At 40.0% G+C, this 288,358-nt stretch overlaps 5 protein-coding genes, 1 non-coding gene and 1 pseudogene across 23 annotated transcripts; 5 read left to right on the forward strand and 2 right to left on the reverse strand.

The window, feature by feature from the left end:
• The first annotated feature begins 65,608 nt into the window (after nucleotides 1-65,608).
• Nucleotides 65,609-77,869, forward strand: NDUFV2 (NADH:ubiquinone oxidoreductase core subunit V2). The gene is made up of 8 exons (XM_064656930.1): nucleotides 65,609-65,781; nucleotides 66,828-66,890; nucleotides 72,705-72,767; nucleotides 72,851-72,967; nucleotides 74,553-74,721; nucleotides 75,920-76,029; nucleotides 76,774-76,850; nucleotides 77,715-77,869. Exons 1-8 carry the CDS (start codon nucleotides 65,635-65,637, stop codon nucleotides 77,806-77,808), a joined length of 840 nt encoding a protein of 279 aa, XP_064513000.1. The 5' UTR covers nucleotides 65,609-65,634; the 3' UTR covers nucleotides 77,809-77,869.
• A 4,659-nt stretch (nucleotides 77,870-82,528) lies between these two features.
• On the forward strand, nucleotides 82,529-84,138 carry LOC135413625 (basic proline-rich protein-like; annotated as a pseudogene).
• ANKRD12 (ankyrin repeat domain 12) lies at nucleotides 83,591-142,398 on the forward strand. Of its 3 annotated transcripts, XM_064656794.1 has the most exons (12): nucleotides 83,591-83,730; nucleotides 102,609-102,746; nucleotides 110,140-110,287; nucleotides 117,561-117,707; nucleotides 118,216-118,416; nucleotides 121,595-121,737; nucleotides 123,270-123,417; nucleotides 127,074-131,758; nucleotides 136,526-136,624; nucleotides 138,763-138,906; nucleotides 140,706-140,801; nucleotides 141,122-142,398. In XM_064656794.1, the coding sequence occupies exons 2-12, from the start codon at nucleotides 102,660-102,662 to the stop codon at nucleotides 141,305-141,307; spliced, it is 6,084 nt and encodes a 2,027-aa protein (XP_064512864.1). In that variant the 5' UTR covers nucleotides 83,591-83,730; nucleotides 102,609-102,659; the 3' UTR covers nucleotides 141,308-142,398. The 3 variants fall into 3 exon arrangements, with proteins under 3 accessions (XP_064512864.1, XP_064512874.1, XP_064512882.1); XM_064656804.1 differs by lacking the exons at nucleotides 83,591-83,730; nucleotides 110,140-110,287 and having other exon boundaries at nucleotides 102,615-102,746; XM_064656812.1 differs by lacking the exons at nucleotides 83,591-83,730; nucleotides 102,609-102,746; nucleotides 110,140-110,287; ... (2 more) ...; nucleotides 121,595-121,737; nucleotides 123,270-123,417 and adding an exon at nucleotides 125,643-125,838.
• A 2,052-nt stretch (nucleotides 142,399-144,450) lies between these two features.
• TWSG1 (twisted gastrulation BMP signaling modulator 1) lies at nucleotides 144,451-168,674 on the forward strand. Of its 4 annotated transcripts, none has more exons than XM_064656921.1 (5): nucleotides 144,451-144,630; nucleotides 146,691-146,818; nucleotides 153,956-154,055; nucleotides 158,028-158,294; nucleotides 166,179-168,674. In XM_064656921.1, the coding sequence occupies exons 1-5, from the start codon at nucleotides 144,483-144,485 to the stop codon at nucleotides 166,358-166,360; spliced, it is 825 nt and encodes a 274-aa protein (XP_064512991.1). In that variant the 5' UTR covers nucleotides 144,451-144,482; the 3' UTR covers nucleotides 166,361-168,674. The 4 variants fall into 4 exon arrangements, with proteins under 4 accessions (XP_064512991.1, XP_064512996.1, XP_064512990.1 ...); XM_064656926.1 differs by having other exon boundaries at nucleotides 144,552-144,630; nucleotides 146,653-146,818; XM_064656920.1 differs by lacking the exon at nucleotides 144,451-144,630 and adding an exon at nucleotides 144,641-145,141.
• A 5,149-nt stretch (nucleotides 168,675-173,823) lies between these two features.
• On the forward strand, nucleotides 173,824-210,023 carry RALBP1 (ralA binding protein 1). 3 transcript variants are annotated; one of them, XM_064656901.1, is made up of 10 exons: nucleotides 173,824-173,978; nucleotides 191,116-191,409; nucleotides 201,145-201,603; nucleotides 203,406-203,755; nucleotides 205,124-205,285; nucleotides 205,752-205,883; nucleotides 206,391-206,498; nucleotides 207,266-207,387; nucleotides 207,800-207,923; nucleotides 208,195-210,023. In XM_064656901.1, exons 2-10 carry the CDS (start codon nucleotides 191,166-191,168, stop codon nucleotides 208,456-208,458), a joined length of 1,965 nt encoding a protein of 654 aa, XP_064512971.1. In that variant the 5' UTR covers nucleotides 173,824-173,978; nucleotides 191,116-191,165; the 3' UTR covers nucleotides 208,459-210,023. The 3 variants fall into 3 exon arrangements, with proteins under 3 accessions (XP_064512971.1, XP_064512978.1, XP_064512985.1); XM_064656908.1 differs by lacking the exon at nucleotides 173,824-173,978 and adding an exon at nucleotides 174,268-174,478; XM_064656915.1 differs by lacking the exons at nucleotides 173,824-173,978; nucleotides 191,116-191,409 and adding an exon at nucleotides 200,803-200,883.
• Nucleotides 210,024-216,960: 6,937 nt separating this feature from the next.
• On the reverse strand, nucleotides 216,961-282,116 carry PPP4R1 (protein phosphatase 4 regulatory subunit 1). Of its 11 annotated transcripts, none has more exons than XM_064656831.1 (20): nucleotides 281,965-282,116; nucleotides 281,642-281,686; nucleotides 266,292-266,427; nucleotides 257,966-258,072; nucleotides 245,078-245,220; nucleotides 243,864-244,010; nucleotides 242,197-242,304; nucleotides 241,370-241,435; nucleotides 238,955-239,113; nucleotides 237,713-237,843; nucleotides 236,077-236,594; nucleotides 230,496-230,671; nucleotides 226,301-226,396; nucleotides 224,834-225,019; nucleotides 223,182-223,343; nucleotides 222,510-222,610; nucleotides 221,019-221,139; nucleotides 220,792-220,926; nucleotides 219,664-219,805; nucleotides 216,961-218,049 (listed from the first exon to the last, which is right to left on the reverse strand). In XM_064656831.1, exons 1-20 carry the CDS (start codon nucleotides 281,969-281,971, stop codon nucleotides 217,886-217,888), a joined length of 2,850 nt encoding a protein of 949 aa, XP_064512901.1. In that variant the 5' UTR covers nucleotides 281,972-282,116; the 3' UTR covers nucleotides 216,961-217,885. The 11 variants fall into 11 exon arrangements, with proteins under 11 accessions (XP_064512901.1, XP_064512927.1, XP_064512935.1 ...); XM_064656857.1 differs by having other exon boundaries at nucleotides 266,292-266,376; nucleotides 281,965-282,110; XM_064656865.1 differs by lacking the exons at nucleotides 281,642-281,686; nucleotides 281,965-282,116 and adding an exon at nucleotides 281,439-281,518 and having other exon boundaries at nucleotides 266,292-266,376.
• Nucleotides 249,824-249,923, reverse strand: LOC135406037 (U12 minor spliceosomal RNA). Its single transcript, XR_010426120.1, has one exon. It is a non-coding gene; the product is annotated as a U12 minor spliceosomal RNA (small nuclear RNA).
• Nucleotides 282,117-288,358: the final 6,242 nt, after the last annotated feature.

The raw sequence follows: 288,358 nt of genomic DNA on the forward strand, positions 1-288,358 counted from the left end.
GTCTTCCCGTAAGCACATATGTAAAATTTTAGAATTTAGTGTGCAACAACACTTCTTTTGAATTGCCCAGTTACAATGATTACTCTCTGGAAAAAAAGGAGTCAGTGCATGCTAAAGTACAAGATAAAAAATTATATGGAAAGATGGCATGAACACTGCAATATTAAGTCTGTCCTTCATATAAGATGACAGAGAAGTTTCAGCTTCTTTCTCTTGTCATAGCCTCCAGCCCAGGTGGAGACATCCCTGTTCCATTGCCATGAGCTAAACTGGAGACGTGGCAGCCAGTTGCTTTTGCTCACTGTGTATATGCTAATGGCTCAGCTGGATCAATTTCTTCATCTCACAGAATTCTGAAAGGTACTTGTTAGTGCCTTGTTCCATTAGGACAGGACTATTAAGATGCAGAAGTGATCCCTGCAGGGCTATGTATATATATGGCTGGCCAGGACACAGAGATGGGATTTATTAGTGTGCCGTGTACAATAAGTAGCAATCAATACTTCAGTCTTGGCACAGTTTAACTTCGCAGAACACTCTGAAGATACAGTCCATGCCAAATAGCAGCATAGGATTTAGTGCAGTACAGATGTATCTGAAATATTTTAATAAAAAGAGGGGTTATGGAAAACATTTGGCGGTTTCTGAAGCATGCAGCAAATACTACATTATTCACCATCTATAACAGAATAGCTGAGCACATAAAATGTACTGGAAAGATGTTGCATCCATATCTTATAAAAAGTTTCATCTTTCTGTAAAAATGTGCTTTTTTTTTAAGGCTTCCAATTAGGCCAGATTTGCTTGGTATGGAAATAAAGTCACATTTGTGCTAAGCTCAACTTATTTAATATTCTTGACATAATCTATAAAACTTCTTAAACTCTTTGTAACAAGTTTTATACTATGGTCTTATATTAAGAATGTTCTTGCTAGAACATTCTGGAGAAAACTGAATTCTGGGCTCTGAATCCTAAGTGTGTCTGCTGCTTTCTTCTGTGGCAGCAGAAAAAGGCTTTTTATTCCAATTAACTGGTTTTCAGATGAGGCAGCATTTCAAGGATTGCCGTGATCATGACGAAATCACTTCATCAGCTCAGTTTTTAAGCTAAGGCAACACGCAAGACATACATGTTAGAGGTAAAACCAAACTCACCCCTTAGTGAGTACTTAGAAGGGCTACTGTATTAAAAAGTAGTCCTATTCCACTTTCCATTAAGCTCCCTTAATGGTCCCTTAGTGGCACTGGCAGTTGTGAAGAGATCCACATCCAAGAGGAAAAAAGTACTTTCCCCTGAGACATTTAGGGATGGAAGAAGACTCTGATGATCATCACTATCTTCCAACTTGAAATCCTGCTGGTTTCCGCACTCTTTCCAATGGTGTGAGCAACAGTAGAGTAAGTAATGTTGTCAAATCCCAAATAAATACGCAAATAGAAACTTGAGCAGAAAAAATACCTTATTTACTAGATTCTCCTATACTCACTCACACTTGTCTCAATAAAGATAATCCTTTGCACACCAGACCAATAGTGAATGCTAACAATGGGGTCCCTTGAAAAAAACGTAGTTCCATGTGTCCACTTCTCCATCAACATGCTGCATCCCTCAATGTGTTGTTCTCACTGTTGCATCCCTTAACATACATGAAGAGAAAGGCTACAGGATCTCTAATCATTTCCATGTCTGCTGTGGGAGTCACTAGGGTGTTGGCAACATACTGACATCTGAAAAAACAGAGACTGGTGACACAGTCTTTCACGCTGGTGAAAGGCAATGAAAAGCAGCAGATCACTGCCAAAATTATGTACTGCATAGTGTGCTCTAAATGCACTACAAAGGGCAGCAGTAGGCTTGTGTTTCCATGGTGTGATACAAAGGTGATTATGGCTTGGGGATAGTTTCTCAGATCTTTCACTGTCTTCTCACTCATTGCAAAATTGTGTCAAAAAGACACTGAGTGCCTGCTCAGTAAGAAGTAGAGAGAGGCTGCTGCCATAACCATTGTGGGCAGATGTGATCATCCTGTAAATTAAATTAAATCTTGGTCTGGCATGGGTCTTTCTCTTGATCTTGTGTCCTTTGCAGTTTCTAATGTCAAACCGTGTCCAGTGCCCATGCAGTGTTGAATCCCTATGCATGTGAAGATTGCCAAAAATTGAAAGCCTGTTGGAACAATATTTCATGGTTAAAAGCCTAAATTTGACTTTCTTTCTGGCTTACCAGCAACACATGTAGTATAATGTCTGGAACAACAACGCCAAACTAGTAACTCCATTCAGTTTTGGTTTAGGGATGACTTTTCTTTCTACCACAACAAAAGAGTTGTATAGCACAAACATTACAACTACAGTGCTTCTAAACTAGTTTCATATTTGAAGTATAGTCTCCTACACTATTTACAGAAGGTTATGCTGTGTAGTTGATTGCATTCTGGTTTGTGTCATGGTTTTATAGCTGTGTAAAAGCCAATGAAGGGCATATAAGAAATAGTTGGAAATTCATTGCCTAAAACAAATCAATCATTGGAGCAGAGGACTGAATTATGTAATATGTATTAAGTCAACAGTATAGGTGAGTGACTTCTTATGGAAACATAGGAAATTGCTAATCTTTGACCAGCTGTCAGTATTTTACTTGTTAAATTTTAGTGTGAAGTGTTTGCTTTACTTTTCAGAATGTTTTGCCTCAAAATATTTTCTCTTGGACACTCTGGAATAAATGAAGTGGGGACTTTTTAATGTTTTGGTTTGTGGGTTTTTTTTTCATTTTGATGAGATATTATTGATACTAATAATCAAGAAATATTTTGTCATGATAGTGATGTCTTGTCTAATAATGCAAGAAACTTTCAATATCTTACAGAACTTAAGGAAGGGTCTTATTGCTTGGACATGTTGCAGGTTATCTTATGACAAACCATTACTACAGACCAGTTTTAAAACAAGATGTCTGTGACAACATATAACCTACAGCCACTCTGGAACTCCAGTAACTTTGAGACAGATGCTGTTTCTGATTATAGGATGGAGAAACATTACAATATCCACAAACAGAGTGCAACATATAGCAGGTGGAAAAGACTTACAGTAGTAAGTAATAATGCATTTACATATATACCTATATGCATGTTGGGGAAGTCCAAGAAAAGGACACAAAGATGATCAGAGGACTGGAGCAACTCTCCTATGGAGACTGGCTGAGCGAGTTGGGGTTATTCAGCCTGGAGCAGAGAAGGTTCCAGGGAGACCTTATAAATCGCCTTTCAGTAACTAAACAGGGTCTACAAGAGAGCTGGAGATGGACTTCTGAAAAGGGCATGTAGAGATAGGACAAGGGGGAATGGCTTTAAACTGAAAGAGGGCAGGTTTAGATTGGATATTAGGAAGAAATTCTTTACTGTGAGGGTGGTGAGACACTGGACAGGTTGCCCAGAGAAGTCACAGATGCTTCATCCCTGGAAGTGTTCAAGGCAAGGACACGTTGGATGGGGCTTTGAGCAACCTGATCCAGTGGGAGATGTCCTTGCCCATGGTAGGAGGGTTGGAACTAGATGTTTAAGGTCCCTTCCAACTTAAACCTTCTGTGATTCTATGATTCTATTAAGCTTAAGACTAAAAGTTGTTATTTTGGTTTCATTTCACCCTGAACATTAATGTTCCCCATCAAGTTGTCTGGAGACACATCCATTTTGGAGGCACTATTGACATAGTTATATTTTGTCAGAAGTGTAAAGGAGAAAGATATTAAGTTAGAAAAATGTAGAATAATATAGGAATCCTTTTCAATTATGTCTCTGTGAATCGACTACATTTTTGAAGCAGCTCACAGTGACTTATAAAGCCAGTTACTATTCTTCACTAATTACCAAGCAATGATGCATTAAAGTAGCACAAATGTTCACTTTTAGTGCCTAATCAGAGCCATTTTTAGCTCCATTTACTAATGAAATTAAGCCTATTCTGTAGCATTTAGAGGTCTAACTCTTTGTCCAATGCAGTAATACTTGGATGACTTAAGTCTAGTCTGACACTTAGTAAAGATTTTAACAGATGACAGAAGACAATTCCATTGCTCAAATAAGCATGTAAGAGCTATTTCAGATGTCCACATGAAATCTCCATCTGCTGCTCCAGAGACCTGCAGGTCTTTATACAGATTTTATATCTTAGCTCCGGTCCCATGTGCAAGTCTCTAGGACACAACACTTGCTTTAGGCAATGACATAAATGTCCTAGCACCGGAATCCTGCCACAAATCCCAACAACTTTTGTGAAAATCCACTGGCTGCTGAGTTAACAGCCACAGCATAAAGCTTAACACTTATCTGTCATATTTAAAGTTCCAGTTCAGAGCTGGCCACAGCCAGGCACTACTTCTTTCACTCTGGTAGGTGTGGGTGGGGAAGGGCCTGGAGATACTGTGAAGAGGCTTAACATTTAGTGGAGAGGGAACTGCAGGAATGACAGGACTCTCATAAAAGACCTGCTGGGGAATCTATGATTATTGCAGTGAGGTCAAGGCTGGAAATCAGACATGGGCTTAAAGAAAACCAGACTTCCTTACTTAGTTTCCCCTGTTTACTGTATAATAAATTGGTTATATTGCTGCTGATTAATCTCTCCAGACATAAATAACCCAAAAGGCTCTGATTCATTTGCAGACATTGCTAATCATCTTTCCTTGTAGATCACCAGTAATGATACTCCTAAGGCAGACTCAAGGCATGACTGCAGAAGCCCCCACAGGGTTGTTCCTGTCCCGGACTTCGGTCAGGGCTGCTACTTGTTGTACACAGATACAGTTCTGAATATCTCTCTCTGAGATGATTACTGTAATAAAGTAGTATATTTGTCAAATTTAAACTGAATTAATAGTCAAGGACTAATTTAACCCATTGTTCTGACTGCCTGGTTCTAATAATGCATAGGTTAATTCCTAGTTATCAAAGTGCACTTTTAATCCCCCTGCAATTATTCGGCCATACCCCAAGACAAACAGACCCTAGAGCTTTGTTGCCTATTTCTGGCCTCAGTGTTTAATACTGCTGAGTGTGGAAAGGTCCAGATTAAGTCTAGATTAAACATCTCATTTGTACACTGCTGCATCAGGCATACGCATAGTGATAACTTTCTCTACAGAATTACTGTCCCTAAAACTTGCTAAAACCCCTAACTTTTCAGTTAGAAGTTTACTGTATTTTAATTTTATTTTCTTTTTTGCTATGTACTCTGAGGTTCCCCAGAATTCATTGGAGAACCACTGAGACTAAACAACTTTGTAAGTAACCCTGATAAAAAGGGTGGAAATTAGGACAGGAAACATCAGAACAATCCCTCAGAGAAATGCAACAAAAGTCTAACTTAAAATGGACATATGATCCTGTTCCACCCTGGAGTCTTCCACTGGCTCCCCTGGAAACAACAACAGCACTGTACACAAATTCAGAGCCTTACATAAGGCTCCAAGTGACTGACATTTATCATGGGAACAATGAAGAATTGAGACCACATGAGATCTTCCCGTCCTATGACCCTCCTACTTATTCTTCAAACACTCCAGAGCAGTAGACCCACTGGTGCAGTAACACACCACTGTTTTAACACACAGGATCTTGGAGGTACCATTTGGGCTCAGTAGGCAGGTATCAGCAGTATTTTATTTCCAGTCACCTGTATGCCATGGAAGGGCAGGTAGGGCATGGCTGTGAGCCCCAAACTCCTAAGACACTGCAGGAGGGTCCCAGAGCTCATCTCTCAAAGCAGAGAAAGTTAAATACCTTCTGCATGTTCTGGTAATCCTCTGGCAACAGAGGTAGAAGTGTTGCATTATCCTCATTATTTGGTTCTCGGTAGCCGTGATAGTCACTGTCAAGTCAAATAAAATCATAACCAATATATTCTCGTTCTTTTTGCATTTGGAAAACTTTGAGTGCTTTTTGATATGTGGCTGCTTAAAATTGCAAAGCTACAAAATGGTTTGTCATGGCAGATTTGACTAACAATTTTTTTAAAAACAAGCCTGGCAAGTTGTGTGACAGAAAGGCTTTCAATGGCCCTTGCTATCTGCAGTTTGCAGTTCTCCCTGGCAGTACTGATGGCTAGTCCATCTCTTTCAAAGCCCCGGTGCATTAAATCATTTTGTAAATTAAAAGAAATGTGCTATCTCCAGCAGACAAAGAGCGAATAGGAGATCTTTCAGGCTAATGCCAAGCTTTCAAAAAGCTTTTGAAATCTCATTACTCAAGTATCTAATGGACAGAGTAACAATTGATGCATGTTCTTTTCTCTTTGCTATGCATTCTGTATAACTGACATACATCAACACTCTATTGGTAAACAGGGTGGACAATCTGTCAGCTTTGATTCCCCTCAATACTCTTCTCCATAATATAGGGAAATAATGTTTATATATATGTGTGTGTGTATATATAATTTACTTATTTTATGTATATATATGAAAATGTAGTTTAAGAGGACTGCCATACTGTATATTAATATAGTATCATAGTACGCTTACAGTGTGATCAGAAAGCCTCATGACAACCACTTCACTTTATCCATTACCTGAAGTAACATAAAACATATTTTGAGCAATCTCAACTCTTCCCCCACGTCTTCTCAAAAATCCAAAGCCATTTAAGAGTGACCAGGGTTTAGATTCATTAGTGTCTAATGAAGTATAAGTTGTAGCCTTATGCAAATCAGGGTGTTGAAAATCACTTTCTTCCTCTCCCTTAAGTTATATATGGATTCAAATATTACAGCACATACACAATTATGACCTCCTAAGTCACATTTTCTTTCCAAGCGTGGAGGAAAATCACTGCAGGAAAAAGTCTGCCCATTCTTGAAATAACACAGCACTTAGCAAAATACACTAACCAAGACAAAACTGCATATTCCATAAATGTCTAGACAATGATATTCTAGAAAGAGCAATGCAAGCATTTTCAAAAGTACACTATACTCATCTAAGTCTGTCCTACCAAGCCAGTGGTAGTTTGACAAATGATCCCAATAGGGCAAAGAGCATTGTTGAGCACTCTCATCTGTAGTCTTCTGACTGCAGAATTTAGTTTGAATCATTGCCAAAAAAAAAAAAAAAAAAAAGACACAATCAAAAACTAACCATCATCCAAGCTTGTACAGGCAATTGGCCCTGCAACAACCTTACTTCAATCCCTTTTCTTTTATTTGTGTTTTATGTGCCTTGGGAGGTGTGTGAGAGCCTGCTCTCTGCTATACATCCACCCTGACTCAAAAGCCCCCACATCCCAGTGCTCCAGGCTGCCTATTGACAGTCAGGCTCAGTGAAAGGAAGCCATGGGCCCACGTGGAGCACTGCATTTCAGATCCAGAGACCTTTTATACAGAGCAGATGGGATCAGCATGGGATGAGGAAACTAACTTAATGTCATGACTGTAGGGAACTACTAAGAGATGCAAATTTTGGGTCAGCTCTGAAGGGAGAATGAACATGTCCATTTGCTACCTCAGTTCAGAGTGGAGAGGCATACAGAGAGAGCAATTACAATAACCACTGGCAAATAATTACTGGGCAAAATTTAATTAGAAAATCCTGATTCATAAAACTCGTAACATGATGTGGAGTTGTTTTTCATTAGGACTTTAGCTGAATCAAATTCAGATTTCTATCAGGAAGTTGCCTTATGAGCCAGTAGAGGTGTGGCAAAGCCCAGCTCTCTGCAGCACTGTACCACAGTGCAGGACTGCATCACCACCACTTCCACGTTTTCTGTCCAGGAAGCAGTAAACCTGAGAGGCTCCAAACCCTTCAGAGCTCCAGTTCAAGATAAGATGAACTTTTGGATCTATGGAAGACCTCATTCTATGGAAGACAATGCCAGATATGGAGCACCGCCATCTCCAGATTTCTTTGGCAAATGGCTTGGCATGCCTACCTCTTGAGGAGGCACATTGTACTTCAAAAATATTTTGTTGTCGGTATTTCCTGAGTAATTTATTTCTTCATAGAGAATTCCTTCTAGAAATTTTGACAAACTTGATTTAATTTCAAATTGGAACAAACCCAACTGAAAAAATGATGACATATTTCTCTGAAGAACATCTCCCTGGGTTTGGCCAGCTCTGATTAAGGTAAACTAAGAATGAATGTCCTCAAACTCCACATCCATCATTTATCTTCCAAAAAGGAACCAGCCTGTTCTGAAAGGCCCAAACAGGCGTGCTGTGAAATTCAAGTTGCCTGAACAAAGAGATGAATGAAGAGCTGAACAAAATGTGCATGTGGGAGTGGACCCAGCATTGTGATTTGTGAGCTGTATTATCCTGCAGTCACAAAGTGACAAGCAGGTCCTGTGGCCAGACTGCACTTTAGTTTGGGAAGCAGTTTGCATAGTCTGTTTTGCATCTTTCTTTGGGACTAACCAAAAGAAGATGGAGAATAATCTTTGAAAGGCAGACACATTGATTTGTCATACATTCAGGTGTCAGATTTCTAGTTCAGTTGGGGATTTAATTTACTTTAAAAATCCAAGGATTAATTCCCTTTGTTAACTCCCTCCTTCAGGTCCAGTTCTTGCAACTCTTCATTCTTCTTACATGCTTTTGAAATTCATATGCGTTCGTACTGGGAACCAGAATCATCTTAAATTCCTGAGTGACTGGATGGCTCACCATTTTTCTTTATGACTTATGAATTTTTTTCACTCCCTCAAGCCTTTGTCATTAAGGCCATTGTTTCCCCAAGGAGATGTCCTTGCACATTCAAAAACTGAACAATATTCTTCTCATGTACTTTGTGGCAGATGCGGCTGCGTTCTGAACACCTGTGGAGATTCAGCTTCTTTGTGAGTTGATATCAGCCATTAGCTGGCAAGGTCTAAGGATAACGTCTGCTCACATGACTGCACTCTTATTCCTTTCTTCCTGTTTTCATTTTACTAAGTCTATGACAGGGCTGTATAATTTTTTTTTAAAAATCTATGATTTCTCTCCACTAGGATCATTAGGAACATGATGAGATGTGCCTGAAACTGCAGATTGTGACAAAATGAGACTTCTGGATCTTTGTCTCACCCTTCTGCTGTTAATCTGTCTCTGACCTCTCTCTGTAGCCTTAACATATTTTAAAGGATCAAACTTTTGGGAAAGGAGTGATCACATTAATCACAAAGGTAAAACCAATCTTTTCTTCTCTGTTCCTTCCAGAAAGTCTGTTTGCTTTCAATACAAAAGGCTTTCTGCTTATATATTTGTGAGGGTGAGGAAGTCAGTAGATATTCAGGCTCATGCAAGTCTTGACTGATGATAAGTGAGAACAAATACGTTTGGGGTTTTTTTGTGGTTTTACTTGACCTTCTGTGAAGAGAGAATGAAGCCCTGTACTCTGAAAAAAAATGGCTGTTTGACAAGATGGCAGCACTAAGTAAGTCATAGAATTAAATGTATTTGACCTTTGTGTATGACAAATTTAAGTAATAGTTTTAAAAGAGTTTTAAAAGTGCCAAAATAGAAGCTACTCCTATGTGTGTAATTGTTATACCAGTTGCTCACATAGTCTAGCACCTTGTGGGTGTTATCGGTTGTTTTTAAAGAGTGTGCTTTATGCCTCCTCCCTTCCTAAGGCAGGTTTTCCCCTTTATCCAGATAGCAAGGGCTTGTACAGCTTCACAACATGATATAAGTGGCCAGGGCAAGGCCTGAAGAAATCCTTTTCCTTCTGTATGCAGCAGCCCAGATGAGTCCTATTAGAGCAGTCAGGAGGAACTACTCAGCTTCTCTTCATTTCACCAATGCTCATCCCAACCCTGCTCCCATCCTACAGAGACAGCTCTGCCTTGTTGGTTTCTCTGACACTGCTCTTCAGATGAAGCTCTCGGCATAAATACACCTGGGAGCTGAGACAAAGCTTCCTTTGGGTCTTTTTGCTCTCAGCATATGCTTCTGCAAGCTCATCCTCTGCCAGGCAAAGACGAGATGTGGCTGACCCCAGGACAAAATCAGTTGTTGCCAGGACTCAGAGAGACTGTGTCTGATCTCAGCTAACAGATTTTGGGGGGATGGGGGGTGTATTTTAGTGTCTTCATTCTGTTAATCATTGGTGATAAGTAACCAATTGTGTCCTTTCTCAGGGAACAGAAAGGTGAAATCTGTCTTTGAGGATTTTGCAAGTTAAGATGCTGGCTGATAGCTAAGGACTTCTTTCAAGGCACAGAAGGGAGTGTAAAATGACTGAAGTCTGTGTGGTTTTGGGAGTGGACAGGGAAGAAAGAATCTTTGTCACCCTTTATTCCTCATTCTTTCTTCCTATTGACCCAACTCTAACCACACACAAACATGCACAGCTTATTACACACAGCTGCTTGTGGTGTTTTCAATGTGGTGGTTGGTACCAGCCTTGATCTTAGCTTCTAGCCAGTGTATTTGCAACTCAGGTCTACCTACAGAGCACTAGTGATACTAGTAAGGACTTTTATAGAAGTCAAGAACAAAATTAGCTGACTTCCCCTTCTGAAGAAAGAATAATGATGTCACAATCATAACCTGGCCATTCCGAAACCGGTGCCATTAGCAGGAAAAAGCACATACTAATCAATAAATGTTGGCACTTAATGGCTCTGAAGTATTGGTGGGCTGGCAATTTGCATCTGCTCACAGCACTGTGTACTCACAACAATTTACTGCCTTCTCTCCTGTTGAAACCCACAGATATAAATTGTCAAACAGGCACTAGCTAATTCTTCCTTCCAGTCTCATAAATGATTCTTACAAAGGTCTGTTTAGAAATCAATAAAACTTATACGTGGAATGGGTAGGGAGGTATGGTGCTGTTTAATTAATAGGTAACTGTCACAAGGTAACTGAAACATCATGTTTTCCCTATCAGATTTCTTTGCTGCGACTCCGTAGATTTACTCCTAAAGACCTCTCATGGTACATTTGCGTGTTTCTGAACTTCAGCCCTTGCCCTGCCACGTGTTCGCATAGGAAAAGGCAGAAGCCAGGTGACTGGCTCTGCAATGCAGATTGCACTGGTGGCCTCACTCAGAGGCAAAATCCACTGGTGGTAAATTCCAACTTCTCCCGCTGAAAACTTGACTCATGAGCACTAGCTTGCTCCCTTCTGAAGAGAAGAAACTAACTCTCTTTTAATGAAACTTTTCAGAGGAAGAGAATTACACAGAGCTTTCCCGGAAATTATCACCATATCTCTCCCAGTTGCCAAGGAAACCAGAAGTAGGCCCTTGGCAATGTAGAGAGAAGCCAAAAAAAAAGGATTTCCATGCACCTGAAGGAGCATGAATTCTCTTCTCTAAGAAAATTTTCAAGATTATTGACATAGGCTACTTATACAAAAAGAATCACAGGAAGGCTCACTGAGTTCATTACTGATCTGAGACAAAGTACGGGATATGTTCATTCACACTTCACTGCAACGTGGAAAGGAGAGTATCAAAACATCATTCAAAAATATGGTGTTTGACATGTTACCTTCTCTCGCCCATCATTTTAAAAAAAATCATAAAAACACCATAAAAATATTATTTTATTGTATTTTTGTTCTCTTAAAACAATACCTGAAATTTTGTCCCTGAGATAAGTTTGCTCATTATTGATAGCCTGTTCCCCAGTGATTTTAGTTTGACCTGGCTTTTGGACAAAATTTGATTATAGATATGATAGCCAATTATGTGAATAGTTATGGTCTGCAGAACCAAATCTCAGTTTCTCTCAGAATTCTCCTTTATCAGCATATTAGACCACTGTCTCTGACATTTGATGAGGGAGGAGGAATTACAGATGAAATGAGAATTAACCTGAGAGATGGAGAAGGCCTATGGCACACCATTAGTGGGGAATGAGACTGGAGAAATTAATTGAATCTCCTTCTCCACAAGCTCACTTCTTGAGCTCCGAGATGCCTGAAATTATATCCAAAATTAATATCTGTCATAGAAAATGATCTCCAGTCCACACACTGGACTGAAACTTACAAGACCTGGTTGTCATTAAGCAGTTCACTTTTCCTCTCTGTTCCTGAACACCCTGTAGAATGAGGACAACAGCGGTGCACTCAGAGGCATTTTGTGAGGACAAACATATGAAGACTCAGAGTGAGACCAGAAGCTATACTGTTAGGGCAAAGTAAGTGCTAAGCAGAATTTATAAAAGTGGTACATATGTTGTGCAAATTCACATTTTCACCCATTTAATTCAGTGCTGCTGTTTCATCACAGACGCAATGAGCAAATGAATGAATGTACAAAAATGCATCCTTTTTACATTGTGGCCTAGGTTCTCAGCTCTCCACTGATTTCAATAAATCTAAGGCACCCTGTAGGCCCCTTCATGTTTCAAATACTTGCTAATATCACAAGTCACACCTACGCAGGGAGATAAAACAGCTGCAGGTGTTTGGTCCACCCAAACAGTTGTGGATGCCCAGAAGATTGGGGAAAAACTGTAAGCAATTGGACAAGAGCTATGAAAGCTCTGAAAAGCTTTTGAAAGTGCCTGAACATGAGTACTGAGCAGAGATAGGCACCTGGGGGTGGTGTGAGGACGTCAGGAATCCAGAAAGGGCACCCAGTTATGGAACTGCTCTCATTCTCTGTTGCATCCCTGCTGGGCTGAGCTGGAGCCCTGCTCCACCAACCACTTACGAAAGCCTGAGGCTTCTGGAAGAAGAAAAAACCAAAAAGCAGGATACTGGCATAAAAAAATTGTCAGTTACAGGTGAGACTCCAGAGGGACAGTATCTCCAGATAGCTGGAGACTTGCCTACAACTCCTGCTTTCTAGATCTCTCATGCTGTGGAAGCCAGGACAGAAAACTTCACCTCACTGAGTAGGAGATACAGAGCAATAGGGCAAAATGTCATGGAAGCTCTTCCACATGCCAACAGCTCAGTATCAACACCCAACACAGAAGCGTCACTCAGGTCTGGGGGATTTTTTAAAATAGAAACCAACCTGTACTCAACCAGCTATAGGGGGCTCTTGCATAACACTGCCTCTGCAAGCAGGCAGCTGGTATTGATGCCAATTTTATGCCCCAAAACAAGGCGCGGAGAAACTGCTCAGAGACAGAATTTCAGTCTATAAGCAGGAGGTATTTATTTCACGGCCGGGGAGCAGCCAGGTCGCCCTGGACAAACTGCTCCAACTCGAGAAACACACAATCCAACTTTTATACACGTTTTGCCAAGCAATTACATCATATATTATGAATATTCATTACATTGCAACATCTACTTTTAATATTCATAACAGGTGGAGTTGAGGCGGAGTTAGAGGCGTGGTCCTTAATTTGGGGAGAACTTCGGTGGGAGTTCCGGTCTTCCTTCATCATGAACCTCGTGTCCTTTTCATCATCATCCTCCTAAACTTTTGAACCTTCCCTAATTTGGGTAGCTTCCTTATGAATTTGGCAGAGAGTTTCGGTATTTGGCACCAATACCTAATTTCTTGGCATGTCCCTCTCTTTATCTCTTTGGTTTCCTCCCCATATGTCTCTTTTTGTGTGTACTAGCATTTTCTGTTCATGTTTATGTTCTCCTGTGTCAGCGCGACCTGTACCTCAGTGAATTTATTGTCTCCGCTTTCATAATGCTGAATTCTATGTGCCTTGCTAAAGCTTGCTTCTACATTTTGTGCTTAACTCTTTATATTGCTTAAGTTCGCTTTTCAGGTGTTACCTGGCTTCAGTATGGTTGCAAGATCATGGTCATCCTCAGTAACAAGCATTTGCTTAGTGTCTTGTTTCTGAAAGCCATCTTTGTCAGAAACAATACAAGAAGTAAGGCACCTCATAGAGCAATACGACACCAGTATACACATACTGCAGACTTTGACTATTCATATTTATTTAAGATAAGATCTGAATTTTTGTCACAGAGTTTAACATCTTGCATTTGGGCTTTTTCTCAGGCTTTCTTGCTTTCTCATCCATGCACTATATATATATAGAATCATAGAATCATAGAATCGATTGGGTTGGAAAAGACCTCCGAGATCATCGAGTCCAACCCTTGGTCCAAATCCAGTCCATTTACTAGATCATGGCACTCAGTGCCACGTCCAATCTGCGTTTAAAAATCTCCAGGGATGGTGAATCCACCACCTCTCTGGGCAGCCCATTCCAATGCCTGATCACTCTCTCTGTAAAGAATTTTCTCCTGATATCCAACTTAAATTTCCCCTGGTGGAGCTTAAGCCCATGCCCCCTTGTCCTGTTGCTGAGTGCCTGAGAGAAGAGACCAACCCCCACCTGGCTAGAACTTCCCTTCAGGTAGTTATAGACGGTGATGAGGTCACCTCTGAGCCTCCTCTTCTCCAGGCTAAACAACCCCAGCTCCCTCAGCCTCTCCCCACAGGACTTATGCTCCAGTCCCTTCACCAGCCTTGTTGCTCTTCTCTGGACCCGCTCCAGCACCTCAATATCCTTTCTGAACTGAGGGGCCCAGAACTGAACACAATACTCAAGGTGTGGCCTCACCAACGCAGAGTACAGGGGAAGGATCACTTCCCTGCTCCTGCTGGCCACACTATTTTTGATACAGGACAAGATCCCATTGGCCTTCTTGGCCACCTGGGCACACTGTTGGCTCATGTTGAGCTTCCTGTCAATTAGTACCCCCAGGTCCCTTTCTGCCTGGCTGCTCTCCAGCCACTCTGTGCCCAGCCTGTAGCGCTGCAGGGGGTTGTTGTGGCCAAATATATATATATATACATATTTAATGAGGGTTGTCCTTTAGTCTAAATAAAACATTTATTTTAAAATAAATTCACAGATTCATAGCAGTAACCGAATAAATCAATCTTGCCTACAATATAACATTTGTTTGCTGATGGTCAAATTATTTGAGGTCTTCCAGTCTTAGCAGTCAATGTACTGTAAACTGATGTAGTCCCTGTGTAGCACAGTGAAGCAGGCACCAAAAACCAGACACAACTCTAGCAGATGCTCCCCGGGGCAGGCACATTGGTGCTGAGGCTGGAGGAGTGGATGGTTTTGCAGCCTCTTGGTATGAAGCATTCAGTGACTTGAGCAACCTGCCTGAGAGGGATGCATATACTACGTTACTGTGTCCTATAGAAACTATCAGGAGAAAACGCTCAGTCCTGTCAATCATTTGCTTTATTTCCCTCTCAGTGTTCAAATTCAGTATATTAGCCCACTAATAAACACCATTTGTCAACTGCATGCCAAGTGTACGCTCAGTGAAACAAATAAGGTGCACCAGAGATGTATTTGATGTTCAGATTCACTGGTTTAATTTTAGCAAGTTGCCTCTTCTGCCTCATGCTTCATCCTACTAACAGATTTATGTCTGGGTTTTTTGATCATCCATTATTTCTTGCGCTCTTCAGCGTTTTGCCTTTTTGCCCTTATTCTTAGCAGACAGGTGATGCACACATATCTCTCTGGGGCCAAAGACACTTTCAATTCTTCCTCCTGCATTAATAACATATACAGACAACTTGTCTTCTGAGGGTTTTTTACTGAATTTTGTTGCCTCTTATTCTACGGAAGATATACTGCTATGAAAAGACTCATTGCTTTCTCCTACCCTTATCCTCAGGGTACTGTCATTGTTATCTATTCGCTACAGAATAGCCTAAGTTTGTCACATTTCTCAATACTCTTGTTTATTATTTACTGTTCCTTTCACTAGACTATCAGCTCATCTCTGCTCTCTGCTATGTATCGCGCTTTAATCATTATGATTTTTCACTGCTGTTTTACAATCTTTTATAAAAGCACTCAGAGGGGAGAGTCCTTTTTCTCCTATGGCTATGAAGAATGCAGATGTGGCTTGTACCAATAGGGACTTTTCAGCACCAGATGAAGCACCTTTATCAGAATTTTTCATAAACACTCAGGTTCACAGGGGCTTGCTTTTTTAAGTCCTTTGCTTTGCTTGAGACTGCCCTCCTTTGACAATGTAGTGGAAGTCTTTGATGATATCTTGAAAGAAAAGACCAAGATTTTCTTCCCCTTTTTTGTCTGTGACTGAAACAGAAGCTCATGGGGTAAGGAAAGCTGAAAAGAGGGCTGCGTGGCAGTACACCAGAGACAAGGCTCCGTATGAAATCCTGCTTCATTCACTGTTTATATTCTTGTTGAACATGTTGTTTAGCATAATTTTGCCCCATGTAAGTAGATCCAGCTGCCTTTCATGAGCTCTTTAAAAGTGTAGGTCTTTACATACTCCTTTTTCAGCAACATGTAACAATAACAACTAATAACTTAGTTAAGCAAGTTTCAACATGTGCAAGCAGCCTGTTGTTGAAAATAACTTGCAGAGCTGAAAAAACCTCTTAAGGGCTTTTAAAGCACCATTAAGTTTAAGATTTTCTCTTCACCAGAAGCCCAGCAGTCACAAATAAACAATGCTTTGCCAAACATGGGGCAGAGGTTTTTGTTGTGGTGATGCTTTGTTCTGCTTTGTCAGCCTGACTGACAATAATCCACCTCTGGAGATTGCTCCACCCTTGCTAAATGAGAACATGTCTGCAGCCACTACAGCTCCTCCAGGCTCAACTTCAGTTTGGAGATCTGCACAGCTGAAAGAGACATTTTTTTACTTAGGGAAGAGTGGAAAAGAAAAGTATCAGACAGGCTCTTTCTGAAAATGGCAATAAATTGTTCATGGCCAATTTCAGTTCATGCTGGCCTTTCCCTACCAAAATACTGCATTTCTTTCTATCTCCAAACTATATCCAAATTCCCATTCTCTGATTTTGCTGGCACAGGGCCTTTAGGACAACAGGTTCAGCCATGCTGTTATCAGAGTAGTGCACAACCACGGAGTCACTGGTGAGTTTTTTTAAACATGTCCTGCCCTAATGCCCAGTTCCCAATGCCAGGCATGGCTGGACAGTGACTCAGCAGCAGGAAACCTGCTGTCAGTCCTCCTCAGCTCACATCCAGGGCATTGCTGCTTCCTGCTTCCTAATAGTCATCGAGGCACCACAGAATCCTTCAGATAAAGACACAGCCACCTTCGTTCCACACCCCCACACTGCCCATGTTGAATTCTTTGCCATGTGAAGCAGTACACAGTCACTTCTTCCCTTCACTCCTTTCCTCTCTCCGCAGTAGTAAAAGATTTTGGAAAAACAGAGACACATCAGCAAATTCCGCTGAGTTTTTGCCTAACCCAGCTAAGAAAAGCAAATGCAGCAGGGGAGTGCAGAGGTTTACTCTGAGCGCTCTTTGGTTTTTGCTTGCAGCAAAGATTTTCTAGGCCTTACTTTGCATGTGTTTGAAGGCACAGAAACATATGAGGTTGAAGGCTTGTAAAAAAAAGAGCAGATTCTTCCCCCCCCCCCCGCATTTAAATCTCAGTAATATCCTTAGACTAAATTACATATATGTGTGTGTGTGTGTGTGTGCGCACTATACACACATAATGCTGACTGCCTCTCGTTCTGCTTCAGTCCAGTGAGTGCATTTCAGCTAACATATATGCCACCTTTTCACCTTGGTCTCTCTTACTCCTCATGTGAGTCCCAAGAGGACAAGCAGGTAACCCATAGACATTCCTGCCAAAAAACTCCTCCAAGTCCAGGCCCCCATGAAAATTTACATCTGGAGGGGAAAAAACCCTCACCCTCTTCTTTTTGCAAGAAGATCCCGTGATCCCCAACAAGACCCCAGACCTGGTGGCCTCAGCCACTGTGTGATGCATCTGTCTGCACAGGGAGCAGCTGATGAACACGGACCGAAACAGAGTGAAGCACATCCATGTGCTGGTTCCTCGCTTTGCCGGCACCCTGACGGCCCCTCAAAGGTAGGTCGGGATATTTGTGTTGCCTGGCCTTCACATCCCTCCCAGGGGGAAAGCCACCTCTGGCCAGAGCCGCCTCCGCCGCCTCTCGGCCGCCGGCCGGCGCCACGGCGGGGGCTGCGGCGCCATCGTGTGTCGGCGCGGGGACGGGGACACGGGGACACGGGGACAGGGGGACACGGGGATGGGGCAGCGAGGAGCGGTGGGGCGAGTGTGGGGCCGGGGATGAGAGGTGAGAGGGAAGGAGCTGCCTGGCTGAACAGGAGGGAAGGGCAGAGCAGCCTCCCCGCATCAGCAGCTCTCCCCCGTGCCCCCCCCGCCCCCTCCGGCAGCCGGGACAGACCCTGCAGAGGGGTCTCAGCAGCAGGCGGGCTGTCCCCTCTGAGTGTCAAGCTCTGGATTTTTGGCTACTCTCTGATGACACGCTTTTCCCATTTCCCAAAGACCTGGCCAAACAGAGGAGTGTGACTAAAGTGCTTGACTGGAAATGGAGCCCGGGGGAAATGTGGGGACGGGGACGGAGTCTTTGGTGTGAAAAGAGGCTAATTTTCCAAAAACGGTTCCGTTTTTTCACTCGACCCAAAAGCACCTGGGCCTTCTGAGCACCGAGAACTGTGTCTGTCTCTCTGTAGCCACTCCTATGGCCCAAGAAAAGGTCAAGAATGCAAGTACCCCATGGAGGTGACAGGATACCGTGAGTCGTACTCCCTGTGATCTCTAGCAAGGGTATGGATGCTCCGTCAGGAGAGCTCTGTGGCAGCTCTGCAATATCCAGAATCTGCAGTGTCCCATATCTAGCAAGCTCTTAAGTGCAACAGTACCAGAAACCAGGTATAAAGAAAGACATTTTCACTGGAGGGCATTTTTTCCCATCTCTTGCATCTGCTCAGGGTTTTTTTGTTGGGTTGGGGTTTGTTTTGGCTTTGCTTTTTTTTTTTCAAAAACTGTTTTTGCACAGCAATTTTCATTTGTTGTAAGCAAAACAGTTTTTTTCAGAGTGTGTGCATCTGCACAAGATTCAAGGTCCTCAGTGCCACTACAATGAAGAAAGGAAAAAAGAAGTGAGATAGCAGAGAGACAAGAGCTATGCAGGAAACTAATCTTCCTTCAACTTACACATCTTGGCTTTTCTCCTCAGAATTCTGAAAAGTGCTTGGGGGAATAAAAGGTAACACAGAGAAACAACAGGTACATTGTTAATTTATCCATGTAGACTTATGGTCCTAGAGAACAGAGTACAAACCCCTCAGAGACAAGTGAAATTAAAAGTCCAATAAAACGGAGAAATGTTGCAGGGGCAAAAATGGACCTAAGAAAATAAGAAACTTAAAAGCACAGAAAAATCTATAAAAGGAAAAAGTTAAAAAGTAGGGGGTAAGTGACTATCCCACAGAAAAGATGAAGGCTAATTTTAACAAAACTGAAAATGCAGTTTAGTTATGGTATCATGCTCTCAATTTTAGAGGTTATCTCAAAAAAACACTTCTATAGTGTCACTAACCTTTGGATATGTTTGTCTTCTACATTCCTCAAAGGGAGGGCCAAAACAGGCTTGGGAAAAGATGAGCAAAAGTATGCAGAAGGTGAAACTGATTCTCAGTATCTAATTCCTATGCGTTTAAACCATCTTCATTACATGCAGATGTATGTACGACCTTCTGTTCTGTATTTTCAAACATCCATCCAAACACTTTGTCAAACATTAATCAGAACTTTCTGAGCAGATTTGGGGAATTTTTTACTGTAATAAATAATATCCCATAGTTATTTGTACAAAGTATATAGCAAAAATAAGCCACTTCATAATGTCCAAAAATCCTTATTAGCAATCTAAAAGTAAATGTCTGTTTTCCTCCAGCTGAACTAACATTTCTTAAATATAAAGTTCACTTGAACAAATGTATGTTTTTGACAGTAAGAGTGGGTTTCTCCTTTAACGGTGTTAATGGCTGAGAATATGGAACAATAAATCCACATTCCCCAGTAAGTGAATGTGCATTTAGCCTTGTCCAAATCTGAAAAGACTACATAGAATTTCCATTATTATGTGATAATCTGGTTATGATTATGGTGCGTTTCTACTTAAAAAGATACCAAATTTATTTCATTGATTCTGTGTTTAGAAAGAAGGGGGGAAAAGGCTGCTGGAGAAGTGGAGAAGCCCAGCTGGGTCTTATACCTGATGGTCCCTTCACAAACCAGCACCCCTACTCTATCCCAGAATGGCACCAAGCAACCAAATCCCTAGAGCCTCAGACATGTACCCAGACATGCAGACCACATATGTGAAAAAATGTGGGTGAAGGCAGTTTCATTTCAATATTGGCAAAGAGACCGCAAGTGCTCAGCAAATATGTGATCAGATTACTCATATATAAAGCGTGTAACAGGGATTCAGGTACCAAATCTTAGGGATGATGTTTCTGAAATTGTAACTCTAGCTGGTTCCTTGCATGATGATGCATGAAAGCTTTCAATCTGGCAGGTGAACGAATTATGCCTTGGTACAAGGTACTGGACTGTAATGGCCCATATCACTGTTTCATAAAATGGGTGCTGCACTCATCCCTGAGTGGAAAAACATTATTTTCAGTCATAAATCTCTAACTACTTATTGGTGCAATCAGAACAGTCATTATGATCTCCTTACAACTTTATGTGGTGCGGTATAAACTGATATTTTATTGTACCCTTTCAGGAGAATGTATTTTCTTCTTGGGCTTGTTGTCGATAAAACTCCATGGAGATGAACTGCATTGTGCTGCTAAAAGTAGAGAGGGGTAGTAGCTCTGGCTTAGCTCCACCATCAGCTCTGAAAAATTAATTAACATTTTTATTTGTTCTTTTCACTCTATACTGTGGCAATTTTGAAAAGGCAGATCCAAATGTGATCTTAATGCATGTGTTAGGGAAAGAGTGAGGAGGAAACTCAGTAATAACTCAAGGGAATGTTTTTCACCTATAAAATTGGTGTCAGAAAATAAAAATTTAAAGAGTGATAAAATAAATTAAATATATAACAATGGATGTCGGCATAGCAGACAAAGCAGTGAAGGCATTGCCTTGCCTGAAATCTAGCGTGAAGAAAAGTTCATGAAGGTTGTCTCTGGATTTTGAACAGCACCTTAAGAGGCATAGAGCAAATGACTGAATAGGTTATCATTGAAGTCAACAAGAACTTTATTTCTTGATTTTTCAAGCAGTTGAAGCATTAGATGCTCATTTGTGATATTTGCACACCCCCAAAACCTTTTGTAGCATTGCCATCTGGTTTTTATTTAGAAATCCCAAGTGTATGGATCATATCACCTTGCAAGAGTGTAACAATGTCTGTTGCAACGTTACAATGTCTGATTTTTCCCCTTTCCATACTTCCTGCATAGCAAACGGAACAATAAACACAAAGAAGCTCCAGTGATGATTGATTTGTCATCAGAATATGCCACCAGCTCTCTGGGGGCTCAGGAAGGTTTTGCTTTGCATCCTGGAGTCTGTGAAGCCCTATATGCTCTCTGATTTCAGAGGGAATTGGGGAAACACTGTCTTTACGTGGGAAACGCCGCAAGAACCAGCCTACAACATGCTCAAGAGTGAGCTGGCTTGCTGAAATCCCCTGCCAGCTCAGTCTGTGACAGCACAGGTAGACCCCTGCATGAGTCTTCTTTTGTGTAGATGGATGTGTGTGCGCATAAGATGTGCTCATAAACATGTTCTAACTGTTAGAGAAAACAAAATTTTAGCAGCTGGTAGGAGATGGCAGTTTTACAGCCACTTGCTAATTTTTCCATAGCTTTATTACCAAGCATTTTAGAACAGTGATCTTGCCAGTAAGTGCCAGTTCTCCTTGTTCAGTTCAGTTTAATAGCTTAATAATGCATAATTGGAGTTCTTGGGTACTGGTAGTGAAAGGACACTACACTCCATTAAATCCAGGATATTTATTTTGAGAAAATGAATGACTGCACGATTTTCTGGGAGCACTAATAGGCTTAAATGGATTTCAAAAAGCCTTTTACCATTACAGAATAAGACTCAGCTGTGGGTCACATGCTCTACTCCCAGGATGAGCCCAGAATGCAGTCTGTCACTCACTTGTTCTTCACTAAAGAAATTCTGTGGATCTTGCTAGGAATGTTCTTGATTCATTGAGTTATGAACAGGATCAGACTCGGGCCTCTTATTTTTAGAACAGGCAGCACTCTTTATATAAAAGATATATGGTTTTAAAGCAACTTAATTCAGCATTATATTGATGATTTGGAAGTCTACCCACTAGATGTACCTCTCAAAAACTTCTGTTGTTGTCTGATTCATCCACATAGATGGATATTGGCCTCAGGATGTTTTCAAAGTTCTTTCATTGTCTGGTGGGTTTTGTGTTCAAACTTCCTACACTTCTCCCAGAGCTCACGTGCAATGGACTGTAATGTAATGTAACACTCTCTCTGCTGCTTCCTCTGGACTCAGCACCAATGATTAGGTGGCTATTGGGCTATAGAGGTACTTACATTTGGAGCTTGTTCAGCATTTTCCATGTCTGTGGAGCACCATACCCTTCCCACACTTAAGACTTCTTAGTTCCTGAGTCTTCAACACAAATATCCATTCAGCAGTGTACAGTACAGCACAGTTCTTTTCTAACTTCTAATTTCTGATTAATGTTTCTTTTATGGATGTAACAGCTCAGACCTCTCAGACTAGCCTTCAACTTTAGTGTTAGAATAAAATTGCTAAGAACAGAAAGAGAAAAACTGGTCTAAGAGATTTGACTCACACAATACATCCAGTGTGACAATGCACAAAGCTTATCTATGTTTCCTTCATGTCACCAGAGGGAAAGGGAAGGTTTTTTCCATTGCTCAAACATGGGAACTTCACTGCCTTCTGATCAGGTTGGTTCATCACTTCCCTCCCCATCTCTCAATTAGATATTTTGATCATCTCTAGTTCACTTTCCCACTTGCTAAACATAATGTATGCTCTTGATGAGATACTTTTTTTTTCCAGAATGTCTGGTATAAATGCCTAAATGAATTTCTGACTGTGTCTTTCTTCAATTTAAACTTGTTTCTACATTGGTACTAATGCTAGTTAAAGTTCTTGGGAAAATCTATCCATTTTGTACCAGTATCACTCATGTCATCTCATGTCTAAATAAGAAACAGATAAAATTCACAGTCCAATATGTTGAGCCGATGCTTGGCAAATAAACAATAAAACAGTTAAACATACAAACAATAGTAAAAAGAACTACAAGATTTCACATTTCGCTTTTTATCACATCTCGTGTCATCTCATCTTTCACTTGTCACATGCATTTGGAAAACTGTTTTGCAATGATATTTTCTTTTTCAATTTAATTTTTACTTTTTCTTGATCCCACTCACATAAATATGACAATATGAGTTATCTATGGATGATTCATTTATCCTTCTGACAGCTAGCCTGTCCAATGTATTAGAAACAATCACAGCTCCTCGACACCTATTTATACTTCCCTTCTCTTTTTGCTGCATTTTAGAGGAAAACACAGTCTCAATCAGTAAGGATGCATATAAAAATAATTCAAATATATTTGAGGACTTTCACTTGAGTTAAAATATTTTCTTTTTTCCATTTTGTAACCATGCTGGAGATACATGGTTTTCTGCAAGGAGTTATAATAGTCTATTGAACACCACAGTTATGACATAGTATAAATATTATTATTTTTTTATTTCTGGTTATTTCTGTCTCTAGCTGCAGTTTCTCCGTATGTGTTGATGCTTGTATTTGAGCACCACAGATTACCTCACCCCAGACAAAGTTTCATTCCATACTCCTGCTTTTCCCATCACGGAGTGTGGTTTGCATTGTTCTCCACAGAGGAGCTTTGAGCCCCCTCAGCTCCTGGGACTATTGACTTGGAGTCAACCTCTGTCATAACCATCTCTGATGACTTTAAAGATAATAATGCTAAAAAGAGTTTCCTAAGCACAGTTCCCAAGGACAGATGGAAAGCAGAATTTGAATCTGTATTCCATAACACTTCCAACAGCAGGGAAAGTCCTAAATAGCTTCTTTCATCACCAGCCATTCTGGGGACAGGGATGTTACTTCTTGTTCACGAGTCTGCTTCTGTTGCAAGAACCCTCACATGTTCAAAGGCTACCTCTGAAAAACAGGATTTACAAGCTCGGATCTGCAGTTTCTATATGAAGATGACATGTCGTTGAACTTGACTGTGAAAGGGAAGATCTGCTCCTCACAAGCTCATACTTCAACAGAAGGTGGCCCATACAGAGTGACATTTCTCTCGACTTTGATAAATACTTGCTAAAGGAGAAGGTTCTGACATACCCATGAACTTTACTACTTTTACCTCCTACTACAACTTTTTGCACTGATCGCACTGATCACACATTGCCCTTCCTCTAGCTGAGTCCCGGGAAGAGTATTGTTTTGCTGTGTTTAGTTCTACATTCATACATATGGAGTAAGTCCTTCAAAAGCTTACATTTGCCAGCTGGCAAAAAGCCATAAAACTTATTGTTTTACGATGCCCCCGTCTTTGGTGAACGCTATCATTGACACCAAGGGCACTGTGTCCTTGTATGTACAATTGTCATTTTTGCCAGCAGGGCTGATGAGCTGTGGGGGTGCCTGAGATCCAGCCATCACAAAGGGATTGGGTGGATATGACTCAGAATTTTAATGTGGAGAGAAGCAGTAGGCAGACAATAATGCTGAGTCCTACTCACTGTAAGCAAAAGGTGTTGAGCTTTGGAAGAAGTGTAAAAATTATTATTAATGCAATTATTAGTAAGCTCCGGATCTTTTTCTTGTGTGGAGCTGTTTTTCTCGATGTTAACTTCATAGGGAGCTCTCTGCTTCTGGTTTTCATGCAGGTCATTCGCACACAAAAAATTCACTGACTGATGGGTAAAGTAATGCAAACTGTGCAATAATCCAACTGAAGGAAATTAGGAGGAAAATCAGAAGATTGTCTCAAATCTGCATGTGTTTTAAACTTAAGAAAACACCAAGTGTCAACTAAATGGCTTGTGGTTACAAAAAGCTCAGAAATTAAAGGCTAGGAGCCATGAAATTATCAAGATTCACAGATATGTTTTACATAGCTGCTAAACCTCAAAATAATTAGTACTGAATATCTCTGCTAATAATCTAAAGCAGATGTTGGAAATTAGAGGATAAATCATGTAATCCTGGATGACAAAATTTTATCCAAAAATCCTATTTATGGTACACTATTGTTTTGTTGTTTTTTACTTCAGTAATAGCTGAAAGATGTCATTAAGAACCATAACAGACAAACACTCACTTTTTAATAACTGTTCTGGGTTTATCTCAATATACATATGAATGTGCTTATTTGGAAGATTTCTGTCTATCAAAAACTCATTTTATAACTGTGACTGATTCTGGCAAACATCCATTTAAAAGCAAATTTAAAATTTAACTGCGAGTTTCTCATAATTCGTCACATTATAATTTACATTGCAACATGCTCCAGGAGTTTGTTTGTGGGGTTGTCGGATGCAGTCACAGAACAAGCCCTAAAAGGGATTTGATTAGGGAAGAACAGGCCAAGCTCTGGGAAAACATTTGTTCACTTGCTTCAGTCTGTCTTTAGTCACAATGGTCCTTACATATATTCTGAGAGGAGCATTTCCAAAATTTGGGCTGAATAAGTTAAAGAAAGAATTTCAGTGGCTTTTCTAGCTTTTGAAACTTAACATGGCTCTTAAAAACAGCTACAGCCTAATTAAAAGAAATATTTCTTTGAGGTCTGGGTACACTGTCATTTAAATGGGACTTGTAAATAGTACCTGCAAAAAACCACCATCTGGCAACTTTCACAGTATTAACGTGTCTAAGCCTTCATGAAACTTGGAAGAAGAAATTGGAAACTAACTCCTAGCATAAAGTAAAGAGTATAGAAATATATAGAAAATTACATTTCTTTGTAAAGTTCAGTGAAGGAAAAAACAGGCTTCATTCTTACAGTAGGGCAAACAAGCTCTATTGACAATAACTTAATAAATAATATCTTAAAAATAATTAAAATTTTCAGAGTGTTCATTAGAAATAATAAGTAAATCCCAGCCCCTTCTATATGTCTATCTGTCTTACAAATCAAGACCACATTTGAGAGGACATGGCTTGAAATATTGACCTAAATAATCCGTTTGTGCTGAAATTTCTGGAGCCTTAAATACAGGTCCTGCACTGTTGTCAAAGCTGATCTCCATGATTTGTTCTACTTCAACATCAATGGAAACACACAGAGGAAAAAATCCAGTCGCTCCTTGTCTGTTTGCTGCATGATTCTTTTTAACAATTCGGTTACCTACGATGAGTTTCTTGAAGTCTTATAGAAAAATCATACAGAGAAAACGTAACCCTGTCTTTTCACACATGGGGCTTCCTGATGTCACCGGCTGCATAACAGAACCTTCATGTAGACAGGAGTCATGTTCTCCTTTTGCCTTACTTTTTTGGTCTCCTCAGCCTGGGAGACCCAGCTTAACTCCTGTGCCTCCAAGCTGTACCTCAGCCCTGTGCCATTGGGCAAAAATGGCAGCGTGTGTGCACAGGGAGCCCAAAACTGCTCCCAGGGGAGGCAGCAGCGCCCAGACCTTGTCACTGCTCTCTTTATTCCTGTCCCCATTTCTCTTTGTGGTGAACTGCTGCCACGCTGCAGCCAGCTGGCCTAAGGTCCAGGGAATTTATGCTGTTGGGAAATGTATATGGCTTTCTTCTTCAGCATTGAAAGTGACCCACCATATTAACCTTATTGTTTCTATATTTTCATGACAATGAGCAGTTCTGCTCTACAACAATAACAAACCAAAAAAAAAACCACCTAAAACAAAACAATAAATCCATGTAAAAAGCTGAGAAAGAGAAGAATAACTGTAAGTCTGAAGTATGAAGAATATGGCTCTTGTCTTATAAGGCTGCACCACAGAAACAGCTGAGAAACACAGGAGGTGGGGGGAAACTGCATTATTTTGAGAAATAGCTAAATGATCACAGCACAGATTCAATGGAATTAAAGGGTCTTTTTACTTTTTCTTTCCCTCTTCAAAAGCAAGAAACTGCTCGACTTTTTCAGCGCATTCGCTATTTTTTATACTAAATTATGCAATTCCAAACTCTTGCAAGTTGCATGCACTAAATAATTCAGCTCCTGGATAGCTCTGTTTGCTTAGAAAAGATTTTTTACAATGTTAATTTTCTCATAAGGTTTTTTTTTAAAGTTATGAATAAGTTCATTGAACATGAAACTTTCAGAATTGCACTTTCACATAAATCATTTAACTTGGCATGCTAAATCAGCACAGCAGCTGAAGAAGCTGTTATGTAAGTATTAACAGGACAGCTGCAGGTTATTGTTGTTTCCTCATACTATTCAGATAAGCTCATTTGTTGCCCAGAAATCACTGAGAGCCCAAGCAGTGATAAAAATCTTCCAAAATTCAGGACTTGTTCAAAACAAGTCCTGCAGTATTCTGTATCAGAGTCATCTGCTCAACACAGCAAGTAGTTCCAAGTATCTCTTGTGAGATCCTTTTAAAAATAGTGTTTTCCACAAAGATATTGCTGACTGAGTATATGGAGCCTGACTGGGCTTTTAGCTTAACTGCAAATAAAGCCCCATCTACTGAGTAATTCTACATTTGCAACAGATCATGTTTTTAGAGAAAATACAGAGAAAATATACACTTGTCTTCTTCACCTATTTGAACCGTAAGTTGTTCAGACAAGAGATGTTTTCTTTATGATTTTATAATAAAAAGGCCTTACTAACAGTTAGAATCTTAAAGGAATAAGTAGAAATAATTAATGAAAAAATGTCAAAAAATATCTAGGGCTCAGCGAACCAACTTTACTTTGGACTGTTGTAACAGACACCTGCAGCAACAGGGACAAAATCAGCCTGCCTTTTCCAGAACTCCAGAAATTTCAGCTGGGACAAATTCTGGGTTTATATAAAGAAGCACACACAACTCGTCAGTGTACATATGTTATCTCTTATCTTTGAGGAATACTTTAAAACACTGAAAGGAACAGGTTAGAGCCAGAATAAATATGCTATCCCTTCAATGGGGAAGTGTTATATATTGCATCTGGACAAGTCAACAGAAAGGGCTAGATTCTGCCCCACAGCAAGGCTTTCCACTGCTCCCTTCATCAGCACAAAGCTTCCATAAAGCCTTCACTGATCACCTTATCTTGGCACTGCAGAGCTCATGTTACAGGTTTGGATGGTAGACAGCTCCAGTTCCACTTCCCCCACTGTCTGGAGGAGAGGAGGCATGGTACCAGATACCCACCACCAAAGGCATTCCTTGTTGTCAGAATAGTTTTGAGAGTGTCAGACCTGCCACCAGAGACTGTTCCTGCGTTGGTCCAGTGTTGGTGATCCAGCTCTGGAGGGTGGCTCAAGGGTAGGGAAGCAGCTCCAATGAGACATCCTGTTGGACCAAGTCCTCCCGGCCACTGCTGAAGCTAATTAGATTGACTAACTTGATTCTTCTGCTCTGAGAAGTTTGGCTAGTAAGACCCTTCTTGCTGTATTATATATGTATTATATATATGCCCATAGCACAGGGTCCAGGTCGGAGTAATTTCTGTAAACTTGGGCAGCCCTATATGTAGCAACACCTGATCATGTGGTGTTGAGGTGGTGGCAGTATTTAACCATTCCTTTCTCTACCAGGTTGTGTTTCTGATAGTTGGAGTCTGCTATGAAGGCTAAAGCTCCTTAGAGTGCAGAAAGTGTTTTGGCAGCTTTCCCCTCAAGCTGTGGCAGCTGAGTTATTGCTGCCTCAACAAGTGCCCTTACCATCTGTGAGAAAGATGAGGCCCTCCAGCAGCAGAAACAGAACTTTCCAAAAGCACCACCTACAGCTTTAAGCTGAAATATGGCATTGCAGCCACAAGCTGCCCATTAATAAGAGCAGCTGAAAGATTCGATATGGGACTGTCCAGCAGACCTCTAGGGAAGGAAGCATAGTATGCCAGGTTGGATAAATCTTTCTGTCACACCTCAGTAACAATAAGAACCTTCAAAATATTTTCTAAAAGTTTGAAGAAACTTATGCAACAACTCACATCTCAACACATTATTGCACTGCAAGTTACTTATACAGAGCTCTTCCTATCCATTTGTTTCACAAACTGTGTGGGACAATACCAGGAAAAGGCTGCTTTTTTCAAGCAAGGAGAAATATTTCCTCAGTTTATTTGATTGCAGCTAGCTTTCCAGTCACACACTCACAGACTGGCTCTCAGAATCTCTCTTCCAAACTTTTTTCTACTCCCTGTGCACTTTCATATACATCCCATGCAGACTGATGGACTAATGAGATAAACTGGAGCTCTGCACAGTTTATGTAATGCTGGTGCTGTACAGCTACTGAAACTGAGATAGAACAGGGAGGTGCTCTAACTAAAGAAGGCAGTATATTAGTGATGGATTAGAATCCATTTATAAAATGTGAATCAGACACCTAAATTTAGATGTGTACTGTGTAGTTGTCTATGATGAGGCACGAGTGTCTGTGGCACCATTATATATATAAAGAAGCTTGAAGGGTCAGTTCAGCTTCCTAAATCATAGGTGTCCTGTGTTATTTGAGATTCTCAAGAGCAGCTATCACAGAGAACTCACAGGGAATTAGTGTCCTTCTGCAGGGCAAAGATCCTGGTAGAGACCAGGCAGGATGACTTTGGGCTAGGGGCTCTGTCTACTTGCTCACACGTGGGCAACTGTAGTGGCTTGACCCTGGCCAGATGTCAGGTACCCACTAAAGCCACTCTCTCACTCTCCCTCTGCAACTGGACAGAGGAGAGAAAAAAAACAGCTAAGGATTCATGAGTTGAGACACCAGCTGGGAGTGGTCACTTACTGATCACCTTCACAGGCAAAACATACTCGAAGTGGGGATATGACTTAAATTTATTACTAACAGGATAAGAGCAAAGAGTGAGAAATAAAATAATCTTAAAAACACCTTCCCCCCACCCCTCCTTCCTTCCATGTTCTCCCTCCCCTCCCCCAGCAGTGTAGGGTGATGGAGAAAGGGGGTTACAATCAGTTGTTCTTTCTGCCACTGCTGAGGGAGAGGAGTCCTTCCCCTGCTCCCGTGAGGTCCCTCCCACAGGAGACAGGACCTCTCCAGCATGAGTCCATCCCTTGGGCAACAGTTCTTCACAAACTGTTGTCCCGTGGGTCACTCCTCCTTGGGGTGCAGTCCTTCATGAATGAGCTGTACGAGTGTGGGTCCCCCACAGGGGCAACGAGTCCTACCCAAGAAAAACCTGCTCCAGCGTGGGTTGCCCTCTCCACGGGCTGCAGGTCCCCAGCAGGTCCCTACTCCATCTTGGGCCTCCCACAGGGTCACAGCCTCCTTCATGCATACACCTGCTCCAGCATGGGCTCCTCCATGGTCTGCGGGTGGGTCTCTGCACCCCGATGGTCCTCCATGGGCTGCAGGGGCACAGCTGCTCCACCATGGGCTGTACCACGGGCTGCAGGAGCCTCAGCTCTGGTGCCTGGAGCACCTCCTCCCTTTTCTTATGCACTGACCTCGGTGTCTACCTTGTTGTTCACATATTCTCACACTTTTCTGGCTGGAATTCTTTCTGCACGATACCTTTCTGTTCCTAAATATGTTATCAGAGAGGCGTTACTATCACTCCTGATTGGCTTGGCCTTGGCCAGTAGCAGGAAGTCTGTCCTGGAGCCGGATGGCATTGGCTCCAAGGGACAGGGGAAGTTTCTAGCAGCTTCTAATAGAAGCCATCTTTGCAGCTCCCCCCCCCCCCGGCTACCAAAACCCAGCCACAGAAACCCACTACATTATCCATTACCATTTGAGATGCTCTAGGAAATCCAGGGTATGTACAAGGCTAGAAGACATGGCAGAGGACCTCTGTGGGACATGTGTCCATCTGAAATGACAGACAAATATGCTTGTGCAGGCAAGACACCCTGCCCACCTCAACTGGCTCTAATATATAAATATTAGAGGGTGACTGAACAATGATATATATCCTTGTCTAGGCAAATGAACCACATCCCTAGTCAATGCAGTTGGGAATGCAGATGCTGACATTTGTTCAGTAATCCTCTAGACTCATCCACTGCAGTGACAAGTTCCCCAGGATGTGTGGTGGGCATTCGTAGACACCAAGTCTAGTATCTGCACTAGAAGTATCTTGCCTAGTGTCCAGTTGCTGCTCCAGAAGACTAAATGTCTGCTGAGAGTCCTGTGTCATACACACACTGCATGATACTGTTCCAGAGGCAAGGAAACATCTCAGACAGCACCAGGAGCCTGTTCTTAGTGCAACTGAATCCTGCAGTAGCTCACCACAGGTTATAATAGCACCCTCACTACCAAACTCACACATTGACACACTGTGGACACCTTATTGTACAAGCCTGAACTGAACCTCTAGCTTTGCTCAGAGCCTGCCATGCTGTAACATTTCAGACTACAGGCTGTTCCTTTACTTTGTGTCTACCACCATGGGACCCTGATCTCAACTCCTTCCCCTAGCTATGATGAAACACCACAACTGAATCATAGAATGAAATCACAGAATATACTGAGTTAGAAGAGATCCATGGGGATCATTTAATCCAACTACTGACTTCACACAGGGCAACCCAGAAGCTAAACTATATATCTAAGACTTGTTCAAATGTTTCTCAAACATCAGCAAGTTTGGGGCCATGACTGTTTCCCTGGGGCGTTTGTTCCAGTGACTGACCACCCTCTCAATGAAGAACCTTTTCCTAATTCCAATGTAAACTTCCTCTGATGCAGCTTTAAGTGATTGCCATGCATCCTATCACCAGACACCAGAGAGAAGAGATCAGCACCTCCCCCTAGTTGTAAATAGCAGCTCATGCTGGCTGGGCCTGATATCCTGCTTTTCTAGCATGTGCCGCATGATGGCACGCAAAATGATCTGTTCCATGACCTTCCCCAGCACAGAGGTCAGACTGACAGGACTGTAGTCCTCTGGATCCTCCTTCCAGCCCTTCTTGTAGATGGGCATCACATTTGCTCACCTTCAGTCAACTGGGACCTCCCCAGTAAGCCAGGACTGCTGATAAATGATGGAAAGTGGCTCAGTGGATGGATCCCATCCAGCCCCATAAGTTACAATTACTTTAGTTACAAGTAGTAACCAAAAAACATCTCACTATTGCAAGAGTAAGAAACTTTTTTTTGAGGCTAAGCAAATCTACCTTCAGAGAAACTGCCTATGAGCAAATTACCATTTGCTATTTCAAGTTCCCTGCAACATCCAAGATCACAGCGACACAGAGAACAGAAACCTTAATTTTTTCTCCCACTCCCAGCTCTTTAATGACTTCCAAATCTCTTCAAGAACCCATTTAAACCTCTCTATCTGCTGGATTCCGAAGTTTTCCCAGCCTTACTGATTCAACCAAATCTGCCTGAAAATGGATAAAAGCTGGTGAATACCTGGTTCACCGGGTACAGGTTTCAGTGTTGTTCTCTGGTCTGGAGAGAGAGTATCCTCAGACGGAGTCCTCCAAGTGTCATTAGTTCTGCACCTGCTCAGTGTGCCCATGGTATCATCTGATTTTTTATTTTTGTACAATTTCTAAAGTATCTCATTATTACCTTGGCACCTGGGGATTGTGATTTGCAAGAAGGACTCTGTTTCAGGCCAGGCTGAATTATATTACTGTTCCAAGGCATGTTTGGCAACTGCTAATAGTGGCTGGCTATTTTTAGATATTTTTTCCGTTCTTCTCTCTTTTCAGATCTGTCCTATTTAAACTCTTTTTTTCCCCAAAAAAATAGAGATTTTAGACCAGTAATAGTTTTCACTCAGATTTTGGGGTATATTTTTACTGCTTGTAAAAAGAGTTTTTCATTAGATTGCTTGCACTGTGATTTTTCTAAAACTGGTATAATAATTTTGGATGTAAATCTGTGTCTCTTCCATGATGTGACAGTATCTCTCAGAATAAGGTCTGAATTCCTATCTAAACCATTTATTCACACGGGATTTTTTTTTCATATATCCGGTAATACCTGTTTTTGACATCTGAATATGAAATTTAAGTCTTTTTGAGAGTCCTGCCCATCAGTCTTTGCTCTTTATTTGCATGCTTTTGGATTTGCACTGTTCTAAGTCACAAAGCCAAATTTAGTGACCCCATCAATGTCTGAAAATGGCTGAGGCCATTTTCTGAGCCAAGAGTAGCAGAGGGAGCAGAATTTGACACCTTCGGTACCAGTAGCAATAAGCAGAAAACCCCCTACTTTTTCAGTATTATTTCACCTGAACCCACACAAGCCATTGCCCCTATATGAAGCTAATGTTGTCTGAAACTCATGGTTCTAAAAAATGAAAGGGGGAAAAAAAGATAATTTGGATGAAAAATGCACAGTATATTTTCCAAGGCAGCTGCCAAAATTACCACACATCCATACACACAGAGAAAAAAATAGTGCAGTAGTGATGCTAGATGCTCTCTCAAGCTGTTTTTAGCATCTAAGTGATGACATTCCCAAAGGAAGAGGATGTACTCTTTAGTATACGTTAAGTGTACCAACAAAGTAAAAATTACATTAATATGCCATGCAAAATTGACTTGGCAAAGCCAAAACCAGAGATCTTGTTTACTTTCCATTTCACAGGTATCACAGATTTTTGATTACTGCTACAAGCTTATTATAACACTGGGAACAGGTAGGCAGACACCTCATTGTGTGATATGTAACAAAGCAGCCATCTGTGACCTGTTGTGTATCATACATACCAGAGTAATATCTTCATAAAATATCCATAAAATATTCATAAAATAAAATATAAAAATATTCCCTGGAATATTTTTAAATCTACCTGATTTTCAACTGTCAGAAATACCCATTTTTTGCTGCCAGAATTCTCTGGAGAGTTGCTGTGCAATGGAGCATGGCAGATGATGGAAAATCTGACCTGCTTAATGGAGAGGTTACAGGTTGCACAATAGAAAATGAAACACACTTTTTTTTCTTAGTACCTCACTATTAGAAGCTTCTTCAGTGCTGTGCTAACATTTATAAAGACTAATATTGCAACTGCTGCGTGTAAATTTACAGACAGGGAATGAGAAAGCTAGAATGACAACTTTTATAAAAAGGTCTCCAGCTAGAAATGTGGGACTTAGTTTTTGTCTCTCGTTCTTGTATAAATCAAGATTAACTTAAATTTTAAAAGAAAGAACTTACCCTGCTGTAAATTTGTGATATCAGACTGTGGCTCCTGGATGCGAAAGATCTAGTCAAGAAAGGAACAACTATTATTAGTCTGTGTTTACTTAAAATATTTATAAAGTGTGCGAGTACATTACTTTGAGTACATGTGCCTTGCAATAAAATCAGAAATTCCATACAACAGAAAGGATTGTCATTTTGATTGTATTCCACATCCCCAGTAACTCAAGCAGGCCCCTCTTCTGTTGGCACAAGAGTGCCCATACAAGGCATAAAAGCATGTGAAGGTAACATTGAGCATTTGGAGAGCCCAAATGCTGTCAATGTATTTGAGGGACAACATGAGAGGAAATCCCCATCCCAGCTTTGTCTTTACCTGCTAATCCTGCTTTCCAACTGTGTTGTGCTGTTTCTTGTAAGATACATATCTTCCAAGATAGGCATTGTATTTCTACTGAGTTTTCAAAGAAGTGGAATCAAGCCAACCAGTAGCTTGCAGCCAGTTAAACTACCACCCCTGCTTCTTCGTGTTTCAAATATTAGATTGTACTGATGCAGAAACTTTGCAGATGCTGCAACTCCATACTTGTGGGTTTTGCAGGCTGATTTACTACTTGGTTCGGGAGAGTTTCTGAGAAATTTCATCTATCTAGCAGGGCTTGAAAATTTTGCCATGAAATACAACATGTTTCTTACCTGATGGTGTTTTGCTAGTAAAAGAAAAGAAAACCAAAAAATTTATTGATATGTCTGAGACATCACAGATGGTTGCAACCATTTCACCGCTATATGCTTGATTTACTTGTTCCAAAATTAGCACTAATCATAACTCAGTCTAGTGAGAATTGCCTTAAGAGTACTGTAGGAATTGCTGTCTAATGGCCTGGAGAGAAAAAGCCCAAGTGCTAGAAACTCAACACAAAGTGCCACTCACAGCTACAACAGCCAGCTTCAAAGGGATTGAAACAGCTAAAAAGCATATCCAGGCCATTGGAAAAAGCATGTAAGGTGTTTGGTACCTTACCGAGCCTAATGCAAGAAAAAGACCATCCTTTTTCCATTTTCCTTTTTTTCAGTTATAGTCTCTCTTCGTAAAGAGTAGGGAACCAAAACTGCACACACTATTAATGGGTCTAGGCTGGAGCATAATGATGCTTTCTGTTTCACTAGTTCTTCCTTCCATAATAAGTCCTGTCATTAGATTTGCCTTTTGCTTTCCACTGATGTTTCCAAAGCAGTAAATGCAGAGACTGCAGGATGTCTTTCCCCAGTGGTAATAGGTAATTAAAAACCTATCATTGCACAAGCATAAGGTAGAATTCTTTTTCTCCAAAGCATTAGTTTACGTTCCTTAATGTAATCTAATTCAAACTCATTATGCCTCTTCTTTCTCAGCTCATGGCTCCGGCTTCTTATGTGCACATCTGTCTTTCTCTCCTTTTCCAGACACAACTGGGTATAATAATGTTGGCTATGACACAACTTCCTAGCGTGGATGTTTAAAATACAGGCTTCTTTCCAGCAAAGCCCAGGCTTCAGCTGCCACAGATTTCATTGCCAGACTTCTGCCCTGTGCTACTGACAATAGCTTTAAGGACTGCAGTGAGGTCCCTGTGAAGACTGCCATCATGAACAGGGTCTTTTTTGGCTCCTGCTTGTACCAGGTGATCCTGTTCATCAGTCTTGGTCATCTTCATTGATTGGAAGATCACTTAGTGCTACTTGGAAGGATGGTGTGAGGATAAAACTGCTGTATTAACTGCTGTATTAAAACTGCTGTAAACTCCCTCACTGTTGGAGAGCAGCAGTGACTTGCTCCATTAGGGGAGCCAAGAGTGACAGCAAGGCAGGCAGGAGCAGGGACCTCACGACCAAGGTTGCAGTCTCTCAGTACTCAAACATAGAAAGCAGGGCATATTCAGTGGCATTAACCCAAGTCAGTGGAGAGTGCAGACTGGCAGGGTAACAAGGTAACAAGGCAGGTTTGAGGTCAAACTGGGAAGCCAAGTGAGCAAGGCAGGGTCAGAATAAGCAAGGTCAAAGACCAGGCACTGGCGTACATACAGCTTAGTTCAGACAACCAAGTGCCCGAACTTCAGTGCAATTCCTGAGCCAAGGAAGGGAAGGTCCTTTACAAGACCTCTCATAGTTTTCCCACACAGCTCTTTTCACGGCATCCTGGTCCCGGGCTAAACAGCTACACCACATCAGGTCTGGCCTTCAACACACAGGCCACTAAATCCCTGGAGTGGTGAGGGAAGAGGCTGAAGAGCATCTTAATACAGTCAGGACCCTGAGATTTATATCTTGTTCCTTTACTTCTAAAAGAGACCCGAGATCACCTGTGCTCCAAAAGTGGTACTTGAATATGAAATTGCTAAAAAACAATGGAAGTGCTTAGGAGAATTGTCAAATTAGTACTGGAACAAGTACTACCAAGTTCCTGGGAGAGCATAGTCCTTGAATCCTCTGGATCTCCTCTGAGGAACTGATGCAGTGTTCTAGCCACTGTATATCATTTATTGGTTCAGGCAATTGTAATGAATTTCTCATTCCCTCTTGAAGACTTAGTATAAAAAGGGATTCTAGGTCTCTGGCCAATATTTCAGGCATTATCAGAAGTAATGGAAAAATCTGTGTTGCTCTTCAAATGATCATAAACTGGTCATTTTAGGAGATAACCTAAGGTAGAAATACATTTCAATGGTCATAGCAATAAAATTCTATATATTTTCATTAGCCAGTAACTTAAATAAAACACAAAATACAAGAAATAAAGAATTTTCATGCTTTGTTAGCAAGGATTGGTTCAATCAGTATGATTTTCTAAACAGAAGGTTTTGAGCTTGCCCACAGAAAAAGATTCAGAGTATATTCTGGTATACCTGGAATAAGGTGCTTCATGTCCACTGAATCAGATCCTTGTATTACATATTTTGTATCAATTTGCTACATTCTCTCTATTTTAGACACAATTCCTTTTTAATGATGTAAATAAGACTTGTGAAGCTAGTGCGAAAAAGCAAGCTGTCCCCATCTCAGAGAGGGGTTTCCTTGCAAGTATAAATCATTATTTTCATGGTAATGACTTAGTTCTTAATAGCTTAACTCTCAGGCAGAGTTTAGAGAGGGCTGAGTTTAAAATGTGTAGAAGGAATCTAACTACTTACATGAAAGCGAATCTTAATTAGAGTTCAATACCTTTAAAATGGCTAAATTATGTGTGGTGTTGGGATGGGTTGTGCTAACTGAAAATCAACACTGGCATTCCTGGTGGGGAATAATAATTACTCTATTTAGTTTATATATTTGCCTTGCTCTCACAGTGGGAAAGACTGCATGTGCTGCTTGTGAAACTGTATGGAAGGAATGCAGATGCAGGGTGTTGCAATTTTTCCAGCCAAGTTTATGTCATTTCATTTTAAATTCCAAAATAAGGCCACAGCAACTTTTCTGCATCCAAGCGTGAGCTGCCTTTTTGCTGCTGCAGCCAGCCAGAAATGTGAGCAATTGTAAATTTCCACACAAAGTTGAACCCAAAAGGACAGTGAAGATTTTCCGTAGCATCTGTCAGGCAAGCAGTCACATCCACTGGCTTGAACATACAAAAAGCTATAACACCAAGTGCTTTAACTATTGACTCTGGTAAGAACAGCAATAAGCCAAGTTTGAGAGTTTTTGACAGTCTCATTTAGAAAGGATAAAAATACCAAGGAAAGAACAGCTGTTTGGCAAGTACTTAAAAACACATCATGTAGGAAAGATTTAACCTGTACAGAAGGGGAAAATATCCATTTTTATCCCTCAAGAATTATAAACCAACAATGTATTCTCTGAAAGTGTTCTGGGTATGGTGAAAGCCCATTGCCTGAGACACTTAAGGTTTTCACCCGGGGTTTCACCATGGGGAACAATTCATGCTTAGCAGATGAAAGGTTACTATACCTTTCCTATCTAGTGTGTTCATCCCTGAACATGGACTCTGAAAAATATATTTTAATTTTTAAATGTTCCCTCCAATGAAGCTGGGTTTTAACACGGAAAAATTACACTCACTAGTCATGTATCTTTTTTAGTTTTTGCTTGCTTAGATTACAGTCATAACCTCTCAGTGAAATAAGGGCAGAGAAAAGACCAAGAGGGTCAAATTTTCTCAAAATTGCCCTCTTCCAAGTGACATAATCCTCTCTATATTTCTCCCTACAGCTAAATGATGACATTAACAAGCTTCACAGTTGTTTTTTAAAGGCATGATACATTTTGATGGCCACATTTCTACAGTAAGCACATGACTTTATTCCCAATTGTTAATGCATGTTATGATTTCTTTCATATTGCTCAACTTGACACCCTTGATTTTGACCAGCCTTCAGCTGGAGATATTTTTTTTAAAAATACAGGAATAAGACAATGAAAAAATTCTGAATATTTATACCATCACTTTTTAAGACTTTGTTATCCTTTTTTTCTCTCATTTAACTTTTTTAGACAATATAATGCAGTTACAAGATATGAAAATTAAACAAAGCTGCCTTTTCAGAATTCAACAGATTTTGATGGAATATCTGATTTAAATGTCTTCAGAAAATAGGAAAACAAACTCAGAAAATTACTATTTTATGAGTAAGAAAAAATTACACTTTTGGTTTGATGCTCCTGCTATCTGAAAACTATAAAGATTTTTTATTAATAATTCTGAAGCTTATCTGAATTGGGAATAAATTGTGAATTTAAAGAGCAGTTAATCTACTCAGAAACTGATTTAAAACTCATGTTACATGAACATCAGACACAAGGGCACCTGCAGAACCTGAACATACTTAAGTCTATGGGAGCTGATGGTATGGCACTGAGGCAATTGGCTTATGTAGTTGCTGAGCCATCATATTTCCAAAGTCATGGTAGTCAAGAAAAGTCCCCAGCTACTGGAAAAAGAGAAACACACTGATTTTTAAAAAGGGTAAAAAGAAGGACCCTGGAAACTTCTGATCAGCCAGCCTCACCTGCATGTGCAGCAAGATCATGGACCAGATCCTCCTAGAAGATATGTTGAAACACATGGAATACAGGGAGTTAATTAGAGACAGCCAACATGGTTTCTCCAAGGGCAAATCATGCCTGATTAACCTAGTGGCCTTCTATGATGGACAGATTGCATCAATGGACAAGGGCAGAGTTGCAGATACCATCTACATGGATATTTTGTAAGGCCTTTGATATGGTCTGCCACGAAATTCTTAACTCTAAATTGGAGAAATATAAGTTTGATGCCTGGACTGTTGGATGGACAAGGAATTGTCTGAGTGGTCCAAAGAGTTCCAGTCAATATCTGAATGTTTCAGTGAAAACTCCTAATGAGTGGTGTTCCTCAGGGGCCCATACTGGGATCAGAGATGCTTAATATTCTTCACCAATTACATGGACAGTGAGATAGAGTGCACCCTTAGCTAATTTGCAGATGATGCCAAGCTGAGTGGTGACATTGATGCACTTTAGGGAAGGGATGCCACCCAAAGGGACCTTGATTTGAGGAGTGGGCCAAAATTTTACCAAGGCCTCTGGCAACAGGAAAAGGGGCAATGGTTTTAAACTGAAAGAGGATAGATTTAAATTGGTCATGAGAAAGGAATTCTTTGTTATGAGGGTGGTGAAGCACTGGAACAGGTTGCCCAAAGACATTGTGTCTGCCCCAAGTCTGGAAGTGTCCAAGGCCAGGCTGGAGAGGGTTTTGAGCAACCTGATCTTGTGAATGGCATCCTTGCCAATGGCAGTTGGGTTGGAACTAGATGACCTTTAAAGGTCCCTCTCAGCCATTCTACAACTCTATTACTCTACTATTCTATGAAATAGGTGTCTAGTCAGACATCTCTTGTCTGGGATTACCATAACTGACCAAGGGATTAGCTGGGCATCTACCCTGTGGGTTAATAACTCAAGATGAAGGAGCTATTACAGGTCCTAGACTTTCTTTAAGGTGACACTTCAGCTCTTGCCTTGCACATTAGACTTAACTGTCCAGCAGAAGGAATAATCAATTCTTATGTTCCCTGAATGCTGGCAGCCTGAAATGTAATCTGCAACCCAAGGGTAAAGATCTCATCTGAGTCACCTTTATTCAAGATGAAAACCTAAGGAATTCTGCTTTAAAATCATCTAGGTGAGTTAAGCTGATACCTGCAGGACAGCGTGCTTGTTCAACCACTTTTGCTAATTTCTCAGTACTAACAACTACATCAAATACATATTCCATATTGAAAGCCCCTTGAGGAGAAAAGGAGTGATGGGATTCAGTGGGAGGATTAGGATCCCATTTTTATCCCCAGCAATGATATCTGTCCTTTTCCTCCTCTGCCAGGTCTCTCATTCCCAATCTTGTGTCATGTTATCATGGTGGTTATTCAGGCTGTGGGACCATGAACTCGGAAGCAGTGTTTACAGCTACATTTGCTAGTCACTCAGGGACCAGGTCTGTCCCTGCTTCAAGCTGTGCAGGAGGCAGGCTTCTCTCTTTCTGGGTCACAGGTGATAAACAAGTATGGCCACCTCTTCTCCAGGGAACTCAGGATACTTCTGCTTGTGTCTGCATATGCTCACACTCTGTGAAAAGAATAAAACATCTCTGGAGTCATGAGTGTTTGAACGCATTTAAAAAAACACTGGTGCATTTTTGAAAACAAAACAAAACAAAACAAAACAAACCCAAAACACCCAGACTTAACTAACAGTTGTTATAATCAACAGTGTTATGTAGGGACTTCAAAATGTCAGTGACAGCCTAAACACTGGCTAAAAAGAACAGAGTGATGTTTTACATTAGCTACTCTTCAATAAGTTCTCCATTTAATCTGATTTACAAAGTAAAAGAAGGTTATTCTTCCTCCCTTTCCCCAAGTGTCAGTTGCTAATCTCAGTATTTAAAAGGTTATTAAAGCAGCTAGATTTACAGCCTTTACAAAGTACTCCTCATTTATTGATATCACTCGTAGTTATAAGAGCAGGACAAACACTGAAGGGGCTACTGATCCATGTCTCTGGCCCATCAGCCTCCCACAGTGCATTTCCTACATCTTCTAAGCTAAGCAATCATAGAGTGTGACAAGTCAGATGAAAATTGCCCTGGTGGTTAAAAATCTTACCGGACCAGCCTATAGTTCCTTAGCACAAACTCCCTCTACAACCTTCCACAAATCCCAGGCAAGGACCTTGGGGTATTCATCGGATGCTAGCACTTTAGGAGGTTGTGGCTGCATCCATAATCACAGTGCCTGATACTGGGAGGAGCCTTCACAATCTGAATGTGGGCGTTTCCCTCTTTCTCCTTCTGCTGTACATGTGTACATCCCAACCATTAAGCAATTCAGTCTACCTTGCTAGACCAGGCTGAGAAAAATGCAGGAGCACTGGTTCTGAGATATGACTTGGAGGAGGGAAGGCAGTGGGCTGGACAAAACCTCCACAAGCCAGGAATTGCAAAGGAGATTGAAAATAATGTATAAGATCTAGAATGTGGAATCACTTGTAGTGAGGTGAAATAAGGTGGGAAAGGGGTTGGAGAAACAAAGAATAGATGTTTGAGATGGGAAAGAGTATATCACAATTCTGCTTCAAGAAAGCTAGACAGAATAAAAAAGCAGGGAGAAAAGTAAAAAAGTCTGATTTCAGGTGGAAAACAGACAAAACCTGAGAGCTATCTGCTTTTCACAAACATATAAAAGAACCACCCTATGAAAATATCGTTCTAGAGTCCTAAAGTATACACTGTACAATATAGATTAGTCCTACTGTAAGCACTGTTCTCTTTTGCTTTCTTTTGCCAAAGCTAATTTGGTCATTAAGTCCTTAAATTTGTGGACTTCCCTAAGTTTTACCGCAAAACAAGGAAAGTGCTGGATGTTTCTAAACTAAATTCTTTCTTTTCAGAGGAAGCCAATACCTGCTGCTAAACTTGAATGTCAGATGGTACATTTGGATGCATTTAGGCATGACCCACTTCACAGAAGGGAGTGTTGCCCATATAAGATGATACCTGCACCCTGTGGATTTGCATGAGGGACCAAACTTCAGAAGGCTGGTAAGGCTGAATGCAGAGTGATGCTGAGCCCAGCATAGTATATTGCAGGCAACTGATTGCATTAGCAGCTCAGCTGGACCCATCAGGAATTTAATGCCTTCAAACAGGCAGCTTTTTTCCACCTTAGCAACTAATAGTTCTTACAAATGAATAAACTGCAAAAGTATCTTTCTGGACTGGCTTAGGAAAGAGAGGAAAACAGAGCCAGAGTGGAAGAAAGAAGCCTGTCTTTTCACCCACATTCCTATCTTCAGCCCTTCAGAGTGATACTTGCACTTCATTTTGCTCTCCAGCCATATAAAAACATCTGCTATGAGTCTCTGAAAAGGAACCTGCTAATCTGTAATATTTCATGCACACAACAGAACAAAATCAGGAATCCATCCCACTTATCATATGTAGCTGTGTGGAGAGATGTATATGGAATTAAGCTGAGCGAGAGGCAGGTACTTATTTATTCACAGCAATAAGACACAATGACTCAAAATGTCTGTAAGGGCCTCCACATTTCTCAAGCAATGCAAATCTCCAGAGTTTGCTCACTTACAAGTGTTCACTAAGGTGACAGCGTCTTAGAATCATAGGATGTTTTGGGTTGGTAGGGACCTTTAAATATTATTTAGTCCAATCCCCCTGCAATGAGTAGGGACATCTCCAACTAGATCAAGTTGCTCAGGATCCCATCCAATCCCATCTCACCTTGGACAATTCCAGGAATGAGGCATATACCACTCCTCTAGGCAACCTATTCCAGTGTTTTACCACCCTAATAGTAAAAAAGATTTTTCTTATATCTAGTTTGTATCTGCCCTCTTTCAGCCTAAAACCATTACCCCTTGTCCTATCACTGAAGGCCCTGCTAAAAAGTCTGTCCCTGTCTTTCTTATAATCTCTCTCTAATTTTGAAAGGCCACAATAAGGTCTCCCGAGAGCCTTCACTTCTCCAAGCTGAACAATTCCAATTCTCTCAGCCTGTGGTCATAGAAGAGGTGCTCCATCCCTCTTGACTATCTTTGTGGCCCTACTCAGGACTAACTCCAACAGATCCGTGTCCTTCCTGTGCTAAGGACCCCAGAACCAGACGCAGCACTCCAGGTAGGGTCTCACAAGAGCAGAATAGAGGGGCAGAATCACCTCCCTCGACCTGCTGACCTTGCTGCAGTTGTTTTTTCACCTATAACGTTTAAAACATCTCCTTGGGAAGCGGTTACAGGATTAATAGGTCACATTTACATCAAAATAACTGACTGAACAGAACACAAATATCAGAGGTAAAATCCTTAGCTTATGGTGTCTTCAAAGTCATTAATTACCTGATTAATTTTGCAACCACCTGATTTAGATTTAGTCATGAGCTAGACGTTCTCCAATGACTGTTCCTATATCCTTTTGGAATAACTTTATACTTTGGACTCGATGGCATTTTACGGCATTGGGTTTAATGATTAAATCATGCACCTTATGGAAAGAGAACTTATTTTTTGTTTGCTCTTAAACCTGATACCAAATAATTTCACTGAGTATTCTGTAGCTTTTATACTGTGAGAAATAATGAACAGTCACTCCTTAATTCCCTTCTCCATATTACTTATGGTATAAAATTTAACACATCTCTCCCCCTTCCCGCCCACAGTTTGTTTTCTAAGTTAAAAGTCCTGAGGTTGGTTACTCTTTTTCTGTGGAAGTAGCTCAGTTTTGTGGATAAATGTTGCCATTCTTCTCAGCACCCTTCCCAGCTCAAGTAAAACCCTTTTTAGATCAATGACAAGAATTTAAATACATGTGAAATATATTTGTGAAAACAGAACATTAAGTCCTATATTTGTTTCCTATTTTTTCAACATATTCATTCCTAAGAGATCTTCTGTTTTAGCTCATGATAGCTTTACATGCCTTTGGTAAGAAATCTTTTTGAAATATTTCTGAAAATCCATATGTATGAACAACTCTAATCATCTGCTCATTGACACCTTCAAAAGACTGCAATAAACTTGCAATTAAAAAGAAATCTGAGCTGATTTTTTCCCTACATCTCCTATTTACATTTCACCCATAGACTTATTTTTTCTCTGCTATAGTTTCTACAAATTTGTTTGATACAAAAGTCAGATTTACTGCCCTCAGAACAAACTTTGTAGCTCTTTTAAAGACTGATGCAGCATCCGCTTATATTTTTAATATATGAAAAGGCCTTCTGGCTGCAACCATCTCAACCTTTTTATTCACTTAAATATCTAGGATTAAGGATATAAATAATGAATTAATCAGTAAAATGCTATATACTTCGTGACTGGAAAATAGTTTCAAATAGACACTTTCCAAGCAATAATTTTCAGTCATCCATCAGTCCAGGGAGACCTTACAGCAGCTTTCCAGCACCTGAAGGGATGCTACAAGAAAGACACACAGGGATAGGACAAGGAGGAGTTGCTTTAAACTGAAAGGGTGCAGGTTTAGATTAGGACTGTGAGGGTGGTGAGGCACTGGAACAGGATGCCCAGAGAAGCTGTGGATGCTCCATCCATGGAAGTGTTCAAGGCCAGGTTGGATGGGGCTTTGAGCAACCTGCCCGTAGCAGGCAAGGTTGGAACCAGATGATCTTTAAGGTCACTTCCACCCCCAAACCATTCTATGATGTTATGATTCTTCTTCCACTTTCACTTCCCTTTCTGTTAGATCTCAGATCTTGTATGTGGTAGATAAATACTACGTCCAGAGCAATAATTCAATAAAGTCTGCGCATGGAGATTTCTTTTCCCTTTAGCAATTCCAGTGTTGGAGGGAGGGTTGCAAGCCTTTCTTTCCACTAGAACCTGAAGCCAAATGCCACTTTTCTTTTATGTAAATTGACAAGAATAAAGTGTGATGCAGTCTTAATGTCAACATACTGAGGTTCCCACATCTTCATCACTGCATTTACAAAGACCTGCCAAGTCCTGGCAACAAAATTCATCACACAAAGTAAAAAACAAAACAGATAGTAAAATTGGATCTAAAAGTAAAGAATCTAGTGACTTTTTGATTGAGAAATCATGAGATGCTCCCAAGCTATTCTTAAGGATGTGCAAATTATGTATGGCTACTCTGTAGTCCTTATTTAGAGAAAAACACACAGAAGTCTCTAAGCTTTAAAGATCTCCTCACAGAATTCACTATACGTTCTTTTGAAAAAAACATATTGTGCCATGGTTTGCCTCCAGCCCAAGCTCTCATATTTCAAACAATATCTTGAGAAATCTGTTAAAAGTGAGATGTCTTCATGCAGAGGCCTTCTGACTTTATACTCAGATGAGCAGAGGAAAGGCTAGAGCTCGCAGAGGTAACCCATTCAATCCATGAAGCAAAACAAATCAAATAGCTCCAAATTACTTTCTGAAGTTGTAGGGACTTCAGCATGGCAAGATAGTGATGCATTCTACCATGTGACTGATTGGAATAAAAATATCATTGTAGTCCCTGAGATCATCACCTGCAGACTTACATAACAGTAGAAACTGTTTTCAGGAAAAATATTAATTGCAGCCTATTATTAGGCATGAAAACATTCTTCAGTGTTATGAGTCATGGTTCTTGTCATCAAGCTAAAAGCTGTGAAATGTATTTCCTAAGAGCAATACCCTTAGTTTTACTCAACTCAGTGGTTGTGCTAGCATGGTTAAATGCTGGCTCCCCAAAGATTTTATTATGAAATAAAATATGAAAGGACTTGAACGGCATCACATATATTTGGACTTCTGTAGTGGAGAGCTGATGCTGCCATAGCAACAAAATCTCTGGACTGTTTAAATTTGAAACCGTTGCAGTTAAATTCCCTGTTGTGATAGAAAACAGCTGTATTGGTAGCCTGCAGTCTCCCTAATTTTTGCAATTACAGTTGTTTGCATTATGGTCCATATTTATGTCCTCAGAGACTGTATTTCTCCAGAATTTTACAGTCAGACTGATGCTCCTGTAGTCCTTCCTCCCACCTGACCAAGAATTTTGTCAACATCAGATTTACAGAAGAAACAGCTCTGTGTGCATGTCTGTATTTATATACCTAGATACCAAAGCTGTGATTGACGTTGGAGATTTCAATAGTAATGTTGTCTTGATATTGCTATTGACTGAAAAGTATAATCCCATGACTTTTAAATAAGCATATACATAGGTTTGTATCTTCTTTTATGTATTTATATGTATCTATTTCACCCACAATCACAAACTAGGAACAGTAAAATATGCCTTTTGTCAGACATATACTTCTCATATTTCTTTTCTTTGTAAACTTAGCAGAGTTCTCCTGGTTTAGAAGATTGTAATACTTGAAAGCTTTTTGATATTTTAAATTTCTGCCTCTTCTGACATTAAACTAGTTTTTACAATATCGTGTTTCAGATTACTTCTTGAAGCAGTAACTATATTTATCAAATACTGATATTTTTCATACGTTCAATCTTTACAGCTATTTCAGTTATCTGCCTCATGGACAAATAGTATCACAACAATATGAAAAATATGTATCAGGTTTTAATCCTTTTAATGGATTGGGTACAGCTCCTGGGTTACATGTTTTCATTTCTCAACTGTTAGTACTTTCCCAAGTAACACCATATTTTCTCTATCTGCAGCTGTTGCTGCTCTGAACTTGGTTCCTCCTTCTCTCAGGCTGCTTATGTCACTCTGGGGGAGTAAAGGCTCTATCTAAAGGTAGGTTATATTTTAATCTATTTTCAGGTATTTTTATGTGTAGTAATTGCACTGGGTATCTTCCAGATGCAAGAGAATCAGTTGTTCTGGTGTATTATCCAGCCCCACTGCAATTTGCAATTGTTCACAGTCAGGAGTGGTGTATTATGAAAGAGCTGCTACTATTAAAATATTTCTGGTGGGAATCCATTAGTGAAAATTTATATTCCATTAGTGAAATTTCCATTTGTGAAATCAGTTATGTAGCCAACATAGCTATCTACTAAGAGCTGGATGAGCACTCCTCTCCCTCTCCACCTGGTAACTGGCTCACAAGTCATAGCAGAGCTTCCAACCACTGCTACCCCAGGGAAATAAAATGGGAGTATTTTTGGATATAGAGTCACTGCTACAAAGCAGAAACTTGCCTGTGAAGGGAAATTATCCATATAGCTATAGGAATATAGTTACGCTGATACTACTGATAGTATGCTGAGACTACTGAGACAGGTTCTGTAGGTAGTTTCTCTCACGATTTGGAATATCTCTTTTCAGCTCATTATATGTCTCTTCAAAAGCACTCTGAGCCAAAATGAAAGCAAGCTTAAAAGCTCATAAAAGTTCACAAGAGGACTAAAATTAACATACTCTCAGTGATATAATTAAGCCAATAGATATGATAAACTTCCCCAGAGAAAACAATCCTTAAATAAATTTATTAATTTAAAAAAAAAAAAAAGTGCATAAAACACAAGCTCCCTATCACATAAGCTGTTATATCTCTTGGTACCTCATGAAATGAGATGGGTAGACAGTGGGTGTTGCATCTATGTGTGTTATCCTGAATACAGGCATCTCAAAGGAGCAGTTACCCACTAGTTCACCTATTGGAGGGTTTTATTTCAGTTCTGGCACTGAGAATCTGCTGGTCTTTGGGGAGCACTGGGCATCCAGGCTGCTGCATTTTGCCTTTGCAACACCAAAGGGTCCTTGATCTTGGTGCAATAGTGTGGAAAATAGTTTGTGACGCTCAACCCTCACTCAGGTTTTTAAAAATAAACATCTCTTTATCTTGTGATCAGAGGCTAGCACAGGCTGTTCTATTGCTCTCAATAAATTTCCATTGCCTCTAAAGATTAACCAGCTTAGGACTTCCTAATATATCATCATCATCATCATTATATTTGCCTTTGCTAAATTTACCTAATATATCTTTCCAGAGGACTAAATTGCAGCATAGCAAGGGAGATGAGAAATTGCTATTCACAAGCTACTGCCTTGCAAAGGTTAGCTTATAAAAATGTGTGCTGACTTACAGTATTCTTCATTGCCATTTTGGGGATGAAGATTCAGTTACATTAAGATTTCTTACACATCCAGGGGTGTCCTTGCACATATATAAATAAGAGGAACTGCTGAGCTCTGAAAATAAGTCACTTAGCTTTGCTTGGAGATTTTTAGGAAAATCTAAGGGCTGTGAAGATAGAAAAATTGCTTAAAATACTTCCATTTGTCTTACAAAAAGTCAGTTTTCAGTGGGCAGTGACACAACCAGTGCTTCATCAGAGGCATCTTCCAAGAGAGTCAGGATACAGGACCAAAGAAATGAGTCAGGTGCCAGTTCCTGGTTGACAAGGTAATTTAGAAAAATCAGATATCTGACATAGATGTGGAGATCTTGGTCTGTCAGTGGCTGTTCTTTCTTGGACTAACCATAATAAAGGATTGTGGTTGCAGGGAATAAGAGTTTCATGAGCCTGGCAAGAAAAGCAGTGCTGGAGTTCACCTCTAACATCCATTTCCTTACCTACAGAACAGGAGGAAAGGCAAGCTGAAAAGATCTAACATTGAGGTCTTTACTTGGCCAGGTTTTCCAGTTTTCTGACAACACTTTATTTTCAAAAGATAAAAAACTTGTAGAAAAGAATCTTTAAAAATTTATAAATCATCAAGTGGTCTGAAGTCTTACAGATGCATTCAGATATTATGGAAGTCATTAACATGTTACAATGATAAAGAAAATGTCTAGGAGTTATTCTGGTGATACAGGATTTACATGATGGCAACATGTTCTTATTATTTAGCCTGCTTCAACATTTCATTATGTTAGGCTGCACACCCCTAGAATTTTACATGCAAATTAGTGCCTCATAATTCTTCCTCCTGAACGAACCAAAGCATTAACTGGACCACATTTTCAATAAGTGGAGCTCCACATGTGTACATCCATGCTTACATGTGCAAATCCCAGAGCTGAATGTCTTGATATCTGTTATTTGCATGAAAATTGTTGTTATTAAGGGTAAAAACCTAAGTATGCTTTGTATCAAATTATAGGCCTCAGTTTCCTGGAAAGATTTCAGAACATGAACTTACATAAATATGAACAATATATTGCCTGATCTGTTATCTCCTTTTGGGCTCATTCGAGTGAGAGAAATTGCCTCCATAGTTGAGAAACTTCTTTTCATTTGGATGGTAAGACACCCAAACACCATATGTTGGCCCAAAACATTGCCTCTTCTCTGCACACCCTGAGTCACCATAGGTGTTTTGGATTGTTTCAGGCACACTCAATCTAAAGTGGAATTGTCTCATAAAATCCCAGATTGCCATTTTGTTGGCTAAGCAGTGTAAAGAAGTGTTTGCTCTTCTCAAAGAACTGCTGTAAATTATCTTCCTGGTCACAAGGCAACAACAGGAAAAGAATATTATTTGCAAACAGGCATGCATTTGAAGCACAGCATTTCCTTAAGCAGACCGGTTTGTACAGTAGCTTACACTTTGCTCTAAGATCTTCCTGAGTATAAAATCTCTTGCCAGAGCTTTGCAGAGTCAGAGCAATGTGCAGATGTTCTTCTTTAAAGGTATAAAGTTTGGTCAAAATATCAAGTTTGATATTCTTAGCTCTTTCCTGGAGCTCTAATTTCCCAGGTTTTCCTTTATAGTCAGTTCCTTTACATAATATTTCAGCTGGATTGTAGAAAAAGTTAACTCATTCCACTGGATATAGAATAACCAAAAGGAGACTAATTTCTTTGGCTACATTTAATCTGTGTGAATAGCCCTTAATTTTTCAGTTGATTTTTTTTCCTAACATTTCTCATTAAAGGAACTATTCGAAATAATGCAAATTATTTTGACAAAGAAGGGAGCCACAGGATCAATTGAACAGTGTCTGGTGTCTGTTCATTTTAACTTTCATGTTGTCCTTAGAGGATAATTTCATAAACAAAGATTTTCCAGGATGTATTTCAGATTTGCAAATGACAGCATTATCTCCCTAGTCGCCATCCTCCATCTGTGTCATATTTTCTGTAGCTTGGGAATGCTGTACATTGTCTACTGCAGGCATGTGTTTTGCATGTCAGGATATGATCTAAAATTTACATAAGTAGATTTTTGCATTGGGACAATTCTCATCTTTTACCAATCTTTCCTAAATACAGAGGAATGGACAGTCTTAATGAGCTGAATGGAGGTCCTTCTTGGAGCACTGCTCCAAGTGGAAGGGAATAGACCCATCTATTGATTAGGGTGTACAATAATGTCTCCCTTCCGACATTCAAAATGCTTTGGGAGTTTAAGAGCCGCCTCCGGAACACCAGCATTGTTCATAAGTTTTTATTTTGGTAAGTGCCATGCTTCACTGATACATTCTCGAGAAGGAAAAGACCTAACCCCCACAGCTCACAGGAGTGATTCTTTTAGCTGTTAAGCACTGTGATGTAGAAAGGCTGTACAGTGCTTTCTTCCTAATGTTAAGTAATGGCTTAGCTTCTCTCTCGTATTTAACATAGTAGCTACCTAATGAAAATGCAGAGGTATGTAATAAATTGCATAATACACAACAGAGCTGTCTACTCCAACGTGCTTTACTTATTAAGAATATACAAACAATATCTCTTATGCGTGTCTGGAGACTTTATGCTTTAACCATGGTTAAAGCAGAAATACTTTATTACCAATAGTTTAAAAAGGCCGTATGCAAGGCCATGATGAACCCAAAACCAGAAATAACTGGAGAAAATCATAGCTGAATGCAAACAGAATTTTTTCACAGTACCAGCTACCAGACAGCCCATTTGATATATTTCAGATTAAAATAAGTAGTCCTCAGTTGTTTAACTAGAACATTTACAAATTTATAGAGATTGGATTCTCTTCCTATAATATATATAGTATATTCCCCGTTCTTGGAAGTGTTCAAGGTCGGATTGGTTGGGACTTTGAGCAACCTGGCCTAGTGGAAGGTGTCCCTGGAACTAGATGATCTTTAAAGTCTCTTCCAACTAAAACCATTCTATAATTCTATAAATAGCACATATAGAACAGCATACCATGCAAAATACCATGACATTCATTTCGGATGATAGGCTTAATTTGCACACTTCATGTGAATAAAGCAAGCAGTCTTCCCAAATTCATGCTGATGAACCCTTTGACTAGTATTTCATTCTGCCACTTATATCCTAAAATTTTGCATGCATGCCTAATAACAAACCTGATTTTGCCTGATACCTGATTGCTAATCTCATGGAAAATGCCAAGAAGAAAAAAAAAAAAAAAAAAAAAAAAAGCTCTGCTAACCCAGCGTGCTTTGATTCTGCAGGCATTTATTTCCATATTCCCTGCTCTGTTCCCGGAGAGCCGCAGCCTGAGCGGGACGCCAACCCCCACTGGGTGGCACTAAATCACCAGGCGTGGAGCGCCGCATCCGCGCACCTTGCACAGGCTGATGGAGACAGCAGCGTCCTCTCTAAGGGTACGCGGCGCTCCTGGCGTAGCTGCCCGCAGTCCTCGGAATTTTCTGAATCACAGCTGTACGTTGTCTACCACCTTGGCCTTTAAAACTGACAAGTGCAGCACTGCACTTCTTTCGGTGCGATGCAAATCAATGGAGCTGTGACAGAACAAGGTATTTGCCCCTAACAGCAATCAGCAGTTTGCTCAGCGGCTGTCCATCTCTTAGATTAGAGCCTGACATTTACTTCATCCTTTTGTTTCATGATAACAAGTCAGATGAAATCGATCTGCCCAACCTTCACGAAGAAGCTCTAATGCAGTTGTTGACCAAACCCTGTTTAAAAGCACAGTGCTTGCCATAAAGAAACAAAGAAAGGCAAGGCTTGTAAGAAGAGGTAACATCTGTTAACATGTAACAGTGCAGCCTCACAAATGTCAACCTTTCAAGCCTGTGTGCATTCTTCAGGACTCAGACCTGGGCTTTTAACAAACACTAGCCTTAAGGCTTTAAAAATTTCCCTCGTGTTGTTTGAAATAAACTGAACACCTGATAAAAAAACCTCACTGGGACTTAATGCTTATGATTTTGTCTGCTAAAGCATGGTATCAGCATAGGCCTCTGTTTTCCACTTGTATGATAAAAATATAGTATGTGAACATGGAATTGGCTGCAGTAGGTCACATCGAAGACCCATCCAGTCCAGCAGCGGCCAGTAGTAGAGCACTGGGCACATTGTAATGGGGCAATCAAATACTGATGGAAAATTCTTCCAGTTCCTAGCAGCCTGGTGCTCAGAGGTGATATTTGTGCTTAGTAGCCTTTGGTGACTTTTTTTTTTGTTTATTTGGTGGGGGGACATTTAATGGATTTGCTTTATTTCTGTTTTTTCAACATGCATACAATTTGCCATCGGACATGCTGCACGGCAGTATGTTCCACATGTAAGTACACATTGCTTGAAAACATATCTCTTTCTTCTGATTGTTTTGAACAAAAAGAGTATTGCTGGATGCAAGTATGATGCTGCAGTATTACACACAAGGGGAGAAGTTTTACAGTTTTAAATCAGATGGGAGGGCTGCCTCGCCAAATTGACTTCCAATGTTGTTTGCACCATATATGATAAAAGGAGACAAAATTATTTTTATATCTTCTCTGAAGTCAGGTGATTATAGAACCTATACGGCTCAGCTATGAAGGCTAAGACCTTTAGAACCAAACTAGCATGTTTATCCAGGCTTAAATGTGCTGTAAGGATAAAGCTCATTATTTCGGGCCTTTCCAGACTGAGGGAGAAGTGTAATATTCATAACGACATACGGTAAGCACAGTGATATAAAGTACTGAGGTGAGATTCTGTGCCCTGCTTGAGTCATCTTACAAGATCTTTAGTTGTTAAGATAGCTTTACACCTACCCAGTTCTGAGGGTGTCTGTGCCTGAGGAGCTCTGCCTGTTAACTTACGCTGTTTAAATCTCTCTGAGGCACTCACAGGGTCACAACACTGCCCCGTATCAACCCTTTCTTCTTAAACCTTTTCTATGACACAAAATACATGTCATATACTTGAAGTCAGCAAAAGAATCGGTCTCTTTAAACTGACTGTAGACTAAATCCATCAAGAAACTCTGTGGTTCCTCCTGTCAACAGCTTAGATCTTAGTATATTGCCTCCTCTAGGAGTCAGATCAGGGTAATTATGGGGAAACCTGCTCTCTTAAAAGAATGAGAAAAAGAACTTGTCTTTGGAAAACAGTCTGAAGGTTCGTGGTTGAAAGTTTTTTTATAAAAACCACAATAAAAATCTCAAGATAAGGGGCGCAAGTTTCTTACATTTATTCATAAATGTCATTTTTAAAAAGTGAAAATGGGTCTTGGCTTTTTCCCATTCTAAGGTCAGGCAGAATGCGAGGTGCAGACATAGAGTTTTAAAGCATTCCCTAATTTTAAATAAATCTGTATACAAAACGAACTGGACCAAATTCCTTCTAGCCAAACCTAAGTGAAGTCTGCTGAATTATGTCAACAGGAAAAAATCTGACCTATCTTGTTTGTAAAATGTTGTGCAAATACAACAAATACATTGAGTAAACACTTCCAGAAAGAGTGCAGCATCATCATCCAAAATATATTCTAGGAAGCATAAGGGTAGATAGTGAGCTGAAGACTTGCATCACAGAGAAAACGCTAAATAAGGATTTAAATCTGTTCTAACATATTTAGCCTTGCTGCTCTTATTTTTCTTTCCATTTTATTTAGGACAGAAGAAAAATCTACTTACCAATCAGATAGGACCAAATTCACCTCTGATGTAATTTAGCTGAATTTAAGACCAAGACTGAATCAGTATTTTGATTGCCAGAGGATGAGAGAGAGCAGGCAGGGGTAAAGTGCAGGATACAATTCTATCTACATACATCGAATATGCAGAACCTAGTGAGAATACTTAGTGTTCAATGCATGGATTAAAACCATGCCAGTATCTACTTGCACGGGAGACCTGGTCTACTGGATTCACAGATTCCTTTTCCTGTCCTCAGCTTCTGTGTGGTATTACACCTCCGGGAGAAATTTCTTTTCAGGTCCTGCAAAGCCTGGTAGACTGGCGTGGGTACCAGAAACTGCTTTTCACCAACTGTTGCAGCTGAGACCTGGGGACCACTGTAACGGGAGAGTTCTGAGAGGATAAGACAGTCAATAATTTAAGCAGGCATCTATTTATGCTCAGCTTTCAGGCAATCCATCTGTTAGCAACCAAAAATCAAGCATTAATTAAACATAAAGACCTAAACATGAAGCCTTTGGTCTACAATACTGTGAGACTGCTGCTGCATTGTGATTTCTCAAGGCTACATCATTTGACAATTCTTAGCCTGCAAGGCAGTGGTGGCTGAGTTTGACAGCTTTCCAGCTTCTCCATGGGAAGCCAGAACTAAAGGGGATATATTCTCCCTTCCCCAACCTCCACTGTGTATCCCTCGTGTTTACATATAGCTTTTGTGTGGATCAAGACCAGTGTTGTCTAAAGGTTTGCCTCCTCTTTCCCTAGCTCAGAGGCAGTCTGTTCTGGTTTGCCAGACAGATTTTACACTTGTCTGTGCACAGGTCCAGTTCAGCCTCTTCAGCTGGGTGGTTTGCAGACTGCATGCTGCCCATCAGATTTGTTTTTTGCAGACTGGGCACAATTACCTTAGCTCTACTATTTTTGTGCAACTATGCCAAGCAAATAGATATTACACAATATTTCACTTCCCAAGTCAAATAGTCTTGTGGTATGTCTGGGTACAAGGCAAACAGGATGCCTCATGTTACTGCTTTAACTGATATAGACTTGTAGAATATTTGGGTACAATGTAAACAATATATATTTCTCAAAAAGGTCTTCTCATTGCAAAGCCATCCCTGCTGAGTCTTGCTTCCTGCCATTCTGGAGGTAAACTAGCTGATCCTGAAATGGAGTACAGCATGATTTTCCTTCTTTTGTCAAATCATGTTTTACTCTGCATGGAGTTGGTCACTGACTCACCTGAGAACAGCCTCCACTCCTCCTCTACCTGAGTCACTGTAAGCTGCCTTCTCACATCAGGTAGGAGCAAAAGATAAATGTGCATGTAAATATCATGGTGGGTTTTTTTTAAAAAAGGTAATGGGTCATTCATGTACTTAAGTGTTAAGATTACAATTGTACACTTCTCTGACTTACAACTTTGTAGCAGTAATGATTACTTGTTTAATGAGGGATGGATATAAATACTAGAGGGAATTTTTAATCTCCTGTTCTTCAGCTGTGAACCCCAGCAGATGGTTTCAGTCTATGCAGATTAAGAGCAAAGTAATACATTCTGTATTTCCAGAATAAATAGGAATAACTTAACACCAACTGCAGTTAGATTGTGTAAAATAGGAAAGACAGCATTCTAAGCATTGAACATTTACTGATTTGAGCAGATTTTGAGATAATAAATATTATATTTGGCAGTTTAGAATCATCCACACCACAAATGGATCAGAAACTGTGAGAGAGAAGAGTGAATCTGCCATGGAACTGGGATTTGGTTCTCCTTTCCTTTACACAACTCTTCCATTCAAGTCTTTACAGTAACTAACAATACACCTTTTTTATGTTAGAACTAGTTTTGTCACTGGAACAGTTCCTCTGAGTAAAGCCCCTCTTACACCCTATCCGTGTTTCCAGGTTAAATCAAAGCATTAAACAGGAGAGTTTAGATGGGGAAGTGCAAGGAAATGATACAATGCTACCCGTCGGTGCGACTGGTATCACTTCCCACAGTTTTAACTGTTGTCATCGGAGCAAAGAAGAACTTTAACAAAGAATTTAAAGGTTATTTTAGATATTCATATATATAGGAAATTTCTCCCCAGTGGGCAGCACAGAGACAGCATGAAAAAAAGTGGGCAATACATATTGTAATAGGAGATTCTCCAAAGAAACCACCTTGATCAGACCTGCACACAGGCCTGCCCAGGAGCTCCCACACATTCAGTTTTTGTTCATGGCTCACCATCCTGCAGCCCAGATGGTTGAATTCATGCCATACATGAGCTGGCAATTCCAAGCCAGGTGATCTCTTGTCACTCTGTACAAGAATAATGTCCAGGATGGAGAGAGCATTCTTCTGTGTAAGAGTACCTGCAGTGGAGACAGGCATTTTTGTTGATGAGTTAGTGCCAAGGTAGGTCCTTGTTTACATTTGAGGAGTGATGGACAGTTACCAAGCGCAGATTGGACCAGGGATTTTGTTGGGCCAAGTCCTTGATGCAAAATGATACCTAGTGTCTTTGCTGGTCCCATAGTTCATGTTGTCACTCAGCTTTCTGACACAGAATAGCCATCGTACAATTGAATCAAATTAATTATGGGGATTGAATGGAAGAAATAAAAAGTGTTACAAATGCAGGTTACCTTGAAAGCAAACCCAAACCTTTGGAGAATAAAAGAAAGCCAGAACTTTCCCTTATTTTGTGGCCAAATTTAGGGAAACAGTGTTTGCAGCAATATTCTGAATGGCTGTGAATGCAGAAAGATTGAAATCACCAGGACATTTACTCAGGAGAGAGAATAGAATATGACATTTACAGAAAAAAATAATAGACTTAGATGTCAGCAAAGTACAAGAGCAGAAGATGCATTAAAGTGGGGGTTTTTTGATGAAACCCCAGATAGCAATTGCATGCTGAGAGATGAAAAGAGAAAGGATGATGAGGCAATAAACGGGAAAAGCAGGTGAGTTCAAGGGCATTATTTAAAGATGGGAGGGGTTAAATCATGCCTGGATCTGTGAAGAACACAAACCAAAGAAGAATGACTAGAGGGCTGAAGTTGATTAAAGATATGTGATGAGTGGGCAACAGAAACTAAAAGAGAAGGTGAAATTAAGTCCACAGAAACAGGGTTAGAAGAGGAAGCCAAATGGGAAATTTGAAACCCTACCATCTATCGTGGCAGGAATAGCAAGTTGCAGACAGGTAGAGCACATAAATGTTTTTGGGTCTGGTACAAGGCTCCTCTCTCTCCTCTCATGCTCTCCAGTGTGAGCATGAATCACTGTGTCAGCTTTCATGGTTAAAGTCTGGCCCAGGCTCTGGCAGTCACATTGTAGGCACTCAGGCTTGGCATTGCATCCCAGAAAGGTCTGAGTGTGCACAGGACACAGGTGTGGGAGGCTCTCATATTGTAAACAGGACCTGTGTATCACAATGCTCCCATCAACATGGTAGCGATTTGTTTCACCACAGGTCACAAAAGTGTGGAACAGCTGGATCCTAATAATCTACAAAGGTTTCAAATCAGACTGTTTGTTTCCAACCCACCTAATTACTCTCAAAGCTTTGGATATAAGACAAATATAATTCCTGTGCGTATAATTATTATCCAAGGAGGTGTGAAGGTAGCTCTGAATAGGACTGCATGTTTTGATTTACATTAGGTAAAATAGATTCCTTCCCTGAGGACCCACTTTGATCAAGGGAAAGGCTGATCTGACCTGGTGATAGCAAGAGCTATTCCAACAGAAGCATAAAGTCCTGGAAGGACTATCCAAGGTGAACAAACCAAAGAATAAAGGACAAATGAAAAACAGCTTCTGGTCACCTAGGATCGTGTCTATGTTAATAGTCAGATGAAAAAAAAAAAGTTACTGACTTTTTTTTCCCTATTACTGTTGTAATAGACAGGATAACAGACAGGAATGGAAGAAACTTTTTGTGCCCTAGGAAAGCTGACAGAACGGGATACATTTGATTTTAGATAAGATACTAATGCGTTAGAAAGTCAGTGCCCTAAAAGTCTTACTAGGCAAAGTAAAAACTACCCTTTAAACTGCATAATAATAACAACTGCATAATAATAATTTGACCAGAAGTCAAATTAATTCCTGGTAGAATTTTTTTGCCTCTGGGGAAGAAAAGAAAATGTCGTCTCCTCTCATGCACAGAGTCATTGTGTTGCACTTTTTTGTTACTATTTTTTTGTAACCTCAACCCCAAGAGGTGTAATGCATTTTAATTTCTCTTTAAGTAGGTCACTGGTTTTCCTTTTCCGCACTGCCCTCTTTCTAAAACAACTTGTAGTCTAAACCTTTATTTGTTCTCTTTAGAATAGGGAGAAAAAAAAAAGCTCAGCAGAAATTTCAAATTTATTTTAGTAATTCTGCTGTATTCCACTTTAACCTCACCCACTCAATACCCACCAGGCTGTTCTCAAGTTCTTGCCTTTCCATCTGCTAGTCCTTCACAGAGAAGGATTTGGGGAAGAAGGCATCCCAGAAAGATTAAATCTGCATACTGCAGAAAAGAGGAAACTTGTTTTTAAAGAGCATGACAAGGCGATGCAACTTGTTACTAAAGCTGCCACCATTCTGGTCATGCAGGATCTTTGCAAAAAGATAGTGTGTTACTGACCATCAGGAGCTTAAAAAAAACCCAGGCTAAAACTCCATCCCATGATGACCTTCTTGTATTTATCTCCACTGAAAATTACAGTCACCTCTCCTCCCACCTCCCAGAAGACTTGCAGAACTTGGTAATACAGTAACCCACAAAGTGTCAAAACAATAATTTACCCAGTATGAGATAGGAAAAGACCACAGTGAGGGAGCAACAAGAATTACAGTACATGCTGGTAGTAACTGTGTGCAGGGGGATTTATCTCTGATTGCCTGAAAAGTGGAGAGAGCACACCGGTAAATTTTGAGCTTGGGATGCTACAGGCTGTAACATCACTGCTTGCATTAGCTCAGCACCCTAAAGCCCAGCTTACAAATCAAGGGCCCTGCCACAGGAACTGCCGTGTTACTTGGAGCTGGTGAAAGCAAGCAAAGCAATATTCAGACTCCCATCTCTGCCAGCACAAGATATAAGATTCACAGGCCCTGTGGGAGGAAGATATAAATAATAAATGAGCTAAATAATGAAGACTAGCTGTACCTAATTATAGTTCTAGCTGCCCTTTGGAATAAAGAAGGTTCAAAGCTGCTGCAAAAAGAGGCTGATCCCTTTTCTGAATGGTGTTTGAACTTCATAGATCATTAACATGAAAAAGTGAGGAGATGCCAATGGAAGCCACACCAGCCTTTCATAGCCTTGTTGAAGAGAAAAGCATTAAAACAGTTTATTTACACATCAAAACATTCTTCAGCTTAAATTAATATTTAGCCTGAATACAGAAGCAATGTAAGAATTAAAATTAAATTGTGCAGATTATTTGGAAGACATTCTTCCTTATAGTTTTTACTACCTGACTTGGGAGACTAATTTAGGAAAGTACCTCTTCAGGCTCTGTACCTAGGGAGTGCGAGCGTCAGTTAACTACAGAAGGAGTGCAAGCTCCTAGCCTGGGCATTTAGGTATCTGATGCTAAGTATGTGGATGCATTTACCTCCTCATCCCTCTCTATTCATTGAGAAGAACTTGTTCCTTACGCCCTTCCGATGCTGCAAATCAGGGATTATGAATGCCTGATCTCTGGGAACTGAATTTCTCTCAGACTAGGGGAAAAATATGGCCCATGGAATAGGATGCCTTGCTATATAAGTTCGTGGACTTGTGTTCTTTTCCAGCTCTTGGTGACTTTGCGGTTCAGTATATATTTGCCCCATATTTTTCTATCTGTAAAATAAATATAATAATTCTTAATCACATTCTAAAACAGGTATTCATCTTTGGATAATAAAGTATTAATTATATACCAACTATTGTTGTTTCATTACCAGCACAAACATCGATTGATCTGGGCACGTTTAAGTACTCATTACATATTTCCAAATAATGTGAATAGTAGAAATAAAGGGCAGCTTAAATTAGGATTCTTTCTAAACTTTAAGTGCATTTGCACTTTCATACATAATATAAAATGTACTTCCACATAAAAATGAAATTCAAACTGCTACAGCACATTGAAACAACTGTATTTGTACAAAGTGCAAATCTAATCAAGGCAAATTGTAAATTTGTAAAATTAGGCAAATAGTAAACACCATTAGGATGTTTTTCATCATCCCTTATTCTATCAGCGAAAGAATGTTTCATATTATAGTATAGGCTTGCTCATTAGACCTCAGTAACACTACAGCAAAATCTAGGAACATAAGCAAAGTGTAGGCACGTTGAATAAAGATCAATATATGTAAGAGGTACATGGTAAAGAAAAAACTTCTCATGTGTTACTAGTCTGTAGTATACAGAACAGACTATCTCACAAAGGAATGCCAGCGAGTCATCTTTGAATTTAAGCACAGATTATTTTTTTTTATTTAAATATATATCACACATCGTGTTGTATAACAAAATAATTGACTAAACCATGCATCAGTTTTCAGTGAGTTGATATCTCCTCAACTAATGCAAAACATCCTCTTACTCTCTTATATATTATGTGATCTATATATAATATATATAATCACTTTACTGTACAAAGGATACCAAGGTTATAAGCATTTTATCTGCATTAAATACACCATATGGCTTGAGCCCATGTTCATTGTCATTTTCCACCATCTGCTGGTACCTGCTGCCATTTACTTCAAGCAAACTGCAGAACAGAAATGCAAATTTTTCACCTCTAGTACTCAAGCCATGGAAGAAAAGTGATCATCAACAAAAGAACTGAAATATATTCATTCTATAAAATGGACTGTGAATGCTCCTATCTCACGAATCATTGGGCCTGGTCCTCAGATGAGGAGCATCAGTTTGCTTCTCTCTCCTTCAGTGGAGCTACATCAGCTTCTACCACCACAGAGGATATGGCCAGTTACGTGTAGCAGTGTCGTGATCCTTCTTTATAAATGGCTTTTCAGATACTCTAGCACCTACTACACCTTTCAGTTTTCTGTGCTATAGTAAGGATTATTATCATTCCAGACAGCCTCCCCTACAGCAGTATTCCCTGGTGTTCACTTCCAGTTTGGTTCTTAACTGTTATTCAGCGCTGTGGATAAGTAATTGTGGGTTGTTGGGTTTTTTTCCATGTTCCATGTGTCTTCTCATTTTCTTTTCAGTCACTGTCTTTCTGCAGTTATTTCTCTGAAGAAAAATGTTCTGCAGAAGTGGTTTCATGTACAACATCTACACTACCCATACAGTCATCTTTTGTAGAGGAAGTTCTTTCTGTGATGGCAGTAAATATCCGTTCTAATATTTACAGTTCTCGTGTGAGTGTGTTAAACAAGCCGGCACTTCATTGCCTGCTTTGTCTCTGCTTCGCCTACAGAAACGGGTCTCAGATCATACTTTACACTAATTCTGCTCTTAGCACATATCATTTTTTTAATAGTTAAATCTAATCTATCACAAGCATAACAACACTTTTTCATCTGAAATACTCCTGGGTATACAGGCCAGTTTTTTGTACGGTGTTGCAATGTAAAGATTACAACTGAGAATATTTTGTTTACCGATGTTTATGTCTTAATATGATCCCTTGTGTTTGTCTCGTGTTTTCACACTTCCTAAAATAGGTGACTGTACTATTTAAATTCAAATATATATAACACTGAGGTTTGAGAAAGAGCTTAACAGCCTTTTATTTTTCTCTTTTACATCACTGACAGCAGAGCTGATTGAAGGTGTTTTAATGGGTTAAGAAGCCTATGATACCATTTAGTAGTATTTATGTTCTCTCCAAATCACCTGTTTTCAAAAGAATATCTTCAAATGGCTTGCCAACATTCACAGTCTCTACACTGCAAATGACTTGCTATTTTATTACTTTATGTTAGAGCATGTATTTGTGGATGCCCCAGCCCTGGAAGTGTTTAAAGCCAGGTTGGATGGGGCTCTGAGCAACCTGGTCTAGTGAAAGGTGTCCCTGCTCATTGCAGGGAGGTTGGAACTGGATGATCTTTAAGGTCCCTTCCAACCCAGACCATATGACTCTACGATCACAAAATAACTAAAATTGAATGTTTTCAAGTGTGACTAGTTAGCATTACTTGTAGTGATCACAAAATAACTAAAATTGAATGTTTTCAAGTGTGACTAGTTAGCATTACTTGTAGTGCTATGGCTGGAGTTACTACTTTTCAATGTCAGAAAACATACAGTGAATGTCTGTACATGAATAATGGATTGAAGACTAATGAAAGCTTTGTTTATTTTTGTATTTCAAGATGAAGAGTAATGTAACAGTCATTAAATATCCCTAGTATTATTTCCATTTAAATCAAAAGCCCGAAAGCAATTATTTGGCACAGTGCATACTAATAAAGAAATCCAACAATACAGGAAATAATTATTTGATTGCAAGAATAATTGCCTAGACTACATTTGCAGAAAATAACAGATTTATCTCTCTCTCTCTTTCTAGTCCACGGAATTAGAGCTTGTAAGGCTCCTGGGACAGGGTGCAAGGTTACAGAAATAGGTGGTCTGGTCATTTCTCACCTGTCCTTGTACACCTACCCCACTGGAGACATTGGTACAAGTATATAATCTGCTGCATTTTCAAATCCTTGTCAAAAGAGTAAAAACAGGGAGTCTTGTTCTCCTTAATGCAGCTTCCCTTATCGATGGGTCACACTGGAAAAGGAATTGTCTGAAATCATGCGGGCGCAGGACTTTGGCACTTCAGTGCATATAGTACACAGAATGCAAAAAAGTAATGGGCCACCCTTCAGATCACTGCAGATACTGAACTACCATCCAAGGCCACACTGCCTTTTTTTAGTATTGTCATCTGATTTTAAATTACAAAATAGACTGATTTTAAATTACAAAATTATTCCACATGGGGTTTTTTTTGCTTGTCTAGTAACACATCTATGAAGTGCAACTGAAAAACACATATTGGGCTAACATATAATTAATAAATTACTGTGATTATCTATTTCATAGTATAAAAATGAATGTTTATTAATTTATCTGCGCAGGAACAGTCCCTGAATCTAATCATACATGGCCTCTGCTATTCTTAGACTGTACGCCTAGGGCAGATTCTCATCAGGATACAAAAATTTAGCTTAGCAACGGAATCTGTAATCTGTGCTTGAACGTTGCTGCACCATTATACTTGCTCTGCTTTGGGCAGCCTGTAAAGCTTTAAGAACTCATCTCAAGGAAGCACACAAGTAGAGAAATTAGGTTTATAACCAGGTAAACACTTAGTCAAAACAAATCAATGAAAATATCAGATACTGGTAGCAGCACTTACATTTACAAATGCTGATAGTGTCTCTCAGCATTGAGGAAATGAAGAATAAGGAACAGGAAGACAACCACTGACTACAGTGAACTCAAATGTAGAGGGCAGTAATCTAACCAGAGCTAGTACCACATCCTGCCTGACCTGTGCAAATGAAAAGTATTCTGTTAAAAGGACATTAATCACAGTAACAACTGCCAAATAATACATGCACATATATACACACACCTGTATGTATATATGCAACTATCTGAAAGAGTAATAAGTATCCTAAAACGTTCTTATATGTGCACTGCTTATTGTTTTGGGCTTTGTCTAGAGCTATCTGTTGTGATGCACCATGGCACTTGTCTCACCATATGCACAGGTTTCTTTACAGGAGCCTTCCAGGTGTAACTACATAGGCATGGGCACTGTGGCTCTGTCCAACCTGGCCCTTTGTCCCAATGAGTGCCCTGATAGAACATTTTATCAGTACAAATCGATCATGTAACGATGAAATCTTTTACATAAAATTCCGTTTACGCTAGTGTAGTTAATCCTGCCTTCTTGAATGTTTATACAAAGGAAAAAAAGGGTCTTTCGAAACAAGTAAGCAGATGAAAAAATAAGTTAACATTGTGGGTGAAGGAAAACATTGTAAGGAAAGATGAAGTTTTGTCCTACCAGGTACTCATAGTGTCAGCTAGCAAATCATCAGTTTTTGTAGAAGTAAAATAAACATGGATAGATTTTCACTGTACACTGCATGAAATTAATAAGGCTGCACCCCTGAGAGCCAGGGTAGATGAGAGGATGGGGAGTGCAGGGGAGATTCCTCCTCGGAGAGAAGTAGAATATGGTAAGAGATGCTGGAACATCAGGTGATGATTTGCCAATCTGCAATGCTGAGTACTCATCGATATAAGATACTTCCTCCTTAGCTGTTATTTGAAAAAGGGGAATTTATTTCGCAGTGAAAAGCGTACATTTGCACTCATCACAAAACCTGAACAGTAAGGGGTCTGAACAAGGATGGACCTGCAAATGATGTTCCTAACATATTGCATCCAAGGAAGAGCCTGTTACTTACATTTGCTCCAGTTCCAGCATTACTTGAATTACACACATGAGAATCCCACTGCGCTGGAAAAGACCTCTGATCATCGAGTCCAACCTGTGACCAAACACCACTCTGTCAACTAGACCATGGCACTAAGTGCCACATCCAGTCTTTCCTTAAACATCTCCAGGGACAGTGACTCCATCACCCCCCTGGACAGCTTGTTGCAATGCCTAATCGCCCTTGCTGTGAAGAAATTCCTCCTAATGTGCAACCTAAACCTCCCTCGTCACAGTTTGAGGCTCTGTTCTCTCGTCCTGTTGCTTGCTGCCTGGTAAAAGAGACCGAGCCCCACCTGCCTACAGGCTTTCAGGAGGTTGTAGAGAGCGGTAAGGTCACCCCCGAGCCATTCTCTGAATGTTTATCTGAGGCCAAAACCCACAATCAAATGTTTATTCCCGTTTTGCCTGATCGACGGAGGACAAAACACAGGTGCCAGCAGTTCAACCATTAAACATCCTGTTACACCCCAATCAACAACTGGGTATTTTCATTTTCATGGCTGGGCTTCGTGAATGAAGATTTGGGAAGGCTCTAACCACATTTGTTACAGGCACGTTGGTGACTTATGAGGCCAATACGAGATAGACATGTCCAATTGCAAAAGGCACAGTAGAAAGACTCCTTAGATGGTATATTCTGCAGAACACGATTCTTTCTTCGTTGCCTTTTCTCCTCGAGAGTGATCCTGCGTGTGTTCTCAAAGGAGACAGCTGCGTTATAGATGGTGTTTCTCCAGGCCTCCCGATTGGAGGCCAGAGTAGACCAGTTATGTTGATCAATATGGCCAAGGCTGAGATGTTGTTTCAGGGAGTCCTTGTATCTTTTCTTCGGGGCTCCTCTGTTGTGGCAGCCAGTGGCAAGTTCACCAAAAGCAAGATCTTAGGGAGGCGGTGGTCCTTCATCCTGGAGACGTGCCCTGCCCATCGCAGCTGTGTTCTCAGCAACATGGCTTCTATACTTGTGACTGCTGCTTGCTCTAGAACAGATGTATTGGTCACATAATCTGACCAGTGGATGTCTAAGATTGTTCGGAGGCAGCGTTGATGGAAGCGTTCTAGGAGACGCAGGCGGTGGCGGTGGATGACCCATGATTCGGAACCATACAAGAGAGTAGACAGCACTATGGCTCTGTAAACACTGATCTTGGTACTACAACTGGGTTTAAGCAGGCGGAAAAGGCAGGTCGGGAACCCCGCGGGCAGCAGAGGGAAGGGACATTCGGGACATTCGGGACGGGACATTCGGGACATTCGGGACGGGACATTCGGGACATTCGGGACGGGACATTCGGGACAGCCTCTCCGCCCGGAGCGGGCAGGCGCCGTGCCGCGGCGCGCCGGCGCATGCGCGGTGCGGGTCTCCTTGGCGGTGCAGGAGGGCGAGCTGCGGGCCTGCAAGGAGAGAGATCGGGACAAGGAGAAGGAGCGGGGGTCGCCGCCGCCGCCGCCATGTTCCTGTGCGCTCCCCTGCGCGCCGCGGCCGCACGCTCGGTAAAGGGGGCCCTGCCCGCAGAGGGGGGGGAGGCCGAGGGAGAGGAGGGAGGGAGGGAGGCCGGCCGCGGCGAGGGGTTGGGAGTGGGGGCTTGGCGGGGTAAGTCGGTGCCTGAAATCCAAGCCGAAGTACCACGGACTCTTCTGAAAGAGCAGCCTGATCAGCTCAGTCTTCTTAGCAGCGGATCATGTAGTTTCACCTGCAGCGTAGTTTCACAGGATGGCTGCGGTCTTTCCCTGTCATGTGACCTCTTCCATTCCTGGAAGTGCTCAAGGCCCTGTTGGATGGGGCTCTGATCAACCTGCTCTAGTGAGAGGTGTCCCTGCCCACGGCAGAGGGGTTGGAACTGGATCATCATTAAGATCCCTTCCAGCCCAAACCATCCCGTGATTCTATGGTTCTGCTTTAACACATCTCAACATTGCTCTAGAATTCAGTATAAATATAATTTAATATAAAATTGAATTTGTTATAGAATGATTACTTATGACAAGATACTATTACCAAATTACCTTAGAAATACCAGCCAGAATCTAGAAACTTTGACGACAGTGAGTACAGAGAATAGCTGAACAGAACTTGTGTATGAGTCTATGTTCTGTTGACATTTCAGGTTTGTGTTTACATTTGTCCTCTTACGCCTGATCCCAGTGCTCGGTTCGATAAAGGCTGAAGAAGCATGTAAATGGTTACTGGAGAAGAACCTCAGCAGTAATGATGGTTTTTGCAAATTTTAAAGTGATATAAAGTAACAAATTGGAAAATTCTTCATGAAATGTTTGAGGAGAAGTTGTGTTCAAGGCACTTAAATTAAACAGTGACGAAGTTAAATCCTTTAATTTCTACATTGTTTCAATTAGCCAAGGGGGGAATCAAGAGACTTGCTCTCAATAACACAGGAGAGCCCTTAATGGTCTCTTCTAGACTCAGTTTAAATTATTAGTGATGGAAGTGGAATTAATGGTTTACAGTTAGAGTAGAAATCAGACTGGTTCTGAAAGCAGTGTGTGAATTATTAACTATTAACACTGTATTTTGTTTGTAGGTAAGACAGGTCCGATACCTGCACAGAACAGCAGCACAAAATGCCACTGGAGCCTTATTTGTGGTAAGTGATCTGCCTTGCTGTAAGGGGGATGTGTCAGGGGAGTTTGGTATGTGCTTTTTCTAATCTCCCTAAAAGCTTCTGATTGTCACAACTTTGCCTTAGAAACCTCCTGGCATTTACAAAAAAGTGTTTTATTCAGTAGAACTTTTTATTAGAGTTGTGATGGAGTATTATCAAAGGGCTTTATTTTAGGTTTCGGCCTTTTTGGCCTTTCCCTATATAGTGAAAACTCTCAGTATATGATTGCAGATGAGAGTTTGCTTAGACTTTATTTCATTATAAACCTGTTCTTATTTCCTTTATTTATTGGAGTTAATTGAGTTTGTAATTGAGGCTCATTAAACTTTTTGCAGGTGCAGTTACTTGATTTCTGAAAATTGCTGCAGAATCACACTTAGGCTCAGGTCTTAGCCCTATTTACAGGAGTTGAAAAGTGCTGTTCTTGTTCATGTTGTATATGATACAGTGTGTTGCACAATGACTCATAATTGAGGTCATTAGGCATTATCAAGATAGGTATAAATAGTAATAGTGATTACAAAAAAAGTCCTCAAATTTAAGTGTGTAAAGCAGCTGTGTTGTCTGTCTACCTCTGAAAAGAACCTGAAGCATCTCAAGAGAGGTGTATTCTGTCCCATTCTATTCCATTCAGAGCTTTAGCTGGTCTGCAGTTTAACAACTGAATAATTTGGCATTTTCCCAACACTTGATAGAAATCAACCCTTTACTAGAGAGTTGACCACTGTTGAAAACAGGTGCTCAAGCATTTTTGGACAGATTTGTTGTTGTTGCCCTTGCCTTTCTGCAGCTGTCTCTACAGCTTTAATCATAAAATGAAATTAATGGCATTACAGTATACATTTTGTATACTTTTCCAGAAATCTGAGCAGGCATTGATGATTAATGGAGTGAGAGCTAGCATTCAAGGAATAGAGGAAACGTTGTAGGCTGGCAGTTTAGGAAACTTCAAGTGTAGTTGGAGATGGGTGAAGACAGGCAAAAAGTGTCTTTGGGCACCCTAATGGATGTTGATGCCTGACATACGAAGCTATATAGCTTTGTAAATTCTCCAGGAATTTTTCAAGATTTATGTAACTGTTTAAATTATTTGCTGCAGGGAGGAGCCTGGAAACAGAGAAAGAGAAGTAGAAAAGTTGAGTGTTTTGCAGCTGTTTATTTAATAGCACTATTGATGAATATTATTCTGCAACGGAATTTTTGCTAGAGGACCATAGGAAATACTTTCTGTGGCCCATTTTCGTTGGTTTGTTTGGGGTGGTTTTTTTTTGGTTGTTGGTTTTTAATAGGGTCATATTTGTTCTTCAGTGAAGTAAAAGGCAGTGAGAAGAGGACAGTTGGATGCCATTGTGTGTGTGTAATTGTTTGCCCTAAGTAAATTTCAGGTGTTATTTAAAACAGCAAATTTCATGGGAAACTTGTCCTGCTGATTTAAGCTGAAGGCATTATTTTAATCAATACCAAGTGATTATATACAGTTAGAAAATGGGACTTCCCGTCACATTTCTCTAGAGGAGAAAAAAAATTCAGAAAAGTCTTATTTTTCTGGAATAATATAAGCCAATGAAGCGTCAAAAGTTGTTAAAAACTGCTTGTAGGTGAATAGTGGGCTTACCTGGAGTAAGTCTAACCTGTTTGGTGGTCTTCTTTGTATGTCAGTTTATACACCAATGTCTTGGTTTTGTTGTGCAAAGCATACTGGTGCTTCTTGTTGCACTTTCCACATATAAAATCTATATGCGAGGAAGGGAGATGCGTGCAGCGTATTTGTTTTATAACAGCAGAGGACAGGCTGGCAGGGGACCTCGTTGTCATTACATGTAGTATTAAAAGGCGTTTCTGTTTTCTATGCCTATGCATCCCTTTGCAGACGTGTTACATGTTAGCAGAAACACACAGAAATAAGAGAACTTTTACTGAAATGCCTTTTTATTCTGAAACATCCAAGAAGAGCTTTCCTCTCAACCATTAAACTCAATCAGGTGCCATCACAGGCAGCTAGATTGTACTTCCAGTGAGAGTATATCAAGTTTATAACTAGGTAGATTGTTTGCCAGTTGTAATGTAAAAGTGATGCTCCAAATCTGTCATTTCTGACTAGGGAAGGCCCAATTCCAGAGAGACGTTTATTAGAATTACCTTTCTCCGTTGAAAGATAATTTATCGTAATTTACTATAATTTCTTTGTTGAAACATGCACTCTTTTTGACTTTTACCTGTCTTTAGCCTCCTTAGCAGCTAAAACTTAGCTGTTCTGTTTTGTGGTTTTCAACACATGGACTGAATTTCCATAACACATCAGTTGCCCTGATGTGGTCTTTGTCATAGGGGCTTCAGCACAGGAGGTTAAAGAACTGCTCTATCCTTGTTTTAGTTACTTGTGACAATGGTCAGTGAAATACTTGGGTTTGAGAGCACTTAGGTTTATATCTTGAGTTCTGCTGGAATACTGAATGTAGGGTACTTTCCCTTTAGAGGAGAAGTAATACATTTCTTTTCAGTGCTCATTTGATATGGATTCTTAACAGGTTGCTGCCCTAAACATTTTCTCCCCTGCAGAACACACAATTGTCTCATTTTGGTTTCCCATGCTTTGGACTGGTGTTTTAACACAGGGCACGGATCAAGTTTCAGGCCAATTTTGTTGCTGTATTCTAATTATTCTATTTTAATTTTTCAGTGCTCTTTAATAATTTTCTTTTAAGAAAGACAGATGATTAAATCACTGAAAAAAAAAAATGGCCCAGGTTGGTGTAGGAAAAAGAACGTGAGATGCCCATTCAACAGCCTTTGTGCCTTCCATGGGAACATATTGGCATCCATGGATTGGGTTGGCCTTTGCAGTGCAGGTGTTCACACTTAAGTAGGTTAGGCTGAATGCTGCACTACAGATGTGATACAGTCAAGATATGAACAGAATGAAAACATTGTGTAAGACTTTGGGAAATTGGGGAGTATGAGACAAGACTCAAAAAAATGCATGTATAGTGCTTGACCTTTCTTTTCAACAAATTACTGTAGTTGGTAAAGACATAATGGTACTCAGTTTGTGTGTGGAGGAAGCCTTAGTATATGGGTTTCTTTTCATAACCATCTCTTATATGAGGAAAGAATGAGAGACCTGGGACTCTTTGAGAAGAGAAGACTTGGGGTGGGGGGGAGGGATCTTATCAATGTCTATATATACCTGAAGGGAGGGTGCAAAGAGGATGGAGCCGGGCTCTTTTCAGTGGTGTCCAGTGACAGGACCAGAGGCAATGGCCTCAGAGAACATCAGGAAACGCTTTTCAGTGTGAGGGTGATGAAATACCGGCATGGGTCGCCCAGAGAGGTTGTGGAGTCCCTCTGTTCTTGGATATATTCAGAAGAAGCCACCTGGACAGTCCTGGGCAAGCAGCTCTGTGTGTTCCTGCTTGAGCAGGGGAATTTGGCCTAGATGACTTCCACAGGTCCCTTCCAACTTCAACCACTCTGTGATTTAACATAGCGTTCTTTCCCATACTGTGTCCTCATTTCTGATCTTGTTCTCCAGAATCCGTATTGCAAAAAAAGGTGGAGATGCACCTCTGTCTTTTAGGAGCAAATAAGCGCATGCAAGTCTCAGATAAATGGTGCATTGTCAGACAAGTGTAAGACTAGGGAAGATATAATACATTTCTAAATGCTCAGGAGGCCCAGAACTGTGTAAGCTCTCGATCAAAACTATTGAACTCTCCATGGCACAGAATTACATCAAGCCCTTTCAGGAAAATTGAAAACATAAAAGGTGGCATGATCTTATTTAGTGCTTACCCCTGCTGTAGCCTTTACAATACATCGTGGAACCTCGCTACAGCTATATCTGTAGCTTCCAATATAAAAGTCTTTATTATTCTTCTACACATGTAGGGCATTTAAGGATACCAGTTTAGAGATGATACACTGAAAAGAACAGCTGCTCTAGACAAAGAGAGAGATTTTAATAAATCAAATATACTTATTTGCAAAAGAAATTGAGATGAAGTACAATTGTAACTATCAAATAGCTATGGAAGGCAAAATAATATCAGTCTGAAATAAAATAGGCATGCAGATTTGAGAAGAAAAGGCTAAGTTATGGAAATACTTATCATGAATCATGGATTTGACCAGTGCAGCTAAGACATATAAAGGTCTATAAGGGAAAAAAATAAAAGTTGCACAGTAATTCCAGTCATTTTTTCCTCCATCAGCCTTTTTTTGAGAACTTTGATTAAAATTGGTAGAAGACCCTCACCAACACTACATACAAGTCGTCAAATTGTTTATCTGGAAGCATCAATCTGAAATAGTAGCAATTGTGTTCCTAAAAGCTGTTTTATCTTGTAAACTACACAATAAGCAATAAATACATACCCTTTGAATATACTAATATTTTATTAGGTATCAGCTATCTTTCTGTAATTCCTTTTACTAGGGGAAAGTCATCCTTGGTGGAGCAGTATTGATCAGCTGTAGTTTCTGTATTTGACTTGAAACTGTGGTGAGCCTACATGCTTTCAAATTGATGGTGGCAGTAGAACTGTCTACTTTGGGATACAGACAGGATAAACAAGAGTAATCTCTGGCTAGACCAGCAGATATAATTGAAGTATTTGCCCTTTCAATATTTCCATCTTAAAGTTTGTAAATCCAAGAATAGCAATGGACATACATGTTCTAAGATCTCCACTGATGATGGTCTTTCAATATGTATCATGTAATGTTAAGATTTTTCATTCAGTCCTTTGCTGCTCAATAAGAAGAGTACAGTGTGGCAACTGCAAAATCATCTTCAGTTACTGGAGGACGTGATCAAAGTGAAAGTCAGCAGAGGGGGCTTCTTTCTTCTAAATATACTTTCAGAGGTTTTAGTATTAGCTGGTTGTGGATAACTTTTAACATGAAGCCTCAGATATAGCTTGCATTTTCCCCCCAACTTCCCACTTAACGTGAAACTTTCTCAGTTTCAAAACTGTGTAAAGTTTGGAATTAAATTTAACTACAGGTATTTAAAGGAAACCATAACAAGCTGCTTAGAGACATATGAAAATTTTGTGCAGAAAGGTTTTCTGGTGAACAAGGATTTTCATCAGAACTAAGGTTTTATTATAGGAAAATGTCACTTTCTTCAAGACTTCCAAATTTGTATTTTCTGAAAATAGAAGAACTAATTTCAATTTAATGTTTCCCTAGAAGGCTACCTTAAAAATAATACGATAGAATACCTTATTTTGGAAGTAGTAATTCAAAATTCTGCTTTTTCTATTCTGATTCAGAATGATGTATAAAATTAAAGTTTCAAAATCATTACAAACCAAAAGAATGTTTAAATGGATTAATAATGTGTATTCAAATATAGCAAGCTTCGTGGTAAATTTTGAAGTTTGTAAAATTAATGTTTCATGGTAAAAGGAGCTGGTTTTTTTTTTAGTTTCTTGTTTGTTAAGGTATTAACCAGAGGACTCTTAAGTTTGAACATAATTGCCAAATTGTATTATCAGTGTTAAAGTGTATTTTAATAACAACACCATATTTCTCAATAAATAATTTTTAAAGGAAATAACATGAATAAGTAATGATTTTTGAGTAATGACTTTATCAATATTTTTATAACTTTCCAAAATACATTTAATCTTTTGAGTAGTATGAAAATTTTATCTGGAATATATAATTTTTACTTAAGCAACTCAACTGTAACTGTCTAATGAGATGTTTTACAACAGTAAATATGTCCTGAATAATTTCCTGATAACCTATTTTTATATGCTTTTCTTTCTTTTTTTTTTCCCCCTGAAGCACAGAGATAGTCCTGAAAATAATCCAGATACTCCGTTTGAGTTCACACCTGAAAACCAAAAGGTATGCAGACAAAAAAAGGTTAAATATACAGACTTTGTCTTTTGATCAATACTGATTTGTTTTCCTTCTTTCCCTTTAAAAAGCGAATAGAAGCGATCATAAAAAACTACCCAGAGGGACACAAGTCTGCAGCTGTCATGGCAGTACTGGATTTGGCCCAAAGACAGCATGGATGGTTGCCCATATCAGCTATGAACAAGGTATTTAGTAGTTAATTATGTTTGAAGCATCATCTTACTGTTTTCTTTAAATATCTTACTAGAATATTAACTGTTATTTATCGAAGCATACTAACGTGGGAATTGACATGTGGCACAGAACTGTGAGAGTTCCCTACAAGACTGCATTTTTAAAAATAAAAGGGAAAACTAATGCAGAAAACTCCAGGCTCTGTTGTTTACATAATATTAGCCCATTGCGAGAAACTACAGACAAAAATTACGTGAGCCCTAGTCAGGTAGGCTCTTTTCCCAGAATCTTCTTGGAAGTAGGAATAGAAGCTTCAAAGATTTTGTTCTTTGAATTTGGGGAAAGAAAACAAAGATTATGGTGGTGGGGTTTTTCTCCTCCTGGATTAGTGGCACTGCACACATTGCCTGGATTGTACTTAATCTCTAGGTCTGTAAAGAGACCTAAATCTCTGGGTCTCTACAGAGCAGCATTAGTGTACTAGTTGTAAGGAGTATTGTGTAAATGCCTCATAGCAAGTGCCTGGAAGACTTATCACATTATTTATTAAAATTGTTTCAAAATAAGCAGGGAAGCAACTACACTGCTCCAAAGTGAGAGGTTGCATGACAGGAACAAAATACCAAGAAAAAAAATCTTTTATATTCATACAAATAAATCCATTGTATTTTATGTTACAATCTGGCACATCATCAGTTTTAAAGTGAAAACATTTCAAGTCAGTCAAGATACGCTAAGTGAGGATTGTTGAAATTACTGAAGGAGTTAAATGCGCATTTAAAGAAGAGAAACTCGTGTTTCTACAGCGTAACATAAAAGCCTCAAATCTCCATTAATGCTGTCAAAGTATTTTTGTTTATTTAAGTTCCAGATTGATTTTACGTTCAGAAGGATCTTAAGCCTTTTAAGTGAACAGATTTTTTCCATGATTTGTTGTTTGCATGCTATAGAAACTGGAACATAAAACAGTTACACTATTGAAACTAGAGCCAGTTCTCAACTTGAGCAGTTTGCCAGAGTTCCAGGTTAATGAGGTCAGGGATACTTGCAGAACTCGCTGTGTGGAGATCGTGCTTCACTCCCTATTTATTAGCTGTGACACCAGTCTGCAGATGTAGCCATGGTGTGTCCCAGAACCTGAGGGAGACATGCTCTGTAAGATTAGGTGAGCGTGGTACCAGCCTATAAGTATTCCCTTACCAAAAGGTTAATGTGGGCAGACTGGTACAGGTTTGTTCATTCACACAGCAGAAGTGCAGTGTGAGCTGGAGCTGGCATTGAAAGCTGAAACCCAGCTGACTCCTCGCATCTGCCTGTGTGACACTAGGTACTGGAGGGGAGTTGACTCCAGCTCCTTGCTTTTCTAATCTGTGGCTTAGTGGAGTTTCTGCTCAAGCACGGTGATACAAGTCAGAGTAACTCAGGTGTCTGGTCTTGGCACTTGGAATACATTTGTTCTTTGATACCCACCCCCTCACTCTTATTTATCCATTACTGCAAACAGAGGACAGGTGACTGTATCGAAATGGTTTTATAAATGCCTTTACTGCTGCCCTGTCAGAGTTCAATATTGCGTCTGTTTTCCCTGTGTTACAGGTTGCTGAAGTTTTGGAAATGCCTCCCATGAGAGTGTATGAAGTAGCAACCTTCTATACCATGTACAACCGCAAACCTGTTGGGAAATACCATATTCAGGTCTGCACTACCACACCGTGCATGCTGCGGGACTCCGACAGTATTTTAGAAGCCATTAAGAAGAAACTCGGTATGACACAAATTTGTAATACACTTGTATTTTTTTACCTTTGGTTAATGATACTGAAGTAAAACTCTTCACATGGGAAAGAAAAACTGGCGGTGTTTGACTTAATAATGTTCACATGGGCCCACCTCTCTAGCCTGTCAGGCTCCCTCTGGATGACAAACATGATGTTAACATAACTTAGGAATTCTCCATGGAAAAAGTCAATTGTGAATGCTGCATCATGTGGGATGTAAGGAGTACTCCTTGGTTTTGTGTGTGGGTTGGGTTTTTTCCTCCTTTTTGCATGGTTATGGGGAGAAAGAGAGGGTAAGATCAGCAACTTAACAACTCTTCTCTTCTATGAAGTCAAAAGCTGTGCTTACGTTTCCCAAGAACCAGTGGTAAGAGCTGCAGAACAGCTGCTTATTATCTTGCATTTCATATACTGCATTGTCTGAAAAAGGCATATTTAGATGAAATTTGTCTTAATTTGTTACTGCAAAGATAGCTTAATTTCAACTGAAACTCTTAAAGCAGTAAGGATGATTCTGTAGCTTTTACAGAGACAGAGGCCTTACCTAGACTTTTATTATTTATTCCCCCCTTCCTTCTAAGAACTGGAGGAAAACTGCTTTTCAGCATTCAGGGTTCCATGAGTATTTTGTAGAGATCAGACTCTGTTACTTTGACTAACTTGCCTTTGGGGAAAGTCTGCATCTGTAGCAGTGGAATAATGTCATGGAAGCTAGGTATGTGTACAGTGTTGTTCAGTAAATAATCCTTTGTGTATAAACTTAGAAGTTGTTTATGAACTTGCAGCTATCGATGTTAATGCTTGGATTGTGTTAATTTGGGAATTTAATACTCAACACTGTATATTAACATTTCCTACCAGCACATGAAAGCTCTGTTTCCCTACTTTGTATTACTAAAAATGTTCCTGAGAAGATCTGTTTCTTAGAATTGTCATTTCATGGTTATTTCTCAATGAATTACACCTGTAAATGAGGTTTCAAAAATGCATCTGAAAACTCACTTCATATTTTATTAGCATCTTCTGTTCAAGGGAAACATTTCGACTCATTTAAGAGGGTTTAACTGTGCAAATGCTTGTAAGGCCAAAATACAAGTAATGCAATGTCTGTGGAGTACTTAGATTCATGCTTTATTCCTCTTGTACAATAACCACTGTTGAGCCTAATATTGTTTATTGGTTTAGGTATAAAAGTTGGGGAAACAACACCTGATAAACTCTTCACGCTGATAGAAGTGGAGTGTTTAGGTGCGTGTGTAAATGCACCAATGGTACAAATAAATGACAATTACTACGTAAGTACTAAATTCCTTTTTAAAAGATTAAATTTCCTTTCTGGTTACCTGTATTTTCAGTTTTTCCAGATTCTGAAGTTTTAGTCAGTTTTCAAATTCCTATTGGCAGGGACAGCTTATAATGTAGAGCATCTTTTAGTTTCTTGGCCTCTTCCTAGAACACTTCATCTGTATGGAGTGTATCATTGTATTTTGCATTGTATAAGAGGAATGACACATGCTTGTGATAGTGGTCTGCCTATAAATCTGGAATTTTTAAATAGGTAGGTATTGGATAAGCTTCTAGAAGCACTTGAAAGCAGTCTGTTGGAAAGCATGGATTAGTTTAAGAAGTGTTCTCTTGAACTGTACTCACAATTTTTTGGGTCACAGCTGGCAGCATTCTGCACTTATGTGCAGTGCCACGTGTATAGTGGGTAGGCAGAGATCCAGCTCACTAATACAAGAAGGAAGCTGAAAACGCAAATTCTTGTTGTACAAGGCCAGCATCACCATTGTTAGTTTTAACATAATTTCTGCAACTATACAGAAGCCAAAAGTTTTAACATTAAAATGACAGTAGGCTTTTTAATTTTCCTGATTCTTTAAACAAGTAATGTGTGTTAATGAATAGTATCAAAATTACCTATTCTCTTAGGTCATACCTAAAAGAATCACTAATCTGATGAATTTTGAGTTCTGCAATTAGCACAATTGCTGACTCTTCCAGTTTTTTAAAGATTTAGGGCTTTTTTTTTTTTACAGGAAGATTTGACACCCAAAGATATTGAAGACATAATTGATGAGCTAAAGGCTGGCAAAGTTCCCAAGCCAGGCCCAAGGTATGCTATATTTGTATAATACTACGTTCTTGAAGGAGGCTGATCCTTCTGAGATACTGAGTTACTGTTCCAGTGATTTGAGTTCACTACCTACAGCTAAAAAGCATTAATTTACTGAACAGAACTGCATGCATTCAAAGCCAAAATTAACTGGAAGAACTGAGAATTTACATGTTCTTGATGACTGACCAGAAGAGCATGAAATGTGAAAATATCAATTCTGTTTTGTCTTAGTACTTCCTTGGTGACTGTCACCTGTTGGATATGTTGTCTAGATCATTTAAACCAACAAATGGGTGTTGGTTGGTTCGTTGTATTGTTTTTTTTCAATTTCTGAGAAAACACAAAAGATTGGAGGTTTGCAAAAGGGTTATTATTGCTGAACTTTTTTTCCTCTGTTCTTTTTTAGCCCAACTACATGTTTGTGTCAATGGACGAATTAATTTGTCTCGAGTGTTACCTATTCCTATTGTTTCTAGAAAGATGATTTTTTTCTTTTTTTTCTTTTTTTCTTTTTTTTTTTTTTTTGAATACAAGAACAATAATCCTAAAACAGTTAGTTTCAAAAAACACAGGGAAGCATCTGTAACAAAAATAGGACTGATAAAATTGGATGCTGCCAGGCCAACCTATAAATAAATATAAAACTAGTGGTCCTATCTTGCTTTTCAGTTATGGAACTATTTGAATTTGAAACCCTTTTAAGAGTAGCATCAAACTTCTTTTGAAGGATGAATGAAAAGAACAAAAAAAATTAGTGGCTTCAGCCTTAAATCAGATCTGTAACTGTCTTCTACCCAGTGACCAACAGAAGCTGACATTGTAACAATACCAGCAATGAGTAAAACTGCTTTCATTTTTCAGGAGTGGACGTTTTTCTTGTGAGCCAGCTGGTGGCCTTACTTCTCTGACTGAACCACCCAAAGGACCAGGCTTTGGAGTTCGATCTGACCTCTGAGCATTTTTGTAATATAAGATGAACTGTCTGAAAATAATAAAGTATCTGTAATCTAAGTAAATTATGTGCACTGTTTGTTTTCTTTAAAAAAAGAAAAAGTAACAGCAATTAGAATATCGAATTTACCAAGGTTTTAACTACTGCAAAGCTTAATCATAATTCCAGATTATAAGAAAAGTGGTTCTGTAGACTGTAAAGTGACTCACTGAACGAGTCCACTTATGATCACTGAGAGGTCAAAGTTACATTTTTTGATTGTCCATGAAAATTCTTTCAACTTTTTATAAGGTTCTTGGAAGAAACAACAAAACTCACTAAATTGCAATTCTGGCAAATGCACAAGGAACCAAACTGAAAGGAGATTATCTGACAAAACTTCATATTATTTTTATTATTTTTATTTCCACTTTATAAACAAACACATACAAACAGGAAAGCTTATCTGAGTAGTATTGTGTTTAAACAAAATAATCTGGTAGGTTCAGTAAAAAGTGATTCTTGATCTTAAGCACCATACAGTCACCAGAAAAGATGTGAAAATTCTTTTCATCATGTTACCAAAAAACCTCTCCAAATAGCAGGAGTACTCTACTGAAAAAATGAACAGCAACAAGAAGCAACTTCCCCTACAAGTTTATTCAGTAGAGACAAGGTATGCAGTTGAGGGAAGACAAAATATACCACAACAGTTTAACACATGGCTAAGGGTACTAATATCTGACATATTACTGGGTATTTGGGTATTTGATCTGCAGTTCCTTCTTTGACCTTACTGCTGTGTGCCAGCTCTTTTTAACAATCTGTGGGAAATTGAGGCACTTCTCTTGATATAAAAAAGATATTTTGTTTCACAATAGACTGCATATTGATGCTTAATACCTATGCTTATAAAATTCAGCAGATGTGTATACACCAGGCATACATTTCCCTATAAATAAGGAAATGTGGACACATCAGTCACTTGAGAACATATTGTGTCTGCCTCTTCTAAAATCTGCAATGGAACTTACATTCTTAATGTGATAGAAAAACTGTATTATTTATGATTTTACGTTATATTTGGTTTTGATAGTCTGATTAACAGCAGTTCCCAAAACTGTGCTCCCTCTTGTGAGTTAAATTTTGGTTTTACAGATTCCCTGCATAATGAGTATCTCATGTAGTCTGTTCATGCACCACCTTTATTTCAATAGGCTCTGTGAAGTGCCTTGATATATTAAAAAGTAGTGTTACAGCTGGTAATTTTGAGAGCAAAATATACCTGTAAATCATTTGTATTATAACCTTACTAGCTCTTCCATATTACTAAATTTATAAAACAAAATAATCCAACTGCATACAAATGGAAAAGTAAATTTAACAAATAAATACAAGTAATGAGTGAAGCAGTTTCTGAATAAGCATGCAAAAAAATTTTGTATAGAAGACAGTGCATTGGAGAAAACAGTACATGGCATGAAATATTATCTGTCATTTGAAGTTCCTGAATGCTCTTCTGAAAGGTCACTCTGTGTTTGTAATAGCCTCAGGCCTTGCAGCAGGCCAGGCATCTGGCACTATGTAGCACTTTGAGACATGAGACAGAGGGAATATTATATCTGGATGCAAAGACAGATTCAGTATCCCAGTCTAAGCTGCTTGCTCAACTATAACAACAAAGTTGTTTTCTATTTCATACAGCCTCACCTTATTTTAACCTGATGTGAAAGCAGGAAAGTATTTTTGAAGTACATGTTGGATAAAAAGGAGGATTTTGCATGCATTGCGGAGCTATCATGTACTGCAGATACTCAGTTTTGTACGTAAATCTGAAATGAATGGGATTGCCTAATTGTGTTGAAGGGAAACATAGTTTTAGACCTGCCAAGTTTCAAACTTCCATGTATACAAAACCAAAGGTCTAGAATGGCATGCTCTTCTCATTTGTAAAGCCAGACAGAACTTGTGGCCTTGTCCCACTGTTCTTCCCTATACATTATACCTGTACATGAAAATTTTGGTGTCTGTCTCATCAGCAGAACATGGACCTCAACAGTTTCCCATTTGTTAGAGACTGTTACTGATATTCCATAGACAAGTTGTGAGTCATTTTGATGCAACATGTAAGAGTCTGCTAATCGCTTGACTAGAAAAGGGTAATTTACATTATCCTTAGTGTGTGACAAAAATCTGATACATCACTGTTTAAATTGAGTATTGTAGGGCAGCTGTAGGACTGTGAAATAATTGAAGAAAATAACCATTACTCTTCTCTCATCCTACCTACTTCATCAATTATATGAGGCTTTATGATTCTGGTTTCTACATCAAAAAAGTTTGGGCATTCATTGTATTGAGATAAATCATTGAAGAAAAAATTCACATCTTGCATTATTTCTTTAAATTTGAACATTTCAAACATCTCACCTAGAAATACATACTCTGCAATCCTTGTTACATATAGTTGTTTACTATATACAGAATTATTTTCACAGTGGTAACTTATGTGGGAATGTGATGAGAATTAACAGAGTTATAATTCTGAAAGAGTTTCAGAACAGGGCAAGAAATTATATATCCAAGTTCCCTTTTCTGTTCTTGAATAGCTGTACATAATACCTTGTGTTTGTTTTTACTAACAGTAAAAAGGTGTATTCTACTAGTAGTAGAAAAATTGAGGTAAGACATATTAACAGGACATAATTTTCATTATCCTCAATAGCACAGTGTTACTAATATTAATTCTGGGCAGTGGCACTAACCTGTCAAATAATTACACACTTGAAATTCTGCAGTTTCAATCTACCAGTTAATATCCTGGATTGTAAGAGTACTGGGTGGCACATTAAGCGAAAAATGAGTCAACTACAGCAACACTCAACACATTCCTGAAACTGGTAATACAGCAGCAACAGAACTGATTCTGTCTTTTTACTGGTCTTGTTTGCTCCTCTTCAATGAGGGAAAAACTAAAGAACTCACATACTATATTTATTCTCTGAAAGTGGAGGAAAAAGAAGTAAAAAAAACTGGAGAAAAAAAGACTACCTAGAGATGATTTTAAAATAGGTAGAGTCTGGAGAAAGAAAATGTGATTTAGAACACAGAAGCAGAAGACACACAAAGCATCTACTGGACTGAGAGAGTGGGAGGTGGTGGTTCTTTCCTTTGGTAGAGTAATAGAAAACTCCACTTGATACCCAATGATGTGTTTGGTGTTGGATAACAGAAAGGATTTCCATGGCCACCAGACACTGCTAGAAGAATGTCATCTGGAACAGTGTTCTGTCATTGAAAGAAGCAATGAAATTCAGTTCCACCTGTGCAGAATAGTTCCTGGGCCCAGTGGCTGACCTACTGTTCTACTAAAGGCTGGTGCATGTGCTTTCCACCTGCATGTCATCCTGCAAGTTCTTAGGATCAAGATTTTTGTACTGCAGTCTGACATCTTCAGTCCTTCAATTACTAGACTGAATTCAGCAATGACACGGTTCTGCCAGATGCTGAACCTGTTTGGCTTGATTAAGACCAGTAGTTCACATGCCTGGGAACAGGATGTTTCACCAGGAAGAGCGAATCAAGGGAAGTGCTTCACACACCATGTAGCTACAAAATTTTGCAGCTGTGCTTTATGTAAAAGGAACGGGCTTCTGCAGACAAGGCACAGAAACTAATGTAGGGGTAGCAATTAGCAGTCAACTCACTGGTGCTTTTCATTAGTCCAAACAGATTTTCAGTTACTGATAGATATTATTATCCAATCTTAACATCTGTTGCAGATGTTGCTCATGAGACTCAGCTGCTGACTCTAAATCCCTCCTAACATGCACCCAGCTCCTGGAACTGCACGGTACTCACGCACAAAGATCAAAACGCAGAATCACAATGCTGTGCCACATCTGTAGCCTGTCATGTTTTAGACATGAATCCCTGTACAATACTTGGAGAAATTATTCTCCCTTGGGAAACAGTTCTTACTCAACTTAACACTGACATTCTACAGGCTGCCGCTTCAATCCACTTGCCTCTCAAATAACGATCTCTGCAATCAACCTGACATGAAAGAATATGAATTGAAGGCAACTCCCTTTGTTACATGGCCACTGATGCTGGCAGACCTGCTCCTGACAGTACTCACTGTACACTAACAGAATCAAATGAAAACGAAGGCAGTTGCTTTACAACACAAATGACCTGTTTCAGCATTTGTAGAGTAAAATTGTGAAAGAAAATGAGAGAAGTTTACCTAAACAATAAGCTGTCATGCAGCATGAAAACATAAGATTTGTGATGCTTTTCTCTACCCATGCTGGTACATGATGGGTGGAGATCTAAATATAGAGCAAGTCCACAACAGGCAACCTTAAAGTAATCTTGTAATTCTGAAAAAAAATTTGCTTTTGTGACTTGAGTAGTAAATATTAGGGATTTTCTACACAATAACAGACGATCCAGTAGTAGAGTGAGCACAGCAATTAAGGCCACGCTAAAGGGCTTTGTTTAGCTGCCTTCTCAAAGTACTACACCTGGCAGCTACACAATCTTCAGCACCTCCCAGAAGCAATGTGAAGAGCATTATTTGGGAACCCAACACGACAGCAGTACACAGGTTCCACAAGTCTCACCATATACTACTGTTTTAATAAGCAGATGCAGAACCCTTCGCGAGGGCAAATGAATGACCCGTTTCCAAGGCTGCAACCACGGCTAGGACGTCAGTCTACTTCAGAAACCTCTTTCCATGCGTTTATATGACGTCTGGCTAATTGGTGTAAGCAAGGCACCCCCAAAAAAACTGAGCACCTGGAAGTCGTCTGGTCCTGCAGCTCCACGCCTGCCCCTGCCGGGAGGGAGCGGCAGCCGAGTGCGGATGGGGACTGTGCCTGAGCCGGGGGGGGGGGATGCGGCACTGACCAGATCCCCAGGCGCGGCGGGATCGGCATCCCGCAGCCTCTCCCGAAGGCGAACGGCCCCCCCGGGCTCTCCGGCACCGCGCCACACGCACCTGCGTCCGGGGGCTTCTCCCGAAAGCTGCGGGACCTTTAGCCGCAGCCCCTCCGTACCGGACCGTGCCCGGTTCCTCATCGGGATGGGATGCGCCCGCCGCACAGGCGCACGCGCACTGCACCGCTCCGTTAAAACTCACTGCGCCATCGCCGCCGGAAAAACCCCACCCCGGGGACGGGGCGGTAGGGGCAGGACGGGGCGAGGTGGGGCGCGCCGGGGGTTCAAGGTCGGCTCCCGTCCCACGGCGGGAGGGGGACTGGGAAGCTCTCGTCCGCCATCTCGTCCCGTTACCGGCCGCCGCCGCAGCCGGGGCCGCCATTTCCAGAAGGTTCCAGCGGCCGCGGCCCAAGAGGATGCGCGGCTCCCCCACTCACCCCGGCGCGTGCGCAGTGCTCGCCTCCTCCCGCCGCCGCCGCCCTCTTCCCCCCCTCGCTTCCCCCTCCAGGCTCGTCCGTCCCTGGCACTCCTCGAGCCCGTCGTTCCCCGCCGCCCCGCGGGCGTCCGTGCCTGTCTCCCTCGGGACAGGGGTAGGAATGGGGCGGAGAGGAGCGGTGCTACCCCCCAACCCCCCGCCTGAGCGCTGTGTCGTTGGCGGCGCCGTCGCTCGCCCGCGTCCCGTGCCCTGTGCGAGGGCCACGTGGGCGGCGCGCGGCCAATGGGAGCGCGGCTGGGAGGGGGGGCAAAGGGGGGGAGCGGAGCGGCGCGCGGGGCGTGAGGGAGACAGGGAAGGAGGGAGGGAAGGAAGGAAGGCGGGCAGGCGGGCGGGCGGGGTGTTTGCAAGCCCCCGGCAGCCCCAGCGCCCGGAGCCGCGGCTGAGCCCGAGCCCCCGGGCATTGCGAGCGGCACCCGCTTCCCTGCCCAGTCCCCGCGGCCGCGCCGTCCAGAGAGAGCGCAGGAGGAGGAGGACGCGTCCCGCTGCCGCGCTCCCGGGAGAAGGTAAGGACCGGAGCGCACCTTCCCAGCGCGCGGCGGGGACCCCCGGCCCCACCCGGTGCCCGCGGGGTGCCTCCTCCTGGTCCCCGAGCGGCGGGAGCGCCCACCCGGTGCCGCCTCGGGGGTGTCACCGCCGGGCAGCGGGCACCGCGCCGCCGCCCGGCCCCGTCCGGCCGCGCTGTCAGCCCGTCAGCGCCGCGGCGGGAGCCATGGCCGCCGCTGTCACCGCCCGGCCCGCCCAGCCCGGCCCCTGCCCCGCCGCCCGGCGCGGGGGGTTCCCGCGGGAGGCAGGGCCGGGAATGTGCGGGGGAAGGCAGGGAGGCGGCGGCGCACGGGCGACCGGGGCGCGGGTGCCGAGCGCGGCATGGCAGTGTACACACACACATAACACACACGGACACACGCACATAGCACACACGCCCCGCCTCCGGGTCGGGAATTTCGGCTGCTCCCTGCAGCCTCGGGAGTTGCTCCGCCGAGGTCGGCCCCGCCGAGGCTGCTCGGCAGGATAACGTGTTCCCTGCCTTCCTGCCAGCGCCAGGCAGCCGCCGCCGATGTGGATGGAGCGCAGCACAGGTGACAGCAGGCAACAAAGGAAGGGCAAGGAATGAGAGAATGCCAGGCTCGGTTGTACAGTTCTTCATTCTAGTTACAGCCTGAGGTGCCACTGATAATAATCGGTCTTTTTTTTGTATATATGTCTTTTTTTTCCCAAAGGACCGTATACTTGATAAGAAATAAAAGGATTTTTAATTTATTTTTTCTTTACTTTAAAGTCCCGGAGAAAATGAATAGTTTACGGAATCACAGAATCAATTAGGTTGGAAAAGACCTCTGAGATCTTCTAGTTCAACCTGTGACTGAACACCACCGTGCCAACTAGACCATGGCACTGAGTGCCATGTCCAGTCTTTCGTTATACACCTCCAGGGATGGTGACACCACCACGTCCCTGGGCAGCCTATTCCAATATCAGTACTATTATTTAATATCAGTATTATCAGCTAGAGGTCTTGTGGAAATTGCCTGGACACTGTCACTACATTCCACGCCTTTGTCCTGTGGGCCATATGATGCAGAGGAAAGTCTGAATTTTATACCTCTGAATTACAAGATAATTCATGGGATAAAGCAAATTTTTAATGGAGAAAAGCAAGTGAATTGTGGTGCTTATAGGAACAAAAAGCTATTGGACAGATGTGGAACAGTCCAAACGTACTTATGTTCCAGGAAAAAACTGTCTAATCTTGGAACGTGAGGAAGGGGTGAGATCACTGTGTCTATAAGAAATCATTAACTATTATTAAAATAATTCACTTTTATTGATATGTCATGATTTGGTGGTGGGGGGCACTTCTCTCTAGTTTTGAAATAGCAAGGGTTTAGGTGTATTTCAATAGGTAGGTGGTGGCAGCTTAGTTAGTCTAGGTAAGGACATGGTGAGCTACTCACAGGTGCTGTGTAGCTGCAAGGAGCCAAGCATCGTATGATTTCTTCTTCCACTGGAATCCTTTGCTACAGTTCAGTGGGTAAGAATCCCCAGAGTAATAGATCTTGAAAATTCTCTGAGATGTTAGGGTGTTTCAACTGTTCTTGTCATTTGAGGTTGTGCAGGTGTTGGGTATGTCTCGCTCTTTTTCACTCTGAATTATGGAAATTCAGACTCCGAGCTGACTTTGTGACTTGATCAGCTGAGGACCTTAATCTCACCCTCTTTGAATTTAGTAGGTTTTCTGTGCAAGCTGGAGAAACTGTTTGAGTAAAATTGCAGGATTTGAGGTACAGCAGAATACTTCTTCAGAAAGGGAGTGGCGATCTCATTGACTACCTGTGTCTTTTCACACCGCACCTCCCCCTTAATACTTTTACTTTTCTGTATGTCTTGCAAGATGAAATGTCAGAGAGTACCAATGTTTTTCTCAGCACCCAGGGGACTATGGTGGCATACTTGTGGCGATGTCAGTTTTTCAGTGTGTTATATGAATCCCTTCCGATTTCCTGGCTTTTCTGGAGTAAATCACTGAGTGCGGGCAGTTGATCAGAATGCCTTTGGTTCTTTCACTAAGGTGACAGTTCTGTCTTTCAAATATAAATATTTTTGGCTTTCCATTGCCATCTCTTTGTGTGTTCTTCTCCCACCCAGAGGATTATTCAAAATCATTTGTGAACTCTGAATACTACAGACATTAAAGCTTAGAACAGATGTTGTGTAAGAAAGCAAGCCCCATGCAACAAACTTAAATTCATGTACGGTTTCTTCCAGCAGGCTTGCACAATAGTAACTTCTTAGAGGAAAAGTCTTTTAATAAGCAGGTTGAATGAGTGCTTGTATGAAGCTTCCATGTTTGCTTGGCATTAGTTGCAGGAGGTACTGCTGTCTTACCACTTACCTTAGGATTAAAAGCATATACTGAAAGTTGAATACCAGTGTTTATAAATTAGTGCTCATCAATTGTAGTCTCGAACAGCAGTTTCTTTGCGCTTTTAGATGTCTGTTTAAATAGCTACAAACCCCACAAGCTGTTGCAGTTTAAGCTTAATTAGGTGGACAGTCCTGGATATCCTTTTTAGTGGAAAAATGGACACCTGGAAATGGCTGAGCTAGAACTTCTTCCTCAGTATTGGGCATACAGACAGGACAATTCTATTTGTTGAACTGATTTACCATGTTTAGATGATCCTAGGCTGATGAAATTGCCTGGAAGACTAGTGCAGTTGGTCCTCTTCAAAACTGGAACAAACTATTGATCACAAAATAAGTAATGATTAACTTGCTACCACATTGTTAATCTGCACACTCAAAAAAACTTCCTTGACATTTTTGGGGGTCTTATCTAATGAAGAAATGGGCTGGGCATAAGTGTTTGGTGTTTCTTCTTTTCCATGTTCTATTGCAGATGGAGTATTATAAATGTTGATTGGTCATTTAGTCTCCAAATCAAACTATTTTTTTAACTACATCATTAGACTCTACTTAGACTCTAGTGACAGATGGTATGAAATAAATATTAGCACAAACTCAGTCTTGCATTTTGTGTTATTACACTGAATGATTTTGTTAACAGAATCACAGAAGTCAGTACCCTGCTAACATCTTCAGTTCTTTCCTTATCAGTTCATTATTATTCCAGACCCTAGAGAAATCTTACAAAGTTCTTCTAGAAGCTTATGGAGGTAGTTGAGGATCTTTATTGACACCTTGCTTAAAGCCTAAATATTCATTTAAAAAGAGATTTGAAGCCCTTGAGAGTATGACTTTGCCTTGGCTTATTTTGGGTTGTCTCGCTGGATCTGACAAAGCATCCTTATGTCTGCTGCAACTGCTTTTATCTTTAGCAAACAACAAATGAATAAACACTCCTCAGTTTCATGGCTTCTACTCAGAGTGCTCTAGGTAGTGATAACGTCACAAGAGGATGGGTTTCATACAGGTTTATGTTAAAAAAAGCCATTAGCAATGTTAGAGACAGAATTATGGGCTATATTAGAGAGAAAAACTAAAAATGAACATTGAGGAGAAAGGCTTGATATGTATAATTTTCTACTCTGCTCCTATCATGTGCTTTCTACTTGTAAGGAGCCTGGTGGAGATGGAGAGTATTGGAACAAGTCTGTGTCTTGCATTTGTGAGGCTGGAAAACATCAGAGGTAGAAAGCAATTTTTTCCCATCCTAGCTTCAAAATGTATTATATGCAACAGAAACCAAATAACACTTAACACATTTCCAGGAGTGCTCTTGTGGTAGATGTTAGAAAGTTCATTGCTTGATGACAGCTAAAGGAGCTTACTTACGTGAAGACGTTTCCTGTGGTTTCCCTTCTCTTTCAAAGCCTTTTGTATTAGTCCTACTTAATAGGTGTCTGGCTACTCAAACTTCTCATAGCTCTCTTAGCTGTTTTGTGGAGCTGTCTTCCCCTTGTTTATGTGTCCTTAAATACTGTGTGCAACAAAGAACCAGCTGAGAGAAACCAACTTTCTGTGGTGCTCTACACTATTCAGCAACTTGCTAATCTGGGTTCTTACTACTATTATAATGATAAAGAGAAAACGGAACTTTCATTTAGTGATGTTCTCCTTCTAGTGTGGGTTGTGCTAATCCATTCATCTTTTGACTTCAAGAAGAAAGAGGTGTCTTGACAACCATATTACCTTTTTTAAATAAATAAAAAAATCTTGTCGTTTATCTTGAAAATAACTGGTTCTTTGCTTTCCAGTCCCTTTGATTCTCCAGATGACACAGTAAAACATTAATGAAGGTTAGTTACAGCACTCACTGTAGTTTGACAGATCTAAACAGTCATACTTGTCTGCAAACAGTATTCTGGTTGTTCTCTGTTTCCACTTCATCTGTTCCCTCGCTATTTCTTTCTGCCCTGAAGAAAAATTATTTCCGTAAAGGAAGTGACAGATGAGTTCGTTATTATTTTTGTGATAGGTGGCGATGGCCAAGAGGTGGCAATAAAGGCTGTTGAATATTTTGCACGTCTTCACAATTTAGCCAGGACAAAACCCTCTGTTATCCAGTTGAGAACCTGTGAGTAAGCCAAGCTTGCTTTCTTTCCTCCATCTGCTGCTTTAGGTTCTTCTCATGAATGGTAGCACTTGGGTGCACTGTTTTACCTGCGCTGAATCCTGCTAAAGTTGAAGGACTGTGAGTAGGTGTTGGCAGTTCATCCGTTTTTAGCCTGTGAAGGGCCTTTGCGTGCTTTTAAGTGATGTTCTTTCTATCAGTGCTGCAGATAAGTTGTGGGTTTTCTTGGGTTTAGATTGACAAATTATCATTAGCTTGTGAAGGCCTAAATAGAAGATATTTGAAATCTCTTGTCTTGGAGATCTTTAGAATGTTTCCAGAGGGAAAGTAGATTCCTGTAGAAGGACTTCAAAATTATTTGACAGTAGGCTGGCTTGCTTATCTTAAGTTTGGCTAAATACTGATAGAAAGGCTTTTAAGATTTTCTTTGGTAGACTCTGCGTATGCAGTGTTCTTTCTTAATTGACAAATATCTACTTACTTTAAGGAGTAACCAGTAGATCAAACCTGATGTTTACAACTCCCCTTCTCCATTTAGTGTAAAGAGAGTATCATATTATTCTAAACATCTGTGCAGGTGCTTCCTTTGAGACAATTGCTCATCCTAAAAAAGACTCAAGAGGAAGCACCTGCGAACATACAAGTTTTTAGACTTGTAGATTAAAAGAGTTGACTAATGAATTTTGCAATAACTGTCTTTGGCTCCTAAGAGCCAGAGTTCTTGGGCTAGCATATTTCTTTTCCTTCTCCCGAACAGATTTCCTCTTTGTAAAATCAATGATCTTCTTAATTTTGAGAGGCTATTCAGAATAAAGGGAGATCCCTTCAGGCACTCCAGAAGCTTATCTATGTCTGATTCTAAGATGAGAGGTTGTTTTTCCATGGAAATGTTTATTTTGACACCAAGGTATGTCCCTCAGTAGGAATATGATGTGTGTAATCTACGTGGCTGTCTTAATGATATGATTTGAGTATGACATCCATACTCATAAGCCACACAGGTTCTTACAGCCACCTGTGTAAGCACTTGTTGGAATAAACACTCTCCTAACTACGTAGCATAAGTTGCTGGAGAAGGTAGAAGACACAAACCTTTCCATGTGCTGAACATGTCAGCAGGAGGAGAGAACTGCCAGGAGACTTGCTGCCACTGAGGTAAAGAGCATCTGCTTTTCTGATTCATGGGACAGACTCATAGACTAGTTGAGATCGATGGGCACCTCTGGAGGTTATCTAGTCCACCCCCAGGTTGTTGCAGGCTCGGCTAGTGCAGATTGCTTATGGTCATGACCGGTTGAACTTGACTGGAATTTGACCTGCTAGAGTGCAAATAATTTTATTTGTGAAGTTCTAATTTTAGTTAGTGTGTTGGGATTTCTTGCTGAACTTATTGTTCAAGGCTTGACAAATTATAAAACTGCCAAACCTTTTTTTTTTTTTTCAGCTGTTGTAGGTAATGTATTTTTCCTGACTAATTTAATTTTTAATAGTCAAAGGATGCATTCTTCTTGTACTGCCTGTGTGTGGTAGTCTTGTAAAGCTGTGGTGCATTCTACTAAGTTTTACTATGCAGATTCTTAATAAAGTCTTTTTTCTTTTTTTAACTTAAGTGACTAATTAACTGGTTGTATAAATAAGACTTCTTTCACATTTCTCCTCTTAAAAATGCAGTTTCTGATTTTTTTTTTTAAAGAAAGAGAACACAAACCGAGGTATGTCTTCTGTATGTTGTTAGTACAAGAACTTACTTGAAAAAAGTCTCTTCCAGTGCTTGCAGCTCTGAGTAAGCTTTTGAGTGAGAAACTGAAAAAACCTAATTTTCTGTTGCCAGAGGAGAAGAAATACAAAAAGTAGCTGAGGTATAAAATATTAGTGAGAGAATTTCTTTGGAAATTAATCATTGAATATTGAGAACATCTGAAAAGAAACTTAAGTATTTTTTGATCTTTCAGAATTCTTTTAAGAAGAAAAACAATTATTTATTCAACCAATTCTATTTGTACCCTCGTCATTCTGTTTGTTTGTTTCTAGTGCTTCCTTGCAGAACAGAACAGTAATGGTAGTATCTTCCATGAAAAGATGAAGGGTTAATTTGAGAATAGAGAAATTTACTTGAGAACATGACAATACTGACAGATGTCCTTCAGATTCATCTTGAATTCTGGCACCAGTTGCAGTTCCTTACTGGCCCGCGTGAAGGAATGCTGCAGAAATAGTGTAAGTGGCTCAGAAGGAATGATGCCCCTTGTTACCATATGGGAGCCGTTCTTGCCACACTGAAATGGGGGTCAGTGTCTGACTTCTAGAAGGCAGGTTTGTCACCATTTGGGGAGAGGCAGTGCTTGCTTTTGTTGTTTATGATTGTTGCTAATGCCAGGAGATAACCCTATTCTTAACATTTTGCTTCTTACACCTTGTCCCTCCCAGTTTGGGGTAGGGAATGTGTATCTATAAGCATAAAGAGAAGCTTTAACTCAAGTCTCTCAGAATCAGGGAGGATTTCCTGCTTTTAAATAATTCCTAGCTATTCCAAGATGAAAATATCTGGTTTATGTATGCAAATTCCACAAACTATCAGCTTTGGTAATTTAAGCTGTTTAATTTAAAATCAGATTTGTCATAAAATGTAAATGCTTTGAATGCAGTACTTTTCTTGGTTATTAAGAGGAAATCGTGATAAAATAAATGTGATAGAATGATCTGCCTTTTTTGCAAGATAATACTGGCTTATTGATAACAATTCTGCTGTTCATGTGCAATCTGGGGTGCCACTGTGATATCAAATGTCCTACTGTTTTATGCTTTTCTAGAAAAACTAGCATTTTTCCAGTCTGTTGTGCAAGTTGTTAATTACTTAAGACAATGGTTTTGCAAGTTTATTTGTAGTATATGTATCCAGTGCACATGCTTCACCAAGCCCACAGCCCTTCAAAAACTCCTCTGAAATAGTGGATAATTCTGTGGTTTTAAGCTGGTAGGACTTCTGTTCTGAAAGTTTATCCTGAATATAAACATCTGTTTTATTGAAGTATAAACCAGAGAGTACTTATTGTAAGGACAGTTCCTTGGCCCTGTGTGTTTCTTTTATTAAACAACTAATATTTAGGATTTTAGACTTCTGAAACTATTTCTGTTCAAAAACAAAAGTGAAGAAATTTTAGTATTTAACCTTTTTTATTTCTTCAGGTACCTTCTCATTCCGTGCTTTCCTGTTTCAACTGTCTGTTTATATAAAATCTTCTTTTGGGATCCCTGTTGCAAAGCATCCTCTTCCCCACTCACCTGTTTTCAGAGTTGCACTGTTCTGTCAGTTTAGGCCATGTTTCTCAACATGTTTTTTTCACCCTATGTAACATTATGTAAACAGATTAATTCCACTTGCTTTTTTAATTTTTTTTTGTCAGGGCAGAGTTCAGCATCCTAGGAGGGAGTTGGACAAGAGTCAGCTGGGAAGAGAAATCATCCCCTCCCTACTTCTTTTACTTCCTACCTTTTCTCAGCACCTTACAATCTATGGCAGTCTCTTGGGTGGGGATTGATGCAGATGGGTTTACCCAGGTTTAGGGTCCTTGAATCTAACAGATTATTTGAGAGTGTCCTGTCCTTTGACACCTTTTTGCATACTTTGTCTTCAATATTTAGTGTATTGGTGTGAGATGTTAAAGTACAGGTAGAGCCTAGATACTAATTTTCTTTAGTTCTTCGCTGTTCAGTTGCCTTTGTGGAAGAACATTAAAGGCCATTTATAGATATCTGTGATCCTTTGTTTCTTTTCCTCTGTCATAATCTGTTAATAACTGCTAGGTCTTAACATGCCAAGCAAGATTCAGTTGGTTGACATAGCACCTGCAAGGATATTTTGACAAAATGCTGGTTTTTATGGGTTTTTTTCAGTGCCTTGGAAAGACATAAACAGCAATTACTTCAGTATGAGTTTAGAAGTGTGATACCAACAAACTGCTTTGATTTTTCTTTTTTTTTCATAATCTTGATATGTGGAGTGACATTTGTAGTGGGAGGATCTCAGAATCTGTTCGAGACTGGAAACTTCAGAGAAAGTAAAGGAAGGAAATGGGAGGAGTGTGTTGCAAAAGAAGTGAAACAAGTGCTTCTTGTCTGTATTTGCGTGCCCTCTTGCCGTGACACCGCTGTGTCAGAAATGCTGCCTGCCCTGTATCTGCACACAGCAGAATCGGATCATGGGTTGATGTTTTTTTTTGCTTGGGACTCCACTTTAGATCATGAACCAGGTGGATTTCTGGGATAAATTGCATTTGTGCAGTCTAGGATACTGCTCAGAGAGGAGTCCTGTGGCAGAAGCTGGAATAAGTTCTCTAATTTAGAAGGAGGTTGCCGGTGAAGAGGGTCACGTCTTGAAGAAAGCAGAACAATGACCCTGAAAATTACCTGTTTTCAGTCTTTCAGTTTTGAAATTTGTGTAAGATACAGGCTTTTTATGAGCACTTGCTAAGTGTTTTCCTTGCACACGGGTGTGTGCTTTTTCCTTCAGCAGTGGTAGGAGAGAGGAGTTGCGTGCAGAAGGTCAAAGTGAAGTCACTGGTAGCTATCATCTAACCAAGTATAAAGTACTATCTAATGTGAAATAATCTGAAAAATGAAGTCTTTAATGTTACAGGTATGGCAAATTGGCCAAACTTCTGACTTCCTTATTTCTGTGAACTGACGTTGCCATCTGTAAAACAAAGGAAATAATGCATTTCCATCTTCCAGCAATATTGTGAAAACAAAATAACATTTGTGAAGGGAGAGGGAGTATAACCCTTATTCTCAGTTTTGATTTATGGATAGTAAGCTCTGTAGTGGTGTCAGGGATAGGCCCTGCTTTTTATTTAGGATGTTTTTAAAATTAAAAAAAAAAAAGTGTTGTAGACATTTTCTTGCCTTTAAGAAGGCAGAAATCAGGGCAAGCAGAAATAGCAGGGAATTGTGTTGAGTGACAAATAGATTCTCTTTCTCTGGAAGCAAATGAGCCACTTACTGCACCTGTTTGTGGTAATTGGTTCCTCAGAACTTCACCAGGTTGTCAACATGTTGGTTGATTTTGGAGTTTTAGTTAAAAATGTGTGAGGCAAGAGATGTCCAACTTACTACAGTAAGAGTTTTAGTCCTTACTTGGTTGACATTTAATTGTAGTTGCAGGAAAACTTTTGGAAAGATGTACACGTGTATTTCTAGTGATGAGCTGTGACGTGAAAGAGGAGCCATCTCTTGCTTAGATACAGCTGTTAGTGAAGCATGATCTCTCTGTAATTTACGAACCTTTAGTACCTTTAACATTCAAGTAACAAAGCTCAAGGGCATATTAGGGTGTGGTATTTTCAGTCAGTGAATAGGATTTTGTAAACTAAATTTTGGGCCAGAGTTTTTTCATCTGCTTGTAAAATGCCGCTGCATAACTTTTAGCTGCCTACAGTTAGTCAGGAATAGGAAGGTTTGCACTTTCCATTATTTCTTTTACTGTGTTTTCCTGCTCAAGTAACAAACTGAACCTGGTCTATGCCAGGTATGATGAAAAACTGAAAATGTCTGACTGACTAGATAACTGAGAGACTTAGATGACCTTTAAATTTCCCTTAACCTCAGCTATTCTTTAATTCTATGAACAATGAAATTCTTGCATTGTAGGTAAGCATGTACTTAGTTTAAAAAAAAAAAATGGGGGGAAGGAGGAAAACCTTACTAAAACTGAATGAGAAAACTATAGATTGAGTCACTCTCTTTAATAGATTGTATTTGTTATAAAGAAGTTGACAAGTCTGGGTGCTACATTACCACAGAAACAAATCAGAGAGTGTTGTGAAATCTATGGAACTTGACATTTGAAACCAAGCACAAGTAAACTCAGGCTCTTAAAATAGGGATTTGGGTAGGAGCCTAAGGTCCTATATAGGCAAGTGCAGGAAAACCCCTGCAAAGATTTTGTTTGCTCTCTGCATAGGAAAGAGTTGTATGTCCTCTCATTTTTTTCCTCTTCCTAGTAGAAATTCCTAGACTATGAGATATGTTCCTTATTTTGGTAGGAAGTAGTGGTGAGTTCCAGCTGAAGTATTGGAAAATCTTTCTTGCTGTCTGAGTGTTGGCTGTTTTTTAGGGACTTCATCCTAGCCCTGTGTAGTGTAGTCTGGCATGTGGTGAGTAGGTACTTCAGGGTATATTAAAAGCTGTTCTGGAGATTTTGAGTAGTCACTGCCCATGCCTATTTCACTGTTATACTTTATTTTATAAAGGACACTTTTATAAGACGAAGCTCAGATAAATAGTTTATTTTGCTTATTGTGGTAAGATGTGTCCAAACCTTATATGTTTGGATCTCAAGTATCTAAACATTTCAAATTAAAATGTGGAAGCACCCTCTGACAGGACAGTGAGTCTAGTAGTCTATTCCATCTATTAGCTAGTACATGAGGAGTCTCCGAAATACACATATCCAACTTGTTTCCTGGCATATATTTCTGAAAGGTGTGTTTGTTAGGCTGATGTTTTGTTTTCTTTGATTTTTAGTGTATCCTGTTACATCTGGTAGGGAGAACTGCTGCAGGGGAGGGGTAAGGCACTGTTTCTGACGTTGCACAATAGGTATAACAAAGACAGGAGTAGAACTAATCTCAGCATTGCATGTTCTGGCCACACAGTCCCAAATATTGCGCAAATCTTAAAGGAAGATTGTAACAAAAAATAATTTCTCACTTCTGGACCAAGAGCGTTTTGTCATATTTTTTACTGTCAAATGCAGTAAAGTCTGCCAAATTTGTGACTTGAGTCCATGCTGGGTGCTGCATTTGCACTTAATACAGCAACAGACTGTTGCCTTAGGCACCATTAGTTTGAGGCTGTGTTAGAGTTCAGTTCTTTCATCATAACCCTGACACTGGAATCTGCATGCACTGAACCGTCACAATCATGTGAAAAGACCTTGTGAATATTTTCCAAATAAAAATGTTCTTGTCACCTTTCATCTGTAAAAGCCACTGTATGTATCATTCAGTCAGTGTTCTCTCCAGCATACCAAATTGGTGTGCGACCTGAAGCCAGCAGTGGTTAGTAATTCGTGTGCTGGTTACTGCTAGAAAACTGAATTGTGAGTACGAGACCACGGAGTGCAGGGCAAAAAGTGCCTGGTAAATTGTTCTATTTGTTGTATTTGAAGGTATTGCAGTGTACACCACATACAGGAAATGGTGACGATAAAAATATAGTCTCAAATAGTACAGTGTACTCAAATAGCCTTTATTTAATCTTTTCTTAGGCAGACTGTGTTTTCCTTTAAGCTTGTGAAGGTTAATACAATTCTAGCCTGCAGCAGGAGGCAGCCTTCCCAGTAGGAGTGTACTGCAGTATATGTTTAGTCCATTATAGCTGCATATGTCTAATGTATTATCAGCTTTTGGACAAAATGTTTTACTATCTAGATCTCATACCTACCCAATGTTGACTTAAGTTAAAATGTTCCGTAATGCTGCTTAGCAGTAACGTGCATGTTGGCCTCCAGCAGCACCCTCAGCTGCTAAATGATTGAGAGGAAGTCTTTTTGGGGGGGGGATCCACATAACACTGTTTTCATAGGACTCTGCACAAGAAACCTAAAACTATTTCTGCTTAAATGAAGCCTTTAATAACCCTTTCATTGTCTTTATTGTAAAGATCAAATAAACTGCTGAGTTATAGAATAGCTGTGTTTATATAGTCCTCTGCAATGAAGACTTTGGTAAAAAGACTAATATTTTTGTGGCTGCAGTCACTCTGAAATTTTGACCTTTCAGAACAGCATTTTGTATAATGTTCTGATGAGATTTTGAAGTGCATGCCCTGTGTGATGTCCCATCCTTTACCATCATTTTGACATTCTCATGAGACATCGGCAGTGTTTAAGACATCGTTTCTACAAGTATATCTGTCCAGGGAGGTAGGAAAACTGGCCACAGTAGTAAGCTTGTCATTCTCCATTAGAATGAGAAAGATATGGAACGCTTGTGCTTTTTTACAGGGCCACAAAAATGGCAAGAACTAAGGAATTTTGGTTTGTGTTCTGTGGTCTTGGGAAAAAATTCTTGTGTGTTGATCATGGAGTCCCCTGTGCTCTCTTCCCAAGAGCAATCCCTTCTTACGCGTTCTCTCAAAGTCTTTCTGCTTCTTCCTTATCACAGTCCCATTCTGTCGTTTAGTTAATCTGAAGTTTTAGTCTTCACAGATATGCTTCTGTGTGGGAAGTTATCAGGTTAAGATACAGACAGATGTCCTTTTTATATATCTTAAAATTCCCAGTGCAGATAAGCCCAACCCTGTATTACTGGATTCTACCACCCTCCTGCTGTGTGTTGTAACCTGAATGGTCTTTTTCCCCACGTCCCAAATTGCTGGTTTTGTGCCTCTTAGCACATCCCCAGCCTCTAACCAAAATATCCTAAATAATCTCTTGTTCTGTTTCAAGCCCTTTTTTCTTTCTGGACACTGTAGGTGAAAAGATAGGTGTTGATCTGGTAGCATGTGCTTTTACCAGGAGCTGTTTTATTGTATAGCAGTAGGTTCTGGTTGAGTAACTGTGTGTAGAAGCACTGAGTTCCATAAGAAGAAAAAAATTGACAATGATGTTACATCTCCCATCGTATGTTTCATTTAGCATTAGGAATGCTGAAGTTAGTTAACCTCCCTTTTGGAAAGAACTTGCTTCTCTAAGCTGTTTGCTGAAGGATGCTTTTGTTGTGAAATAAAATACTGAAGTAATTTACACTTTCCTGATAACAAAAGAACAGAGTGTTAAACTTAGTTAAATGAACATCTTTTTGCTAATACCTTTCTGCTTAAACTCTGCTCCTTATAGTATTTAAAAATACCAATTTTCTGTAGATATTTGGTCCTTTGTGCTGCGCCCGTTCCCTTTCTCCCAGTGCGTTAACCTCATCTGTGTTTGACACACTCCCACCAGAATGCAGATAACATTTGGTATGGCTGGGCGTGAGCTACCTACATACTTCTTAATTAGCCAGTGTGTACATACGGGTTGGCCAGCTGGCTTTCTCTGAACAGAATATGTAATGCTGGCTTTTGCCTGCCTCTCTCTCAGTTCAGCTGTTCTTAGACATTTCTCTCTTATACTCATCCACCAACTTGTTTTTTTCCTTTCCATTATAGACTCTTAATAGCTTTAAGATCTAGATCATTGCAAAATAAACTTGGATGAGACAAATTCTTAGGGGTGGGAGGGAGAAGAGTGCTAAAAGGAAAGCAGATCAATCTCTTAGTTTGTATCAGTGACTATCCTCTCACTGTAGTTTAGTGTGCTCTCTGTGGTTTCAGAGCTTGATTCCTCCTCTTTTAAGCTGAGGAGATGTGTTTAAGAATGTGTTGAATGTGCTCCAATCTTTAATGTGCATTTAGTACATGGAACTGAACTAGAAATAGTCCAGAACAAATCTGCTAAATGTGACTACTGTAAATTCTGAATTTTTGTTACCAGCTGTTCCACTCTACAGATCCGCTCTTGATAATTCTTTACTTCTTGCTAATGTAAATGTAGCCTTAGCTGTCATTTTCAGTAGTTTAATTTTATCAAAGCATTCTGAAGCACATCTGTCAACTATTTGGTACAGTCGATTCACTGTTTCCCAGTCTGGAGTAAATCCCTATTGGAAGAGAGGGATCTTTTTCTTCTTTATTTTTTTTTCCTCTGCAGGTGAAATAACATATGGGAAATATAGGATAACAGAGGTAGTTGGGAAGATGGCCTTATTCTAGATCCTCTACTTTTTAAATGTAAATACTTCCAGAGCACAAGGGTAAATGGAGTTTCTTGGAAATTAACCCGTCTACTACTTATACTCTCACAGAAGTTCAGTCTTGTGCCCCCTTGATGTGGTGTAGTAGTTGCAGTCAGCTGACCCTCAAGATCAGCTGTACAACAGGGCTACCAAAAAAAACTTTCCCTAAGCATTGTGTAACCTTTTGCTGTATGTGTTACGGGGAAGACATGCAGGAATAAGAAGTTAAGCATGCACTGTGAACCAGAAAGGAAGCAAGTAGTTCTGTGAGCACCAGAACTAACCATGCTTAAGAAATTTATGTCTTGTGGGTGATGAACTCAGGTAAAGCGCAGGTCTCAACTGAGACTCCCCTGTAACTACGAGGAGGGAAGAAAAATGGTTTATAAAGGCCATCCCATGTGGAGTTTTCTTACAGCCAGTATGGCATGAAGTGCATGTTGAAACCTTCCCTCAGGGAAATGAGTGATTGATTATTATTATAATTATTATGATTATCCACCAGCCACATTTTTCCATTAAATCTGTGACTACTTAAGATTTTTGAAAACTTTACACTGCTGTCAAATTTAAAGAAAATCCATCTATAGGCTTGAAAGTCATTGGTGAATCATACATATGCAAGTAACTCAAATACATGGGCCTCAGTTTCTCAGAAGACTGGGCTGAAAGCACTGTATGAATTCTCTGGGTTTTTTTACATAAGTAAAGGCAAGTCCTTTAATTAATGCTAGACGTAAGCTTATACAAATTAATACAATAACTTGTTGGTACTAGAGATTTACTATGTGCCTAATTTTCTGTAGCTAATTACATCTGAAATTCTGGTGGTTTTGGGGGGAGGTTGTTTGTTTGTTGGCCAAGCTTTTTTATATGAAATCATCCTAGCTTTTTATGTCACCTCCTGTAGATCTGTCTAAATGCTTGCCTTTGTTACTTTCAGGAGAAAATAGAATTTTTTAGTTCCTTTAGCTGAAAAATGATTGAGGAAAAAGATTTAAAGTGTTTCAAATAGTAGAATACTGACAACTGGTAATGAATGTGCAGGAAAGATGTCCAAACATAAAATCAGAATATCTGGTTTTGTTACATGCAGGACATTTCTTTAATAGGAAGCAGATTCTATTTTATTGAAAAGCTTGAAGTAGATCAGTTTGTCAGAGAAAAAGCACAGCTTTGCCAGTGTGTCAAATGAAAAGTGATGGCGTTGCTTGTCGTGACAGAGGAGAATAATTTTGAATCTAAAGAGTTTTAACTTTTAATTTAGGGTTCTGCTGATTTGAAATGTACCATCAAGACTGCCTAATAAACCAGTAATTGCATTAAGAAACAGCCCTGAAGGAAACTCAAAGCAGACAGACAGATCTAGGTTTCCCTGGAAGACCCTGTTAATGTTCTACATTTTCCCTTTGAATGCAAATGTTTGTGTTTAGACCATGAGTTGAAATGGCACTGAACTGCAGGCAAACGGAAATAAAGTTAAAATGTCAGCAAAATCACTTCTTCGGGGGAGAATTTTATTGTTATATATATGTGTTATGTAATCACAAGTTGAATAGTTTGCTTGATTTTTGGATCATAGTAATCTTAATAATTTAAAAAAACCTGCCCTTTATGAAAAATATTTTTTTCTCAAATGTTTGAAGCATTAGTCAGTTTGAAAAGTATTTCACACAGGCATTGTGCAATAGCAATCTGGTACATAAAACACTTAATGGAAATACCTACTGTGTGTCAGTGTGATAGTTGTGGTGGTTCTGCTTTAATAACCCAGTTTATGATATTCAGTTTTAATGAACTTCCAAAGCAGTTTTCTTTCCAAAACATAATTGGCTTGGGGTCAAGAATTTAGTGAATTCACATTTAATTTTAATCAGAGAATCACAGAATGGATCAGGTTGGAAGGGACCACAGTGGGTCATCTGGTCCAACCTCCCTGCTCAAAAGCAGGGTCATCGTAGAGCACATGGCACAGGATTGTGTCTAGATGGCTCTTGAATATCTCCAGTGAGGGAGACTCCAGAACCTCTCTGGGCAACCTTTTTGCAGTGCACAGTGACCCACACAGTAAAGAAGTTTTTCCTCATATTCTTCCTCAGGTGGAACTTCCTGTACATCAGTTTCTACCCATTGATCATTTGATGAAGACAATGGAAACATCTGATGCTTTCTGTTTTCATTAACCTGTACTTGTATATTATTTGAGCTAACTTTATTATTTAAAAATACCTTTAATTTAAATATACTTTGAAAGTGTTTTCGTAATCCTCTTGCCCCTATGCAATACCTGCAACTTGAGGTTGGGATTTTTTTGGTCTGCCATTCAAAAAAGTAAATTGTTGCTCCGGAGGACATGCAGGGAGACCAGGCCTTTTGTGAAGGAGAACTCTAGTTCAGTTGCTGGTGTTTAGCCCCTGCTGGTGAGGCAAATAAGAGCAATGGAGCCAAGCCTAAGCTAATGCATTTTACTAAACTTGTGAAGTTGGGCTTCTTACTGTCATATACCATGGAATGGCATGTGAAACTGGGAAAGGAAGAGGAGCAAAGCAGGAATGGAGGTAGTTTCAGGGATTCAAGTAGCATTAAAAGTAGAAGAAAAGGAAACAGCAGTATATGCAATGAGAAATATTTTGATGAAAATAGTAAGGATAACTGACAAGTTGATCTTTTTTAAAGTAGTTCTAATTGTGATGATATATACAATGGGAATTCTTACAAATGAAAACTTAAAGAGATTATTTGAGAAGCTAACTGAGCAAAAGCAGATTTATGACTTGTGTCATTTTCTAAACCTATGGAAGCAGAGATACTTGTTGTTATAGTAATACACTATGTTGGTCTAATCATTCCAGTAGTAGTTTTCTGTGAAGATAGTAACTTGTTGTTTCTTTTAGGATTAAGAAGTGTGTTTGTAAACTACGAGAAACTCATTCTAGAGTACTCTCCATTGAACTAATAAACATTTTTCTTCCTGCAGCTGTTATGAAAAGCAAATAAAAAGGCAGATAACCATGTGCTTTGATGTACATTAGAATTGAACAATTACTCTCTGTATCAGTAGGGCTGCATAAATCCTTTTGACACTACATAAATGAATGGAATAATGTTTCTTTTGTCTTGGGTAAATGTAGAACAGTAGGAATTTCGCAATATTAAATCTTGTGTCGCAGTGGAGACAAGATTCAGTTTATTGAATGCGAGATAGTTTCTAGTTAAGGTCTTCCTGTTTTTCATAAGCTTGTGGTTAGTTTGAAAAAAAACCCCAACAAAACAAAAAACTGTCAGATGTGTATGAAAGGGAGGAAAAGTGCAGACCTCACTACAGCATTTCCTAATTTTCTGACTTTAGGATTGAGCATTTTGAACTTTCCTTCCCCTCTGTTTTTTCCTCTCCTGTTCTGGGAGATTAAGAAAGTAAGATGTTACACTGGTGTAAACAATAATATTAATCTTGGCCATATTCTGTAAAGGAATTTCCCATAGTTAAGGTCTTGTGGGGGATGGATGGGTGGGTGGGATGTAGAAATTTATTTGAGTATCTGCATTTTGTGTGTCAGGTCTAGTATGGAAAGCATCTTTCTCAGTCATCTGCCAAAGAGAAAATACCAGTTTGTGTTGTTAACTGTGTCTCTGGTTCTGTAACAGAGACAAAAGCAACAATAGAAATGTCGCACCTGAAACGATGACTTGTGGAGACATAAAATTACTACAGCACAGTAAGGCTGTGATCACATAAATATTTGCAATATAATACATCAACTCAAAAAGATCTATAAAATGGCACCAGCTTTAAAGTGACATCAAATGCAGTTTTACTTCTCATGTGACCTTTCCTCTCAGGCACTCTTACAAGAAGGGTGGCTCTTCATTCTGTGGAAGAGCGAGTTGAACCTTTTCCATTATGTGAATCTGTAATGACACTTGTTTGGTGTACCCTGGAGATGCAACACTACAGAGCTCTTCAAGCTTTATATAGATATATGTATATAGTGGTGTCTTATGTAATTAATTTGATAGACAGTAGAAATTAAGGCTTCTAGTTCCAGGTCTAAGCTTTAGAAGACTTTTCTTTTAGCAGATATCTCTTGATCCAACAGAAGGAATTGTAAATCACCAAGATTTGACCTTTTTTTCCATAGCAGTTCAAGTAGACAGTGTTTCAGTTTCCCAGGCCAGAAAGCTTAATTTCTCTTCACAGTGTTGCTAGAAATGCTCTTGTGAATCTCCCTAGTCTTTAAAATAAGTGAGATATCGAACCTGTGAACCTATTAAAATAGCTCTTAGTGTTAAGTCTGTCAAAAAGGTAAGTTAGAGGGGTGAGAGGGGTGAGGCGCTTCAGCATCTGACTTGATGGTTTTCTGATGACATTGTGCCCAGCAAAAGCCATGTTAGACCTTTTGGGGTTTTCCCCCAAGGTTTGAGCTGCACGTGAGTGGGATGCTTGAAGTCAGGTGTCATTATTAGACATCTTTTTTGGGGTACTATTCAGCTCTGCTACCATCTGCAGTAACGTTTGTCCTGAAATGACACTGCAGTGTGTATATTTATGTAATGCTGTTTGTTTGTTTTTCAGACACAGGATGAACCCACTGATACAAGATACTGCTAGCTAAACAGCTATAAAATGCCCAAAATTGGGTCTACAAAAACAGTTCAAGTTGAAAATTCTGACAGCGATAGCACCATGGTGGAAAAAACAACTGCAAGAAAGGTAACAAAATTGCATTCAAGTCCATTTAATTTCAGTGAAATGAAGAGCATGTGTCAAAATTTTTGTTGCTGTAATGGGAAGAAATAAATATGAATCTGTGTTCTGATATCTTGAGTGCAGAAAAAAAATTGTACTTTTTACATTAGTTTATCTGTAAGGGGCAGCACTTATGCCTTTTATTGTCATTTGCAACAATTGAAAAAGAAGCTGGATGCTTTGGTTTAATTTGATGTAAGTTAGTGTAGAGTCTTCATATCTTAGCTAGTATGAAGTCTTTATACACTCACAAGAACGATTATCCATATTTTATTTAATTTTACAGTGTCTTTCTGTAACAAACAGACAAAACGTTTTTGAAGGCCTGTGACAGAGCACAGGCCAATGAACAAATACAAGTTTCTTATATTCCTTTGTAACACAAGGACTTGTTCCCTCTGTTAAGGAGGACTTGAAAGCCAAATGCTGCAGAAGGGTTAAGAGTAACTCGCATACAGGGGAGTTACTTTAAAAATTGTACAATCCATGTTGGAGAATGAAGGAATATGGGAAGTCCAGTAATGCTGAAGGATGGTTTGTTGTTTATAAATGTGAAGTATCCCATAATTTTCAAACTTCTGAAGCCAAGTTGCAAATAACCCAATTCTCCGATTTATCTGCTTAGTAGACTTGTACAATAGACTGTGGGTTTATCTGTGGTACTAATGAGTAACAGAAGCTGGAATAATATTCTGCATTGTGAATGATGAGTTACATGTATATTGCCCTAAGGAGAGCAAATCCATTTATCTCCCAACAGTCTTTAAAACTGTATTCTCTAGAAAAGGATTTTACATGTATGTGTGTGGTCACACTTACTCTTTTGTTGAAATCTGTATTCTCTGTCAGACCATTTAATGAATGGATATATAAGAGGAAGAGGTTAAAAAAATAGGAAAAGATTAGAAGATTCAGCATCTACTTGAAACTGTTTGTCTTCCAGAAACATTCACAGAAAACTTTAGACTTTTTAGTCTCTTCCCAGTTTGTTTTATGGATCCCAGTAAAGTGAGGTGAAGGTAGTTGTTTCTGATAACTGTGATGAACTACTTAGATAAGAAGAGGAAGATAACACAGTAAAATGAGGAAAGGAAATTGGATTACTAGTAAAGGGATGAAATAATGTTGGGTTTTCTTTTTTCCCCTTTTTCCCCTTTTTTCCCCTTTTTTCCCCTTTTTTCCCCTTTTTTCCCCTTTTTTCCCCTTTTTTTCCCCCTTTTTTCCCCCTTTTTTCCCCTTTTTCCACTTTTTCCCCCTTTTTTCCCCTTTTTTCCCCTTTTTTCCCCTTTTTTCCCCTTTTTTCCCCTTTTTCCCTTTTTTCCCCTTTTTTCCCCTTTTTTCCCCTTTTTTCCCCTTTTTTCCCCTTTTTTCCCCTTTTTTCCCCCTTTTTTCCCCTTTTTTCCCCTTTTTTCCCTTTTTTTCCCCTTTTTTCCCCTTTTTTTCCCTTTTTTCCCCTTTTTTCCCCTTTTTTCCCCTTTTTTCCCCTTTTTTTCCCCTTTTTCCCCTTTTTTCCCCGTTTTTTCCCCTTTTTCCCCTTTTTTCCCCTTTTTTCCCCTTTTTTCCCCTTTTTTTCCCCTTTTTTCCCCTTTTTCCCCTTTTTTCCCCTTTTTTCCCCTTTTTTCCCCTTTTTTCCCCTTTTTTCCCCTTTTTTCCCCTTTTTTCCCCCTTTTTTCCCCCTTTTTTCCCCTTTTTTCCCCTTTTTTTCCCCCTTTTTTCCCCTTTTTTCCCCTTTTTTCCCCTTTTTTCCCCTTTTTTCCCCTTTTTTCCCCTTTTTTCCCCTTTTTTCCCCTTTTTTCCCCTTTTTTCCCCTTTTTTCCCCTTTTTTCCCCTTTTTTCCCCCTTTTTTCCCCTTTTTTCCCCTTTTTTCCCCTTTTTTCCCCCCTTTTTTCTGTCCTGTCCCTTGTTTGGGATATGATCAAGTTAATTGAAGTGTCATTTGGTACTGGGAAAGAGGAAGGAATGTCTGGGGCCTACAAGCAGCAAGAATAGGAAGACTGTTGCAGTGATATTTAATGGTATTAAATACAGCCTTTTTATTTCTACACGTGTAAATAAGCTAGTTTTTGTAAAGATTTTAGGTTATTTATTTAACAAAAAAAATATTCTACCTTTATGAACTCAGTTAATTATTTTGACACTTCATTATTTCTCAAAAGAGCCCAACTTCTGACCCAAGAAAACCTTGACTTAACAGCTGTTCTCATGCTAAGAAAGCTGAATTGTGTCAGTTTCTTCAAGATTTATTCATGTTTATAATTTAAAAAAAATTAAAATCTATAATACAGAAGTTAAGATTATTTTCATCTTCACTTTCATCAAAGCAAAAATATCAGGTTTGCTGAAATGTGCTAGTTTTTAAGTTTTCCTTTTCCCCATTTCTTTGCTAAAGATATAACTCAAAATGCTTGGAGTGCATTTATTTGTAGGTTTGAGCGTAAAGAAATAGATTAATTTTTTTTTGTAGTGAGGATTACTTCCTTCCTTCCTAGGCTTTGTATTTCATATACAAATTATTCTGCAATCTGAATAAAAAAAAAAAAAATCAATATAGAGTTTACTTGTGAGCCCCCTTTTGCTTCTCTACTCTCTGACTCCCCCTCGCCTTCTCTCCTTGTTGCTTGCTGCCATTTTAGAAAATTAGTGCCAGTTTCCAGACTGGCTGTTGAACCTGCAGCCACTGCCAAAGGAGTTGTCTTATCAATGGCCCTTGTGTCCAGTTCACTGGTTGTCTCAATGCCTTCCTCTCCAGTAATTCCCAAAGGTGTTCCCTCTCTGACAGTAACAGTAGCAGTTACATCTGCAGAGCTGTGGAACACCCACGCCCTGCAATCTCTGCCAAGTTAGGGAATCTTCTGAAACAGAGGTTTATAGTTCCTATGCCAGAATGTTAAGGAAGAAGATACAAATTCATATGAAGGTATGAATAACTTTTTCCAGGAAACGGAAGAGCGAACATGATGCCATTTATTTAACCACCAGGAAATATGGCCAACTTTGATTTGATTTCAAAAGGAGTAAATTAACGTTCTGTTTTTAATGATCACATATAAAACCCTTGCATTATCATATTAGTTCAGGTCAAGGTCTGCCCTTAGCTGGTTGCCCTAACAGGGAGTTGCTATTTGTTGAGACTGGTCATCAGTACAGAAATTAAAAATATGGACAAATGTAACATTCTGCCTTGCCTGGTCTTTGAACGTAACATGCCAGTAAAAGCAGGATTACTTAGAAAGTGAAAATCTAAGGGAAGGTGGAAGTTTGACCAAGGATACAAATGAGGAATCCCAGTTGGTGGACTGATTAAGTTGATATCAAAAAATAAGCTGATAAACTGCTTGCACTGTTTTGTTCAGTGTTGCTCACTGAGATTTAATCTTTCATTTTTATCCAGAAGTCATTGCTTATTATGCTGTTCTAACAGCCAGTGAATAGCTGTGTGAATAAGCTACACACTCACGTCTTCTGAGAACTTTGAAAAATCATTAGGAATAACATTCCTGTTAATACCACGAGTTTATATCATTTATGCTTTAGGGTACATGTGGTTTTTTTTTTTCAGTTGCTCATCTTGGGGGCATAAATTTTAAAAACCTGTAGGAGTGTGTAGAGCACCTAGACCATATAATGTTTGCATGAGCTATTTTGTAAACATAAGAACATAATGAAATTTTCATTTATCTGAATTTATACTTTGAAACTTACTTGGCTAAACTCAGGAAGTAAATTACAGATATGTCATCAAAAGGAGAAACACATTTGGAGTTTGTAAGAATTAATTCTCTCCTTAGAAGAGTCCAACAATAGTGCCCAAAGCCATTTAATACCATACAGAACATGCTTCAGTATGTAATTATCTTTGATAGGCAGAAAAAGAATGCTTATTCTCCCAGGGCTCAGTACATCTGCTAGATTATATGGCTCTCTGTTGTCTCCTTTTGTGTCTTGTCATTGATTGTAGCAGTACCAGACAATAGAGCTGGAATGGGATATCAAGATATTGTCCACACTGCTGTTTGTTAGCCTTCTGAGAGTTTTCTGCTGAACAGATTAAAAATGTGTTCCTCATCATGGCACACTAGTATGGTCTTGTTGACAGAGAAAATTCTTCCTTGTTACTGCATCCTCCAGTGAGGCATGCATTAAATGTTAAGACGTGCAGATCCAGTTCATCCATTTGCCCCAGAGTAGAATAAGCTGTACTCGGTTCTTGACAGATGTTTGCCAGACCTTTTCTTTAAAGGCTTGCTTCATGGAAATTCCTGTCTCCTTGGGCAGTTTATTCTGATAATTATGCTGACTGGCATAGAGTTAGACACTTAGTAGAAGGATAAATAACCATTGCTTGTCTCCTGTTGCAGTGTAAAACCATTAAATGTTCTCTAACTGTAGTGGACATGGAAAGTATGTAGTGCTTTTCACTATGCAGCAGTAGTTTATGTGTCTGAACATTACCCTGTTTTATCTGATTAGCAGTTTTCAGTTCAGATTAATGAACCTCTTTGGAAAGTCCACAGATGTAAGTTACAGGTTGTTTTATAAAACACGTCAACTTTTTTTTTTAGGTTGCTTCCATGGATTACATTAAATTAATATGTAGACCTATTGATGCTGAATTTTGAACCTTTCTTTGGAGTTGTCTATGCTGTTGGCAGTGACCAGGAGTAGGTGTAACAGTGAATTCTCACTCTTTGAAACGGAATGCCTGTTCTAACCTGCAGGGCTTGGTGCTTCCTCTTGCCTTCCTTTACTTGAAGTTGGATCCAGAAGGCCATTAAGAGTTTTCTAACTTTTAACACGACGTTTTGTGATTGTACGATTAATTGTTTTTATCATTTATAGAACCTGGTTTTTATTCTGGCTTTTCCAGTTTTGTTTTGTGTTTAGGCTGCTTTTCAAGTTGGTTAGTCATTTTGATTTCCCTTTGCCAGTGCTCTTTCCTTCTTCTTCTGTTCCAGTTGTGATGATATCTGCATAATTAATTGTATCTCTATTTCAGCATTGTCACTGAAAATACTAAATAACATTGACTTTGTAAAGACTACTTATTGTGTCTTTTGGATTGGAAAGTCCACTATTGGTGGTGGCTGAATATTTATTTCCATGATAGCTAAGCAACAAGATACTCTTTTTTTTTTTTTTTTTTTTTCAGTTTCTGTATTCTCTGTATAGCCTGTTTTTCCATTTTCACTATATCTTCATTTATCTGAAAGTATGCATTTTGGGCTGTGTCTCATCCTAATTAGATCATCATAAAATTATATTCGGTGATTATTCAAAAGCTAGTGAGTCAGTCATAATTTAATAATATATGCAATTTAAGAATAAGAATAAATGTAAAGCTATCAAATTATTTAAGCAGCTTGTGTCTCTTTGTGAGCACCTGCCAATGTATTTTACTGATGAGTACCCAAAAAAAGGGGTTCTTTTTAAGGATTACCAACTGCAAAAAGTTTGGTTTTTTCTACAGAACAAGTTGGAACCAATGTTTCCTGCTTAGGAATTTTAAATTATTTTTAATCGATCCTTTCTACTGCATAATACTTAACATAAGATAATATTCTAGGGAAAGCAGTAAAACTTTTATGCCATTTTATCATACTGGGGGAAATTTACATACATAAGAGATAATTGGATTGTTTGGAGCAAGGTGTGAGAGAGCTCTCAGTGAGATTGGACTCAAGTGAGAAACTTGTGTCTATAGTGGAAGAGATTGGAGAGGGCTTAATGGAGTTTGGATCTGCTCTTGTCAATTTATTGATGCATTTGCAAATGATGACTTGTGTTGGGTGAATTAGCTTCTTTCATAAGTAATACCACAGCCACTGTATCTCCAAGGGCTTAGGGAAGTCTTAAGAGGTTTTAGATTTTTAGATTTTCTTGTCCTAGCATAAAAGAAAAAGGGGGGATGGGAGGGTGGTTGTTTCCTTTGGGGTTTTGAAGGAGGGTTGGCTTTGCTTTTGGTGTGTGGGTTTTATTCTGTGTTTTGGTTTGGGGTTTTAGTTTTGTGGGTTTCTAAACTTGGAGTGAAGATAGGTATTCTCTAGGGGCATCAAACTTTATACTTCAGGAATTCTCTTGATATAGACTAATCCCTTCTTCGTGGTTTCCCTGGTAGAGATGTTTGTCTTCTGAAGGTTGTAGAGTTTGCAGGTTCTTTTTGTAATCACTTCTGCCTGACTTTTTGGCAACAGTTTAAACTCAGAGCATCAGATGATATCGTTATACCTGTGTTTGTTCTTAAAAAAAAAAAAAAGAAAAGAAAAAGGAAAGATGCCTTAGAGAACAGCACCTTTACTTGGAGTTATTTTCTAGTTTTTCTTCAGTCAGAATAAATCTTCTGACTACTTGCTTCAGAAGTACCAAGGAGCAGCCTTTTGGTTTTCACTGATTGGCAAGTCAGTGTGTGTTGTTCTTCTATCTTTAGGTAATTAATTTATTAGTGATTTCATCTGATCGTCTGTTAAGAATAATATAAAACTGTGGAGTTGAGATAGCTGACACAGCTGGATAATGTGTTTCTGCAGCATGTAATGAACAGAAAACAGAAAAATGTCCCTGCATTGCATCTTGATTGGTAGGCTAAAATATTGGGGTTTGCAGAGGGTTGTCTCAAGCAGTCTTCTCACTAACCTGGTATCTTTTATATCCTTTCCTCCTATATTAGCAAAGTAATCAGGCACAAGTTAATATTGTGCCTGTTAAGGTTTTTCTCTGTTTATTCTGAAATATGGTTCATAAGCCAAAATCCCCAGATTTATATAACTAAAAAATCCAAATAGTTTGTACCTGTTTTTTCTGAATTTGATAAGAGTTTAAAAAGTTTCTTCATAGATTTTCTAAAATTGAACACTACACTATTTTTGTTGCTGAAATAGAAAGGGACTTCTTGTATGGATGGATTACGGGGTGGGGGTGGAGGCAGGGGAAAGTTGTTAGGGTTTTTTTTTGTTGAATTCACAGTCTGAATTGCAGTGTGAGCTTTTAATGTGCTTTTACTGAGATCATTTTGGTCAGGAAAGGAAATTGGGATGGTTGTCAAGACTTAGAAAATTCTTTTTCAGTATGTGTTGTTCCTTTGCTTATTAATTAAGGCTCTAATAATGAACACCTGTTCTACAGTAATATGTCAAAAAGTAGAAATAACACTAATTAAATTAGAAGTTACTAATTTATAAAAGAAAGAAATGACATTGATTGCTTTTATTAAGATTAATTTAAAAGTTTATTCAAAAACTTTGTAATATGCGTACTTAAACACAAGCACATACATTCTCACATAGTCTTTTCAGTCTGTATACATTATAAGTCTATTCTGCTTTTTGCAAAAATTACTTAGTATACTTTTTATTTATATTAGAGCAAGGACAAGATTGCATCCTACAGCAAAACTCCAAAAGTGGATAGGAGTGATGTGGGGAAGGAGATGAAAGAAAAGTCTTCCATGAAACGTAAACTTCCTTTTACTATTAGTCCATCCAGAAATGAAGATCGCAATTCAGACACAGGTAGAACCTTTTTATTTCCTTAACTAATTATTTGTTGATAAAATACATCCTAATTTAATTAATTGTATCTTATGGTTTTTATTTATTTTTTCCCTTTAAAAAGGATACTAAGTATAAAAGTTGCTTGCTTGCTTCTGATTGTTGCATCTCAGTCTGATGGGCTTTCACCTTGTCATTAGCAACAGCCAGCATGCCTCCATAGTTTATCTACATTTTCCAGTTGCTTCCTAACCTCATTCTTTTGCTTCTATTTTGATAATTAATCTTTCTTTTCATTGTCATCTCTAGAGGTCCATTGTTTAAATTAGTAAACTGATGAAAAAATCTGTAAATACCTGTTTTTTGGGGGAAGGAGAGTGGGAAAGATTGGTAGGTGTACTGTCCTCCATGTAAAAGAAAAGGTTGCTAGATTATGGAGCTATCCAAACTAACCATGGAGAGCACACTTTTCTTTCAGTTTAAGTTCCTGTGATCTCTCTCTTCAGGATACCTTTTGTGCACAGGCTAGTAGATTTTTGTAGCTTAAGCTTATTCTATTAAAACTGATTTCAAGATTTCAAAATAGCATTCTTAACATGGCTCTTTTCAAATCAAGATGAAGAGATCTGGATATATTCCAAGAGTACAGTTATCTCTGAGTTTAGATGTATCGTTGTCTGTGTCATTGTTCAGTAATAGTTCTGTTGGTAACCAAAAAAAACCCATGCCCTCTGGAAGGCCACCAGAAGGCATGTTCCCCAAATTTCTCAAAAGGCTCAGTACAACAGTTTTTTATATAGCACTTACTGTACATTTTAATATTTTCATAAATAAGCACTTCCCTTAATATGCTTACAGTTAAATGCAAGATAGAAGTATATGCCTCAGTACGTGTTTAATTATTGTCCAGGATTGATTTCATGCAGAAGATTTGGCTCCTGGATAATACATACATGCTTTTGTTACTGTAAAGAGAATATGGTAAGAAATCCAAATTTGAAATAGTCATATTACAAAACAATACTCTTGGCTTTAGATCTGTTTTCAGTGGTTTTACAGCATTCTAGAGTCTTACTATTCATGATAACACTTGATTCTTAAAAGGCCATGTGTAAATTAGGAGTATGTTCCCAGCATCTGCTTTATTAAGTTTTTTGCTTGGTATTAGTCCATAACTATTTATCATAATGAAAATAAATATATGTAGATGTAATATTTAGCATTTGTCAAATGTTTTCTTTGTTGAAAATCTTTTATCATCTCTCCCCACCCCATCAACTTTAAATAAGTCATTGTCACAGCGTCTTTTAAGGTAAAGCAATTTTCTGTGTGCCTCTTGCTATAGCATGTAGTGTTACAGTTGCCACAAACAAGATTGATGACTCTAGGCACTTAGACACACACCACAAGACAGTGCTTAAGCTACAAAATCTTTTTTGTTGCAAACTGTAGCAGGGAGATGAAATGAACAGTTCAAGTAGGGGCAAGAAATAGTTAATGTAACAGTAGTAAACATCACGACTTGTTGTGTGTTTCATTTCTGCTGAGGCAAGGAGGTAAGAGCAACTGCCTTGTTTCATGGGGGAAAAACTTAGTACGTAAGCTTTCCAGAAACTTTAGAGCAGGAGTATTATTAGGGTGAAAAACTGTTCCTATAATGCTGATTCTGTACCTAATTAATTAGATTAGACTGGTGAGAATTAAGCATTTAGATTGTGCCAAGTTTGTTACTGACGTGGATTAGGGCTGACATCAGTGATCATGAAATGCAGCGCTACTTCTGACACAAACTTGGCAATGTACATGGAAAAACTTTGATATCAGTAAACTAAACTGTTACCTCTGACTGAACTGTCTCCCTGATAATCATGTACCGAAAATGACAAATGTTGAGAAGGAAGAAAGTTTTTGGAGATGAGAATGTAATCGGAAACAGAGGGGGAAAAAGAAGAGGTGATGGAAAGCTTCTTATCAGCTAGTAGTGCTAAAAAATAAAAGCCCTCTTCTTAGAGGTTGTGACAATCTGTACTGGTATTCAAAAAAAAAGGTTAAAGGTTGTGTATGCAATTCAGAATTGAAAAGACTTGAAAAAAACATGTGCTACTGCTACATTCTTCCCACTCTCCGTTACAGTTTAAGGATGCATTTTATCCTTTTCCAATAGATTGAGTTTTAATAGCCTTCCAATATGCTTTTTTCAGAGTTCAGAATAGCAAAATTGTCTTACGACTTTTGGTAAATAGTTGCTCTGTATCAGTTTATATGACCTTTGAGTTTGATTTTTAGATTATTTTAAAGATATATGGTCTTTGAAATTGTGTCTGAGTAAACAAAAAGATGCCATAAAAGGTAGCTCTAGGATAAAAAATTTAATCAATAGTTTAATAAATAGTTTATCCCCAAGATACGTGATAGGTTCACTAGCTGATTGTAGAAACCCCATGATAATTAGGTTTCATCCTGTTGAGTCATGTAAATCAGACAAAGAATGGGGATACCTAGTTTTGTGAACTTACATCATTAGATCTGTCTTGGTTCTATCTCCACAGTCTTTCATAAACTAAGATTTTGGGGGTTTCGCTTATTTTTGTAAAAATTCCCCCTGCAATTCACCTCTTTCTCCTTTTCCTGGTGGACTCTCTTTGTTTCAGGTCTTGGCTAAAAATGGTAAGTGATAATGATCACAGACAGCCAAACTGAATGTTAACTTTATGTAAAAATACTTTTTAAAAAAAAATTGATATCTGCAACAGTATACATAAAGTACATTTTACACTCAGTCAGTTTTGGCAAGACTGAAATCAAAGAGCATTTGTAGTGTCCTGTAAGAGTCTAGAACAATTATAGCCCACTTCTTTGTCTAAATTTAAATGTAAATCTTTTTTTTTTTCCCTAAGAAACTCTGCAGTAAATTAGCATTAAATAAAGATTTGGCCTTTAGGTTACTTTCCTAATAATTTCATACCCACTAGGACTGAGTCCAGTTGCGTAAAGGTGGGCCTAAAGGTAGTCGTGCAATGCCAGTTGAGATGGTTGCAGTAGCTGCAAAGACTGCAGAGGTCTGAAAGATAGTGTGGGTCCCAGGAGACCTGTGGCCTTCTGAAGAGGCCTAAACTGAGGGCTCTGTTATGACATCTCCATTCTTTGGTCAGAGCAACCTCAAAAAACTAATGCAGTATATACATATTGCAGACAAATGTGTTTGTACTGCAGTATAGCTTTAGCCTTGATATAAGTAAATCTTAGGGAGGAGTCTACATGCAAACTTTAAGACTGATGGTTTGGATGGTGGAAGGAGAAACATTTTTCATACCTTTTAAAATAAATTCTCTGATTTGAAATCTCCCAATCCCAAACTATAATTTGATTAAAAAGCCATCAGTTTTTAGCCTACTTAAAAAAAAGTCTGATTAGTCTCAAATGACCTGTAATGTGATTATTAGAATAAAAACAACAGGCAAGTGTTGATCTTGCAAAGGTCAGATTTGTTTTCTTTCGCTACCTTATTAGTCTAAAGAGAGAAAAGTGAATTTTTCATAATAATTAAACATACCTGCAGGTCAACTGCAGGTCGTAAAAATATTTTCATTGTGAAGATAGTCTTGTTACACAGTTGATTATTCAGGAAGAATAACAAGTTGCAATTACATAATGTGGTAATTTGTTGATCTTTCTTGGAAATTATGTTTTCTAGATTTTCTGTTTATAGGAGGATCTTGGTTTTGTTTTCTGACCCCTTCAATTTCAGTCTTTAAAGTAGTCCAAAAGTGGCACAGTCATACTTCTTTTAGCACTTGCTTGACATCCAGGAGAGCAAAACGACTGACCTCTTAATGTTGCATGGGTACATCACAGTAACACAATTCCTGTGCTTGTGCATCCCGTAGTTACAGAGGTTAGTGGGGCTGTTGAAGGGATCGTTTACACACTGCTTGATGGATTTGGGCTTACTGTTCAGCTATAACAAGTTCCTCTAACTGTTGTTTGGGCTTGAGGCAGGAAAGCAGAGGCAGTTTTATGTGTGTTTTGTTGGTTTGGTTAAATAAATATGTCATAAACTTGATTAATTGGGTATCACAATAGTACCTTGATATCTCTACGTTGTTCAGTGCGTTGTGAAGTCTCTTCGTGACGTTTTAAGATTTCTCTTTCCCTGAGGACAGGAAGCAGCAGCCAGTCATGATGTGTTTCCTCTTTAAAATAACTTCATTCAGATTGCCATAATCACACAGAGCTCCATAACTCTGTTTCTCAGCTTCATCATCTGCAAAACTGATCACCTTGACCTGTCTTCTGCAGTTGTTAGCAATGAACATATTAGTCTTTTGTTGTATATGATTTCAGTCTTAAAACTTCCTTAGAAGCACTTATTTCAAGCAGTTCATATTTTAACTTCACGTGGTCCTATTAATCCTGTTATTCCTTACAATTTGGACTGTGATGGGATTCTTGTACATGAAAACAGACTAGCATGAGCCCCAAAAATTGGTCTTTTAACTTTATTTCCTTTATTCACTAAGGTGATTATTTTACCAAATGAAATATGCTGTTAGTTTGGCATGTTTTTGGTTTGAGAAGTCCATATGTTACATTATTTAATAATTTAGTTTCCTTAAACATTTAGAAATTATTTGACTGTGAATTTGTAAATTACCCAGTTTTAAAAAACAAAAATAAAATAAGGAAAAAGAAACAACAATCAAGCAAACAAACAAAAAACCCTAGATACATTATTGATTGCCTCAGGATCTGTCATGCATAAGTTGTCCTAAAATAATTGCCAGCGTCTTCGATGTTTCTTGTGCCAAAACATTTAAGTCCTCTGAATGGATTTCATTAAGCTCTGCTACAAATAAGTGCTCAAATGCTCCTAAATCACAGTTTCACATAACTTGACTGTTTTGAAATAATTTTTGAAAGCGTTAGGTGAAAAGCTTATGTTGCAGAAGGAAAATATTTGGAAGGATACTGTCTAGATAGATTTGACTGCATGTTATGAAGTTTATTTAATGAATATGATTGAACATAAAGTCACTTGAAGAGTGTCAATTTTTTTTCTTAATAACAAGTGAAAAATTCCCTCATGTTTTGTTTGTAACTGCTGAAGAACACCAAAAAGTGACAATAATCTGAATATAAAAGAAGATTCCATAGACTTTGAAAACAAAATGCTCAAAATCTAAAAAAAACCAAAAAAAACCAAAAAAACAAAAACCAAACAAAAAAACCCCCACCCAAGTAATTGACTTCAACAGTCAATTTTGTACATGAAATTCTATCTAAATTTAATTTCTTAAACTGATGTTATTCCTGTATTATTATTTCTCTATTATTTATATTATTATTGCTCTTCAAAATGTATAAACATCAAGTACACAGCTGTGAAAAGTTTTCTGCAACCACAAGATAAAGGATAGATAAAAAGTTGAATTTCCTAAATGTTTAGTCAGTGTACTGTGTGTTGGTATTCTTGGAGCACTGATTTATTTATTGATGTATAAAAATTTGATGTATAAAAATTTGTTTTGTATGCCCTACGCCCTTCGTTTTGCTTCCTTCCACTCCTTTTTTCCTGTGTTGTTTTATCTTGTACGCTCAGAACCAGGTTATATGCATGAGAAATCTTGAGGGGAAAAGCCACAGCCTTATACAGGACATACTCCAGTAAAAGGATTATCAGGTGCACCTGCTATAGTCTTGACACTTTTTTAGGTTTGTTGTAAAAGTAAAAGCTAGATGATCGGAAGATTTATTTTACTTTCTTTGATATATTATTTTTTCAAGCCGAGTATAGCTATAAAGTTGTAAGGAAAAATTCAGAATGAAAACAAATGTGTTTTTCAAGAAAAAAATCATGACCAGTAAATAGCATAAGCTAAGAAACAGCAGATCAAGCTGGACAAACTGAAATGTGTTGTTTTGATGGAAGTAGTAAGTCAGTCAATAAAAGAGTTTGCTGTACATTATTCTTGAAGAGAGGACAACATATTCGCAGTGAAAAGTTGAAAATGCGATTTTGTTATAGGGTTTTTTTTTTTATTGTCCTATGCGGATACTTTTATCAAGAAGTGTTGATTTGGATATTGAATTCATGTTTAGATATTCAGGACCTTGAGATGCATGTAGTTTAAAAAAATTGGTTGCTTCTGTAAAAGAGATCTTGTTTCCTTTTTAAATATGATGGATAAAGTTATAGAGGTTTCTTTGATATGTACGTAGGTCTGTAGCTTTCCATTCTTTAAATAGTCTTGCTTGCAGTTGTTTAGCCTGCAAAATTATGTATTTCTTATGTGGAATTCAAGATGAGAACTACTGATGTGCCTTCCTGTGCCTCAAGAGCACTGCATTACTAGAGTTTGTGTCTGTAATCAAGCCTAGAAGACGAGATTTAGAGAAGGCTAGGAAGTCAGAAAATGAGTTGAGAGGAAATGAATGAAACAAGGAAGAATGCAGAAGTAGAGAAAATGAAATGGTAACTAGGAACCTCAAAGGGACTTAAGCTTCTCATTTGTAATTTTTATCTCTCTGCAGAAGGTCAGTGAAGTTTTCCTCAGTGGAGTCCTCTTAAGGTTTTCTGCTTCGCAGATGACAGGGTTTCTTGGTTTTGGTGGGGATTTTTTTGGTTTTGTGTCTGACTTGTTTATTCAGATGTGTAATTTTAGCTCCTGGTTTAAAACTTGAACATGAAACATTAAACAACTTCCATAAATATTGATAAAAGGAAAGAAGTTATGTATATAAAATAGCTGTATGTTTTTGAAGGATTTGAATTTTGTAGAAGAAATTGCTTTAAGATGAAATAACAGGATGAGTTTGAGAGAAACAATCTTTTGACTAATTACTTAGCAAATATCAATATTAGAAAGTCTTTTCCTAATTTTTAACGTGGTGTCTTGAGAAAAGTAGAAATAGATTGTAGTATCAGATCTGTATTTAAGATTGAAAATTGACCAGCTGATCTTACACAATGTTTTAAGTGCCTGACTTTAATCTCTGAAAATTAAAGTTGTGACGTATACAGGCCTTCCTGCTGTAAAACAAGTTTTTTGTCTTTTAGAATTTTTTAATAATCCTGCTTACAGCTTTCAGTGCTTCAACTCAGTAGCTTATTTTTCTAATATGATTAGAACAGGTAATCAACACTAACACAAAGGCAGTAAATTGGAGGTATAATTTCTGTTTTTCATCACCTGCCACCACTCACCAGTTTACATACCTTAAAAGGATTGTTTTATTTCTAGAAAAATGTTTTGATGGAACAGCTGTTTCAGTTTTTAAATGTTCCTATTTCCAGAGAAGGAAGGTCCAGAGAAAAAGAAAATGAAGAAGGATGCTGGAAATAAGAAATCAGCACCAGTTAGCATTCTTTTTGGTTATCCTCTGTCAGAGCGCAAACAGATGGCACTTCTCATGCAGATGACAGCAAGAGACAACAGTCCAGGTGATCTTACAGAGTTAACAGTTTTCTTCCTCCTGCCTGTTTAATTCTGCCCCAGTCAGAATATTGTGATCCCTGATGATTTTTTCAACAGTCCTTGGTTTTTTGACGTTTTTTTAACTATCCATAGTTCTGTTAAACACTATTTTGCATGGATGAGTAATTTGATGAAAAATTCTTGACCTTCTCTATTTATGTGTAAAGCTTTGCATATGATAGCTGTAAAAATGGAACATTTCTTTTCTTCCTTTGATTATTTTTGCCTCTCAGACACTGTTCTGTATGAATTGTTTCCTTTTTTTCTGTCCTTGAAACCTGCTTTAAAAATAGTTAGATTTTGCAAAGTGCCCTGTTTCACATTGAAAATAGGCATTGTGTTATACATAGGAAGTGTCAAATATGTCCTTTATTTAAATATAATTATTCACATATTGTTGTCATCTTTGAATGCTCTTTCTACTTCACCTCATTTTAGTTAACCTACAGCAACCATTTAAAACTTCCTTTGTAGATTCCACCTTAAATCATTCCTTACAAACAACACCAACACAAAAGAAAACTCCAACCTCTTCTTCAAGACAAAAAGACAAGGTTAACAAGAGAAATGAACGAGGGGAAACTCCTCTACATATGGCAGCAATTCGAGGGGATGTTAAACAGGTCAAGGAGCTAATCAGATTGGGTGCAAATGTGAACGTAAAAGATTTTGCAGGTAAGTTGATACATACACGTTCTCTTGACTGTATAAATTAAAAGAAATGCTGAAGTTGTTAACAGAGTTTTCCTTTCAGTTCATGTTACGTGGAAATGAAAAGAATATAACTTAGTAGAAATTCTCAAATCGTTTTTTTTATTTCCAATGGCAGTGGTAGTCCTGGGATTCTACGGTACATAGTGTGTTATTAGAACAGCGTTATTAATATCTGAAGGTTTCACTTGTGTCCAGGGCCTTTGCATGGCGGGTGTTTACAGAAATATGTGTGCACAGTTGCTGAACTTTGTAGGATTATACTGGGCAAAGTCAGACAGTGGGATTGTTGGCTATGTGAGGAGATGCAAAGTTTAGTAATGGTGAAAGTGCAATGTACATTGTCTTCTCACTGGGACAGCTAGTGTACACCAAAGCAGGTGAAAGTTTGCACTTGCCATCTAGTCCTGCTAGATCAAGGATAGTTTTGATATGTCAGTATTTGCTGTGATTTCAGCACTGATTCATGAACTTGAAATTAAGTTTAACATATACAATATTTTTAGGTTTATGGGTCAGAATGGTTATAGTGAGAATTGCATTCTCACTGGGAATGGTTGGGATGAGTTGAGGTAGCAGGCCCATGTGGGAGAAACTAAGAACTATATGGCATAATTAGTTGTCTGCTCAAACTTGACACAAGAGAAGATATTAATGAGATGAACTGAAGTCTTGATTTTAGGTAAGAAACAGATCAGTAATTTCTCAGTTTGCAGAGAGTAGTTGAATTTGTATTTGAAGATGAGGCTGACCAGGGCTGGCATGTAGTGGAAGAAAGGAAGCAGAAGTAGAACATGGCAGGATCTTCAGGAATTTGAGAGGAGAGATGAGAAGAACTTGTTGACAAGAGCAATTTTAGAAAAAGAGGGGGAGGCTCAGGGGAAGACAGGCCCATAGAAATCACAGGGAGAATAGAAATGTTTCAAGAGATGATATGGTGGGTTAACCTTGGCTGGCTGCCAGACACCCCCGCAGCTGCTCTTGTACTTCTCCTCAACAGGGCAGGTGGAGAAAATAAGGTGGAAAAAATCCCATGTGGGTCGATTTAAAGACCATTTAAATAAGCAAAGCAAAAGCTGTATGTGCAAGCAAAAGAAAAAGAAAAATTCATTCACTACTCCCCTCCAGCAGTCAAACATTCAGTCGCTTCCCAGGAAGCAGGACTTCAGCAGGTGTAATGGTTGCTTGGAAAAACGAACACCATTACCTACAAACATCCCTCCTTCCTTCTCCTTTCGCTGAGCTTTTATTGCTAACCATGGCATCACGTGGTGTGGAATATACCTTTGGGGCAGTTAGGGTTAGCTGTCCTGGCTATGTCCCCTCCCAGCCTCTTGTGCAGGAGGAGGGAGAGAGAAAACCATGACTCTGTACAAGCACTGTTCAGCAGTAGCTGAAACACTGGTGTGTTGTGACTACTGTTTCAGCCCCAAATGCAATGCTCAGCACTGTATGGGCGGCTCTGAAGGAAGTTAGCTTTGTAGCTTCATCCCAGCCTGACCTAATACAGAAGGACAATGACTTGAGGACTGGTTGTGAGAATCTGTTGGGAACAAGTAATTCAAAACTCTGGAGGAGGTGTTTGGGATCAAGTTGAGATACTTCTCCATTGGTAATCCAAAGTGAGAAGCAGAGGTGGCTGAGCTTCAAAATCCTGTGCAGAGGAAGAAGTCAAGAAGAGGGGGAGGATCGAAGCAGTGAGTCATGAGTGGAGAAGAGTAAGAATTTAGGATGCAGTGAAGTTTAGAGAATTAAGAGTTTTTTAGCTAAGAATTTGGCAGAACTAGAGGAGCAGAAAATGAATTAGTAATGGAGGAAGTAACCCTGCTTGTGGGATATCTGCCAGAATGATACTGCCATGTGAGAACAAGAGTAAAGGAAACAGATGTTGAGAGCAAGCCAGGACTAGAGTTGGCAGGCTGGACATTGTGATAGGATGGAAAAGCAAAGCAGTAAAACATGGAGAAGAATGAATTACGGAGAGAATTAACAAGACAAAAAAGATAGGGATCAGAGGGCTGAGAGCCAGAAGAGGGTCATCATGTTGGGTGAGTGCAAAAAGGGAAATGACAAGAAAGTGTCAAAAAGGAGGTGGTAGCCAGGCAATGTTGTAAGTGAGTGACCCATGTGATGATTGGAGAGGAAATTCAGTGTATGAAGATCAGAAAGAAGTGTTTTGCTGTAGAATAACTTAGAAGCTTTTTTTTTTTTTCTTTATTTAAATGAGTGACAGCTGGGAAGTTGAGTGAAAGATGAAGGTGAAAAATCACATTACTGAGGGATTAGATAAATTAGGAGTTTCTTGTACCTCCTTTTCATGGATGTACAAGATCACTACTAATTAAACACAGAGTTAACATGAGTGAACTCTTCCAGACTTGCACTGGTTTTGTTGGAAACAAAAGCTGAATGCCTCCCCAGAACTGGGCTTTGAGAAGGCATCAACAGCAGACTAGTTCAGGTTAGCTATGAAGTAGAAGTCATCAAGTTTGGGAGAGGAAACTGAGGTAAGGAATATTGCATGTGCAGGTTGGTTGTCATCTTCAGTTGAGGCTCTGCTATAGAAAATGAGCACTGAACTCCAGATTATCAATGTGGAAATCAAAATTGAAAAAAATGAGTGGTGTTCTAGGAAATACCAAGAGTAAGTTCTCTGCCAGTGTTTATTAATACCTTACTATTAAGCTGCTGAATGTTGTTAGTGATTCCTAGTACCTGTTCAGTACCTCCAAAGGAGCGCTGGTTATAGTAATTTCCCATACTTATTCTTTCCAGTAGTGGGGTTTTCAAACAGTTTCCATACAGAATAATGTTATTTATATATATCCCTAACACTGTTCAAATGTTCACTAGTCAAAGAAATTCTAACATGTTTAACCTAGGGATTATGTTCCAGATTTCATCTTTTACTGTTTGATTAGCAATTTCAGTGTTCAATTTAATCACAGAAAAATCTGGAATTTGGCATGACATGAGATTTTAAGTTGATAAAGCGTGTGTCGTTCATCAGATGGACAGCATTACTCACATTGTGAGTGTATTTTGAAATGTTTAGAGGCAATAGAGACATATAGCACAGGAGAAAAAACCCAGACTTAAATCTTGGACCTTTCAGTCTTAAACTTACTACTCTTCTCTACAGGTTGGACACCACTGCATGAAGCTTGTAATGTTGGTTACTACGATGTTGCCAAAGTCCTGATAGCAGCAGGAGCCGATGTGAACACACAGGGCTTGGATGATGATACTCCACTTCACGATTCTGCTAGCAGTGGACATAGAAATGTAAGTTCTATGTAGTAAATACCTGGTTTGAAATGCTCAGTCTTTAGAACAAATTCTAACTGTCCTCATTGCAGTCATATGGTTTTATAATTCTGCTTCTGGTGTTTTGGGAGCATCTTAAACTTGCTCTGATTGTCTTTGTTTTGTCTTGCTTTTCATTTGATTTCTATTGCCAGATATTTTCTACCAGTATCTGTTTTCTTAAATATTTAAAGGTTTCACCTTTAGTTTTTTAATGACTTTTTCTGAGAGACTTCTACTGTATAGAATTCTCAAAACAAAAATGTCTCCAAACAGTATATTGTGGATTTGTATGTAATATATATATATTTAGAAATATTCAAGGATATATATCCAATATTTATTTTAATATATTGTTTATGGCATTGAAATAGAGAATTGATATATATATTCTTAGTATTTTTTTTAAAATTTACCAATGAACACGTAAAGAAATGAAGCACTGTAGATAATTTACATTAATTTATAAATTTTTTCTTGATTTCTGCAAATAAGATGCAGAAATTACTCCATTTCCCTTTATATCTCTTCTATTTCATTACTGTACGTGTGATGTGTTGTGTAAAGCAAAAAATAGAAAACATCCTTAAATTAAGTACACCTTCCAAAAAAGGTGTTCCATTTTAAAGTTTTTTCTGGAAAAGCTAGAGAAATTAATTACGATAATCTGATTGTGATTTTTTTTTTAATTAACTGTTTAGTAACTGCTTCTTATAGGTATCTAAACAAAAGTTGGTCATCAGATCAAAGTTGCATGAAGTTGTAGCAAAGTTTTGGAGAGCAGGACCTCTTGCTTGTTTGGTCTCAGTATAGGTGTCTGTGACCATCTCACTGACATTATGTATCAGAATAATTTTGAAGTTACCTGTTAAGATATCACTGTCTGATGAATTTCTACATTCTTAACACATAGGACTGGATACTGTGCTGAAAATGGAGTGGCCTTGGTGTCATTGTAACATTAACAATTTCTTGGCCTTCATGATAGAGAAATTGATGACTTTGATGTATGCTATGCAGTTGGGGTTGGAGGTAGCTTGTTCCTCCAAAAATATGCTTGAATCTCTCTCAGGTATTTTTGGAAATGCCTTAGAAACCAATAGTACTGCTACTTGTAAAACTTTTCCTGTTCCACACAGTTTAGTGCTATGAAATTTGGAGCAAGAAGGTGAATCAAGTGCAGAGGAGTAGAGAGCTTGGTAGGTGAGGAACCAGATAAATTGTATGAAGAAACGCTAGAACAGCAAGAACAAAAGCCCACTGTTGTCTTCCTTTGTACTGATGCTGTGTCTGTGTAACAGAAATCTTCCCCTTTACTTCTTCTAATGAGCAGACTGTGTGTACCTGGACTTGGCATTCTAGTTGCTGAAGTCTTGCTTCCCGGTCTCAGTTTCATAGGTAGGAGTTAGGATTGTGTATCATGTTACTCACATTTTGTGTGCAACAGAAGATTTTTATGCTGGTCAACTAACACATGGAAAACCTAAAAGTTAATCTATTTAATGCTGCAGATTGTGAAGCTGTTGCTTAGACATGGTGGGAATCCATTTCAAGCCAATAAACATGGAGAGAGACCTGTTGATGTGGCTGAAACTGAAGAGTTGGAAATGCTGTTGAAAAGGGAGGTGCCCATCTCTGATGATGAGGACAGTTGCTCAGGTAAAAGCAGCTATTTAACTGCATACTTCCAAGTGTATCATTTCACCTGAAGTTATGTGGTTTTATCTTTTGCGTAGTGTTGGCTATTAAGACTTGCTGCAGATAGCAATTACTATTGCTAAGGTTGTTTTCCACTTTTATTTTTAGAGGTAGTTTTTTATTTTTCAGTTGAATTATCTGAAATGTTTATTCTGGCTTTTTTTTTACTTTTCTCTCTGTCTTTAATAAGACTTTCCCACTCTCCAAATGAACTCTGTCTCAGAATGGTGATTCTACCAGAGAAAGATACAGAGGAAAATACTGTATTTGTTATGATACGAAGTGTTTTTTGAGAGGTGATCTTGGGGGAAAATATCCCCAAAGTCCCTTATTTTCCACCTTTAGTAGATGAATCAGGAGTTAGTGTCTCACATACCTATAACATAGGTACACTTAGTGAAGAAAAGTCCCTGCTGGTGGGGGAACCACTGGTTTGTGAAGGCAACCAGATAGGTAACTTGCTTACGTGGAGGCAGTAATTCTTGGCCCCTCCTGTATTTTTCTGCGGGTTAAGGAGTATATAACACCTCTTAGGGCATAAAAAGAACTGCTGTCTCCTCGGAAGCAAAAGATTCTTGACCATGAATAACTTGCTTGAGTGCTAGGTAGGAACTTTCTATTTTGCTTTCACAGAATCTTCAGGATTTCAGATTTTTATAGGTAAAAGAAATGAGGTGGATTGAAAACTGACTGAATATTGAGGCCCAGAGGGTGATGGTGAGTGGCACAAAGTTTAGTTGAAGGCCAGTAACTGGTCATGTACCGCAGGGGTCAATACTGGGTCCAGTCCTGTTTAACATCTTCATTAATGTTTGGGGTAGAGTGTACCGTCAGGAAATTTCCTGATGAAACAAAACTGAGGAGGAGTGGCTGATGCACTAGAGGGTTGTGCTGCCATCCAGAGGAACCTCAACATGCTGGAGAAATGGGATGATGGGAATCTGATATAGTTCAACCAGAGGAAATGTAAAGTCCTGCACCTGGAGAGGAACAGCCCCTGGGCACCAGTGCAGGCTGGCATCTGACCATATGAGGAAGAAGCTTCGCAGAAAAAGCCCTGGGGGTCCCGGCGGACACCAGGTTGATGGTGAACGACTTATATGCCCTTGCTACAAAGAAGGCCATGGTATCCTGGGCTGCATTAGGAGTGTTGCCAGCAGATTGAGGGAGGTGATCCTTCTCCTCTGCTCAGCACTGGTGAGGCCACAGCTGGAGTGATGGGTCCAGTTGTTATGAGAGAGACATTGGACATGCTGAGGAGAGTCCAATGGAGAGGCCGGAAGATGATGAAAAGAGGAAAGGTTGAGAGAGCAGGGACCATTCAGCCTGGAGAAGAGAAGGCTTAGGGGGATCTTAACTGATGTGTACACCCACCTGAGAGGAGGGTGCAAAAGGACAGTGCCAGACTCTTTTCAGTGATGTGCAGTGATGGGACCAGAGGCAATGGGCACAACTTGAAATACAGGAGGTTCCCTCTCAACATCAGAAAACGCTTTTTTTACTGTGAGGATGTCTGAGCACTGGCACAGGTTGTTGAGGGAGGCTGTGGAGTCTCTGTCCTTAGAGATATTCAGAAGTGTCTTGGACATGGTTCTGGGAAACTGGCTCTGGGTGGCCCTGCTTGAGGGACAGGGGTTGAATGAGGTGATGTCCAGAGGTCCCTTTCAACCATAACCATTCTGTGATCTGTGAAAAGTACACAAGGAAGAGCATCATGTCCCATGATTGTAAAAGTTGGTTTCTCTTTCCTGGACAAATAAATAAAACCCAAACAATCAAGTTAAAAGAAGAAAAAAAAAAAAAACCAAACCAAACCCCTAGGAATATTTCCAAAGTTTCATTATACTTCAGGAAAAAAAAGTCATATTGCCCTTTGTTTTAATGTAGTATTAACTCTTTTGACATTAGAGGATTAACCTGAAATACAGTGCATGGTCCTTTGGTTTTAAGGGGCATTTGTGGCATTGGTCCACAGAATCTACGTCAGCTTAGTGAAATTAGTGATCTTAAGAAAAATATTTTTACATGTATATAATACAAACTTGCTACTGTTTAGCAATTAATTCCTCAACAGTCTGTCTGTGCAGGGTATTGCTTAGTTTCCACAGACTGGTTGCTAAGGAGAGTGGAATGTTCTCTGCAGTTTCTCAAGGAGTCAGGGTTAGAGAATAGATGATCCATCTCCTGTGCTTCCATTGCGTTACTTTCGGTCATTAAGAAGTAAGTTCTCTGCTGTGTTTGGAATGAGACAGGTTTGTTAAGAGCAAAGCAAATGGGGACGTGGAAGAGAGAAGAAGCAACTGCCTTATAGGAGAAGGGTGAAGGACAAGCTATACGGAGTGGTTAGATTTAAGGCAGGAAGATGATGGCATGAACACATGGGTAAGGGGGGGGATGTACAAAAAACTATTAGCACGGAGCTAGTAATATGTTCTGGGTGATGCAGACAGTATAGAAGATAGTAGGGACTTTTGGGATCTATTTTGTTGATATGATGTGGTTTGAATGCAAAGTACCTGAGAAGCTTGCTGGCAAGATACAAGTCTAAACATGGTGTACTGGCAGTTTTTTCACAGAGGGTCCTGCTGAAAATGAGGGGGGATCTTGCAGCAGAACATTTTTATTTTCCTCATTAAAATTTCTCATGTATCAAAACTGCTGCATCGCTTTCCTTACACTATAATTTCAAATTCTTCTGTTACTTTTTATTCAGTATGTCAAATCTCTGGTCCCTGGTATTGAATATGACAATACTCAGTTCTTTTTAAAAAGCAAACTGATAGATTCAGCTGAAGAGGCTTGGCTTGGAATGTTATTTGGAGGGAACAATACATCCAGAAATACTTCTTAAGGTTTTTTGAGTTCTAGATTTTCATATGAACAGGTTGTGATTTTCATATGAACAGGCTCCATCTGTTTCCTAAACCCTAATTTTAGGAGCAGTTAAGAGTCTTACATTTTGGACTTTCAAGCCCAAGACATGCTTGTTCGAGTGCATAGCAGAGACCAGTTGCATGAATTACAGTACAGTCTGCTTTAGGCTGTCTGTATCAGGTGAATAAAGATTCATGAGGGAATTTTTTTACATGAGCAGGTGTTTGTTTTATAAGAATAAAAACTCATCTGCTGTTGAAACATGACTGAATAGTTCATGTGGAGGAACATAGTTTGGTTGTTACAGAGCATAAGAGTTGAATTCCCAGAGGAATGAGTTGTCATAGTAAGATGTCCTTGAGAAAGAGTCAGGCTATGCAGGAATGTATAATGATGATAAATAATATTATAAATGTAATAATAAATAAATATAATAAACCTCACAATATGCGAGGTTTCCAAAATTTAAAATGCACTACTTTTACTAGATTGGGGTATAAATGCTAATTAGTATTTTTACATGCCTGAGTGAGAGCTGTAAAACTTTGGTTTCATGACCTTTTTCTCTCATGACCGTTTTCTGTTAAAAAGCTTAATTCTAGTGCAAAGGTTTATGTGTGTTTAAAGTAGGTTTTTTCCTTTCTTCATTTGTATAGAAGTATGCCTGCTGAACTGAACTATTTTGTTCTGAAGTGTGAAGTGTCCCATCAGTTTTCAACTAATTTTTGGTTTTCTTACCCTAGATTCTGAAGAAGCTCCATCTGTAAATCCTTCCAGTGTAGATGGGAATGTTGATTCAGAAGCAGAAAAGGACCCTGCAGCCAACAACAGCAAACAAGCGGTCCCTAGTAAGGCACCACTTCCATCTGCTCTTGATGAGTATGAGTTTAAAGATGATGATGAAGATGAAATGAAAAAAATGATAGATGACAAACATGTTCTTAGAAAAGACCTACGGAAAGAGGATGAGACTGAAGCTGAAAAGTCCAGCTTATTTGTGAAACAAGAAAAAGTTGTGTTCTCAAAGTCATTTAAAAGCAAAAAGCAGAAACCATCAAGAGTTCTGTATTCCAGTTCTGAAAGCTCAGATGAAGAAATACTTCAGGACAAGAAGATAGTCTCTCCTTGCTCTGTTTCAGAGACATCAAATTCTGATGTCAGAGTGAAGAAAGAATATATAGTCACAAACGAACACAAGCAAAAAGGCAAGGTTAAAAGGAAAGTAAAAAATCAGAGCAAAAATAAAGAGAATCAAGAAGTAAAGCAAGAAAAAGAAAATGCTAGAGTAACAAATATAGCTCCTTCTGGGTTAGATTCTTTAGATAAAGCTAGAGAGGAAGAAACCTTTAAGAAGTCTTTCACTTCAAAAGAAGATTCTTCTTTACATCTATTTCATATCACTGCCGGAAAATCTCCAAAGCATCCCTGTGGATTAAGTGAAAAGCAGTCAACACCACTAAAGCAAGAAAACACCAAAACTTGCTTGTCACCGGGAGGTTCTGACATAACGTTGCAGTCAGAATTAGTTCGGTATGATCACAACACTGATTCTGATTATTTAGTAGAAAGCTCTAGTGGCAAATCCAGCAAGCACAAAGAAAAAAGCAAGCATCATCAAAAAGATTTTCACTTGGAATTTGGTGAAAAATCTAGTCCTAAAATTAAAGAGGAAGATAATAGCTCAACATTTGAGAATTCAGAGTATACTTTGAGAAAGATTGACAAGGAAGGTAAAACACTTAAAAAGCATAAATTAAAGCACAAAGACAGAGAAAAGGAAAAGCACAAAAAGGAACAGGATGGGGAGAAGGAAAAACATAAGCATAAAGATAATGGTAAAGAAGTTCAAAGAAGTATTGAGTTTGACCGAGAATTTTGGAAAGAGAACTTTTTCAAAAGTGATGAAAATGAAGATACATTGTTAAATACAGAACACGAATCTCTTTCTTCAGACAGAAAATCAAAGCTAGAAAAGGTTATGGCAAAAGAAGATAAGTTAGTTAAGGAGAGACAGTTCCAGAAAGAAAGAAATACTAAAGAGGAGAGAGAAAAAAACAAAAAGGAAAGTGAGAAGTTTCTCAAGGATGGAAAAATAAAAGATGTAAAAGAAGAGAAAGAAATTATGCTTGCAGATAAAGAAATGGAATTGTTCTGTTTTGGTGTTAAAGATGAGGCAGGCAGCATGCATTCAATAGAAAGAGAAACAGATACTGAAAAGCAGGAAAAGAATTTAAAGGAAAATAAAGAAAAGACTGAGAAGCGAACCTCAGCCAAAGAAAAAGACGTTGAAAAGATAGAAAGAAAACATGGAGAAAAAGAGAAAAAGCTAAAGCATGAATACAAGATGGAGAAAGAAAAAGCAGAAGTAAATGAAAGTACAGAGAAAGTAAAGGAGAAGCCCAGTTTTCAGCAAGCAGAAAGATGCCATAAGGAAAATGATAAAGTAAAAAGCATGGGTACTCTTAAAAAACTTGATGACAAAGAAAAAAATAAAGAAAAAACTGATAAGAAGCATGACAAAGAAAAGACTGATAAAGACAGACATTGGGCTGAAAGCAAAGAAAAACACTGTACTGAAAGAAAAGTCAAGCAGTCTGAAAAAGAATCTGAATATACTAAATTAGAAAAAAACAGAACTAAAGAAAAGGAATTTGAAAAGAAAGACAAATCCAAAGACAAGGAGATCTCATCAACAGCAAACTCAAAACACTTGCAAGAGGAAAGGAGATGCAGTATTACAGAGAGTAATAAAACAGTGCATGACAAACTGTCATCTTTGAAAGAAAAACCAAAAGATGATTTGTTGAAAACTCCAGATGGTAGAGAGAAAGATAAAAAAGATAAAGACATAGACCGATACAAAGAGAGAGACAAGCATAAAGATAAACTGCATCAAAGTAGTTTACTTAAACTAAAACTTGAACATGAGAAACTTAAGCCTAAACCAGCTCCTGCACCAAAGGATGCTCGACCTAAAGAAAAAAGATTAGTCAACGATGATTTAATGCAAACTAGTTTTGAAAGAATGCTGAGCCTTAAAGATCTGGAAATAGAGCAGTGGCATAGAAAACATAAAGAAAAAATAAAACAGAAAGAGAAGGAACGTTTAAGAAACCGCACTTGTTCAGAACTTAACAAAATGAAGGAAAAACCCAAACACTCATTAGCTGAAGTAAAAAGCAAAGAACTGATTCGTTCAAAAAGCTCAGAGTTGCCAGATGTTTGTATGAAGGAAAAACAGCTAAAAGATGCTACAAGTAATAGATCTCAATCAGTGGATACCAGAAGTGTCAGTGTTATAAAGCCTTCATTGGCTTTAGATAATTTAAATAGATCCCCCAAATCAGACAGTGAAAAGATGGGTCTGAGCTCCAGGTCAGTGTCTGTCTTGTCTGTCGCAAGCTCTGAGGATTCTTGCCATACCACAGTAACTACTCCGAGGCCTGTAATCGAATATGATTCTGACTTCATGCTGGAAGGTTCTGATTCCCAAATGTCTTTTTCACAGTCACCATTTTTGGCAAGTGCCAAATCACCAGCTCTTCTTGAGAAAGAGACCGATGGTCTTGCTGAGTTGCCAGATCGCATTAAGCCACCTTTCTCAAACAGGCTTCCACCAATGTACATTAGATCAGCATCTGTTGAAGATGTTAAATTGGTTTTAAATGAGTGTAGACCTGTTACAGAGGTTCGAAGATGCAGCATGCCTGCTGCTGTTTCTGAACACAGCAAGCAGCCTCAAATGTCAGAAGAAAACCAGAACGCTCTGCCATCAGTCCAGACTTGCGCTAGCACTTCTCCTAAACCAGAACTACCATGTGGCATGCTCGAAAGAGACTTTCAAAGCAGCATGACTGTACTGCAGTCAAACTTTACATCATCTCCAGATGGAGTTGTTAGCAACAAGCAAGTAATGACGGGTACAAGTACCGTTAAAAATACTGCTCAGATGAGCCCTTCAGAAGAGTCTAACTTGCATTTAGAACCGTGTAGTCAAAGTGATGTAACTCAGCAAAACAAACCATGGGATGTGCCTTTTGACAGACTTAATTCGTTAAACAATGAGTTTAACAGCTCAGGTTGTGGTGTGTCAGAGCAGGATACTACCTGTGTTATAGCAGTGCATAATTCTGAAAGCAGGACATTAAAAGAGCAACAGGTATCTGAATTTTTGCCTCAGCATGCTGAAATTAAGGGAAGTTCCAGTTCTCAAGAATCTGCATCATTTTTGCCTTCACAGTCACCTTGTTCTTTACCTATCCAGCCACTTCCAGTTGTGTCTAAACACATTTTACCAGGCATTAGCAGTCAAGATTCATTATTTGTACAACAACAAAATCTAGTTCAAACTACAACTTCTGCTTTGGATACAGATGCTGTGAGTACCAGAGAGCTGGAAAATGCTTTCTTCCCTTCAAACATTAAGAAGACTGACACACCTATCGCTCTATATTCTGAGAGCTCTGCAAAGGATGTTTCACAGAGCTATGAAAGGGTGAATGATTTACCAGTGGTATCCTTAGAGAAAGGTATTCCTGAAAGTGATAGCAGTTCACAATTAAATGTGAATTCATACACATTCAGTAAACTTGTTTGTAAGAACGCTCTGAGTGAAGTGGATAGTAACACAGCAGATACTTCAGATATTAGAAATGAAAAAGACCAGCCAGAGAAGTTGGTCTCCACACATGTTGTTGATAGTAAAGCCAATGCTGATCTCTGTGAACTAAGTTCAGGAATGTCAAAGGGAATTACGAATGAATCAGGTAATAAAAACCCCTGCACTGCAGACAGAGAAAATGTGTTGGCAGATGATCCACCACAGTACTCCTCTTTATCTAATTTGGAAAATAGTTCACAACAGATTACACAGGAAGAGGTGCATAAGTACAGCCAAATAGTTAAAGCAGAAGAAGAAATTGCTGAGGATCAGAAGGTGGAACAGCAGGAAGTACCTCAAAGAATCACGAGGAACAGAGCAAATTTGCTCGCTAACCAGGGCAAGCAGAATTCTCTTGGCTGCACACAAACATCAGAAAAAGAGTCTGAATCATCAGCATCCATGAAAGCAAGGATTAGATTAACTGAAGAGGATGATGCTCAGGTACATCATCCACGAAAAAGAAAAGTGTCACGTGTGCCTCAGCCTGTGCAAGCAAACCCTTCTTTACTGCAGGCCAAGGAGAAAACCCAGCAGTCTCTGGCAGCTATTGTTGATTCTTTGAAACTTGAAGAGATTCAGCCATACAGTTCTGACAGAGCAAACCCTTATTTTGAATACTTGCACATAAGGAAGAAAATAGAAGAGAAGCGTAAATTACTGTGCAGTGTTATTCCTCAGGCACCTCAATATTATGATGAATATGTGACCTTCAATGGCTCATACCTTTTGGATGGCAATCCGTTGAGCAAGATATGCATCCCAACTGTAAGTAACATGGTTTTTAAATATACACTACAGTGAAAGGCATGTTTCAGTTTTATTTTTGTAACTTTCATGTTCTTCCTAACTTGCTTCTGAATATTCTGCTGAAAACAGTAAGTTGACATATGCCAAATTAATATTGACTAATAAGGTCATATTTAAAAGCCTTGGATAGTGGAAATATCAACAGTGGTTTCACAGTCATTGTAAGACAGGCCATGTAGGACACCTGTAAAAGGCACAAAGACTATATTTCAAAGTATGTACTAATATAAAGCCTGTCCTTTCAGAAGTGAAATCAGATATTGAGAGCTTCTCTGAATTTCTGCTGTCAAAAATTTTGTTAAAACTAATTATTCAAAGCTGTTTCATTTGGAGCTGTTTCAGTTGGTCTGTGAGCGAACCAGGATGCATAGTAAGCTTTGCCACAATGTACCAGGCTGTCAGCCTCCCCAAGTCTACAAATCTTTCTCAGTAGCTGTTGCAGCTTCTATAACATCTTTATCACTGGAGGCAGAGATTCTATTTTTTTTTTATAGCAGCTGCTAGTCAAGTACATACTGTTTCCAAGCTACAGCTTTCTGCTTTGGCATCACACTTCAGTGCTTTATTTGGGATAGGCGGAAAGTAGAGAAGCACGGCACATATTTTTCCCTGGCCCATTTTCCACCTGAGCGATAGAATTCATTTCACTGTCATAAATGGCAATGCGTGTAGACACTATAAGGAGGGGAGAGTTATTGACCTGATATTAAAGCAGTGCCTTATACTTCCTGTCTCTCTTGCTGTGTGTAATAGGGACTCTGCACTTATTGAAAATAAATTTAGGTGGTGGAGTACAAATTCTTGGGTAACAGGTTTAGAAAATAGAGATGGATGTGTGCTCCCCATTCTCAATGGTTTTCAATTACTCATTGAAAAGAAAATCCCTCCTTAAAAAAAGTTGATAAAAATATGAATATGTAATTGAAGGATTACCATTACTGATTTTTTATTTAGATTTCTGGTTTGCTTCCCTATCTGCTCATATTCTGGCGATAGTGATGTTTTAAACTATTACTCATTTTGTATATGCTTTGATGGTCCTGTTAATCTTCTACTGTTGTAGAGAGAACAGGTGGAGATTTTTATTCCAGACTGTTAGAAGGAAAAAGGAAGAAAAGAAATTCTTAGAAGTCAAATTTATTAGGAAATTGATGTTTATTTTCGTTAGGATTAAAGTGTAAGAAAACAGCATGAGTTTTAATCTAAAGAAGATATTCTAAGCATTCAGTTTTGTTTGTCTGAAAAAATCATCTGCAATGCAACTAAATGCTTTATTTACTTACTGTCTCTTGTGTAAATGTACAATTTTGATAAAATTTCCCATGTTTCTTTCCAGAAAAAGATACTGTTTACAAAATTATTAGAAGTTCAGATTTAACTTCTGTGCAGAGCTTGCTTGTGTATACAGTTTAATAATTTTATTTTGTCACCATTAAAAATCACAGTCTTAATAGTTCCTATTACAAATGTCATAAAGAGGAGTATTGCTAAACCAGAGATCATTTCATGCTCAGAAATGGGTGTTTGTTTAATTTACACATCGTCCAGCAGTGTGAAAACAAGGGCTATGCCTAGTCTCTCTACAGTGGTGAAATACTAGTATCATATACATGGTGTTACGCCTATAATGCAGAATTTAATAAGTAACTGTAAAATTACCTTTTTGTTGAGTTTGTTTTACAGTTTTTTCCTTTGATTCTTTAATTCTCTGTTAACTAAACTTTTGCCTCATCAATTTACATAGGATATGAGAAAGTAGATATTCTGGTGTTTTAGATATCCCCTGTGTGGAGGTCTGTGAGAAAATAATACATTTAGCCCTGACACTCCGAGACTTGGAGTAGTTTGTGTAACATACTGTTCTCTGCATTGGAAATTTAATGATGCATTGTAGTTTATCTGATGAACTTCAAACATCCTGTAGGTGGGAACCAGGAGATGGTATGCTAAAATTTGATTTCCGCAGCCTTGTTTATATATTGTAATTTATAACTTGTATCACTTAGGGTTGTAAGGGTATTCACATATGAATTGTGGCTTCCCTCTCACCAATGCAAATAGAAAACATAAGGCAAGACACACCAGGTCAGTTCAAAATAGAAAGAAGCAAACCTGAATCTTGTAACAGAGTGAGTTTGAATTGTACTTGGCTGTGTTGCCTTTCAGATTGCTCAGTTGGTATGTTCTGCGGGGTTCAGTCATACCTGTACTGTCTCCTGAGAGGAGATCCCAGGATTCTTTGCCAGTCTTTGATGGCTATCTAGCAGATATGTTTCTAGTAAAAGGGATTCTGTCCAGTCTCTCTGGCATTACTGTAGAAACTTCAGTGGTAATACCTAATTTTAGGGCTGTTAGCAGAAACTTGTTTCCTAAATACATTAAATACAACATTAGAGCAGGCCAGTTATTTGGATGACATAGATTAGAGGAGGTTTGTAGTGGGCACAAGTGAATTTATACAGTAAAGAGTTGGTGTTCTTGCTGTAGTTGGTTTGAGGAATGCAAGGCATGCAAGAAACTTTGTTAATTGATTTTCATGTGAGGTGAGAATACATCTTGAACCTTAGCTTTTATGGGTCATTTCTCAGACTGGGAACAGAGAATGCTGTGAAGCAGTTTCCCTCTCTTCTGTGTGGGGCCTGGGCCCTTAAGAAAATAGTTTGATAACTTTGTTTATACTAAAAACTGGGGGCATCTTTTCCTTGTGTAGTGCAGTTTCATGCTCTGTTCTTCGAAGTCCAGCTAGAAGGCCCAAGAGGCTCTTCTGGCTGTTCTTGCCTTGAAACCTTTAACTTGGACTTCCTGGTCTCAGAGAGACCGATTTCCTTTGTCCGAATCTCGTGCTGGTTCACAAATTGGGATTTCCAGCAGGTGGTGTGAGACTACCCAAATCCTGTGTTTTGGGCTCTAAGGATCCAAGGCTCACTCATTCCGAGTTTCCAAGAAGAGAGGAAAAAATTGATCATTCCATAAATGACTGTAACCAAACTCAGCCCTGTATTTAGCTGTAGGTTTTGGCAAACCGTCTTGGGCTGGGCTGGAGTGAAGCGTATGAAGTTTATGGATGTATCCAGCAGCAGTAGTGATCCCTGGGGTTACGGAGACCTGTTGCTGCCACACAGGTCTGAACATAATCTGTGCTCAGGGCTGAACAAAATCTGCTGTGGCTGTGCAGAAGCAGAGTTCTCCTACACGTTTAAATAAAAGTCCACACAAGTTTGTTGTCTGGATGATCAGGTCCTTTCCAGGTGGTTTTTACAGTGTTGGTTCTTATTTCTGTTGCGAAATAAAACAGTCCATAAATTTAAGGGAATAACATTTGAAATGTAGTGACAGGACAAGGGTGAATGGGTTCAAACTGAAAGAGGCCAGGTTTAGATTAGATATTAGGAAAAAATACTTCACTGTGAGGGTGGTGAGGCACTGGAACAGGTTGCCAAGAGAAGCTGGGGATGCCCCATCCCTGGAAGTGTCAAGGCCTGATTGGATGGGGCTCTAAGCAACCTGGTCTAGTGGAAGGTGTCCCTGCCCATGGCAGGGGCGTTGGAAGTAGATGATCTTTAAGGTCCCTTCCAACCCAGGCCTTTCTGTGATGCTGATTCTGTGAAATTGTTCAGATGGTATGGATGCTAAGCTAAAACATGCTGATACCCATTATGATTGAGACAGATCATTCCAGTATGTGTTTGTGGTTTGTTGGTGTGTGTTTGGTTTGTTGGGGGTTTTTTGGTGTATATTTGTTTTTAATACTGATGACTTATAAAAACTGGCATATGCCCTAAATGTTACTGGTTCGAGAGCCAAACCATTTTCATTGAGAGAAGTGTATCCTGCATAGTAGTTTGAAATGTGAAGGAGTTGAATGTCAACAAATAATAACTTAAGGAATGAACAGCAATTACTTATTCAGTATTTTCTTTAATTCCAGAGACATTGGCTAACTTCCAGCATGGAGGGGAAATGTCCTGAAATAATATTCCCATATAATAATAATTGAATCATTTCTGGTAGATAAATCACTTTGTTACTAGAGTGTATAGGTACAAGACTGATACTAGTAATGCAGTGTGTCTGTATTTTCATAATGGATTTATTACTTCTTCACAGTTGCAAGATCTGTGTTATTGCAGAGAACTATTTATGTTTACATGTTTGTGTTTGGTACAAGGTAGAGTATAATACCTGTAGGTATGTATTTCAGCTCTGGTTTCAGAGTATCAGTGGTAGTAAATAGGGTTGTCTTTTGTGCAGTATAAAATGCTGTTGCCACTGTATGGATATATCAAGTGGTTTTTTTTTTTTAACAGTACTTTTCATTTTCTTACTTTGCTCTTGCATTTTGCTAGGCAGTTTTTATCTTCTTGAAATGAACAGCTGTGCTTTAAAGAGTCTCTAGAACTGAAAGCAAGTTGTATTTTTACTATATTCTACTTTATAGTCCTTTTTAAAAAACAGCTATGGAATGCTGACAGTGACTGGTTAAAAGTACTAAACAGCTTGAAATGCTATTTCATTTGGGTTTATTAATTTTTATGGTAAAGAATTCTTAAAACCTGTCATTGCAAATACATCAAAGTCACGTAATTAGTGGAAAGTTAAAAACTCGTATTTTCCCTAAAAAATACCTTGCTTATGGTTTCTTGGGTTTTTTTAATAGGTCATACAGGCAATACTAAATATGTTAAATACATATTCACTGTACTATTTATAATTTTTTTTCCACAGATTACACCACCTCCATCACTGTCAGAGCCACTTAAGGAACTATTTAAACAACAGGAGGTTGTAAGGATGAAACTGCGTTTACAGCACAGTATTGAAAGGGTAAGACTAATTTTTTTTATTTCCCAAATTTAAGCTTTGGGTTTTTTTCTTTTTCAGTGGACAGACTACATTTTTCTCAATTTAACAATGTTTTGGAAGTAATCTGTTTTCTCTCCAAATTTATGAATTGGAGAAACTTTTAAGTGGTGGTGGTGGGGAATTGTTAGGACAACTGTTAGCAGACCAGTGAAGTCGATAAGATAGCAGCTTTTTCCTGTCAGTTGCTCTGAGTTCTGGCCCAGATTTATCCCAGAGGCAATGGGAAGAAAGCTTCGGTCTGTAGTTTTGAAAGCTCATAATGGTTGTAGATTTCAGAACCAAATTGATGGAGTTAAAAGAATTTAAGAAATAGTAAATTCTGTATTGAGAGAAGACACATGTGGCTCTAACACTAAAACATTTTTTGCAATATTCTACTGGCAGAAACTGCCCAAAATTATATTAGAACTACATCTGTAGGCATCGTGGAATTTGAATACAGAAATAGAGAAGATACTCCTGGTTTAGGAGTATTCATTATTTTTAGGCTGCCCAAACCTTTTCCTTGGCAACCTAGCTTTAGATGTCAGTATTGTGAGCCAGATTGCTTGTGGACACAGGCAGAGTGCTTTTCTGATATAACATGTATCTTAATTATTTCCACACAGTTGCACAAGCAGCTGCCTCATCAAGACCCGATGTGATAGTTTTTCAATTGATGATTTCAATGTGGCTTAACAAAACAGTTGAGGGAAGGGTTTTACTTGAATTTAGTATTTCAGTGTAAAGCTAGGTATAAAATACAAAGCACAAAGATTGTAAACATGGTTCAAGTTCTGACTGAGGAGATTAGTTGTAACTGAAAGCAATGTGGGCAGCAGGTCGAGAGAGGTGATCCCCCTCTACTCTGCCCTAGTGAGACCCCATGTGGAGTACTGCATCCAGGTCTGGGGTCCCCAGCACCAGAAGGATGTTCATCTGTTGGAACAGGTACAGCAGATAATCAGAGGGATGGAGCACCTCTCCTATGAGGAAAGGCTGAGAGAGTTGGGGTTGTTCAGCCTGGAGAAGAGAAGGCTCCAGGGAGACCTTACAGCAGCCTTCCAGTACTTAAAGGGGCTTACATAGAAGAGGGAGAGTGACTTTTAACACAGGCAGATAGTGATAGGACAAGGGGGTATGGTTTTAGACTAAAGGAGGAGAGATTTCAATTAGATATTAGGAGGAAGTTTTTTAGTGTGAGGGCAGTGAGCTACTGGAACAGATTACCCAAGAGAAGTTGGGGATGCCCCATCCCTGGAAGTGTTCAAGGCCAGGTTGGATGGGGTTCTGAGCAACCTGGTCTAGTGGAAGGTGTTCTTCTCCACAGAGGGGGGTTGGAACTAGGTGATCTTTAAGGTCCCTTACAACCCAAACCACTCTATGATTCTAAGTACTTTTTGTGTTTTCCAAAAAAACAGGAAATATAATATTATAATCCACCTTCTTTTATTTTGATAGAAATTATAGCCATTATATTGCAGAGCAGTAAACACATACATTCTTTTATGTCTTACAAAATTCTGCATATTTTTAGTTATTTGGCTCAAATAGGCTGTTTTTCAAATGAAGTCCACTTTATGAAACTATAAGTCAAGTGAGTTATATTTTCTTGTCTCAGTTCAGGAAAGAATCTTATCCAGCTGTGAATTTCTGGAGTTTCTGCATGTTGCTTAAAAAAAAAAGAAACAAACCCCACAAATTATATTTCTGCTTCAGTTTTCTTGGCCATTGTGCCTGGCATGAAAGCATGTGACAAAAATCTTCATACAGTCAAGACTCACAAATCGATATCCTAACACTGCTCCTCATACTTTTCTGCTTTCACCACATTTGTTAAATAGAACTTGCCTAGTGGAAAGTCTGGGCATGACATTCAGTGGGGGCTGAGGATAAGGAGAAGGTGTTTTCAGTTCTGACATTCACAGGACACTCTTTCCATCATTAAATGGAAACTTTGGATTTGATTAGAAGAGCGACCCCTCCTTGCCCCCGGCAGCGCATTTCTCACATTGTTCAAAAGTGTAAGCCCTAAAAAGAACTGTTTAAATAAATGGACTTTTTTTTGAGTGCTTAATTTACCAAATGCGAGTTTATATGTTGATATCTTACTCAATTAGGAAAAGCTTATTGTCTCTAACGAGCAAGAGGTTCTGCGTGTCCATTACCGAGCAGCGCGAACTCTGGCAAATCAAACACTGCCCTTCAGTGCCTGCACTGTGCTCCTGGACGCCGAGGTGTATAATGTGCCTCTGGATGCTCAGGTAAAGATGGGTATTCCAGCATTTCAGACAAAAAGGTCTTTCCAGCCTGACTCCAGTGAAGCATTTGGAGAGAATTCTGTTCCCATCCTGAAATTGTCGTTGTTTTGCCTGGAATTAAGATTTTGCTCACTATAGGTTGTTACTTATATTGGGCCTCATTTGGGTGTACAATAACTAGAGGATATAGGTGTATGTATGTCTTTTTCTGCTTTGTACTTTGCCTGGTTTTCTTTCACCTCCAGAAATTGTGAGATGGATACAATGAGAACATTGCTCTGCTGATTTTTATGAAAACTAATTTCAGTCATAAACAGAACATGTTTCAGAAGCTTACAAATACAGCTTAAACAGGAACAAAAAAATTACCAGAATATAAGATAATTTCTATCGGTAATCCAGAGAATTGGAATGCAGCGGTGTGTGAAATGATGAAGTTAGTTTTTGAAATTTGGAAATGTTTGTGGAGATACCGCCCACATTAAAGTTTCCTCCTCTTTGTAAGACAGCCACCAGAACTGCTCCATAAAAAACAGATGACCAACAGTGAAATGTTGAATGCTACCAGATGAAATTTTTTTTTTTTCAAAATCACCTCAAGCTTCACATTATTTATATGTGCCATCTTATTTACATGTTCGGCGTTGGTATTTAGTCCTGATTAAAACATGGAATAAGCAGTGTACATTATGATCTGTATACCTTTTATGGACTCTCACCCAAAAGTTGGCTCCAGCTGTATCTGTAAGATAATACAATCTCATGTATTTTGTGAACAGTTCTTGTAACTAATAAAAATGGAAATAGCATTCAGCACCTTTTTCAGTGACTGCAAGGACTGTCCTTTGCACTCAAGCAAAGGACCAAACCAAAGAAGTGGGAGGAAAAATGCCCAAGTTTTTGGTGGCAGAGTGTTAGATGGTCACAGTTCACTTAAATGTCTCCAGCTCATGATTAGAAGATCAGTGCTGCGGAGGGCTCTTTCTAGAAGAAGCCTTTTCAGCTGTCATTCACATCTGAAATCTCAGCTCTTTTCTAGAAATGTCAATCTCTGCAGGTTTGGTTGGCCTTTTTTGTTTCTGTTCTTCCCGTTGCTACAGTGTGCAAGTTCCTGCAGTGTCTTTTTTTCTCCCTTAAAGAGTAACAGCAGCTTGTTCTATTTAGTGATTATTATTTAAATGTTAAATTGGCAGAGTCTGGCTTTAGGACTATGTATATAGAGTATCTAGTTTCTTACAATGGACAGATGTGACATTCCAGATTCTTATGAAATAGTTGGAATTTTAAAAATAACTTTCGTTAGGTAGGACATAAGACAGGTCTACTCACTTTTTTTAATCTCCCTTTGGGGATTTTGATGGTAAAAATATTTTTTATTATTGCATTGAATACATTGAAGTTTGCTTAAGTTTTCCATGTTTTTGCTTTTCCCCGAGGGAATGTTAATTTGTTACTGAATTTTAAAGAAAACAGAGTAATTTTGTGGAAGGCTCTGACTTCTGTTAGTTAAGACTTTAAGGCATAAATCTTTAAGCCTCCTACTCTAAATTTGAAAAGTAGAGCACAGTAAATAGCTTGAGGGAATCTGAAAATACCCATTTTGAGTGAGCAGCTGGCTTGCAGTGGAAGTGGTGGTCAGCATTTATGCTCATAAATACCTTCGTACTTTGAGTTCATGTTTTCATCGGGTGGGATTGTTTATTGTTTACGTCCCATAGAGTAAGTTTTGTGTTTTAAAGTATATTTAAGACTGAATCGTCAAGTAACTTAGAGTTTGAATAAATTTTTGGGTTTTTTTGCAGACTGATGACAGCAAAACTTCGGTGAGGGATCGATTTAATGCAAGACAGTTTATGTCATGGCTGCAGGACGTTGATGATAAGTTTGACAAGTTAAAGGTATACTCCTTTCTATTTCCACTTTAAAAAAGAAAACCAAAACTAATGTCATCAAGAAGATGAAATTAATAAATAGTAGATTTGAGTGCAGCATCATAGGCTTTTGTAGAGGTTTTAAGGGCAACACAAGGTCCAACAGTATAAAAAACCTGACCTTTGCTGCCATGTAGTGTAATGGAATAATCAGCAAATTTCTAAATACGTACTGGGGGAGTTACTTACTATCACCAGAGGGGCTCTTAGATATATTTCCTGTTTTCAAACTTGTTGCATTATTTTTTCAAATACTGAAATAACTTTTTTCCTCAATTCTAAAATAGACATGCCTTTTGATGAGGCAGCAGCACGAAGCAGCGGCGTTAAATGCGGTACAGAGACTGGAGTGGCAGCTTAAACTGCAAGAACTTGATCCTGCTACATACAAATCTATCAGCATTTATGAAATTCAGGAGTTTTATGTTCCTCTTGTTGATGTGAATGATGACTTTGAATTGACGCCAATATGACAATTAGCATCTTCTGTCTCACCCTTCCCCTTGGACAGCTAGAGGCTGAGGTGCAGGGATACACAGATGTATTTTTCTTTTAAGATGGAGCACTTAATTCTGTGGAATACTACCTTTCTCAATAATTCAGGTGTTCCTTCAGAGAAGTGTGGCATGGACTCTTGTTCAAACACAGAAAATGGATGCAAATTTTAAATTCAGATTCCCAGTAAATGCTGTTACGTGTAGTGTAAAATTGTCTGTAGCTTTAGAGCTTATTGCTGAAAAAGATGACAAAACCTGGTGAGTTAACAGCGCTGGAAGCTGTTAATAACTAAAACATCCACTCAGAGCCAAATGATACTTAAAATCTGCTATAAAGCTTTGTATTATGAAATTTCAGTAACAGTTGAACTCCCACAGAAAAATGATGAAGAAGCCTGTGGAAGAAAATGTAAGATTTGGAGGAAAATAATCAATTAAACTTATTATGTTTTGTAAATTATTGTACAAATTTCTTTTTGGAAAAAGATGTAATATTGTCTTCATTTTTTAATAATTTATTTTATACATATTGTGCAAATGTAAATAGTCTTGTAATTAATGTTCAAACCTGTATAAAATAGATATTTTAAATGTAAAACTGTTTTTGTCTAATGTTTTATTGGACCAAAGTTGTACTTTTTATTACGTGTAGTGTGTTCCTGGTTGGCAGTTCCTTTTTGTATGGCATGCATTTTGATTTAGCTGCTTGTTTCATCACCATAACTGTAAAAGAATTGAACTGTATTGCATGCTTCACAGGACTCTTAACTCCTTTCCTTCAATAACTGATACCCAAACAACTGTAATATTTACAAAATCATATTTCATATTAGTCTGCTGTTGTAATGCCATACCTGTGACTTCCTATACTGAAAATATTTTTGTGTAAAACGAAAAAACCCTTTTGCTCTTATATGGTGGTCTCGAAATAGAGCCTATTTTTTCCAACAAAATGCCTTTGAATTAAAATTCTTAAATTGTATATTGTCTATTTTAATATTAATCTATGGAAGGGATATGTAAATAGTTGTAAATATAATATTTAATAAATTTTATTGGTCATGTTATTAGTTGGAATTTCTTAATATGGTTAAAACTTGATACAACAAAACTTTGCATTTCTGGAATATGTAAGGAGGTTCAATGAAAAAATTTACTTGTGAAATTTAACGCTTTTTTTATTTTTAATACCATTAATGAGCAGACAGTTAATTATTTATTAGTAGGAGGTTACAGATATTCATGAAAAAGATTTGTTACCCTCCAGTCCATAAATAATTCAAAAATGCTTGGGATCTGATGTCTGTGAAATTATTTCTGAAAAAAAATGAAGTTTGTGCAGGAGACTGGTTACCTGGAAAAGAGATTTAAAGTCCTTGGATTGAAGTGATTTTTAATTAATAGGTGAGCTGCTACAGAGAACTTAATCCTTGTGCTTGTGTGAAGGGCGAGGGTGCCTTTCCTGGAGCAGTGAACAAGAGACTGGATGGACAGCAGGCTCTTTCCCATCTTTACATCACTGCTAGTGCCAGTCAAGAATGAATAGTAACTCAAGCGTAGTAAAGCCAATTAATATGTAGTTCGTGCCCTGTAATTTTTTTCCCCACTTTTATATTTGTTAGGTACCTGTGGAAGGAGAAGTTGTTCCTGCTTTTATTTACAGGAGTATCTTCCTGACATCACTCAGAACTAAAAATGTGCTGAAGAAAAAGCAAATTTCTTCTGAAAGTAAAATATTCTTCTGAGTGTAGCTGTAAATTTTTTACATGCTGCAAAAATCTGTATTGTCTGCTTAAAAAGAAGTGGAAAAATGGATAAAGCTGCAAGATGTTAACAACTAGTAAGTGGGTAGAAGTTACTTCCACCAGATACTTATTAGAGTAGTAAAAAGTAACATGGCTGGAAGTGAGAAAAGTATGAGAGAGGAATAATTAGGAGCTTTGCAGAAAGAAAAGATAAACTGGGTTGCAGGAGTGTTGGTTGTGTTAGAAAACAAGCTGGTGACAAAAATACTTGGGATGCAGGAAACAATAAAAGTATTTTGGCAGTATACTATCTTAAAAGGAAATCTGAAGACAGATGGTTTTTAGCATTAGCCTGCATCTTCTTTACAATGAGATAATTTCCTAGTATTGGGGTATGTGAAACAGATTTTTTTCAATTGCAGATTTTTCGTAAAAATGTAGCTACTCCAAATGTTCCAGCCCCTTAGATAATGATTTGATGGGTTCTTTGATTTGAAACCAGGGTTTGTTACAGTCCTTTTTTTTTTTTTTTTTTTTTTCAAGTTCACTCTGTGGGATGATACCTCCTGTGTTGTTTAAGGACACCGTGCTGTGGATTTCCCTCGAACACGATGGCGGGAGCTGTGAGGGGAGAAGGATGAGTGAGACGAAATATAACAGTAGCTCGTTGGGGCGGTGGTCCGGTTTCCCTCTCCAGGGTCTAGCCGTCTCCTGGGAAGCCCGGGGACTGCTCTTTCTGGGTACCAAGCCAGGTTCCTCCCGTGTTTTTCTTCCAGGGACCAAACTTGTTTCCTTGCTCCCTTGGAGCTTGGCACGTAGGAGGATAAAGCCGCTAAACAGCCGTGTTTTTGAGGTCCTGGGCGAGGCTGTCCGGATGTGCCTGCCCTTCCCCGGGCACCTGCTCGTTCTCAGGCTTCGGGAAGTTCATCACGGGGCTCGAGTTCCCCGCTGGCTCTTCGGCAGGCTGGTCCTGGCGCTTCCAGCGGCAGCGCCCCCCGGTTCTCTCTCCCGTCTCCCTCCTTGCCCGCAGCCCTCCGGCGGGGGGCTGCTGCCCTGAGCGCTCTCCGCTCTGCTCCCCTCCGCAGCCTCTCGGCGAGACCCCCGCGCCCGCTCCTCTCGCCCCGGCTCCCCCGGCCTGCCTCCCCTCGCTACAGGACCCTCGAGTTCCTCCCTGCCCGCACTCGGGTTGCGGGGGGTTGTTCTGCCTGGAAGAAGCCCCTCCGAGGCAGGCGCCTGGCCGTGTCCCCCCCACTGCCATCCCGCTAGGCGCGGTCTGGCGCGCAGCTCCATCCACCGGCCCCTGAACCTCCTCCTTCTCCCGCCAGGCTCCGCGCAGCCGCCGCCCGCCGGGGCGGAGGGTCCCGGGGGGAGGGTCCCGGCGCCTGACGGTGCCCCGAGGCGGGGCGATGATGCGAGGCCGCCGCCTCCGCGCTGCCTGCGGCCGAGGGGGGAGCAGTGGGACGAGCCGCGGGGTTGCTGCTGCCGCCGCCGCCGCCTCCGGAGCAGCGAGAGCCGCCTGCGGAGCGCGAGGTGCTCGGCCCGCGGCGCCGCCCGGTGAGCGCCGCCGGGGGAGCGGGCGGGGGGCGCGGGGGGATGGAGCCGGTGGCCGGGGAGGAGGAGGAGGAGGAGGCGGCAGCTGTGGAGCCGTGGCTGCTGCTTTGTGGCAGGAAAGTTTCGGTGCGGCTCGGCGCGGCCGCCGTGCTGCCTGCCTGCCTGCCTGCCGGAGGAGGAGGAGGAGGAGGAGGCGACCCGCTCCCCTTGCGGGGCCCCGCCTGCCCCGGGCCGCTTCGGCAGGGGGTGTTCTCCCACATCCCCCTCCCTGTCACCGGCCTCCCGGCCCCTGGTAGTGCCATCTTTGGGGCCCGGGCCTCTCGGGAGCCGAGCGCGGGTCGATCGGCCGGAGGGGGGTTTCGGGTGTTTTCCGCCCCGGGAGCGATCCCGGCCGTGAGGGAGAGCGATGCTGAGCCGGTGCCGCCAGGATGGGCTGCGGGAGCGGAGGGGCGGCCGGCAGGGGTACCCCTCCAGCGGGACGCCACGCCGGATAAAAGTCTGGGGGGAAGCGGCGGTGGGTGAAACGGAACTGGAGCGGCGGGGGGAGGCCGGGGAGCGGGCACCGGGGACGGCAGCGCATCCGAGCGGGTGCGCGGGGACATGGCATCGCTCCGGCTCCGCTCCGCCGGACTCTCTATGTGGCGCAGCCCCTGGTCGGTGCGGGATGCGGGGGAGCACGCCGGGATCCCTCCTCTCACCAAGCAGCGTGCTTGCCTTGGCTCCCGCCGGGTCTGGGCCGGCGGCTCCCGCTGGAAGGAAACTTTCTTGACTCCGGGTAGCTGGAAGGGTGAGCGGTGACCCCCAGCTGAGTGGAAAGATCCCGTGTTCTCCGTGCGTGCCCCCGGTCTTGCAGGGGGGTCCCCCCAGCCCTGCTTGGGTACAGATGGCAGTGTGCCCAGCACAGCGAGGTTCACAGGCATTTAATAACCATTGTAAGAAAGACTAATCGAACGCAGGCCTTAAATGTCCAGATCGTGCCTTCTTTACGTGTTGGCTTGGTTTTCTACTTTTTTGTGTTTGGATATTGCTCATTGAGCAATTGTTGGGGTGTTTAATTCATAAAACATAAAAACATTTCTAGATACCAAAAGAAAGAAATCCAGTGCCCCATTAGCATTTTTTTTCTCTCTTAGGAGAACAATACAGGCTCACTGTAAGCTTGCCCAAACATGGGCTGCCTTTTATTATGTATTGGTACAATGCCTAGTGCAATAAGGTCCACTTTTGACTGAGTTCAAATGCTAAGCACAAGGAAAAACTCAGTGGCACGCTGCTAATCGTGATACATTTGTCACAAATACCACCTGCCGATAGGCTGGGATTTCACAAAGGGAGAAAGGTGGAATGCTTTGAACAAACCCAGTTCCTCTGTCTGTTTGAAGTAGCAGATGCTCCTTGGCTTCAGTCACTTGGGTGGCTCTTGAAAGTTGTGTTGTTCAAAGTGTCTGATACTTTTTTCTTTTTTAATGTTGCTGTCTGTATTTTTTTAAGAAAAAAAAAGAAGTTAACAACTCTGTGATTGAGTTGAAAGCCTATGTGACATCTAACTGTCAGTGTGAAAACAGCTGCCTGTCTGCATTAAAGATCGCAGGGCAACTTACCTTGTCGTAAAACGTTGCTGTATGTCTTTGGTCCTAGACACCTGTGTGTACCTGTAGCCTGAGGAGATACTACATGAAACCAATCTGTCTACTTTAGGTATTTACAGAGTTAGGTCTTCATTGGTGGGTTTTCTCATCTGAGGTATTTTTTTTAGCATTGCTGCTTATAGGGTATCATATTTGATATTGCAGACTTGAGATTGTTCACCTTAAATTTGTGGCAATTGTAATCCAGAGGTGCAATAGCAGAAAGCTTTTAATTAACAAATTAGCTGATGGAGGAGGGGCTGGGTTTGTTGTTAAGCACCCCAATTTGACATTTTTTTAAAATACTCATCTTTATTGAAGGAATTGCAAGGGGGGAAGGGAAGTAGGATTTAGCTTGTGTTCCAATAGCCTTTTCAGTTGCTAGTTTTTGTTTTAGTGCTGGTTCAAGTACTTGTGAAAATTGCTCACCTGCAGGAAACATGAGGTCACAGTACATCACGGCGCCCACGGTCACTGTCCTTCTGTTCCTGCTGTGGATCCAGTCGTCAACAGGCTGCAATAAGGCTCTCTGTGCCAGTGACGTCAGTAAATGCCTGATACAGGTAAAGTCGTGTTTCCTTTCTTTGCTTTTGAGTGTTCAAGAAGCAGTTCCAAAGCTGTATCTTGAAAAGATCCAGTGATACAAATAAGTGGTATTCTATATTAAGTAGTGCCTCTTTAAAGAAGTTCATTTGGTCTCTTGCCCATATAAAGTGCAGATTAACAACCATTTATTTTATAGAGATAGATGATACCAAGTGCACCTCTATGTGGGCATGTGTCTTTTTTATAATGGAAACTTTTTCAAGCCAAGGACAATGGTTGCTGGGTTATTGTGTAGAAGCCACTAGGATTTACACTGTTAGTTTTCAATCTCTTTCTTCTTTATTAGTGATTATTATGAATAAGCAGCAATTTGAAACAGACATTTTATTAGAAGGGTTGCTGTGGGCAACAGTCATTTTTTAAGGAGATTATCTGCAATACCAGGAGTTCAAATGTTCAAAGCTTATAGTCTTCCCATATCTGTCTGAGATGTTCCCCTTAACTTGCAATTTGTCCACTTCCTTAAATCTCAGGCAGAGGGTCAGGAGTTGATGCCTCATGATCTCTAGAACATCAGGTTTGTACAGTCAATTAAAAGATGCCTAAAAACCAAGCCAAATACTTATGAGTTGAACTGGTAGGAAATGGATGTTAAACTCAAATCCAGATGCTGCTTTTGACTCACACTGTGTGTCTGTCTGCAGTGAAAAAAACAGGCTGAGACCAGATTGTTCTTCTTAGAGCAGGAGTTAAGGGGTATGGTGTGCAGAAGAGCAAAAGGGCAAGCAGTTCTGATAACTACCAAGTATTTATTTATATGGTATATAGAGCACTCTTCTTAACTCCAGATTGAAAAAAAGGAGGCTTCATGTGGTCAGCTGCAGCTGTTTCCTTCTACCTCTTTGTAGATTGGCAAAACAATAGCAGAGAGCACAAATGTCATATGGCAGTAACTTGCTAATGCTTACTGTAAATGCATGGTCACAGCCTGAAAAGAGGTGCAGAAGTGGCCTGAGGCATTTCCATGTTTACTTCATTTTATTGACTTCCGTTTAAAATTTGCCTGGTTTACAAATAAAAATACTTGCCAGATTCACAAATCCATTCCATGGAACAAAGACTGACTGTAGGCTGAACTCTCTGGCTTCTGCACTGTCATTGCTTTAAATATATTTTAAAAAAATTCTACTTTTTCTAGCCCCACCACAGTCTGTGGAGTTGTTAAGTACAGGAGCAAGAAAGAGGCTTCTGATTTTTACCCTTTCAAACAGAACACCAGTGGTTTTGTTGGTGTGTTGGACATTGTGCACTGTGACAAACTGATGTGCTTGTAAGTCCCTTCTCTTGCACTTTTTAAAATCACCTCTAGGATTGAAATCTTTAGGAAGTAACATGCTAAGTATGGCATTGGATGTACAAGGCACTTAAATAGTAAATGCTACAGATTTATTGATTCAGGGGAAAACTGTTGGTCCAGATGCTGGATTTTAGTCCTGGAAGTTGTTGGTCTGCTACTTATTTCTCTGTAAGCAAAAGGGAGAACAGGGAAGATGTAGTGTCTCCTTTTCTGGTGCCAGTGATGGGAGTCCACCATCCATTAGAGCACAGACATCTCCTTCCCAAGTAATCATTTTTTATCCAGTCAGTTTGAGACAGACAACATTTAGACTTTATTTTTATGAGCTAGTCTGAATAAAGTACAGCCCAGGAGGAGCGAAGTTAGTGCTACTGGAGTCCTTACTCAGCTGTCAATAAATGGCTGAGACTCAGCACTGCATGGGGGTGGCTCATACAACTGTGCTTATCAGTTGTGCACACAACTTGGGTTATGTTGGCATCTGTGACAACAGAGCCCTGTGCATGCAGAGAGACCACTGGTAGGTGTGTTCCCTCTTACTTTGTACAGGTGATGTGGAGTCCCTTTTTAAAGCATTTCCCTAAAATCCAAATCATATGCAATTCTCTGAGACCCTGAAGTAGCCCAGGCCATGTGAGTTGTGTGCTATTGCAGGGGAATTACACTGTTCATTTCCACTGTCTGGCTGCTGTCTTCCTGCAAACAGGCCTGACTTACCAGTCAGTATTCATTTTTTACAGAAGAACAGATCAGGTCAGACTAGTCTGATTGTGGATATGAAGTATCCTAAAGCTTTGACTTAAAGCAATTGTCATCTTTCTTCTTGCCTTTTTTTGTTTGTTTGTTTGTTTTAAATCTTCAGCAGTGTTGTGGCAGAAGCACTGCACTGCTATTTGAAGTGCATGTTATTTCCTGGAGAAGTATGCCAGTAGACTGTATCTATGTATTTTTCCCCCTCTAAACTCTTCTGGAAAAATCTGAACTTAAAAATAAAATACTGTGTTTAGCGAGGTTGCTTGACTATCACGTGACGTTTTTCCTTCACTGACTTTTATCACTGTTCAAGTTCAGCAAAATCCATGTCTCGATACCGAGATAATGCCACTTGGAGACAACTTGGAGAGCAAACAACTTGTGGATGTTTGTCATCTGCATCTGTGTACAGAAAGCGAGGCTGCCTGTCCCGGTGACATAATGAGACAAGAAACGTGCTCTCTCAAAAAGCATACGGTTAACATAAATATTTTTGCCAGCATGGCTAGAAGTCACTACAGTCATTACTGCCACTCCTTAAAAGCTGCTCTGCTTAAGGGTGGTCCCTACATAAATATTTATTTTGTTAGATCCAGAACAGTGCATGAGATCAACAACTCACATGGATTCAGCTTTCCCTTAACATCTTGATGCTCTAGCTTCATTGGTGTCTCTCTTTTTTCTGTAAGCAAAGAACTGTAAGAAAATAGCTTGAGGCATCTCTCTGCATAAGTTCAGCCTTCACAAAGAAACTGTGGTTTCCTGTCGTTGTTGAAGGAGTTGTGAGAAGACTTGGGAGTGCAGTGAGTGGGTCCACAAAGTTAGTTCCTTTGAAGGCTCTGGATGTAGCTCCTTCCTGTGAAGATGGGATTGGGGTGTTGGAGTCAATAAATGGCTGTTGCCTCGCTTTTCAGGTGGGCCACCGAGCCCTGGCTGCGCACAATGTGCGTGTTGCAGTATTTACTGTGGCACATCTGTTGTTGACTTGGAAGCGTGGGTTGTTTCCATGTGTGGAGAAGATGAAAAGGCCTCTACTCGCTGGGCAGAGTAGAGGCATGTATTGTGTCCTTGCAACATGGAGGAAATCCTTGAAGGCAGAAACTTCTAGGATGGGACGTTCCCACAACTGTTCATAGCAAATGGATTTGAGGCGAGTCCCAGGTTGGTTCTTGCGGCACAGAGCTACCTGCAGGAGTCAGGCTGGGGTGGGATGTCCATGCTGGGCAGGAAGCTGAGCTTTGCTCTCTCGTCTGCAACAGTTCTTTAAACTACTGCTGTGTGGGGGAAACACACAGCAGTAATTCAGGCATGGATTTCTGATCCTTCTGAGGAGGGGTTGTTTTGCAGGGTTTTCTCTCCCCAACGCCACATACCTGCAGCCACCTCAGCTGGTGCAGTGCTGTTCTGATTTAAAATCTCTTTTTGTCTTTGTCTCCTTTGCCTCCTATTAATTGTGTGTACAAACTTGTCAGCCTGAAAGGATTTCCAAGACTTTTTAGCCCTGTGGTATGAAATAAATGCCACTCCTTAACTTCAGGGCTTAGGCATCTAAAAATTGCTTTCAGCGTGTATGTACGTAACGCAGTTGGGTTAACAAAACAGCTCTGGCTGGTTTGCTTCCAGGAGATTTTCTGTTATTAAACTGTTCTAGGAAAAAAAAACTAGCTCTTTTTCTTGCACTCCCCCTTCCAGTTTGCGAAGATATTTCCAATGCCTTCAGGTCCTGCTTCTCCCTGCACTAAGAAAATAGTCTCTGTCATTCCAAGAAAGCTTTGAAAAAAATGCAGATGTTAAATATCTTGTAAAAACCTTTTTTTGCTCTCTGGAACAGAAGTATATTTATTGTACAAACATGCCTGCTTCCTATTTAATGCTGTATTTTTAGACTGTGAGGCTTTATTTCTTGCCTAGCAAAATAGATTCTCCAATGCACCTTCAGTAGTTCAGCTTGCAAATTTGCCAAGCTGACTTATGAGTAATATTTTCTTGACTGACACCTCACCACCCCCAGCTATCAACAAGGAAAGTTTCTCATTCTGCCTCTCTTCACCCACGTCTCATGTAAGCATTCTTTTACAAAGATGTATCCTGTACCAGTATCCAGTGTGGATGAGTCAGGCAGAAGGACTCAAAAGTGGTTAAGGAAACCATGTATGTGCAAACACATATATGAAAGAACATACAGTTTTTGCCCTGAAGAAGGTGGAAGACTAATTAATTAGATTGTTCTTTCTTCCCTCATCTCCCTCCAAGTCTGAAATAAATAAATAATAATTTAAAAAAAATTACATTGCTCATAAGCCCTTCCTATAAAAACAAACTTCTTAAAATACTGGTAGGTGTAATGACGCTATCCCCAAGATAGTGCTTACACATACAGATGCTAAGCAGAATTTTTTGTTAATATGTTGCAAGTGCAGAATTAAAGTTACATTTAATTCTTGGAGAACACTCTTCTATAAAACTGAAACAAATTCAGTGAATTTTCTGGCTTCAATTCATGTGTTACATGTAATAGTTTATGGAGAATTGCCTCCTCCCACGTCCTGGCTTGTTGATGTTTTAATAAGTATAAAGTTGTTTGCCCGGTTTTACTGTTGAAGAATAAATAAATAGGATATTTTTAATGCTAATATATATTAATATTATTCTCTGGCCAAGGTAACAGTACTCGTGGTTATTTTTAAAGTTGTTTTATTCAAGCTTTTTATTCTAAAGACTGACAAAATCTGTTTATTGAACAGTAAGATAAATATTTTAGAAACACATCATTCATTCACATAAGTCATCTTTCTAAGTTTGTGGTGTTTCCTCTTGTGGAAAAATGTGTATATTTTATTAATGAACCTTGTTTTCTTCTTTCTCTTGGAAACAGCATAGTAATAGGTGCCATTCATAAACTTTGAGGATGAAAAAGTAAAAAACCTTGGTAGTTTTCCTCTCTGTAAGTAAAAATTCAATACTTACAAAGTCTGCATATTGCAGAAATGTGTGTGGAGCAGGAGTTCACTCTTGATCAGTCAGCAGGGCAAACAATTCACATTAAACTATGCAGGTGACAGTGTTTCTCAGCATTACGTAGCACAAGCAGTAGTAGGTGAATTTTGTTTCTTTGCTGGCTTCAAGAAGATTTGGGATCTGGGGTGAAGTGAGTGGAATAATAAGGAATCAATGGATTTATACTGCATTAGTAAATTGTAGCATGTCTGCAGCACATTTTGGTGTTTGTTCAGTTTTAATCCAGAGCTGGGAGCTTTGCAGCTTCATTTGCTGTATTCTGAAGGCCTGTCCCCAGCCTTCTGGCCTGGGGTGAGCAAGTTGGTGTGAGCAAGGGGTGATCCCTGTGCAACTGAACAGGCCCCAGATATTTGCAATTGCCAGTTTTGCAGATTAAGGAGAGAACAGGGGTCATACACAATCAGGTGCATATCTGTGCCTTGCCTTGCCTAGCAAACGTACTCCTGACACTTGGTATAAATATGCCTCCTTTCTCTGCTACTTGAGGCTTATTAACAGTTGCAAACAAAGAATTATTTAAAAAAATGGAATTTTGTCCCATCAGCTTCCTCCCAAGGTGCTTCAAAAAGAAACCACACTTAACGGGTGATGTGGGTGTCTGGCTGTAAGGAGTGGTGTCCCTGACTCAGCTGTGGTTACCAGAGGTGGAACCATGGGTGGTGACTCCAGGATAGGAGAATTTCAAACCAAACCACTTTCCTGCCCTTCCCTCCTGTCCATGTGCGTCTCCTGACCACACTGCAGTGTGTCCCTCCCCTGTCTCTGGAGAATGGGATCAAAGAGTGGGGATGGGCATTGTCTTCTCCCTCGCCTGGTGCGTAGCAGAGATTTGCCGATAGCCCTTCCAGTAAAGACAGGGGTGGGAAGGATCCCATGGTCAGTGTTTCCAGTAATGGGATTTTATTTTCTCACCAATTGTATGTAACATGATAGTTAGACAGACGTCATCAAAACCAAATTCTTAGACAGGACAACCAAAGTGACTTCTTGGCTGTCCGTGTTTCACACTATGATGTAATTCAAGTGTGTGAATTATTGTCATGTAGCCACAATCTTTTGGCCAAACTGGAATTACTAGTATGGATTTAAACTAGAGGGAAGGAGACCGCCTGGTTTTTAAATTTCCTTCATCCACGTAGGCTATTTCCATGCTGTGAGGTCCACCACTGTATGTCTCCACCAGGACTGCTAAACCAGTGCCTTTGGGTTTAGTAGTATGAAGATGTCTTTTTGCTTCCATGCCCTTTCCACCTTTTTAGCTTAATAAAAGAAAATTAAAGAAAAATATGTGTGTATGCCACTTCACTTTCTAGAGTCTCTAGAAGTCTTGGAAATATCCCAAGGTGTCGGTTTGAGGGGAGGAAGCATAGGGTTGTTTTCATAATAGCAAAAATTAATTAGCTGGACCTGGGGCAGGAGTAATCTGGTCACTAATATTGCAAATGGAGACCAGCGTGTAACATGCATTCAGAGACGCAGAAAATCCCATTATCAAATGACTTAATTGAGTAAGTTCCTTTTAGAATCAGTTCCTTTTAGAAACCATGCATAGATGGGATGGTAGATATCGTGTATATCCTGAGTATGCATGTCAGGCTTATAGTAACTTTCTTTTTTGACTAAATTATAATGTGGGCTCACTATTTATATATAAAGAAACACTCCTCTTTGAATTTCTAGTTGTGATGGGAAGAACATCCAAAGAACTTGTAGATTCAGGCATACACAGAAGGGCACACACCTTTCCCATGAATAGGATTTTTTTTGCTTTTAAATGCTGACTTCAGATTTGTCTTCAGAATGTCACCTTTAAAAAAAAAAAAGGGGGGGCAAACTTGCAAAAGATCCTTTTGTAGGCTCAGATCTGCTCTTTGGCTGGAGCTGTTTTACCGTTTACTCACTGTATTAGTGCACTAAGCTTTTTTAATGCCCTAATTGGAGTTGTGGCTTGAGGAAGAATTGCTCTGTTGTGTAGTTCTTTTGCATCTGGGATTGCTGCAGTGTAATGAATGCCTGTTGTTTCCAGGAGCTGTGTCAGTGCCGCCCTGGGGAAGGGAACTGTTCCTGCTGTAAGGAGTGCATGCTCTGCCTGGGCACACTTTGGGATGAGTGCTGTGACTGCGTTGGTAAGTTTGCCTTTTTTTTTTAATTTTCTTCTTTTTTTACGTTGGTTTCTCCTGCCACATGCTGAGCTCACGGTCTTAAAATAGAAGTAAAACATTGTGACAGCATCTGTGCTTTAAACATTTTACAGCTCATTTTGTGGGTACAGAATAAATTACTGTGGAGATCCAACATTTGAAGGCTGTATCTGCTCTGTGGAGTGGGAGGTGGCAGTAGTCCAGGTTTTGCCTGGTTAATGTCATCATAGCTGACACTCTCTAACAAAAAACTCCATTTTGAATTGTCACCTTGAGGAAACAAGACAGTGCCTGCTTCGTGGGGTTGGATGCTGTGTGAAGGTTTGTACCTGCAAAGTGTATTGACAGGTACCACACAGGGGCAGTTTTAGGTTTGAGCTGGGACTAGTAGTAAATAGGCACAGCCCGGCGTTTTCACCATTCTTGAAAAAAGACCTCTTTGTGGAGGGTAAAAAAGAAACAGACAAGGTCTTACTGTAGGACTAGATGACAGTCTTAACAAGAACACATTGCTACTAAGAGGTGGTGTTCAGAGTGCTCATTTACAAGTGGATGCTGCTCCTGCTTAAGGAGACTGTATGTTCTGACTTATGATTTAAGTTTAATTAAAGCTTCATCCTCCTGTGGTTGCTGGAAGTCTTCCTGTGATGCCACTCAAAATCTTGGCTTCCATGAAAGGGATGCATCTTGAGTGTTGTACCTGCTCTCAGCTTTTCCTGGTGGGTTTTCTCTGAATTCATGAAGGTTATTAGTGTCAAAATGCCCATTTTCAGTGCAGTCTATTGCTTCTCCTGTTCCTGAATGATGTGAATCTGCTTTCTGACATCCCTTTTTTTGCTTGGTTCTGGCTAGCTTAGCTTCGCTTTACTGTCTTTCAGTAAGCAGTGGGGTGGCATGGTCCTGTACATGTGTGATTCTTCCCAGTGGCATAAAGTGTTTTCAGCCCCTGCCCCTGTGAAGGATATACTGCACCTGTGGAGAATGCATTTAGAAAGAGGCCTTAGAGTCTGTTTTTTCTGTTTGATCTTGGGCTCCTTAAGAAGTGAAATACGTATCTATATATATATCCCCTTTTTTTCCCCTTTGCCCTTCCAGGGTCATCAAATTTTTCGTAATGCAGTATTGAAGTGCGCTGTTGTCATCTTCAGTCATAGCGACGAGGAGTAGGATAGTAGGTTATTTCCCTGGTATAGAACCATCATCTGCTGTAGCAAGCAAGGCTTGTGTGCCAGTCTCTAGGGAGAGGAACAACCTACCTCTTGGGATTGTGAAGTAAAAAAGTGAAGTCCACACACAAACTTTTTTTATAAATCTGCAGATGGCTCACTGTTCTGCTGTTCTTCCTCATAGTATTTTCCAGGAGAGGAGTTAACAAGGTTTCAGGTTCAATTTCCAAACACTGAATAAACTAAAACATCTCCTGATGGTCCTGTGGGTGTCTCAGATCTCAGTGTTTCTATGGCATGATCCTATTCTTCTTCTCTTCAGTGTAGGGTCATCCTTGCTGTAGCCTTATTCAAATAGGCAAACAGGAAAGCATGCTATACTTGGCTTCCTAGAGACAGTTCTTTGATGATACTTGAGCTGATATTTAAGTTTCTTTATAAGCTGATCATGTCTAATGTAAAAGCAGATTTTGTGTCTTTCAGGTCATGTCTGCCCTGAGGTTAGGAATTACCTCCTACCCTACCCTACCTACTTTAGAGATGCTCACTTGATGCCCTCATATTTTGTGTGGATGTTCTCTCCCTTCTCAGACAGGGAAAAAGACACTGGAGGAAAGGGAACAGCAACAGGTCTCTCTTTCCTTTGAGTTAAACTCTTTTAGTCCCTCTTGTAAAGGCCTGTCTGCTTCCATCATTTCAGTAGCCTATTTCTGCATCTTCTCATCCATTCCAAAGCAGTAGTGTAGACATGTTTCATCCTTACCAGTTGCTCATAAGTTAAACTTTATTTTCATTTTAGCCAAAGCTGCTATTTTATAATAATTCCTATTTAAAATATTACTATTATAATAAAATGCTTTTAAAAACAGTAAGAGGGAAAGATCTTTGTGGATGAGCATTTACCCATTAAACTATGAGTGATGGTTTCTTGGTGCCATCTTAAGATAATATTTTCATACTGTATTGATATGCACACAAACTTGTGCACCTTCTGCAGGATTTTTTTTTCCCTGTGTGTCCTTCTTATCAATGAAATTTATTTTCTGAATCCAACCTGACAGAAGGAGCCTCTAGAAAGGCTCACTGGTTTCCATTTCACAACATTAATACAATGACACCAACTAAATTATACATCCCTCCATGTATCTGTATAAAACTCTTACCTGCTTTGATAGCTTCCTAATTGATTTTCAAGTGGGCATCCTTTATTAGAATTATATGGTTAATACAGTGCCTACTAAAGTATGGTTAATATTAGTGCTTACTAAAAGGTGATAATGCAGGGATAGAAATTTTTTGTTAAAGCAATAAGTCCAGGAAGGTCCATGAAGAACAAACCCAGTCGAGAGGAGTAGGAAAATAATCATTTACAGTAGGAAGTTTGTGTAAGTGGAATTATTTCTTAGTGTGACCTGATCTTGTTTGGAAGGGAGGCTTATTTTTTTTTCCTACCCAGTACTTGGCTCACCTTTTTGTAGGAGCAAACTTGTCCCGTGGTGTTCCTATTATTAAATGCTGGTAATGCTAACCACTTGCTTAAGATTTGCCAGATCTCATGCTAATCGTCACGGACAAACTTCCCTCTGCTTTGTTCATTATGGAAATCCACCTACTTAGGTTGAGAAGATTGTGGGTTTGTATAAGGCTCTAGTCAAACACAGTTATTTCTGAAGCTGGAGCCCTAGTGGATCTACAGGCCAGGAAGTGTTTCTCTGGTTGTGTGGGGAGGTAGACTTTGAACATTTATGTCCCATATCACTTTTACACTTCAAGAATTGGTGTGCTATGCAGCTGTAGCTGTCTAAAACTGTGTCTGTGAAAATACCCAAACAATATCCAGATGTACGTGAGGAAAATGCATTTGTCTGCCTCTTGCCAGGTGACTTCTAATAGAGTTTTTTTTATTGGCTCCTGGGCTTAAGTACCTATGCAGATACAACTTTTCTTTTTGGTTGTTTCAATATTTGGATTAAATCAAGTTTCAATCAGTTTCATGGCTAGACATATTAGTGTTTAAACGGTTAATGAAAAACTGGCACTGGCATTGCATATCACAAAAACATTTTGTAGAAACTGGCAAAACAAAAAAAAAGATTACAAGGTTTCAAAAAAGAGACTGCAGAAGACGTTGAAAAATAAAGAAGGAGTAACCCGGAAATAAGCATTTTGCCTGTAGTGACCCCTCCAGATAAGCTGTGAAACGAGGTTCATCTCTGCTGTCTCTACACAGGTAAAGTAATTCAGACTCATGCTCCCTCCTGATAGTGATCTTTGCATCTCTGGCAGACGACTGAAAAGATCTAGTGGACTGCTGCAGCAGATGAGATGGAATACTTGAATTGTGATCAAAAGTTTCGTGTACCTCAGGACTTGTCAAGATACTACCTTTGTTCAGTCCTAAGCTTTCATTCCAGATTTATGCTAGGATTGATTATACTTTGCTTTGTCTCTTCTCCCAGGGAAAACAAACCTTCCATTGAACTCTTTATTTTCTAAGCTGTAATACTAGCATTAAAGGGGAAGAAAAGTGCTGTTCAGAAGAGGTTTTTCTTTTCACAAGTCACAGGTGTGTGTTGTGGAAGTCTGAGAGATCTGAAACCTGCCATTATGGGAAGTTCATCCTGCTGTATTTGGTGGTTTTCTGCTATCGGGTTAAGAGTGGGGTATATACAAAAGGGTTCTGTTCTGTTCAGGAAAAAAAAAAGGCAATTTTAATTTTCTAAATATCTGCCTGTTTAAAGAATAAGAGGTTAGAGAGTTTCATGTAACTGACTGTTTTGTTCATCTGCAGGTATGTGCAATCCTCGCAATTACAGTGACACACCACCAACATCCAAGAGCACTGTCGAGGAGTTGCATGAACCAATTCCTTCCCTTTTCCGGGCACTGACAGAAGGGGATACTCAGCTGAACTGGAATATTGTTTCCTTCCCTGTGGCAGAAGAACTGTCGCACCATGAGAACCTCGTTTCTTTTTTAGAAACAGTGAATCAGCCACAGCATCAGAATGTCTCTGTTCCAAACAACAACGTCCACACACCTTACTCTAGTGACAAAGGTAATGAGTGTAGTGTCTAAATTCCTAGCATTTCCTCTCATTTCTTCCAGGAGCCTTCTCAGTGCATATTCTGTGCTTCTCTGTGCTCACTTCTTCTTTTCCTGTAAAAAAGTGTGAAAGATTCAGCCGAATTTTGAGGATAACGTAACAAAAGGAGTGAGGAAAAATGTTGAGGAACATGGAAGATGGTGTTAAAGTGACTGATGATCTTAGGAGACGCTGAACCACCTGAGTTTATCTCTGTATTTCCTCCTGTGGCATGAGGCAGTTTGTTCATGTTACTTCATGTGCACTGGCAAGGTGTGTTCTTTGACCTGGAAGCAGTTACCTGTAGTTAGGAGATGGGACAGACCAGAACCTGAATCCAAATGATGTAGCAGTGCAGAGGCAGGCAACTGAAACATGGCTTCAGAGGTTTGAGAAATAACAGCTTATGGCATGTGACTGTCTGGAGTAGTTGTTTATTGCTTTCACCTGAGCTGGCATAACTTGAAATCTTTAGAATGATGGTTTGTACAAAATGCAGGATTAACAGTAAACCTAAGTAAGATAAAGACTGAGGAAGGATAAGTGACAGATTACCTTCAGTTTAGAGGACAGACTTCAGAATAGTGTTTGCTGAGGGGGAAGATGAGAAGTTTGAGGTAGTATGAAAGGTGGCTTGAGAAAAACACTGTTTCTTGGTTTCCATACTGAACCTGAAACATTTTTCCCTGCAAATAATTACAGCACACTTAAAAGAACCTCATAAACAATTCATAATGAAATTGCTGCTTAATAGGGGGAAAAGAGCATCTGATTTGTTTTATTAGTGTAATTAATGCTATGCTTCCTTCCCAACACACACTTTAAATGTTCGTAACCCCATATGTTGCAGTTGTGATGCCTCTTTTATCCTATCAATAAAAGATACCCTAATTAATGGACGTGCTGCTTTTCCATGCCGAGGTGAACCTTTGACCTAGTTGTGTTTCTGAGTAGGACTGCTGTTGATTAAATGGAACCGTAATGGCAACTTCTCTAATTTCCTTTGGTTAAGGCACGTTAGAAAAATAAATTAATTCCAGAACTGGGAAACCAGATGGTCAGAAAGCATCTCATTCATATGTCTTTGATGTTATTAAAATGCTTGCTCACCATTATTGGAGAGTGATGTAAAAAGCCGTGTAAAACGGCAAGCCTCAAAAAGCCCCTTGTGCAAACACTACAGTACTTAAAGCTGTAAATTATACTTGGGGAACAAAAATTATGTTTAGTACAGTTTTGAATATATCCCACTGTACTTAGGTACTGCAGCCCAGATGGCCGTCCTTTACTACCATACCAACAGGATGGGCTAATGATAGTTTTGGATTAAACTTGGAATTTGAATTGCATCTCGAGGGTGTGGAGCAGTTTTGAGTTTAACAACACAAATACATAACACTGCAGTTTTTTTCTTAGTCAAAAGTCTCCTTCATTTCATTTACTAAGAATGCTTTAGAGATTAGTCTGAGAGAGCTTTCACTGGAATGATGACAGTCCAAAAACAACAGTTATATTTAGTTATATTTGGAAATAGTTAACAAATGCCACTGCCTTTCAGGCCGCAACAGAAACTTAAAACAGAAATAAATGTCAGAGCTGTTCTTGTAATCATTGGCTTTGCCTCCTCCATCTTAGTGGCCAGTGAAGAACTAGAAAAGGTAGAAAATTACTTTCCACATCCTATACTTTGATAAATATGTAAACTTATTGAGGAGTCTCTTTTCTTGGTCACAATGTAGATAACTTTGTAGTGCCCTGCTTTCTCACAAGTCATATTAAACTTAGCTTACAAAAACATGAATGATTTGAGCACTGAGAACAGAGAAGGTGTAAAGAAAAATTAGCTCCTGGCTTGGTCAGTTTAACATTTATTATGGTGGAAGCAAGACAACTGGGGAATTGTATGGAGTGTTATTTGAGCCATGGGGTGGCATTGTTTTTAATACATTTTGATGGGTTCATTGGGGAAGCAGGAATCGAAAAGTGGAGGGGTAGTAGGTCATAGGGTAAAGAGCCTTGTGAGCACGGGCACAGCAAGGGAGCCTAGGAAGTTGCTGGAGCCTGATGGCTTCTGCCCATGCAAAGTTCAGTCACACAACTGGGTCACTGTGGTTTAACAAGCTAGTAAATGTTAGAAGAACCACTGAAAGAGAGGGTGAGTCTGTGTGTGTGTATGTATGTGTGCTCAGTGGCAGTAAATACAAGCATACCCTGCAGTGGGAGAAACAGGCCATCTCTTTAACCTTTCCTTCTCCTCATAAGTGCTGCTTAAAGGCAGATCTTGCAAAGGGAGATGTCCTTAAGGTGACTCGCTCAGCAGTTGTCTTCAGGGCTGTGACAGTCAGGGATTTGAAAGAATATTCCTGTGAGCAGAAACACAGATGCCTTGTGTTTTCTTTACAGTGCTGTGTCTCCTCCACTTTGTGGCTCCTTGCATGCTTCACTCCAACATGGTGTGCTGGCAGCAGCCTATTGCGTGGCGTGTAAAGGGAGAGGGGCTAATGAGTGGTAGATCTTGGTAGGGGGACAGTAGTCTCTGTACTATCTTCTAGAATACATCCCAAAATTTGGAAAGGCTCTGGTTACAAGTACCTCTTGTCACATGTTGTGTAACACAGCTCTGATTTTAATTTCAGCACATGTTCATGCAGGGATTGCCATTAAGCTGTCCCAGGGTGCCAGATTTGCTCAGTGCAGTTCTGGGTGAGGTCCAGGAAAAGCAGCACCAGCCACAGGAATCCACGAGCTTTGTGCCTGAGTGGCGTGAAGCCACCAGCCCCCAGAAAGTGTCTGTAGATCCAGGAGGAGGGGGGTGGTAGGATATAAAGCATTCCTTTCTCACCCCAGCCTATTGTGAGCCCAGACAACAGACTTTGAACTTCCCCATTATTTTCTTAATGAGTATCTTCCCTTTCCTCCTGTGAATTGACTTTTAATGTTTTAGCTGCCACAGTCATGTGTGCACTGCTGGAGCTGCTGTAGATCTTCGTATCAGTTGTTTCTGGCACTTGCACCACTACTTCAGAGAGGATTGTGATGAGTATTAATGTACATTTGTACTTTATTCATTTTGCTTTACTTTTAGCTGATACCCTCAGAGCTCTAAAGTGTGAGTTCAGATGTTTGAATAAGCTTAGTTGTTTCAGATGATGACAGGATGTTGGCAAGAGAGAGAGGGGAACTAGATAATCTTTTGGCAATTGATAAAACGAAATCTGCGTTGTAATTACGGGTTTCTGACTTACACTGCTTGGTGACACAGAGGATAGTGTCTGCTCTGCATTTCTGCTTCCCTTCAGTGCAAGCCACATAGAGGAGAGCTAGAAATCCAGTAAAGTGGCATCTACCTCTGTAGAAATGTTTCTTTTTATAAGTTCTGATTGACATAAAATTGACTTGTCCAAAGCTAGTAGATTATCTCAATTGATCTCCTCATTCTCTCTTTCCTCCTTTCCCACTACTGCTCTTGACTAGTTGTTGGGGTTTTTTTTTGTGGAAGATGTCCCCTGCCATGGAACAGGGGTTAGAATTAGATGATCTTTAAGGTCTCTTCCAACTCAAGCCATTCTATGATAAAATGGTATGACAGCTGGATGGATAGTTACCTTTTTAAAGGACTTTTAGAGCTACCAATAAGCTGACCAGCAGACAGCTGAAGTTACATAGCATGTTTAAATTCAAAGGTCACATACAGCGAGCGAATTGTCATTCACTGGGAAGGTTTGTTCAACCTATAGGTAGGCATTTCTCCTTAACTTAGAATAACTGAATTGTTTGATATTCTGAGTTGCTAAATTCCTCCATATTACACCAGTACAGACAGTTTTATAGCAAAGCTTGATAGTTTCTTCTGGTCATTTTTAATTTAGACTTGATTGTTGTTTCTCCTACACAACCCTTCACTGAGTATGAATTGTGAGGGGAAAAAGACTGAGAAATGCATGTTTTGGAAAAAAAATGTTTGCTGCTGCATCCTTCCCTCACCCCACAGCAGTAGTTTGTGGCCCTTAGTGTGTGAAAATTGGGAAAATGCAAATGAGAAAGCTGTTACTGCACTAAGTAACATTGTTTTTATCTACACTGAGGGAGCCAAGTGATGAGTCTGTAATTAGGTTGTGAAACAGTTTAAACACTCTGGGGTCCCAGCTGAACCTGTAGGTATGTATTTTTTCCCCTGTGTAACTCTGTTTCTTCAGCCTATAAAGCGGAATTTAATACTTAAGATGAGGAACTCTCCTGCTTTCAGTGATTCAACCTCTGCATGGACACAGAGGCTGCTGAGGAGGGGACCAGTAGTGTCCCATGATGAACAAAGTTGACCCTGCCCAATCTGACTCGTTCAGACCTGGGAAGTCTCTCAGTGAGTGAGACTTCAGAAGCAGTTTGATAGCATATACTGGAGCATGTCCTCCAGCTGCTCACAAGAGCTGCTGGGAACCAGACAGGCCTACTGCTGGCTCTGGTCTGCCATGTACAGTCTACTCTCTCCCCTTCACGGTGTTTTTGTACCGGTCCTCTAGGACCTAATCCTCTTGGCTTGTGTGCAGATGGAAATAAACTTTCTTCTCCACTCTCCAGTTAGTCAAGATTAATGTCCTTGGTTGCTGCTGCCACTGTAATAAGGTAGAGTTCTGGCTTTGTTTCCTGTGTTGGTCCTGCAAGAGTGGTTAAGGAGACTGGTCTCTCCGACTGATGTCACCTGGTTTTGTCAGAGTTGAGGGCCAGGTGCTGCTGCTCCTCCGGCCTCATTTACCCTGAGAGATGTCTTCAGTCTCTCAGTTCAGTGCCATTGATCTTTACATCCTGGAAATCACAGGCTCTTCTTACCCAGGAAGTTTATTTCAAGTTTCAGCAGGCATTAGCTGATGAACTGGGCTTCACCAGGACTTCTCAACCAGTGCTAACACTGACGAGGCTGTCACAGATGAGGTTGACGTGAAGGTGAACACAGATGTCTCCTTACACAGAGGGGACTGGACATTCTCTGATGACAGCCTGTAAGTGCTGGAAGCAGCTCTCACACCTCAGAGTGTGCACAGCTTTCCTGACCTCCTGTGGGCTTTCCCTTGTGTGTTGCAAATTGGAGTGCAGTGATCAATAGATAGCAGTGGGCACTTCTGGCAACCCCTTGGAGAGGACTCTGCTTCCTTTAAAGAGCTGTTTCACTGCTATCCAGAGATAGCTGTAAGTCATTTTGCTTTCTCAGGCTGATCCAGAGGCTAGGTCAGTCAGGTGGATGGCATCTCAAAAGCTGATTTTGCAGGAAGAAGTATTTCTGGATTAGCCAGGATTGCCTGTTTGGAGGCAGAGGCTCTGTGCCTCCAGCTGACACCTTCTAGGACTGACCCTACATATGGAATACATGAATAAGGTATATTAAGGTAATAAGGTAGTAAAGTTTCAGTAGAAAACTACTAAAAAGGTATCAAAAGAGTGAAATGAGATTAAGCAAGAGGGTATAAATTGTAGGAGTAATGTCCTACAGAGGCTTCTGTAAAGTTCCTGTGCTTGCACCCCAGCACTGAACTAGATGAACATGAGGAATGTTGCTGGAGACTTGCCTCTACTTTCTCACCCCTACCCTTCCACTGAAAACCTCCTGTGATGAGTGACAGGAACAGATTCCTGGAAATGTCTGGGCCTCCTGGGAATGGGTCCTTCTTGGGACCCTGGCAATCTGAGCTTTTTGCCACTGGTGATAAAACATTGCCAAGTCCTTGTGCATTCTCTATAAAAGATGGAGCTGCTGTCTGGCCTCTGGGTGTGGTGGCTGCATCTCCCTACTACTTTTCAGCTTTGGCTGAGTGCTTTAGGTGTATTCCTATCACTCTGTGCACGTGGTACCTTAGCATATGCTTCTATTTAGCTCTTTCGTCCCCCCCTTTGTGAATAAATTTTACTTACTTGAAGCTGTAGATATGTTAGTTGGTTTTAGGCAGAGGTTTTGTTTTCTGAAAACTCTCTTCCTCGGTTGCTGTGCCTCAGGCTTTATTATGAAGGCTTATAGAAATAGAAATGCCAAGAATGGGACAGGACTTACACAGCCATAGTGCATTTTATTGACATTTGCAGCAGTACTTCAGGTACTGCAAGATTTCTTGGACAACTGCAGCTTTACTCAGCACAGCTTTTCTGGGAGCAGAAACTGCTTCAGCCATGGGTCTGCATTTCCTCCCTAAGATCCCTATTGCCTGTTGCACTGTATATGGTGTCTGCAAGATGTGTACAGCAGTTTGGAAACTGATGAAGGCAGTGAATACTCTGTTGCTTTCAGTGGGCTGGCAGCACATCCTCTGACCCTCTTGCAGCTGTTTTGGTACTTGCAAAATAGTTTGACAGTGGTCAGAGTTCCCTCATATATGTTTTAACAAGTGACAGTTCTGAAAAGGGTAGGCAGGGTTTCCAGATGTCAAGGAAGAGGATGCATCCACAGAAAAGCTGTTGGGTACATTGTGCTGCTCCCCTGTATGTTGTGTTATCCCTTGTCATGTGCCCAAAAAGCATGGGCACCATGGAGATTGTTGGTACTGGGGAAACTGACTGCATAGATCCGATGATTTGTAAGGTGATGGAGGCCTTCCTGGCCTCAAGTCAGATTTGGACCTCACCTTCAGAGCTTGCCGTGAGTTATGCATACTACTGAGGCTGCTAATCTATGGGGCACCAATATTTTAAAGGGGAGGTTCTGGTATCACAGATAAGAGACTGAATGAACACTGTGGTTAACTACTACACTGCTCTGAAAGTCCTTCAGTTACTCACCCTTCTTCATATCTTCATAATCATTCAAAAAAAACCCCAACAAATCCACTGTCTTGATTTACCATTTATGTTTGGATTACATTTTTCTAATCCACATCAGAACATAGATCAGTATGTTTCTACTGGATGCACCATAAGTAGCAATAGGCTAGAAAGCCTGTTGACTTCTCCCGCTGACAAGTTGGTCTGACATGTGCGAGTGAGATGTTCATGTTTGCAGGCAGCTGCCAGTTGTGCTTTTCCCAAAATGTACCAAGTTATGCGGGGGTAAAGGTTATGTAACAGTCCTTTGGAGGATGAACAAAGTTTCATGGTGTAATCACCCGGTCAGCACAGAAGAAAGCTGGAGAATTGGAAGTAGACTGGAGTGGGAGGTGGGGGGGGGGGAATGTTTTTGTTTTATAATTGCGATGAATTCCTCAGCTCCAGTTTGAGGTTGCAACACCAAACTTCATGGCATTTGAAGTAATTGCATGGATGTTAAAAGCATGAAGTCAACACTTAGGCAGAAGGGGTTTCTTAATCTTAGTAAAGCTGGTGGTGTTGCTAAAAAAAAAAAGAAAAAAGTGTGCAGTTTCATGTTGAGGAAAACAGGAGTCTCCGACTTGTGGCTTAATATGGCTGAAGAGTATTGTGGAGTTTGGAGGGGGGAGGACGAAATATTTATACCTAAATAAGTGGGTTTTGTGTTTTTTAAATAACCTACCTAAACCTGAGGTTTTTCGTGGTAGCATATTACCTTCAGAGGACACATGCCTGCTTATTATTTTGGCATAGCCCATCCTTATGCTTTAGAAGGCATCCCTCACAACTGGGGGACAAAACCCAAAAACATTCTTGCCTATGACTGTAGAAGTAAGAAGGAGAACAGACAACAAGTTGAGTTGTAGATGCTGAAAATTTGAAGTTGGTAGGTTGTACCTTGACTCTCTGCCTCTCCTCTCTGCTTTTACTGTCACCTTTTTTTTCCTTATGCCTCATAGTCATGCTGATTTGCAATCCTACTTCTAAAGCTGCGCATTTAATTAATTTTTACCTAACCTTTAAAAATATTTTAAGACCTTAAAATCAAATTTTTCCCCCCTCTTGGTTTAGAACACATGTGTACTGTGGTGTATTTTGATGACTGCATGTCAATACATCAGTGCAAGATCTCTTGCGAGTCCATGGGAGCTTCCAAATACCGGTGGTTTCACAACGCCTGCTGTGAGTGTATCGGGCCAGAATGCATCGACTATGGCAGCAAAACTGTAAAATGTATGAACTGCATGTTTTGAAGCAGGAAAATTGTAATATAGCGATACTAAGGCCAAAGTAATCTCTCTCAGTTAAAGAGTCAGGGATTGCAAATACTGCATTTTGGTGGAGTGCCTGCTGGTTGCAATTAAATGCACCTGGTTGAAAAAAAAAGATGTATAAAATCTGAAAACTTTTTTTTCCTTTTTTTTTAAGTTCACATAAACGAGGCTAACTAGTAGATGTTTAAAAACTATGTTTTAAACTTATTTTTCTTTATTTCTGCTCGAATGGTACAGTCATGCTCATCATTGCTGTTCTGATTGTTTCCCTTTGATTTGAAAGTATTGACTGTACTGGTTTTCAGAATATATCTTGTAGGTTAGAGTAGGGAAACATTAAGAATATGGTAATGAGATTTCCATTATCTAAGTTCAACAAGTAAATAAATGGCTGCTAGGTTGGAGGGGGGGTGGTTGTTCTTTAGGGGCTCTTTTGGGGGGGTTTGGTTTCTGGTTTTGCTTTTTAACTTTATGATCTTCCAGTTTTTGAACTTTGCTTTCTATTGTGAAAGTGGTATTTGGGGAAAAAGAAAAATTCATGCTTTCTCTTCCATGCATGGGCTGTCATGGATAAAATCCTAACTTCTTAGAAGGGCTGCCCAACAAAACACTATGTAGGGACACTTTTCTTCCAAGTTTCATTTGCCCTGCTATTGCAAGTACATTTGGGCTTATGTTACATAATTTATGTGTTAAGCAAAGTAATTTTTTCAGTCTTCTCTTAGATTCCAAAATAAAGCTGTTAAGTGCAGTTGCATCTCCCGCCTTTTGCACTGTTCTCTAGGATTGCTTACTCCCTGAACATTCAGTCCAGTAAAGGAAACATGAAAGGTTATGATGGATTTAATGACTGAAGGAATAAAGAAGAATGAAATTCCATGAATGAGCAAGTGTTACAGCTGAGCAGCTGGCAGCAAGCATGTTCCCTTTTAGTAGTTTGCTGAGAATATTTATTCCAAAATGTTATTATTAATTTTTTTTCCCCCATGAAATCTTGTCAATGAAGAAGGGAATATGCATCTGCAAAGGCAAAGTTAGAATGCTCTGAGTTAAGAACATTGTCCATTTTTCTAAGTAAAAGTTTTTATATGTTGGCAGTTACATAGCAGTTACTATGACCCAGTTAAGGGCTCCACTGATAATGGTACTAAGTACAAGAATAAAGTCTATGAGTAGTTAATGATCAGCTTTTGGTATTTATAATGATGTAGGTTTTAACTCCTTGAATTTTTTTATGCATATATGCATATGCACATACAAAAAAGAATTTGACTATTCATTTTTCTCTCACTAACCTCAGTCTAGAGGGATTAAACTGTTTTCTAGTCACACCTGTCTATCTGTACCATGTACAAATGAAAGCAGTCATTTTACATTTATTTTGTTGAAAAGTTTGCCTGAATGTTTTTTTTTTAATTTTTCTCATTATACAGTTCTTTCAATAAGATGAAGTAATAATAATAATAATAATAATAATAAAAAAAAAATCTACTCTTGTTAAATGATGTTACTTTCTTCAGTGTCTTTTTCACCTATAAAAAAGTACTTGAAAGATGAATGTTATTGTTTTGAACTAGCAGATAATGGAATGTCTTTGTACTTTAAACTTGCAATTAAGTGATAAAAGGTCATAGACGTGAATAGAAAAACTTAGCTTATCATGGAGGAGTTGTTCTTCCTATATTTGACAGTTCATGTTATCTTTTCTTCTGCTAGAGTTTCTTAAAATGAATGGAGAAGAATATGTTAGAGTAGCTGTGACTGTTTGTAGCTGGAGGGTGATGCATCATCATTCCTGACCGAGATAGAAGACACATAGTAAGCAAGCGTTGCTGCAGGTCATTAGCATGCTCTGGATTTTTGCAGTCTTAAATTATTTGGAATACTGTGTGGTAGCTCAAAATCTTCTTGGGGGAGAAACAGCGCTGATGTTTCTGTCAGCACCTGCTGCCCCACGGATCTGACACCGCCTCCCTTTTCATCATCAGAATTTTCACTGTGAGGTCAAGTCAAGGGGAGCAGGAGAGACGGGAGGACTGACCCAACAGGTGTCCGGAAAACACTGTGGGGAACGGCATAAAAATGTAAACATGGTTATATGTGTAGTGGCCTGAGAGGAGGTAGTGAGGATGCACACCTTCTGGGGCTTGCCTTATTTTTGTAATTCTTGATGCTGTCTAGAGTTTGCTGTAAGTGTTGTGTGTACGCAAATGTCATACAGCAACAACATTCAGTGTATGTTATGACGATGAGTATTTTAAGAGGTATTTTAATAAAAAAGACATTACTGGTTCTTGTGGTTTTTTTTCCTCAAGATTTTCTCAGGGAAATGTTACCAGGAAGCATATTATAAAACTTAGTGATCTAGATGGATGGAAGAATACAGAGAATTAACTCTTCATCATTTTTTTCCCATACCTAAAAGTTTAGCTTCAAGGGTTTTTTCTGTACATAAATGAATAAAATAGAATTTTATTAATACTCAGAATGTTCTTTCTGACAAATCTAACAATTTTGGAAAGTTATTTATTTAGTCTTACTCATTTTGTAGGAAAAATCATAATTTATTTTGGCCTCTATTATTTCACCTGCATCTGGACACCAGAAAACCATCGCCTACATAAGTAATTTAGAATAGTTAAGAACATGTTTTAAAAACTTTTTTTTTTAGCTAGGAATGTTCTCCAGGTAAAGCATTGTCCACTTTTATCACTGTTCTTTGGGACAGAATTGTAAAACACTTAATGTATAGGGAAGCAAAAAGGGAATTCATACAGTAAGGAGTTATACTAGTCCCTAGTGTGTTGGGGGTCTGACTGAAAAGGGGTTGAAGGCCTTTTGTTCTTTCTCTAAAAGTAAAGAAAGTTTTTGTTCAGTTGCTATGGGTTTGGTTTGTTGGGGTTTCTTTGTTTTGTTTTTCCTCACAAGCACCTTTTGCTCTTAAATTTCAGAAGCACTGACATTGTGCAGAAAGTGAGTACAGTGGTCATAACGTGACATTGCTTTCCTGTCATTTCTTAGGCTTCCTGGCTTGCTTTTAGTACTCTTAATGGATTTCACATCTAATACTTCAAAAATAAATTTAAGTACACTGATTGTATCTTTAATAATATATCTATGATCACTCCAGTATGCCTCCCAAAATTATGGCTGCTCTGCAGCCCCTCATCCTGCTGGCTGGTGTGCCCTGGTGTTTGCTGGAAACCACACACAGACCCACACAACACGGGCACGCTCCAGTCTCTCCAGCCTCATGACTTGTGGTCCCCTCTGCGATGGCTGGCACTTATACCCTCATGAGCAGAGCATGAGGACTTGGCACCCAGAAGAAGTTTAATGAGAAGACAGGACAGACCATGGTGATGAGGTACCTGCAGGGCACAGCCTAACAAGTGTTACTGACCAGCAACCTATTTACAGCTGACCTGCCTCTTTTATCTTATCCTTCTTTTTCTCCGCCTTTGTTACTCCCCAGACAAACCTCCCTTTCTTTGCCTTTGGTCTTGTGCCATCACAGAATGCTCTTCCCCTGTGTCCCAGGAATATCATACTCCTGTAGGCAGTAACCCACATAATTCACAGTGATGGCTGTCATAGAATCACAGAATCATAGAATTATTTGGGTTGGAAGGGACCTTAAAGATCACCTAGTTCCAACCCCTCTGCCATGGGCAGGGACATCTTCCACTAGACCAGCTTGCTCAGAGCTCCATCCAGCCTGGCCTTGAACACCTCCATGGATGGGGCATCCACAGCTTCTCTGGGCAACCTGTTCGAGTGCCTCACCACCCCCATGGCAGAGAACTTCGTCCTAATATCAAATTTAAACCTATCTTTTAGTTTGAATCCATTCCCCCTTGTCCTGACACTACATGCCCTTGTAAAAAGTCTCTCTCCATCTTTCTTGTAGGCTCCCTTCAGGTACTGGAAGGCCACCATTAGGTCACCCCTGAGCCTTCTCTTTCCCAGGCTGAACCAACCCAATTCTCTGGTCCTTTCCTCAAGGGAGAGATGCTCTATCCTATGATCATCTTGGTGGCCTCCTCTGGACTTGCTCCAACAGGTCCATGTCTTTCTTGTGCTGGGGACCCCAGAGCTGGATGCAGCACTCCAGGTCAGGTCTCACCAGGGCAGAGTAGAGGGGCAGAATCCTCTCCCTCGACCTGCTGGCCAAGGGGCTTTTGATGTCCTGGGACAGTCCTGGGAGGAGCTCATTTCTCTGTGTACCGTACTGGGGTTCCCCTACTTTTCACTGTGCCACTGGGCTCCTTTGTGCTCATGGAGAGGAGTGTTGATCAGAGAACCTAACATTTTGCTGATCATACTATCTGCTGGGTTTTGCAAAGGAAACACTTGTATCAAGATTCCATATTCTCTCACCAAATCACCAGTACATCACTAAAGTTTGTGCTACTCACATAGAAAAACATACTTGGATACAAAACGTTGCACAGAACAGAGCAAATTCCTTTCAGACAATTCTATCTACGACGTAAGAGTGGCCAAGACCCAAGTTTTCTTAAACCCTCTTCATTGTTTAAGTATTTATACATTTTCTTCCTACTGCGGAGAACTTGGAATTATTTGGCTTTAAGCAACCTGTTCTAATGGAAGATATCCCCACCCGTGGCAGGGGGGGTTGGAACAAGGTGACCTTTAAGGTCCCTTCCAACGCAAACCATTCTGTGATTCTATGATTCTGTGACTCCTTAGTACTGCCCATGGGGGTATTTTAGGCAGAGTTCAGTATCACACACTTTCTTAGCTCCCTTCTGCTCTGTGGTACTTTCTACAAACATCATACTTTTTCCCCCCAAAGGCATTAATTAATTTAATACTTCTAGGTTTCCTGATGTATATCCAGGCTCTTGTTTCACATGTTTGTTTCTGTATGAGGCCAACTAGTTTCTTTATGACTGCTGTATATTCCTTTATTGCTCATGAGAATTACACAGCATGTCTAAAGTTTATCCCAGAATGGTACAACCCACGTAGACTCCCATCTTTCTAAGACAAACTCGACCCCAGACTGGCTTTCTTGAAGTTGTAGAAGAAGGAAGGAATTATTCATTAACATAGCTATGCCTTTTCCCTTTTTTTTTTACTGACTAAATGGTTTCTAAAGTTCCCCTCCATTACTATTTTATTGTGTTTATGAGGCTCAGGTGAGACTGAATTTCAAAGCAGAGAGCTTGCCACCTCCGAATCCTTGTTTCATTTTGTTCTTAAAGCAGTAAGAATTTACTGAGTGAATGTGCAGCATGTGGAGGATGTAAGAAAGTGCCTGGGTCTGTGTAAGTTGGCCTCAGACCTCAGTAAGTTTTCTAAGTCAGAAATCATCCAAATGTGTTTCACACGGCAGTAAATTGGTATAGTCAGTACTGCACACAATCACTTGTTTGTCCTCAAAAACTGGGAGAAGATTCATTCTGGGTTCATTAGCTGATGGGCCCATTGTGCATGAATTTTTCTTGGCAAAGGCCTCTGATAACACTCATTCTTCAGAGCTGAGAGCCTCTGGCCACTGTCACTTCAAGTGGAGATCCTCACAATCATCCTGAATTACTATGGAATGTTACAGAACTAAACTTTTTCTCTTCTTTTGCCAGGAGTAACGTGTGTTTTGTATAAAATAAAAAGAGAAACGCGTTCAGCTGTGAAGTTAAGTAGCCCAGTGAACCCTTGCTGTTAAACTGTTTCTTCTGGAGAGGAGGAGGTAGACTGGAAGTTGTGTGGTTATGTAATATGCAGTGGAGACAATATCCCTGCGCTCCAACACTAATCAGAGTGTTTACAACCCTCCCTTTTGTATCTTCTACTGAATAGCAGAAATTCCTGTGGGGGACCTTTTACATTACTGCAGGAGGTGGCACAAAGAGCTCATTTGACAGGGACTAAGCAGCATTGAATCTCAAGTGAATAAATGGAGCAGGTGGCACGCTGCCACAGTATTAATGTGTCCAATAGGCTGGGGATTATGCTTGAGGCTGTGGGAATGAATCGGCCCTGCTTCTGGCTGAAACAAATTCTTCTGTTGATGAAGAATCCTGAAAGGGATTCAAATTATGCAGGTGCTTAACATAACAGAAACTTGCATTGTAAGAGGCAAAAATTTGCAAAATTCCTTTCAGCATCACTGTAAACAGGATGCACATTTAGATGGAGATGTGTTCCTTGGCACAGGTTGCCTCAAGTCACATCCAGACTCCATTTCCTTGTATTTCAGAGTGGCAGAGAGAGTGGGCAGCGACTCAAGGTCAGGTTTGTTATGCAGGATGAAGCCAAAGCCGAAGCCAACAGCTGCTCCCCTGTGAGCTGAGGAGGCAGCCCAGGTGCCCCCACCTATGGGGCTGTGTCAGCTGCTGTGCTGGGACTTGTAGTGTTCCCAGACTTCTCATTCTGACAATTATAATCTCACAACATGTTTGGCCGTACCCAGCTTTATCACTACTAACAGAATTACAGACTCCCAGAATGGGTCACGTTGGAAGGGACCACAGTGGTCCCTTCCAACCTCTGGTCCAACCTCCCTGCTCAAGCAAGGTCATCCCAGAGCACATGGCATAGGATTGTGTCCAGATGGTTTTTGAGTATCTCCCATGAGGGAGACTTCACAACCCCTCTGGGCTCTGTCCCAGTGCTTGGTCACCCACACAGTAAAGTTCTTCCTCATATTCAGGTGGAACTTCCTGTGCATCAGGTTCTGGCCGTTGCCTCTTGTCCTATTGCTTGGCAACCCTAAGAGCCCGGCTCCATCCTTTTGGCACCTCCCTTCTGATACTTATAGACAGTTGTCTCTTGTTGAGGCTGAACTGGCCCAACTCTCTCAGTCTTGCCTCTTAAGAGAGATGCTCTAGTCCCTTGATCATCATTGCTGCCATTCATTGCATCTGCTCCAGGAGCTCCACGTCTCTCTTGTACTGAGGAGCCCAGAACTGGACACAGCACTCCAGATGTGGCCTCACCAGGGTTGGAGGGGCAGGATCACCTCCTCTGACCTGCTGTGAATGCTCTTCCCAATGACCCCCAGGAACCCACCGGCCTTCTTGGCCACAATGGCCACTGCTGGCTTAAGGACCAAGGACCCTCGCGTTTCTTGTAAACCTGCCCAGAGGAGCGGTGGGGCCGCTGCCCGCCGGCCCTCGGCGGCTGCTGCGGAAGCTCCATACACATATCTTGGCTGTCCCCGCCGGGCAGGGAGGAAGGGAGGCCGGGAGGCCGGGCACCCCTCAGGCAGCGGATTCAACAGCCAGGGAGGCAGGAGAGGCACCGTCGCTCCCCCCTCGCGGCGCGCGGGCCGCTGGGAGCTGTAGTGCGGCGGCCGCAGCCGCCACGCGCCTCCCAGGCAGCGCCCCCGGGATGAACTACAATTCCCGTCATACCCCGCGCGCGGCGAGACCAGCGCCTCCCGCCCCGCCCTCCCGGCCGCGCGGAGCGAGGCGGCGCGCATGCGCGGTGGCTGCAGCTCGCGCCGCTCCCCGGCCGTGCCTGCGAGCGCCGGGCGGCGGCGGCGCCGGGATGGGGCGCGAGGCGGGGCGTGCCCGCCGCGCCTGAGGCCGAGGCGGAGCCGCTGCGCCAGCGAGCGGGACCCCCGACGGTCAGTGCGGGGACGAGGGGGCGGCCGGCCCGGCCCGACACCCCCGTGGGGGGCGCGGGAGCCGTTCCGTATCCGGGCGGGCGGGGGCGGAGGAAAGGAAGGGGGGGAAAACGAGCGGCGCGAGCCGCCACCTCCCCGCAGCGCGCGGCTCCCGGGTGGGGGAGGGGCCGGGCCAGGCTGCCCGCGCGGGGGGGCGTGGCCTCGGAGGGCTCCACCCACTTCTCCCTCTTACTCCCTTCCTCCTCCTCCCTCCTTGCTTCTCTGTCCTCCCTCCTTCCCTCCCTCCGTCCCTGCTTCCTTCCTCTCTCCCTTCTCCCTCCTCTCCCTCCCTCTCTCCCTCCCCTCTCTCCCTCTTCGTGTTCACTTACCTCTCTCCTTGTTGTCCCTCCTGCCCCTAAGGGAACAGGCGCCCTGTGCGACCTGTTTCCTGAAGCGTTTACTCCCTTTGGATCGTGCGGGGTTCGCTACAGCTCGGTCTCGGATGAGAGCTCTGCTGAACTGTGGGTTGGCTCCCCGCGGGGTTGTTTTGCGTTGGTGGGGGGTTTTTTTGGTGGGGAGGGAGAGATCAGGTTTTTTTATTCATTTACCTTCACCTAAAGGTCACATGTTTCAAAAAACAGAATACTTGCTGTTATTGTCATTTTTACACATCTAGTGTGGTTAACAGTTGCTAAGGATGCTGTTCCCTACCTGATAATGTTGTTTAGAAAGTGTATGTGTTACTGTACATCATAGAATCACGGAATGCCTTGGGTTGGAAGGGACCCTAAAGATTATCTTGTTCCAAGGCCCCTGCCATGGGCTGGGAAACCTTCCACTGGACTAGGTTGCTCCATCCAACCTGGCCTTTGAACACTTCCAGGGACATGTCAGTGTGTGATGTATGAGCAAATACATGACCCACTGATGAGGTCTTACTTTTAAGTGCTTATGTATGGTAAAATGAGCAACAAAGAAAACATCAGCAGTACACATCGAATGGATCTGTTCATGAGAACGGTGTGGTTTGGATTCCCCCACCCGATTATCCCTGAGGTTCATGATCATCCTTAACAGGAAATAATAATTAATAAAAACAGGCTAAGGCCTTTTTGCCAGTTGCATAAACCAGATGGATTTGTGCAGGTCCCTTGTTCCAGCACAGCAGAACAGCCCTAATTGCATTCCTAAATGTGTTTCTCACCTGGAAAAGGCTTGAAGCGCTTACCATGAGAGTTCAGCGTTGCCATAATGCACCCGTTCAGGGTGATGTTGAGGCTCTGTTGGATTTAATGGATGTAATGGATGTAAATGTATTAATGAGCTTAAAGGAGTGATCCCTTAGATCCCTTAGATTTGGGGTTTGATGTCCTCTGAGGTGTTGCACATAGCTCATGGTGAATGATGTTGTGTGGCTTCTTCAGCTCATTTCGTTGGGGGCTGTGTAAAGTCCATACAATGTGTGTGACATATGCTTTCGGGGGGCTCTTTTCTACTGAGAAATAAAAAAAGGGCCCTTCCAAACTGTTGTAGTTTTGACTCTTTAGTACTTCTGAGTGTTTGAAATTTATTAACCCCCTTGCTGTAGTGTTCTAGGTAATTATATAAAAAGTGGAGTGTCTATTGCAGAGAAGCAGGGAACCTTACATTCTCTGTTCTAGGGATCTTTTTTTCTGTCTTGGAGAAAATAAGTTGTATTCTGTAGTCTTCCCACATCTGAAATGGAAGATAGGAATAGCTACCTCCAAATTTTAATACTCCAGGTACAACTTTGGCATCGTTCAGTCCTAGTTAAGGTGTGTTCAGGGGTGGAAGGGTAGATTTTGTGATTTGGTTTGGTGGGGTTTTTTTCCCCAAAGGAAGGATTTCACTGTAAAATCCCTGATGTGATTGTAGTTATGCAGGGAACAAAGTTCTTTTTCTATAGGGAAGCTTATTTCCATTTCTGTATGTGCATGTCTATGCCAGAATATATTGTCCTGGAACTGCAGTAACTGCATTCTTGCTTCAGAGCTGCACAGCTTGATTCTGCAGGTGTGCCTAAAGCAGAGCTGATGTGTGTGAGCTTTGGGGTTTGATCTCTGCTGTACCCTTTAGGCACATTTCCCTAATATATTTTAGCTGTATTTTCTTACAGAAAAGATTTGCATATTTTCTAAGGAAACAGTGCTGTTTCTTACAGGCTGTTTTTAGACTAACATGGAAGATGCTGCTGTTCAGCAATAAATAGCAACAAATGCAAATCTATTTGCCTTCTGTAAAGTTTGGTGTCATGCAGCTGGCCTCAAAATGCCAAAATATAGTATGACATTTACCTTCAGTTTATTATAGTATAGTATAGCAAAATTACTAAGCTTTTCTCTGAACTAATGTGTCTGATTATGTTGAATCAGTGAATGATTCACTACCCTTAAAACTAGACATGGTTTGCCATGTGCCAGCTTCAGATTTTTACCTAAAGAATTCATCTCTTTCTGCTGTTCCCCAGAGCCTCATGGACCATAATTTTCAAATTGTTGGTCAAAAAAAAATTAAAAGTACATCAAACAGTCCCGTAGTTGGGCTGGAAGTACCTTATGGAGTGGGAGGCTTGTACTTAGGCTGCATCCCCAGACATGGTGGTCTTGAGGGGTGACTGCTGTCCAAATGATGTACATCCTCTGCCTGCCATGGCCAAAGCCAGAAGGGTAAGGATGCAGGTTGAGTTTAGAGAAAGGAATGGTATGACATCTTTCCTGTTCATACTTATCCTTCCCATCCCAACCATCCCTCACCTTTTGGGTTTGACATCAGGGAATACAAACTTGGGTAAAGCTGTGGACATACAGTAGACTGAAAAATGTTTTGATGGTGGCAGCAACAGCAAGTCTCTGAAACTGAATAGCAGCAGGGGTCCAGTGCTCCCTGCTTTTCTTTAGGCTGAAGTAGAAATTGGAGGATGACTGCTTACTTGGAGCAGGTGCTGGGAACTGGGATGTGGAAGGATGTATATATTACCTGAGTAAGGAGTGGTGATCCAGTTAGTCAGCTCGCTCAACCCTCAGCTCTAATATATCCGAAGAGCTGCTAGTTTTTTCTGTCCTGTTACTGGAAGATAATGTGCTAGGGAAAAGTGTTTTATTTAGGTTTCATCAATAAAGTGCTGTGACACTAGTAGGGAAGAATTTGTGAAAAAGATAAATATGAAGTACAGTGGTTCTAGTGGATAGTAAGAAAGTAAATATCAAAGTTAATACCTAAACAAAATATGTCTGACCGAAAATATTTGGGAAAAATAACTGGAGTCTGTAGTGTTGTTTGTTATTACTTGTGCATTAAAAAAGCAGTAGGCATCTCTTTTTCTTGTCTAATGATGAATTCCAAGTATGCATGGGAGACTGAGATCTGCAAATTCGAAAACATGAGATTGCAGTGTTTAGAGTGATCAGTTCGGTACCTACAGGTAGTATTTCCTTTGGTAATTAAATAAGATGTGTTTTAATAGAGAACATGATCTGGTATTTTTTCCTTGTCTAGCTCCTGCGATACTAAGTAAACAAAAGTACAGATAATGAAGATGTCCCAGTTTCTTCCAGAAGTGGCTTGGCATAACATCCAGACTGAAAAATAGCAACTAATTATTTAATAAACACAAGTTTTATAACAATAAAGTAATAAATAAAGAAGAAGTGCTTGTCAGATGCTAAAATAACAATAATAATGTAGATCCGAGTAAGTATAGTGAAATGTTAATGTGTATCAATATTAATGTGATATTTAGCCCAGTTAAAAAAAAATATTAGAGAAATGTTATATTTTAAATAATCACATCTAGTGTTGTGTTCTGTGTGCAGAATAAAATGATGCAGTTATTCTGATATAATAATTGAAGTGTGTCACTTCATCTGTATTGGTGTGCCCTGAATTGTTAATAGTTTGCCATCTGTCCATTTATTTTAAGGAAGATACATAGAAATATAAACCTCAAGCAATCGATGTAACTTTGAAATTTCTTTAAAAGAAGCTTTATGATCCTTGGTGTTACACACTAATTTATGGTATGATCTTGTAGACAGTCTGTGGCTTGCTTCCATCCAGGCTACTGCCTTCCCTGGAGGAAGCAGGGAATGGCTTAAGGATTCTTGCCAGCTACAGACCAACACAGAGCACAGTGCTGGGGACCTTATCTAAATGTGCAGAGATGCACTATTTTGTCTGCTGGGGGCTAAGCTTTTCCGTGGGAGTAGGTCCTGCCCTCTACTGCAGTACAGTGGAAGGGGCAGCAGCTTCTGAACCCGTAGGTGCAGATTTCTCATTGCCATGCTGCCTTCTTTATTCTCCTTCTTGCCCACAAGAAACAGAGCTTTTTTAGACTGGCTATTCTGGTCTCTGGAGGCACACAAGGAAAGAAAGGGATGAGTGATGGCTGTTTGCGTGAGGTGGGAACAGCCAGATGGTTGCTGTAGAGGAAGAGTGAGGAGCGAGTGCTCAATGCTAAGGTTTGACATTCCAAATCAAAATGCAGGTTTGGACCAAGCCGAAAATTATTTTAAGGAAAACAAATTTAGTTTTGGATTGGTTGTTTTGTATGTTTGTTAGCAGTGAATAACTCTCCACTCGAGTCAATTCATAGTTATGTATAGGTAAAATGTATTTTTGTTTCATTTTTATCCTCTGTAGCATGAAAATTTTGTGTGTTTCTGTGATCTAGGTTAAGGCAGCTCATGAAGTTTGCTTCCTGCTTTACAGTTCAGCAAGGTGCCTGGGCTTTTTGTATTACAAGTAAATGATCTTTGTGGTAGAGGACAAGACATCTGGCAGAAAGGAGCTCTTGAGACTGAACATCTGTCTCTGGTACTACCAAAGCTTGAGTTGGATACATGTTTTTTAAAAACACAGTATATGATGATAATACTGTTAACTTGACACTTGTGGAAAAAGATGTATCACAGCTGACAAAAACTGCAGCTTCTCTTTTTCACAAAACATTTAGTAAGATTTCTGCGAGAATATCACTTCTCTTTAAAACCATACCTAACTTTGTAAAATAGGAGTTGCACCTAAGAGTTTGAAGCTATAATTTTAATGTTTATCCTCTAATGACTTTTGTGAAGTTTAACATTTAACTTACCCTGGTAACGAGGCTTGTTGCTACTTTAACATTTCTAGCCTGCCCAGTTAAGGTTTTTAAATGTGAGCATCACCAGTCAAGGTGCAGAATTTTTTTGGATGTTAGCATGAAAATAAATTTTCACTGCTTTTTATTAACATAAATTACATTGAATGCTAAATATAAATTGTAATGCTAAACATGCCAGGAATTAAACTCTAATTTCATGGGATTAGTAGTGGTTTTCTATCATATTACTATGGAAGTCCATAATAATCAATTATTGTTTTTCTATGTCCAGTATACTGCTTTCACATACTTAATACTGAGTCTATTAATTTAGTGTGTAACTATTGGTGAAAGATAATTAAGTTGGCAGATATTTTACTATATTTGTAATACTGTAACTCCGGTAGATTTTAATATTGTGAACCAAATGCTATATAAAAGCATAATTCTAATCTGTAAAAAAACTAAAATACCTTTTTTTTTTTTTTATAAATTGGATTCAAAGAAAAGTTTCATCTCCTCTTTTAATTTTCAATTGTGGTGGCTTCAAAGGAAATGCTGTTCTTTTAAGATAGCCTAAAGAGCTTTTCATATTTTATGGGATATTTTTAATTGATTGAATGGACTAAAACTGTAAGAGCTTGGGGGAAAAATAGCAAGTGATTGAACAGATTTACCCAGGAACTCATTGGATTATTTCAATCTACTGGTTTTAGCTTTTCTTGTCCTTTAGATGTTTTAATCTTTACAAATTCTGTAAATTTTCTTTGTGCTGGCCGCTTGCAAGCTAATCTTAGACGCAGAGATCTTTCACAGGTCATGCTTCTGAAGTTATAATCCTGAAATTTGGGGTTGCAGTTCTCCAAAATTTATACGATGTGTACCAGTGGTGAGCAGGTGTGTTTTTAGCGGTCATGTTTTGAAAAGGGTTTTAAACATTGTTGGGGGAAATGAAATGCAACTTTCCAGCTGAAAGAGGAAGTGATGAATATGCAGAATGCTTACTTTGCTGACTGCATGGTTCAGTAAATTAATGTGACTGATATACTAAGATGTAGATTTAAATGTAAATTCCTCCACAACAATAATTAAGAACTAATTTTCTGGCCATGTCTGTCACAAATGTATCTTTGAATATGCCAAAATTGGTATGCTCTACCAAAAAGCAGTGGAAAAGTTGCATCAGTTTTATCTGCATCACTCCTTTTGTGTGCTGCAGTTTTATGATATTTTGTTTTATGATCAAGCTTGCTTGCGGTTTTCTATTGTCTTCTTTTGGTTACTTCTTCTTTATAAATGCTTTGGTACGTAAGTTTTTAATATGTTATTTCATCAAACTTTGAAGACATCCAAAAGATACACAGAGGTTTGCAGTTAGTGAGTATGATCAGAACAGTCAGCTGTAAATGGATATTTTCAATGGGTAATTGCAGTTGGTGTGTTCTAGAACTTAAGTGCAGGGATTTCACCACTCTTAAAATTGCCTTGTACCAGTGGAGGCAGTTTACCTTTTTTTGGGGAGGGGTTAGACAATGGCTGTCTTTTTCTTTACATATGCTGGGGCTTCCATTGAACTACCGTTAAACTACCTACTCTAATTTTAATTAAAGTAACGTGACTTATGTTTAGACAAGGCTACACCACAGATTTGGGAATGGCAGTTAGAACTTATTTGGTCCTGTGCTGTCAAATACTGAACTTTTTCTCCATCTATCTGAAGCATACATAGTTTTAGTGTCTTCTTTATGTTATTATTCAGTTCGATTTTATTATATTTTGCAAGTAAGTTGGAAACTTCAATCAGTGTGTATTTATTAAGCTACGGGGGAGGGGGTTTATGATACTCTCAAGACATAGGATTGCTGAAAATTACTACAGTAGGTGCTTCAAACTGAACTGAATGAAATCTGTTTTAGAAAACATATGTGAATTTAATTTTAAATTCTAAGGATGTTTATACATTTTTCTAGAGGGCTGGTGTTTTATGTAAGTTTTCTTGTAAGGGTGTTTGGCTAGGTAAATTGGCATAGAAGACAAATACTGCGAACTTGTGGGTCCTGCTGCTGTTTCAGTAATTGCCATTTTAATGAATGATGGATGACAGATTCCTGTTTCCCAGCCATTCTCTGAAGAGACCAGCAGCTGTCCCAAGATGCCACACCTTGCATTGGATGTATTTATGAATGCTTTCTGTGTTCGCATGCATGACATTTTGCAACATCTGAGCCCTGGAGGTGATGATGTTAATCATAATTAATAATCTGCTGAGCTTGTAAATATTTAAATTGACTTTCCCCTTGGGTATTGAGTGAATCGGAGGCAGACGTGGAAAACAGAACTTGTTAATTTCATCTCTACATACGGTACTGAAAAAAATAACTAAAACTTCAGAAATTTGCTGAAAGGCAACATCATGTGATGTTGATGAAAAGTTGTCACTGGCATTGATGGGAATATGTCTGAAAAGAGGAGATGATATAGCCCTCCTTTTTGTGCAGAAACCATGCTAAAAATAAAAAGAAAAAATTCTTTTCCATATAGCATGAGTTTCACAGACATCGACATCTATTGCAGCAGGTTCCACTGCTGTAGACATAACAAGAATCAACAAAACAATTATTTTGTTGGCTTGTCTCAAAACAGATCTCCAAGTGAAACAAGCTGCATCAGAAAAAAAATCCTTGGGTAGGTAAAACTGCATTTGCAATAAGGGCTTACTTAAAACTGCTGTACTGGGAGCACAGAAACAATATTCTCCTATCCATTATAGTTAAGTTGGGAAAACATTTGTGTGCAACTCAACTTGCACTTGATTTTACTCAAAATGGGCCTAATAAAACAACCAGTGAAAGCAGAAGGAGGAGTCTTTCCTTTTGCTTTGGTTTCTAGGTCAATAGCCATTGATGTTAGCTTGGACTTTTAAGCCAAAAAAGTGATGCAGATAGACATAGTTATCAAATAATCACTGAAAATAATCAGCAGATAGACATGGTTATTAAATAATCAGGAAACATAATCAGAGAAGTTGTTATATAACCAGCTTTTCTAGATCAAAGTCTTTCTTTACTTTCCCTTTCTTTTACTTCAGAATGAATTTTATCTCAACCACTGTAGTTCTGTTTAATATTCTCTGAAAGTTGCATATGACTTGCCTGTTACATTTGAACATGCAGGGTTTTAAACATGAAAAAGAATGGAAACTGGTCATCTGTGTCATGTATCACTTGAAGAGATCCAAGCAAAGCTGTTCTTAGTTTCTCCTTATGTTGCAGAGTTGTCAGTTTGAGTGAGAGCCCGTAACTGATAGATCTCCTCATCTGTGTTCAATACATGGTGTCAAAAATTCAATGTAAAGCTAAGGAACTTAATTTTCACAGTTTTGACCCTAAAGGTTTGTGTGTCACTAATGTACTTTCAAAACCTGCTTACTTCTAGGAATGATAAAGCCTTAGAATTGAATATTCTTTGCCTTTGGTAAGATAAACTAGATAGTTTGTACTGACCTTCCAGTTAAAGGATTATGAAGTGACTTCTGCAAAATTTACTTAATGCTGTTAGAAAATTCTATGAATAAAATAATGATCACAGTTCAGCCAATTCAGTGAAGAAGCATGGTACTTCTAATTGATTTTTCTATATCCAAGCTGAGAGATAATATCTCAGTAGTGGATAAAAAAGCAGCACTGCCTGGATTCAGCGTGCAGTACTTTGTGCAGCATGTGCGCTCTGCCATTCCCTCCATATACTGAGCGAATTTATGCAGTTGACAAAGAGTGGCAGGGCTTTGTCCATATGGACTCTGTGTGCTGGTGGGTGGTGGCAAGTGGCTTTTGAAGGACTAACCAGCAGACACCAGATAAGCGATGTCCGTGGGAGGCACATGAGTTCTGGTGTCTTTGTAGTTGGCAGGGGTAAGAAAGATGACGGTAAATGCAGCAGTGTCTGCCTGTACATGTCAGCTGAGTGTGTTCCCGGGATTTTTACAGAGCTTGAACTCTACCTGCTGGCAGGAGCCTCATGTGTGTTACTGCTGCTGTTGCATTTCCAGGTGAATTACTGCTGTCACAGAAACGCCAGTGCATTATTTTACACATTTCTGGTGTGTGGGCGTGTCCCACATTTGTTACCAATGTTAAATCCAAAGCAAAGAGTCTGTAATAATTGCTGTTTACCTTTGTTATTTCTAGCGTTTTAGTATGTGTTAGCTAGTGCACTCTTAAAAAAACCCTCACAAAACTCAAAACTAGGCTTTTTAACTGGGTGATGGAACTGAATGCATAGAACTCTAGCCTCTGGGAAACTAGATTCCTTTCTCTGTTGTTTGCTCTGTCACAGGTAGTCTGTAGATCCTCTTGAAAGAATAGCAGAACCTTAAAACTCCAGTAAAATATTTTATACTAAATCCACTGGTTTCTCTTCTGCTTCATTTTGATTTTTTTTCACTCTGATGAATAGCACTTGCTCTTTTAATAGCATTTCTAGTAAATTCAACTTAACAGTCAGGTTTAGGATGTTTTGGTTTTTTTCAGTGAGTCCACTAAATTGACAGCTGTTCTCAAGTTGGCTGTATGTTGGTGCTGGATGATGCTGTAGTTGAAATCTCTGATGGGGGGAATGTGTCATTAAATAAACTCAACCCAGGAACTGATTAAAGTATAAATATTAGTCTTAATTTGCTAAATCATCAATTGCTATACCACTTGCTGCAGACTTTTATTGATTAGGGATTAGACAACTCTTCAAAAGACTTGTCAGAAAACATGACTTGTGAAAAAAACTTGTATACAGTCCCAAGGGCAAACAAAACCTGTGGTGTTATTATGCTTATAGTGATTGTTAAGAAAGTAAACTGCACATCTTTTGTTGTATTTTCCTGCCTTCCTCTCTTAAGTGGTAAAAGCAAAACTTTCTGTTTTGTTTTACAGGCATTAGTGCTGGTACAAGTGGGAATTTGGAGAGGTGGACAGGAGAGAAGGGGCAGCAGGGTTGTCACATCAGGAGTAATTCTAAGGCAAATCTAAGCAATTTTGGGTATTAATATGTTGCACAATGTGGTGTTTTTCAAAAGTATAGGAGGGTTTGCTGTGTTAGCAGGACAGTTGGTAACGTTCAGTTCAGCTCTCAGTTGTTCAGCTTTTCTCAAGTTACCACATCTGGGTTGAAAAGCTGGGTTTCAGAGGCTGATGTTTAAAAATTCAAACAAAAAAGCACTCACCAAATTCTTCAAACTGTTTCTGAGAATTCATCTAGCAGGAAAAAAATACCTCTTTTCTGTAATAACAAATATTTGGGCAATGAGGCAAACCTTTTTAATGCTATTTGTAGTTTAGAATTTGTAAACCTGGCTGGAAAAGACAGCCCAGATTTCCTTGCTTATGTGTGGCCCATAATTTTCAGAACTCATAATTAGAACTGAGTGTGGGAGAAACAAAACATGGCAAGGGAAACCTGGGAAACAGTGAGCAGCCAAGAGGTGAGGTTAGATGAGACACTGGGTATGGAGAACAGGAATGGGGAAACTGGAATTGCACAGCTCTAGGAAGTGAACAAATGCTTGGTGAGGAGGAGATTGTGAGATAGATGAGGTATAATCCTGATGGTGGAGGAACTGGACTGCAGGAGAGGGGAATGAAGAAGCTCATAGAGAGGGACTGAGCCTGGGAGGCAGTAGGACTAAACCATGGAGTGGGAGACTAGTGTACTGGGCTTGAGTACTGTTACTGGACATACTGGATTACTTTGTGGTGACAAGACCATGGGAACCAGGAACAGGATTCACAGGTGGTAAAAATATGGAATTCTAAACAGTGGACCAGCACATTCCCGAGAACTTTGAAGAGTGAGAAATTATTCTCAGGGTGGGCAGTAGTAGTTGCAGTGGAGGTGACTGGTTAGTCAGGATCCTCCTGTAGAAGTCAGGCCTGATTACAGTGCCCATCTGCCTTTTGATGCGGAGCCCAGACCTTCTGCTTGTTACTTGAGAAAGTTGTGATGTAAAGCAATTAAACAGCTCGTTACCTGGCCAGTTATTTCCAAGAATGCCTCATATGTGTGGTTGTGATCATAATACAGTGCACTGCTTTGAAACTGCTTCCATGACAATTGATTCAGCTGGGGAAAGGTCTGTGGCAGGGCTTGTTGCGATATCCCTGAAAGATAGGAATGAGCATGGGAGTCACATGTGGCATAATTTGTGTAACCTCTGTATAAGGCTGTGGTTGTTACTCTAACAAAGATATGTGCCGAGGCTTTTCTCCTAGATTACCTGCTTTAGCTTGCTCTGGAACAAACAATATGATGTAAATTGTCACGTCATCCCTCATCAGGGAAGTAGGATGTTATGTCAAAATAGGCAGTGTGACGGTGTAGCCATTGGAGGGGCAGTGTCATGGGGCCGGGACTTTTCCCAGGCAGTTTTGGTCCATCCCTTATCAAGTGTGCTCTCTCCAGAGCAAAGCACTTAACACACACTCACACAACCCCCAGGAGTCCAATTTTTGTTTTTCCCAAGATGTCTGTTGGAAATAGTGTGCGAATTGCCTCCTGATGGAGCTCTACAGAATTTGTAGGCTAGGGGCTGTAGTACTGTTTCCCCTGAAGCGAACCGAACTGGAAAGCACGTGCTACCACATATCTGGAGATTTTATCTTCATGCAATTATATAAGCCTTTATCACAATAGGATTGGGAACCTTGTTTCTGGTATTTCTAAAATGTTTAGGGTATTATTTAATTATTTGTTTTAAGACTGGCCCTCTGTTCACTGGATGGATTATTGAAGACCTGGAATACCCTCAATAATAGGGAATAACCTGGATACAGCTGCATATTCTAAATGTGAGCAGGCTCCTCCAAGAGTCCACTCAAACATGGATGTGGTCTAAAGCTCACTGATTGTCGACAGCTAAGTAGTTTTGTGTATTAGTGTATCGCTCCTTCTGAGCTGGTATGGACTCTCAGAGCACAACTTGAAATACTTGGGATGGTGCTGTGATTGTGGCAGACTTTGTCCGCCTACAGGTAAATGAGAGAACACACAAAAGCTGTTTATGTTACTTTTAGAGCTGATTTGATGCTGACATTATTTTTGAATGTACAGCTTGCTCCTCTGCAGCTTCAATTGTATGATTGCACACTCTCCTTTGAAGTAAATTTTCTGACATTCTGATAGGATCACATATGCTGTAAAGTAATCTGAAGTTTAGGAGCTGAATGCTGCTAAACAGTTTGTATTTTATTCTCCTTATCCAAAAAATTTTTGTTAAGTCCCTTCTTGAGGCTTTAATTCTTGCCAGCTATGAAGAGTGTGTGACTCACAAGGGAGTTACTTAACGCTGTGTTTGTGTGATTACTCGTGACTTGCTTTGCCTGTCTACATGAAGTACTTCCCTATTCCTTCTCCTTTCATGGCCATGTTGCCTTATTAAAGAAAGGAAAGGACACTGTTTTTGTACCTGGCTACTGCTTGTTAAATGAAACAGATGGCCTCTGATGTCATTTTGACACTTGACTGTATGGCAGCATTTCAGTCTAAGAAATGTTCAAGTGAAAGCAGTGATTTGTATTAAGCCTTTCAGTATGTTGGAAAAAGTGCAATAGATACAGAACTTAGATGTGACACAGACCCTGTATAGTCTTGGTGAATAACTTCTAACTCAGACTTCTCATCTTATTGAAAAGTCTCAGCAGTTATATGAGTACCACTCACGGTTTCTGAAGTGTTTTGACATACTTAGACCACAGACAGTAGTTTTTATTCTTTCCTCTTATAGTTCATTACTTTCCAAAATGGAGCTGTGTTTGTTACAGGATAATTTTTGTCTAAACCTGATATGCCTCATTTCTTCAAGTACTGTCAATTTCTTAAACATGTCCAGATCTTTTGGGCTGAAGGTCTGTGATGATGAGGTACTGCTGTTCTCTCAGCCTTGCTTTTGGGTAGTTGTGATAGAGCAGGTACTGGTAGCTGAGTGAGAGTCCCCACTCTGCCTCCATCCTTTGATTACTGACTTCTCGGGATTATTTTCAGTGTAACACCCAGATATTCAGAGGGTGTCTGTTTGTGCCAAAATGGAATGACCTGGGGACACCCACTGTGCTTCACATGTGGTCTTGCATAATGCTTGTTGCAGAAAAACTCCATGTCCTCCATTCCGCCCAGCAGCTTTACAAAATAACATCTGTGCATGAAATCACCTGCTCTAATTTGCTTCTGCTGTTGCAATTGGTTACAAGGCAGAAAGTCACAATAGACTCAGTGCAAAACAGAAATAATGGAGCCTTCTGTACTGAATGAAAAGCTGTGAGTTTGGTCTTTCAAACTCTGCCTCTCTTTAATGTGTTGTTGCTTAGATGACACACTGTTACAAGTGAGACCTGTTAAAGTTGGCTGTCATGTCTCTCTTGTCTTCTCTTTTCTATGGTTTTTCTAAACTTCATCTTTACTTACTAGATATGTAACTCAGACTGAATTTTTTTAGGAAAGAGTTCAAAAATGATGCTTGGAAAAACCACATTATTTTGCCTATGCAGGCATCTTTCTTCCTTTCCCCAATCCACTTTCTCGTGCTTGGTGTATGATCTAGAATGATGGTGATGGTGTGATGTGTAAGAGTTTTTGTGTTAGTGACATACTTTATTTCCATGTTTAAAATGTCTTATAATTTAGTCTTTCCTTGGGAGATAGAGGAAAGGTCACAATTCTGCACATGTTCAGTGAAGGCTTATTTTTGACATTCAGTTATTCTGCAGGCTTGACTCAATGTTGAGCAGGAAGATGGTTCAAGAAACTGCATTTTGGGAGTACTGGAAAAAGTAGCTAGGTCCGAGGAGGTGCCTGAACTGCAAGAAGCTCTCTGGTGCTGTCATGTAACAGCATTTGTGGCTCCTGTGGAAGAAGAATCAAATGTCAAGTGAACGAGAAGTGGTGGGCGTCAGGGAGTGTTCTGTTGGTAGGGAGGTAAGGAAGAAGGTGACTTCTTGTGATACTAGGAAGAGAATGAGAGCCTGTGGGAGAAATGGGGACAAGGTGAGAAGATGAGGTAGATAATCATGAGGAAACAAAAGACTGCAGCAGAGAACAACATCCAGGATAGAAGAAACAGAGGAAGAAAAGGGAGCAGTTTATCTACAATAAAGCAGTGTGCAGCAGGAGAGTAGGAACTACCTAAAGAACAAGATGAGGGGAAAGTGGGAGACTGAGCTTGAGTCACAGAGACCAAAGCAGATGAAGATTATGTTGTGTGTGATACACTGAGGGTGAAAAAAGAGTACTGAGTCATGACAAGAACCGTGGGAGTACTGACACTGGGTGGTAAAGAAATCAAAGCTTTATGTTGTGACAAAGATACTACCAATTAATTGAAGTCTGAGGAGATGAAGCTTTGCGTGCAGAATCACAAAACAGAGCTGCCCAAAGAGGGAGGTTGCACTCCTGTCCTTGTGGTTGTGCCACTTCTCTGTTTTGTCATTGTTAGTGCTTGCTGAGCTCTTCCACACGCCAGCTCAGCAGCAGAAGCCTGTTGGAGCAGCCAGCAACTTGAATCATCTCACAAAGGGACCTTGAGAGAGCAAACTACTATAATTGGAGGCAGGGGAGAGTTAATAGGAGGGGGGGGTGGTATGACCTCATGTGGCAGAAGTGAGCTCTTAAATCTCCTGACAGATGAGAACTGCAAAGGTGAGGAAAAGCAGTTTGAAGGAGGGAGCCTGCTGCAGAGGAGAGGCAGGACTGCAGCAGTAACAGATTGGGAAGAAAGGGTCAAGTCTGAGAGGGAGAAGTTGGCAGAAGACTGAGCCTGTTGGAAATGTTCCTTCTCAAAATGCCTAGAAGATCCCTGATTTTTTCAGTTTCACCATTTATTTGTCGGAAAAAAATTGTAAAAGTGAGAGGAAAGGTGCGGATTTATATGGCAGTAATACATTAACATCCATTAGTAAAAGTGGAAGAGGTTTTTGCAGTAGGCTTAAAGGCTCTCATTCTGCTGATATGTCATATAATTTGAGCATTCTAGAATTTCTCCTTTATTTAAAGGCATAGGAAATTATGCATATAGGAAAGTAATTCTTCTTTAAGCTGTAAAATAAAAAAAATTAAACCTAAGTGCAGTCTTAATTTGTTGCATTTACAAATATATGCCATTATCTTTATTTTTAGTCAGTCTCTGCTTTAGCCAGAATAAAGAATGAACAGTATTAAGAGACCTCATGAATATTTTGTTTCTCATCATAATTCTGTGTCTTACTGTGCCCTATTCAAATTCTGATCTGAGTAACTGATAATTTCCATAACCACTGTGAGTGATCTCCTTTAGTGAGGTACTATTGCATACATACATTAAAATTTCACTCTGATCTGCATACAGGGAGCTGAAAGATGAGAATTAAAAAACTAAAATAAAAAATCCCATCCCCAAAAAAATAAACCAACCACCCTCCTCAAAACGCACTTAGCTGGACACATCTCTGGCAGAACACAATTCTGTGTTATATTTTTTCTGTATGCTACCAATCTGTAAATAAAACTCTGGGAGTTGAGTAATACTGCTGAACAGTGTTGTGGAATGTATGGGCTAAGTCTGTCTTAATCCCAGAAGCTCTGCTGGGTTCCAGAAGCAAAGCCTGTGTGTCCTCATTTTCCAGGGTGATGGTCTCTGCCTTTGCAATGACCTTGTTCTTTCCTTCTCTGCACTTGCCCACCTTGTCCACTCTAAACATGGATTATTTGTAGGTACCAACCATCCTGTTCATTTAAAAAAACTTTATGGAATATTTCTAATTTAATACCATTAATTATTACTGAAATACCGTCTACTGTTTATCAGCTGCTGGTGGGGTGGTTTTGGTTCTGTTTTTCTTGGAGCAGGGGTGAGGGATTGGTTATGAAATGCAAACAGGTGCTGTGCAGGAATTTTACAGATCATTCTGATACTGAGATGAAATGCAATAGTATTACCAGTCTTTGTCATTGGCAATACTGAAAATGCTAATATAGTTGAAAACTTTGACCTTTTTTGATAGCTGTAATTCTGAAGCTTTAGATACCTGGACATTTTTCATGAAATCCCATGTTTGAGCATGCCATTTACTTGTTTAAATACAGTATCAAATAAGCATGGCAGAGGAGTATTTGCTATCAATTAAAAATATAACAAAATACAACAAAATCCTTTGTGACTGTTTAGATACAAGGGGCCAAATTCAGCCAAGTGGACTCCAGAGGTGTGATGTCCCATACAGCATACCTGTTCTGTGGAATTTCTGAAATTTATCTGTGCTAGGAAGAGGTTTTTTGCTTACAAGTTCCATTGCTGAGAATTTATGTATTGGCTTCCTTCAGTAATTTTTTTTATTATCATTTATTTTTCTGTAACTCTCAAGCAAATGTACCAGCATCTGGGTGCAGATAACCTGATATAGCCTCTTCAAAGGTGAAGTTGTAGTATACCAGAAAAATTTAATTATCATTCTTTTACCTTCTTTAATTTGCATTTGCATAATTAAAAGATGGATTTGCTTTAACTCTATTTATTTTATTTTTTTTCCCCTTTATTGCAACAGGCTAGGCAAGTTCTTATTTGCATCTATAAAATCTTCTTGGGAAAGATGAAAATGATCTTTACCTTAAGGGCAATGCTCACAAACACTCTGAGCTTCCAGACAAATCCATTTTATGTCAAAAACTTAAAGTTAGCTGACTATTTCATAGTAAATTTTACCAATCAGTATGCAAGATGCCTATGAATTTTGTAAGAATTATTTCAACTGTTAAAGTGTTCTGATACTTAAATATATATTAAATATATATAATATATATTTAATATACACTATAAAGTAGAAATGGCTAAAATAGCAGCTCTCATATTATGTTAATATGGCTTAGGAGTTAATGAACAGATTCAGCAAACGCCGAGCTGATGTTGTGTTGCTGTGTCTTGACATAAGTTGGAAGATTCATTGTAGAAGGTGGTGTTTGTGATTTCAGGCTAGAGCTCTAAACAAGGGGTTCTGAAATCCATTGATTAAAATAGTGTGGGTTTCTTTTTGTTTTCCCCTGCTGCAGGTGTGATGGACAGGTAGCAGAAGATTTCACTTTGATATCAGGGAATCAGAATGACCGAGTGCTTCCTGCCTCCCACCAGCAGCCCCAGTGAACACCGTCGGGTAGAGCACAGTGGGGGTCTTGCTCGTACTCCCAGCTCTGAAGAAATCAGTCCTACAAAATTCCCTGGATTGTACCGCACCGGTGAGCCTTCACCCCCTCATGACAGCTTGCATGAGCCTCCAGATATAGTATCTGATGATGAAAAGGAACATGGGAAGAAGAAAGGAAAATTTAAGAAAAAAGAAAAAAGAAGTGAGTAGACAACTTCTCTTTGTAATTTGATGCTTTTAATGTTTCTTTCTTTCTCTCTCAAAATTGCTTAGTATTGCCACTGGGTTTTTTTGAACTTGTTTAGGTGTGAAGGAAGTTAACTTGTTACAAACAGGCTTTGTGCAGTACCGATTTCTCTTCCAGAAAAACCGACACCTTAACTAAACAATTGGTTGGTTTTTTGTTGCACAGATACAGGTACCAAAAGTGTGCCCAGAGTTCCTAAGAAATTGTGTTTATCCAAAACCTTTAATGATGCATTGGTAAATGCCTTGCATGGTTTTTTCTAGTCTCATTATCAGTTCACGTTCTAAGTGGAGGTTTTCAAATGTATTTCCAAATAGGTCCTTTTTTAATTGTAGCTGAGGTGCTGTCTAAAATAAAACTGTATGTTTGACCTGAATCTTATACTTGGAAATTTGGAAGAGTCAGTTTCAACAACTTTAACCTTTTTTCCATGTGTCTCCTGTACCATTTCAAATTTTCATGTGCACACTACACCATTATTTGAGGAGTAGTAAAATCTGTGACCTTCTTTTCTCTAGCTTCTCAGTTTAGTCTGATCATGCAGGTTCCTCCACAGTGCCAAAGTATTATTGCAGAGGTCAAAAATATGCAAACCAGCATTGGGATCTGAATTTTCCAGAAGTGACAGAGGAAAGATTAGAAGAAAGTAAAGCTTTGACTATATAATCCATTCTTTGTCTTTCTCCAAAACAACAGAAACCTTACTTTCCACCTTTAGATTTGTGCAGAAAATTTTGGAAACGTGCAAGATTTTATTCAAGAATGTTTTTCTACATATTCTGAAAGAACAAAGCACTTGGAAATACTGAACTGATACTTAGCTCTCTCACTACCAGAGACACTTACTGTCCAAGTCTCTCAAACCTAAATATCACATCCTACGTGCTAGTGCTTTTTAACTGACATTTGTTTTAGCACAATTTCAAAATAATGTTCTTCTTCTACAATACCTCTATCTTTGATGCCAATGTATCTTGCTGCTTCTTACATGTGGAATTTGGAAGATCAGAAACAATGAGGCAGCACACAGTATGCTGTTGGAATTAATATGGTGACTGTAACGTGCATGCACATATTTAAATAATTACTCTTTAATAATTTGCTGTCACTGCACTGCTTTTAATCAAAGCAGTTTCCTGGAATACAGGAATTGTTTCTAGTGCAGTTCAGAAGGACTATTGCTGCTCTAAATAAAAACCGTGTACTTGAAGAATACTGTAACTCAAAAATGCATTCTCAGGTAAAAACCAAGAGTTGAAATTCCTACAAGTTTTAACAAAAATGATTCCTTAGGGTTTTTCTCTAATGTAAACAACAGTGACCTAATAGAGATTACTGAATTGGTGATGAAAATTCGTTGCTGATTGGCTAAGTCCAAATTCAGGCTATCAGTAATTGCCTTTTTTTTTTTTTTGCAAACAAGCTTTCTGTTATAGTTCTGCATTGCACACCTCTAAATTTGGGGTTGGTAGAGATCAGTGTTGTACATCATGTGGGTTTCTTTGTGGTTGAATTCAGCATGGCTCATGGTGATAGTCTAAATGAAGGCTGTTGTTTAAGAGGAAAAATGCTTCTTCAGCAAATCCATGCAGGTCTGTGCACACTAGCACTGTAGCTGCTTTCTTCTGCAAGAAATTGCAACACATTTTATAGCTGTTCTTTTAAAGCAGTTCTTGTTACTTAAAAGACACCTTAAAGGTATGAAAAATCCTCATAGAACACAAAAATGTAAAACATAGGAAGAACCAAATCATCTCTTGCAACTCTAATGTAAAAAGTATTCATCGTTTCTTAGCCCTAATACATATCTGTCATGTAATTGCTGCTCAGATAGAAGAGTGAGTTGCATACAAAGCTTTCAGTACATCTCATACAGTCCAAAAGTAGTCATTATTGTAAATATGCCCTGAACAGGCATTTTGCTTGTGTGAATGACAAGGGTTCTTTACAGTTGCTTATCATGGTTGATTTTTAAGAGTTTCCCTTCTGGCTTTGGCATTTTTTATTCCTCCCATACTTCTGATTCTTCAGTTTCTTCCAACTTTTAAATTCTGTTAGATATGTTCAGATTCTTTCTTTTCATATTTTTTGACTACCTGCTTTGATTTTGGACAACCTGCCATGATCATGTAGTTTGGGGCTTAAACAAATATAAATGAACGTGTCAGTATAAAAACGACAAGTGGACATAACATTGTGGCAGAGTTTGTTGAATTTGCAATTAGTGAACTAATGACAAGGTCATCCTAACTCCTGAAACTGTAACTGTACCTTGGGCTATTTTGATAATACTCTAGATGTAAACTTCAGTAGTGCTTGAAGCGCAGGAGGGTTTATAGGGAGGGAAGGATAAATATCCCACAGTTATTCATTTTAGTTTTTCAGGTCAATCCTGTTTTCAAGAGCGATGCACTCTTAGCTTCATTATTAGTACCTATATCAAAAAAGCATTTTTTTCCTATTTGGTTAATATAATGATTTGATGTTTTTCATGTTAATGGCAGTAATCTAATAATACACAGCAATTATTCTGGAGGAAAAGTGCTAGAAATGTTTTGGAGATAATAGAAAATTAAATGGAATATTGTTTTTTACATGGAATGTCAGCTGCTAGAAAAATATCTCAGCCACTAATTTCTATTCTCCACTCCTCTGTGATAGACTGGGTGTTGGTTGGCTGTGGAGTGAGTTAGATTAGGGGACTTATTAGGGATTAAAAGGAATTTTCCTTTTAGTGGCATAGTTTTAAATCAGATCTGTTTCCTGATTGAATCAGAACTTTCCCCACCCTCGACGTGGGGGAGCCCAGTTGTAGTTCCATTTCCATCTGAAGAACCATTCCGACGTCTTGAGGGATAGGGAAAGGGGACTCCAGCGACAGGGTTTTTCAGGCCCCGAGCCTGGAGGGGAGAGGTGCTCCCCCCTCCCCCCAGCACCCACGTGGCCCCATGGCAGGCACAGAGACAGCACACCGGGCGTGGAGAGGAGGCAAGAGAGTGTTTATTGTTGGGGATGTCACATTTATAGGGTTAGGGAGAATCACAGGTTAACCAATTAGAAGTCTCAAGGGGTTTACAGGAACACCCAATCACAGGAAAGGGTTAACAAGGACCAATGGGACACCTCAGGACACCTTTCCCAGGACATTCCTGCATGGGAGATAACAGTTGCTGTGGGGGGTGTTGGGAAGAAGAAACACGTGTTTACAAAGAGACCACAAAGAGCCATCTTAAGACATGTTCAAACAAGTTTCTCATCAGACTTAGTGCTACATCCCACCCCTTTTAATTCCTTAAAGATGAATATGTCTTTATTGATATATGGATTTTAAATTTACCCCATTCTCTTAGTGTCTGAGGGTGTCCCTATAAAACAGAATTTAAAAATGTTTTTATTGATGTATTCATAAACAAGTTTTTCACTTACACAAACTTCCAATTTACTGCTGAACCAAACAAACTACTTATTGCTGTTAATTTTAGTTTCATTAGAGTCCAAATGGTTGTTTTCTTCTGTTTCTCGGAGGCAGTCTTTGTGTCCAGAGGGGCTGCGGCGGCGGCTGCTGCCTCGGCCACATGGTGGGACGTGGGGGGTGCTGTGTGCGGCAGGAGCAGGGCGCAGGCGGGATCGACGGGATCGGCGGGAGCCACCAGCAGCGCCGGGGTCTCGGCGGGGCGGCGGCACCACGGGTGTCTGGTCCGGTCTGTTGCGGGGCGGGGTGCGCCCCGAGCGGCTCGGCAGGTGGGAGCTGGAGCGGCGGGAGCGGGGCCGGCTGATGTCGGGGCTTCCCCAGAGCCGCGGCACGGCGGGGCCGACCCGGGGCCGGGAGCCGCGCAGGGGCATTGCTGCGGAGCTGTTTCTAGCAGCTTTAACCCTTTTTTCGCCATGCTGGCGTGGTCGAAGTCCCTTGTTAGAAACGGGACTATCTTTCAGGTTAGCAAAACAGTCTTATTAGATGACTTGCGGATGGAATTAGATATGTTCTTTAAGCTTTCTTTTTCTCTCTTAAAGAGGCATGCACGCTTCTTGTAGTTACAGGTTTACAGGGGGAGAGGTTTAGGGAGTATGCCGAAGTTTGCTTCCTACCTTCGTCAGGAGGATTGATGAAGTGTTCAAAACAGTTGCAGTCTGCTAACACTTCGAACCGCTTAAACTTCGGGGCGCCGAGGAACACAGACTCGCCGCATCTGTGCCTTAGGAATCACCTATCTTCATAGAAGAGTTCAGTAAATTCGTTTCCTCACACGGGGCACCAGTTCTGGATCCCTTTCCCCACCCTCGACGTGGGGGAGCCCAGTTGTAGTTCCATTTCCATCTGAAGAACCATTCCGACGTCTTGAGGGATAGGGAAAGGGGACTCCAGCGACAGGGTTTTTCAGGCCCCGAGCCTGGAGGGGAGAGGTGCTCCCCCCTCCCCCCAGCACCCACGTGGCCCCATGGCAGGCACAGAGACAGCACACCGGGCGTGGAGAGGAGGCAAGAGAGTGTTTATTGTTGGGGATGTCACATTTATAGGGTTAGGGAGAATCACAGGTTAACCAATTAGAAGTCTCAAGGGGCTTACAGGAACACCCAATCACAGGAAGGGGTTAACAAGGACCAATGGGACACCTCAGGACACCTTTCCCAGGACATTCCTGCATGGGAGATAACAGTTGCTGTGGGGGGTGTTGGGAAGAAGAAACACGTGTTTACAAAGAGACCACAAAGAGCCATCTTAAGACATGTTCAAACAAGTTTCTCATCAGACTTAGTGCTACAAAAAACGACAAGTGGACATAACATTGTGGCAGAGTTTGTTGAATTTGCAATTAGTGAACTAATGACAAGGTCATCCTAACTCCTGAAACTGTAACTGTACCTTGGGCTATTTTGATAATACTCTAGATGTAAACTTCAGTAGTGCTTGAAGCGCAGGAGGGTTTATAGGGAGGGAAGGATAAATATCCCACAGTTATTCATTTTAGTTTTTCAGGTCAATCCTGTTTTCAAGAGCGATGCACTCTTAGCTTCATTATTAGTACCTATATCAAAAAAGCATTTTTTTCCTATTTGGTTAATATAATGATTTGATGTTTTTCATGTTAATGGCAGTAATCTAATAATACACAGCAATTATTCTGGAGGAAAAGTGCTAGAAATGTTTTGGAGATAATAGAAAATTAAATGGAATATTGTTTTTTACATGGAATGTCAGCTGCTAGAAAAATATCTCAGCCACTAATTTCTATTCTCCACTCCTCTGTGATAGACTGGGTGTTGGTTGGCTGTGGAGTGAGTTAGATTAGGGGACTTATTAGGGATTAAAAGGAATTTTCCTTTTAGTGGCATAGTTTTAAATCAGATCTGTTTCCTGATTGAATCAGAACTTGTACTGTGACAGCAGGAGAGCAAAAATGGATCTGTTTTAGGCAGTAATGGATTATCTGAGACAGTGACCGATGTAATTGATTTTTTTTTTAATGTTTAAATACCTGTCAGTAATCATGTGTTGATACAGTCATAAAATATGCAGTTCCTTGCAAAAGAAAAAGGTTATAAGAAATACTTAAGAAGAAGCAGCTGTTCTACTCATTAGAGTTTCTGTAAAGAGTCTGTATGTGGTAGATCTTACTCTTGCTTATTCTTTTTACTTCTGAGATTGATGCTGTTGGACGGGATGGGTTCAATATGCAGCTAGGATTTTTTTGTTTAGAATAATTTTCTTATTTTTTATATAATTCTTAGGAAAATCTGGAGTTGGTTGAATTATAAACCAGACTGTCTTTTGAAAGGACTAGTAGTATCACTAGTATGAACTCTTCTGAAATTTTCAGGAAATATTTTTGAAGGCCAAATCCCAGGAGGTCCATCTCTTCTTTTGGGAAGTAGATGAAGGCAATAGCAAGTCACTGCTATTGCAAATAAAACATTATTTTAACTCATCTGATGAGTGGAGAAGCTAAGAAGTTACTAGAATTGTCTACCCCAGTAAACATTAGAGGCTCTTCATATCAAGGTTTTCTTTGAGATAAATAGGATGTGTAGCTACATCCTATTGTACTGACAAATTACTGTGAATCTCTGTATACCACTGCACATTTATCTAGCAAAGTACCATTTGCAAATAGTTTAAAAGTCTACCTTTCAATGCCAGTGATTATTTTAAATCAAAACAAAGTAAGGCAAATTTCTTATTTCAGCTTCATTTGCTCTGCTGGCATAGCTCTGCAGAGTCATCTGAATGCAGAATTCGTTTGGGATTGCTGTGCTCACACCAGTGAGTTGAATACATATTAAAGACAAGCCTTTCTAATTGAAAGTTGGATTGTAAGTGTTAGTAGTGTCTGTAAGGTGGAAATCTGTGTTGATAGTAACGATACGTCTTGTGGGCGGGGAGAAGAAATAGAAGCCATCTATCTGAGCTCATTGTCCATTCATGTATCTTACAGTTCTGCTTAGAAATGGTATACAGTTGGAAGGCAATCCCTCTGACAAATTGAAATTAGGTAACTAATGCTAGCATTGGAGATCGGTCATATTTGACCTACTAATTCTTTCATATGTAAAAGCCATCCATGTTTTCTTTCAGTGAATTAATTACAGATGCTGCAGATTTCCCCAGGGAGCCGAATCATCTGTAGAGTTATAAATTACTTTAAAACTCATCAGAGACATGATGGACAAAAAGTATCTTGTTTGATAAGTGGCAGTTCTACATAATGCAACCCTTTGAGTTAACAATAAATACCATAGCATGACTTTATAGCTTTGTTGTAAGAGTGCAGGAGGAGTATTCCCAAGTATGCAGAGTGATAAAATGATAGTGACCTTGCTGCATGACAAAGCTTTTAAGCCTGTAAGTTAGATTTTTCCAATGTAACACTAGATTTTTTATTATTATTATTATTTTAAAAGAGGTTTTCATAATTTTCAGTAAGATAAGGGCTATACTTTTTCTGTAGATAAAGTAGGTAGTAGATCTTAATGTACATAGTAGATCTTACTCTTCTTATTCATTTTACTTCACATTTAAAATAACTGCAGTGAAGACATGCTTGTGGAAGGAAGGTCTAACAAAGCCTGAGCAAGGAACTGGCAGATAGTCCATCATGCCAGTGGAATTTGAGTATTTATTACATTAGTACTGGTCTCCTACATTCCTACTGGATGTAGGAAAATGTCATGGACATGTATTAGAGTGATGGGAAAATGGGGACTATTAGTACTAGAAGTCTTGAGGAAACAATGAACAGAAATATCAGTTTACTAACAGTAGATAATACTCTTTTTCCACATTTAGAATTACCTGATTTGTCAAGTGGTTTTGATAATATTTCTTCTGTATAAATTTAAGTTCTTTATATTTCACTATATTGCGTCACTAGTGAAAGGGATGCAGTAATTTTATTACCAAAAATGCAATAAAGTAAACTGGGCTATTCTGAGAGATGTGCAAACCCCCTCTTGGTATGGGTGGGTTAAGCTCTACAAATCTGTATTAGTATTAGTAGATATTTCTAAACTTTGTTGACTTATGTTACTGAGACAAATTACAGAAGGCTGGTTTTGTATTTAACTTGCTGCTTCTTGTCTTCTCTCATGAAGTCAAGAATTACCAGTTTCAGTAATGTGCTATTGCTGGTGCTACATTACCACAGACCTAGAAAGGCACCAGGGTTTGCGTTGCAACATGGAGTGTTGAGACATGTGAGGCAGGAGCTCTCTTGGTGGCACCGACCTCCAAGCTTGGATCCCCTGTGCTGACATGTTCCTAGTGTGCGTGTGGAACCCCACGTTGTTTGACTGGGAGCTGTCTCAGCTACCCAGCAGGAAAGACTGGGGGCAAATTGTTCTGGGGTTTGTCTGGTGAAGGTATGGCTTTCTGTTTGGAAATTACATCTGTGAAGTCCGTCTTGAAACTCAGTGCCAGCCCTGTTGCATTCTCACAAAGCCAGAATGATGATGTGTGTTCCTCCTTTGTCCTGCAGCTGGTGCATCCACAGTTATTTATAAGAGTGAGATTTGAATCCTTAGTTTTTGTACTGCAGGTTTTCCTTACCCATTTCTGGTTTTTGTTTACAAAACCAGTGAATGATATAGGCAGTAAATAGAGAGGTTGGTGGTTGTGCTCCAGTTAACATTTGCGTTTTTATATTAAAATCCATTTGGACAGTAACAGTTCTATGGTCTTTCACAGTCTGCTATGAAAGTGTGTGTTTGGTAGTCCTAGGGGAAGAGTCCCAGCTGGGAAGGGCGAGCTGGTCAAATAATTGTAATTATATTATAGTAGTTCCATGCTTTAATACATTTCCTATATTTATTTGGCTATTAAAAGCTATCTTCTACAGAGCTACTGAGGAGGCTTCAAAATACAGACAGCTCCTTAGATGTGCTGAAGTAATGCTGAGAAACTTTGCAGCCTGGTATAGTTCAGAACTGGAAGAATAAAAGACCAAATGTCCTCTGGTTCTTTTGTGTAAGATCTTTCACCTAAAAAGATTACAGCCTGTAGTCTCATGCATGATATGCTCTCATATTATCTAAGAGGGTAATTTTCCTCTACCCAAAACTATTCACACAGCAAGAGCACTTGGCTGTCAGTGCCTCCTCACTGGAGCAGAGGCACTGCCCTAGGTAGTGGAAGAGCCTCAAAGGATCTGTATGTAATGGGGGCTTCACCTTGAAGCAAGAGCTTGGTGCCCGCTGCCTTGGGGGACCTGGCTGGTGCAGATGGCACATGAAATGTCATCCCTGTTGACCAGGTTTCAGGCTTACTTTTCTTGTATGGGGTACTGAGTATGTAAAATTAGAATTAGTGGGCTTGGAAGTTGCGTTGGATTGCATGTTGTTTGTGGGGTTTTTTTTGTTGGTTGAGTTTTTTTGTTAATCCACCTTTAGAGATTTTCATGTTCTTGCCTGAAGGCGAGGCAGGGCTGGCTGCAGAGGCGTAGTTAGTTAAAAGCACTGGTGCATGTTTTAGACAGCACTTGGTGTTTTGCTGCTGGAACAGTGTACTCAGCCCAGGGACTTGTTTGAAACTCTCCCATATGCTTTTTAAGGCAAATCTGCACCTTCACGGGCAGGTATTGTGCTAGTGTTACTGGAATTGTTTTATTCATCTAGTGAAAAGTAAGTGTGCTAGTGCTTTTTCAGTTTTGAGTCTGGGTTTTTTTCTTGTGTTTTATTTGAGGCTGAAACTGTACTAACTTTATACCTTAAAATTCATAATATTCTGGAAAGGGATTGGGGTTTTAAGTGGCTGAAGTTTAGTTTGTTCTTAATAGATATTTTTTAGATTTATGTGTATCTAGTAGATGATCCTTAACAGCAACTCTTATACTGTTGATTACAGGAACATAGAGAAGTTGCCAGACAGTTGTTTTTATTTTGCATTTCCTTGACTATTAGATGGGAATCTAGCCCATAAGATGGACATTGCCATTATGAGTAAGTATATAAAGTATTCATTGTTTAGATAATTCAGGAGCTCTGTGGCTTATCTTTAGTGTGTTTATGCAACCTTGATTTAATCCTTGTCCACTAAAGTATGTAACAATCAAAGAAAACCTTTTGAGGAGTCAGGCAGGTGCTATTTTTTAATTCATGTTGCTTCTCTCCCTGTGTATGATTTTGTGTTCTCTCCCTCTTGCCATATGCTGTTTAGAAACTCACAGCTGTCCTCTTCCCTTCTCTTCCTTTGCCTAACAGCGGAAGGTTATGCTGCATTTCAAGAGGACAGTTCCGGTGATGAAGCTGAAAGTCCTTCAAAGTTGAAACGGTCCAAGGGAATACATGTCTTCAAGAAACCTAGCTTTTCCAAAAAGAAGGAAAAGGATTTTAAGATAAAAGAGAAACCCAAAGATGAAAAACACAAGGAAGACAAACATAAGGAAGACAAACATAAAGAGAAGAAGTCGAAAGACTTAACTGCAGCGGATGTTGTAAAACAGTGGAAAGAGAAGAAGAAAAAGAAAAAGCCAATTCAGGAGACGGAGATACCTCAAGTGGATGTTCCGAGTCATAGACCCGTGTTTGGCATTCCTTTGTCTCATGCCGTAGACAGGACCATGATGTATGATGGCATCCGCCTGCCAGCAGTTTTCCGTGAATGTATAGATTACGTAGAGAAGTATGGCATGAAATGTGAAGGCATCTACAGAGTTTCAGGTACTCTGGGCACACTGACATGAAGGTTCCTAAGGTCTTTACTTGCAATCTTATTATTATTTACCGTTTCCAACACCTAGAGACTCTGTTTGTAGCTGCATTAATTTTGATTATCCAAAAGTTAATCAGTTAGTCAAAGTTAAGCAAGGCTGTAGGTATGAAATACCAGAGGAATTGCTAATATGGTGGTACTGCCTAATGGCAGTAAAAACACACCTATTTTGGCCTTTTGTGATAGGATGGTAATAATGAATAAAATGCATATGGCCAGCTTGTATTCTTTTTCTTCTGCAGTAGAAATACAATGGTAGCTGATTGCGAAAGCAAAAGTGAGATATTACCATTTTATCACATAAGCTTCTCACTAGGTTAGTTTCTCCAGTTAATTCCATTGTATGATTTTTTTTTTCTTAAAAACTTGTTTTCTTTCAGCAAATATGCTAATAACCAGAAAATACAAGTTTCACTGTTTAAGCTTAGCAACAGCCAGCTAATTAACCATGGTAGTTGCATAACACCAGCTTACATAAATGAGACCTCAGTTTTTGTCACATTAAACAAAACAATCCCTTTATTTGTGAGCTACATCAGCAACGTAACTCATGTAAGTACCTCTGTGGGTACCTGTAAGGGGGCAAGAACAAGGGAGAAAAGGAATTTGAGGAAAAGTATTTGAAACAGGTTGGCCAGCACTGTAAAGCAGTAATCAAACGATTTCAAAGGCTTCATTAAGCTGTCTTCATGCTGTCCATCTGCATGGTATTAGGTAGGTATGCATAAATACTGCAGCAGCTTAAGCAGTTGCTTTGTCTAGCCCCATGAAACATTTTGGTTGCTTGTTTTTTCTAGACACTATGTGTTGGGAATTTTCACAGGTGTGTTTTCTGTAAATCCTTTCTGCTCTGTGTACTTCGTAGGTGTTCTCCAGTGCAACAGCACCCTCTTGTGCGTGTAGGATTGTTTAAACTGAGAACTGAAAGAGAGCATCGCATTGGCTTAATTGCATTGCAGTTGCCAGCTGTTGTGAGGGCTCATTTTGGGCATGAAACTCAGCCTGTTTTACCTGGGCTGAGTGTGCCCAGTTGTACTCATTGGGTATGAGCCAAGCCATGGCAGCACGCTGAGTTGGTGTAACTCAAGTGGGTGTTGAGCTTTAATGGAATTTCTCCAAGTTCAGGGAGACTAGAATGTCACTGAGTTATAAAAACACCTTACAGAAAATTTTGGATGGGCTGAATAATTATGTGAACACACTTTTATTCATAGGATGCCTCAAATCAAAAATCTTGTGTGAGATTCTTCTGCTGAGGAGGGCCAGCTGGAAATCTGGAAACTAAGAAGTGTGGGTTTTGTTTTGACAGAGGAAAGCTGTTATAGGTAGAACTTGCTGCACAATATTTGAATTGATAACATATTTGCTGCTTGGCTTAGGGATGTATAATTGAACAAAGATGCTGAATGCAAATACAAAATTGATCTTAACGTTTCCCTACCCTTCCTCACCCTGTTTTATGTTCCCTGATGAAGGGGAATTCTGGCAGCAGTTCTGATTCAGAGCTCTGTAGGTGCTGTGGTTTTGCTTCGTAGTACTAGTCAGTGCTTTTAGAACCAGTGATCATGTAATTGTGAGTCATGATTTTCCCTTTGTTACATGTGGGTAACTTTTAAAAGGTGTTCCTCAATCAGCTTAAATTGTAAAGACAGGTGAAATAAGTGCATTTCAAAATAAAAAAAAGTTTTAATATAACTGTTATACGTTTAGAGTTGAAATTCCCCTTAATTCTTGATCTGAATATTTTAAGGAATAAAATCAAAAGTTGACGAGCTAAAAGCAGCCTATGATCGCGAAGAGTCTCCTAACCTGGAAGAATACGAGCCCTACACAGTGGCCAGCCTGCTGAAACAGTACCTGCGAGAGCTGCCTGAAAACCTGCTTACCAAAGAACTCACGTCCCGCTTTGAAGATGCTTGTGGAAAGAGCACAGAGGCTGAGAAAGTTCAGGAGTGCCAGAGGCTGCTGAAAGAGTTGCCAGAGTGTAACCACCTCCTAATTTCTTGGCTGATTGTGCATATGGACCATGTTATTGCAGAGGAACTGGAAACAAAAATGAACATCCAGAATATTTCTATAGTGCTCAGCCCTACTGTCCAGGTACGTGCACCACACAGCAGGTGTTAGAGCACAACTTCAGCCCAAGAAGGACTTCTTTGTAGCAACTGTTGTGCTGGTGGGAATTGGATATTGTCTGATACAGTTAAGCTAAATTACAGCTTCTGCTTATGCCTCAGGAACCGGAAATTCTGGGAAAGGGGGAACAAAAGGCTTTCCACGTGTGAGTTTGCATACTATGGGTCTGATATCTGGGTTACTATGATAGAAAGACTGCTGTCTGTGTTTTAATTCTGTCATGAACAGCAGTCATTTAATGTTAAAATTGTCCAATAATTCATGCAGATACACAATTTCTGTGGGCTTCTGATTCAGTGATAATTTAGTGAAGACTAAATTGTTGCTTAATTTTAATATCAAGCCGATGAACCCTGTCCAGCACATAGATCTTCTGGTGCAGTGATGACGTGGGTAGAATGGCTTTGGTGTCTGCAGACAAATGGCTGGGGAAAAACAACTGACTTCATTTTCCAGTAAGATGTTGTGGTTTCTAGATTGATTGATTCCTTAATAAACATCTTGGAAACATTTAATTTAAATTCATCCTGTGCATCATGAAAACACGGCATTATTGGGTGTGGGCCTTCCAGAACAAACCCCACACTTTAGAAAAACTTGACTTTATAATTAAGAGTCCAGGTGGAGGCCCAGTAGCAAAAGGGCTGGGTGTTATTCTTGGCTGTTTTGCTGTGCCAGACACCTTAAAAGCTGAGAAAAGAGGTAACAATTAACATAAAACAGTGCAGGCCCAATCATGTTTTGTTGGTAACTATATCTTAGCAATTAAAGTGCAGGTAGTGACAGAACTGTAATATTTGTTTCAGGATAATTTTTTTAATTTTAATGGAAGATACAGTGTCAAAATACGTACTTGCTTCTGTCTCGTGTTAAAACGGGATACATTGGAAGATCCTTTCAAACTACTTTTTTTTCTACTATATTAAATCATCTGAGAGAGAAACTGTAGAGAATACTGCAGGTTGGGGTAGGAGCGAGAAGGTGTAGCCAGCCATCAGCCATAACATAGTACAGTTGGTGTTCCCTTTTACTAACTACCTTTTCCTCAGTACAAAGAAAGATTTAATATATTTCTGTACCTACCAGAGATGGAAATAATTATAGTAGGCTAAGACATGTGAAGATTCCGAGTTCAGCATGGAAATGCCTCAGACGCACAGGTAAGAGAGACAGTGAAGTGGCTCCTTATTGCCAGTGCTGCATTGTTCAAAGTGTCATTTTTAATCCAGATTTGAATCTCTTAGTTTCTCATGGAACTGGCATGACTGTAGATCACAGAAAGGCATACTGAAGGCTGCTGTTTCCAATATCCTGTCTGTCCTTTCTTTGCAGATCAGCAATCGTGTCCTGTATGTATTTTTTACACATGTTCAGGAGTTCTTTGGGAACGTGACCCTAAAGCAGGTGACAAAACCCCTTCGCTGGTCAAATATGGCAACAATGCCAGCACTTCCAGAAACACAAGAAAGCATCAAAGAAGAAATCAGGCGACAGGTTGGCAATTACTTTAGTATCTTTCTGTTTATCTTTGCCCTGGGTTTTATACATTCAGTAGTAAATTCTGGTAAGTTTCTAACATACTTTTTAATTCCATCACAATTATCCTATCAGTGGACACCACTGGAAAGAGACTGATGGTTTTCTTTCCTTTTTCATGTGTATAAGGTTATGGTCTTGTGATGATCATAGCTGTGTCATTCATAGAGTGCTTTGCTATATAGTTCAATACTTTTATTGTGGGAGGAAGGTCAGGAGAGCACATTAAAGAGGGTGGTTTCTTTAGTATTGCACTTCAGCTGGCTCTAGGTCACGTGCTGAGTCTATGTTAACACTTGTTCGTTGACATGTCAGGGTCAGGAAACCAAAATTCCCAGCCTGTTGCCACAAAGCCAAAAAGATTTTCCTTTTCAGTCTGCCCTACTGTGATATATTAAAGACACTTCTTTGGCAATATTTCTAGGAGTTCCTACTGAACTGTTTACACAGAGACTTGCAGGCAGGCATAAAAGACTTATCCAAAGAAGAGAGACTCTGGGAAGTGCAAAGAATCTTAACGGCTCTTAAGAGGAAGCTAAGAGAAGCTAAGAGACAGGTGAGTAACTTTTCTATTTATTGGCCAGACATCTAAATCATGGATCCGTAATCTGAGACAGTGCAGAGGCACACAGATCAAACCATGTTTCAATCTTTTTACCGCATATTTTCTTATCTTAACTTTACATTCCTGATGAGCAACTGTTTTCTGCTTAACTGGCTCTCCCTAGGGACAGAGAGATCTTTGCAGTTGCTCACAAAAAAAATAATGTGTGTGATTAAAAACTCAGTGTTTGACAGAGCATGTATTCATTATATGCTTAAAACATCGTATCCTGGAGTGCCAGGAGGAATTAGTGGAAGACTCAGGGTTAAGAAGCTTGAGAAGCATTTTTTTAAACTGTTCTATGTCCCAGAGAAGGGACAGACCTCACTGAAAGCTTTCGAGACAACTGAAATGGTGGTTCTAAATTTGAGAAGTAATACATTCAAAAGAATCTTTCTTAGAGTAATTAGAGTGACTGGGGAAGGTGTCCTTTTAAATGTTGTTCTCTTTCTCTGGCAGGAGTGTGAAACAAAGATTGCACAAGAAATTGCTAGCCTTTCAAAGGAGGATGTCTCCAAAGAAGAAATGAATGAGAATGAAGAAGTTATAAATATTCTGCTTGCACAGGTAGCTGGCAGGCACTCACCTGTTTGCCTTTTGGTATTTTATATTTCAGATATATTGAATGCTCCTTTGTCCCTTCTAATGCAATGGGACATTGAAGGCTTAACAGGGTCTCTCTGTGCATTAAAACACAAGGCTTTGTTTTAAAGGGAAGTAAAGCAGGGAAGGAAAGCTGACTGCAGGAGTGAACCCAGAGCTGAGCAGACTCTTGTTAACAGCAGGAAGGAGACACTGTGCAACAAAAAAAAAAAAAAAAAAGAAAAAAGTAGCATTTATTGTTAATGTACTTAGAAAGCACTTCCAAATCGAGCCAGTTTTAATACCATTAAACTGCTTTCCTGCTGATCAAAGGAAGTAAGGCAGCTATTTTGGCTTTTTTGCCTTCCGTTGCTTCCCCCAGTAGCTTTGATCTTCTCCCCACTGTACCTTTCTCCTTACATTCATCTTCAAAGACATATAATTTAGTTTTTCTAGTTATTTTGCTGGTTGGCCTGAGCTTTCCCTTGTGATTTAAGGAAAGGCAGCCAAACATGCCAGGATTTGGTGTGTCATCAACACATTCAGTACAGCAGTCATCTTGGGGATTCAGAACAGACATGGTTGGGTTTGAACTTATTTTTGCTTTGAGGTCTTGATGGATCAGAGTTCAAAGCAGACATGCTAACCAATGCTACTGGAAGTGTTTCAGAGAACAGCATCATCTCGTACTTCCTGTATGCTCCTGTAGGAAATAAAGTCAAGACTTTAAGTGAACTAACTGATCATTGCAGGAGAACGAGATTTTAACAGAACAGGAAGAACTGCTGGCCATGGAGCAGTTTCTGCGGAGACAGATTGCCTCAGAGAAGGAAGAAATAGATCGTCTCCGAGCAGAAATAGCTGAAATACAAAGGTAAGAGGGACAGTTCACATCAGAGCCCTGCCAGGCAAGCACACTTTGATTACAACTACACACATGCTTTGCTGAAGTAATGCTCTAGACTACACTTAAAGGCTCACCCAGCAAACATCACAGTGGAAAGCCACTTATTTTTATTCAAGTCTCAACTACTTGGGATCTTTCAGGATATTTTCTGTTGTTTTAACTGGAATTATGATCTTAGGGAAACTAGGCCCTGTGCTGTAGAAAAATCCCCCTTGGAAATCACTGCTTTATTAAGCATTGAAAGGAAAGTCTGATTTATTTATTTTTTTAAAAACCATTGGCAGATGATTCGGTGGGTGCGAGTTAACTGTCTTATGCTGCCACAGTTCTGGCAGACTTGAGGAAGTGCTTAAATCAGGATTTGTCACTGGTCTTTCAGTCGCCAGCAGCATGGCCGAAGTGAAACCGAGGAATATTCTTCCGAGAGTGAAAGTGAGAGTGAAGATGAAGAGGAACTGCAGGTCATCCTGGAGGATTTGCAGAGACAGAATGAGGAACTGGAGGTAAGACTTGGTTCTTAGCATTCACTGGTTCTCTTCCCTTAGCAGTTACTTGCTGGAGCCTGTGCAGAGATGTTGGCACGTGTGCAAACTGGTTGTTTGCAGTTCTGCCAGGCTGTGACCCACACACCCACGTTTTTAAGTTACTGTTGTGTGCAAGTCCCCGCTGCTGTCTGGGCTGGCAGCAGCGCTTCACTGCAGTGCTAAAACCCCCCAAGCTACAGCAGTTCTTTGTCAGAGGGAGCCCTGATGTTTGGTTTTCCTTCCTTAAAAGATAAAGAACAATCACCTGAACCAAGCGATTCACGAGGAGCGAGAGGCCATCATAGAGCTGCGGGTGCAGCTCCGGCTGCTGCAGCGAGCCAAGTCAGAGCAGCAGGTGCAGGAGGAAGAGGAGCCAGAAAAACGCGGGGGCGTTTCTCAGCAGCAAAGAGACAGTGTCCTGGAGACAAAAGCAGCCAAAGAGCAGCCAAAAGCAAGCAAGGAGCAGCAAGTCAAGCCATCGCCAAGTAAAGACAGGAAAGAAACTCCAATTTGATCAGGCTCCTTGGCTATGCATAAAATCAACTGAACTGTGCAAATTACTGTAATTTGAGTCTAACTGCACAAATTATTGCTGGCTGTGTACATTCTGTAAAGAAACTTTTCTTTTAAGCCCTGGAGACTTTTGTCTCTAATACTTGTGGCTTCTACTCATCAGACTCAGGTGAGTTTGGAGAGGCCAGAAGAGTTTTTCAGTTAGTATCAGATTATTTCAAAACTGGTTTCCTTCAGGTGATTTAAAATAATTCAGTAACAGTTTTATTTCAAACCAAAATCATTATTGACATTCACTGGAGCAGAATTGGAAAATATCATTTTCAGAAAACAAACAAAAACCCACACACACTTACTAATTATTTGCCTTGTGGATCTGTTCATCCTCATTCACCATTATTTCTGCTTATTAACCGAGTCACTTCTTGCTTGTGCCTTTGATACCTTTCTGATGCAGATTATATACAAGGGAGCTTTAAATTTACTCTGGGTTGGCTGAAACGGTGGGAGACTGTGGGGTATCGTGTTTACCTGACATGCCCTTAAGCTTCATTTTTGTTCTGAGAAGTACTGAGTAAGTGTAAAAACTTGAGAGATGTTATTTATGTCCCCGTATGATGGAAATGTTCATCAAGAGCCGTTCACGTCTTTTAGCGGTGTAGGTAACACACTGACTCATTTATTAACCACCCTCATCACACCTGTTCGAGACAGGCCCTGTTCACACTGCTGCCATGTAGCCAAGAGCTTTGTCTTCATCCATCCTAAATGCTTCCATCCCTCAGAGATAGCCGCTGCTTGTAGGCAGGGATGGGAATGGGTTATGTCACTTGGGATGTGTCTGCCTGACCAAGCAATACAGCTGCTTCCCCTGCACAAGTGACAGTCACTTGTGCTTTCTCAGTAAGCCCGAAGGATGACGCCAAGGGGAAGCACCGGGGGTTCAGCAATAGCCTCCCTTGTGGTGTTGTTTAAAAAAACCAACCACCCCCATCTGGGACTTGCTTTTGGTTTGGCTGTTTTAACTGCTTCTACCCTTCAAAATCCTTCACCCTTGCTGGCATTTAAGGGCCATTTAATGTTTTGGATACACTCATGAGACTCATCCATCAAACCATATATAGACAGAAACTCCACAGAGTGCATATAGGCTATCTTATTTTTTAATCTGGATATTTATTTTCAGCACCTGTTGGATGTGGTGGTATTCTTTATCTATTGCACTGTTGTGAATCATTGGCCATGATTTGATTTTGTACAAATAATGCTTTGATATGTTATAGAAAACAGCATAGTATTTTTTTAAAATTTGGAAAAAAGTTTATAAACACAGAAAATGTGATCAGATGACAAATGTAAAACTAAAGCATTCTCCCTTGCCTTCGTTACATACATTTTATATTTGCTGGCAATATTTAAACTTTTTGTTTGTTTAATTCACACTAATTCCTATTGAATTGTCATGGATTTTTCTAATGTTCTTCAGACAAATCTCTTAATATCGGTTAACTTTTATTTTGTTAGGATTGTATTTATCAAGCAAATAAATTCAACAGCCATTTGAAAGTAGTTTCTCATTTATCTACTTCATAGTGCAAATCACAGTGATTCATCTTGGGTGGCTACCTGCAGTTCAGAAGTTTCTATGAAAAATTAATTTGGGCTTTGTTAATAACTCTTCTCTGAAAGAGAAGGCAACTGAATGTCATAGAAAGTTCTGTAACTCAGGAGAAGATCAAGTTAAATTTGATCAAATTAAACATTTTAAGCCTTTGCTTCCCTGTTACCACTGGAGTTTTGAGTTACGAAGGCAAAACCATCCTGTTTACTCACATCATTCCTTCTACCACATGATTGCCACAGAGGTCTGAAACAGGTGGAATTGCTGCTCCTGCAGCAGTGCAGCAACTGTAACCAGAGACTTGTTTCAAACCCCCTGGAAGATGTTTCTTTGATGTGATCTGTCACATTCTGTGCCACAGCCCTGCCAGGAGGGGGTGGGGCAGGGCACTGCTCTTCCTGCTGCCCCTTACCCAGTGCTTCCCATGAAACAGCCCCCGACCAGCAGTGATTGGAGAGGCTGCTGTGGCCGTTGTGAATAATTGGCCAAAAAAGCTAAAGCTAATTTCAAATAAAGTGGAAAGTAATTACAGTACAATAATCTGAATGTGCTGTTCAGATCCCGTTATAAACTGCCTTATCAATCCCCAGGGCCTTGGAACAAAATCTGTGAACAGCAGTTGCTCAGGTGATTGCCTCCCACCCAAGGCACCAACACTGCCTGCACAGCAGCCCAGCCCCCTGCACCAAGGACATACATGTCCTGAACAACCAGTTTGTCTAAATTAAAGTATCATTTAAACTGACTTAAAGTAATCCTCTTTCCTTAGAGCACAGACAACCTTAGAGCTTGTATGTGCTGAGTGCAGCAACAGAACCTCTGTCAGACCCTTTAGACAAAATGCCAGATTGACTCAGTTTACTGAAAAAAGGGAACAGGCCCACAATGTTCTGGTGTTCTTAACAGAACATTGTGACAGTCTGATGTGGCCCATCGGCTTCCTTCTTGAAAATTTGAGTGTTTCCACAGAGAAGGCAGGGGGTGATGGTACAAGGGACAACTATACACCTTGTTTTTCTAGCACAAGCCTGGAACAGATTTGGTCAGATCAGTCGGAAGTTAAAAGGAGCAAGAAGCCCTGTATGAACAAGTCACCAGGACTACTGTGCCAACAGGAACCAGGGCACAAACCTGGGGTTTGCCAGCAGCAGGGGTACTTGCATTTAAGTGAGAACAGGATAGCCTTTATACCCGTTGGAAGTACTGCAACTGCACAGTGAACCAACCTCAGACATCTGGCACACTGAGCAGGATTTTTCCTTCTCAGTAAGTCTTTTTGCTCTGAAAAACAGGAGCCTGAACTGGTATTGTCTGAACAGTTTAAAAGAGTGGGGGTTACTTTATTTTATGTATTGAAAGATAGGAAAAGAATAAACAATGAGCAATACTCAGATCACATCCCTACCACAAGTCTGAAAACATAAGCTCGTGTCCAAGGCCTTGCAGGATTCCAGCCAGCCTAACAGGTTTCCTGGGCTCTGCCGTGTACACACCAGGTTTCCATTGCTGGCTCAGCTTCACTCTCACCGAAGCCAAAGCCATCTGTGCTGGTATGATTGTGGAAGGTTTCCTCTCCGGTGCAGCGAGGCACTCTGAAAGCACTGTCTTGTAACACAGTCCTACAGGGAACCATATAAGGGGCTCCAGAAACTCATTGTCCTTGATGATGAAGATAAAGGGCTGCTGTACAGGAGGCTTCCACTTTCATCACCAATTCCCATACTAGCACTGGAGGGATTAATTTTTATCTCCGTGTCCCATCAGATTAATGAGCTAAATCTAATTTTTAAAATCTGTGTACTGAAGCCAAGAATTTTACACCTGACCATGTAAAGCTACTCCCTTTCAGTTAAAAAAAGTAACAAAGCATCGACCCAAGTCTGTGCCAGAAAGGTCTGATCAAGCTTAATCTGTCAAGGTTTTCATTTCTCAGCATGCACCTCTGACTCATAACTTCATCTGCAGAGGGAAAAATGCCTCATCGAGATCAAATATGGCTTATATCCAACAGCACAAGTCCTCCACAGTGTTCTTTAAAACACACTCCAACAACAGAATGAGCAACTTCATGTCCTGTACCAGGGCATGGCTGTCAGTCCTTCCTATCCTGGGGTGAGGAGACACAGCCTCACTGGTGCAGCCTCAGGCCAAGCCCCATCTGCTCCTCCACCCTCTCACAGATGTGGATATCCAAAGTGAAACCCACCAGGACAAGCCCCTCTCTGGCTCAGCACTGGCCCTTTCACTGCTGACCCTCTTGGACACAATGGACTGCTACCAAGTTTCATCTGGAGTTTCTTATCCCACAGTCTTGACAATGTGAGCAACAAGGTCTGCCAAAGGATAATGTTGCAAAAAACATGATTTGAACCAGACAACCCCACTCCCACACACTGGAAGAATTCCCCATCTGAACTGCAAGACACAGGAGTTCTCAGTACGAGTTTACAGCTCAGGGCAGTGGGAGCAGCCCTTGCTACCAGCTGGTGTGTCCCAGCACCTGCCCCGGCCCTACCCTCTGACTGCGCTACAAGGGCTGTCAGCCCTTGCACAACTCCAGCTACCCGTATCCAGGGAGGGGGCAGGTGGGGGATAGAGGAGGGCAGACATCAGGAGAATGGCCAAGACTAAAGGATGTTGCATCCTAAAACTTCTAATGCTGTTCCTCAAGTCGTTTTGACTTGTCAGCCAACTCCTCCCTAGACACTCCAAGGTGCACCTCCACCGGCTCCCATCACGGCTGCTCCATCCCCCCAGGAGGGATGCACCGAGACCACTAGGGAGAGACCAATTCACTGTGAAACCAGGGCTCCTCAGCACGGGTCTTCCCCTTCCCAAATCCTCTGCTGAACTCCCCCGTCCAAGAGAGGAACCACAGCACTGCCTAAAGCTCCCCTGCGGAGCGGGAAGGGAGCCATCAGGATGGCTGTAGCCTTGTTCAGCCACAGGTCAGCACATGACCAAGGAAGCTGGTGGTCTAAGCATTTTGATTTGAGAGATGGAAACACGGCATCCCAGATTTCTGCACCAAGGAACATCATTTGCCAAGACACAGGAGAGATGCCTGGGAGTCCCGATGAGCTCCTGTTGCTGCAGCCTCCCCCTTGCCCAGCACCTCACCCCAGTACCGTGAGCCACTGCCTGGTTTTATCACAGTGCGGGCCCTCGAGGAAGATGGGGGTAGGACATCTCTGCTGACAGTGCTGCTTACAGGAAACAATGTTGTCAGGTGCAAAAATCCAGAAGGTGACTGGAAAAAAATTAAAATAAACTAAAGCAAAACACAAAACCCCTCAGTCAAGGGACCAGAAGAAACTGTGAAATAAATGACCAGTACAAGAGAAATGGCCCAGCCCCTATCTGAGCCCTGGTTGTCACCTTACTCAAACCAAGTTTTATTTGGGTTCTTTCTTACACCAGAAACCTGAACTGACTAAAAACTAACTGAAATTTCTTTTGATGTTCAAACAAAGGACCTCTCCTCTTCTCAGCCCTGTTAAAAATCTTGCAGAGAAATATGCTCAGTACATTCCATTATCACAGTCATGATCCCAAACCAGCAGTTAATCCCTTTAGAACATTTCCCACACAGAAACACCACTACACCTCTGCAGAAATGGGGTCATGGAATTTCAAGCAACCATGATCAGAGAGCTGCAAGATGTTTAAACATCTGGTTATTTATCTCTGCTAAGTCACAGTGTATTTTAATTATCTAGATGTAGTCCAGCCTCAGCAGCAACTGAACCTTAAAATAATCCCATTAACTTGGGCTCTTTATTTATTTTTCTGATCTAAATAAAAAGTGAAGTAAAGGTTAATTAAAGCTAAAAGGCAGAGTCTGAAAGCACTTGGGGGTGGGGGGATGATTTGGAATATTTTAAATGAGCTTTCCTGTCATATTTTCATATTTTAAGATAGTCTGTGAGTATGTCCTAACTCTGCATATAAAGATTAATCACTTTAAATATACTTAGCAGCACAGACAGGGAGACAAGCCTTCCCCATCAGTATCAAACAGAACTGACAGGAGAAAGTGTAACACAGAACAAGCTTTTATCCACCTGCCTGTCTCAGACTCCCCTTCCCATCCTATGAAGACAAGAGGTCCCTACGCTGAAACCAGGTCAGAAAACACGAGCGCTGCACACCGGATCCCCCATCAAAGGACAAGGAGACCCTGCCAACAGGAAGGAACCCAATCAAGTGTAAGAGTGTGCCTGAGCCATGGGACAGACTTTGCCATCCTGCCCATCCACTACCAATTCCAATCAGCCATCTCTGCTGCCCGACCTCTAACAGTGCAGGGAAAAGGGGACGAGCACTAACGAGTCTAACAAGTAACCCTGCTGTTCTGCAGTCCTAATGAACGTAGGATCTTCTCCACAGGGCCAGGACTTTGTGCAACAGCTATCTGGGACATTCAGAACAGCAAAAAAAATGGTTTCCAAGCCTCAGTCATGTCTTGGTTACAAACAATCTACCCTCCAGACATTTGCCAGTTCATTGGCATGAAATCTGCATGAAAAAGTGGCAAGGAAATGGCCCTACAAAATCCTGATGGGTCTCTGAGGAGGAACAACCAAAAAGAGAGAATCTACTGCAAAAACACAGCAAGGAGGAGAAAGGCAGACAGTGCTGTAACCAGGACATGGGAAAAAAAGGGATTTTCTGTGATGAATTCTCATGAGTAAGCTCCAAGATGAGCCAAGAGATTAAATGGAAATCCATGAAAATCGCTTGTGAAGAACCAACCTGGTATTCTACCAAGAAGACGGGGATAGAGGTAGGATACAGCTTCCGGGAAATCACGGACCAACAGATGCTAACTGGGGAGCCACCTCATTTTCTGCTCAGGAAACCCTGACCAAAAGAGAAATTAATTGAGATACAGAGCTCAAATCTTTCTTTAGGGAAGACACACACAATGTAATTCAGCAGGATCTCTGGCAGCATCTCCCAACATTGCCCCACAGAAGAAACAGCTCCCTTTTTCCCTGCTCAGAACAGAGATGCACATTCCCCCAAAACCCATATCCGGAGGGACAAGTGGAAGGTTGAATTACTGACATCGCTAATGCTGCCAGCATGAGACAATTCCCTATCATAGTTAAGCAATAGACTCCACATCCCTCAGGCTGTAAATCAAATGTTCTTGGGAAACGCTGAGAATAAAGCAAGTCTTTCCTTCCCTTCCGCTTCTTGGGAATCACCAAATGAAGCAGAAAAGAGGTAGACAGATGCATGGCACGCTGGATGAAAGAAAAAGGAGAAAGACAGCTATTTCTCCTCTTCCCTGAAGATGATCCTTAGTTGTTACGTGTCAGGGGAATTCAGGCACTCCGCAACTGAAGACACTCCGTCTTTCTTACGAAAAAGCCTCAAACTTTCCCTCCATTTCACAGGCCTGCACCAGCACTGCAAAAATAAAGCATCCAGAAGATCTGTCTCATTTTTCAACATAGAGATGTTTTACCTTTAAATGACTACGAAATACTTAAAAGGATCAGAGATAATCCTTCATTTTACTGGACTGGTGGAACAGTATTTAAGTACAGTGATGGAATTAGGTTGGGCCATGTTAATTGTGGACTCCAAAAACTGGGATTTAAGTCCCAATACTCCTCTAGTGAATCCTGCGCTCCGTTCACAGTTAGAGGATACCTGAAGTATCCTCTGGTCTGAACAAAGAGCTGGTCCCTTTCACCTCAGGAATTGCACACATGATCCAACTACAATTCAACTGTCATTACAGTGAGGCAAAAAACAGATGAAGATACTTACTTACTCTGAACAAAACACAGAAATCACCTGGACTTCAGTGCATATTTCTAAAATGGGAATCATCTGGCCTGGGAGAGAATGAGTTACTTTTAGGTGTTCGCCTTATGGCAGCAGGGAATGCTCAGAAATCCTCCTGCCTGAAGAGCTCACTGCTTCCTGACAGCCTGTTACCACCCACAGTGCTGTCACACTGCCTAGTCCTCGAGGGATTAAGCCAATTTTGAAAAGAAAAAGGGACATGCAAAGGAAAAATTATAAAAAACAAACAAACAAAAGAACAGATTAAAAATGCTCACACACAAAAAGCCCAAAATAAACAAAAATCCAAACACAAAAATGCCCAGGCCTAAAAAAAAAAAATAAATCAAACAAACCCTCCAAAAACCCAAACCCACCACACTTAAAGGCAGAGATGACTCTGTATCTTAACCACCTCCATGGCTGTGCTAGGAGTACAAACGCAGCCTCTGGGGAGTAAATAGCAACTTCCTGTTTATGACAAAAGAAACTGCAAAAAAAAATCTATTTTCACAAGAAAATAGGAGGGAGAAAAAAAATAAAGAGACACCTGCCTGAGGCTCAACTGCCAGGGCATCAGGTACCTGACTGATAAATGAAAGTGCTCTGCTACAATACATCAAAGACAAGCTGCCACAGCCATTTCTACCTCCTCAGGGAAGAAAACCGCTTCACACACACTTTGGGTTTCACAGGCTGGAAAAAAGGTGATTTAAGCAAGTTGCCCCTGGAGGACACAGGAGATACGGTATCAGTAATTTTAAATGAGAGGAAACAAAGCAGTCAACAGATTGAAGGCAGGTTAAAGGCAGTTTGACCTCATGGTTTCCTGTAAACCTGGACTGAGGTGGATATTCAGACTTACTTCCAGCCAAGATGCCATTTCATGCTGCAGTAACAGGTTGCCAAGCACAACAGGGATGCTTGGAAGAAACTACCAAAACCTCGGCTACACAGTCAAAGTACATCTATGCTGTAGTATATTCCATCTCAAAATGCAAAATTCTTCACAATCATTAAGCAAACCCCCTGCCCCTGAAATAGCCATCGAAGTGTAGAGAACTGAAAGAAAAAAGCCACTTAAATTTCAAACTTATTCTTTTAATGTCTTAAAAAGGTCACAAGATTTTTTTCAATCTTATTAATAAATTTTATTTGGACAAGTAGAGAACAACTTGTATCACAACAGCTTTTAAACAACATGATTAAAGACTGCAGCACTCCAAGGAGGCTCACAGATATGTACAGTATATGAAGAAAAAAGTTGCACCTTCAGAGCCGATCATGATCAAGTTAAAAATACCTGACTTAAAGTACATGTGCTAATAAATTTCCTTTAGGTCATGACCAGCATGAAAATAATTAGGACACAGGTACTCAGCAAAGTTTTCTGCTAATGGGTACAGCAATATGCTGCATTTAAGGATTAAAATCAGATTCTAGTTTAGTGTTAGCACTGAGCCCTTAAGAGAAATCCAAATTTCTACTTTTGCCCATTTACAAACATCAAAGCTATTCCCACTTAAGGGTGTGCCCAGCTGCACACAAATCAAGTCCTTGAATGATAAAAACTTTTAGCACTAATACTGGAGGTCTCACGTCCTGGTACAAATTTGCCTCTCCGGCCATTCCATCTATCAGTTGCTACAGAAAATACTCGCTAAGTTAACTCCTCAGGAGAAACAATGCAGGTCTCTGGAAATCACATCCTTTCTACAATGAAAATGATCTGCCAATTCAAGTTTCATTTGTTCAGGAAGACAGAAGATTTAAGGCTTCGGTGGCAAAAATAATCCTCTGAGCAGTGTTTTTCTAAAGTCAAGCTGACATAGGTATGTTTACTTTTTCTTGACTTAAAATCCCTGGTTTAGATAATATCCACCTTTTAAATCTGACAAGAAATCCCTCCTTCCAAAGAGGTTGTTCTAAATCAACCATTTTAGAAGCATTTGAGGATAGTTTGTTTAATTTTTTTTTTTTTAATTATAGCAACATTTAGAACTCGTTAATAAGTGGAAGAAGCAGTGCTCATGGCATCATCTGCAATTTTGGTACTGGCAGGGTGGATGCTTGCAAAATACTTGACGTCACTGTCCTCATCCATTTGAAGCGCCATAATTGTCTGTTCCACAGCTTCTTGATGAGAGTTGGCAGAATTGAGAAAATATTCTGTAAGAGAAAATGCACAAGAGACTTATGGGGGGAGAAGACAGCAGATGGTTCAACGCAAACCTCAGCATACTACCGTGAGATACAAAATTTCAGAGGACAGTGCACACTTACAGTCAAACTGGAATATCTGGGCGGGCTCAAAATGCACGTCTGAATATACCTATGAATTCATCTTTTAAAAAATTTCATTCCATCTTACAGAGCACAGTTTCTCTACTGGTGCTGTTTGAGTACAGGATTTCTATGGCCCTTCAGTACAAAAGTGTGACAGACTCCATGGCCAAAGAGGAAGAAAAAACCTGCAAATGACTCAGGAGGAGTGTGCCTGTATTTAGGACAGAGAGAAAATATCACCAGCTTGTGGCCATGCCGCTCCATTTCACTGCAAGCCTTGCCAAATGATTATCAAATGATAAAACTAAGATAATGTGAAATAAGAGTGGAAGAAGTGCCAACATCTGACTGTTTTCAGAAACTACAGAACACAAGGTGCACAAAAGCAACTTAACTACCAAAAGCTCACAGGAAGAGCAGTTTAGGTCTGAGGTTTAAAAACTCCTGAACTTATTTTTTAAATCTGCCTTTTAAATCTATCCAACATCCCTAACCATACACAGAACATCTCTGAGACAGGGACTACACAAAAATACCAATACCACAGGACAGCAGGAACAAGTGAGATCCTTGGCACAGTTAACAAAGGATAAATCACTGCACATCAACTGATCCATCTTAACTGTCTCCTTATGCTTATTCAGAGTCTCCAGCCTGCACAAGGCAGCTCACAACAGCCCAGTGCTCACTGTGTTGGCATCCTTTGCATTGTCCAGTATTTTGAGCATTCTGCATTTTTCTTCAGCAGTCCTTGAGCCAGTGCATGATTTTGAGAATGAAAAGTGACCAGAACTGGATGAAGTGTTCCAAGTGTGGACACTGCTGTTTTACAAAATAGCATAATATTTCTAATGCTCTTTTCCTTTACAGTGCTTTGGACTCTGAGCACTGCTGACTCCTCTGGCACCTGCTATGCACCAGGGATGCTTTCCTAAGCCTTTTCCAAAGTCTGTAATTTGAGAGCTGCAGCTTATTTCCCTGAAGAGAACCCAGAGAAGCTTTTTTCCTCACTGCAACCATAAAATATAAAAACCACAAAGCAGCCACCTCTTCTCCCCCCAGTGAGAAAACAGACAGTGAATTTGTATGGAAGGATTTTTCTTTCTTACTCTTTTTACACAGAACATGAACAGATTTTTATTTTTTTTAACCAAATAAAGGGTACTGCTCAACAACTTCACAGTTCCTAGTTGTTCATTTCTGGTTTTTGGTGACACCTCTACAAACTAGCTCCTTCAAGGAAAATGACACCAAAAGAACAGGCTGGCATATGAGCAAGAACTTATATTTCCTCAGCATTACACAACAGCAGGTCTGACACCACAACAAGGGTCATAGTTTTATCTCAGCCAAGGTAACATCCCACGCCAAGGAAAATGTAAAAGCAAGAGCAGCCCACATTTGATATTGTGTCTTCTTTTCCAGCTCACTATAGGAAAGTGAAGGGACAAAAAATCCCCACACAGTCAGCCCATTGCAACTCTCTCTGCCACTAACCTTTCTCTAAAAGGGTTTGCTTTAATGTTTTCGCGAGCAGGACTCGAACATTTGGAACCTTGTCAGATGCCAAGTGTAGTAAGTGTGGCAACAGATGCACAGCAAACTGGTCCATGGGCAGGCAATCATCTTCACTGATAGTCTGGCAAGAACACAGAAGCAATTTCACTAAATTTCAGCACAGTGAGGATAAAATCCCAACACACAGTCAGAGCTAACAGATCCTATTAACTTCATAGCATGGATACAGTAGTTGGTATCCACAAAGGTTTAAAATATGGTACAATACTTTCTAGCACAAACCTATACATAATGAAGCAAGTTAGAGTTGAGGAAATTCAGGCTCAGTTACAAGCCCAATAAAGTCTGGAACTTACCTTTTTTTTCTTTTTAATGACTGTACCATTTGAAATCAGGAAAGAAAAGTAGAAGACCTTTTCGATCCTTCTCAAAATTTAGTCTTTGTTTTACCTGGGTACCATATTAAAACAAGAATGGTTCATCTCAATAAACATCTGTGGTACCCAACAGTGTTTCTCTAAGGAAGTTCAAAGCTCACATTTCTCCAAATACTTTTAAGAACTGTCCCACTTGGGCAGCAGCCATGTTGGCTCCCAATCTGCATCTCTGCTACACCCTCCAAATTTGACCATTTCTGTGGGACCCTAGCTAGTTTCAACTCTTCTGCTTATTTTGCTGAGAATACATTGGTTTTGACCAAGCTGCACAAGTCAGCTAAGGAGGTACAGGCAGCTCCTGCTGATTGATTTCTAAAGGGTAACCCAAAAGGATGGTGGGCTACTGCAGAATATTATAAAAATCAACACAGCTCAGGGAAACTTCTCAACTCAGGGATTATTTTGCTACATTTCTGTCCTATATTAAACATCAGAATTGATGACCTGGTGCTAATATGCTAAGCTAAAGATGTATTCAAGCTCATCAGTGGAGAAACAAAGGAGAAAGCAGCCATGAAGCTATTCCCTTGGAAACAAAGTTCTCAAATATCCATTAAAATACTGTCAAAATTCAGCTGGAGAGTTCCAGTTGCCATGGCCCCATAGTCCTGGCCACCACCATCACCACCTCCCAAAACCAAAACCAAAACAAACCAAAAAGACATTTCACCTGGCAAATAAAGACAAAAGTTTGCCGACCAGACCATTTGTGGCATCTACAGAACTTTTCAACAAGCTCATTCATGAGGTCTACCACGAAGGTTGATGTTGAAGCCATGTACAGCTTTTTTACCATCTCACTAACCTTGAAGAAATGAGAAAAGAAAAATTCAAAATTTTTTTCTGACCACCAAAGCTCAGAATTTTGAAATCCTAAATTTATTTAGATTGCTTTACCAGCTTGTAGGAAATCCAACGGACAGAAGACACTTTGTCTGCACAGAGGCTGAAAGCAATAGGTCGTAAGTAGTCATAGATGTCTCTGGCACTGTACAGGTCTAGAAGCAAGATCAACTGCCTACAAGATGGAAGAAAAACCAAACAGAGCATATTATAATAAGAAAAAAGGTAGCTTAACTGCATATCATAATTTATATGATAACGCATCAAATATGCAATGTGGCTATAATAAAATTACTGGGAAGTAAAATCTTCTATTTTTCAGTGCCATCAGTTTGACTATGGGTCACTTGCAAATATTAAATTGCCACTTATTCACAATACTGGCAAAACGCCGTGTGAGCTTGAAGAATGAAAAGCTAGGGCAGAGGAAAGAGACCAAGGCTACATTTATCAAGGATCCTGATAACAGCTACAACGTGGGTGCAGCACAGTGAGCCAGCTGTGACACTGGGCACACACGAACATCTGAATACCTGGTAAAGACACGTCGCACATAAAACATGTGTACAGCTATACAGCAACCCCTCTGACTTAGTTTGATAAGTATCCTGGGTCACTTAAGTACATTGATTTATCAATAAACTTGCTCTACTTCAGAGCGTACTGGACAACTGAGAAATTACCAGTCTTCTTCAACTCGCAAAGAGTCGATTAAGATTTCAGCAGGTTTCAGACATTAGTACATGTCATGGATGGCAGAGAGTACGTCAAAAGAAGTGACATGACACGCTACAGGCAGTCGAGAGAATGTCTTCATACCAGCAGTAACAGGTAAGTGATTTGTAGCTGGTGAATCAAAATCACACTCAAATGTAGTAAAACCATTATGATCAGTTGTTAAACCAGGTTTCTCAACATTTAATTCACTAGACACACTGTAATAAGTCATTACTGTATGTTCCTTTCATTTTTCTTGCTAGAGAAGCCCTGGCCACAGTCTCTCCCCGCAGGGTAAGTGCTGCAGCCTTGACCACCTTGGTGGTTGCCTGCTGAACCTGCTCCAGCTTATCAGCACCTTCTCTATACTTTCACATACACCTCTTTCATGAGCAAAAGTCTGCTCAGATGAAGTCCAAGGTCCAATACACTGCTACACACTTTTGTCAGTCCCCTTGAGACCCTGATCTCCTCCATTTCATAGTCATGAATTCAGCCTACCCATCAAATACAGCAACTGGGAGTCAAATAGCTAGAACACTTCTAATGACTGCAAGAGCAACAGATGTGGTCTTAACTTTTGGCAGCTTCCCTTTTATAGAAAGGTAATGCTTTCAATATACAGTGATGAGAAAAAAACCTTCAAGCTCCAACTATTATAGGTGATATACAACTACTGGGAATTTCTAAGCAAGGGGATGAGTAGGATAAGGGCTATCTGCTAATGAAAAATGAAATTAAGTATATTACAGTAAAACATCTATTACATTATTTTCACAATTTTAAATATCCATAACAATAAAAACAAGTATTCAGAAAACAACATACTCAGCCAGCTCAGCACGGAAACGCCAGTTCCTGCTGTTATCAGTCACCAGGAATTCCTGAAGTTGATAAAGATACTCTCGTCTTTTGTCAACGTGAAGAAGCTGTAACAGTAAATATAAACATACATAAAGAACTATAGGATACAATCACCAGATAGAATAAGAGTTTTAAAATACAGCTAATGAAACACCTATCTTTATTTAAAAACCCCAAATCTTTAGCAATGGTGTTGCCTTCCTGGGCTAAACCCTAAGGGTAAAATCACATGGGGCACTACTGAAAGCAAAATCTACTCTAGCCTCTACTTTTACTCCAGGAAACGAGAGGCACAGGCAGTAAAGACAGTTTTATGATTTTTGTCTTTCAGCTCCAAAGATGAAGCAGTTACAGAAAAACTTTTACAGAAATTTGACAAGTTGTGTAGAGAGGTTACAGCCACCAAAAAAACCATCCACTACCATCTATATATTGAATAAACATGCACAAACAAGGCTCTTAAGAGAAAAGAAAGTATCAGCAACACAGATCTCCTGTAAAATATATTCTAGTATTCAACAGACATCTGCAGAGATTCCCACAAAAAGCTATACTGGTGCTATGTTAAAAAGTAGGTGCCTACAAAGAAATTAATCACTTTTAATTGCACTTGACCAGAGTTGAACACAGACATACCTTCAGAAAGTCATGCAAGTGCTTAAGCACACCTATCCTGACTTCATCCAGGTCTTTCAAAAAGCCATTGAAGACAGGAACTAAATCTCCAGCCGTAAGCTGGTCTCCAAGGATGACAGCAAGTTCATGTATAGAAAATGCCAGTGTCCGCCGAACCTTCCACTGCAACACAAATAAATTAATGTTATTGATATGAAGTGCTCTATTCTAACCCTCTATTGAGGGTCAGTATCCAAGCTGGATTCCCAGCAAGCTACAGTACTGACAAACATCTTCAAAGTGTCAACTGAAAGTTAAATTGGAAATTTAAAAGAAAAAAAAAAGGAAAATTAAAGAGAGGACAAATGATCAGGTATCATCTCTTCCACCTGAATATCAAGGAACCAGGCAAACAGAAGTAATGAAAATATTTTAACTTCATGGGTGCCAGGAAGGAAAATAGTATTCCTGACATCAGTAGTCTTGCACACATTACTTTTTGCTTTAAATTCTTTTGTATAAATTAGTTTCAATGACTACTCTCTCCCTCATTTAATTTATAGAGCAGAATAAAATATATATGCCACAATATTTCAGCTGGGATATTTTAGCTTCCATAATAGGTAAAGTTTCTTCCACACTGAGTGCTCAGTAGCCCAAGACTAGTAGAGCTTTTAGACAGCCTAAATTGAGGGTGCACTATTTTAATCAAGGAGTTATTTCAAATAAGTCTTTTAAAAATAAAAGAGCATCTATTCTCTAGCCAGCACTTTCCAACTAGCCTGGGTACTGTTCTTTTGCCCCGGTTTGGTGATTTGATCTTAATTCAGATTAGACTGGCAAAGAACTCCAGACTGTTTTGAACAAAGGGTAATTTGTTTTTACTTGTGTTTTAAATTTATTAGCTGTTTGTTTTTAATGGCTGCAGAAGAGTTTGGAAAACATGAGCAACAGCCATGTAAAAATTGTTCACTATGTATTACTGAGAACTGCTGCTCTGACATTGCAAGCAGCAAGTTCAAGAGAGGTGAAGTAGTCTGAGAATATTTAAAAAAATGCAAAGAGCATCTCCAAAAAAGGAAACAAGGGAGGACTGGGAAACAACTGCAAACCAACAGCAAAATGAACAAAGCCACCTCCTTACCACCTGACAACAAGGAAAATGGTGCTATTTCCAGCATTTGTTTTTAAAGCGGCAATGCTGCGTGGTGACAAGTGATGTTATTCCTTTATGACTAACTGGATGCAGCACCAAAGGCCTGGCGTGAGGCTGACTCACTGAGCTCCAGACATGCCTGCAGGGGCAATGTCTGCTCGCAGAGCAGCACAGCCCAGATTCTCATACCTATGAGACTCCCAGACACCACCACAAGATTTCAAGCAAGCAGAGGAAATCGGAGACCACTCCTCACTTTCCAACTGGAGATAACACCTCCCACTCTAACCACCCCATTTCCTTACTACCTGAGCACAACACACCCCCAGCTTCTTCTGAGACAACCATTACACCTTCATTCCTTATATAAATAACTAACATCAGCAGTGGAAAGCTCCATGTAAAAAGCAGGGCAACCCAACTCAGTAAACAAGAGAAATCACCACAGAGGTTCAGACTGTTCATTGTCACATCACAGAAGTTCAGATCATTTGCTGTGAGAGCTGCTTGAGCTTACCTGCATGTCAGATGCCAGTGTCTCATAGGTGTCTTTCAGACAGTGCCAATTCTGCCTGCCCAGTGTCAGTGCCACCCCTGGCAGGCTGTAGGCACAGTGCTTGGCAATCTCGGTATCGACTGTTTGTGCGCGAGATGGATCAGTCATTGATAAGTACTGATCCAGCAAGGCTTGAGGTACAACATCCTGCAGGCAACAAAAGGGTAGAGCCTTTATACTATTTTCAATTAATCCTCATAAGGCTTACTAAAATTCCAGGGCACACTGTCAGAAAAAAAAACAAACATTTTTTTCTACCATAACTATAGAATATTACTTAATTACAGTGTCTTAATAAGAGCACAAAGATTTGGTATTTTCTAATTTCCACCCAAAGGTTTCAAAGAAACTATGACATGACTGGGGGCTATCTGAAAATATACAGATTCACAGAACAGATGAACAAGTGGATCACAGTTGTCTTAGGTAGAGCAGGAAATTAAAAGACTACATTCTACCTCTCTGCAAACATTCAGGCTCATGGGTTGTGCAAACTGGCCATTTTAACCCATCCATAATAACAGGTAAAACAGCAAATGATGAGATTTGCTCAAAAAAATCTTTTTAATTCTCTCAAAATCTTGGGAAGGTGGAGAGAAGAGAACTAAATCAAAATGCCTTGAGGAGGCAGGGAGCAGAGTATAGTGTGTTCAGTATTGCTTCCAAACTCCCTGAATAGTCAAAAGGAAGGAAAAGGCTTCTCTGGAGACAAAGAGATCTCCAGTGAAGACTAATCCTTCGGTCCACTGAGAAACTAAAGCATCTGAATCAAAATTCTGTGAAAATCTCTTTGCATTGACTTCACCGCTATCTTTGCACTGACTCTACTAAGGGGTGCACAAGAATATTTCCCTGACACAGCCATTCAATAGCTTTGCTGACAAGAAACAAGAGGGACTGAGGTTCCCACTCAAGTGTGCTGCACGGTGGCACACTTAATGCTAAACTATGTTACAACAAACATTTGATTCCTTTTGCGAAAAAATACCAGAGAGACAGTTGGAGCTCAATGAAATACTTTCACAACTGTTCTGCAAGAAGCTATCATGGGGTGGGGGTGGTTCCACTCAAATCATGTAATTAAAAAATCCTCTTTCCTCAATAACCTAATTTCCGTTACAGCATCGCTTCCATAGAAAATTAAACCAATTGAAACTAGACCCTGGAAATCTATGACAACTGTTACCTCATGTCAAAAAACTATTGTGATCTCTTGTGCATAAATATAACAGAAACAACCGCTGAACTAAGCCATTATCTCTGGAAAGAAGGAATATTATAAAACTACTTAAGAGGTTTGCTCATTTAATAGAAACCATATCACATCAGGAATAATTGAAAGAAAAGGATAAAGGTGATCCTCATACACATAAAAAGAATTCCACTTATCTGATACACATAAGAAAACCAGAAGTCACTTTCGTTTACCTGTACTTTGGATTTTCTTTCTTCTTCAGGGCTGAAACTACTGTTGGTGCTCAAATCTGAATCATTATGAATATAGTGAAGTGTAGAATCCATACTCTGTGAAAAAAAGAAATTAAAAGGTCACACAAAACACACTCTAGGATTAAACACAAAAGAAATATCAACATGAGGAAGTGTTGCCCTAACCTCAGAGTCTTTTTTTTAGATTAAAGGAAAATATGTTTTAATATCAAATACAATTTTGCTACAGCCCAAAATCAAAAGATAAATCTTTTTGCTTTCAATTTCAAACTGAGGCTCTTCTTATTCTGCTCCATTTTGGTTCTTATGGAATGAAAAATCACAAGAGAGGAGTAACTTTGAGACCGCATTAAGGAAAATGTAACCAACATACGGGTCGCACTGCCTGTCCCCTGAATGGAAAATGAGAAAACAGCTGTAACCAGTTTTGTTGGATTTGTTGCTTTGGATTTGTACTAGAAAAAAGTCAAAACAAAGCCACCCTCACAGTGAAGAGTAGAAACTGATGAGACTTATGCTGTTGCTCATTTCCTAGAGGTGACTATTCTACAATCTTCTCTATGGATAAGCTTCACCTTATAATATGGAGTCCTAGTTGGCCATAGCTGCTGACAACAGTCATAACCTCTCTCATCAGTTCTATTAAAATAATTTTTAGCAATCATTCAAGCATCCTGGCTACATATCTGGACCTTGAAGATAAGGGCTGAGACTGTTTCAGAATTCTGCCGAGCAGCAGAGGTTTAATATGCTGTGATGAACTGTGCTGCTGAGGGGATGTAGCACTGACACTTTCCATACAAGTGGAGCTCTCCAAATACAATGGACTTTGCATAATAAACCACGAGTTTCAAGAAGTATGCGACGAATATTAGAAAAGCAGATCAGGCTGCTGTGTGGTGGCACAGGACAAAGGTATTTTTGCTAGATTTGAGCCAAGGTATCTATCTATTCACAGACGCTGCAGGGTGAGCTCCCAGGGTCAACACAAGCAATGAGAACATGCCTACTCTACCAGCTGTTCAGATTATTCTGACAAGGAGAATTTTCGAGCAAACTATAGACTTTTTCAAAAAAGCCTCCAGGATACCATCTGTCTTCCTTGGTTTGACTTCAGACAGTTGATTTTTCCTCTCCCATGAGCTGCTTTTATCTAAGAACTGGGCTGTAATTTTAGTTGCTGAGGTATAATTACAGGTGATAAAGACCAGGGAGAGCTGTGAGGCAACTGCATATTGCTGGCACAGCAGCCCATGTCACCTGCCAGGCTTATCAAGCAGCAGCAAGAAAGTGCCAAAGAGCCAAGGAAAGAACAGATCTGCAAGTAACTCCCCAACTAAATGTGTCCAGCAGCATACAACTCCAACTATAAAACCTCCAGAAGGCTCTGAAAACCACCTCTGCAGGATTTTTAGTTTGACAGTCAATTCCTTCACTCTTTTTTAGCCTTTTATTTGGCTGGGTTTTTCTCCCCAGAAAAAGAGGTCATTTGCAGTATTGCCAGAAATTCAGCAGTTTTGACCTCTTTCAAATCAAGAAATTACAAGGCGGTCAGCACACCCTATCCACAGTGCTTTTCATGAGTTGTCCAGGAGCACAGGAACAAAGGCTAGTCACCCATTCTGCTACAAAAAACATGAAAGGACTCCATCACACACATTCTCTGCTACCCCAGTTCCAAAAGGCTAAGTTTAAAAAATACAAAATAAAAATCATACTTTATGGATTGAACTAAGTTGAAGTATGTCAGTGTATATACATATACACTGAATATACTGAAGATGGGAACATTTTTACCCAGCCACTTTTAAAGTCAAATATGCATTTCAGAGAGGAACAACTTCTGTACAGAACCACAGCATCAGTCAGTATTTAAGTTATGCAGTATCTCTATTCCTGAAGATGAAGTTCCATCTGTACTTCTTCCAGGCACACACCAAACTGAGCATTTCAGAGAGCCAGGACATAGAAATTCAGCAGGGTTTAACCTGAAAGCTTCTTGTCTACCAAACTGGTGAACCACGGACTCTGAGATGCAAAAATCTTTGTCATGGCCTAACAAATCTCTAAGGTGAGGTTTCCTTTAGCTCCTCTTCTTAAAGAGAGATACTTGAGCCAGACAGGAGTGGACTGGTTTTAATTCAGTTTCCTTTCCTTTTCTTTTCATTCTTTTCTATCTCTAACGAAAAAAAAAGGAAAAAAGGACTCCCACACCCATCCACTGGGTGGATATGACTTGGGGAATTTCTTAAGGCTTACATTTCTTTACCAAACCTTTTAGAGAATGTACCACCTAAAGAACATAAAAACAATGGCTCTTGAGTAAAAATAAAACATCTACCTTCAACAAGCAAGTTTCATGTCCCAAAATCTTACTGGTTCACTCTATTACACCATTTATTTCATTTGAATAGAGAACCTCTTAGTAATACATAGCAATAACTCCTTCAGGAGCCAATACAGCTACTGAAGGACAAGCAAAGTGTGTTTAGCCTGGTGGTATCTGTGTACAGCTGAGCAGGCTGCATTCAAATAAAATACTTTAGCATGATTTTTTTGTCAAGGGTCCAGTACCCAGTGACACATTGCTATGGTGAGACTTACAAACAAAAAAACAAGCAAAGACACAACAACAACAAAACCAAACCACAAAAAATCCCACCACCAACAAAAAAACCACTAAACCAACAAAAACCCAACAACCACCTGTGAAAATCAGAGCTCTCTTCACTGCTAGGGGCAACAGTCTACTTGCTCAACAGATCACAGCTTGATTCCCAGAATTCTAGGTCACCTCTGTAATATCCGTTCACTTATGAAATGAGGACTTGATTCAGTGCCAGTAACAAACAAGGAACTGACAGATTAAGAGCATTCTTTCAAAGCATAAAACTGAAACATGCAAAACTAACATATACTAGAAATGTGACAGGTTGTTACACTTTCTGTCAGCACCATACTCTGTAAAGACATAAAACGTAGGACAAGTCCCTCTGAACAAACACCACCCTCACCATCCCCAAAAATTCTTAAGGACAGAGGATATATTTACACTGTCATTTTGCAGACCGGCATTAGAAAGAAGTGACTACAACAGATCCTATGATTAAAAATCATATTGAGCCTGACATAAAGGAATCAGGGCAGGTTGGTAATTTTGAAAAAAAAAAAAAAACAACTGCATTTGTAGAGTTAAATTATGATTGTGTATAATCAGCAGTATCCAAGTAAATGTCACATTCCTAAACTCCTCATATGTTTAGATGTTAGTCCAACAGCTTAGGTGAGAAGTTAATTAAACGTCACCAAGAAACACTGCTCTAATTAAAGAAGGATGAAAATGTTTGCACTGAACTGACACTAACTCCTAGATGTTTCAAAGACATCAAAATTTCATCTGAGAATACCATTTCAGCAATATGATTGAACAAATCACTGTGGTTTTATGGAGCACATTTTGGAACCATTGCTTTCTGCATAGCCATAGCTTTTAATACCACCAGAGCTTGTGGCACGATATGCAGTGAACATAGTGGGTTTGGCTGACACACAGTAAAGAACAGAAAAAGAGTATCAAAACGCCACAACTACAGTCAGGAAGGGGGAAGTGGTGGGGGGCTGAAGAAGTAAGTACAAAATCCTTAAGATGTTACTGATTGCTAGAATCATTTTCTCTTTCAGCAGTCCATACGACATTTAGATTGCAAGTCCTGAACTTCTCTTATGCAGACCAGTGAACCACTATAAATCATTTCACAGGGAGCAAAAAGAACAAAGTACCTCATTCTCCAGGTTCATGTGGGGGCACCGGAGAAGAGGATTGTCTTATTTTAAGTAGGGCTCTGTTTTAAGGAAGGCAATTTCACAGCAATAAACTGCAATAGCATTAAAACATCTTCAAATGCGACAGTCACAACAGAGATTTTAACAGAAACAATTTCAAAAATTTACATGGACAAGCACAGAACTGGCAAAAACAAAGGCACCCAACACAACTCATTTTATTTTAGTAGCTAGCACTTTAATACCAGCCAAAAAACCCAAATGCCATGCTAGCCAAAGTAGGAAGCAATTGGCTGCAATCACCACACGAATGCAAAATACAGTTCTGTTACTGGAGCCCTGGAAATCCTAGTGGGAAAAAAAAAATAAGAGTACAACACTTGCTTCTTACCTCAACAGTATCACCAATTAAAGGCACAATATCACCCAGTATAGGTTTAAAACTTTGTTGGTCATTGATGGTTAGTTCAGTCTGTGAATCTGTTCCCTTGCTGATGCTGGCCATTGTCTCTTCTTGAGGATCCAAACTGGATGCTCTGAGCGCAGCAGACAACACCTCCACTTGTGCTGCAGCACATGAAAGAGAAATACATGAGAGACTAAATTGCAATAAAATTTTTAGCAAGTCAACTTCTAGCAAATCAGCTTTCAGACAGTGACTAATTAACTGAAAGATGGTGGAGGAACTACAGGGGAGGTACAAACCTAAGATCATTAACTGTTGGTAAATCCCAAAGCGGGGACAATTAGAGTGTCACTCTACTCTTTTTGCAGGGTGCTTAACCAAACCACAGCATTTATCCTTAAAGTAAAAAAAAAAAAACAAAACAAAAACAAACAAAAAAAACCCCAAACCCAACAGGAACAAGAGACTGCTGTTATGGCAGGATCAGTTCTTTAAGAATCTCAGTACATATCAATGGTGCAAATACTTTTCAGGGCAGAACAGCACATGAATATTAATTTACAGACTGGGCCATTTGAGGGAGGTGGGAGTAAGGGAAAGAAGGGAAATGTAATTCAAATAAAGGTTAACAACATGTTTACTCATACAGAAAGCACTTAAGTTCTGAGAAAATTGTGTCTCTTGATATATATGGTCAGTAAATTCTTCTGGTTTTATAGCAGCTCTAAAGCAAGATCTATACAGAAGGATACCAGTAGCTCTTTTCTGGACAGGATACTTTAGCCTCATTGCATCCATCAAACAAATAATGAAGGTTGTACTGTTTGATGTCCTCCTATTTATCAAAAGAAAACATTAGCACTTCATGCTCTGCCATCCACTCTTCTGAAAAAGATACAGCAGTTCTGAGACTGCTCTGCTTTATATCCCTCTGCTTAATACTAATTTAAAAAAAGCTTTGTCAAGCACAGTCCTTGGATATAGCCTGACCTGAGCATACGAAGTATCAGAGGCAATCTTCACTGCAAGCAACACAAATTCAGTGCAGGTTAATCTACCCTGCCACTCTCCTTCTCTACTTCCTTCCAAGAGAGTAAGGAAGTCTCCTCACTCATTAAATTTACTCAGGCATCCAGAAGCTCTGTTCTTCATATTTTGTCTTTTCCTAGGTTTGTTCATTGTTAAAATAAACGACAAACCATATGCTTGTTTTCAATCCCACGTTGCTATACTAAGCTACAGAATCTGAATTTCTCCCTTTAGCTGTTTTAATATGGTTGTTAACAAGAATTAAACACAGAAAGTTGGACTCATTCATAGATAAAAGAAACATATATGCAATACAACTATTACAAGAAGCCTAAAAAATTATAACACAACTGCTGCTAGCAAAAACTGGAAAACACTGGTTTCTAGGTAGAGTCTGATGAGCAGGAGTAAAGATAATTCTTTATAACATGCAGTGCTAATTCTCTAACTGCATCAAATTTCTGACAGAGTAACCCAAAGATAGTCTTATTATATTTCTGTAATTCACCTCAACAGAAAAAAATCATCATTAAAAACTTAAAAACATAATCATCATACTAATACTTCCACTACAAAACGGATTATGTTAAAATATATAGTTTTAATATATCTATATGTAATATCCATTATAATGTATAATTTCTATATAAATATATAGCAATTAGGGATGTTACAATTTTTAAGGTTAATAAAAGCTTGCTACGATCTCTCTCTCAGGGTGCTACTTCACTGACAATAAACCTATGTACTTTAAGGCCCAGGAAAATAAAAAAGATCAAGGTTAATAAATTTCTCCAAAACTTAAATTAAATAAATCACCCCAAAGCCCATAAAAAATAGGTGGTCATTTCAGAACACCTGCTAGGGCAAGAAATGCCTGCTTGATTTCCAAATTATTCTCATTTAATCAAACCAGAAAATTTAAAATAATTCTACTCTGCTGCACATTAAGGAGACATTTTTCTTGAAGACTTCTTTCATGAAGGACAACTCATTTTCACTGAAAAGTCAAGAAAGCTTACCCTGACTGGGTTAAAACACATACTGCTTCAACACTGTATATGTATTTACTGAGAAATCCACACAGAGCTCCAAAGATTTACTCTTCTAGTAACAAGACTGAAGGTATCTACAGCAGCAATTGGGAATTTTCCAAGACATATTCCCCACCTATGCTCCCCTGTCAGCCTGCACACACCTGGACCACCCTTGCTTAGGGGTTTAACAGGATGAAGACCATATGTGTTCTGATTGTCTCTGCCTGCCCTAGAAGAAATATGACACAAACGTGCATTTCCTCAGCTTCTTGTCAATTCTACAATCCCAAGATGTGGGGATGAAGGACAAGAGAGGCCAGAAGGATGAAGTGAGATGTGAAATAGAGGAATGCCAAATCCAGGAAGGAAGAGAAATTAAAAGAATAGGAGGGGAAATACATATGGAGGGACAGGATAGGAGTACAAATATACAGTAGTTGCTAAGGATGAACAGTGATTCAGTGATACTGTGATACAGTGCAAAGCAGGGGGGGGGGGGGAAGGAACAACAACAAAAACAAGCCACACCAAAAAAACCCCAATGAAACCCAACAAAACCATACTTTATTGACTCAGAAAGAATCATTGCTGGTTGAACTTCAGCACCAAATCTCCACACCTGCTTCAACTGCCAGGGACTGGCTTTGAAACCAACTAGCAAAATGGAAATTATCAACCTCCACTAATTGTACAAGGAAGAACATCACCTTATTACCATCACTAGTTATTTTGCAGAGTCAAATAACAAAAATTCAGTGTGATCTGTAAAGACTTCAAAACCACTGTGCCAATGATCCTGGTTCAAACATGGTTCCACACTACAGGAATTAATTTTTTTCTTGAAGTTTAGAAAATATTTCCAAAAAAAACCCAAACAAAAACGTTAGGAGAAGCCTGCTGAATCTGCAGAGTCAAGCACAGAGAGACGAGGTACAGCCAGAGTTAAGGTCATCTGAACAACTTAACCTTATTGACACACACATAACATCATACACTACAGTCTCATTCCCAAACCACGCTTTTGCTAACTCATCCCCACTTCATCTTGTGATGCCTCTAGGATGCCTGGCCAGTTTGTTACAGGAGCTCTCCTATAGCAGGCATTCACTTACCCACCACAGAGAACACAGCATCTTCCCCTTCCATCCCTTGACAGCAATAAAGACAAGAGCACAGCATGGAAGCAGGAGTCCAGGACTTAGGTGACAGCAAATCAATGAAGATTTGCAAGAAAGTGCAAGAAAAAGGTCACAGGGATTTAAAAAGAAAGACAGAGAGGAAGAAAAATCCCTAGCTTGCTTAGTGTTTGCTGTCAAGAACCAGCCCACTCACAGTACAACACTCATAAAAATGTAATAGCTAGCCTTGTGGGGAGGGGGAGGTACAGGTGGGGAAAGACCCTATGGACCATATGGGACCAGGGCTGTTTGGCAAACATGTGTAAGCCATATATACTAGAGACAAAATTATCTGTGAAATTAAGTAATTTCATAACATTTCTGTGAAAACAAGAAATTAAGGTTATCTTTGGAGTGAATATTTATATCATCAATAAGCAACAACAATTTTAGATGGTGAAGATGGAAGCCTTAATTCCCAGTATTGCCAGAAGCAAGGAGGCAGTCAGGGCTCTGATCTTCCGGATCACCCTCAGACCGAATCTATCTCTTGTGTGTCACAATTCATGAACTGTAATGTTGAAAGCATAGGCATTAAGTCAGCTACTCAGAGACTAAAGTCTGGATACCTACCACTTCTACATGCATTTCAGTGTTTGAGACAAGCATGCAAAATAAATACTATTTGCACTCGGTGCAAACTTAAAATGGCAACATTACCAAATCAAAACAGGCATGTTGTTAAATTCCAGCTTCTCAAGAATTTAGACCGAATAATGAGACCACAGGCCAGAGTAAAACTAGGAATGTTTTCACTACACAGCCTTGCCCAAGTCAGAGGTACTGAATGGAGTACAAATGTGACTGAGTAATCAAGACCATCCACTCCCACCTTTAATTAGAATACATGGCACTGCTAACCCTAATTCAAGTCTTTCCTAACTTATGATCACTGAGAATCCATGGTGTTGATATCCTAGTAACAGTGTTCTTTCTCTTGAAATGCACAAACTTTGGTAAACAACTGCACAGAAAACCTCCTGGCACCCAGTCAAGAGAACTGCGAACAAACAAAAAATCCAAAAACCTGCTCTGAAACAAGACATGAACACACATGAGAGGAACAACCTCATAACACAGGGCAATTCTAGATGCACAAGTACATATGTATGCTTACATAAATCAGTGTGTTTAAGATATGTTCTATAACTAGATAAAACAAAGTTTTACAAAGTAGACCTAAACAGCAGTGTGAGTTTTAGCAGTCAGCTTCAGGGATGGGTTCTGTGAAGAATGAGATAATTAGCAAGGCTGAAATTGTTTTCTTACCTCTTTCCTTAGAGTGCCCAAAGCACTCCTAAAGCAACAAAATTTTATCTGCTGACTTCACAGTTGATTAAATAGAAGCAGCCCAAAATAGATTTAAGAAAAGTTATTAACATATCAACCTACTAACAATAAAAATATGCCAAAAGCAGTATGAGCTTATTAAAAAATGTTTTCCCCCAACTTGTCCCTTCTTTTCCTTCCTATTTTTTCTCGTAAAGAGATATGCTTCCTCCTAGAGATTCTTCACCTCCGGGAATAACATGGCTTAGTGGTACCTCTGGACTTTCTGACTGTGATGCTCAAGCTTGACATGCCTTACCATTTATTCAGCATATGAATACCAAGAGAAACCTATTTCCAGTAAGTATGTGTAAATGAGCCAAGTCCTTTTAGCCCATGACACGTTTCTGAGGTGCTGCTCCACCAGCTTGTCATACTTATAAAAACCCTTCTTCACCCTTCAAGAGCTTTTAAAAATGGAGGATGTGTGTTCACTTCAAGAATTCAGCTTGGATCAATTATCAGTCTGATCCAACAAACTTGTCACATTGAAGTTGACAACACGAGACTGCAACAATAAAGCTCTTGCAGAAAAAATGGAGAACATCAATTCATCAAAAATAAAATGGATAATGAACAAAAAGAAAACCTTTAATCACCCTGATAATTTCAAAAAAGACTCCTATTAATCTGCCTTATGTTTCATGTGTGCTAATTAGAAATAAACTTGCTTATCAACAGCTTACGCCTTTGAACCATCTATTTGATTATAGTGTCAAAACAGGCAATCAGAACCTTATACTACTAACTGCATGTGCATTCAGTTTACAGAAGGATTCATACTCCTATTAAACATCTTTACAGAAATACAAGTTCTCTTTTAGTTCGCCATCAATTTTCACAATTGGTTTCACATCAATTTTCCTCAACCTCTTTGACAACCAGGAGAAAATAGAATTTCTGACTTTTAAAACTACTAAGAGATTAAAGCCCAAGCAAAGCAACGTATGCATACCTCCAAACACTAAAAATGCTTCAGTATCTTTACCATACCTTTAACATCTGGATCATCTATATGGGGTTCCAAATTTTCTATCATTTCTTCTAATTCCTTCCTTGTTGCCATAGGAATGCTTGGAGACACTGGCATAGTGAGTTCCTGTATTTCTCTATCAAGTTTTATATCAGAAGTCTGCTGAAGCTCAAAGTCAATATCTATTTCAGGAAGTGGAGTCCTCCAGAAATGGAAAGAGTTGTACAATTCCTGCTCTGAAAGAGAGGTTTCCTGTGAATTCAGTCCAGCCTCCTGCAGACCTGCTGTACAGCAATGAGAACTTTCCTCATTCTCATCCGCCATTTCCCCACAAGATTCTGAAGATAAAGTGCAATGGAAGGATGACTCAGTCTGGTAATCACTTTCCCTCTGGGAGTTATTTGTCACTGTATTTTGATCTTCCATGGCATTTTCAAGTTTTGTTGCAAGATCATCACCATCAACATGTGAAGACAGATCCTCTGTCCTGTTGTGCTCTTCCTCTGTTGTGACATCTTCTGTGGTCCTGACTTGTTCACTGTTGAGTGCCAAAGCAAATGAACATTTACAAACCAAAATAAACTTGTTGCAAACAGATGCTCTTGAAAATTCAAACACATGCTATCAATTTGTTATTTATCAAAGTGCATTTACTTACACCATAACAAAAAAAAAAATCATAGAATCACAGAATGATCGAGGTTGGATGGGCCCTCTAGAAGCTATCTGGGCCAAACCCCCCGTTCAAGCAGTGACACCCAGAACCTGTTGCCCAGGACTGTGTTCAGACAGCTTCTGAATATTTCAGATGATGGATACTCCACAGCCTCCATGGACGACCTGCAGTTGTGCTTGGTCATCCTCACAGTAAAATAAAGTGTTTCCTGATGTTCAGAAGGAACCTCCTGTGTTTCAGATTGTGGACATTGCCTCTGACCCTGTCACTGGGCACCACTAAAAAGAGCCTGTCTCTGTCCTCTTTGCACTCTCCCTTCAGGTATTTATGGACATAGATAAGATCCCACTGACCTCTCTCTTTTCCAGGCTGAAGTCCCAGCTTTCTCAGCCTTTCCTCAGAGGAGACATGCTCCAGTCCATCATCTTGTGGCCCTTAACTGGACTCTCTCCGGTATGTCCATGCCTCCCTCTGGATGGCAGCATTACCCTCAAGTGAATTAGCCACTCCTCCCAGTTTTATGTCATCAGCAAACTTGTTCCACCATCCAAATAGGACTGGACCCAGTATTGACCCTTGAGTTACATGACCAGTTACTGCACCACTGATCAGTGCCCTGTGGGCCCAGCCATTCAGCAGCCATCAATCCACCTCACTGTTTGCTCATCGAACCCAACTTCATCACCTTCTCTATGAGGTTCTTATGGGAGACCATGTCAAAAGTCTGCCTGAAGTCTAGGTAGACAGTATACACTGCTCTCCCTTGTCTATCAAGTGAGTCATTTCACCACAGAAGGTATCGTAACTTGTATTTTCAGTAAATAACTGAACATTTCGGTCTCTTAAAATGAGATTATTCAGATCTCTCCATATATCAAGATACTCAATTTATCCAAGTAAGTTAATTTTCGAAACTTGCAGTTTATACAGAAGAAAAACAAGGAGAAAAAAAAAATAGTTTGTAGATTTTGCAAGTTTACCTATTTTCCTGTGTAGAACCACAATCTTCTGTGTTTTTACCATCTTCTTCTTTAAAGTACTGGCCACTGCTGGATGGATTAGCAAAAGTTGATATGAAAGGCCCCAGAGACTGAAAAGCTGCTTGGCGGACCTAGTGGAAAGGGTCCAAAGGGAAAATAAAGTTATATATATAAATTTTGCTGTCTTATGAAACAGAAAATGTCAGCTACTAGGAACTGGAAGGTTCATAAGTGTACTAAGGAAGCTAGAGCAGAGGCTCTTGTCCAGAAAGAGTCAGCCAGCCGTATACATAAAGTGCCAAGTTAAAAAAAAAAGGTAAGAAAAAGAAAAAAGCAGGGTAAAACCAGTTAAATCACAGGTAACCGAGTTGACAGGCCTATTCCCCACAACCAGAGAAATCAGAACCTGTTAAGATAGTAGAAACAGGTATATTTGAAAGCTCAGCTGAGAATTTTAAAACTTGAAAGGAAAGCATCATTTACAGTGAAGAGACATTTCACTTCCAGAAGTTTGACTGATAAGCTCTACATTTCTTTCCCTTTACTATTTGGCTATGTTGTACATTTTCTTCTCCTGTCTCCTATTATTTAGTCTCTCCTTGTCAACAATTCTCTATCTCAATTTTTCTTATTTGATTAATTCTGCTGGGCTACAATTTGCATGACTTTCCAAGATGTTCCTATGCATAAGATCCTTGGTTCTCAGAAGCAGTCTGCTTAATAACAAACTTAAGGTTTAAGAGTAGATCTATAAGACAAGTAAAATAAATTAAAAAACCCAACAAACCCAAAAACCAACAACAAAAAAAATCCCACACTAGAAACAACAAAAAAATAAAATAATAAAAATCCCCACCAACAACATCCAAACCACCCACAAAATCAAACAAACCCCAAACCAACAACAAACTCCACTGCCCCACTCCCCCCAAAAAAGACATGGTGGTAGGGAACCTGAAGGAATGCAAGTAAGTCACATTAATTTTCCAGTTTTGTTAATGATTCTCAGCAATGTTAACTCGCAGGCAGTTCTGTAGCTAAAAAAAGCTATCCCACTGACACAGTTTTTCTTACATACTGCAGTGAAAATGTGAGGGACCCTACACTCATTGACAAACTAAGAACAATTTTGCTCGAGGTGCGTGAAACAGGTTATCCACACCTATGAGAAGTTTTATAAGGAGTACTGCAGCAAAACCCTTTAAAATGACAGCTATTCAAGAAATAAAAAGCAATTCTTACCCATCGTGAAGGATCACTAATCAAATTAATAAAAAGGGTTGACAATTTTGTCCTCCGGACTTCCTGTGATGTTGCACAAGAAACTGCCATGAAGCACTCAGCACAGGCTTTCCTAACTCCCCACACATTATCAGAGCAGAGCTGGAAAAACCTCGGCAGCTGTTAGGAACATAGTGAGTGAGTTTGCAAGTCTTAATAGGCAGCACTTGTTTCAAGGCAAGTTTTTTTTTTTCACATTCATTTCCTTCATCTGGTTCTCCACCCTCAGAGGAGTTAAGTTTAACATTTGCAAGACAAAGAACACACATTCAGTAGCACAACCCCTTCTAATCAGTTGCTTTCATGTTACTTATGGATACAGATAAGGAAAATTCACCTGTCTGAAGAACAGTAAGGAAATAGTAACTTTTTAACCTGTATTACACCACAAGAAAACCCACCAAAACAAACCAACTCCAAAAATATCCCCAACTCCAGCAAACCTATCATAAGACAAAACCTCATGTCTACACCATTCTTTTAAAGCTGGAACAAGAAAAATAAAGAACACTGGTGCATTATTAGGAAAAAATTCTTTACTGTGAGGGTGGTGAGGCACTGGTACAGGTTGTCCAGGGAGGCTGTGGATGCCCCATCCCTGCCAGTGTTCAAGGCTGGGTTGGATGAGGCCTTGAGCAACCTCGTCTAGTAGGAGGTGTCCCTGCCCAGGGCAGGGGGGCTTGAGACTAGATGATCTTTAAGGTTCCTTCCAGCCCTTAAGACTTTTTGACTCTATGATGAACATTTTGCCTATCAGAGACCACTTCAGGTGTAACATTCTAACTGATATGCAAAGGAATATCATATTCAGAAAGAAAAACTTTTCCACCTAAACTTCTCATCGTAAGATTTATCAATTTCTGACACCACCTACTCCAAAAAGCAGAACCTGAACTGCAAAGGGGAACAGGGGAATGAGAAAAACAGTATATTTGGTGCAGGAGAAAACATGTTTGAGCAGAGCAGTGGTTTTACTAATAAAACCAAAACACTTTAAAGTTGCTCAGATGCTTGGGTTTTTTGGAAACAGTAATGGTAAGGGTGGACAGAGTGAGGTACAGACATGCAGGTCCATCACATGCCTGCCTGGCTTGGAACAGGCACAGCGACAAGATGTAAGTAATGCAATGGCTGTTGCTACAGCTTTGTTTGCAATTATTGATGTTCAGCTGATCCTATACCTTGCATCAAAGTTTACTAGACTTTGCCTTTAACTGGAAAAAAAAAAAAAAAGCTTTTATGTCAGAAAATGAAATTTTATCATTCAGCTTTTTACACCCCTCCTTTTATTTTTATAATAATCCAAAAAGAGCAGAAAATGGCATTCTCTGTTATGGAAAGAGAACCCCAGCTGTCCTGCCACACACTATAGCTTTCAAATGAAATTTTTTATTTCATAGCCTAATCGCACCCTCTACAAAGTTTAAATCCAAATTCATTACACTAATCACTAAAAGGGCAGTTGTGTGAGAGAAGTCAATTTACATCCCAAATCAAGAAACAGATGGGATGCAAATCCACACAACTAAACTTCATTGCCAAATGGCTTGAGTCACTTAATTCAGAGGGAAAAATGCAGCAAATGCTGTAAGTACATAAAAAATGCCCTGAGGGGCACAGTAAGTCTACCTGTCCCAATATCACAACTGCAAAACACTGCAGTCTCTGGATGAATTCATCTACACTCTCTCTATATAAGCCCCTTGCTAATTCAGGGCACTGACTTATCAGCCTCTTCTGGACCTCAGCAAGCTCACTGTCCGCATCCTCAAGAGGAGAAAGCTTGAAGAGGGATCCCACTGACTGCCAAGCTGAGTTCTGCTCCCCAGCCCTGTCATGTCTCCAAACCCAGCAGCATCCACCAGCTCCTTGGACACACTAGGGGAAGGGGAGCACTGTTAAGGATCCTCTTCTCACCACTCCATCCAGCTCCCCGCTTTTCCATTTTGAACTTGTCTCTCTTCCCTTTACTTCATTTGTTATTGCCCAGCTTCATTTATTTCCTTTACCTTTCTTTCTCTTCCCCTCTCTTCCAGGAAGGCAAGTGAGGCTTTGTTTGAGGCAGGAAAACTGACTTGAAAAGATTAAATCCATGAACAGTAGCACTGAGTGATGTCAATTAAAGAGACCACATAAGCCTCACTGCTTCCAGCAGTTTATACCCTGTATCTGCAATCTCTCATTGCATTTATGGACATTAGAAGACATATTCCTGCCTACTTCTTGCCTGAATTTGCAAATACTCTGTCTCCACAGCTGTTTTCCCTACTAAGGGAATGTAGTAGTTGTCTAATCATTTTAGCTGTTCTTCTTTACCTTGTCCAGCTCCACTACTGGATTGTGTTAAAAAGAAAAACCCTTTAAGAAATGGCTTACCAGCATTTCTTCAGTGGCTTGCTGTCCAACCACACTGCAGATGTCTCCAAAATTGGCTGCACATACCTTGCAGACAGAATGCAAGAAATAACAACTAAGACAATAGTTTTAATACAGCAAAACCAAAGAGAAAAAAATAAACAACTTTTAAAACCATAAAAACATGTTTCGGTGCAAACTCATTATAAACCACTTTCCCGTTCCATCACTTTCCATGGTTTTAAAAAAAAAATAATTCCTAAAGATTAATCAGTCTTTTTTAATCACAGAAGAACCCCAGAACTTAAATGAAAAGGAAGTTTTATTCTCATAAAATGCATTCAAAGTGCTGTCAAATTAAAGAACATAAGCAGTTATCACAGGAAATAACCTAGTCAACAGCAGGGTGAGACCAAAACACAGCCTCAGCACCTAAATACCATGAGGGAGTACTGCTTTACTTCATCTTGACAAGTATCTTTAACTCCATCTATGCACAGAAATATGAGCCCAGGTGGCTGAGCTTGTATCAGTCACAGCTGGTTCATGTTTTCATGGCTACCGACACAGTCACAAGGAGATATGTCCAACCACACTGCAGATATCTACAGCATAAGGACAAGGAGGTTCTTTCTTTGTTTCTAATAATAAAGGTAGGGATTCTGGGAAAAAAAATCTCAGTACCCAATATAAAAATCTGTGGAAATGTGAGCTACAAAGAAACTCCCATAGCTTTCACTTTATGTCACAAGTGAGATCTAGCAGGAAAGTCATTTAGTCACATGCAAGTTCCAAGGTTGTGACACTCTTTTCACAGATAATCTAGACCAGATGCTCCTAATTCATACCTTACGAACATGAAACATTCTGCAGTCACAGCACATCTCGCAAAACCGAGGAAGAACAAGTCTTTCTGTGATGTCCTTTCCCACCATGGAGGCCATTTTACACATAATCTAATGGCAAGACAGACACTAATCAGGAATGGTTGCACAATACACTGTGTCAGTTAAGCAGAGGCTTTTTACATTTATTTTTCATTCTGATGCACATAATTTTCTTGAAAACTGTGAAAAATATTGAAAACAACCCCCCATGTTTTGCACTGAAAAGGTTTGGCCACTTCTGCAAAAATCTGGGTTTTCCCCCCACTTCCTTGTCATGACGTACCACAGCTGCAGAAGACATTGGACTTTCACTAAATTAAATCAAATTCCCTAATGGAGACAACTAGACTCTCAGAAATTACTCTCATACTTTTCCAAACAGACTTACAAAATAAAAAAAAAACAACCAAGTACAAGATTCTTTCACTACTGCAATACTTAATGAATGTGTACACATACAATTAACAGAAAATTCTTGATAATTAATATGATTAAGAGACTTCTAACTTCTGTATGATTTAAAGATTACAACATTCCACATTGATCATATGCAACTCCCTAACATGAAATTCCGTAAAAAACACCATACCAAAGAAAGAACTCTTCCCTCTAACTGCTCTTTCATTCTGATTTGTAATAAAACTTAAAAAAAGGGTAAAACAATTATTTTAAAATTTCCTAATCATGTCAGTAGAATTATTTAAATTCATTCTCCTGCAATAACAAATGATTGCTTTTCTAAAGTCTAGGAGGTTGGTAAGCTACAGAAACTTTTGTCAAGTTTCAATATCTTCAAAACCATGAAGACAGGTAAAACTGCTCTGCTTATACTTTATTCCCTTATGTATTTGTAAGCTCCATCAAGAAGCACTAGAAACTTGGTGTCAAATGAAACAGTGCTGGGGACTGGTTATTGTTTATGAGCCCAGACACATCAGGAAAGTAAAATATTAAATGAGGTCTCTCTCAAGCAAAAAGAAAAAAGTTCACCCAGCAGAAAGTATCAACATAAATTGCAACAATTCAAGGGAAACATAGGGAAACATCTTCAGCCATTTCTCTTTTATAAATTAACTAATTTGCTTACTATTTTAATTCAACATAAATTTTAATTATTAAGGTTGTGTCTAATGCAAAAAAGAAAATCACCAACCAACCATGAGTTAATCAACTCAGATGCTTATTATTTTGTCTGATAAAATGAAACAAAATCAATAAAGAGAACAGACATACAGTAAAGACCAATAGAACTGAGGCATCAAAGCTTTTACACTGATGGAAATTTTCCACATAGGCAATTAAAACTTCCATAAAACAAACAGACAAACCTGTAAAAAAACTAAAAAGCCAACACAGCAGATGCTTTAGAAGTCAATAAAATTAATCCCCTGTGCTGTCTTGTCCAGCTGGGTTTTTTTCTTTACAGCTTATATAAGCTGTTGAATTTAAATCTAAGCTTGACCGGAGCATAACACAGCATAGGAAAAGTTACAGATTTGTTACGGAGAAGAATATATTTTTTTCTCTTTAATAATGGATGTGCAACTTGGAAACACACGACCATCACTGCAATATCAAGCATTCAGACAAACTTCAGACTGTTGTGATTTGATACCGCTGTTACTTACAGCCACAGCCTCCGTCTTCACATCGTCGTTGCTGTCTGGAGCTGTCAGATCTATCAGAACAGGACACACTTTGGTCTCCACATCGTATCTCTCTATGAGTTCTTGCTCCAATAGAACTAACAGTGCTGCCTGGCTTGTTTTTCTTACCTATCATAAAAGGACAAAAATTGAACCAAGGAATTTGAAGAGAGGTTCTTCAGTATAAATGTGTCCTGTATTTTGGAAGCTGTACCTATATATCGACACACCCCCATACTAGTTGCACACAGTGAGAAGACAAGTGCTCCACGAGCACTTTGCAAACACTTCATGTTTGAAACAAACTGTGTTTGAACCCAAGAACACCTGCATATTGTAAGCTAAGGCAATGCTATTCTAAGTGTCCACCTCCATACTTCCCAAAACATGGGACAGCAATGTCAACAGGAGTAGTCATGGCATAATTCATGCAATACATACAGAAAAGCAGCACAATTAATTGAGAGTAACATAGGAATGTGAATTTTACTAAACAAATCCTCTTTTTCTGAGATTAACAAGCTTGGCTGGCAAGGAATAACTGCGTTTATTTCTAATGCATTTTAAATTCGGAGACACAATTTTGCTTAGTCCCATTTTAAAAAATTTGTACAAAAATAAGATACCCATTAATAATTGACTTCATAACTGGCTAACCCCTGCCTCTCAAAAGAGTAATATTATCAGAAGAGAAAACATTACATACAGCAAGAGACTACATATACTGCAATTCAGCAATTTTGAAAACACCTTTGAGCTCTTTGTTTCAGAGCTCACCAGCCAAATGAAGTATGGAGTATCAACAGAGGCTAAGACAATGAAAAGAATCTCTCTAGCAAAAAAACATCAAGCAGAAGTATGGTTGCTGTTTTACACATGAATTAGCAGAATATTGAAAATAATGTATCAGCTAGCATTAGTCAAGTCTGAAATGACTGGAGAAGCCTCTAGAAAGCTTTGGGCAAGCTAACTTTTACATGAAGAGAAACAAACCACAAGAGTTCAATTCAAAACCTTCATCAGATTGATAAACAAAGAACTGGTTATGAAGGCATTAAAAAACTGAATTATACCAAGGACTCAGGTTTTTCACTACTCTCAATGTTGTCATTAAATCACATGATGCTGAATTTAAATAATTTGGCATCACACCAGCTATTCAACTAGCTAGTAAACTCCTGGTAGAAGACACTTACCTGGTTATTCTGGTCTGCGAGGTATCGCACCACAATGGGTAGTAAGTATTTGGAAAAAGCATAGGGGATTGAAGGTCTGTTTTCTTGACAGAACATAGCAATATGAGGCACCTGTTCCATCAGCTCTGCCCGCACTGTTGGCTCTGTCAGGATCAAAATAAAACCAAAAAAGGCACAGTAAATGTTTACAAGCATACTCGAGATACTGCGAGCATAACCTTTTTACAGTCCTGTACATACCAAGTATGTTCTCAAGTGTTCATGCCAGTGTGTTTATGTCAAGCTTCGTTTTGACAATCACCATCTTTTTGCAAAACCAGGTAAAACTATTACAACTACACTCTGTACTGACCCATATTCTCAGTAAAAACCCAAGAACAGGTGTAAGAGAGCAAGTCACTGAACATTATGAGTACCAGAATCTGCCTAAACTCCTTATGAACATCATCCCCTTCACAGAAACCTGCTAAGCAGAAAGTCAACCCAAAACTAGTACTGCTATGAGAAAGAATGAATTGTGTGGGACTCTGGGCCACAGCCTCTCAGGCAGGAAAGATCCCACTGATCAGGACAACCAGCCATAAACGGAGATGCTGCTTCTCATCCTTTGCTTTTTAAGGCTACTGATGTCTTTGGCAGACGGAGAAGGTCCTGCATCTTTCCAGTTGCTTGTGTTAAACCTTTCAGGTATGTTTTTCATCAAAGCCGGTGATTATTTGAAAAATATTTCATTCAATTTTTAAATTCAGGAAATGGTTCACTGCTTCAATGAGTCCTAATTCCCATAGAACATGCACATATATTTGGGGGATGTTAGGAGAAGCAAGAGAAGAAATACAAGTGTGGATTAAATTCCAACTATTAGAAAAACAGATGCAATTTAAGAAGTAGGACATTATTACATGCCTGACAGCCCACTTGTCCAAAGAGGGGAAAAAAAATTCTGAACTAAGTAATTCTGCCCTTTTAGAACTTGCTGACATCTGTGGTTACAATTAGAGAACTGATTACCTATAAAAGCATATAATAAAACCCACCAAATACTCTCTAGTTACGCTAATTTGATTTACAATTTTTTAAATAGTAACATGTATACTGTTCACAGGATACATGTGCCTTAATGAATTTTTACCTATAAATTGTTCACGTAAAACTTGATGGTATGACCAGAACCATCTTCCTTGGAATATTTGTACTTAACACAGTACATGAAAAATACAACCTTTTGTTAAAAAGAAGCATTTAACTCGCATTTGCATTCAACATGGCCAATATGTGCAGCACTTGGCTTTCTTGAACACTGATTACAAGTGTAAACTTAGGCCTGAATAAAACATAACAAAGACAAAGCAAGTACCATGCTGTGCGCAGTCTTTTCTTCACTGAGCACAAAAGAACAGAAAAGATCACAGTGCACAAAGTAATCAAACGCCTACGGGCTCCACTCTACTTCTTTCCCTACAGACTTAAATTACTTTTCTTATAGAAAAACATATCAAAATCATAGACTTACCGAACTGTTTGGGTTGGAAGGGACCTTAAAGATCATCTAGCTCCAACTCCCTGCCATGGGCAGGGGCACCTTCCACTAGACCAGGTTGCTCAAAGCCCCATCCAACCTGGCCTTGAACACTTCCAGGGACCTCTGCAAAGTTTACGAAACTACAAAACTAAATCCCAGATAAATCAATAGTGAATAGGTTTGCTATTCATTACAATAAAGTAAAAAAAGCCTTCCAGTCTGCTCTGTATCTCTTCTCAAACATTGTCAAGAACACACAGGACAAAAGTCTTTTTGAAATCCATAAGCAATACTGAAATCCTGAAGTTTGCATTGAAGAAGTCTACTCAAACTATGTCAAAGTTTTAGCAGACCTGAATTAACAGAATTTAACAGATACAAAAGGCTAAACTCTAGTTTAGTGAACACTGTTTGTAGCACTAAGCATGACAGCTGATCAAAATAAGCACCTGTAAATAGGACAAACTAATAGTTAATTGTGAAAGCTGAAGTCTACATACCATAGTAATGCAAAGAAAGAAAGTATTTCTATTGTAGTAACTCATCTTTCGCTTTCTTACAAAAATTTGCCAAAGCAGTCCTTAGAACACAAGCAGGATAAGCTGCAATTCTTCATTAGGATGAGGGTGAGGGTGTGTCAAGCCAAGTAGATCAGCTGTTTTCAAGAGTTAAGTTGGCAAAGACATCTATTTTCCTCCTACACTTAATTCTGGTCCTCTTATCTGTCAAGGCCTAGCTTCTTCAGTTCTGTAAGAGGGGTTTCAAATGTGCTGGAGAAAGAAGTCCTTTAACATGTTAGCTTGTACATGTCAACACACTTTTTTCTATCTTGTGTGACAATCTGCCCAAAGGAGGCTGAGCTAAAACCTTGCAAACACCCTCCATCTGCAACTGCCCAGTATCCGACAGAAAGCATAGCAACTACAAACTGAAGAGTCCTTCCTTGCTGAGCATGTTTTGAGACAGAGAAAGCCATTAGCACTGTACACAGTCCCACTTCCAAGAGTAACTCATTTGAAAATGCTGCAGGTGGCAGAGCAGAAAGAGGAACCATCAAGCTGGGCAAGAAGAGATGGAAGGCTGAGAGATAAGAGACAAGAAGGTAAGACTAGCAACTTAAGGGAAGGGAGATAGGAACTTGATGGACAAGAAATGGGAAACAGAGTCCAAAGCCAGGGCTGGAGGAATGTGTGCCCACCTTTCCCATAAGGCTGTTATTTCAAGACATGCCCAGGACATGATCTAGGGGTACAAGAGGCTTATGTCACAACACTTATCACTAGGATCTCGTTCTCACTTCCTGGGACTCATGCCTTGTTTCTTACAGCAGAAAGAAGATGACTTGGGGGGTGGGAGGGGAGAGTAAGCAAAATTAATTTGACTGAGGCTGCATGTTTGGCAGCAGTGCTTCTTCAATTGTTTCTGGATTTGCTTCGGGCAGTTCCCACCCTCCCAGAGGCAAAACCTGCAGCTTCCATTTATGCCAATGCAACTGTTTGTGCAGCCAGACAACAAACCATATCAAAGAACTCATATGGCTGATGCAGCTTTTGCCCCACCACAGCAGCATCATCAAACAGCAATAACTGACACTTAGATTGGTTTCCCTGTGCAATCACACACTTTGCTCAAGTAGCAGGACTGTCTGATGACGGAAGCAAGCAAGTGATGGTAAGAGAGGGTGCAGGGACAGAATAAATGGAACAAAATGCTGAGAAACCAAATTTGTTCCTTTGCTTAGCATGAAGCTGTGCAAAATGCTCAAGCCAGGCTCTTCACTGAGTAACTGCACATTTGGATTGTAGTCCAAACTCTGTGTCTTCACTGCTGAAGAAATACCACCTCTGCAATCAAAGCCAGTAAGAGCTCTGTACTAAGCCTAACATGAGCCATGTATAAAGCTTTGGACACTGGGCACTCAAAATGAGCAGACTGTTTTGACAACTCTTTGATAACTCTTCAGTTTACCCACCCACTGATAAAGTAATGGCAACACTCCCTTTCACTAAATTGACCAGGTTTGCTGTGAAATTGAATTAATGAATTTCTGTATGAAGCATTCCAGTAAGAGAGAGCAACATGCACCAAAAACATAAGATCCTTTTTCCTTCAGAACAGGGTTCATCTATTATGCAGCACTTATGTCAGCTGCCTGACAATACTGAAGATCTGCAGATGTAAAGTGAGCCCCTTTCTTCCTGAGCTACTAAGTAAGCTCTGGCTTAGTGAGGAACACAGGCAGATGAGATAATGCAATTAAAGATTTGAAAAATTAATGCCCAGGAACGAATTAGAACTGTAAAGTCACCTTAGCTCTTACATTCCCTAACTTTTAAGTACACAGCTCTGCGATCTGTGCAAGGTCAATTGAAACCAACAAACAAGTGAGCACTGTGCACGTAACTGGCTGTGTAACACAACACCATAATTCGCTATCAAAAGGGGTTTGTGCTGCTCTGGGGAATTACTGCTGCTATGCAAGAACCTGAACCATAAGCCTACCAATTTAGATAAGAGCTCAATTCTTCCAAAGGCTGAAGCATATGTTCCACTGTGTACTGAATAGAGCCTAATCTTGCAGTCTGATGCTGTTACAGTAAAGTTGTTTTTTTTTTTGCATTATGTTTCCTCAAGACCCAAGCAACAATGCCAAAAAAATACACTGGAGAGCTTTCTCATTCCCTTCATCTATTCCTCAGCTTTGTCTTTAGCTTCAACATGTGGCAGCTCCAAGCACAGATTCCAGCAGACTTCAACACATGACAGTGTCTACCACTTCAGTTTAAACTTCTCTGTTGTTTATAATCAAATTTACGGTTTGGTCATTGTGCTGGTTTTGGCTGGGACAGTGTTAATTTTATTCATAGTAGCTGGTACAGGGCCATGTTTTTGATTTTTGCTGGAAACCGTGTTGATAACTCAGAGATGTTTTAGTTACTGCTGAGCAGTGCTTACACAGAGCCAGGGCCTCTTCTGCCTCTCACATCATCCCACCAGCAAGCAGGCTGGAGATGCCTGGGGAGCTGGGAGGGGACACAGCCAAGACAGTCAATCCCAAGGGACGAAAGGGACATCCCATACCATATGGTGTCATGTTCCACATATAGACCTGGGGGAAGAAGGAGGAAGGGCAGGGGGAACCTTCAGAGTGGTAGTGTTCATCTTCCCAAGTCACTGTTACGCATGATGGAGCCCTGTTCTCCTGGGGATGGCTGAACACCTGCCTGCCCACGGGAGGCAGTGAATGCATTCCTCTCACATTCACAGTGAGAACACGGGCATCATCCTGAGTTGTTACTTTCCTTACTCCTAAATTTAAGGCAGCTTAAGCACTGCTTCCAGCACAAATCCAAAACAGGGGCCCATATTAGCTACTATGAAGAAAATTAACTCTACCTCAGCCAAAACCAGCACAGTTATCAACATAGGGAATGGAGCATGGCAGTATGAGTTAAAATTATTACATGCAGCTTCTTAAAGCATAAGAGTATCCAGTTGGGGAAAATACTGCGTTACAAATTTTTTTGCACTGTACAATACAGTCAGGACCAGGCTTCCACACAGTATAAACAAAATCTGGGTGGAGCATTTTGCTTCATGTCAAGTTTCTATTTTAGGCACTCTGGAAAAATCACTGTGTACAGTTTTGTTCTCCATAACACTTGCCTGGAACAGTATTTTTTCTGTTTGGCAGAGGAAGTATTTTTAAATGCTGCTCTTTTCAAACTATCTCCTGAAAGTACAAGTCTATGCCTTAAAGTAGCAATGTACTAGAAAAAAAAACCCTGAAATTTGTCCAAACAAAAACTTAGAAAAGAAGTACTAATATAAAAAAATTAGATCTGAAGAAGCAAATTCATGTTTGCTTTTCTTACTCATTAGTGTTTTATTTCATTCTATCAGATCTTGCGTATTCTCTACAGAATTATACTGAATTGAGTTTTAGAAATCAAGCAAAATCAAGAGAATGACAAAGGACAGTGAAAATAGACTTCCATTTCTTCTATTTGTGAAACAGTTTTGAAAAGAAGTTGCCCGAATAAAATGATGCAGTTCTACCTCTCTTGATTTCCAGCATGAAACCACATGAAACCAGCAGTATATTCCAACCAACATCTCCAGAACCTGGGCAGACTTTCATCTGCAAACATAAACCTTCAATTTTAGCTATTTCAGAAATCATCACTTAAATCAACATCCTAAACCGAGTCCAAAATCATAGAAGCAATTAACTGTTTCTTCATCCATGAAAAAAACATTTCCCTAGAATTTGACACCATCTCTCATGTAAGTAATGTGCCAACATGCTCACCTAGCTGCTACTAGCACATACACTCAGCTTTCATATATAAATGTGTTTCATCCCTGCTGAGGCTTCTGTATTCCACTTCAGCTATAAGGAAGCAAAGCACCACAGTTAGCTGTATGCTGGAAATTATAAGGGGATTATTGCATGGTATAATACCAACTAATTGCTCCAGAACAGCTACTTGTAAATCAAGTAATTATTCCAGAGCCACCTCATAACTAGATTTATTTCACAATGCTTTATTCTGCAACAATGTCCAGTATTTAGAATAAAGTCTGCAAAGCTTCCATTATCCCAATATGACCACTCTGGAATACAAGCAGCAGTGAATTTCCACTACATTTGCGAGGGGCTATAAGGTTTTTGTGTTGAAAACTGTATACAAAGAATAACTACTGATGATATTAGTGCCACTTTAAATGACAACTGTGATGTTTTAAGTATATCTGAATAATAATAATATTGCTTTTTGGTCTTATTAAGGGTTGTGAGCAAGAAGGAAAGGTGCAAGTGCACAGCTCTGCATTAACGCTTTCACTCTTTAAAAAACAACTCACAGAGTCATCCCAAGTTGGAATGGACCCACAAGGATCATCAAAGTCCAACTCCTGGCCCTGCACAGGACCACCCCAAGAATCACATCAAGTGCCTGAGAGTATCATCCAAATGCTTTGTTAACTTTGTCAGGCTTGGTGTTGTGACCACTTCCCTGGGGAGTCTGTTCCAGTGCCCAACCATCTTCCGGATGAAAGACCTTTTCCTAAGAGCCAACCTAACACCTCATACACACACACAGCTTCAAGCCATTGAATTTGGCAACAGGCAAACAAAAATATTGATTTATATGTTCTAGAGAAAAATCAGCAGAGCAGAAAACACCTTCACACCCTTCCCTGTATAGATCCCCGTTTCTGTATTCATCCTGAATATAAGATCCACAGCATACAAAGGTGCTGATCTGCCAACAGCATGGCCAATAGTACTGGGATTGTATCCACGACTGTTCTCAAAGTGAATATCACTTGCACGATCAAAGACAAATTTAAATAAATTCTACAGTCTGTCATTCAAGCTTTATCTATCCTCTTCTTTCCCAAAGATAGCTTTCCCTTTCCTTCTTTTTTGCCTTCTATTGACACCCATATTTTTCTTTTTGATTTCTCTCATTTCCTGTTTTATCTTTCTCTCCAACTTTCCTACCTTTTTTTAAGACATAAGAAAATCTAGACAAGTAGAAATACACTGTAACCAGGGCTCATCCCTTCTATCTTAGGAGTCCAGCAGAAAGGCTGACGTGTCTGACGTGTGCTGTTTCAGCAGTCATGTTCTTTTCTCTCAGTAACCAGAAATGGATTTCTTACTGGCTTGTTACAGCAAGGAGTGAAATACAGACTAATGAGAGAGGGTACAGTCATCGTTAGTCACCCATCAGATGCATGGAGAGACAAAAGTTTATATCAACCACAGGAAAAAATTCTTAGCGTAGCAGGAGGTGGGAGATGAGGTATGGAAAATCCTGAAACACGAAGATGTGGAAGGGAAGAAAACACAGCTGGAGATAGTGACAGCTGGGAAAGACAAATATTAGCACTGCCATTAATACTGCTTATATATGAAGACTTTTTTAAATTAAATGCTGCAGTATGTGCTATTCAACAGGTATTGTTGGCATCCCTCACTATACCAACAGCAGTAATTGAACCTTAGTAAAACCATTAAGCACACTATTAAGTAATTAAGGTTGTGAGGCCATCCACATTAAGCCTGATTATAGAGCTTCAAAACTTAACAACCAATTAGTCTAATAATTGTTTTTAAGATCAGTTTGTTTTGCAAACTGCATTCACAACCGATTTTTGCAGTAAAGGGACTACTTTTTATTCAGAAGAAAAAAAATTCTAGTTGTCTATATGCAAGTGAAAAAGCACTAGTTCTTCAGGACATCACTTTTTCTGCCATCATTTCTTTAGAAAGATACCTATATGTATGTATTTCATACTACAGTAAATTACCACACATATTTTAGAAATGAAGATAATAGGCTTTTTAAGAACCCTCAGAAAATAAGATGTAAAGCTTCTGGTGCCTATTACAAGCACACTAAGCAAAATGCCAATAATGCCATAATTCTGGCTAAGGCTAACTTTCAAAGCCAGTTAATCACACTTCAGCACACAATGATGAAACCTTGTAGCATCTAGGCCATTCACAAGCTGGTACCAAAACAAAAAGTTTGAATTATACTAATTTACTCAAGTGAAAAAAAATCAGACATAAGGCCCTTGTTCAAGCTCACACAAGTCTGGCTAGTCTACATTTGAGAATGAGAACACCCAGCTGTTTTAACACAAAGATAAGCATTTTATCTTTAACAAGGGTTTATGGGGGCTAACTCCACTTTTGCCAAGCACTGAGCTTCTATGCCAAGCTGCTTCTCAGCCTGCATAGATTCAAAGATACCATAAAAACATTTAAGTAGAAAGTCATACCTAATATCCTTAAAGAAACAGAGAAATTACAGAAGTGATTAAAAAGCAAATTCAGAAGCAATACAAGGTATCTCAGCTGTAACTACTCTAAGGAACTCAGTACCAAAGACAGTAGGGAAGTCCAGAGTTCAGGACTGAAAAATACCAGTGTTTGTTTTCATTGCTGTAGTTGGGTGTTGTGTATGCTGGGTATACTCCTCAATTCCAACCTCATTATACCAACTACTGCCAAAAAAAGGAAAGTACCTCACTTTCTGTGACTTGATTTGGCAAGAGAAGACAAATACCTCAAAATGTTAAAAGAATAGGCATAAGACTAATGAGTATCAGCAATTAGAAATGAGAAGACTTGTACTTAGTCATAGTTGAGTTTGACTTCCCAAGTCTGTTTTTGTTTTTCTTTATTTATGCATTTAAACATGACAGATCGCAGGATAGCTCTATCCATACAAATATCTGGCTCTAACCAAGCAAGTTAAAACACACAGATACTTTAACAATATTTTCTGATTCCAAATTCAGGGGCTTTTATGTTTTACAGATAAATTGGAAAAAATATTGTAAATGGAAAGCAGCATAAGGTAAGACAAAAAGTAACAAGTCTAGTAATAGCAACTTTAAACACACACACAAAAGTAAGCTCCAAACCATGCAACAAAACCAGAACCCCCAAACAAAAAATGAACAGAGCCCATTGTGCTGCAGTATGAATAACAGTCAAACACATATATTAAGAAGATACAAAGGAGATCTAGTTCCCTAATGAATTTTCACATGGCTTCAGACACAAGGATATTCTAATAACCTGTCTTACCGAAACCAGCTAAGTCCAATACTGCAACTGCTAGAGGCACAAGACTCACAGTTAAGTTTGCAGAAATTTAATTTGCGGGGCAGATGCAGAATCCAGTGCTACTAGTTTGGCAGATCTGAGACAACTTCTACAATGCAGGAAAAGCCTGAACTGCTGCTTTTACTGACGCTGAGAAAATATCAACCCTGACTAAAAATGTACTCCACCCTTGTTAAAGGCAACAAATTGATTTTAGCTCAACTCTTGGCTTCCACTGCATTTCTGCCTAAACAAACTTCAATTTGACACACTTAGTTGGTCACCAATGAAAAGCCTAAGGCTACAAAGTTGCTGCAAGAGACGATTCTCCCTGGACACATTTGTCCCATATTATAAATTGAAGTGAAGCTTCATAAAGTTTCTGATGCTCCAAACTGTTCACAGGATCACACAAACAGGCATTGTATATTCAGATTTCAGAAGCAGAGCTTTGCTAGGAAAGCACTCCAGAAGCAGTAGTATGTCAGTTTTCTCAATTAAAGACATATTTTATCGAAAGTGAATAGTGACTTCCCGCTTAAAGAATCCTTGGAGAGATACTCAATACAATTATGTAATGCTTACAACAGGCTATTTTTCCTGGCTAAACAAGGACATTCCCTCAGAAAAATACAAGCATGCATTTTAAATTAAGACAGTAATGACAGAATAACAGAAATCAGCAGAATATCTTTTTACCCTTAGAAAGCATTATGCTCTGCAGTTCCAGAAGAAGGGAGAAAAACTAACAGACATTAAACAGAAGAAACATTTTCTTCCAATTCGAGATTTAACACAAGTTTCTCTCCATAGTACTCATAAAATAACAAAAGAATGACCTTCATATTCTTTCTGACGTTTTACTGCTAAAGCCTTTCTTCCTTCTGGTGTTTCAACTGTATCAGCTATGCTGAAATCAAGCCCTTAATTCTATCTAAAGCATCTTTAAGCTGGAATTTTGTTGCAGCTCTGTCCACAGCATTTTCCCCTTCATCCAATCACTCATCACTTTTCAAACACTTCTTTTCTCTCACATTTGTTTTTCCTTATTCTCCTGCTTTTGCTCTTTATTCCAAACACCCAGTGGTCAGATTGTATTGATTAGCAACAGCCAGGCTGTAATCTACGGAGATGTCCTACTCATAGCAAGGAGGGTGCACAGCAAGCTCAGTACCCTGGACTTCAGGAGAGAAGGCTTTGGGCCTCTTCAGGAATCTGCTTGATAGAGTACCATGGGATAAAGTCCTGGAGGAAGGAGGGGCCCAAGAAAGTTGTTTAGTATTAAAGAATCACCTCCTACAAGTGCAGGAACAATGCATCCCAGCAAAGGAGTCAGGTAAAAACACCAAGAGGTCTGCATGGATGAACAAGGAGCTCCTGAACAAACTCAAACAAAAAACGGAAGCTTACAGAAGGTAGAAGCAGGGACAGAAAGCCTAGGAGGAATACAGAAAAATTGTCTGAGCAGACAGGGATCAGGTTAGGAAAGCTAAAGCCCTGAGAGAATTAAATCTGGTCGAAGGGTCAAGGGCAGTAAGAACATCAGTGATAAAAGGAAGACTAGGGAAAATGTGGGCCCTCTCCAGAAGGAAGTGGGAGACCTGGTTACCCATAACGTGGAGAAGGCTGAGGTACTCAACAACTTTTTTGCCTCAGACTTCACTGCCAAGTGCTCCAGCCACACCAGCCAAGTCACAGAAGGGGAAGATGGGGACTGGGAGGATGAATAACTGCTCACTGAAGAAGATTAGGGTCGAGATTATCTAAGGAACCTGAAAGTGCACAAGTCCACAGGACCTGATGCAATGCATTCACAGGTCCTGAAGGAACTGGTGGAAGAAGCAGCTAAGCCATTATCCATCATACTCAAGAACTGTGGCAGTCCAGTGAAGTTCCCATTGACTGGAAAAGGGAAAACAAAGCTCATTTTTAAAAAGAGAAAAAAGGAAGACACAGGGAACTGCAGGCCAGTCTCACCTTGGTGCTTAGCACGATCACAGCAAAAATCCTCCTGGAAACTGTGCTGAGGCACATGGAAGATAAGGAGGTGACTTGTAAAAGTCAACATATCTTCACAAAGTCAAATCATGCCTGACAAATTTTGTGGCCTTCTACAATGGGGTTATAGCAGTGGTAGATAAGGAAAGAACAACTGGCATCATCAACCTGGACTTGTGCAAAGCATTTGATGCTGTATCTTGTTATGTCCTTGTCTCTGAACAGATGGGTCACTCCATGGATAAGCAATTCGCTGGATGGTCGTACTCAAAGAATTGTGGTCAATGGCTCAATATCCAAGGGGAGACCATGACGACTGGAGCTTCTCAGGTGTCAGTGTTGGGATCAGCTCTGTGTAACATCTTTGTCAGTGACATGGACAGGGGGATTGAGTGCACCCTCAGCAAGTTTGCTGACAACACCGAGCTGTGTGGTGCGGTTGAGATGCTGGAGGGAAGGGATCGCATCCACAGGGAGCTTCACATGCCTGAGAAGTGGGCCCATGTGAACCTCATGAAGTTCAACAAGGCCAAGTACAAGGTTCTGCACCTGGGTCAGGACAACCCCTGGTATCAATACAGGGTGGGTGGAGAACAGATTGAGAGCAGCCCTGAGGAGAAAGACTTGGAGGTGTTGATTGATGAGAAGCTAACACAAGCCAGCAACGCGCGCTCACAGCCAAGAAAGCCAACTGTAATCTGGGCTGCACCCAAAGCAGCATGACCAACAGGTCAAGGGAGGGGATTCTGCCCCTCTATTCTGGTCTTCTGAGACCTCACCTGGAGTGCTGTGTCCAGCTCTGGGGCCCCCAACATAAGGAGGGCGTGGACCTGTAGCAGCAAGTCCAGAGGAGGCCACAAAGATGATCAGGGGAGCACCTCTCCTACGAGGGAAAGCTGATAGAGTTGGGGTTATTCAGCCTGAAAAGAGAAGGCTCTGGGGGGACCATATTGCAGTGTTCCTGTACTTGAAGGAGGCCTACAAGAGAGCTGGAGAGGGATGTTTTATAAGGCCATGTAGTGACAGGATAAAGGGTAATGGCTTCAAACTAAAAGAAGTAGGTTTAGAATAGATTCAAAGCAGAAATTCTTCACTATGAGAACAGTAAGGCACTGGAACAGGTTTCCCAGAAGCTGTGGATGCCTCATCTTTGGGAGTGTTCAAGATCAGGTTGGATGGGGCTTTGAACAATCTGGTCTCATGGAAGATGTCCCTGTCCATGGTAGGTCCCTTCCAAGCTAAACCATTCTGTAATTATATGGTATTTTCATCTTGCTTACCAATTCCTGCTGTCTCTCTTACCTTCATAACTGGTTCCCCAAAAGGGTCTAAAAGAAAAACTTAAGCATTTAAATTTTATCAAAACTTATGGAAGTTTTGCACAGACGTTTTTCAAGTTTATTTTCAAGGCAAGAAATTAATCTTTATCTACAGAGCTAAAATAATCACATAGACCTGCTGAGTAGAAAAAGTACCTCATAAAAGTTACTGAAAATGTACTGCTGGAAAGTGTCCTACATTTTGAAGGGGTTTTATTCTGTTGACAAGAGTACTAAGGAAAAAAGTCACCTTTGGGGGATGATTTAGAGAAATTACATTTTACAGTATTTTATTGCATTTGCAGAAGTCTAGTTTGAATACTGAAGATGAGAAAGAACTTATTGGTCCTGTGCTGAACATAGGTTCAACGTTTCTGACTTTCCCACTTTAACCCAGTAAAATGTTTAATGTTACCTACCTGAATCATCAGCTAATCTGCTGATTCTCTCCAACACAGCAATACAATCTCTCTCATCATCACTGACTTCTTTCAAAGTGTCCAGCAAACTTCGAGCCACCATTTGCCTAGTTTACAGGAAAGATTAAAAAAAAAAAAAAATCAGCATTATTTGTGTCCAGAAATACAGCTAAATGAAAAAATCGTGCAATCATACAGGTTTCTTACACCAAAGAGTAAAAAGTTACATATATTACTTTTAACTCAGTAAATTTAGTTAGCCCTGCTTTGGAAATTCTTAATTCTGATACCTGGCATAATCTTAAGAACTATTAACTTTAAACGTAACATTAAAAGTATCCTTTTGGTTTACAAGGATAAGAGAAAACAGCTACCAAGACCAAAAACAGTAATCATCTGCTAGGTGGGCAAACAGAAGCTGAATATTAGAGAGTAAGTATCAGCCTTCCATCCTCATCTCTGAATTCCCTAGCTTGTTGAACACAAAGCAAGACAACACAACATTGTTAAAATGTTTTTAAGTAGAATTCTGAACTTATTTCACAAAAGCATGAACACTCAAGTTGAAGATTTCTATATCAAGGGTGACATTTAGAAGTTAAACTTCATTAAAATGCTATAGGTAAATACTGTGAACAGCGTGTATATACCGTGAAAATAAAACATGCTACCCAACCCATGTGTACCTGGGACATACATTAAGCAAAGTAGAAAATGAAACATTAAGAAAATATAAAACAAGTCATAGTCAACTCAGTTACTACCTCTAACGTACAAGAAATTTTTCTATGGATTAACTTGTGAGTGACAAGATATAGTCAAATTTGTGGTTTTGTCCTCCAAGGTTCTGTTGCAGCCTATGCTACAAAGTCATACTCATCAGTTACCTAGACAGCCTTACACATTAATTTTTTAAACAATGCAGTGGGGAATGTGTGGCAATCAACCTTTCTCCTCAACAAGAGCCTGCAATGGTGTAACTCTCTTTTTTCACCCTTTCTGACAACATGGGTTGAACTTCAGACAGGTAGCATGATTAACCCAAGAGTGGAATGGGCCAAGGAACAGCGTCCAAGATGTTGGTGACTCCTGTACTACCCTGGAGCAACTTATCAAAATGCTGAAGCAGCAAGCATCAAGTGCCAGGTATTTCCAGAACTGACAGAAACACTCCTGGGATGCAGCCTAGGTATAAGCACTGTTGACAAACAGCAGCGCTGTAGACAAGAGCAGAAGCTTACCTAAACTTTATCATGTTCACTACAAACAGTGAACATGAGCGATGGTCAAAAACTGGTAAGAAACAGATGGTTACATTCCTAGCACACGAGGAATGTAATTCCACACAATCAGAGAAATGCAGTAGGTTTTCATGAATTCCAAAAGCTAAGCAGACATTTCCATTTTCTTGAACTGAAAAATCAATATTTTAAATATATCACATTGGCTACTTGCAAAACTAAACTGTTTTGACATACAGATGAACAAAATCTTCTAAAAAGCAAACTGAAAAAAACTGTTTGTCTTTAACAAATTTTCTCTCCCTCACACTTTTCAACTCTTATCAAGTGCAACATCTCTCAGCAAAGACGTTGATATGCAGTTAAAAGTTCAGCTTTCAAAATCCTAGCAGAGGGAAACAGACTACGTGACACACTAACCTAGAAGCAGAGTTGACTTGGTCTTTTAAAGGGCTGGACACCCCTGAAAAGAGAAGAGGAACAGATGAAGCATATTTCATAAACCAGCCTGTGTGGACACATTTGTCTCCTATATATTAAATGTAATCTTGGAAAGTGAGAGACAAATCAACTGACCCACTGATTAAAGTCTCAGCAAGTAAGGAACCACAATAAACAGAACTACATCTCATCTAATAAAAAGCACTACATCCCATGTGACTCCTGGGGACTACGGAATGGCTCCCTATTATGTTCAGAGTTTTGAGAACTCATCTCCTCACAGAGCTTTGTTAGCACTATCCTGGACTGTAGTGGCTGGATCCCAGAGTAAGTCTTTGCTAATTCCTGCAAGTTGGACAGATGGCCATTCAGAGGACATAAACCTTCTGCTCAAGAGGAGGAGATGAAAACAAATCCTAACCTGAAGTAGAAGAGACTTATATTAAATCCACTCAAAGATAAGGGACATTCAACTTATTCCCTGGACTAAATGTAGAAGATGACCCCCACCTGCATCCAGATGGTATTTCCTTTTTTGGCTTGAAAAGGAATCAATGGATCTCCTTTTATGTTTAGCAGATTCTGGTTAAAAGCATTACAGCAAAAGGCACCAGGGTAAGCTACGCTCACTCTAGCAAACCTAACTGGGTAGGCAGCCAGTAATTACAGAGGAATCTCTTAATTCCATCCATCCATCGATGAGGGAGATGATGGCCACTCACGTTCTCCAAACATTACAAGCTCTAATCTAATTCTGCCACTATCCCAACAATCGCCCCAAATTCTTCTTGTCTCCAAAACACAAACATAGGTCACAGCTAAACCAACTTTGTATTTTCCACAGGCTGACAGCTGGCACTTAGGCCCCACAAGCTCACACTTAAACATGCTCTGCTTACTGGAGAGTAGAGAGTAAGCAACAGTCCCTGGTGCCCTGACCAGCAGCCTGGTCTTCCTTCTCACACGAGCACTGAGAGTCAAGCTACAAAAAGCCTACAACAAAGGATGTACTGAACTATCTGTGCACAGGAGCACAACATAAGGCAAGCAGTAGCTTGCCCTGCAACTTGCCAGGTGAGTGCCAAGTGAGCACCTCGGAATTTTTAACAGAGCTCTGAAGGATGACCTGTTTGGTCTAGACATAGACAAAACAACAAAAATAGGTGGACATGCTTCATGCTGCAGAGGCAAGAAAGTATCTCCTGTGACAGGGAAAAAGAGGTCAAGCAGGCTTTCTCTAGGGATAATGACAACGTGTTCTCATGAACTGCATTCTAACAGGGAATCAAACTCCTTTGTGTACTCAGCACCTATGTGACAGAAATGATTCCACCAACATTAATGATGACAATATAACTGATGTGAATGGCATATATTCTGTTACTATACATTACTCCCAGTTATCAGGGTACAACTTGTAAACTAGGATTAATGGTTTCTTGCCATTTCCCTCCTGCCACTGGCTTGGGTTTGTGCAGTACTTGCCTCTAATGAGACACTAAGCTCCACCATGAATTTCTACCTTTACACATTCCCAGTGCCAGAAGAGCTGTCTTCATCACAACAACTCATAGAATTGCATCTTCTTGCCCATTCAGTCAGATCTTGTACCCAGTTCCTCCAGGTCCAGAGAGACTTTTGCTAGCTGCTTTGGCAAGTGACGCTTCAAATCAGTAACCCTACAGCTGTGAATTCCCAAAGAAAATTATTTATTCACCATATGTGTCTTTGGTATACGATTGCCACCTAAGCAGCAATGCATCTATTTATCCATTAAATACTTCACACACCAAAGAAAGGCAGAGGTCAAAGGCTGCAATGTGGCATGCAGTACAAGCACTTCCACTACCACGTGCAAAAGTAGAGGATATTTAGGAAAATTCAAGTTTTCATGAGCCTGTCCAACATTAGGATACCTTGTAGGCACGCTTCACTGGGATCAGCAATGGGATAAAATAGGGATAGATTACAAACACACTGCCTTTATGCCCACACACATGACATGTATTTTGAAGACTCTATATATGGACATAATTAGGATTTGTGACGACATATTTAAAGAAAAACTATAAACACCTTTGCTTTGCTCACTCAAACTCCTTTGACCACCATTAGCCCTTACATAAATTTCCACTATAACACTTAAATGACTTCATCTGCACAAGGCATGCATTTAGCTAGTAAGGATATTAAAAAAAAAAAGAGAGAAAATTAAATAAGGTGATTTTTGTTCTTCACCCATTTTTGCAGAACTAAAACAAGATTAGATTACATTTTGTGTTCCAATTAATATTGGTAGTAATAACTCAGCTTGGTACCATTTTCCTCAAACAATCTCGAAAGATATCCAGAATAAACTCCCAATCTCAAAATCAACATATTTGTACCCTTCTTAAGAAAGATGACTAAATATGCAGAGGCACATTTAGTATTAAGCAATTAAGACTTCTCTTAGTGCTCTGGGAAAATTCTGTCCTTTCTAGTCCAGCTTGTATCATTTTAATGTACATAATACAATTTCTCAAGCTATACTGTTACACTTCAATAATTTATTTGGTATACACATATATGCAAACTTGTGCGCAAAAAATCCATGTTTTGAGGTTTGTTTCACTTTTACTAAATTTTATTCTTTGATATACAGTAGGCTCAGAAAGACTGAAACACAAAAATGGAGTAGAGTTAGAGATTAGGAGAAATAATGACATTTATGCTAAAATGATGAGAAGTGTTCCAGTCAGAACAAAGCCACTACAGTTTCGCCTGCATGGCTTTGGTATGAGTTTAGCATTTCCTTACTGTCAGTACTCAAATACCCAGAAAAGAAACTTTACACTGGGTTAGGCTGCACAGAGAGAAGAAAAGCGATTGGGGAGAGTAGTAACTGCAGCTGTGGATAACCAAATTCTCAATTACCTTCTGGGTTATATTCTGACCATGTCTAAATGAAAAAAAGGCAAGATAGTCTTGACATCCCACCAAACATGCTGTCTTGAGAGGTTTTTCATATACATTACAGTAGAGGGATGAAAATATTCTTCTGTTTTAGTGGGGGTACTTTATGCATGCAAGTCCTGGCTTTTAAATACACAGTTAAATGATGTTCTTGACTCCACAGCGGTGACACATCTGAAGATTTATCATTATGCTTTCACTTTACCCCTAGCCAATTCCTTGGAAAGAAACTGACCTCTCGGTTCCTGACACAAGGCATACACTCTAAAAATTTCTATTTTGCAGAACTAGGGACATGTAAAACCAAGGTTTATATTGGGACCATTGGAGTGAGGAATCAGACGAACACATTAAAATAATTCATTGGTACAGCCTCCTTGCTGATGCCAACCTCTGTTCCCGCTGTAGTCTAGAAAGCACAAAGGGCAGCTTCTTTCTACCAACCATATGAAGAACGACATCTGTGCCATGAAGTCAGAGGAGTGTATCTTTCAGCCAAAAAAGACAAGTTACCCAGAAAGCCCTAGGCCAAATCTTCACCTACACTGCAGGCACTGAAACTGTTACTTATAAGCTATATGTGAGTACACACATGTATGCTTAATCCCTCCTTGAGATCCAGTATATATATCCTCAGTTACTGCTGACTGCTGTTCTACAAAGTATTTTTAAGTTAAACTGTTTCCAAAAAACTTTTTCAAAAGACATCAGGCATTCTCTCAAGGGAAAAGCTAAGAAATATTTCAGAACTCAAAGAATCTGGCAAGAGGACAGCTTAAAGTTATCTACATAGATATGCAGATACAGTCTTTATAGACAAGACTGATCATAGTGATGAATGTGAGTATGCCAAGATCTGCTTTGGTTTGAAGAGAAAAAGCAATAACAATTCCTCATAGCCTTATGAAAAGGAAGGGTCTGTTGTTCAGGAACTGTCTCACTGTTCAAGCAGATCTATTGGTGAGTGTTCTACACTTCTGAGCCTTCTTAATGAAGAATGGAAGCAAGTTAACAGCAATAAAGATTAGGAAAACCCACAAGGGTTTTTAACATGAAAAGATAGAAAAGCTCTGTTTTACAGTGGTGGTTTTAGCTTTCTGCTTGGCATCAAGTCTTTCTGCAATATGATATTGGATTATTAAGGCATATGCTAGAAATGCTTCTCAAATCTGGAAGCTGGAGGCTGGCTCTTCATTAATCAAACCATAACCCGACTCTCACTTGCCTTGTTTTTCAGATACGAGAGAAGTAATTTAGTGTAACATTTGTCAGGTTCCCCTCCATTCTCACAGACTAAGACAAACCTGGGGTGCTGATGAGCAATAGCTGAAACAGTGAGAATGTAAACTGTAACATAACAAAAATTGTCACAAAGCAACTCCTTCCACCCCTTGGGAAGCTGATAAGGGATTCCCTACCTCTGATTTTTTTTCAGTTCATTCTGTCAAAAATCTTATATATTTAAACAAAGAAGACATTCCTAGTTCCTAGTTCCAAGTTCCAAGTCCAATCTGCTGACATTTCTTAGAATGCAGCCAGATCCATTTCCATCTCAAAACAACTGGCTGAGAAACCAGGAGTGCTTGAGGAATCAACTTTAGGGAGACTAGACTTTCGCAGGAGTTGTTAAAAATTCCTTCACTTTAATCATTCAGTATAACCACAGACTGCAAATATGATGCATAAATAGGTGACTAACCAGATAGAAAAATATAACAAAACCAAATTCAAAGAGAAATAATACTTAAAATTAAATTGAAAGATAAAAAAGAATCCCACAGTAAAAGTATTTAAAGGGAAGAAAAAAAACATCTTACCCTAATTTACCCAAGCTCAGTGCCTATACTTCAAGGGTTTGGGCATCTATAATGCCCAAATTTCAAGCTTCCACACAAATGCAGGTTCCAGGTCACAGAAACAACCAAAACATTATTAATGCAGTCATAATATTAAAAAAATGTTAAACTACACATAAGTAACTGGATGTGTTTATATCACACTAAGAGACATAAGAATAAACAAATGTAATTTATCTTTTTCCTATTAAATGCTCCAGTTCCTCTGTCTAACAAAAATCCCTCCTATTATTCCTGCGACTGACTAATGCTGAATCATCATAAACTGCCTGCAGTAGTCACTAACACTTAGTGTGATACAAGTGCTACTCACAGTTATATCACGAATAGTTATCATATGCTATTTTCTACATTTTCTTATGCTACATAACACAATAGGCCTACAAAGAGAACTAGGATTAAAAAACATGTTTGTACCAGCAAAAATAATCCAAATGAGCAAACACATAAAAAAAAAATCTGGGAAAACTATAGTTTTCCAACCACCTTCGGACAGGATGCATAAAGCTGGACAGAGTAATTAAAAAGATTTCAAGCTTATGCATGCCCCACATACCACGCTATCCCATACTGAGAAAATCAGATAGAGTTTTTTCTTAAGCAGGCAAGTAAAATATTAGAACCACTATACTTGCTTAAAATTCAAGTCACACAACTTGAGTTTTTGATTTTGTTCTTCTCCCTACTGGCTTTTATTACATAATTGTCACCAATAGCCCTAAAGGCTCCTCTTCTCTCCCTCCCCATGTAAAGTCAAACACACAAAAAACTCTCTGCTGGTTGTCAAATTGCTGATTTCATCTCAAATTGTTTAATACAACAAACTTCAGATTTCAGGAGAACAGGAAACTTTAAAATTAGGCATTTCAGAACTAATTTCTGCATACAGATTTATGCAGGCTGTAACAAGAGAAACTATTCTATAATTGTCAGCTTCAATTTAATTGGGATGAAAACCTTTCAAATAGGGGTATGTTCATACATGTAGTATGGAATTTTAAGTACAGTTCACATGACTGAAGCTAGGCACAGAGCTAAATTCTTTCCAAACTCGGGCCATGAACAACAAAATAGAGGCTAACCTATAGAGTGGTTAATCACAGACTAAGCTTCTGCATACTACTGAATTAAGAATTCAACATAAAAGCAAACACCCTTTACTAAAAATTTACTTGAAGCCCAAACTAAACTCTGTTAAAATGAAATACCAGAAAATTTTGACCTTAACATACTTTATACATTTGTGATACTGCAACGGTTTATAGCTACAATTAAAATAAATGCTGGGTTTGAACTTCTCCATTCGATTGCAGAATGTCTGTGTGCAAGGGGTGGGGTGGGGTGTGTGTCTAAATGAACTATGCTACAATACCTGTGGCATTACAGAAATAAAAAGGGAAAAATGCAGAACACAGTATTAACCGGGCAAGTCCGTTTTCAGTAACCAGAGGCAGCAATACTCACACTGTAAATTACAAAGGAGATTGATCCTCAGGACACTTCTTGGGTTTCTCTAGGAATCTACAGTGCTGTTCACTATGCTCTCCTGACGTATTTTCTTAAACTCAGGTTCCACACAGAATTATGGATTGAGCTTACTATCATCTTATAGTTCTGTGCCAACAGGAATGTTAGTATCCACAGAAAAACCTAAAAGTATGTTTTGTAATTATTTCTGTAAGTAGGAGGAACATTAGCAATCAGGAGAAGGAGTGAAAACTGAAGCATCTTGTAAAGGTGGTGTTTTTGGGGATTTTTTTAAATTATTTTTATTCTATACAAATTAACTTCAGTCAGATTTGAATAGGATGACAGGACATTTAAAAAGCATACCTGTTAAATATGTTCTCACTTGCAGCGTACTTGTCCAATCTTCCCAACGGCGTCAACATTTCATCTTGTGAGACAAAGTCCAGGGCTGAAGGTATAATAATCACATCAGACTCTGAGCTGTAGTCATCCACACCAACTATCAGAGACATCAGAAATATTCCTTATAATCACAGTAGTTTAACACTAAAATGATGTCTGTTGTTGGTCTGAAATACAGAAGTCTAGGCAAGGTTCCCTTAGTAACTGTACTGCATCATTCCCCCATCTTTCCCCATTCCCATAAAGGCTTTTCCATACAAGTGTGACTGATGATGTATAAATGGATTTTGAGTAATTTTCTCCAAATTCCCGAGTAAGATGCATCACCAAATTTCCAAAGTTCCCGTTATTTTTGTCTGACAAACAGCACTTTTATACCTTATATTTTTATCAAGCAAATTACTTTTAGCTTTGATTGTAAAGTCAGCTTTTTGAAGACACATACTAAAATCATCGCTGCAATTAGCCCAGAGATAGAGTTAACACAACATGATCTAACAGAATAAAAAGACTTGGTCTGAAAAAAGAAAAATCTAAATTAAGCCTGTTAAAAGAGTGTGTTGCTAGATACGACTACCAAATAAAAGATGCACAATTCACCTACTGCATAATTATTAACCAGCACATCAACAGGGAACTTCGCATACACAGACACCTTTATCAACACGGAACCACAAAGAAGTGGAAAAGGGGTCCAACCCTGCTCTGCAGAGCTGCTTGAAGACTAAGGATTAGAATTACCATCTGTTTTAATCTCCATATGCCTTCTAAACTGCTCTAAAACTCAGTCCCATAACAAACGTAGACTTTAGCCTGAAAATGCACTTATTAGCAAGAACTATGTCAGGTCATCTCTGTTACCCCTGAAAATACAACACAGTACAGTACACTACCTCTATTCTTCAGTCCAGTCAAATTTCTCTGAAAAGCCTTTTCAAAACTTGCAAATAGAGAAGGCCAGAAGATGGAAAGATCTACAGGTGCAATAACAATTTTTTTTTTAATGAACTCTTAGAAGGAAGAAAAAAGATTTTTGTCCTCACCTTCCATACAATTATCGTATGCTATAGAAATTGGTTATCAGACATGGTATCATTATCTTCAACATTCAGAATACACAAGCAGCTACCATCTTCCTTACAATATTTCAAATGTCAAAAGACAAACACTAAACTTCTCTGGAAGAGTAATATTTTTAGACCTAAACTGAGTTAACAGCACTCTTTTACCAACAAAGTATTTCTCCATTTTCTATGTAGAGAATCCATGGATATCAACTGGTTATAAATGGATGCCATCCTTGCATAAGAGTCCAGATTTTGCAGTTGCTGATATGCAGTTGCATGGCATTCTTGCCAGAAATCAAATGAAGAACTGATGGGGAAAGAGCAAGTGTGTAAGAAGAATCTGGCAGATGAGGGCAAGGATGAAAGTGTACTATGAGCCACAATATACAGAAGAGCAATCTGAGGGGAGGAATCAGTGGTCTTGGATATGCATAAGGTAGAGGATAGGATACCAAACTGCAGGGGCAGGAAGGGAAGGCTGAAAAGAAAGATCACCTACAAAAAGCTTTTGCAACACAGAGGGAAAGCGTTTAGCAACCTCAGGTTTACATAACTGTTTGAACCTGTGTTTGGTTTGGGTTTGTGGGTTTGTTCGCATTTAATTTTTGTTGTTTGGTTTGGGATTTTTGCAAGAATCAGTTTTATTTTCACAGGAAGTGGGGGGGTGTAAAAATGCACTGATAATGCAAGTCTGGACTTTATGCCAGGTTAAGTTAACAAGGAACAGGTGACACCCTCTCACAGCCTCATAGGCCTTTAATTCAACCCATCAATCCAACTGAACTGGGGGTTTCCCTGTGTTTATAGTTATGCCATCTCACACCTAGACTATTTCAGTGGAAGGCAGCTTCAACAATCATCTAGTCCAGTCGGCCAACCACCTCAAGGCTGACTAAAAGTTAAAGCACTTCCTGCTCCCCTTCCTGTCCTCAGAAATCTGCAGGGACTGATGAGGTGGCTCGTCAGCCTCCTCTCCAAACTAGGCAAGCCCAAAGCCCTTAGTCGTTCATCACAGGAACATTTTACTGCATGTGAGCTCCTGCTGTCCGGGGCTGACTCAAGACATACTTTGAAACAACAAACATACTCTGCAGCATCCACAGAAGAAATGTTACACAGATACTCCTCATTCCAGGTAACAAATTAAATAATACTGGGGAGAGAAGGGGCATAATGGCTCCCTTCACTGGGAAACCAAACCCCTGTATTCAGGGGTTTCTAAACTACAGAACTGAAATCACTACGGTTAAGTTGTGACATAACCAACTGGGGAGAAAAAAAACCCCCATCACTCTAATATTCACTGAAATTAGCTCTATAATAGAGTCCTGTTTTTCTATTTCAATGTCTGTTGATCACGCTATAAATTCCAAAGCATAAATTGAAGAAACTATGTCAAAATACCAGCATCATTATTGCCAGCAGTACAATTATTTAGCTATCAAGTGCATGAATAGGGAAAAAATATAAATGTTGACCATTATATGAACCACCACTAATTTTACTTCCTGCATTTCTCTCTTCTCAACCTCAACTTTATGTTCCATGTTCCTCCTTTTCCCCTTCTACATTTATTCTTCCCCAATAGTCCTACAGTGAGTGGTCCAACATAGATGCCATCTTAGATGATGTAGGACTGCTCACTCTTACACAGACATCAGTGTATGTCTGTGTGACAAGACAAAGTTGACTGGATGTCTGATGCCTTTCATTTAGCGAACTGAATGTTATGATAGTTTTTGCCTCATGAAACCAGTTAAGTAAACCGAACTGCTAAATCCACTCCATATCAGATGTAAATACCAATGATAAAAATATGAGCAGCTGCTTACAATTTATCTGTTTGATGTCTCCTACTAGTTCAAACAGAAAGTGAGTTCTGTGGATTTGGCTCTGCTGTGCTTGTGCATTGTAAAATTAAGCTTAGCACTCCATTGGGCTTGATGTGCCTTGGTTACTGAGGCTGAACGACATTTATTATTTAAATAATTCCAGCATCTCAGCTCGTAGTCCCAGAAGAGATCATTCAAATGACAGCATCCTTATAAACACAACACTAATACAAAGCGGGAAGAAAAAGGTGATGAAAATAAATCAATCAGTACACAACCAGTTTGTAGTTGTAGTAAAGTACTATTACAGTTATCTTACATATTCATTTCCACTTTCAACATCAGAACACATATCCAAGAGATAAAGGCAAGGTCCAGTAGAATTCTCATTCTAACAAAGCCCCTCAAGAGGATGCTTTTCTTTAACTCACCAAAAATACGATTTGCCAGTAATCTAACCACTCCTCATCTAAAATGCATAAAGGGCATACTCTGCATTATTCAATAAACCAAGTCACTTTGCTATTCCCTACACTTGGAAGGTTATTCCAAAACAGTTATCAAAAAGGCTGTTAGCTGAATATTGCCTCTTCAGCCCTCCTCTGCTTTCCGCCCAGCTTTGAGCACTTGTCCAAGTACTGTAGAACCTTTTGTAAATTTTACAAATGTAAAAAACACCCCTGAACAACACAAGTGTACTGGTTTTCACTGGGATACAGTTAAAATTCTTCATAGCAGCTTATATTTTGTGCACCTCCAACCTATTCACTGGCAGGGCAGTGGGAGGAGTGGAAAAGGCCTTGACACTGTGCAGGCACTATGTTCATGTGCTATCAACACTAGTTTCAGCACAAATCCAAAACATTGCCCCTTATAAGTTACTACAGAGAAATTTAACCCAGTCAAAACCAGTACAAATATTGGGCTAGTTCAAATGCAGAACATCCGGATTTATTCCCACCTCAGAAAGCAGACCAGGCAACAGGGGCACACGTTACTTTTCTGCTGCAGAAAAACCATAGGTCAATTTTCTCCGCTTTTTCAAACTGGTACAAGTATGGACCGAATGCTCAGAAGGCATCTAAGCTACAAGACACCACTGAACACGAATGCAAGAGCAGAGCCTACCTACCTTCTAATCTGGTCTTACATGTTTACCCCAACATGAAAAAGCAGAGGCAAGCAAACAGGAGTTTCCATAAAAACACCCTATACCAGTTTAAAGTCACTAGTAGTGTCAGGGAGAGAAATAGCAATTGCACAATGGTGTGAAAAGCAATCACAATGCCCTTATTTCTGTCCACACATGTACTAAAGTAGAGCAAAATGAATAAATGCAGTAATTTATCCAGATTAAGTTTGCAAATTTCTGTTCAAAACTCTACACCAACTACCGCCAAACACAAGGCAGCATCACATAACAAGATAGTCAAATACTGAAACAAAATCCAATGTCTATCACTGACTTGGTGTATTAGAAAACTTCTCCTCTCTATATCTTCATTTTCCTGTCCAAACATTTGTTTGACTGGTTTTTGTAGAAGTTGTTCAGGTTTGTCTACCTATCTTGCATCTAGTCCATACTGTGCCGTGAATATATTAACATCCCCCACTTTAAGTTCTCTTTGCTATGGCAAGGATACAACAATTACTTGCCACATAACTAACTCAGACTATAGAGCAATCTTGCTCAGACAGTCTATGTTAGAGGTGCTTAGTCAACTGCTGCCAAGCTTGGCTGAGCCTACAACAACAAGACAGAGGTCCATTTAAAACTCAGAATCCTATAAAAACCAGTCTGTAGGCCAATTTTCAATTGAGCTCAATTTTCCTGTGTATCACATCTTCATAGTGTCTTTCACAAGGATTTCGATCATATTGAGTCTTTTACAGACAGGTGCACAAGATCACATCTGAAAAAATAACAGCTATTTTTCTTTTATTTAATAATGCATGAACTTTGCCGTTCAGTAGCAAAGCCTACATGTATTCTTTTTGTTCATCTGTATTTGCCATGGGCTCCACGGCAGAAACACCTTCTCCCTCATTGTGGCATAGAAACTCAGTAACAAGAAGCAGCATATTCTAAAAGATAAGCAATTTTTAATTCTTAAAGCTGAGCAACAAACAGCTTTAAGGATTCAAGATTTCCAACTAATACTGCAGTTCCCTCATTTTATCTTCTGCATTCCCAAAACATCCTCAAGATCTATTACACAGTGTCTATGGCAGCTGCTACAGATATATCTACTAAAATGGACTAACAGGCTATTTACCACACTCTACATCAATTGTTATATGGACATTCAGGTTAATACAGCACTTACATGGAGAAGGGACTCATTTCTTTTCTGCTGCTCAGGCAAGTAATTTTTCTGCTTAATTTTAAGCTAAAAATAGTCTTGTAAGGACAAACATTTGATATCATGATATTTTATATCATCATCACAAACTAACAGCAGCAAGTTTTGTTCTAAATTTCTGTCCTCTATGCTATAAAAGAATAAATTCACCTTACATTCAGACTGCTGCAGAACACAAGGAGTATTCTCAGCCCTTCGATACTGTAAATACATTAACTTCTGTATCATTTTCTATAAGAAATACCACTTTGTATCTTGATGTTCTGCAAAGAGACTTTCACCTCACCGAAAGCATGGAAGCTAAACACCTACATTTGTTCACAGTTGAACTCACTACTCTCACCCTTTCCTCCTGGATGATGTTCCAGCTCTGGTACTGCACTGACATCACAGACCAAAGAGTCAAGTCATGCTATTTCAGCTTCATTAGCTACCACAAATTTACTGCCCTGCTTCAGTAACATTAACCGAGAGCTACTGCAATGACAGATACACAAATATTACAAAATGTGTTTGTCATGCAGAATTCCACCACCCTGCCTGCCCAATCCAGACATCTGGTGATCACAGAACCCATCATCAATAAGTGGGAGCCAAATTTTCCAAGAGACACATAAAATTTACTATTTCTGTTTTCTTCCTGCTGTAGTCCAAGACTACCAAATCAGAGGCCACAACATTTCCCTGATATTGCAAACGTTTCTGGAGAAAAACACAAGTTTGAGAGGTGTATGATTTTGTTTGAGCTAAAGTTATTACTGTAAATGATAATCTTAGATTCCAGTCTGCCTACCATATTAGCAATAATACGAAGCACTCTTTTCGTTCTCTGTTTATCCCCTAAATTACCCCTTCAAAACACAGAGCACTATCCACCTTGAGCCTCTTATGAATCTGAAGTTACCACACCTGTATGCCCAGACTTTGTTGTCTGAATAACTCCAGTTTTGGTGGGGCTGGGGCTGGGAGTGGGAAGAGAAGGAGGAGGGACAAAGGAGCAAGGAAGCAGATAAGAAGGCAGAAATGCAAAGCAGCTCTGATGCAAAGCTGTCCTGCCAACAGCAAAGCTTTACCACATTAGCCCCTGTGCAGCACTTTGATAGCAGAGCTTGCTAACACCTCAAAGCATAGACACAGCAAATCCTTCAAAATAAAGCTTCAGTACAGGCTTAAGGGGCAAGTGGGAGCATTTACCAGATGAAAGACAGACACAGAAATCAAAATCAGCAGCTGTTTACATAGAGAACTGATGCAAGTATGGAACAGCAAATATCAAAGACCCACTAGCCTAAATATAACAGACTATGAGAATATTTTCATTTAGCAAAGGCCTTCACAAAAAAGATACAGTTATCAAGCATGCCAAAGGAGTTGCCTTTCTCATCAAGCATCACAGGACACAAAGGATGATACAAAATTCTTTAAGCAAGGAGAACAAATGAGGCTACAGACAAGTTTGTCTCTTTCAGGCATATGCGAGCAGCACTGAAAATCCTGATTTGCTCTGAAACAAAGGAATAGTTCTATCTCATATCACTCACTAGTTATTTATTTGCACAACAGCTGAATGTACCTTCTCCCGGTTAACAATTTGACCTGCAACAAAAGCTGGTCTGGAGGAAACTGAAACAAAGAGAAGGACATCCAAGCAACCAGTTAAAACAATCAAGAGTTTATATTTTGTCTGCTGATTTCCTGTTGCGAGCATGCCATGCCCATCACCATAGTACTGAAGGCTCCTGCTGTTTAAGTCTCTGTCTTCTACCCCTTCCAAACAACTGCATACACTTAAGAATGGAATGAGGTTAGAGGGAAGCAAGTCAGTTAGGGCAAGCAGGAAGTTCCTCTGAGGTACTGTTTTTCTATGTTACAAGTACATTATAGTCAGAGAAAGGTATCCCCTCTCTCTCTGCAGAGGACTGCTGCTTGTGGGATTTTTAACTGACCCCATTACTGACTGAGAATTTTGTAGCACTACAAGGAAAATCCCACTTTCATCTTCAACCAACACGTTCTCCCTGGTCCTACCACAATAGGACACATGCATTCACCATGCCTGGGGCCATGCTCAAGTTCTGCCACAAAGAGGTGTCTGGTACGTGCAAAAACACCAAGTTCAAACTGTATGTGCTTTAACCTCGGACTAACCTGGGAGGAAGAGCGTTATGAAGCAAGCAGTTGAAGCTCAATTGCTCCAAAGGCTTGTGCTGGCTTTGCAATGCTGATGTGACACCGTGAGTTATGATACATCAGCTACTAAGTGTTGTTCCCCTGTGCAGTTACTTCAACTGGTTCAATTGCAGTAACTGAAAAATACTTACTTGGGCTAAACAGTGCAGAGAAGGCAAGTTCTACAACTAGCACATCCATGATCCATAAAACATGGCTTTGCAACTTAAATCACTTTGAACTTCCTAACTGTACTTTTCCTCTCTCCACTTAAACCCCAGGCAATGTTCTTGAGACTTTGTTTGACAGCTTTCAAAACTCTCAGTAGATAAACCTTGGTGTTTCCTGAGTGCGCAGAGGCGGAAATTCTTGCACTTTTCTTACTTCTGCAACTCTCCACACTTTTCCTGTCCATGCTCAGCATAAAGCATAAAACTGCTCTATGGGAGAAGACTGAGAAAGACAGAATGCAGCGGATCCACTCTTAGAAAAAGTAAGAACAGTCACGGGGGTTCATTTCAATGCTATTTTATGTTTACATTACTTGCACAAGCAAGTATCCCTACAGACTAATAAAGCTATTTCTCCTGCAGGCTAAAGAGGAAGGAAAAGGTAGTCTGTCTTCCATTCAAATATCTGGGAACTGTTCAGGCACTATGGCAACAACACAAAAAAAAACTCCCTATGCAGACTTGTTTATCAGAGAAAAACGGTGCAACACCTTCAATATCACTCATGTAGAATGTCAGTTTTATACATTAATATATTGAGCTTTTCCAGAAATTGCATTGCAGAATAATACGCATTTATTGTACTATTTTCCTCTATTTTTTCTTTACCTTAAAAACAGTAAGAAAAACCCACCAAACCAGTACTCTCAACTCTCCCTGCAGTTGTTCTCCAGTTGCAAACAAACACCCTTCACAAATGTATTTTGATATTTTGCTCAACCTATACATTGGACAGGGTTTTCACACCTTTCTGCCAGAAAGAACCGCAGCACCCCTCCTAAACCAAGAAAAAGCCACATTAGTTTTTCTTATGCTATAAATTCTAAAGCAGAAAGAGGAGCCCTGATGTTCTTGGAACCTTCAGGGGCAGCTGTCCCTGCCTCGCTCTTCCAAAGAGGGAACTGTTACTCCAGCTCTCAAAGCCAAAGCTATCCTTTCATCCAGTTCTGCTCCTGTTAAAAGGTATCTCTTGCAGCTACTACTCTCGCAATGAAAACTTCCTGCCCACACTGAGGGAAAGTCTTAGCAGCAAAAGACACACACAGGAAAGAAAGGCATTTTATCTTCAACACTCTGCGGTCTGCCACCTCCACAACAGGTCAGCAGTCAGAAATAACTCCAAACACAAAGGTTTCACTCACTTAAGCTTAAGATTTTGAAAATTTCCACCTTCTGCCTGACTCTTTCACTCCTTCTCTCTTTTTTCCTCCAAGTAGGAGAGAAAGGGAGAAGCCTAGGAGATAAATCATGAGACAAGGGAAAAAAAAATGCTGGCAACCTCATTTGAGGATCCCTGCCAGAGATGGAAACATGAAAAGTGATTGGTGAAAAGCACAATTCCACATCAGAGGAAAGCTGAAAGCTTAGAAAACTACCTCTTCTTCAATCCTCTGCTAGGTGTAACGGCAAAAACATGTGCAGCTGCATGAGGAGGGTTCATTAGCCTATATCAAATCAAGCACAATCCTTTCCTCACATCATCATCTTCTCTCTAGCATCCTAAGAGGTTGCTCGAGAAAGAGAGACTAACCATTACCCACCTGAGACCACTAAAACCAGAATTCCATGGGGACACAGCCATCCAGCTGAGTCTCCCAGCTTCTGTGAGGGTCAATCACCACATTAAAAGACAAAGAAATGAACTGAAGAGTTGGGAGAATTAAAACCTGCTCTCCAGGGAAAACAGCAGACTTAATAATTATGCTTCATTAGCATTAAGAAATGGTTATTATATTTCCAAAGGAGTAGAATCTCAGTCACACCAGAGAACTGATTCAAATCACTACAGAAAGTCTGCCATTATTTTCTGTTACTACTTTTTTGCAACACAGCCATTAAAGATTGCAGAACACTGAAATGCCAACCCAGTAACACAAAGTATCTCAGTACTCTTTCACCACAGCTAAGACTCTGATGGGACCAAAAGGTTAGTACCGCAACACGGCATTTGAACATCACGTTGGAAATTTAACTATCCTCAAAGCTGGAATTAAGTTTAAGAAGTGACATGATTTGCAGTCTACACATAACAACCAACAGCATAACAAAATTTGCTAATTCCTATTCTGTGGCAAAGGAACAAAGAAACTACAATGCAAAAGCTTCTGGCATTACTATGTACAGCTGTGGGAAAGGGAAGGTGAATTTTAACACACTGAATGCATGTTATGCCACCATAATTCACTGCACGAGAATAAAAACTACCACACAGCATCAAGCTGTGATTGTGATTTGACACCACAGGGAAAAAGAGACTGATTTTATAAAAACAAAACAACAATAACAACAAAGAAAAAAAAACCTTTTGACTTTAGTATAATTAAAAAAAAACTTTAAAAATTACATTGAAATTAGCTTCCAATTGGAAAGAGAACTGTGCACTACTCGAAGTCTAAGAGAATAATTTAATTAAAAGCAATCAACTAACACAAGCTAATGCCAGATGATTTGCTCATCACCTGGAAAAAGAACATAGCATCAATGATAAAACAGCTTTTGACAACTGCAGATGCACAAAGCATATTTTCTTCAGCTCAGCTAAATAAAGTGGTTCGCTCACAGAGAAGCCTGCTGAGAGGAAAGACTAGGAAGACCTGTCCTCCCTTTCCAACCAATGAAAAAGAACTCAATACTAAAAACACAGCTATGTTGGATCATCACTACTCTATTTTTAATTTTTAGAACTGTTTCATCCACTAGTGAAATCCAAACAGTAACATTAGATTTGCCAATTGTAAAAACTATCTTATTGTTGAATTTTAAATCTATCATACCACTAAATCCTTATGCTAAAGAAAACAAGTTTACACACAGGTGTATATACATATGTATCTCTAAAAGCTCATTCATCTGTTTCAAACTAAAACTGTCTAAACCATGCCTAGGTATTAAAATTCCATTTTCTGCACTTTTATTTAAAAGATCTGGAAACTGAGTATAGAGAAAAAGGAAACTGTCACCATTTTTCAACATGATAAAAGGCAAAGCTTCAAAATCTGAATCTAACCCTACATAACCACATGCACACAGCACTTGCAACTATCGAAAGTCCCGATGTTGCCTGCAAATGCAGTTGTCAGTTATCAATAATAAAGATTTCTTCCAAACACAAAAGCAAAACAGTATCAAAACCAGTAATTAGATCAAGATTTCTTTGCTCTCCTGCTTTAAATCACAATTAAAGTAATGAGTTTTACAAAGCTATCTTCTTTCAGAATCTGAATTCTAATTACAGATGGCTCTATTTTTTAGAATACACACCCTGCACACATCAATGGTCAGACTGAAAGACATGAGCATCATGGTACGTTTGATTCCATCTATCTATACTGATCAGTTCAATCTTCAGAAACAACCAGGGGAGGGGGAGAACAAAACCTATCTAGGGGGAGTCAAAGTACATTTTATTTATCGGCAATAAGCCCATGTTTGCTTTTCAACCATTTTTGTTGCTTATTTTCTTTTCTGTTATATACTTAGCTTACACAGTTATACTATTCTACTCCGATTTTGTAAGCACAAAAGAAAGATTTGAACAAAAGCCAAATTCTCCCTGACTTCTTTTCACATACTGTGCAAGATTTCAGACAAAAGACCAAGGAAGCCAACAGTCCAAGTAGTGCTATGGGTAACTGTCCAGCTGACAACCAATTACTGTCTTCATTTTGCCACCTCATCACAGCCAGACGGGATAGGGAGTCTTCTTCAGGCTTCCACTTTTAATTTTTTAATTTTTACCCTACTGTCTTTTAGGGTGGGGTGCTTCTTTGGTCTTTTTTTGCCTTCATGTATATCACACAAGGATTTTTGTTAGGTTTACCTTCACGCAAATTAAATGCAATGGTATGTTCCTTATTTGGTGGGGTTAGAGACAACAACAAAGTTGTATTTCGCAATAAAAACTTACACTTAGGAATTAAATTTTTCTTTTATAGCCTTCTGTATGTTCACCCAACATACATTCACTGTTCAGGTTTTGAGTTTTTTTCCTTTTACTTCAAACTCCCAAACAAGTAAAAGGCACTGGCTTTTTTTTACTCTAATTATTATCATAGCCTTTGACATCAGGAGCTACCTCTACAGAAGCAAAATAGCAGCTAAAATAAAAGTACTGAAATGTCATTTGTCAAGCTATGCAACTACTTAAAGCAATCATGTGTGTAACGTACCATCAGGTGTAAAGTATGCATTCACTTCAGAAACAAAAAAAAAGAAAATAAAAATCAGAGCTTTCTAGTGGTTACCAAGCAACCATGAGCAGAAAAAATATGAAGCTTTCGAAATAGAAATGCAAACCAAAGCTGAAATTAATTATTTAAAAGTCAATCCAGCTGGTTTATCAACCACTCTCTGAAAGCCTTTCTTATAAAAGCCCTTGTTTAATCTCTGACCTCTTAAACAAATGGCAATATTTTTTTTTAAATAGATGCCTTCCGCAGCATATATTCTGAAGGTCTCCCACTCCTCCAAAAGCAGATTTACTACTCTCTGGTGAAATCTAGCAATATTTCATTAACTTAAATATTTATCAAGTTCTCTTCAGGAAAAAGGTAAACTTTCGTTTACAAGTAGCTATTAAAATAATACTCCAAATATTTTACTGTTTTATATTTCAGGTTAATTAGCATCCAATGAGTTGGCATAATAAATGAGGGGAGGCACAAATTGTACAGCTGTACAAGTTGTTAAACACCAACGTTCCAGTAAAACCACTAATTCCAGAAACCTTACAAGATAAAGATCATAAAACAGGCTTTTCTTGACTCTGCATATCCAAAAAGATGCACAGACACTTGGTTCATCAGTTTTAGCAGCAACTGTGTATTGTTGTTTGCTCAACTCCAGGACTTTCTCCCGCTGCTTTACAACATAAGCAATAAAAGGTATCTCTTAAGTCACCTTAATGATTCCTTCATTAGGAGGAAACACTGAATCACACTGTAGATTCTCATTATCAAAGAAAAAAAAAGATCAAACCAAACAATTTTGTGATTCAGAGTCAAACCTAGGTTCACTGATGAGCTACAAAGGAACACCCAATCCAGTAAAATGTCCTGAGCTACACGCCTAATCAGAGACCCAGCTTCAGACGTCCAATCCAGATCTTTACACATCCATCCAGTCTTAAGCACTCCTGGTTTCTCCAGCACACCTCACAGGTGTTTGCTTGATATTAGATCAATTAAAAGCCCAAAAATTTACTAAAAACATGGTTCACTTTTCAAAATAGCCAATCAATTGATCATATAATTTTACATTTATCTAATTCCTCCTCCTAAATTACAAGACTACAGGTATGCCCACACATCTTTTTCCTTGTTTGTCCTTAACTATAGCTCAGCACACTTAATAGCAAGACCACAACTGGCAGAATCATGCACACGTAAAAGCTGCCAGCACTTTCAGTTTTCTCACAATTGCATTCTATTTCTGCAGGAATACACCTCTAAACCAGTGTTTAACTCCACTGCTTGACAGATCTGCAAATATTTGAAGTATTTACAACAGAGAGGAACTGTAGGGTGGGGTTCAGGTACAAACTGTAGCTTTCTTTCTGCCTCATTTTTTTAAATGTAATACTCAATAATCCTTCAATTGGAAACACTTTCATAATTGTGTAAAACCTGTTGCATGTGGGTACAAAATACAGTTATTTCAAATACCACTGCACAAGAAATAGTGATTTTGACTAGGTATGTACAGTCTCCATGGTCTGTATTATTTTTCTTTGGCTCACACACACCTCACAAGAACAAAATCACATAAAATTTAGAACTATAAAAGCCATTGTGTGACTGGAAGTACATCCAGACAGCAAACATTGATTCATATAGAATCCCTGTTTTTACTCTTAAAATAACATGCATAAGTATTGAGCCATTTGCTTTTATCTACTTCCATCAAAACCTCAGTAATTTTTAATGAGGTTTTGAATTTTTAGATTTCTATGGCTCCTGCTTTCAGGATGTTCTCATCTGGACTGAGTCACATCCCCATGCATATATTGTTTTCATTTTTAAAGACAAGACCATAGCATTCAGACCACCACCGGGAACCCACAGTTTCAGAGTCACCTCTCCAATGACTACACATAATTTCTTACTTCAACTCCTGTCTTACAGTCAACTAAAACCATAAACTAAGTGGAAATTTAAGAATACATTTTTTTGTTTCTGAACAAGTCCTCTTGTAATCACAGAGAGTTTTCAAGCAACTACATTATCAATCTGAATTAAAAAAAAAAAAAAGCGCCTTAGGGAAAGGTTCCCTCTTTGTGCAAGGCAAAGCATAGTAAGAGCCTTCTAAAAATGTCAGCTGACAAAACTGAAAAAGAAAATGTAGCAGGTAAATCCTGAAAAGTTAAAATAGCTCTCCTCTAAAAATGTAAGCCATGAAACAAAAGGTCCAGCCCTGGTGAGGGGATCTCTCTGCAGACTGAGCAGCAGACAAAATACCTTCAGACAGCAACCAGGGGGTCTGCACACCCATGGCAGGCTGTGAGGCAGGCGCTTGCCTCCACCTCCATTTTCACTTTTCACCCAAAATTCATCCTGCCCTGCTTCCAAGAAGCTCCCTTGGTATTGGCATGACCAACAGACAACTTCTCACCTGAGTAACATCTCACAGTCTGCCAAGCTAAGGCTTCATACCCCTGAGTTAGAAATATTGCACCACCACAGCCACATCCTGCTCCTTGCACCCTAACATTAACTCTTTTCCACACATCTCTCCAGTGGGGTCAGGAATCACAGAATCAATTAGGTTGGAAACTCTTGAGATCATTGAGTCCAACCTACAATGGAACACCACCCTCTCACCTAGACTACGTTCAGTCTTTTCTTAAACACTTCCAGGGACAATGACTCCACATACCTCCCTGAGCAGCCCATTCCAATGGCTAATCACCCTTTCAGTGAAGAAATTCCTCCTGGTGTCCAACCTAAACCTGCCCTGGCGCAGCTTTAGGCTATTTCCTCTTGTCCTGTCACTTGTTGCCTGGGAGAAGAGCCCGATCCCCACCTGGCTACAACCTCCTTTCAGGTATTTGTAGAGAGCGATAAGGTCACCCCTGAGCCTCCTCTTCTCCAGGCTAAACACCCCCAGCTCCCCCAGCTGCTCCTCACAGGACATGCGCTCCAGACCCTTCACCAGGAAGAGGTAGCCTGAGGACGGGGGGGGGCGGGGGAGGGGAGGAGGAGGGATGAGGGACACAAAAAAATACACAAGAGATATAAAAGGAACGAGCAAAGGCACAAGCAACCCACACGCTGCTGCAGTTGCAGCAGCCTTCTCTTCCTCCTTCTCCTCCCCGGCGGCGCCCCGCCGTGCCCGGGCCATGAGGGGACGCCGCCCCGCCGGCAGAGCCGCCCTTCCCTCCCTCCTTCCCCTCTTTCCCTCCCTCCCGCCGGGGCGGCCGCTAACGGCGCCCCCGCCCCGCCCAACGCACCCCGCGGGAGCGCCCGGCGGAGCCCCACGCGCGACCGGGACCGGGTCATGGACACTGGGGAACGCGGAGCATGGCCATGGCTTCCTCGTCCTCCTCCTCCTCCCCGCCGCCGCCTCCCACAATGCACCCTGGGCGCTCCCCCGCGGAAGCCACTTCCTCGCCCGAAAGCCGCCCCGCCGCCCCCCCCCTCCGTCCCCACTCACATCCGTCGATATCCTCCTGCAGGTCCTCCTGGAGCAGCGACAGATCTGCGATGGGGGAGACACACACACACACCATGTGCCAAACGCGCCCGCCGACACCCCCGGTGCCACCCGCGACCCGACTCCGCCCGCGGGCTGCGCCCCCCGGACCCGACCCAACCCCACCCCGCAGACCCCCGCGCTCCGAGCCCGGACAGCGGCTGGAAGCGCTCCCGAAGCCGGGGCGGGAGAGAGGAGGAGGAGGAGGGGGGATAGAGGAGGGAGGGCTGGCGCCTCGCCGGGGAGGCGGCGTGTGCGGGGAGGGGGAGGGGGGCGATGCCTACCCGCCATCTTGCTGCTGCAGCCCCCACGGGGCGCCCGGCTACATCCAGCCCGCGGCCGTCGCTGGGAGCAGCGGTGGGAGAGGGCGGGCACCCGTGCGGTTCAGGCCCCGGGCCCGGCGGCGCCTCTCCGCGTCCCCGGGAGAGCCGCGCAGGGAGGGAGGGAGGAGGGAGCGGGCGGAGGAAGGCGGGAGGAGGGGTCTGGGCCGGACACGCTGCCCCCGCCTCCGCCCGGCGGAGCTGCTCTGGCTCTCTTGCCGCTCGTTCGCACAGGCGGCCGCGCTTCCACGCCCCGCGCTCTGACTCACGCCCGGAGCCGCCCGGGCTGGCCCTGGGGCCGGAGAGCGCCCGGGCTCAGCCGCACTCCCCGGCCCGCTCACCTGGGCTCGCCGCTCCCCTCCCCGCCGCCGCCATCTCGGGGCTTGGGCTCCTGCTGCCGCCCGCCGAGGGGCTGAGGCGAGCCCACGGAGCTTCCCCGGCCCTGAAATTCGGGTGTGGTGGGGTCACCTGTAGGAAGCGCCTCGAAGGTGCTCCTCGCCTTGCTCAGCGTGGGGTCGCTTCCAGAGGGAAGGGGTCTGTGGAGGCAGCGGGGCCGCAGAAGTCCCTGCCGCCTGGGGAGAAGGGTCCCCTGACCTACTAGAGAGCAGCTCTGCTGAGAAGGGTCTGGTAGCCTTGGTGGATGACAAGTTGACCCTGCGCCGGCAGTGTGCCCTTGTGGCGAGGAGGGCCAATGGTAACACGGGGAAGAGTGTGGACAGCAGGTCGAGGGGAGTGATCATCCCACTCTACTGGGCCCTGGTGAGGCCACATCTGGAGTACTGTGTCCAGTTCAAGAAAGACAAGGAGAGAGTCCAGCACAGGGCTACAAAGATGATTAGAGGTCTGGAGCATCTCTCTTATGAGGAGAGACCGTGGGAGCTGGGCCTGTTTAGTCTAGAGAGGGCATCTCATTAAAGCATATACCTCCAGGCCTTATGCTGCTTGCCCCATTACCTGAGAGGTGAATGCTCTTCCCCCCACCCCTGCACGTGGCCCGGTGACCCCGCAAGGAGCACACACAGACCACCTGGGAGGGACGGACGAAAGAGGAAGTTTATTGTGGGGTTGGGGTTTATAAGGCTTTTAGGAGGGTCAAAGGGGGCCAATCACAAGTTCAGGGTCACACAGAAAAAACCATCAGGTAAGGGGTCAACAGCCAATAGGAAGGGGTTAACAAAGGACCAGTGGGAAACACCTCAGGACACCTTCCCAGGACACTCTGTATGGAAGACAATAGCCCTTCACAGGGGGTGTCTGGAAGAGGGAGACAGTGACACTGCAGAAAATACACAAACATGTTGAAACATGTTTAAACTACAGTAAAAACTTCTGTTTCCATAAGGTTAGAGCTGTTTTCCTCACCAGTCCATCTCTGACAGGACTTTTTCCATTCTGCATATGGCAAATCCATTGCCACACATATAAGTATTTCAAAGGCAGGTATGAAGAAATCCCAGAGTCTTTTCAGTGATACCCAAGGAACAATGGCCCTAAACTAAAACACAAGAAGTTTCACCTCAACACGAGGAAGAACTTCTTTACACTGAAGGTGGCAGAGCACTGGAACAGGCTGCTCAGGGAGGTTTTGGAGTTTCCCTCTCTGGAGACATTAAAAACCCACCTGGATATGTTCCTGTGTAACCTGCTCTAGGTGACCTTGCCTTGTCAGGGGAGTTGGACTAGACGATCTCCAGAGGTGCCTTCCAACCCTAACAATTCTATGATTCTGTGACAGGTGGCTGTGTCACCACCACACAGCCCACGAGCATCCTCTTCATGTGAACTGCCAAGTTTCTGCAGCTGGGATCCTGTGGCTTAAACACATAGAATGTTCTCCCACTGCACCGCTGTGCCTTCTGACTTCAGGTTTCAAAATATGCAATTTAGTCATATGTACACACAAAGGTACCCATCATTTTTACTTTTTTTGGCTGTACCTTTTGGACACTGCTGATGGTTTTCATTTTAACAGTTTTGATAGATTTTTTTCCCCCCTGTAGATTGGAAGATAAAAGTGTTGGGTAAATGCTCTATTTAGTTAATAACCAGAGCACTTGATAAAGGAAAGGGCCATTACTGGTACTGTGCTACTTGGGAGTCTTACCTGTGTCTTCCACAGTCTTGTTTTAATAGTGATAATAATTGATGAAGTTGTTGAAGAAAAGCAAAATAAATTATTTTTGGTTTTCAAAAAAAAAAGGATGCAATTTCATTAGCTCTTTTTTAGCTGAGTCTTTGACAGTATGTCTTGTAATTTGCTTTTTAACATCAATTTTTTGTTTTTATTTGGTAAGTTGGACAAAGATTAAATCTCTGTAGCCATTCATTCTCTTTGCCATGGTGGATGAAAATGTGTAATTTTCTTTTTAAATGCATACATCCCTTTCTTTACAATCCTGCAGAACAAACTCTGCCCTATTTCACACCTGTTCAGTCTTTAGATGAGTCACTAGGGCCTACTGGATCCTGATTATTTAACATTTGCTTTTGTGCAGATATATAACCTCAAAATCTTAGTAAATCAAGTAAATTCACCATGACTAAGTTATATGAACCATGCTATTCTCTGCCACTGTAATTTAAGAAGAGATTCAGGGAAAATATTTGACATCGCAAATCTCTGGCAACGCTGGATGTAATAGCAGTAGACGTAGAACAGGAAAATTAAGTATACTTGAAGATCCCATTTTGTTATCTTTATATCCACAAGTTATTTTCAAGAAGTTTTCTCTCATCTTCTCTGCACTGTTCACCACAATCAAGGCCCGGTTTTGATTCGTCTGAATTCAGTAGAAGTGAATCTAAAAATTTGTCACTGCTAAGATGTGATGTGCTTCATTTTACTGAAAGAATCAAGGGGTTTGGTTCCATTTTCCAGCTCTTTGGGAAGAGGCACTAATTCTCACTAACTGTAGATTGCTCTGGTCTGGAAGCATCAAAGCTACCTTGAGCATTATTATTATCACCATCATCATAATGAGAAATAGAACTTAATGAGATGCATCTATGAAAATGGAGTTTATAATTAACAGAATTACTGCTCTTTAAAGTGCATTAATAGTGTTAATTATCATCCATTAATCATTGGCCCATATGTAATGGTCTCTAGAGTATTTAGGTGGGTTTTTTTTATTTCTACCTGCTTTTAAAGACAAGAAGTATAATTTATGTAATAAAGCAATGACAATTGCAAGCAGTCATACTTAGCGTAAGTTCATATAAATGAATTCTGGGTCTTCCTATGTGCATGTGATCTTAAGTGGTGGTTAGTTCTTTCTCAGTAGGCAGGACCGTGTGGTATTTAAATAGCACAGATAACCAGGGTCAGTGTGTTACAAATTATAATTGTTCAGAAATTGCAATTTTTTTTTGTGCCATATGTTACACATAGAACATCAGATTTTGTTCCTCAGGCAGAGTTGGTTCCAGCCCCATCCCCAGCAGCCATCAGGAAAGGTCTCTTCCTCTGTGAGTAGAAACTGTGGCAAAACCTGTGGCTCACACAGTGACACACACAAGGTGGGGGCGAAATAATTTAATAAAAAAAAAAAAAATTGGCTTCATGCCAACACACAACACAAAATCCACTTAATGACTAAGTGACCAGGTATTTCTAAACTTCTCAGCCTCAGTGAATCCCGAGGTACTCCTTGGGAGCCTGCTGCAAAGTTCAAGTCGATGGTAAGCTTCCCTGCCACTGGTCACAAACAAGCCAGGCGGAGACCTTCTAAGTGTAGGACAGATGCTGACTCTTCCAGATGAACTGCTATTCTAAAACAGCATACCTAATTATGGAAGCAAATTTTCATAACAGACTTGTTTTATTAGACGAGATGTGTTAAGGAGCAAGTAATATAACACCTGCCAAAACGTTCTAGCAGATTTTGTGCTGGAGTTCTCGCAGTCAGTTTAAGTACCCGTACAGGCACTGGAAAGTAAAAAAACAAAGAACAGATAAACTTGCATCCTCACACTCTATCTCAAGGAAAAAACACACTACAAAGGGTGGGGGCCAAGGCTATGGATGGGTGGACACAAGTGGAAAACTCCTTGGCAAGGTCCTTTGCATGTGATAAAAGACACCTGGGTTGCTATCTACAAGATATATCTCAAAATAGTCCATAGCAATCAGCCAGACAGTATAGTATTTACATGAAGTGCTACATAAACCCTTTCAAACTTGCATGTTAGACACGAGATACCCAACATCCACCTAGACATATTTGCAACATGTTATTCTGTAGTTTGACTGGTGACATTTCTTCTATCAAAACTGCTCTAGGTATAAGGATCTCAGGCTCAAAAACTGCTGCACCCAGAATTCACCCATGTTATCTAGCATATTTATTATCTATTTTTGCTCATTTGTTGTGAAGAAGCAAGTCTGATTGGATAACTATGTCAGCTTTCAATGTCCACAATATTAACTAGCTTTACACTTCTCCCAGGCTACCTCTGTGTGTGGGAAGAGCTTCCCATAAATATCTGTGCAGCCATCTTGCTATCCTCCTTCGTATTCCTCCGCAAAACTCCCTTTTCCTGTAAAGCCTACCAAAAAATGTATCAGGGTTAGACTGCCGGTGCACCAAGGCAACTGCTTATCCTCTTGAGTAATACTGACTCATAGTTTTCTTGTCCACCCCCAGAATTCTGTCTGCACGCATATGTTGTCCTTTATGGTTGAACTATTCAGTCTCTACTTTTCAGACTCATCTTCCTGTTCTTTGCAGAGTGCTTAACCAAAAATTGGCCCATAACTAAATATACAGATTAAGATACATATACACACATAAGCACACATGTACCTATAATATGAATGGATACATGTGAAACCCCAGTGGCTGAAGCCTGGGATTTGCAGTCAATCTGCATTTGAAAATATAGTAAAGCATTTCTGCTCAAAAAAAGTGTTCATCAAAAATGTTTCCTTTCTTCTCCTTTCCCTTTTCCTTCCTTCTCTCCTTCCCTTCCCTACTCCTCTTCTTTTTTCCCTCTCCAATAAAAATACTGGAGAAGTTTTTTTCTTACATCCCTTATGGCTGCAAAAGTTTTTGACTCTGCAACACTCGGTTTTATTTAATTTTTCCTGTTTCCTGGGTAAGAGGTTGAGCTGGTGACTACTGGCACTTAATATCAGAGTCCAGCCACTGCTCCTAGTGAAGGCCTTGCAGAAGGATTATAAACACACGCTATGCCAACCATGAATAAATTAACACCTAAATTTGCTGACAAAGATCTTGGTTAATATAAAGTTAAGTTTGCCTTGTGGGTTCCTCATGTCATTCCTGGTCAGCAACAAATGCAGTGGCATGTTCAGATGATGCTCAAACCTCTAAAAACTAGGAAATGCCCTTCTGAAGTACATCGTGGTGCGGCATTAAGGCTGCACCTGGAGCTCACAGTGGCTCTTGGCATTAATTTGCAAGCAAATCTCTTGCACCAGTGGCATGAAGATGCTAATGTGTGTGAAAAAGGAAGAGAGGCATGTAAGTCAGGAGACAAGTCCTGATGGCCTCATGTTTCAAGTAAGACCATTCCCTGTGGTGATATCCACTCTTTTGGCTATAGACCTGTCATCTCAATAGCAGTCAAGTGAAGGTCTGTATCTGATCCTGTAAGTGCTCAAGATCACTGTGAAAAAGCACAAAGAATGCGTCAGAGGCTGTTTCGAAGAGTTGGGTCTCAGTGTTTGAGTGCAGCATTTGTACAGCATTCCTCATTTAGTAGCACTCACCTGGACACAGGTTTTCCTTTAAGAGCACTGTTCTGCAGCTCTGGGATGTTCTGCTTCAGGAATCATGCGTCATGCATATGTATGTTACAGGAAGCCTGAATCACTGATCAAACAAGGCAGAGTTCAGGTTGTACCACTGCATTTTAGCTCTGGATTTCCTGGTTCTCAGAGGTCTGCATCTCACTGACATACTGGAAGGAAACAAGACTGGGCAACCAGAAACTGAATCTTTTCCTTACTGAATTGTCTGAGTTTTTTTGTTGGGTGTGGGGGGAGCGTTGTTTGTTTGTTTGTGTTTATTTGTTTCAATAAGACAAAAAAAAAATCTGTATTTTGGCTATTTCAAGAAATTGCAGCAAGCACATAGATGTGTAGCTGGGATACTATTGTAGTAGATACATTTATCCTCCAACCCTTCATCCTAGATCTCCAAATCATTTTGAAAGGAAATGTGTGTCATTATTCTCATCTCACAGATAGACAAACAGAGAACAAAAGAAGCAAAGTGACGTGCCTGATACAGCTTGAGGCCTGAGATAGAAATTAGTGCATAAAATAAAACATGCATTAAAAAAATCTTCTGCGCTATTTTTCGGTATCTGATGCCATCACATATATGACAGG

Source organism: Pseudopipra pipra, chromosome 1 (assembly GCF_036250125.1).
Source record: "Pseudopipra pipra isolate bDixPip1 chromosome 1, bDixPip1.hap1, whole genome shotgun sequence".
In the NCBI taxonomy this organism is placed as follows: Eukaryota; Metazoa; Chordata; class Aves; order Passeriformes; family Pipridae; genus Pseudopipra; species Pseudopipra pipra.

Excerpts from the sequence above, each read along its gene's own strand:
- NDUFV2 (XM_064656930.1), top strand. The coding sequence starts at position 65,635 with ATGCGCGGTGCGGGTCTCCTTGGCGGTGCAGGAGGGCGAGCTGCGGGC. Across the intron at positions 66,891-72,704 it reads CCACTGGAGCCTTATTTGTG|CACAGAGATAGTCCTGAAAA; the intron begins GTAAGTGATCTG and ends TTCCCCCTGAAG. Across the intron at positions 72,768-72,850 it reads TCACACCTGAAAACCAAAAG|CGAATAGAAGCGATCATAAA; the intron begins GTATGCAGACAA and ends CCCTTTAAAAAG.
- ANKRD12 (XM_064656794.1), top strand. The coding sequence starts at position 102,660 with ATGCCCAAAATTGGGTCTACAAAAACAGTTCAAGTTGAAAATTCTGAC. Across the intron at positions 102,747-110,139 it reads AAAAAACAACTGCAAGAAAG|AGCAAGGACAAGATTGCATC; the intron begins GTAACAAAATTG and ends TATTTATATTAG. Across the intron at positions 140,802-141,121 it reads ATAAGTTTGACAAGTTAAAG|ACATGCCTTTTGATGAGGCA; the intron begins GTATACTCCTTT and ends ATTCTAAAATAG.
- TWSG1 (XM_064656920.1), top strand. The coding sequence starts at position 144,670 with ATGGAGCCGGTGGCCGGGGAGGAGGAGGAGGAGGAGGCGGCAGCTGTG. Across the intron at positions 145,142-146,690 it reads AAGTCTGGGGGGAAGCGGCG|GAAACATGAGGTCACAGTAC; the intron begins GTGGGTGAAACG and ends GCTCACCTGCAG. Across the intron at positions 158,295-166,178 it reads ACCTTACTCTAGTGACAAAG|AACACATGTGTACTGTGGTG; the intron begins GTAATGAGTGTA and ends CTCTTGGTTTAG.
- RALBP1 (XM_064656901.1), top strand. The coding sequence starts at position 191,166 with ATGACCGAGTGCTTCCTGCCTCCCACCAGCAGCCCCAGTGAACACCGT. Across the intron at positions 191,410-201,144 it reads TAAGAAAAAAGAAAAAAGAA|CGGAAGGTTATGCTGCATTT; the intron begins GTGAGTAGACAA and ends TTTGCCTAACAG. Across the intron at positions 205,884-206,390 it reads TAAGAGAAGCTAAGAGACAG|GAGTGTGAAACAAAGATTGC; the intron begins GTGAGTAACTTT and ends TTTCTCTGGCAG.
- PPP4R1 (XM_064656822.1), bottom strand. The coding sequence starts at position 281,329 with ATGGCCCGGGCACGGCGGGGCGCCGCCGGGGAGGAGAAGGAGGAAGAG. Across the intron at positions 230,672-236,076 it reads AGATGATCCAGATGTTAAAG|CACAAGTGGAGGTGTTGTCT; the intron begins GTATGGTAAAGA and ends CATGTGCTGCAG. Across the intron at positions 223,344-224,833 it reads CACTGGCATCTGACATGCAG|TGGAAGGTTCGGCGGACACT; the intron begins GTAAGCTCAAGC and ends TTTGTGTTGCAG.